Below are 240,605 nucleotides of genomic sequence, written 5' to 3' on the forward strand. Positions count from 1 at the left end.
AATTTTACATAAACAGCAATCAACAAAATTTGTGTAGCACGACACCTGATATTTTATTAGAGATGATTCAAAGAAAAAGACCGCAATTATTCAAAATAAAATAATTTTATATTAGCGAAGTAGCGGAGACGTCTCTTCTCACTTTTTGTCCAAGAACTAAAATTACACGATTTGTGTCTGAAAACAATCTCGACAATAAATTTTAAATCCGAGACTCGATCTGCTTTTTTATTGTTTCGATTGTGTTAAAAAATTCTTCATCAATATTTGATTAAGCTATTAATTATATAACTTTTGATTAGGCTACCTTTTATTTCATGTCTATATTTGTAGCCTTATTTTAAATAAGCCTATCTTGACGTAAGATTTCCGAGTTTTGTGCGCTTCTAAATTGTTATCAAGGTTAACGTCACTACTATCAAATTTCAATATTTGCGATATTGAGGAACATAATCGTTAAATAAAAATACCTAATAAATTCTATGATCATCTCGATATTAGACTGAACATACATTATTTCTAGATCAAAAGTCAGAGTGTCAACTGAATTCTAGACTTGTCTATTATATCCGCGTTGAAGAATTTATTGACAGTTGCCAAAAATTATTTTATTATCCAGAACTGTGCAATAAATCTCTCGATCATTATTAAGATGCGTCTTTAGACTAATAGAGTCATGACATTATCATAAATTTCTTTTAAATTATCATAGCTGCTATGTTATAAATTGTTGCTTCCTCTCAGAATTAAGTTAATATTACGGTTGTTAACCACTTGCTGTTGCTTGAGACTTCGAATATGTGTCAAATTTCCTATATTATAAGGTATAATATCAGGTGAATTTTGATCAATATCAGTGGGTCAGTGGTAAGTCTGTTGCGATCGGATGAGATCAGAGAAGGAAGGAGCGTCACATACAAAATTTTAAATAGAGCCAAATCCATCTTTTCTTGTCTAATCTTGAATTTTGTTCTTGACATTACGAAACTAACGATTTGACAATTCTCGGATGAATCCCAGTGCGTCTACAATGCACTTTCCTTCGCCGGTTTCGCTTTTGTTTGAAGTCATGATATGAGGATATGAAAATGATATCGTTGCCGTGACCCAATGCCCCTTTCCGATCTCGGTAGCACCAATGATCAAACGCATAGTATAATTAAATCCCAGTCGACACAAATTATTTATGGTAGCCAAGTGACTAATTTATGGCGTCCAAGTGGCAATTCTCATGTTGATTGTCATAAAAATTGACGCTAGAATATCAAGTGGCCGCCATCTGGATCCTGTGAAAAACTTGTTCCGATCGAGAATGAGAATAAACATCAGCAAAATCACAAATACCAACTCTGTATTTAATTAATTTAACAAGACATTAAAATTGATCAGTGTAGATAGTAAAAAATATTCAATAAAAATTACTTTGCAAAAATTAAGCTATAACATCCCTTAATTACTCTTAAAAGATGTTTAAAGTGCTGTAAATAATCTTCAAGTCGAAACAGTTGCCACATGATAGTCATAAAAAAGTCTAGAGATTTGACTGTCATTAAATTTTTATGCTTCTAGGTTAATGAAAATTAGCTGATAATCTCTGATGACCATGACAATATCAGGTGTGAGAAATATCAAGAGTATGTTTTCAAATTAAAAATAATGTTTCACGGTAATATATAAAATTTAAAAATAAAGATGATCTTTCTGCATAATTGAGCGCCTTAGGAGATCCATATATGAAGATCCAATTCGAACGATCTATTAAAACTATACCAAATTGGTACAAGAATGTTCTTTGAAAGAGAACAATTCGAGCGGTAAAATTAAGATGTTGATATAGATTAATTATCCAAAATTTATCATAAAAATATATTATTTCCTAATATACACAAATTTTAGCCTTAAATCGATACGATTACATCATATCCCAAAACAAAAATATTAATGTCTTATTCATTCCATTGAATTATATGGTATGTGCAATAAAATCGGTATTTAGAAGCTAACTTGATTAAACTTGATTATACTATACGAAAGAAAATGAACGCCCATCTAAATAAATTTCTATATGGTTATTTATGTTTTATCTCTTGTAGACATTTGACCATCCTATAAAATCATGTTAAGGTGCGAAAATGTTCGGTTCTCCTTGCCAGAAATTGAAAGAAGAAATATTTGTGAAATACAGAACGAATAAATCAAACAATCGGAGCAGGAGATATCAAAAAAGAAAGAGAAACCGGTAAAATGATCAGTTTTGGACCATCCGTGAGCAAAGTGCATTTTTGTGACCCACTGTTGATTATTGTTCAACAATTTTTGGCGCATTTTAAGAGTATAATGACATGCAAGTCATAAATTTGTAGACGTGATTTTTACACCAGGCAATAAGCAACAAACATTCAGAAGACGACCAATAAACTCGTCCGATCGACACAAGCTATTCATGGCATCCAACTTACTTACTTACTTCTCAGTTGTGCGTCCATGGTCTCTCTCAGTTGACGTCTAAAACTGGCTCTATTACTGACTGTCCTTTGCCGATTGCCATTACCAAGTGCTACGCTATCCCTATCAACAGTCTCCTTCTAAGAATTATTTGGTCGCTCTCGTGCTCTTTTGCCATCAACAAAATCAGATTTATGACACCCAAGTCGCAGCCATATGGCGTCAATGTGGCAATTTTCAAATTCAGTACCATAAAATTACTAAAAACTTGTTTGCCATGTTGCCGTCACCTGACTACCATAAAAAACTGTGAATAACATGTGCTGATCGGGTCGAATCTATTCTTCCATGGCAAATTAACACTGAATTAATTGCGAAAATTTCTAGAATTTTTTCCACTTAAAAACTAGAGTTTAGACATTCATCATAGGAACCGACTAATCAAAGTAAAAACATAAATCCATTAGTTTCGCAAAATATCGCTAAAAAATGTTAATTCACTGAAATAATTTTGTGTTTTTCACAAAAAAATCTTGTACGATGACTTTTTAGTATTCAAAATGTTTATATTTAATTTTTATATCGTCTCTCCATTCATTCAACAACAGAACATAAATTAAATTTCATCTTAATTAATGCATGAATGACATAAAGTCTATTTTTATGTGTAACGGACATAAGATAAAATTTGAAATTTAAGTATACATCCGAATAAGTCATGCGCATACGTGTGTAATATTTTATGTACGACTGTATTTGAATGAATTTCTGTGAAACGAAGAAAATAGCTGCACTCAGTTAGTTATCATCAGAAAGTTGCACGGAAAACACGTATTCGAGAATTCCCTAACGAATGAATCGTGCGGTTATTCATTGATCTATACTTTGAGTAATATTTTTTTAACATTTTATTTATATGCAGACTTTTTTTTTTATATATCGGGGGTATTTATGTAGTGTATATGAAGCCAGAATTTTATCATCGTATCAGTACACAATTAAAGAATGAAATGACACATACCCGGAAATAAAGCAATTGCAAAAAAAAAAACGACAAGTGAAAAGAAAAATTCAAACTTTTCTCTCATGTGATTTAAGAATCAATTGAATTACTTAAAAAAATATTTGAAGCAAAAAATGCAGACACAAGATGAGACACATGGCAGTGACCGATGAAATTTAATATGACAATGGAAAGTTGATAACATCCATAATATAAAAATACAATGTGCTAAAATTTTAATATACACTTTTCACTACACAAAAATACTTTTAGATGTGATTATGTAAATAAATTAACGAAAACGTAAAGAAAAAGAAAAAGAAGTAAAAAATAATTAATATGTCATATTTTTTCAATATTAAAATTATTAAGACTGCAAAAATGAATATGTATCTTAAATCAATTGATTCTCGTTGCCAATCGTCAATGATTACATGCAATTGAGATTGGAAAAGTAGTTCATCTTAATGGAAAATCATCAAAAAAATAAAAAAGTGATTCTCGACAAAGTTGTTGCTCAATGATCAAGAATAAAAGTATAAACATTAATATAAAGTGCCAGAAAGATTTGTGACAAAATATTGTCATTGCAAAGGAATTAAAAAAAAAAAAAATAGCGAGGAGGAAAATGAAAATGTGCAAGAAAAAATATGCGTGACTATGCAAATGTATTTATGGAAAAAAACTGTGAAGAGATCAAATATTGATGCCAAAAGTTAGAAGAAAATATTTAGTTATCGTGTTGGAATCTATAAAAGATGATGAAAAATAGTTTAAAAGGAAAAGTAAATTTTTTTATTTTTACAAGAACACAGAAAGTAGTAAATAAACGCCTTTTAATGATTACTTAGAGTAAATAAAAGAAGTTTCGTTGCACATGTACATATAAGTCATTTTTTGTTCATGAAAAAGTGGTTCCATTTGAGGGTGGCCCTAGCATTGCTAGGAGCCATCGTTATACATCTAATACTTTGGCCAATATATTGCTGTGCCGGTTCTCCTATAAGAAATTTACACTTTGCCAATAATAAAATGAATTTATCTGCCGTGGATGACTCCCACCATCACCAAACAAATAATAATAGTAATAATAGTTCTTACGAAATTAGTACAAATAATAATGTTGCACATAGTTATAAAAATTACCTGCATGTATCCCAATCGATGGACGAAAACAGCAATGAATCAATAATGGATAAAAATAATATTATTGATAATCGTAACAATGAAAAGGAACACAACAATAATTCAAGAATAACCTCAAGTATTTATGATATTTTTCTTATAAATAGTGAACAAAAAATGAAAGAAACGTCAAGGACTTTAATGAGAAATGATCGTAGTGCCAATCAATATCATTTGAATGGTAAACATAAAAAGTTAAATGGAACGAAACGGGTGAAAAATATTAATAATAGTAATAATCGGGTAAAACCATCCACCTTGGATAGAAATGAAAGATCAGCAAACTTATCCCATATAACTGGAAGTGCACGGAAAATTCAATTGTACATAAAGAATCGCTTTCTTCAACTTATGCCTGACGGGACAGTGAATGGCACGACTGATGATTCAAGTGACTATAGTAAGTTTCTATTTTTTTTGTCATTTGAAGTCTTTCCAAGTCTTTCTACGTCTTTCCAAAAAAAAAAAAATGAAACAATTTCACAATCATGTAAATTTGTCTTGTTTAAAATGCTGGCTGCAGTTGCATCTTATTGAAATCAGATTAAATAGTTGATAAGATAAAAAGCATCTGACAATTTATGAATCAAGAATAAGGCAAAGAGCGTTTAATTAAGTTATCTTTTAGAGTACGTAATTGTCTCGTCATCAGCTTTTGTGGAGCAACGTAAATTATATCTTAGTTCCGATTTTTTGTCTTAAAAATTATTTATTTTAATTTTTTTTGCACTGTAACAGATGCGTACATTTGACCTACTTGGAACCTATTGAACGCATTAGATTTTGAGAAAATTTAACTAAATATTTTGATAAGAAATGAAAATGAGATTTCCGCAAAATCAATGAAAGTCACTAATATCTGACTGATTGACAATATAACAAATGTGCTTTCAAATGTCTTACATTAAAAATAAGAATCTAAAGTTTTTCATGCCTCGAACGGTCAATATATATAAACTTTATATGAGGCCATGGCTAGTGACTTTATACTGAATGTAGGTTTGCAAGCAAAATTCGAATGTAGACCTGAAACGGTGGGATCTGTGAATGCTTTATATTTTATAAAGAGATGCATTTGCAGGATTTTGATGTATATATGCTCAAAATGGAGATCCATGTCCTCACAAAAGATTAATAAAATAAAATATAGCTCATATAGCTCAATATGTAATCAGATATGTAAGATCCAGATTTTCGCGTCATTTCGTCTCAAGTCTAATGGCGACAGACAGCAGAAATCGATGTCGACTCGGATTTTATATGGAATCAAGTCGATTTGAGTCGACTTTTCATGATCGCTGGGTCGGTATGCAATCATTAAGTCCCGGAGAACAAAACAATTTCGCCATCGACTGTTCACAGACATTCCAAAATATTACAATATTAAATACCATGTAGACCATAACCTCAAACAGATGATTTCTCAGAATCAAAGTAAATACCATAAAGACATAAAAATTAGTCTTTAAATATTCTGTCCAGAACAACTGGACATTTATTTTAAAAAATCACTCTGAGTTATGGAAAAAAAAATCTTTATAGCCCTTCCAAAAAATATAACTTAATTATCAATAATTGGCTTACTTCATTCAAAAATTTCTTCATTTATTCTTCTTTTGAGATGTAACAAGCAAGTCGATTTTTTATTTAAAATAATGAAAATCGCTTATAAAACGACAAGGCTCTGACATATTTGCTTCTTTCTTTTTTGTGCAGCATCAATATGTAAAAATCCATTCATTTAAAATAAAAAATGATGAAAAATGAAAAATTAACAAATGCCCGCAAGAATGAAGTAAGAGATAAATTTTGCAGTCAGAATCTGACGCTCTTTCGGCAGTATTTGTTTTTCACCACTGTACTCAAAATATCTATATTTATCGATTAAACTGATGATGCTTTCGTTCTCATTGTACATAACTGATGTCTGTCTCAAAATGAAAAAATGCAAAGTGTTGTTTAGTTTGGTTTAATCTCATTTTTTTTGCATTTTCTAAATTTAACATTAATGCGGTAATTAGACTTTATATATTTATTTGAGTGAGATTTTAAGATTGCTTCTTTTATGTATCATACATGTGTATTTAGAAATGTGTAAAAAAGGTACATACACAACATTATTTTACAGACATTACTCTTTTTTTTTGAAAAATTATTATTTATTCTTTACTTTTTATGGTTTATCTCTTACTCAATTATTAAAAGGATCTCCTCATATTTTTAGCACATTCCATATTTTGACCATTGAATATAAAATAATTTTTATGAATACACAATCAATTCATAAGAATTTATTTTTGGCAACATGATATATTTTGTATTATGTTGGCGTATTCAACCTTAATGCAGCTATTTTATTGTTAAAAAGATAAAGTTTTTACATTTAAGTACAACCGGTAAAAATTTTTCATGAACAAATTCAATGATAATTGAAATAAAACAATGAAATGACTTAATCTTTGCCTCTACACAAAACATTCAAATGAAACATGCCGGCTTATTCTCTGTGTGTTTTTGAACACGGAATTTAAGGCTCATATTTTATTATTTTTTGAAGATCTTTAGATAATTTTTTGCTACAAATTCAAAGTTTTATTAACGAAAGTTTTATTTTCTTTCTTTTACTTCTTAGCAGGGGGCGTAGTGAGGAATTTAAGAATTTTTTGAGGGGTGGTTGAGGGGTCTTGAATTTTTTTTTTTTTGTGGAACATCAACATATAGTTAGGATTTTTGTATTTTTTACGAAAAAACCTAGGGGTCGTTGACTTTTCACGCTCATGGATGTGGGGGGTCTTAATCTGAATTACACAATGGAAATTCCGGAAATTCTATTGTTCAATTTTGAAAAAAAATTCATCATTCTATAAAGTATGAGTCAATGATGGATATTCATCTGCAACCTATCATCCATATCCTTTGTAGGTCGTTATGTATGCAGCGAATAGAATACTTTGAAAATGACAGCATTGTTGTTGATATAGAGTACTTAAACAGTGCTATTTAGGAATTATTTAATAAATTCTTTATTAAAAGGACAAAGGCATTAGGCATACTATAGAGGCTTTGAGATGGTACAATAGATCATCGATCGGAGTGTCGATTTGGTTTTAGCAAACCAAATATAATATTCTTTTCTATTCTTACCTATCTTTCACGGCTAACTTTTATGCCTACAATTTTTTTGCTGTGGGGCGTTTATGCCGAGAAAAATATAAGATTTTCCACCACTGTAATAAATGAATGATTTCCTATCAAATTGAGGAATTTTGTCCAAAAAAAGCTTGAGGACCCCCTGAGTACACCCCCGCGTGATACCCATTTCGGGATGAGATTTTCTAATGAGAATCAAATTTTATGCATATGCGATTTTTTTTGGAAAAAGTTATTGGAGATGAAATTAAATTTTAAAGTCGTTAAGATTGTAAAATTAAAAAGATTATGATAATTTTTGGACATTAAATGAAGCATCAAAAAAATGTTTATTTTTTTATAATAATAAGAACAACGTTAGCATCACTTCTTAACATGATCACCGAGTCCAATTAAATTTTTATCAAACTCCAATCGCAATTATTGCAGAAATTTAAACACGTTTCGTAAATTAAAAGTTCAAGATAAATTAAATTTATGTGTGGTCTCAAATTGACAGTTAGTTTGACTAATAAAATTCGAGAATATTCAGTATATATGTTGTTCCACAAGGGTGGTTGTAGGCGAAATTCTTTCGGCGATCATTCACAAATTAATCCATAGTATTTTTTTGCTTTCTTCATTCACACATGCATCGAATCCCTTTTGGAATGGCAATTTTTCTTAAACTGACGTACGAAAATAAATTATTTTACAAGCAATTACAACAGTTATAAGACTCTGTATTAAGTAGGATGCAAAGTGCGTTCATACCCACAATTTTGCTGTACGAGGCTTAAAGAAATGTTAAGCAAGTGCATTTTTTAAATTGATAACAACATTTTTCGGAGCACAAGCGGAGAGCATGAGTGTGAAATTCCTTTTTGGAATTTATGAGCCTGGAAGAAATAAATTTCTCTTACTTAATAGCAGAAAGAATCATCAAGTTATGTGAAGTTTCATGTATTTTTTTTTTCGGCATCGTAAAAGAGGTTGAATTCATTAAAATATTGATAGAAATTTCTTAGCAATGAATTTTATATTATATATGTAGCTAAAATAAAAAATGCTAATGATTCGCTAACGACACCTTCCAGATATATTTCTTTATTTTTTTTATATTTATTCTATGGCTATATTGAAATGTAAAAACAAAAAATTAACAGGAGGAAATATAAAGTGGATTTTTTGTGCAAAAATTCTAATTTTTAATTATTTTTTTGTAGGATGTGGTTCATCCACATCTACCTATTCAAAGACTTGCCGAAAAAATCGGGAATTTTGTTGCTGCTGCTTGGTGACATTCTTCTTTTCATTCAATGCATGATTAAAAATTAAATTGATTTGGTGATAAAGATAACAGAAGTGTAGGATATTCTATGGGCACAAGAGAAAATGCTTAGTAATCGACCTTAACAGGCAAAGAACATGCTCTCGAGAACAGGCTCACCTTAAATAAAGCAGATGAGAATGCTCATGAGCATTGCTCACAGTTTAATCTGCTCTTGAAAGCTTTTTGCCTACTAAGGTGCATAGCATGACTTGTTTGCTAGGGCGCCGCTGGATCGTCGTATTAATCTTAAGACACAAAGTTGCCCTTTATGCAAGGTAAAGCCTGATTTTGACCCATTTTTACATCAAGAAAATTGCGGTTCACCTCATTGTGCTGCTCGGGTTCTTGGCTTTATAAAGCCTTTCTAATTAATTTAGAGCATCAAAATATCGACCCACAAATGTATCAGATTTTTCAACGTTCATGTTAGATGTCAGATTTTTTGAATGAAACACTCAGTCCTGTATGCAATATACCGCATCAAAAAAGTAAACGTCTGGCGTCATGCCACTGAATCTGGTGCAGGATAGATTTCAATAGAATTATGTGTCTAGGTTTGAGTAGAGTGATCTGCCAAGCTTGCAATCATTGAACTTTCATCAGAATACAAAGTAAAATTGAAATTTATAAGATGTCGAGTCAACTCTGAGTTCTGCAATCATTAGTTATGTCAATCGTTTCTTATTCCAATTAATGCATACTTGTTAATTTTAACAATTGACTCAGGGTTGTCCAAACATTTTTAACTGCAGCATACTTTGTTGTAGAAATTTTCATCTTACTTACTACTTATTTCACTTTCCGTAAAGATCAATATTGATCCATGGCCTTCCATAGTTGTCGCCTAAAACTTTCCTAACCTCTATAGACAACTTTTTGCCATGAGTTATTTGAACTCCCACATGAGGAAGCTCATCAATATGATTGATTTAGCTTAAGATCTTAAGTTTTTCACACAGTAGTGTGCCGCGTCATATAATTTGGACAAGACTGAGTCAACTCGATCAATTCATATTAAATTCTTCCAACCACGGCGTTAAGATGGCAATATATTAGAATCAAGTGAAAGAGAATTGGCGAACTCGGTCGTTTACCAAGTATTTATATGGACTTCCCAAAATGTGTCAATTGGTTAAAGTTTCTTTTGGGAATTTGAATTGCACCATAAAATTTAGCATTTTTAAGGCATTGAAAAATTTGTGACAATAAAATGTCATTATAAAGCCGTTAGAAAGGTTAATCCTCTAAAGTCATATAGTAAAAGTTAAATAAAATATTCAAGATTGTATAATTCATATGAGTATGATTTATTATCTCGAGTGTGAAAAGTTTTGACTATAAAATCAAAATAAAGGATTAAACGCCACAACATCCATTACTCACGATTGTTTAAAAATTGACGAAGCCTCGATGAATTTTCAAAGAACCCATAAATTGAATTGCAAAAATATTGAAAAATATATGAAAGAAAATTAGAGCATTTGCATAAATTTGAATGCTATTTAAAGTGAATGAATTTCTAACTGGATATAAAATTAATATATTAACGATAAATATCACATTTCATGGATTATTAGTGATGTTTGGAAGTATAAACAACATAAATTCATACTTCTTTCAGTTCTTCTTCATCCTCTCACATAAATATGTGAATAAAAAGAGATTATTAAATCACTTTTATTTGATTTTATAGTAATCTGACTAGAGACTGTTTAATACTAAAATAAACAATACAAAATACAATACCAATTCCCCCTTTACATTAAGAACATCTTACATCTCTCTCCTTTTTACGCAATTCTTTTGTACAACAAAAAAACATTAATGCGTAAGATCTTTATTATTCACAAGATGTTATAGCATGTTGCTCCGGTCATAATTCATTACAGAGAGATCAATCTTCATCTTCTCGGGGTTTTACTTTGTGCAAAAATTAAAATAACGAAATTCATGCGGCAACGTAAAGGAAGAAAAATCTTTTTCGTAATTTCAACGATGAATATTACTATTATTATTTTTAAACCATTTAGATCACCTAATTTTACAATTATCACGTAATAATATTTCTTCTTAGTTATTTTTATATTCAGTTCTTTTGCATATACACGAGCGTATGCAACTTAAATAATATGTATACAAATAAATTATTACTTCCGATTCGTTTTCGCTTTTATGTCATTGTCCCCTTTATGTTCATTGTCATCTTTGATATTGCAAAAATTAAAAAAGAGATAGAAAAAGAGAGTAGGGAGGCTGTATTGCGTGCCACAAAATTTCAAATGATATTAACAATGTTCTATCTATTTCAATATAGTTAATTTAATTCATCGGATGATATCTAATCATAAGATTAATGATAAGCAGCAGTAGTTGTTGCCTTTTCGTCGAGTTAGGCGTTGAATGATTTGTTGAAAGGAATATTGTATGAATATGTAAAAGAATTACAAAAGTACTCAACCTTATCGAGCAAATTCAGCGCATTTTTCTCACCGATCTAGTAATCTAAGTCATTAAAAAAATATGATCCAGTAAATTCCAAATAACTTCTCAATAAATTTATAAACATTAAAGGATTTTATCATTTACCGGTTTTTTAGAATTTTAATATTCTAACGGTTGTAGAAAATTTAAATTTATTCAAAACAACGCTTTAAAAATGTTTTTCTTTTGTTTATGGAGAGAAAAATCATTAATTAACGTGCATAGAGATAGATATGCGCTACTAGACTAATTAAAACCGTAATAACTCGATGGCACAAAGATTATGCTTCAAACTAGAGTTTGTTACGATGTCTGGCTGTCGGGATTTCGTACTTCAACCAGTCAGTTATCCTGCCAGACGAACAAAGTGTATTATTCTTACCTTTTTTTACAAAAATGCACTAATAATGTATCATCCTCTCCTTTTTGACGTATACCAATGTAGACAGACAATTCACCAGACATATTTCGGTGCAGTGAGCACTGAACGTAATATTGCATTGTGTTTGAACATTACATGTAATTTGATAGCCTTAATTCATATAATTTTTACATCATTCATATCACATCTGTCAAAGAATCAAGGCATTTAGTCTTTTGCCAGTTTAACATTTCTTATGCTATACAGCAAACTATGTCAGAATTCATATTTGATAATAAAATAGAGAAAATTTTCGCTAAATGCCTGCAAAGTGAATTGTTCAATGTCCTAAATAGTAAGAAAACACACATGTATATACTTCTAATGTGGCTTTTATTTTTTTTATTTAAGAGAGGAGCCAAGCAACGATTTGAAAGTATTGTATATAAGATTGGGAGAAGAATAAAAAAATAAAAAAAAAAAACAAATACACAAAAAAGAAGAAGCCAGAAGAAAGAAACTTATAAAAATAATTAACAAGTAGTGATTTTACAAACATTTAAATTTATAATTCAAATAAAGAATATAATGATATGCATTATTTATGTTCATGCAAAATCTGCTACAACAACAATTAAAGACTTTGATTATGCATTAAATCTCCTTTCATATGGGCAATTTTATAAATGATTTTTACTTACAAAAATCTAATTACGCGTGACTTTCGCCAACGCTTGTGACATTTACTTATCGACACATTTTGTTATTTCTTCTTTTACAACAACCATACATATATGTGAATAGATGTATCAATTTGATTTATCTTCATCAATCGATGATTTACCTAAAGTCGTATTCCACATTTAACCTTTTTAGCGGTCAATTCAAGTTTATTGATATACCATATATGACACAATTCAACATAAAAAGTTTTGTAGACTAGACCAAGTTTCACCATGTTTAAATCATTAATGATTTTAATGTCTAAGACATCAAGGAGGCAATTAACTACTCTAATTCGCAAACTAGAGTGCCTTGTTTCGAGTAATGTTAAAGTCATTTGCCCAGAGCGATTCATCATAGCTACAAAAAAGTAAAAATTTCGGCAAGATGACTAATGCATCAATTAAAATTACTAATTAAAGAAATGGCAAATAAAACACGCACAAGGTGCAGTCTTAATTAATTTTTTGTAGCTTATTTTGTAGCTTTCAAAAATCTCTTTTAAATTTTTGGAAATCAAGATAATTAAAATTTAATAGTTTTACTTTTGCTTGTCTTGTTCCCATTGAATGTCTCGTACGACATTTCATAATATTTTGATTGCAAGGAAGCACTGATTAAAATCCATTAGATGGGCATCCCACTTTCACGAGTGAGATTTATATCTGCGATAAACGCAATATTAAATAATAAGATTTTCATGCTTCATCTGCAAAAATTATCTTCATATCTGAAAAATACATTAAGATTTTTTTATATCAAAAGCATAAAAATTTATATGTACAATTTGTGTTTTTACATTTTTTTATATTATGTCATTGTGCTATATTTTGAGTCTTTGAAATTTGCAATAATTAATTTTCCTTTCATTCGGATGTGTGTCAATACAAGTCGATAATTGTAGGATTAGAAATTTCTTTCTGTTTTATTGATTTTTTTTTGTTTTGAATCATCCTCGAATAACATGAAATGTAGATATGGCTGCATATCACATAAATCTTCATGTTTTGTTTAAAAGATCGTTTACATTATTGATTTTAAATTATAATATCGACAGATTTGATCACTTTCGTTCAACATACAAAGCATTTTTGTCCTTTAATTTTTATGTTCTCTGTCATATTTTAACTAAGAATAATTCTTTCAAAAACTGGTTTATACGGTCATCAAACTCATGGCTTATTCACACGTGCTTTATGCATTCAAACTGAAAATAAATTTCATCGAGAATATCAACTGAATTTTCTATGAAAAATTACGTCTGAGACAATATTATTGAAATTCTCATGCAAAGTATGCTTTGACTTTTCGTACTTTTGTTTACTCATGTGAACAATGGAATTTTTAAAATTGAATTTTCAATTTTTAAAACAAATATCTAAAAACTCTCTAATTTTAAGCTTTAGTTGCTTAGATTAGTGAATAATCAAGCATTTCTAATGCTTCTGTACTAAACAAACTCACCAGAAATTAGAAAATTTTGCAAATCAAAATTTGAAATTTTCCTTTCATAGTGTTAGTGTTGATTAAAAATTCAAATTGTGTCCGTTAAAAACTGAATAATTCTCATACAAAGAGAAAATTGAAAGTAATTTGGTTTGCAGACTTGCCCACATATCTCTCATAAAATGTAAATTTATATGCGTAATGCACGTACATAAATAAATAAAAGAAAAAAAAAATTATGAAAGTAAACTAGTTCGGTGCATTCACAAAATAGCAACAAATAAACGCATTTCATAAATTCACATTAATGTTTATGCATATTTCGCGTATGCATTTGTTAAATTTTTTTATGCTATTTTTTAGTGTTAAAAATATAATTTCAACGTTTTGTATTATCATTAAGCAAATCTTGTTGCAACTCTTCCACGAAATTTTAAACTTGTTTCATTTTATCTGTTCTTTTGTTACATTTCTTACAGTCTTTTTATGATATTTCATACACAAGTTGCAACTTTAATTGTTAATGAATCGAATTTTTCTTGTTTTTCACTTGTTTTTTAGCAATTTTACAACGTACAACAGTTAACGTTGGCCAAATTAAAATTCAAGGGGTTGCGACTTGCTTATTCCTATGCATGGATAACTGTGGAATTACATATGGATCTGTAAGTATACAACAATCATTTATTATATTAATCAATTCATTTATCAATATTTCTATTAACAACATCAATTGACGTCAATAGAAACTTTATTGTCAGCCGACAGTAGCCTCTGGCATTAATTTGAATTTATTGCGGGAAATTTTCACGTTAAGCATTCATTCTTTACCGTGGATCGTGGCGTTAAACATTTTTCTTTTCCATAAAGTCTTTTTTCATTTATGTGTTGAATTACATTTACTTTTTTATAAGGTCGGTTCCTTTATGACGTCTGATATTCATTGAGTGGGAGAGACTGGAACAATGCGGTTTAAACTGTGTGTCACTAGTGTGCCACCGAAGTTTTTTTTTGGAAATATCTTAACCGAATTATTTGTTCGGTTTTGGACGAGGCTTATCGCGAAGATGTGCCGAGCAGAAATAAGTTTGAGCAACACTGGTTTTGAACAAAGAAAAATTATATTATCAATATCATAAAATTATATGTCTGTTAGGTACAATTTTACGTTTTATCGTTAATGCACACACGTGACGGTGTCCTAGCGAACACGTTGTGCGGTTTGGGAAAAACTCCCGTGTAGGCAAAAATACGTTAGAATTAGTCATCAACTGAACATTAACTTGCCATCAACTAGTTACAACATATTTTTGTCTACTCGGATTTTTCCATTTCTTGACTAACCTCACTTTCAAACTGTCCCAATAAAAAGGTATCGTGATTTTGTCAGTTACACTCGACAGTATGTTCTGGATTTTTTGTTTTTAAAAGTAATTGATGTTTCCTCTTCTTAAAATTCATTTGCGACTTATTTCTGCATTAAATGTCTTGATTAAGTTTGGGTTATGGGATCTTAAGATCTATAAATCCCTTAATAATGTGAAAAAAAATACGTAATTCCGTTTTCGAATGATTCTGACCCCGAAAAATAAAATTAAAATTTTTGGTTTGGACAAATGAGAGCGAGTTGGCTGACAACTGCATATGTAACATAAATCTTTAGCAGGAGACATGCTAATTGCTTTTTATTTTCATTTTTAAAAGGTTGAATTCACAGATGATTGCATATTCAATGAGTCTATGGAACAGCATCACTACAATACATACTCTTCAACGTTACACTCAAATGGAAAGCGTACTTTTTATCTTGGTCTGAATCGACACGGACAGCCGCGAAAAATTCAAATTCCATCGTCGAGACAACTTGGAAAACTATCGACCTATACCAAATCATTAACACAAACAGTAGCACAGGAACGAGTTGATAAATTAATTACGCGTTTATATGGTGCAAACCATTTAAGACATGGATTAAAGCAACTTTGTGATACCGGGAGAGTATTGCAGGACATTAAATTAAAAGGTGTAAAGAATAAATCCAAATGTAATGGATCTGCTAAGAATAACAATAATAATAATAAAAAGAAGAAGAATAATAATAATAACAATAGCAATAAGAAACGCAAGTGTCGTGATAATGAAGGAGATGGAGATCATTGTACGAAAATGAATAATAATATGAATGTAGATGATCCGACAAAAAATCATAATAGTCCTAATATCTCAACTAATAATGCAAATAATAATAATAATAATAATAATAGCAATAATTTAGGAAATAACAAGAAAAAAACATCAGTAACTAATAACCAACCGAAAAAATGTAATAATAACGATGACTGTAATAATAATAATAATCGAAAACTTACCAAAAAGAAATTAACAAAGAAGACCGGCCAAACGAAGAATAACTTGCACAGTAATGGAAAGCAAAATAAGAAGAAAGTTGCGAAAAATGTTACAACAACTCTGAAGCCAGATGAAGAATATGTTGATCAAGATATTATCGATTCACTTATAGTATCTGAAGAGGAGGAAGAAGAATATGGTGAAATCAATTCCTCAGCATTAGTTGGAGATTCAATGAACGCCATTGATGAGCACGATCAAAACGAATATAGTCTATGAATCTAATTGGCTATTTTCATGTACAAAGTATAGTTTTTCTTAATTTAAATTCTTTTTACTATTTATACGTGTAAATATTAAGTTAATATGGGTGTAGGGTTAGCATTTTCAAATACTTACCTCATAATCTATATGTTGTAATAATGAAAGAAGAGATACAATTTATGTCCATCGCATAAATCAATCGATAATATAAACTCAGGTAAGATTTGTAACGCAATTTCATTTCTCTTTGAATTTCTTTAATTCTTCCTTTTTTTGCGATTCCAAAGACAACAAGAATAAGAAATTTGTTTTATAGAGACGAAAAAAATAAAAACATACGAAAAATGTTCTGGCAAATTAAAATATACATTCTTTTTCACATGTTTCTTGAAAGCTTAGCTTATGAATATATCACATACATGTTGATTGCAGTGATGATAAGCTCACTCTTTTTCGAAAACATGTAATTATATTAGTGCCATATTACAAATAAATGTCGATAAATTATTAAATTCATAATGGGAACCGTTCACTTATTACGTTTAGGGGAGGGGAGAGTAAATTCCATTTTAACAATAGAAATTTTCCATTGTTCTCGTGTGAAATACATTTGATAATGTTAGTATATTTTCAAAATTTAACGGCCACTTTTTCATGTGACAAACCGTATTGCAATAGAAATTCCGAGAATTCCATTGCTCATTTTTGAAAAAAGGAACGTAATAAGTGGACAGTCCCATGAGTAGTTAGCTATATAGATTATTTACAATGAAGAAATGTTCACTAATACATTCACATTTTTGATATAAAAAATGTACGTTGACATTTATTTAACAATTATGTTCTTAAACTTGAAGATACATAGATCCGATTATGCAACAAGTTTTTAATTAGCTTCTTTTATTTTTTAACCTATTTCCAACCTATTTCCTCAAGTTTGTCAATATTTTTTTTCTCGTGACTAAATTATATCAATTGAAAATCGACTTTTTTCAATTTAATTAACTGAGAGCAGCATCTAAAAACTATATGGACTATGTACAAATAGACTTTTAGAGAATAAAAAGTGCACCAGAACATTTGTATGTCATTTTTGCATGAAACACGAATTATTTTCGGACCTCGACACAAAAACTCGGAAATTTTCCATAAAGATTATAATAATTTCAAATTTTATATATTTGGAACTGGGGTTCATGTCATATTGATACTCTCATACAAAAATGCGACTGTTTTTAGCTGTCAAAAATTTGAATTTTTTGTCAACACTAACACTTTGAAAGAAACTTGTCAAAATTTGAATTGCAAAATTTTCTACATTTTAGTTGAAATTTGTTAGTGTAGACGCACCGTCAATCCTTTTTATTTGGTAATCTAACATTTGAGTTGAAATTTTAGAATACAATTTAAAAAAATCTTTGTTAACATAAGCATACAAAATTCCGTATAGTAGAGCATAGTCGACTAAACTGTATGAGAGTATCTATAACTTGCTCGGGTTAAAGGAAAAATTTACCACTTTTACATGGTACTTTGCAACTCTTTAACTCCTGATTCATTGATCAAGGCCAAAAGAAAATGTTAGAAAGTCTCAAAAGGGAATCTTGATAATCAATCTGAACCAAGATATCATAAATTCATAATTAAACCAAGAATAACACAAGTTGGTTAATCGATCAAAAATTCGGCTAAAATCAAGCGTGATCTAGCTTTTTCATACCCCAAACAAACTCAATTATATTGATTGAGCATACTCATGAATACGCTTATTTAAGTGAGTTATTAATTTACCGACATGTGCGGTTCGGGATTAGTTGAATGTATCAGAAGAGAGGAGAAAGGATCAATGACCCCACCAAAATTTCCAATGATGTTCAGAAAACATTTGAAATTTTATAATCTGTTAATTAATATTAATTTGATAATGAGTAAAAATTTGAGAAATTAGGACATTAAATTTATGTTATAAGAATTGCGATTTGTAAGAGATTTTTGAGATTATATTTTGTATGATAAAGATTTAGAATAAAGAGAAACACGATGAAATTGGCGAATGTAAAATTTTCGTCGAGGCGCCGTTATTATTAATAGAAATGAAAGCCATTAAGAAGAAGAAGGAAATAATTCTAATTTTTTTTTCACTAACACAACTGAAAATTCAAATTGCAACGATCGTTGGAAATATAGCAGCCAAACGTATTCGTATACATAAGTGCATACTTTATATATATACATGAAGATATTAACAATTTTTATGTTAAGCATACATTCATTGTGTATCACTTTTTTGCTAAGATTTATCTCAAAACGAAGAAGAAATCATAGACTAAAAATAAATCTAAAGCATTTAATAATGAATCTTAACCAATATTTTTTGTAATTTTTGAAATAAAATCCTAGTCAAAAATAAAGTAACATTGTAATAAGTAAACAGTTATTATAAATATGATGATAATGATGATGATGATGAAAATATAAAGTAAATAAATTGTGACAATATGGAAATTTATTTCAAATTAAAAAGTATTATAACTATACATAATATATATATTTTACTCAATATATCGTTCTATTCCAGTTTTATAATTATTATTTTATATATTTCACTTAATTTGTTTCAATGTTTGCGATTTTTATCTCAACAGATGTTTTATTAATTTATTTATTTGTTTAAAAGGATGATGCATTCTTTATTAGACTTTTTTCCCACCAATCATGCACCAGTGGATGTTGTGTATTTTGTTTCACATGGCATCTGATATGCTTCATCTCAGTTCATTTATGAATTTATAATGTGCGATTGAATGCATGCCATAAAGTGTCAGCTCCAATGGGTCAATTAAATTATAATATTTTACCATTATCATTGACCTCACCAAAAATATGCAATATGATTTACTCAGAGGCTCATTCAGACTTCTGTGGATGAAATTTGAATATGCCTCTGGTTATTTCCATTAATCCATGACATTATTTTACAAAACCTCGATTTTTGTTTAATCCTAATCTTATCTCATAATCTATAGAAATTAGTAGTGACGCACTTTTATTGACGATCATGCATCACGATTTTTTTTTGAGGTGACAAAAACACTCTACTCATTTTGGCAGACAATATTTTTACAGATTTTGGATGAATTTAGGGTCCCGCTTCGATATTCTATTTAAAAATTTACAGAACCTTCCGAAGAAAATGTCATTAGTCGTTTACTTAATAACTAGCAATTATGTCAAGTTGTTCACTCGAAATTATTTCCAGCACTAATATTCCATTCTTAAGGTAATCTTGTTTCAATCTTTTTCGCTCCTCATAATCTCGATCATCAACGCTTCATCTTTGTCTAATACTTCAAATCTCGTTCATCAACCCAATCGGCAATAATTGAAATACGGTAGCATTACGGCGTGAAGCGGCAGTACACTAAGAACCAGGTGCCAGGCAATTGAAAAATTTAGTTTTTTTCGCCAATTTTCAATGAGTGTCGATCATGTACGTGACTGTCTTCTGTGAAGGTAAGCATTTGTAAATGAAAGAATTTCTGCATACGACTTTTGAATAACTACAACAAATATATGTAAGTCAATCTCCCTGCAGGTTACTCAAATAGCACTTTTCTGGTAATCGATCCAAAATCCGTTTTGCTTAACATAAGTTACTATGCCAGAATCTCGCCGGCCTGGTGCTGGATTTTCGATTGATCATCCGATTTGTACTATTCAGGTTAGCTATCTAGACTGTTCTAGCAGTTCTTTAAGCCATCATGACCAGAATTGTTCAAATTGACAATTGTCCTATCAAATTTTGAAACAACAAAAGCACCAAGTAGTCATCAAATTTTTCATGTACTGGTCCCTTGAAAACTAAGCTGCTGAACCATTTCAATTCACTCACATATTAGCTATCGCTTAATAAATCAACGATTAAGTTGCATAATAATCTCCTCATTCGTCTCTCAGCACATTACAATATTCACCCCATCCAATAAATTCACGCGAAGATGAAGTGCAACAATCAAGTGCAAAATTTAATAACAAACCTATTAAGAAAATTATACATTTGCGAAAAACACAAATTTGGCAAATGTATGCTCGCAGAGGTTGTTGACCCAATTTCATATCCACACCAAATTTTCAGTTCTGATTTTTTTAATTTTGATTTTTTTCGATTCCATTTTTTGTTTTAGTTCTGATTTTTTTCAGTTCTGATTTTTTTTTTCAGTTCCGATATTTTTAATTTCGACTCCAATATTTTTTTAATTCCGATTTTTATGGATCCAATTTATCTTTCAGTTCTGATTTTTTTTTTTATTCTATTTTTTTCGGTTCTGATTTTTTGTGAAAAGATTGTTAAAGAGAGAAGCTACCGGAAGACTTTATGATCGGCGTGAAACTTTTTGAATGCAAAATTGGACTGAGACAAGGCGATGAACTGTCGACAAAGCTGTTTAATATCACGGAAGAAAGAGTATTCAGGAGAGCAAAGATGGAATTGAAAAGAACGATCTTCACAAAATCAATCTAGTTCCTGGGTTTTAGGGTTTCCAAAAACGAGAATTTTCCCGGAAATTACGGGAACCGGTAAAAATATCACTCCGTAACTGATGCGTACTCCAGATTAGAACGAGTTGCCAATAAGATCGGACTGTTGATGAAGACAAAATAAAGTTTCATTTGGTTGCAGCAACTGAAAGATCAAGCAAGCTAGTCGGACCGCATCTAGTTATTGGTGATAAGAAATTGCAGTCAACATCGTTGACTGAGTCATGGAGTATGACTACTGCAGATAAACATGCAATTGGAGTTTTTGAGAAGAGAATTTTCCCGGAAATTACGGGAACCGGTAAAAATATCACTCCGTAACTGATGCGTACTCCAGATTAGAACGAGTTGCCAATAAGATCGGACTGTTGATGAAGACAAAATAAAGTTTCATTTGGTTGCAGCAACTGAAAGATCAAGCAAGCTAGTCGGACCGCATCTAGTTATTGGTGATAAGAAATTGCAGTCAACATCGTTGACTGAGTCATGGAGTATGACTACTGCAGATAAACATGCAATTGGAGTTTTTGAGAAGAGAATTCTCAGAGTCACTTTTGGACAGAAAAGAGAAGGTGAAGTACAAATGTAGAAGCAACTGAAACTGTATGAGCTATATGGAGAGGCTGATATTATAAGAAGAGTCAAAGTAAATAGGCTTCGATGGGGTGGTCATGTTATCAGAAGACCTATAGAATCTCTATTAAATGAGGTATTTAAATCAGATTTTTTAGATAGTAAAAGAGCTCTTGGTAGTTCAAGACAGTATTGCATTTGGTATTGGCAACTGGCAGGCAGAAGGCTGGTATACATTGTTCACAGTTTATCTGTACGACCATCGAAGTAAGAAAGTAAGGAAGTAAGGTGCTTACGAAAGATCTGTGACATCTACTTTCCAAACACATTTCGGAACAATGAGTTATATGCAATAACAAGGCAACAAGTTATTGAGATCGAAATCGACAGTAGGAAATGGAAATGGATCATTCAAACTTTAAGAAATATAAAATGCATTAGGAGTGTATGTATAAGGAAAAACACTTGGCGAACAACCGTAGAGAAGGAGGCAGAGATTCAACACGAGAAATTAGCAGACGTAGCTGTTCTGCCAGGAAAAAAACTGTTTAACTGCTTTATTAACACCCTTCAGTTCACGGTTAATCAATGAGAACTAATCATCATGAAAAGAACATGAGGACATTCAAAAAAATTATAGAAAGAAACTTGACACAGACAACATTGCATTGATATTAGAAATTGGGCAGTGGAAGTCAGTGATTGGGCTAGTTTAAGACTTCATATGAAGAAAGTCACGAATCACGATTGATATATACGGCTAGTGAAGTAAGGGAGAAAGTTACTCACCCTGAAGAACGTTGATAATGGAGAATGTTGACCTTAGCTTCCTTCAAGACCTCTTCTGACTTCAAAATTTTGGTTCCACTGGCGAAAGGTACCATTGCAGCGTACATGCGATTCTTCATCGTAAGAACATCGCATATCACAATTTGATCCACAATCTTCAGCACATGCTGAAAAAAAAAATATAAAAAAAATTATTAGTTTGGTACAATAAATTTTGAAATTCATCGCAGTAACCATTGATTCACGGATTTTTCATGTTGGAAAAATTTAAGGAAAATGAAAATTGAAAAACCGACATAAAAGGGAATGAATGAATTTATAAAATAAAAAGCAACTCACCATAAGCCCAATGCCTTATTGATGGAAGAACATTGACTGCAAATTCCTTTAAGCTCTTAAAACTTCAGAATTTTTCTTCGACTGAAGAAGATGTGATGATGAGATATCACTCGGCGAACATCCTTTGTCTCCATCTTAAGCATTTCACATCTTGATCCACATTTGATTTTCTTGATCCACATTTGATTTTTTTGATCCACTCTTTTGAATTTTTGCTGAAAAGAACGTAAAAAATAAATTAAAGACTTGTAAAACAAAAAAAATATCACAGCAACCATTGATTTTTCATGCAAAAAAAATTTAAGAGAAAGGAAAAATTAAAAGTAAGATGTCAAGAAATTATGCACAAAAATGACAGAAGGTGTATACTATAAAATTTTAGAAAATATTTTATACTCAGCTTTCAATCCTTAAATTCCCATCGATCAATTAATTTAACAAAATCTTCGTGCTTGATAAAATTATGTTTGATGGTCGAAGTATTTCTAATGATGAAATTAATGAATTTTGAGTTCCAACTCAATATTTTTCCAAGGAAGAATCTCCGCTGTCTTATGATGAGGCTCTTCAATGTAATGACTGCCTGTTTTCACCTTCAAAAAATTTGATGATGTTGCTCCTCCTCTGTTTAAAATGATACTGAAGAAAAATTGTTGCTTTGATTTTTTCAATGGTTACTTTGATAAAATTTTTTCCAAATTTTATGAAATTTTGTAGAAAATTCTTTTGATTCTCAATGGAGATGCATTCTGTACAGTTTTCTGATCTACGTTACATTTTCGTTATCTTTTTAAAGAATGATTTCTCATGAAAAGTCTACATGCAAAAGTCGTTGTGATAGCTTTGATGTTTTTTTTATATTTTGTGCAAATTATGAATGAAATCTGGAAGATACGCGTGTAAAGTTTTGCAATTTTTGATTAACAATGTTTGACATTTTTGGCATTTCAATTGTGTGTAAAGTGGCAAATTTAGTTTTCAGGCTTCTTTGAAATATTTATTGAGAGCTCCCCCAAATTGACTCAATATCATTCAAGTATCATTATCTAATAACTAAAAATTTCTTTTCAGATTTGCACGTCCTATTAACTCCATTCATCATCGAAGCAGAAATGTTTCTGAATCTTTTGATCATTAGTATAAATTGATACAGCACGAATAATCGATTCATGAATAGGAAAAATCAATAAATATAGTGCTAAACAATTAAACATTAAGCAACGTGTGAAAATTGGATGAGAAGTCTAAATGACTGAATGTAATGCAAGAATATATGAGAAAATTGAATTTAATTAGGTTAAATTTGGGACTACGGATTTGTTTGTAAGTACAAACTCATGAGTCATGACGTGACCTTTTTGTATACTGTGAAGACAATTTGATTACAAAATTCAATTAAATTCTCGCAATTCACGAGATAAAGTGCATTGCATTTCTTATGCCCGAGTGACACAAATGAATGAAGAGTCCGTCATGAGGTAACCAAATGAAGCTGACTTCTCCTGAACATATGTACAATGAGCATGCTCGTGAATATGCTTGTTTTTTTGTAAGCATGCTCATTTTGATGAGTATGCTCATTTTGGTGAGTTTTTTTCAGTAATGCAACTTCTTTCTGAAGAGATTAATAGAATTCATGTGCAGCTCGGGGTTCATTGAATCTTCGAATTTGTTTTCGTTAGCCCGCCATGTCCTTATTTTAACCTATTAAAGCCATTGACATTAATAAGTCATGTCTAAAATGAAATGAAGATACATTATCCATATTTGGATTTGTTTTCAGGTCGTTAAAGCAATGCTCGGTAATTTATGAGTCTAAAATCTCGAGTTTAGTGCATTTTTACCTTTAAAAAGAATTTCCTAATTTTATTTTTCCTGCTAAAATTTACTTGTTCCCAAAAAGTTTTATGTGATACACATTCTACACAAAGTCACAATGCAGAAATTCACAATTTATTTGAGGCTTGTAGATTCCGGACATGGAGAGACTTTTCAGTTCTCAACATCTGATTGACAAGACACGTGCCATGAAAAAAATCGTCGTTTTTTTCTGTGCCGACTGTGAAACTAGATAAATTTTTTGTATAAAGACCTGCATAGCGAATTGAATTTCTCCGTTAACTTTAAAGTAATTATTCTTGGTAAATTGACTGTAGAAATGAAAAATAAACAAAAAGCTGTTGAAAGCTTCAGTTTCTAATGCTTTCATTTGCCTATTTCGTATGCAAATAAAGAATAAAAAAATGATTTTTCCGGATTAAAAAGTTATCCATTCATTCATTATTCATCTTTTATCACAGGCATGCAGATGGTTTTTTATTGCTTTTTTATAGCTTATTGTCTTAAATAAAAATATTCTCAGGTTTAATCTCAAAGTCACGACAACTAATTCAATATAGCGCATTTTTGTCCAAAAATAGTTCAACTTTATGTTGAACATCCTTTAACAGTTAGTATCAATATGGCTATTGTTTTATGATATTTTGATCATCAAATGATAATTTTATTTAACAGCTTCAGAATATCTGAATTAAAATGATATGATAATTTTCAGGTAATATTTCAGCTCTTAACCACTTTATCAATAATTTCAAGGATTCGCGAGTATTAAAAATGTTGATTTAATTAATTCAACGTGACTTGAGATTGCTACGTGCCTATTCATTGAAAATAGAGCAGTTTTTGTACATTTACGGAATAAAATGTAAAATGACAATAATGGAAGTGCAAAAAATGTGATTCCGAGCAGCACAACTGAGAAGCTAAAGCACCGCTACGTTACCATATTAACGGTAAGACACGAAGTTACCCTGACAGCACCGAGATGGCTTTCATACTTACTAATTGTAACCATGCTCTTATGTTGAGCTTAGGTTACAAAAGGATTATCATCTGACTCTCCATAACCAGCATAGAGACCAATTTTAGGTACAGTAGTGGTCTTCCTGCACCTGGAAAGTATATTCTTTTCCTGTTTGGATTTGTTGCTGGCTAGGTCACCTAGATTGTACAGCTCGTTGTCGCCGTTTCCCTAGTGAATTCCGTCCACAGACAAAGTAGCAAATTTGTGTTTCTGTCCCAGCAATGATTTTTTCATTTAGATATATTTTTAAGACGATTCGTCACATTTTACCGCTCGGGCGTATGTACTGTGTGGTACATTGTCTTCATTTTTTGTGCATGTGCTATTAGGATGTAGCAAACATTCAACGAAAATGTAGAACATTCAAAATAGTCTAATTCTCGAGTTATGTTGGAAACATCATACCTTTCAGTCAGTCAACGTGAACGTTCTAATGCCTTTGTACTACAAAACAGAAATGCACACAAAAATTATTCCTTAGAAATAAATTTTAGTTTTGTTTTTCGCAAAAATCTACTCAGTTTCTTTAATACATTTCTTGCAAAGCATTATTTACATGTGAGAGAGGAAACGTAAATTAATTTTAATTATTTTATTATACAAAAACATGAGCGCGAAGTTAAAAGGCAATTTATTTTATTTAAACTTTGTTTAAATATAAAAGGAAACCCATTGGTAAATGAAAAATTATAATCGACAAGCATTTGCATATTACACAGAAAGTGACATCGAAAGAATTTTACGAAACACAACCTTTTATAAGTTCATTTCGTGTTTAGAATTTATTTCATTCTAACTCAAATAATAATCACTTGGATACAGTGTTGCTTAATTGTTTGTCTGGAATAAGATCAAGTCTTAGTCATCAATATGTAAAAACCCAGACATGATTTTACATCTGGATCTTGAACAGTCTCGTCTTAAATATTATTGTAAGGAATCTGAATATTCTCATACGATTTACACTAAATTATACTCGACCGTACGCAATATTGTATAATAATACAAATAACAAAATTTGAAAGATTAAATTTTCAAATTTTTACTCAAATTTTAATAAATACGTTACTTTTTAAGCTTGATTAGTTAGATTAGGAAAAAGTAAAGCATTTCTAATGTTCCTGTACTTAGTAGATTCAACTTAAATAAGAAGATTTTAGAGATCAAATTTCATCAATTTTCTTTCATTGCGTTAGTATTTACAATAAATTCAAATTTTTGACCGTTAAAAATTGCACTATTTGTGCATAAAAATATATGTCTTGCATTATTGCTTTATTTAAGACAAAAAGTCGGATAAGACAGATGGATCAATGACAATTTTGGGTTATATTATGTCTGAAAAAGGCAAACAGCCAGATGCCAACACTGCATGAATTAAATGGTTTTTAACACTTGCTCTTTTCTTAATGACAATTTGACGGACTCTTGTCTTCAACGGACACATTCTTTTCCTATTAACTTAAATTTGTTAGCCTTCATATTTCATGGAAACGGACTGTGCTGCACGACAAGGAATCTGTTTCTTCTTTTAGGAAAATGACATATGCCATTTTTAATAAATTAATCGTGTACAAATTTATATGCATATTAATTTATTCGCTATAAAATTTGTGAAATTTTACGCAATTATGATAATTATAATCACTCTTGGACAGAATAATGTTTAGTTTGATTAATTAATATGTCTTTTTTTATCCACCAAAGAAACTTCTTTTGTAAATTGTCATCTTTTGCGGGAAAATAATTTACATAAATAATCAATTGATTTAATTAGTTTCTCTTAAGAGGTTCAATAAATTTTTTGAAACTTTTTTTGCATTCCTATTTTTTTTTTTCGTGTGTTTGGTATACTTCTTAGGGGACCATTCACACATCACGTAAATGCTAATGGTCTTCTTTTTGAAGCCACCGACACCCATTCCCCTCTTTCCGTACCCAAATTTAATTGTTTGAGATGTAACAGCATCTTGACCCCCGAGGCGGGGAGGGGAGCTTAAAAGCATTACGTAATAACTGAACGACCCCTCAATGATACGCTAGTTTTTTATTTTATATACATTTTAGATTTATTTCTATGATAGACAATTTTAATATATATCCATAAACTCCTATGTAAATCCATTTCTTGGTTCATGCTTCAGTACAATATTAGTTATGTAGGAGCTACAATTATCATTTTATGTTTTTCGGATTCTCTAATTAAGGAATTTTTATATTATATATTTTAATTCTGTTATAAAAAAGCTCTTAACTGCAATAAATTTTTAAATAAATTTAATTCAAAAAAATATAAATTTTTTTTTGACAAAAAATTCATTCTGAAGATTGAAAAAAGTGAAGTATTGTGACGTAATAAACTACCTGCTGTGTCGCTGCATGATTAAATTTTATTGGCGTTTAAAAATCAATATTACTAGATAAGAAATTTTAGTACCCATTTGAATATAATTATAATATAGATTAATATTCAAATATCATTCTAGACTTTATTGATTTATATTACAAAAACTTGTTTCAATTCTCTCAGTGAAAGTTATGGCAGCAAATATTAAATACTGCTTAATTGGAATCCTCGACATTCACAAAAAAACGCTTCGATAAATTCTCCATAAAATATTTTTTTACGATTAGATCAAAACAAATACGTTTGCCACGTTTGATATGAAATATGCCGGTTTCGGTCTGATTTGTCGACTGCCTTATTGTCTCGTTGGGGACCGTTCACTTATTGCGGTACAAAATAACGGGCTTTTTAAAATTGTGAGTTGATGTGGCTCGGTGGCGAAATGATTTCGTACTTCGGTATCTAATTATTGCTGTATGGACAAAGCGGTGATGGGTTCGAAACTCGGTAAGAGAAACTTTTTCATTTATCCTTTTTCGAATCATATGCAGTAGAAACGTGGCTCACAGCCTCCGTTTGTAGGTTAAAGATCACTCTAATCTCACTATAAACTGTACATTATAATGAATGCAGTGAGCATTATCATACTCCTTGTCTGGTCGGAACACCTTGGTAGTAAGCCAAAACCGAAGCCTCACATCACTGCAATATGTGAATGTGCCCCATTGGCTTTTAAAACCAATAAGGATCAGTTTTATTGTCACGTAAATTTTCTAAACTGATGTTTATGACTATTTTTAGAATATACTATAATTAATATGAGACTTCTTTTTGTTGTGTGATGATTTCAGACCAAAAGATGTCAATATCCAGATTGATATTTCCAATAGCTCACACATGGAGATCATTTATTTCTTGTGGTAGAAAAATAGAACGTGACTTTCTTTGTGTATTAAGCAAAATTTCAGTTAATATTTTTATGCTGCCTATGACCGATGATTCATAAAAATGCGCTTATGTTTCAGGTCTAAAATTAGAAATTTTTAATTGTTAAACAGAAAGTCGTTCTTTATCTTTAAATTATAGAGATATCCAAATTCAAAATAAATTATCGATTTTGATCCTCAGAATCGAGATAAATTGTCAGTAAGTGTGTGATCAAAAGAGCGCATAATATGAATTTTATTATATGATGAAGATTATTTGTTTATAGGCATAGAACTTGCCTCCTATGGAGAATAAAGAATGTTTTCATATTTCATTTTGATCTTTTATCCCCATAATAAAGTGAAACAATTAAAATATTTACACTTATGTCATCGGTTTATAATTTTTATTAATGAGATGCTTCTTAAGTGCTGCAAAATTAACTTCAGAACTAAACAAATATTTGTTTTAACCCATTTGGTTTCATTTTTCATCATTTCAACAAATTTCAAAGATTTATTACAATCAGCCTTTTATTATCTACAAGAAGTTTGTTGGGTATTTGAAAGCGATTTGGTCTTTTTTCATACATACATGCTGCATTTTTATTATTATTTTCATTTGTTTTAAAATTTATGTTTTTCATTGGAACTAAAGCATTTTAAGAGAGAGCAAAGAATAAGATACATAAAAAGGCTTATATGAAAGAGTTAAAAATGACAAATGTATCATTTTTACATGTTTTATGCTCAGAAATGATTGATCATGTTCCGTAACAAACGGAATCGATAAAAACACGTGCCAGACTTGTGCTGTTTATTCTTTCATGTCATCATCTGTAGTGGGACTCTCTTTTGTTTGTTTGAAAACATCAATTGGAGAAAGGTTAAGGCATTCATGCCATATGCAAGATATCCTTTAAAAATAAAAATTTAAAAATGTCACTTTAATTACGGTAATTTTAACAAAAGACATAAATTTTGTTCAAATATTAGGTACTAAACTATTTAGCTGAGCATTTATATTAAAAATCTTACTTATGGAGAACATATTGTGCGACAGATTAGTTGAATTATTAATAACTTGTGGTTTAGAAGTAATTTTTTCGAAAGCATTTTAAAACGTATAAAATTTATCACCTCATTAAAAGGGGATAATCCAAAAGGGTAATGGTTTTCATATCATAAATCTAACACAGCAAGCGCATGCATAGCATTAACATATATGTTAACACAATATTCTATGATACTTAAATGTTTCTATTTATTCTTCACTTTTTACTACTTGCTTCTAGTTCAGAGAGGTTCAGAGTTGAATTCGACCTTTAGTCTTCTAAAGCCAACATTGTCATTATTCATAAATACTGATAAATACAACTAATTTTGGCTATTTTGCCTGAATTTATTCAAACAAAATTTTAAATTGATCTATAAAAGTCTTGAATAGTTAAAGATTATTTTAAAAAAATGTGATCTATACCACAGACAATGACTAGCTCGAGCGCCGTGGTCCTCAGAGTGCCGCTACTTCGCGTTGATGGAAAGATGTCAAACTGCGAATAGATTGATAAAGGAATATCCATACACAACCTAGAGTAATATTGTCGTTTTCATCACGTTTTAAATATAAAGGCTGCGTTTATTCTCTTTAGAGTTATAACGTTCATTTTTCATACAAAAGGTCAGTCTGTTTTTGAACTCCGAAGAATAAACATTATTGTGAATAAATAATTCCGTAAGGAATTCGTTTTGATTAAACTACATTGAAAATTCTCAACTACGTGCAGTTGTCCTTACCCTTTTGACAACTCTGTTTTAATTGTATTTGAAAATAAATGTAAAATGTAAATAAATACCTACCTATTAACATTATTATTCAAATACACATTAAGTACGGCTTCATCATAAAACAGCTGATTAATTTTCATTTGTTATTTGCTTTTCTTTTTCTTCTTTTCCTTCTTGGAAGGGAAAATTTACATGACGAGAAAAACTCTCAACATAATTTTTCCGTCTTGACATTGAATAGCTGTAATTTTTAATTGCAAGAAACACTAAATGCATGTCTAATTCTATTTAAATTTAAATCAAATTAAATCTATGAAAGGAGTTTGTATATTCACAAAAATATCATTGAAACGTTAAAAGTATCATATTTCTAAACATGTACAATGCACAACAACAAAAAAACTAAAACTGTCGAAGCCTGTCAATAGATGTTCTTTTTCCTTTTTTAACAAAAAATGTTTGAAAGGAAATAATTTGTTGTGTTACGTTTAATTTACAAAACAAAAAAATGCTTAACAATCCATGTGATGGATTTTTCATAACAATTAATCACTGAGATACACATTTAAGCAAGGATTCCGATAGTTAGGAAAGGAGCATATGTTTGAAATTAATTAATTACTCATAGATGTTTTCCGATACCCGTGATAATTTGTTTAAGGACTTTACATCCATATCATTAATAATTCTCTTAACAAAACGATATTTAGCAATACTGAAGCTAGCTAGACACAGCATCATCCTTCGAATGCTTGAGAAAGTTACATAAAAAATCATCAATAAATTATGTGGAGTCTCTTCTGTATCATATTTCTTTAGAAATAAAATATATCTGTACCAATTAATCAAATAAACAGATTCAATTAATAACAATAATGTATCGGCGTTAATTATATAATAATATCCTCAGGTGAAAAGCTTCTTCTCTGCTATTAACATTTTTACTACTTCACCTAAAACGAATAGCAGCATGCGAACAGATTTTAAAATCGGTTATTCTCAACATATTTCTAAAAATCAAATTTCCTTTCGTTTTTCCGATCGGTTATTCACAACGTATTTTTGAAATTTAAATTTTGAACCGATAGAAGTGATTCAAACTTTTTTTGACCGTTACACAAATTTCTGCGATCAAGCATCGCTCAGAGTGATAGGAAAAGATTAATAATTTCTCGAAGTAAGAACATAAAGAAGCTGTGTCTGTAAGTCCGCCTGTATAATGACTTAATCTTGATTCTTTTGTTCAAGAAGTGTTCAAAAATTCACTAAAATTTGAAAATACCAAAAAAAATCAAGTAGGCGGAATAAAAGCGTAAAAAAGTAAACAATAACAATTGGTGATCGAATATATTTTAATTAATAAATAGGCATAATGAGTGATTCAAAGAAAGTGATAGAAATTGATAAATCATCATTAGTGACTTTAAAAGCCGAAGTGTTCAGGTTAAAAAAATCAGAAGAGTCAAAGACTAGAAATCACAATCCAACTAAGAAAATAAATAGTTCGAAAGCAATTTCGTCACCTGTAAATAATTTAAAGGCTATTGAAGTTGATGACAGCATCGAATTAGCAAGATCAAAGAGAATTTTGGAACAGAAAGCAAAGTATTATGAGCGGATGTCAAAAAATAAAGTCAATTCAACTTTAGTACTTTTTGAGAATAAGAAGGATGATGACATTCGAGATGAATCAGATTAGTAAGTTTATTATTCTTTATTTTACATTATACACCAATCATTTTCACTAATGCGCTTATTATTACTCCAGTATTGAATTCACAGATTGCTTTGGACGAACACGTAAGGTTGAAAAAAGCGAGTATGACAAAATCCGAGATGAAAGAGATGAAATTATTGAACAACCAAAAGAAGTGGAGGAAAACATAGTTGAGGAAATTGGCGACAGCTTTTTAAAACAACGAGAAGAGTGGAGGAAGCAAGAAGAAGTCAATAAAGAACGCAGCGAAATTCATTACCAAGATATTTTGTTTGATGGTGAGTAATTTCACATCACTAATTAGAAGACGGCGATAATTACATACTCAAATAAGTAGAAAGAAATCTCATGCATGCATGCTTTTTGTTCACATCCAGATTTATTTACGTATTTTTATTTCCTTTGATTAATTATGAAAGTACAAAATGGCATATTTATTTTTTTCGTATATTTTTGATGCTTACTACAGCATAATACTACTCTATCGGATACACTAATCTTTTATTTTATTTAAAAACTTAAAAGCGCACTGTTAGACATACTGAACCAATTGCTCGTGCCAATCATTCAAATAACAATCGTGTTTTAGTGTAAAATGTCTCATTCAATCCAATCACAAAAGGCAGCATTAGATTAATTCAAACTTATTAGGTAAAATGCATAAATTTCTTTGGCATTGAATAATTTTGTCTTCTAATATTTCTAAGTGTACCTATACTTATTATTAATAGTATCTTAGTTATCAAAATTGGACACATTGAGCTTATATAATTTTTGCAGCATTAAAATTCGTTCATACTTTGTTATCTAATTCTTGTGCTGTTTGCAGTATCAAATAGATTTATGAGCCCACTTGAGACGTACAGCTACTATAATTTAAAAGGCGTGATAGCTAAAAATTATTACATTTATTTTTATGTTATCAATATGCACTGTATCAAGCTGATAAGAATTTTAAGCGGAATGTACCAAAAATAAGATCTTTACATAACACAAAAATCTACATAAAAGTCGTTAAAATTTCACGAGTCGTAGGTGATAACATTTAATGAAAAATAAAATATAATGTCGATACATGGCTAAAGCATGCTGTAACGTTAAAAAGAAATATATAGCAGGGCATAAATTAGAAACCTGCATTCTATTCGGTCGAAAAGCAAATAAAATAAAACAAAAAATTATTCAGAAAACTTGATTTTAAATCGCGCGGCGATAAAAATAATTTGTGGGAGACGAAAGCATTAATCAACATTATTTTTTCGTTTTCCTGACTTATAAATTTTTTCTTAATTTGTTTAACACAAAAATGTATGTAAGTTTCTCTCACAATTATTGACTTTTCTAGTCATTATTATTTCTTGGGCTTATTCACTAATGACGTTTGCTTATTGATTCTCTGCCTTAGTAGGGAAAGAGCATGCTCTCGAGATCATGCTCACCTTAAATAAATTAGATGAGTATGCTCGTGGGCGTTGCTCTCAGTTTACTGATAGAGTCATACAAGTGCTAAGTCACATGACTGAATAGTCAAAAAAATCACATCATTAGTGTACGACCCTCTCATCTAAGTTACAGTTTTCATAAAACGCAGATGGGCAATAATAATAAAACTCTTATCTCATAATACAAAATCAGTCTTGGAATGTACGTACAATTAAAATATATCCTTAATTTACATAATCGACGATGAATTTAGATAAGATACTGCAAAAATTATGGCACAATATATGAAAACTAGCTGACTTAAATTAAAATTGACAGCAATATTAATTGAGGGCTGCATCGTTGACACTGATACTTTAACAAATTCATTAAATTTCTGTGTTGTCTCATCATTCGCATTTTCATCATCATTTGCTGTCTGAACAATTGGAGTGTCGACGACAATTTGTGTTGTTGTTGTGAAAATACTTGGTTCAAAATCATCTATATCTCCATCTCCAGATTCCTGATCATTTTCATCAGAATCATCTTCTGTATCGTCCTCAGTAAAGGTGTGCAAATTATCAGTATTTTTTGCTCGTTCTCCATTGCACATCCCCTGATTACAAATACAAACATTCTCGCCATTGACGATTCGACAGTCATTTAAAGATACTCCAGAACATGTTCTCGTTACTTCCACTAAAAAAAACATACATGATTAAATAAATTACACACGTGAAATTATGAACATTTTATTTCTTACATCCAATTTTCGTTATGCATCCTGAATAGCCTTTCGGACATTCGATTGCATATGCTTCTTTCGCATGGTCTAATAATTGATCGAAACCCTCACAAGTCTTGTGTATCTTCTCCGATGCATTCAGAAATTTCTCATCAATAAACGGTTGTTCCGATTCGGGACCGCACACATAACATTTATGGACCGGTGAACCAATGCATCTCATTATGAAAATTACTGATAAAGAAGAAAAGTGATCAATTAGACTTAAGCCCTTATTAAAGCGCATTAAAGTAGTTAAATTGTACGATAAAAGAGTTCATCTTGTCTAACTGGCTTGTTAAGCATTAAAATTTATATTTATAGGTTGTTGATTCAAATTCACTTTTGTTAAGCTTTATATTTTATCGCATAGCAATTCAGATATATTTAAATGATAAAAACCCGTCGTCAAATGTCATGAGTTATATGCAGTAGCACTTAGTTTCGTAAAATACTAATCCACGATACTGTTTTGTCCGAAATGCGCTTTATGCTGTTGATCCCAATGAGTATTAAAATGTAGACTATAAATTAAATTAAATTCTAATAGGAATGAATATGTTCAGAACTAATATCAACAAACCATGAGATCGAATCAAACATAATTTTAAAGGAACCGGTTTTATGATAGTTTTTTACAGATAGATATTTGCCGTTTATTTAATTTAGCTCTTCCATATCCATGTGGCACATCGACTTTTTGTAAATATTCATTAAGAATGGAATGGAAAATGATTTTAATTATAATCGGATTTAAAAGAATTGATAATAAAACACTTGCTTAAAATGTCGATGGCTCTTCTTGTTAACAAATTTGTTATGTCATTAAGACACTATTTATTGCTCAATGAGTTGAAAGATGTTCAATCAGATATTTTAAGAATGAGTAGTATATATTTATAAATTAAAATAAACATTCATAGATGTCATTATGAATCTGAGGGAAATTCTTTTCAAGTTTTTCAAGCCTTTTCTTTCTTTCGTTCCTTCATGCGATTATTTATGCGTTCCAATCCAAGACAGAAATGAAAATAATCTCAATTCCTGCCTGCCTTAAAAATATATCAACTAGGAAAAATATACTTAGCAAATAAATAATAGGAGAGTAAGCACAGAAATTCTCTTTATTACAATTCCTCAATGTTACTCTGACATGAACTGCCTGAATACTGTAATTTTTAAGTTTATTTTTAGCAGATTTGTGGATTTTTTGCATAACATCATTTTTTTTGTTTTCTCCTCCTATTGGGAATGAATGAAATAAATTTTTCAAATAACAATAATCCGCGAGTGGAATTATGAAGATGAAAATTATTATATTCAAGTGCCGTGAAGTGAAGACATGAAAATAAGAGATTATTATATGGGGATGTGATAAGATAAATTTAACGCATTTTCATCTTTTATTACTTATTCTTTTCAATCTTTTTTCCCACTCTCTCGTATGCTTTTCATCATCATAGCATACACATAGTTATAAGATAAATATTTTACCATGATATTTGACGTGCCTTTGCAAAGAAATGCTCTAGTGGATTCGTTTTGACTTGACACAAAAATATTATATATTTTTATGATTATTTATTTGGGAAAGAGGATTATGAGGAATATGTACAAGTTTTATTAGTCTAGTCCAGTGGTGTGCTACCTACGTGCCGCGGCACACTAGTGGGTCGCAAACATTATTTTGAATCGTCATGAACCGTATGCCATGTATCGAGTTTAACCACCAAAGTGTGCAACTCAAATAAAAGGTTGTCCACCACTGGTCTAGTCTTGTAACTCTCAGTCTTATGTAACAATATTCAGGAATAGACATTAATTGTCAGGAGAGAAAAATAATATTTTTATTGCCACGAGCAGTCACTTCTTTACGATTCTGTCGAAAATGAATAAGAATTACATTGAATTTAAGATACAAATGACATCAGAGCTGATTTCAAATCACCGTTTCTGAGTGGTCATTCGAGAGTACTTGTAGAGGAAGTCTTGTATTTCCACTTTACTAACGATATTTTGATTTTAAATACTTAATTCCGTAATTGTCTTGGTCCGCTGTATAACAAGAATTCCAAAAAAAACATCTAGCACACAGTTTCGTGGACACTGATTAAGACTGTAAATCATTAAAAAGTTTTACTTCACAAGTTAAGTTTGATTAATGCTTGAAAGTTGTTTTCAATAATCTTATTTGTTGTCTATGACAATGACTGCTTTTTCATGATTTTGTTATGACAGTTTTGCGAATATTCGGTATTTTATGACTTTGCTAACTCTGCACAGACCGATAGTGATCCATGACCTCTATTAGCGGAAGTCAGTAAGGTCATTGTTAGGCAATTTGTAATATTAAGATTTCTTAAGATTAGCCCAGAACAGCACACCGTGTTCGTACCCAAGTGGGCAAAAATACGTTATAAATAGTCAATGTGAAGTTAATGTCCAACTTTTTTCTTGTAATTTCGCACTTTTGTTCAATTGGGTTTGGGCACCGTTACATCACATTATTAACGGTTAGTTGCCCTGACGACGAATTTTGACCCATTTTTAAGGCAAAAAATTCGGCTGCTCGCAAACAAAAGTATTCAGTCTGGAAAATGTTTTTCCATCCAAAAACAATGTCTTCCTATTTGAATGACAGTAGCACATCAGGTAAAACACTGCTTGCGACTTGCAATCTATCGATTTCCTGTCAAAGCCTAAATATTTTTCACAGACATTTTGCTTTTTAAATGACTAGAAACTTCTTTCTGTGATATTTTGTTGATGGATTGTAGTACAGATTCATATTCAGGAGGTTAAATGAAATTAAAGAATTCCAAACTCACATAAATTTGTTATATTCGTTACTATAAATAAATTCCGGGTATATTTACTGATCCTATCATAGAATCAACTTAGCACTTCATTCATTTCCCTCTTCAAATTCTCAATGGGCATAATAACAAACAAGTCGCCGCATGAGATGCGCTTTCACTCATAATCATTAGATTAAAATCAAATTAAACTCGTTTATATCCATCCATATCATGCTCAACGCTCAATGCTTTTGTAAAAATAATTTATATTCAAATTAAATAACTCTATTTTCCAAAATCAAAAAATCAAAATTGAAATGATTGTACCTTTGATGTTGAGTATAAACAAATACAATTGGTTACACTAGCACAGATGAGAGAGAAAAATATAAAACTGTGAACCGACATATGAAATGAAACCTGATTTTCTAACTCAATAGCGATGCGTTCTTAATCAATCATTAATTGAAAAAATGAAAATTAAGATAAATTCGTAGAAATGCTTTGTTGTATCCATTTTTGGAGTTACGATAAATTTATTATTACTGACACATGCACTGATAAAAGAATTAATGATCTATATAATTAAATAAGCACTTCTAATGTTTAATGTGCTGTGAGTGGTCTCGAAAATGTGTTTCGAATTCTGATCGTTGTCTCTTTATTGTGCATTTTTTGAAAAAAGGGCGCTTATTAATACACTTTGTTCGGCTGTGTCGCTGTCTGGGAGAGGGACGAGATCTCCATAATTAGTTTGGAAGACAAAATCCATCTCTATGTTTGTTAATTAATGATTTTTCATTTCATAATCAGAAAATAAACTTTTTAAAGCGTTGCTTTCAAAATATTTGAATTTTAACAAACCGTTAGAAAATTTAAATCCTAAAAACCCGTTAAATTATAACATTATTTATTATTAATTCCTAACGAATTACTGATCGCTGGGACAAAAATGCGCTGAAGTCGCTCGATAAGGCCGAATACTTTTGTCTCTTTTTTCAATGAATTTTAGATGATTCCGTTGTTTATTTAACATTTTTTGATGTGAATCATTATACAATAATTGAATTTGAGACTAAAAGAGACATTTTTGATAGTTTACAAGTGAAAAATTAACATATGCTGAATGAGTATTAAAAGGCAGATGTCTGATGACATTTTAATTAATTCTTTTCTGTGTCTGAATAATCTGCATAATTAATGGATTTTAAATCATTTCTGTGAATGCTGTACATTTATTTTTTCTCGGTTTTAATTGTCTAGAACATTGTCCAATTGTGACTAATTTTTTTCGTAGGAAATAAAATTCGTGGGAAATCCCCGGAAAAGTCGTAAAAGCATTTTTTGTTTATGTTACTTGATTTATTGTATTATTGTTCAGTGGCTAATCTTATTGGTCTACATAGTTTCTCAAACTTTATGCCACGTGATTCTATGGCGCCATATAATTCTACTTAAGCTGCTTGTTGTGAACCAGGATGAACAACCAAAGTCTGTCCACCTCTGGTCTTATATTCGTTGTTTTGAAAAATACGAAATAAATCAGTAATTCTTTAACTGTATATTTACGTCAGTGGTTGGCAACCTTTAACGACTCACGATTCATGGCATTTCCAAAAATATTGGCGGCACACAGGTTGTTCATCACTAGTTCATACTTATTTCTATTATTTCCTTTGCTTTTTCTGGATGTCATAAATAAACTGTCTATTACCTACTGTGCCACTAATGAATTAAACTTGATTAATAATAATATAGACATTTTAGACGATGTAGCAGTGTTATCCAAACTGCGTGCCATGTCACACTGGTGTGTCGTACAACAAGATCAAGTGTGCCGCGAATAAATTTTGAAAAATGCGAAAAATTTCTACAATCAAAGTGTGCCATGGCTCGAAATAGTTTGTTCATCACTGCTATACAGCCTTAAAATTCACAAAAGCTATGATTATCGATGATTCAAAAGCATTAGTATTTAAAAATTTAAATATAAAAATTGCCAAGCTTCTCAGATGGCACAAATTCAATGCACTCAATTTAATATGAATTAAGCAATTATTTTTCTCGTTTTATAGTGTAATAAATTGTTTCATGACTAGCATCGAATGCCTAAACGCCTTGTTCAACACGTTCTTTTTTTCTAGTCATGACACTGACAACATGACATCCAGTCAGAATTTGCCACCCAAAGTGAATTTGATCAATTTATTTTATTGTAATCGCATTTATTTCTGCCAACATCCGTTTTTGGCTAATTGTTATGAGTATGGTTTCACTTTACATTACACGAATAAGCATCTCACTTTCAGACGCGAACACACACAAGGCATTTATTACAGTCAAGATTTATATCACCCTACATAACTCCTTTGCTATGGATTTTGTTTTTTTGGGAATGTATAATATATATTTATTTATTTATTTTTCTATTCACCTAAATACACAGTAAACAGCCTCAACATTTTAGAGTAAAAAATACTATCAACTTTCAGTTTCCTCCTCATGTTGCACAAAAGAGAATTTTCGTTGTTTGACTTGACCAATCACATATAAATTTATTCTATCATCTGTTCAAACATTACACATATTAATTTAATGCACATTGATTTTATTTTCCATCCTTCGTCATTGTTTTTTTTTTCACTTCCCAATCCTACTCCTCACCGTACCAAAAAAACAAAAAATTCAATAATTTCGTCTGTGAGATTTTTGAGAGAAAACAGATAAAAATTGCATGGAAGCTTCCGTATGAAAACAAAATATCATGAGAATAGAATGAAAAGGCAACTGTTTCATAGTGATGCTTCCAAAAGACTGACTGACCAAAATTGCTATTTTTCTTCTGTGAGAGAGTGTTTTGAACATCGATAGTATGAAAGAGAGTCAAGTGCTGCCTGTATCTCATTTTTCTTTTCTGTTCCTTTAGATCTCTCCAATAGCAGTCCACATGTTAATCTTATCTCTTCATTTTCTATTTACAGAGGCAAGACTTCATGGAACAGCATGGTATAAATTCTCTCAAGATCATGAAGAGCGTAAAATTCAACAAGAAAATCTCGTAAAGATGCGAGAGAAAACTGAACAGGCGCAAAGTCAACGTGCAGAGTTAAAAAAGCACCGGGATGATATCATTAAAAATCGTATTAAGCTTGCGAAAGAACGAATAAGAAATAAACTTGGACTGCCCGTTGAGCAAACTGACAATGATGATAGTAAGTGATATAAGGTCTATAAATAAATATTTTTATATGCATTTAATGTCTTTATTTATTTAAGAAGTTGCAGCAGATGATAAGAGCGATGATGACAGACAAAAAGCAAGTGAAAAGGCTGAACAAGATGCCGAAAGGGAATTGCAGAGGGAAATGGAGAGGAAACGGCATATACGGTATGTTGTAATGAGATGTTTAAATGAAATAATGAGCTCATTTCGCTTAAATGGACTTTCTTGACCTATTCAATAATCTAGTGAACAGCAGCTTTAAGCATAACAAAAGTCACTGTAATTTTATTTTCGTTACTTCTTGTGAGATGCATCTTTTAAGTTGCAATATGTTCGTTACATTGACTTTTTGGACCATACTCTTTAATATAAGGCTGCTTGACCAAATTCAGATCGTGCCTTAATCAAATTGAAGCAATTAATGTCCATTTTGATATGCTTTTAATTTTTATGCATCACAAATTGGAGATCCTCCTTTTAAAAATCTTAAATAATTTGGGTCTTTATTTATGACTGACATTTAGTTCCCTTAATTTGATAAAAGATTTCATGATTTATGATGTCATTTTTGGAATGACAGTTAACGAGAATTATACAGCAATTATATATTTACAATAGGATTTGAATAGAGTTAATTAAAGATAAATTTACTCAACACTTGATTAATTAGCTTTTTGATCTAGCGGATAATAATCAATCCTATTGATCTTTTAATTACTTTAAATAAATTCTCACTTATTTTATTGATTTTATTTTACAGACCTTGGGATAAAGGTAAACTGACGGGAGAAAAGCATTCTGATGAGTCAGACGATGAAGAAAGTTGGGCACCGAAAAGAGAAAAGTTTGTTATGTCACAAGACGAGTGGATCGAAAAGCAGAGAATCCAAAGAAATAATGAATTTGCACCAGTTTATGATCAACAGCCTTCATCATCAAAATACAAAGAGAGAAGTAATCCTGCAAACATCGAACAATCTGTTGCTGCAAATTTAAGATTTATACGTGAAAAATTTGATAAAAAGAATTGAAATTATTTAATTAAATAAAGTGAATTATTTTATTATCAGAAAGAATGAAGTTAGTTACATTAATTCTGGATGTTATCATTAATTAATTAAGTTGTGTGTCATTAAATTCTCATTGAGTCAAATACCTTCAACTTTATTAAGTTTCTAAAATTCAAAAATCATTTGCAAATATGGTGATCCAAACAAATTTACAATAAGTTTAGGTTTGCATTTCAATATTTAGTTATAAGTATATAAGTGGGGTAATTGATGAAAAAAAATGAAAATGTAGAATAGGAATTAAAAAAATAAAATAATAAAAAGAAATAGAAGATTGAAAACAGTTCAAATTATTTAGGTTTTGTAGCTACTTAATTTGAGTAATTAGAAGGTTTAATATATTCAATAGAATAAGAAATATTTAACGGAATGAGATATTCTTGAAATGACTAATGTGCCTTTCTTGTCAAATTTAAAGACTTAAAATATAAAAGGTTCATCAAAAGCCAAAAATTTAAAACTGTCTTCAAAAATAAATCCACATATATAAGTTCCCACTGTTTAAATTGCTAGACCAAAAACACTGAAATGATAAATCAAACTAATTAGTCATATGACCTTGAGTAGTAATCACCTAAGAATAATTACCTTGTTATCACGTACATACTCTTATTCTCCCATCTGACCGTACAGGATCCATCTGTGTCATTATTCCAAAAGCAACTAGAAGCAGTATGTAATCCAGCCCCATTCTTTTGCATTATCAAACATGTAACAATGTATTTATAAGGCTTTTGTTGCTTTGTCAATGTATTTAAGCAATTTTCGACAATATTTCCAGTCCATGAGTTAACTGTCAGGAGTAAATTTATTCATTAATTATTAAAGTTTGGGAAGTAAATTAAAAACGCAAAAAATTTTACCTTTGTCGTGCTGATAAGCATTTCCACCTATTGTGTTCTCTATAGCTTCCTTGATAATTTTAGAGACATCATCAACGATAAATTGGTTCTGCAAAAGAGGCATGACAAAGTTTTATGAGTGCTTATTCCACAATTGTTCTATCAAAACTGAACTTGAAGGAGGAAATTATTGCAGAAAAAAAAGCTGTAGTAATATATATCCTGTTAAATATAATGTGAGGGAATAGTGGTGTTCAAAATCATATTAGTGATAGTTCACATGCAATGTGTATCTCCTCCTTTCTTGCTAGTTCCTTAATAAATATAGTCGTATCTTCAACATTTTCAGTCATTGAATGCTTAAATTTAAGTAAAGACTGTATTATTTATATTTCTTGGATATCATGAAACAATTGTTTGTATGATAAAAATTTCATTTCAAGTTACAGCTGTGGATCAAACAGACTAGATTATATTTAAGAGATTGCCTGGTGTTGAATACGAAATAAATTGCGAATAAGGAACGAAAAAAAGTTTGATCGATAATTTTAGTATGTTATATGGTAATATTTTCACTATCCATTTATAACTTTTATCAAGAGTAATATATTTATTGTTTTAATGAACATATTTAAATATGTGAAGATATTTATGCTCAATGGATCATAATAACTTCAATTTTATGCCTATTTATGACTCATAAAATGCCGAATATTATTTTAGACATTATTTCTACATTTTTTCATGCCATTCTAATTTTTGTTTACTTACTTCTTCACCGTCCATGGTTTTCGTTTTGTGTTGACTAATAGTTTACAATGATTTCACCAATTTATTCCTTATTTAACGTCCAAAATTCCTATGCCTGCTTAACACTTTTTCGCTGAAATTTGCAAACAAGAAAAAATTACTTTTTTACACAGAAAACTTTTACTGTATCTACAATTACGTAATACTTTTGAGCTTAACTTACCTTCTTTATACTTTTTATCGCTATTGGATTGGTGGAAATTAATTAACTTTTATAAAATTTATAAGCGACAAAATTTCGAATTGCCCTTTATTGGCTTGCCCCTTTGATATTTTCAAATTTTTGGCCGTTAAAATTAATTACATAATTTTCTGAAATTTCATCATTTTTATGATTCTATTGTCTAATAAAATGTATTAATTATACTAATTTTGTGAAATTATGTAATAATTTTTTGTCTCAAGTTTATTAATTAATAAAAATGAGATTAATCTTAACGACTTTTCGAAATTTGAAAAGCCCTTGTAAACAGAGTTAAAAATAAATTTGGTCTAAGTGAAGCAGTAGTAAAGATAAATTAAATATTTTCATGTTTAAAGTACTCTAATCGGACTAATAAATAGTTGGAGTGATACATAAAGATCAATTGCATTAGGATAAGACGAAATTTTTAATAATTGACGAGATTTAGGGATAGAATAAAGTTGGCATTTTTTTGTGCGTAAAAATTTTACTTTGTGCATAAAAAAGTCCACAAAAAATGTTTAAATGGACTCTATAATAACGCAAGTAAATAGAGAAGATGAGCAATTGAATGCTTTCGCAAACGATAAGGGTAAGGATGGAAAGAAAAATTGTGGAAATGAATTGATAACAAGAGATTTAAAAATTGTTGTGAGGGAAATGAAAGATATAGGTGTTGACTTTTTTCAGGGCTTTTGAATTTTATTTACTACAGCCTTGGATTCACATATATTTTCTAAAAATAAACCTACACAGTGGCATTAATAAATTCAAAAAATAGCATTACATATTTTCTTCGATTTAATATTAAAATTCTAATAATTCAAGCACGATTCATTCATGATTTTCATAGTAATAGTATTAAATGATATTTTTATACACTTGAACAACAAGCTGTATATAGAGAATCACTGTATAAATCAAAACAATTCTTAGCTCTTCACTATATTTTATTTTAGATAAAATTAGTTTCATATGAATTATATTACGGCCGAAGCGCATATATTCTTAAAATAGATTTACACAAGTGAAATTATGCTGAAAAAAAAATTGTTTAATATTGTAGTATTGATCTTAAATCGGGAATTGAGTCATTTTTGTTTAAATTAACTAATTAATCGCGCTACATTTTCGCAGATAAGGGAGCGAGAAAAATGTACATTTCTATATATTTCATTTTAATGTACACATTCTCTGTGTAGAAACACAGAAATTCACGAAAAAATTGCGATTTATGTATTAACTTTTTTTTAAATCCATTACATTATCCCATTATGACATTCTTTCTCTAATCATAATCTTTATCTTCGCCAAAATCAAATCACCTAAAAAAATCTAGGAACTATCGAAGAAAATGTAACAAAAAAATCAAAAAGACGAATATGGGAGACAGTTTTCTGTTGCTGGCGACAACGAAGTGCTTCTATAACTCGCCGTACCAAATCAAATCAGAATGGTGGATCGATAGAAGGACTTTCATCAACGCAAACTATAGGACAAGCAAGTGGTCTTACAGGCAACAATAGTCAAAATCGATATTTACTTCCGCCAGTTAGACATTCGGACATGCATAAAAAATGTATGGTTATTGATTTAGATGAAACACTTGTGCATAGTAGTTTTAAAGTAAGTAAAAGTTGCATGAGCCAACTTCTTATCAATGATTGACCGTTCGTTATTATTTTCTTTTCTTTTTTTCCGTAGCCAATTCCAAATGCAGATTTCATTGTTCCTGTAGAGATTGACGGAACAATTCATCAAGTCTACGTTCTTAAACGTCCTTATGTCGACGAATTCTTAAAAAAGATGGGAGAGCTATACGAATGTGTTCTATTCACAGCTAGTTTAGCTAAATACGCTGATCCTGTTGCCGATCTTTTAGATCAGTAAGTCTTACCCTTTATTATTGAAATTATATCAGTTGATAACAATGTTTTAATCCAAACAGATGGAACGTCTTTCGAGCTCGACTGTTCCGAGAATCTTGTGTTTATCATGGTGGCAATTATGTAAAAGATTTAAATAAACTAGGCCGAGATCTACAGAAAATCGTGATTGTAGATAATAGTCCAGCTAGTTATATTTTCCATCCTGAAAATGCTGTGCCAGGTAAATTATAATAAAATTTGACACTTAATGACGATAATGCTAATCAAATATTTTTTGCCTTATAGTAAAGAGCTGGTTTGACGATATCAGCGATACCGAACTTTTGGAATTGATTCCTTTATTTGAGAAATTAAGTAAAGTGGATTCTGTTTATACAATACTGTCTAGTAAAAATACAAACTCAAATTCTAATTTAATAACACAAACAACATTAACATCGTCGTCGTCAATAATAACATGCTCGCAACAGCAACCAAACGAGAATACGTAACATTTAAGGATTAAAATAGGAATGAAAAAATTTTTCTTGTTGTTCTTTCATGGTTAAAGTTTTTTGTATATTCGAATGCGTGCATATACATCAAAAAAATTACGATGTAAAAATTATATGTTTTTGTTATGAATATATATTATTTGTGACAAACAAATGAGAAGTGATGTAGTTTTTCAAAAGCATTTCCGTACATCTCGTGACCACAAACCAACTTTTTAAGCTCAGTTTCAGTGAAATTTTTTATATGTAGACTTTCATAGTGTGGAAGATATTGATTGGTTTTCGACATATCATTTGCATATCTGTCAATCGATAAAAAAAATGACTCGTAAAAGTGATAGAAAAAAAAGTTATGTACGGAATTACTGTGTTTCCTGTGAACGTCTTCCCATCATCTACATTTTTCGCACAATGTCCTCCTTCTCTTTGTCCTCACAACTTCATACATACTTACTACATGCTATCAATGCTTTTGGAAAATTACTCAAAAGTAGTTATATATATATTTATATATACTTATACATACAATATAATATAGGGGGAATGAATAGGTAGTATATTTTAAACCGCTCTTTCATTCTTTATTTATTTATTAGTACAATAATTCATACATAAAACATAGAATCGTGCATGTTTATTTCGAAAATTAAAAAATGTGTCTACGGACATAATATTATCAGAAATTATTTAAATTAACACAGTTAAAGATGATGGTTATGCTAGGAATGATGAATATTCATGTTCATTATTTCTAGAATCATCCCATAAATCAATTGATTGATTTATTTTTTCATCCAGGAGACAAAAGTTGAGGTATGATAATCATACACAAACAATTATAATTCTTATAAATTTAGGGATCATACATTTATGACATTAAGCATTCTCTAAATTCTGTGCCACATTTTCTTTCTAAGAGGAATTTGTGTCACAGAATGACCTAATTTATGGTGGATGTCATGTGTGTTTGGCCCCTCAAAACATGTTAATTAATGCAATTACTAATATAAGTTTATCTGTCATTCGATGAAAATAGAACTTAGTAACGAAACTTCTTTTAACAAATAATTTTATTAATTTCAAAATTCGGTACCGAAAAGGAAAGCATCCCAAAATTTTAAAATTCGAAAATATATAATTTAATCTGATGCGAAATAAATTTAAAACAAAACTTAATCATTAATTAATTATTTTTCATTAATAAGAAACCTAATTTATATTTTTTATTATTTCTCTATATTCTGTCATTAATTAAATAATTGATTTCCCTTTAAAAATGTTGCAATCTAGTAAAGTTAAATGGGGTTTCTTATTCAACTTCGATGTTACGGAATCCTTCAAGTATCCACAATAGAACCTGCTCACTGTTATAAAATTTGTTTTATGTACATAATATGATAATAGAAATATCCAACAAAAATTTCACTCAAACCTCAAACTCTTATCACAACTTGAAGATTGCGTAATTTTGAAGTCTGAAAATCGACCAAATTAAGTAAGAAAAAAAAATATAAAAAAATGGGCTTCTAAGTATAATTTTTAATGAATGTAATAGTAAAAATTTTTAATATTAAGGAACAATCTGTCAATTTTTCACTAACACGAACGTTTGCATAAGAAAAATTGAAATTACAATGAATATTATCATTTTTGTGACAAACCCAAACTTATTATCTTAATGTATGTCCCTCAAAAAAAAAAAAATAATTAATTCTAATTTCCAACAACAACAACAGCAGCAAAGAAACCTTATCAATATGATTTTATTATTGAGTTTCAAAAATGAATGAAAAAAATAGCAGTATTTGATACAATACTGATTCCGGACTTGAAGCTTTATGATTTTTCAAACGCATTTCATAAAATTGTAATCGTTTAAGTTATTAATAGCACTTTTGAGTTCTGAAAGTAGTTCTTAGGGGGTTGTTCACTTGTGACGTCTGTTTTAATGAACTAATGGAGCTAGAAGACCTAGCATACAAGCATGTGCTCAATGAACTGGTGAACATGCCTATTAAGCATGCTCATTGGTACCGTAAGATGATCATTGAGGATATGCTGGTATGTTAGGTAAGTGGAATTAAATATCAAGTTTGGTTCCAATGGACGTTGCATGTGGACAGCCTTCAAAGAGAATCGTAATCATTAATGGAATATATTTTTGTGTCGTCTTCATCACAATCAAGGGTGAATCCAAGAGGGTTTTAATTTACTCTACATACAATTTTACGTCCATATATAAAGTAATTCTCGATGCACCTTTGATCAGTAGTTGAAGTATGAATAGATGCCATGTTTTTGTTTAATTGTCTTTTGCATTTTAACAGTAAAATCTTTTTTTGTTCTTATAAATTAACTTATAACGTCATAGTTGAAGGCTGAAAAAAATGAGAAAGAAATTCATTAGATGTATGATAATTGGATATATACAGAACTTTAAATTGTTTTCGGTGAATTCTAAACGCATCATGTCATCAATCTATATAAAAAAATATAATAATAACTATAAACTAAAATTGCAAAAGAATATCAATTTTATATTATAAAAATAACAGATGTAAAAAAAATATTAATAAAATTTTTATAAGAATATATCAAACACTTGAAATTTTGTTAATCTGCTCTAGTTGCTTTCAGATAAGTAGGTTCCAACATCAACAAAGAAAAATATAAAGACGAACGACACGTGATGGTTCAATAATTTTGTATTTCAGCAACATTTCCTATCACACGACCAACTGTGTTGTATCGTTCGTGCGACCTTGAGTAAAAATGGCCTTGAAAACATCAATGATGTCATATCTACGCGCTGAGCTGTTTAACATGAGACATAAAAATTTGATTAATCTGCTGGTTTTTCCTTCTTTAGAATTTCTTCAATACTTTAGTTCCTCAAATTAAAGCTGATTTACTTCTTGACTGCGTGTAGAGATCAGCATATCCGCAAACAAGAACAGATGCGAATGTTCTCAACATTTTGGTGACCATTAAAAATTTAATTTTTTTAAATGCATGAGTCATTTTTTTAATCGGTTACTCTAGACAATAATCAACAAAAATTACAAAAGTACTCGTTCTTATCGAGTTACTTCAGCGCATTTTTGTCCCAGCGATCAGTAATTGATTTTTAGTTCAGTTCCCTGTCTATAAACAAGATCCAGTAGGATCCATATAACTCCCAGATCCACAAAAACAAGATCCAGTAGGATCCATATAACTTCCAGACCAACAAAAACAAGATCCAGTTAATTCTAAGTCACCATACTTGGAATTTAAGAATTTCATCATTTAACGTATTTTCATAATTTAAACTACACAACGGTCAAAAAAAAATTCAAACTTTGTTCAGCAAACACTGATAAAACATCGAAAAACATTGAAGAACACTGTAAAACAATGAAAAAACGTGTTGTTGTTTTTGTTGTTGTTGTAAATGAAAATGAAAAATTGTTAATTATAGTATTTATGCTTTGATTTGAAACTTTTAAATGCCCGAGGCGCCAATAACTTTATGGAACTGATCTTTTAAAACCATTCCGAGATGTCTAGTTTTCGAGATCTCGCGTTCCAGCCGACCGACCGACCGACCGACCGAACAAAGTGTCTTATTAAGCTACCTTTTTGAAAAAAATTTCAAAAATGCGCTAAAAAAGAAGAAATATTAGGTAATTTTGAAGTGCTGATAAAGAAATCGTCAGAAAAATTTCAATCGCAGTATGTTTTTGCTATTTTTTGATAAAACAAATTTTGTTTACAAAGAATATTTTTTGCAGTGAATTAACGAATCACGATAAATTGGTTCTTAAAAATAAGATGTGAGCATCAATCTGACCGATATAATCCATGACAGAGTCGTAAGGGAATTGTGGCAGAACTTTTTGTTATGTGTCGCATGATTGAAAGGATTCCAAAATTGAATTTCAGACATATATTAACAAAAAACTCAAAATTCTGATACCAGGCTACAATTTCGTACCGGCCTGAACCAAAATTTTTATTGCATGGTCATTTTGTAACTAGGTCTAGAAATTCGTTTTTTTGCGTATGGTAAAAAGAGAACGGCCTCTAAGTATCAAAATTTTTATACACTTGTTGACTGGTGTACCGTGGAACACGGTATGAACAACACTGGTTTAAGGCATCGCTTCGCCGTCCTTGTCGCCAAGACCTTGATGGCACTCTGACTGCTGATTTCAATCTATTTTACAGATAAAAGACACCACATTCTGCCACTTTGGAATTGTCCCCAATTTTGTTCCTGAGAAACCTCATTTTCGACAAAGAAAGCTGTGAAACTTATTATAAATAATTTTCTAAAGGTATTAAATTCCTAAAGGAACTGGTACAGTCATTCTGTAAATTAATTAAGCTTATATCATGTATAACATTGGATAACATTAAATCATCTCATGAGTTTACAACTCTGTAGCTTGATAAACAATAAGAGAGACCGGATTGCATCTGTTTGCATCATTCAGACACTCCATGCTCCATTTATTCTCTTGCTCTGAGAGGAAATGTTAATGATGATCTTCTCTTAATTTTATTGACTTAACGTGAGCTGTTGGTACGAAAAAAATTGAGCAAAAACCTCAGTCTTTCATCAGTCTTCAACCGGATCAGTTGAAAAATTAAAGTAGTGGAAATAATTTCAATAAAGTGGTTGTTTAATTAAGAATAGTATTCAGGTGTTAAAGTCTTGCATTTGTGTGTTGTGCAAAGTGAAGAAGAATGAAAGAAGCACTTGAATAAGAACAAATAAAAACAAAAATAAGAAGGAACGCTAACTTTATTGAACATAAAAGAATAAAAAAAAAATTACAAAGGAAAAGAAAAGAAAGAATTTTTTAAATATAAATTCTACTTCTTTTAGTACCTTAAGAATATTATTGACTTTAGAAAATGAGTTTTTGCAATGTCTGTAAATATTTGGTGAGTTTTTAATGTGATTGTGAAGACTTTTCATAAAAATTGTAAAAGAAAATTTTAAATATTTTGAAAATTTTCATCTTTTCTTTTACCGAAAGAAACTTTTCTCATTTATGATGAGATATTTAGCATAAAAATCAGGTTAATGACTATTTACTCACTGAATTCATTGAATTTTAGTAACATCTGCAAATTCGTACCTTTAGCTTGCGAAGCATTTTTATACAGAAAAGAAAAAAATCGAAAGTGGAATTTCCTACGTGAAACACCTTCTATGTGTGTTAAAAACAGTATAGACCGTCTAAATACATTCAAAATAAGTCAATATGCACATCATTTAAAACAATTTAGTGTCATTGTATTTTAAACAGTATCTTAGAAATTTTAGAAATTATGGCAACAATTGAGTATATTTTTTGTAGGCGCAGTAACTGCTGTAGCTTTTAAATATCAATCATAGTATCAATCACCATTATTATCATCAATCGATCATAACTGTTATTAACACGGTTGATAATAGTTATGATGCACATTATTCAGCCTTCAGCAACGTCATAATTCGAGCTATAAATCTTTCTGGCATCATCCAATGATAATAACAATTTTATGTGGATGTAAAGCTGTTGCAATTTTTCATTTTCTTCCAATATGATCTAAAAAACTGCAAAATGAATGTGCATTGAGGAATGATATCATTTACTGGTAATGTCAGAATGCATGTGGCAGTGCTTTTACTGCGGTTTACAGGGACGTTTGAGTCATTTTATTTCTCACAAATTTTTTGAGGTTTTTGCAAGCTTAAAAATTTATTTAATGTTTGCCGTTCACAATAATTGATGGGCTGAATGAAAATCCGTTTTGAAGATTAATAAGAAGATTTAAGCAGCCCGGCCGACACTCGACTTTAAAGTGGTTTTTTAAAAGATGTGGGTGGATTGGCAATTTGACCTTTTGTTATAAAACTCCATCTTGCCTTGTTGGAAAAGTTTGTACATGGCTTGCTATAATTTCGATGATTCTTCTTGCTTTTACTAGTATTATCAACCCATTAAGTATGACATACACTTTTATTTTGCGAATCAATTAAGTGAACACTGCGAAATTTTTATTGAAGTGCTAAGATATAAGATCTGTATAAGATAATTAAATAATTAATTTAACTTCTTTGGGGGATATAGAGATTAAGATAATAAAATGAATGTGAGGAATTTCATATTTACCAAACAGTTCGCTTATGTCTAGATTTGGGGCAATAAGTTCAACAACACGCCTTCAAACTTGTTCAATGGTCTTCAAGGAAATAATATCTCTTTTGAACTGTTTTTATACAATGTTGTCCAAATTTTGGTAAGCCACAGCACACTTTGGATGCAGAAAATATTTTCTGCACACCAATAAACGGAATATGCTCAAGATTCATCTAAAAAAGAATCAAGTTTAAGTGTAAGTCCAAAAAACTAAAAATAATGGTTAAGTTAGTGGTGGACAACTATTTGTTTTTTTGCGACACAACTTTGTGGTATGTCTCGATTGAAACCGAAAATGACATAAGATTCTTGACACTGTACCGTGGCACACAGGTTGCCCACCACTGGTTAAAGATCTTAAATGTTTGATGCTCCAATATGACCTTAATTTTAATAATTTTCTAAAAAAACAACCAATTTTTAAACTTTTAAAATTATTACGCCACTCACCTGAACTTGTTCTAGAATACACCAGTGTGTTGCGGTACACAGTTTGAACAACACGGATATACAAAGTAACACAATATCGATATTTTCACAAAAGAATAAAAAAAGTAGAATTCTTAGAAATTTTTATTACTTTTAACCTCCCTCCTGTCTTGCCCTGCAAGAATTAAGTACACGATTCATTTAGGAAATAAAATTTTATTATTATACCTCTTTTGACCGTTTGATGTGCTACTCGGTAAATCTTTATAAATGGCATTTGAAAAAAAAGAGTCATGATTGTCACTTTGATGATCTAAGACTTGCACAAATACATTTGGAGCCAATAAACTCAATCAAAAAAATAAAAATTTAACTTTCTCAAGTTTATCGTTGTCCGATGATCTTATGTCCATTAATACACCTAAACGTCAATTAGCAGAAAAATTATTTTTTCATCATTCAGGTAATAACATCAATTACTATTTTTGCACTAATATTAAGCATCTTTAAACTTGAGATGCGAGTATCAAGGATAATTCTACAATTATCATTTCATCAATAAGATGGGCGATTATATTTAATGATGCTGTATAGCAAATTTTAAGATAAAATCGTAAATATAAGAACGTGAATAAAGATTTTTCTCACGAGAAATCACTCACAAGTTCCTATGCTATAATTCATTGCTTAAAACGAATAAAAAAACTAGAGATTCATAAAAAGAAAAGAGATTTAAATGAAAAATGAATGATGATCATTTTTATTACACGCGTAAAAATCATGAATTAAAAAATTAGTGAGTAAAATATGGCTTTGGTGATATTTCAAGAATGTAGATATCTGCAGAGCATCACTAAAAGAATATATCTGTGAATGGTATAAGAAACTCTCAGTGCAACAAGGAGCATTCTCAATTAAAATCTCAGGTTGAATAAATGTGTGTATTTGTGTGCTGTTGAGAGAGTAATAATCCAATTGGACAGAAATATTCATTCAGTCTTTCTTTAGACTTCGAGTGGATCAGTCGCAATAAAACAGAGGAGAAACCGCCGTGTGAATTAAATTGATACACAAATACATATATATAACTATATATGTATACAATTTGTTAGTGTTTTACAAAGTGAAAAAAGCAAAAGAAGAAAAGAAAAAAAAGAAATAAAAAAAAAATCTGAAGGAAAGAAGTAAAGATTTTAATAAAGTTAAAGTTACATGAAGTTCAGCAACAGAAAATAAAATTAAATAAAATAAGAAATAAGAAGAAAAAGTTGTGGAAACCTATTGTATTTAAAAGAGCAAAAGAAAAAATAAATTTCACTTTGGATTATAATTTTGCTATGGGTGCTATTTAATCATAGCACTTAATCTTTGGTGAGTGTACACTTCTTATTTTTAATACCATTTGCCACAAACGAGATCATTTTGCGTGTATTTCGGAGGATTTTTAAAGTTAATAATTGAAAACTTTAATGCCTTATTAGGAAAAATTTCTAGTATTTTATGGAAATAAAAAAAGGTTGTGGGAAAAGATCAAAGAAATTTTTATTACAAGAATCTATAAATGGAATCTCAAATAATAAACTTACTTCTTTAAAAAACAAAAAAATGCTTAAAGTGCGATGAATTGCTCCACTCACGCAAGACCTTCATCGAAGTAGAAAAAATAAAGATATATAAAATAAAAGTAAATTTACTCAACACTACCGAATGAAACGTTTATCAAATCAAAGATGGAAATGCCAAGATTTTTGAAAAAAAAAAACAAGACTAGAGCTAAAAATATGTGGATTTGTAATACACAAGATATTTTTTTCTGCAAAGATGTCGAAGAAAATTGAAATTTTAAGCTTGATTAGTTTGCAAATTATGATGTAATTCGTCTATTGACTGAGAATCGGATGAGCTAAGCGAAAATAAATATATAAATACGGTAATAATTTTCAATAGTGGCTTTGTACATTCTTATTTGAATTATTATTATTACACCATTGCAAACACGAGAAAGAAGAACCAATGGTTATTTTCTTGCTTCTCATTCAGCTTAATTATAGGTATTATTCACTATGGGTTCTTGAAAGAATTTGCCATTTCACCTCTTCGTCATCACAGTTCAATGCCATAGTCGTGATGTAATTATTCATTAAATATTCATAAAACCATCAAATCTCCGTTGAATGATGCAATAACTTTTTTTTACGCCTACAACAATAATACCATTAACAGTTGAACAGTCTTGAAACTGTCGCGATGGCGACTAAAAATTTGCATTAACGCCCAAGCATCGAAAATATTTCTGCTTCACACATTTCGTCGACTGAACTTCATAAATTAAGGAAAAGGTATACAGCCTTTAATACATGTATTCTTGGCATGTGGTTAGATTTTTCGAAAAATCTCCGATAATTTTTACCCAATTGTGATTTATAATTAATGATTGTGGAGAATTTCTAAGGAACCTTCTTCACTTTTTAATTCCATCTAACTAAATACAATTGAGTTATTTTGAATAAATAAAAAAATGTTGGATAATCCAATACGTCTGGAATATTAATGAGGTACAATTTTTGTCTCGTACAGAAAAGGAAGTGGCAAATGAAAAAGTTCAAAAAAATAAAATATATATAAAAACGGGATTTGTTTAAAACTTCAATATGTGTGATGGGAAATGAGTCATTTCTTTCCATATATTTTTTTTCTCTCCACTGTTCGCTCACGAAGTCAATAGTCTTAACACAAACCCAAGAAAATACAATGAAATTGTGAATACAACAAGATATACGCGTAGACAAAACTTACTAACAATATAAGCAAAATTATTATAATAGAATTAAATTGGGGTTTCATGCTATTACTTGAATTTAAGTCTTTTGATTCAATTGAAATTTAAGCTTTTGGAAACATATCGATTATCTTCTTGCCAATTAATTTTGTTTTTATGTTGAAATAAGTTATAAATTAGATAAAAATAAGAAGTTCAATCCTAAATGTTTAATAATACAGATACAAAGTCAGGCATATGGCTTCGATGACTTTAAGAAAAAATTGAAGCATTAAGATTATCTTGTACATCAATAGAAATCCTTTTCTCTTTTTTTCGTGTGAGAAGAAAGTGCGAAAAAAGGAAAGTGCTTAAAAATAAATTTCTAAGACACGAAATACAATACCACACAACCTATATTGAATTGAATAATCGAAACATTGTGATTGCCAGGTAGTCGAAAAATATACCAAACGCCACTCCCGCATTATAATAGAATTTGTTTTTCACGCAATTGAATTCAATGTATATGGAAATATATGTGCATGTATTTTAATATACAGCAAACACCTACATGCTATGAGTTCTTGACATTAATTATTATTTGTCTACTTAAGATTACGGATGCCTAAAAATTTTTTCGACTAGGCATTATGTTATATAAGGAAGTCTTGATGTCTTTAAGTCAAAATAAAGTTTAGTGTCATTATTTTTGCTAAGTAAAAGATTTCGGATGTAATTAAATCTAATAATTTATTCATATTGAGAAAGAATTTTACGTTATATATGCGTTAAGCGGATTTCAGTCATTTCCTGCATCTATTCTCGAAACTCGACTTTTTGAACATAAATTTTACAGTCTTCTGAAACACAAAAAATTTAAATGCAATTCGTGTATGTTTTTTTTTTCGTAAAAATACAGATAATAATCTTTAATATGATGTAAAATTCACAAGTCAGATTAGTTCATTGCTATTGTCTTAGTGGCTATTTTATATGCATTTCCATTCACAGTATGCATAAGTGCTGTTTGTATGAGGTCGCTATTAATAGCAGATAAATGTTAATGATATATAATGATGTTCATATCCAGAACGAACTTTTATTTCTAAAAAAATATAACATTTTTCCTGTTATAATTCCTAACATTAATCATTATTTCGCTTTAAGGAGTTACTCGCTGATTTCTAAAGATATGAAGTTTCATATGGTGTTTCATTTAGCATATACTCACCTTTAGTCCATTCAATGTCTTATAGTTCATATAGTCACACACTAGTGATCATTATCAGTTATTACTACTGTTATATGTAATCACACACATGGTGTGTCAATTTCATTGAAAATTTAATCGTTTTTTTCTTGACTTAAGCACTGCTTAAAATTTGTTTGAATGCTCATTCATGTGCTGTGCGAAAAATAATATGATAGCGGACTATGTCATGCCTTTTTTAAGAATTCTTGGGGTCAGTGTTTATTACCTTTTTAAAAATCATAAATTTTAAACGAAGAAAATCTTTAGACAGTTTATTTTATTACTATTGCATGCTTTTTATGCTTACTGTGCTAATGATTTAGCAATATATAGTAATGAATAGCATTCACCTCTTCCAACGACAGTGAGTCATTTACTTGTTTGTTTCAACAATCTCCAAAATTGAAAAATTACATTTTTTTCTCGAAATGTCTGTGGCTCTTTTTATGGGGGTGTATATATGGAAAAAAATTTAATAGTTCAAAGTATGATGAAATGCCAAAACGGTTTGGTGAAAAACAGTTTGTTTTATTTTTGGATATGCCATTAATAAAACTCCAGGATCTTTCTTTACTGCGATTTTATTTAGCTCCAAAATATGATTAATTAAGTTCTCGATCGTTATTTTTCAATCAATAGATGTCTATATTAGACTTAATCTCTATAAATGTCTAAATCATCAGAATTTATTAGTTTGTAAATTCTTTGATCTAATTAAAGACAAAAAAAGAATTTTGTGATTTGACTTTTACTTTTCAAATAAAGTTGAAGAATTCTCGCGGAATGTTTATTCGATCCGCATACGCATTCCTTGTCATTGCAACATGATTTTATGTGATTACATCAATTGCATCATCATTTTAATTTCCATATAAGTACATAAAGTAATTTATTATTAATCAGTTTATTTTATGGTTGTCCTACAAATACCTTCTTTTATAAGAAATAAATATATAAATAAGTATTTAATTCATGTATAATCAAGAGCTTAACAACATTTTAACAGATCAAGTATTAACGATATTGATGATTCAAGTTACCAAATATGAAGTTTTTCGATGCGACTAAAGTCAGAGTTATTTTTTTGTGCAAAGGCATAATCCATTTGACTTGCTCATGTATTGAACTTTAAATTCGAAAAGATCAAGAATGAGCATTCGATGATACGTTTGCGAAGACGAATATAAAAGGATGAAAAGAATAACTGAAAGCAGTACGTACAGGTTGCAAAACAAGTTCGTAGGTTTTAGTTGTATATGTTAAATTCTGATAAGAATGAATATTATAGATTCTAATAGAATTCTTGTTGATGCAGTTTATTGAACGAGTTGTGTAAAAAATATTCAAAATAAAGATAAAAATAGCAAGCTTTATAAAAAAACATTCCATCTCATTTTCTTGGAATTTCTTTCAGATAGGCTTTAGTAACAAGAACATTGAAGAATAATGGAGATGTTTAATTTCTTTAGATAGGCTCGGAAACTTTTATGCGAGTCTTGAGCATTGTGAAGGATTAACTTTTTCTTATACTTTCAAAGTCAATATCTAATAAGAATATAAAAAAAGAAATATGAATACATTATTATTAATTCGTACATAAATTAGAAGTTTTTTGTAAAGAATTCTTAAAGTTTTTGACTCGTCTTCAGAATAAAGTCCATGGGCTGCAATCATTCATCATTATTTCATTCCACTGTTTTTCGCACATATACACTGATTATATTGACAGAGAGGAAGAATAAGAGAGATAAAAAAAGTCATGTTTTTTGTTCATATAATGCACGACAATGTTATTAAGTTCTCTCTTCTTATAATTTTAGAGGTCTCAAGGTCTAAATTATTTTCTTATGGTTTTCATCTTCATTCTTTTATTCTTTAAGTTATTCTTTCTTTTTACGACCAAAAGGAAACGAGATGAAAATATTATTAACTAAAACAGTCTATATAGAATGTATTTATTTTTCCAAAATGGAAATAAATACTAAAAAAACAAAGTATGAGAATTGAAAAACATAAAAATGTGTCTTGAGAATTTCTCACTATAATGAATTATACATTGTTGTCATTTATCATTCATTCATTCATTCATTTGTTTTTTTGTTTCATTCTTGTTGATTCAGACATCGTACATTTTGCGAAAAATTATTTTCAAAAACGTGTAAACATGCTCTTATGTCTCTGCCTTTATGCCTCCCATGTAATTTTCAAGGGATTACAACTCTGCAATGTTCAGGGCAGTGCATGTTAAATCGTGAGAAAGATTTTATATGTTGAAGATGAATTCAATAACATTTTTGATTGTAAAATGTTCAGAATTTTTCAATAAAGTAGGCGTATGTATCTGTTTCATTCTATATAGCTTTACAACACCAATTTTCCAGTTATTTCTTACAATAGTAGTCACCTTTGTAATTGTTACAGGAAATATCTAATAAGAATGTAAATTTTGAAATTTCATAACATCTATGGCCCAATTACTCAGCTGCTCTATATTATAATAGATCTATTGTTTAAGCTTCTTTCAAATTAAGACTGTGTGTTATATAATATAATCATATTATGGAGATTTTGCTCAACTTAAGCTTATTAATAGAATTTTTGACAACCCACATAAGTGAAAATATCAAGACATTTATATTCTGATTAACATTCTGCTCTCATGATCTTGAAAACTAAAACGATATTTTTCTTGTCATCTGATTACCTTGAACATTCCGGGGAGCATTGCTTACTTACACCGTAATTGTCGATATTCCTTAAGAATCTTAATGTGATTGCAGTAAAATATGTTATGCAATAATTGATAGCTAATTATTTAATTAATATAAAAGTTAATGTCGACCAAAGACAGCTGCCATGAAGAAGTAATCTGTAAACTGTAAATGAAACTCTTTTTATGTCTTTCAAACTTGATCTTAGCCACTTTATTATTAAATTATTAATTTAATTGTTATTATTTTCAATACAAATTATATTCATGCATATTTTTTGCATATTTCGATCATATTAAGCGAGGGTTTTACTGGTCATGTACAAAAATGGCAACAAAACGGGTTCTCAAAATCTCCACAAAGTTAGATTTCAATATATATTATATATTTTATATATAGACTAATTTATAATTGATTTCAACTTGAATAATCTTTTATTACAGCATCTCAGTAGAGATACAGCGAATTAATTCTATTATACGCTATAAAAGATGTTGTAAAACAAAAGTTTTCAGTACTAAATTGATTTGTATAGATTTTATTGTAGCACGAGGTATTCTGCGTAACGGTGAAAATTCACATTAATAATTCTATTTGCAAGCTTCAATTTCTGTTTATTTATATCCAATTTTTTTTTTTTCATTCTTCTCCGGATATAAGAAAAATTAATTTTTTTTTTCTTTCTCCAATTCAGTTGAGTGGTAAAAAGCATTTAATTTAATTGTATTTCATTCTTCTGAAAGCTTGTGATTTTCAGTCAGTCCATTTTATGCTATTCTTCTTATTGTTTGCCTTTTATTACCGAACATTAAAATGAAAATGAATTGATTGATTTGAAAGCATTTTGCAAGCAAGCAAGCAAAAAAAAATAAGCAGCAACAAAATAAAATAAACCCGATGTGTTGAAACTTCTAGGCAGGCTCGTTAGAAGAAATATGAAAAAAGCTTAAAAGAAATTCTTGAACGCGAAAAAGAACTTCTTTTATAAACCGTTAGTTTTATCGCATTGTGCTTAATTTACGAAAGACTTCTGCTGCTTTAATATTCTTTTTTTGTTTGTACATAAACTTCTCGTATTGTGTCATATCTGCACAAAAAGAAACAAGAATGACTTCAAGAAACAGCTCAAAAAATTAGACTTATAAAGTTACGCAGTCGTCGATGATGTAATCGTCATCGTCGAAATTGCTTTTTCTCAACGTAGAATTCATGGCTTATGAATATAATTTTTAATGATCAGATAGAACTAGGAAGACTAAAAACAAAATCCAGCAATTCAAATTATCTCTTTTTAAGATGAATTCTCTGGTAATAATGATTATGTATCTACAATGAAATTTAATGCTATGTCGTTGTGAAGTAATATAAAAATACCTACAATACTTAGAAAGAATTACACAAAGTGAAGCACAAGAGAATCTCTTTTCTCTTTAATGTTGAAAGTGTTTGGTTCATTTATGTTGGTTGGTTAACAACACAAACCAATACGAAGGTGATTGAACTTACTTCTGTGTATAAATGTATATCCATATTTAATTTCTAAAATCAATGTTAGTATAATTGTTGCTTAAATCATCAAAATACATAGCTTATGAACAATGTTTTGTCAAAACCTAATGATTATTTCTGGAATTGTCTGGAATAAGTAGCACAAAACGAAAGCATTTAAGATAATTGATTTGTCGAAATGTTGTGAATCACAACTTAAGAACCGTAAAGTAACGTGAGCTAAGAGTTAGAATTATGCATTTTTATGAATTTTTGTCAACTCATTACAATGCTATGCTGTAATTTTCTACGATATGCTCGAAAAAATCCAAGACTAATTATATATTTCTATTTCTTTCTAGTAAAATGGGAAATTCATTTCCACTAGTCCTCTTATTAATTATAACTATAAATCTGGTAAGATAAAAAGTTGTGATAAATGCAAGAGAAAATTGAAAAATGAAAGCAAATTCTTATCTATCTTAGGTATCGTCACAATCATCAAGTAGGAAAAACATATTTGGAAATAGACATGAAGTATTCTTTCTAAACTTAGAAGATGGATACTTTGGATGTCAAGTCAACGAATCAGTAGAATTTTTACAAATTTACGATCTATCAAGGCTATGTGATGGCCTTCAAGATTGTTATATGGGTTCTGATGAGTTAAGAAAAGAACTCAAGTGTACAAGTAAGTCGATGATTTTAACGGAATAGCTCAATCAATAGAGGCTACTTATATGAAGTGTAAAATTAACTCAACACTTATAATTCATTATTAAATAGATGACTGTGACGGAGATGATGGGTCGACTTGCACTAACGGAGTGTGTTTAGATCATCAATGTCATTGTAATGATGGTTTTGGCGGATGTAACTGCCGAGTTCCAGGTTAATATTTTAAAATTACTTTCTTTAAGAAATAAAAACGTGCTAACCTATTATTATTATTATCTAAAACATTTCAGATGAGAATGAGTGTAAATATAGACCGTGTGATGTGTTTGCACATTGTACAAATACTTTAGGTTCATTTAGTTGTACTTGCTTCCCCGGTTATACCGGTGATGGTCTTCATTGTGAAGGTATGAATAGAACTATTAATCATAAATAATTCTTTTCATTTATTAAAAAATGAAACATTTGTATCCACTTAGATATCGACGAGTGTTTAGATCCTCATGTTGCGGCACGATGTGTTGAAAATGCTGAGTGTTGTAATTTACCAGCACATTTTGCGTGCAAATGTAAGCCTGGTTATGAAGGAGATGGTGAAAGTTTATGTACAGATATTAATGAGTGTGCTCGACCTGGTGCGTGTGGCATCAATACTGAATGCATTAATACACCAGGAAATTACTCATGCACGTGTAAACAAGGTTTCCAAGGAAATCCTTACGATGGATGTGTGGATATTGATGAATGTAAATTAAATCCAAATGCTTGTGGAGTAGGTGCAATTTGTACAAATTTAGAAGGAAGTTATCTTTGTCACTGCCCAGACGGATTTGAAGGTTTCGATGCACAAACTACTGGCTGTGTTGATATTAATGAGTGCAATCGATCACCTTGCAGTCGAAGCGAGGAATGTATTAACGAAGTTGGCGGATACCGATGCCAACAAATAATTAGTAAGTTTTATAATAGACTTTAATTAACGTAAATTAATTAAAACATTTAACAATTCAATCAACAGATGTTAACGAGTGTCTTAATAATCCTTGCGGACAAAATGCAATATGTACAGACACAATAGGATCATTTACGTGTTCATGCAAACCAGATTATACAGGTGATCCGATGAAAGGATGTGTTGATATCGACGAATGTACTGCCCTTGAAAAACCATGCGGAAAATACGCAATATGTGAAAATGCATCACCTGGCTACAATTGTAAATGCTTACAAGGTTATAGAGCTGTACCTGATGCCAAAATTGCTTGTGAACAAGCTGATGTCGAAATTAGTTGTCACAGCAATTTCGATTGCACAAACAATGCCGAGTGTGTTGATGGACAATGCTTCTGTCAAGAAGGTTTTGAAGCATCAGGAACAAATTGCGTAGATATTGATGAATGTAAAAGACAAAAAGACATTTGTGGACCTCGTGCAAATTGTATTAACATACAAGGAGGTTACAAATGTGAATGTGAAGCAGGACTTATAGGCACACCACCAAGACTACCATGCAAAGAACCATGTGTTAATGTAGAATGTGGTCCACATGCTTACTGCCAAGCTGAAGATAATGAAGCATTTTGTATTTGTGAAAAGGGCTGGACATTCTTACCATCGGATATTTCAAAAGGATGTGTTGATATTAATGAATGTGACATCTCTCATGGACCATTTGGAATGTGTGGAACTAATGCAGTATGTAGAAATTTAGACGGAACCTACGAATGTACATGTCCAAGTGGATTTACTGGAGATGCTAGCAAGCAATGTTATGATATTGATGAATGCTCTCAAACAATCAATCCATGTGGTGAAAATTCAGTATGTCAAAATGAAGCTGGAGGATTTAAATGCGTATGCCCAGATGATCTTATTGCTGTAGAAGATTCAGATCCAACAAAAATAAAGTGTATTGCTGTTGTCTCATGCAAAACTAACGATGATTGTCCTGGAAATGCAATTTGTGATCCACACAAACGCTGTCTATGTCCTGAACCAAATGTTGGTAATGATTGTAGACATCCATGTGAAGAACTTAACTGTGGACCAAATGCAAAATGTTTGATGTCAAATGGAGTCGGCACTTGTTTATGTGCTGATGGCTACATTAATTCAGGAGGTACTTGTATAGATGTCAATGAATGTTTGAACAATCCATGTGGAGTAAAAGCAATTTGTAATAATCATGCCGGTGGCTATACATGCCAATGTCCAAATGGAATGTCTGGAGATCCGTATAAAGGTGGATGTAATGATATTAGAAAGGTTGTATCTTGCAGCGATAAAAATCCATGCCCTACTGGTGAAAAATGTGTTTCAAATCCAGGAGGTGCAAATGTCTGTGTTTGTACACAAGGTCATACAAGAGATCGTGTTTCACAACAATGTCGTGATGTTGATGAGTGTACTGAAAACGCAAAACCAGCTTGCGGTTTGAATGCTCTATGTAGAAATTTGCCAGGAAGTTATGAATGCATATGTGCTGAAAATTATTACGGAAATCCATATGAAATATGTGAACAATGTGATAGTCCCGAATGTAGATGTCAACCACCATACACATTAGTAGGCAAGAACTGTATTCTTGCTGGATGCTCCGATAAGCAAAAATGTCCACCAGGAGCAGAATGTATTTCAATAACAGGAGGTCTTTCTTACTGCGCTTGTCCAAAAGGATTTAGAACCCAACCCGATGGATCATGTGTCGATATCGATGAATGTCATGAAAATTCACAAACCTGTGGTTATGATGCAATTTGTCAAAACACAGTTGGTGGTATGTAACTCTATTGAAAGCATTGAAGGTGAATATTACTAATATTTTTCTTTAGGATTTACATGTACATGCCCACCCGAATATGATGGAGATCCCTATCATGGCTTATGTTCACCAGCATACAAACGTTGTACATCAGACAGTGAATGTGGTGGAAATGAAAAATGTGTCCAACCAGGAGAGTGTATATGTCCACCACCATTCTTTGTTGATGCTGGAAATGCTTGCACAAATCCATGCGAGAGATTTGCTTGTGGTATAAATGCTAAGTGTACCCCAACAAATCGTAAGTAATCGAATTAGTTTTTTCGGAATATTTGTCTAACGATTATTTTTACAGCTCCCCAATGTATGTGCGAGGCTGGATTCAAAGGAGGTAAATTTCTTGATACCATTTATATATTGACATCTTTAACTAATAAATTTGACTGAAATCCACAGATCCACTCCAAGGATGTGATAGTATTGATGAATGTTCAACTAGCCCATGCGCTTATGGTGCACAATGCATTAATCAAAAAGGAGGATATCTATGCCAATGTCCATCAGGAATGTCAGGAGATCCATACAAGACTGGATGCAATTATGTTGATCCAATTCGTGGAAAGACAGAATGTACAACTAATCAGGATTGTGCCTCAAATCTTTTATGTGATCAAGGATCTTGTATTAGTGCCTGCACAAATCTTTTGTGTGGACCAAATGCATTTTGTGAACCAGAAAATCATGCTGGATGGTGTCGTTGCAAAGTTGGATTTGTAGAAGGACAAAATGGAGAATGCGTGTCACGTAAGTACCTCACTGTACTAATGAAATTTAACAAGACAATATCAGTTAACGAAAAAAATAAATCATTCTGTTTTAATATGGTAATTAATTTAAAAAATCTAATTGATAATGTCTCACATACTTGTTATTCACACATTCATAAGTATTTAATTAATACTAATTTAATAACTTTTCACATCTAACATAATAATAAATTCATGTAGCGTGCACGGATTTCCATTGTGCACAAGGAGCACTATGTATTTTAACAACCACAGGACCAACTTGCAAATGTCCATTAGGACAAACAGGAAATCCATTCCCTGGAGGTTCTTGTAGTGTAGATCAATGTTCAACTCAACGCCCATGCATAGAGCCTCAAGTTTGTGTTCAAGGCCGTTGCAAGCACAAATGTGATGGAGTTGTTTGTGGTGTAGGTGCTATTTGTGATTCAAATACAGGAAAATGTATTTGTGAACCAAATTTCGTGGGAAGTCCCGATTCAATCTGTATGCCGCCAATTACAATGCCATCATGTCAACCAGCTTGTGGAGCAAATGCTCATTGTGAATATCGTCTATTTGAAACAGTGTGCGTTTGTAATAGCGGTACATTTGGTAATCCATATGAAGGCTGTCAAACTGAAAAGATCAAAAAATGCACAGAGAAATCTTGCGGAGAGAATGCTATATGCATTCAAGGAGCTAATATTGAATGTCAATGTAAACCAGGATTTAATGGAAACCCATACACTAATTGTTATGACATTAATGAATGCTCAACACAAATTTGTGGTGAAAATGCGGTGTGCATTAACACCATTGGATCATTTGACTGTAAATGCAAAGAAAATTATATTGGAAATCCATTTGATATGTGTTCATTGGTTGAAAATAATCCATGCAATGACCCCAAAACTTGCAAGTGTGACTCAGTAAAGATTTTATGTCCCATTGGCTATAAATGTGAAAGGGGACGATGCAAGAATTTATGCGATAATAAAAAATGCGGACCACATGCTGCATGCAACTTAAACAATGGAGAATGCTCATGTGTTCAAGGGTATATTGGAAATCCAAATGATTTATCAAAAGGTTGTACAGCAACAGGTCAATGTAGCACAGATTTAGACTGTAAAGATTCCGAAATTTGCTTCAAAAATGGACGAGGATTAAGAAAATGTGTTGATGGATGTTCAAAACTTCAATGTGGACCCAACTCAGTTTGTGTAACAACAGAACATAAATCAAGTTGCTTCTGTTTGGATGGCAGTTATAGAGGTAATCCTTATGATAACAACAAAGGATGTCAAGTTGAAGCAAAAGTAATAACACCAATCGGTTGTGATGCTGTTGCATGTGGTAAAAATGAAGTTTGTAAGATTGGAGATAAAGGACCAATATGCTACTGTGATGACTTATATGTCTGGAATCCAGTTAGTTCTGCCTGTGAAAAACCATCGTTGCCTGAATGCTCAAATGATAATGAATGTCCAGAAACAGATGCATGTCGCCCAGACGATTTAGGAGTATTGAAATGTCAACCTGCTTGTGCAGAATTCAATTGTCCTCTAAATTCAGTTTGTGTTGCTGAAAGACATAGCGGATCATGCGTTTGCTTACCTGGTTACAGTGGACATGTCAATGATCGTTATGGATGTCGAAATGAACAGAATAATGAATGTACAACAAGTGCACAATGCGCTGAATCAGAAATGTGTATTAAGCAGCAAGGAGTATCTAAATGTGTATCCGCATGTAGTACAGTTAAATGTGGTCAAAACGCCATCTGTATCACAAATAATCATATAGGACAATGTCAATGTGTAAAAGGTGGATTTATTGGAGATCCATACGATAGTTCCAAAGGATGTGAAAAAGTTCCATGTGTCTACAATGAAGACTGTCCACCAACACAACTTTGCAACAGAATGACCAATAAATGTTTCGATATTTGTCAACCTGATAGTTGTGGTGATAATGCAATTTGTGTTGTTCGTGAAAATGAAAGAGCAAGCTTGTGCCGCTGTCAACCAGGTTTTCGTGCAAATCCTATTCCAGAAGTTGGATGTATACAAGATCAACAATGTACATCAACTAGTTGCCATCCATCAGCAATTTGTGAAGTCACTTCAAATGGACCAGTATGTAAATGTCCAACATCAAAACATGTCGGTGATCCATATACAAAAGGATGTATTCTACAAGTTGAAGGAGAATGTGCAAGTAACGACGATTGCCCACTTTTAGGATTCGTATGCAAAAATAGAAAATGCATAAATGTATGTGAAAAGGAATGTGGACCAAATGCACTTTGTAAAGTAAATTCGAATGGAAAACCAGAATGTTCATGTCCTGGAAGATTTGTTGCTATGTCAGGAAATCCTAAAGATGGATGTTTAAGAGCTTCAGAAAAATGCTCAAGCGACACAGAATGTGAAAATGGAGTTTGTGATCACGGACATTGCAGATTTGTTTGCAAAAAGACAAATGATTGCTTAGATGGTGAGAAGTGTATTAACAACTTGTGCACACTTTCATGCATACACAATTCAAATTGTAATCAAGACCAAGTATGTATGAATTCGGTATGTGAATTTGGTTGTAGAAATAGCAATAATTGCGCAACTGATGAAGCTTGCATTGACAATAAATGTCAAAATCCATGCGAGTTAAATGCTTGTGGACCAAACAGTAAATGTGTGGTACGTGATCATAAGATTATTTGTGAATGTCCAAAAGGATTCGAGCCAAATCCAACACCAGATCAAGGATGTATAAGAGTTCCAACTATCTGTCAAAACAATAAACAATGTCCAAAATCATTTGAATGCGTTTCTGGTCGATGCAATTTAGTTTGTAAAACCGATTCTAATTGTGCTATTGGAGAGCGATGCTCAAATGGAATGTGTTCCAAAATATGCTACACAAGCAACAATTGCTTACCTGGTGAAATTTGCATTAACAATTTATGTGAAGCTGGATGTCAATCCGATGCTGATTGCCCTCATTTAGAAATTTGTCGTCAAACAAAATGTGTATGTGATAAAGGATTTAATGATACACCAAATGGATGTGAGGATATAGATGAGTGTGTAGATCATCCTTGCCACTCTTCTGCTTTATGTGAAAACACATTAGGTTCATACCGCTGTCACTGTCCAGATTCCCAAGTAGGAGATCCATATGGTAGTGCTGGATGTAAAAAATCTGATGAATGCAAGAGAAATTCCGATTGTGCTAACAACTTAGTATGTGAAAACAAAAAGTGTGTCGATCCATGTGCTCTTGGTACTAAGCAATGCAGTAGTAATGCAATCTGTCAAATAGAGGATCATATTCCAAGTGAGTATTTTTAAGCCATAAGATATTCAATATTCAATATAACTGAATGTATTTTTATTTCACAGCATGCTTGTGCCCTATCGGATATTTGGGTGATCCAGATAAACCAGAAACCGGATGCTTCCGTGTCGAATGTACTAATTCCGATGACTGTCCAATGAATAAAGCATGCGATTTAGAAAGAAATCGTTGTGTAAATCCATGCGATTTTGTTTCATGCGGAAAAGGAGTATGTCAAGTTGATGACCACGATCCTATTTGTGTATGCTATGAAGGATATATGCTAACAAATGACAAATGTGAAGATATCAATGAATGTAAACAAAATCCATGTCATGCAACAGCAATTTGTGAGAACACTCCAGGAAATTTCATTTGTTCATGCCCGAAAAATATGATTGGTGATCCTGTCTTTGAAGGATGTCGCTTACAAAATGAGTGCTTCTCGGACGGAGATTGTCCTGATACAGCAGCATGTAGCAATGATAAAAAGTGTATTAATCTTTGCGAAGTATCAAATACTTGTGGTAAAAATTCAGTATGTAGCATGCGTGATCATAAAGTTACTTGTTCATGCGGACCAAATACTAAAGGTGATCCAATGATTCAATGTGATCAAATTGAATGCTCTGATGATTTTGATTGCGATTTAGTCAAATCGTGTGTCAATTCAAAATGCTTAGACAGTTGTTCCTTGCCAAATGCTTGTGGAAAGAATGCAGTCTGTAGCACTAACAATCATGTCAGAACATGTGAATGTTTACCAGGATTTACTGGTAATCCAATGTTAGGTTGTATATCTATCCAATATTGCAGTTCTGATAGAGAGGTAAATACATATATAGTTTCAAATTTGTTAATGCTTACTAATCCAACTTTCATTTAATATCAATTAGTGTGCCACTGGTGGAACAAAATGCAGCAATAGTGGTGTTTGTTCTACGATTTGTGCTAACGTTAGAGATTGTCTTAGCGATCAACTTTGCATCAATTCAGTTTGTCTTCCAACATGTAAGAGCAACACAACTTGCCCTCAAGGCCAATACTGTTTGAACAATATTTGCACACCGGAACCAAAATGTATTAGCGATGATGACTGTGACATTGATGAATACTGTCTTAAAGAATTTGGTAAATCTGAATGTAAGAGTGTCTGTAGTTCACGTTTCTTGTGCGGACGCAATGCTGACTGTATAGCTAGAAATCATTTGGCTGAATGTCAATGTAAGCCTGGATTTTATTTAGATGGCAAAACATGCAAAAAGATTGAATGCATTTCAAATGATGACTGTAGTGGAAATAAGAAATGCGAAAACAACGTCTGCAAGATTGTATGCTTAATGGAAAATCAATGTGGAACCAATGCTTTATGCATTGGTGAAAACCATGAAATGAGTAAGTTTAAATTTTTGAAAGTTTATTTTAGTTTACTAATAATTTGAAATTAAATAATAGCTTGTCAATGTACACCTGGTTATACTGGAGATCCAAAAGTTCAATGTAATTTGATTGATTATTGCGAAAGTAATCCTTGTGGACCAGGAGCTTCATGTAAAAATACTAGAGGTTCTTACAGATGCTTCTGCAAAGGCTCAGATATGGTTGGTGATCCTTACACTATTGGATGTCGCAAAGCTGTTGAATGTCAAATAAATGATGACTGTCCAAAATCTGCAAAATGTGTTCATGAAAACGGAGAACCTAAATGTCGAGATGTTTGTGAAGGTGTGACTTGTGGACGAAATGCTGAATGCTCAAGTGATAATCATGCAAGCTTTTGCGTATGCCATGATGGATATGAAGGAAATCCAAAAGATCGTGTAAATGGATGTAAACCAATTCCAAAACCATGTCAAAATAATAATGAATGTCCAAATGATGCTTATTGTAATGGAGATATTTGTAAACCGTTATGTCAATCGGATGCTGAATGTCAACCAAACCAAGTTTGTTTGAGCAATCAATGCATAAATCCATGTGAAATTTCATCAAATAGCTGTGGAATAAATGCAGATTGTTTGACAAATAATCATGTGAAAAGTAAGTAATCCTTGACTTTATTAGTTCTTATTGTATTTTTTAAATTTCGTCTTCCTTGTTTAGCATGCTCATGCCCAGATGGTTTCACGGGTAATTCAGAAGTTGAATGCGTTCGAATTCCAGTTGCTTGTATAACATCGAATGACTGCAGTGAAGGAAAAACATGCATCAACTCTATGTGCTTACCAGGTTGTCAAAATGATCAAGAATGTGCACTTAATGAGAAATGTATAAACAATCAATGTATGTTGACATGTCGTGTTGATAATGATTGCTTCTTGGGACATATTTGTCTCCACAATCGTTGTGAAATTGGATGTCATAATAATGAAGACTGTTCACCAAGCGAATCATGTAGCAACAATAAATGTAGACCACTATGTGAAGACAATCCTTGTGGACCAAATGCATTCTGTAGCGTTGTTAATCAAAAATCTACTTGTTCTTGTGGAACTGGAATGGTTCCAAGTCCAACAGCTAAAATTGGTTGCGTAAGATCACCTCCAATTACATGCTCAGAAAATAGAGATTGTAGTACAGATCAAGCTTGCTTTAATGGATTATGTTATCAACTTTGCGGAAACGACCAGCAATGTTTGAACAATGAACATTGTGACAACGGAGCATGTAAACCAATGTGTCATAGAGATGGAGATTGTAATAGTGGAGAAATTTGTAGAGAATTTACTTGTGTCACAGGTTGTCGATCAAATCTTGGATGCCCATCAAATTTGGCTTGTGTAAATAATCGATGCACAGACATTTGCCGACAAAATTTGGAATGTGGTATCAATACCGAATGCACAATGGTTAATCATAAAGCAACATGCAAATGTATGAAAGGCTTAATTGGAGATCCATCAGTTGGTTGTAAATATCCAATTACATCATGCCAAAATGATCAAGAATGCGCAACAGGTCAATCATGCTATGGCAACCAATGTAGAGTCAAATGTGGAAGTAATCAAAATTGTTTGTCCGATGAAAAATGCGTCAAAGGAATCTGTAGATCAGTCTGTAATTCTGATGGTGAATGTGATTCAGGTTTCATTTGTAGAAACAGACAATGCGAAGTCGGATGTAGAAGTGACAATTCATGTGCTGACAAAGAAGCATGTATTAACAATCAATGTACTGATCCTTGCAAAACTAATAACCAATGTGGTACATGTGCTGAATGTGAAGTCTTTAATCACGGTATGCAATGTACTTGTAAGGCAAATATGTTTGGTGATCCTCTCATCCGCTGTACAATGTCACTTGAATCATGCCATTCAAACTGCGAATGTGACGAATCTAAGAAATACTGTATTAACAAATGTAAAGCAACTAAGGATTGTGCATGTGGTCAAGTATGTTCAAGAGGAATATGTCGTCAACAATGTGATCAAAGAAAATGTGCACCTGGTCAGATCTGTAAAGATACAAGAGAAGGACAAATTTGCATTGAAGGATGTAAAACAAGCTCAGATTGCTCTGAAGATATGGTTTGTGCAAATGGAAAATGCAAGAATGCTTGTGACAATGTTAAATGTGGTAAAGATGCTGTTTGTCGTATAACTGAACATAAAGGTAAGATTTAGTTTTTGATGAATTTTAGTTCCGAATTCTCATTATTTATTGTTATATTTTATTTAGCAATTTGTTTGTGTCCTGATGGATATACCGGTCAACCAAGTACAAAATGCGTTCCATTTGAGTGCAATACAAATCAAGATTGTGATTTTGACAAAAAGTGTGTTGAAGGATCTTGTAAAAATCCATGTCTTGAAAGAAATGCTTGCGGTGTCAATGCGCAATGTCGATCAGAAAATCATGAAGCCAACTGTGTTTGCTTACCAAATTACGTTGGTGATGCAAAAGTATTGTGTGATGAGTCAAGAACCGCTCTCTGCCAACCTAACTCATGTGGAATTAATGCAATGTGTAGAGTCGATTCTGATAGATCGATTGGATGTTACTGCCCACCTCTTTATCCAAATGGAGATCCGAAGATAGAATGTAAATCACTTGACATGTTCACTTTAATTCTTTCTTACTCTTTTCAGATTATAAACTTCGAATATGTGCATCAAATGATATACATTTCCTGTTTACTAATATTTTTCGTTAATAACTTCAAAATTAATTTTGCACATTTCTAATTTTCATTAAGATACAAACTTATCTTAACATATTTCGACTTTGTGTATAATTCATGTCGTTAATGCTGTCATTGTCAATTTCCACAGGTACAAGTTATCAAAAACCACAGGACTGTAGAGTGACAGGATGCAAAGAAGGAGAATGTGTAGCATACGGTAGAGACTATGTCTGCAAGCAGAGTGAGTACAAGAGAAATGCCATATATATTGAAATATTATTGCTTTATTTAGATTCATATAGTTTTTACAAAGCACGAGCAATTAAAAATCATTTTTAATTATTCAATTTAAATCGCATACATAGAATAACTTTTGAATTTAATACAAAAAATAAGAATGTGAAGATAAAAGGATGTGTAATCATTGGCTAATAGGAAAAAATTAAAATAATTGATTAATTAGTTGACTAAATTTTAAAATATTCACATTTTCACATTAGTTATTCACATATGTTTGGTTGTCATTTTTTTAATCATAATTATTTTTTTTTTACCATTTTTCGATGTAAAATTTACTTTATTTTTGTTTTGTTTCGTTTTCAAAATTTTTTGTTTTTCGCTATAACATTGTTCGTTGCTTATGAATATTATTCACATTGTCATGATAAAAACATACACAATTTTTTTTATAACATCTTTAGAACATTCAAGCATCTGAACAAAATTAGGTTATATTTTTTTTTGAAATTCGAAATTTCATTTGAATGAATATCATCAATGTCACTGTCGAATTCCCAATCTGTCTATTAATTATAATTTTTTAAAAATTCATTATTCTTTCCTATATGCCTTTCATCCCTCATCATCCCATCCCATTATACAAAATTGTGCAAAATTTTCTTTTTTGTTATTTTTTTTTGCTTTATTTTCGTTTTTAAATCCACAGTGATAAACGCACGTTCTGTAGTTAATCTGAATATTTTTTTGTATATAGATGGTTAAAATTTGATTTATATTTTAGTTAGATTTTAAGTTCAAAAAAATGAAAAGTGTTCAGAACCAAAATTATCATACATATTCTATGAATAGTCAGATTGGGAATTGTGTGGACGGGACATTCTCACATAGAAATTGAAAAATTAGTTTGCAATTAGGCTCGGATGTATACTTGTACAGTTTTTACATGTATTTTTTACAATATTTACTTGAAATGTGTGTTTGAAGTGAGAAATTTATAGTAAAGCTTGCGCATTTTCCAATTATAGCACCATATATGCATACATAAATTTCTATGTAAATACTTTTCTTTAAGTCTATAAAAATGTGTATTTTTCCTTTTTCCATATTTCACTTTTTTCTGATATTTTCTCAATTCGCATTTTTTGTTTAAAAAAAAATACAAGACACAAAAAATCCTCAAACAAAGTCTGATGTTAAAGACTATACGATGAGTCCAATCCTTTTATTTCCGGGCACGAGCGCATGTGTTGGATGTTCATTTACTCCCTCGTTACAATCAAGATATTGTGAGAAGAAATCCCTTACACACAGTTCTCCAATTTGTCGCTTTTGATTTGCTTTTTGAACAAAAAAAAAAGTCATAGAAAAAATTATAGATTAGATAGAATTTAATTATTTTACCAAATCTCTATTTGTTAATATTACAATTTTTGTTTATTCTTTTGCAACAACACATTATGTATAATCATTCACCCGATCTACATCACCGATCAATACAAATTCTATTCACTTCTTTTATAAAAAAAAAAAATATGATAAAAAAAATTACATACACGAATGCAAATAATATAATTTATTTGCGAAAACTCCCATCACACTCTAACAAATATTAACATTGGCAAAAACAAAATAGGCCGAGATTGTTTAAGCGATAATGATTGTCCAAGTGAAATGGCTTGCACGAACATAGGCAAATGTATTGATCCATGTGCAAGGCGTGATGTGTGCGGAGAGAATGCTCTCTGTAAAACAATATTACATCGACCACGCTGTTCGTGCCCCAGCTGTCATGTTGGACGACCTGAAAAGAAATGTATACCTGAACCAAATTGTGAAGAGATGACAACTCTTAGTCCAAGAATACCGGATACAGTTTTATGCCAAACCCATAATGATTGTCATGATAACTTAGTTTGTTCTGATAATGGAATTTGCGAAGATCCATGTGCAAAAATTTATTGTGAAGAATCGAAAAAATGTGTTGTGACTCGTCATAATCCCGTCTGCGTATGCAAATATGGCTTTGTTGTCAATGATAATGGAGAATTAACATGTGCAAATGAGAAGAAAGAATGCTCTTCTGATGATGAATGCGAATCGAATATGGCTTGTATATCAGGACGATGTAGAAATCCATGCGGTCCAACATCACAAAAATCATCACCATGTCCTCCAGATAAAAGTTGTTCTGTTTTAAATCACAAAGCCGTTTGTATTTGCATGGAAGACTGTGCTCCATCTATATCCATATGTTTACGTGATAATGGCTGTCCAGAGGGTTTGGCATGTCGCAATTTCCGCTGTGTAAATCCATGTGACACAGCAACATGTGCAGAAGACTCTCCATGCTACGTTGAAGATCATAGACCAATTTGTAAATTCTGCCCTCCAGGATTTGTTAAAGATTTTAAAAGCGGATGTCTGAAAGGTAAAACTTAGATGAAAGCGGTTAGCGCTGTTTCAATTCAAAACTCCTTTTCAACAAAAAAAAAAAAATTAAAAACTTATGCCTTTCTCTTCTACTTGTCTAAAAATATTTTTTCCTTCAACTATCACAAATTAGAATACACAATTTACAAAAATAGCTTAAAATTCAATTGTCAGTTAGCAAAATTACAAATAGCAGATGTACAATTATCATTATACTACCATTTTTTCTTTAATAATTTTTCTCAAGACTGCCTCATAATTTGACTTTGAAATTTATACATAAAAAAATATCTTGTAAAAATACTTTTTTTTCTTAAACGATGCTTTATAATGCATACTTTATGAATATTACTGAGTTTCTGATTACCTACAGCTTTTTGACCAAAAAAAAATGTTCGTGTCAATAATATTTTTTTAAAATTAAAACAAAATTATTTGTTTTTACACGTTCACACATGCTCATGCTCACCTTTCAACAATCCTACAATTAAACTTTACACTTGTGCTTTTTTTATTCTACGTTCTCTGTCTATAACCTCTATAATTATCTCTAAACTATTCTCTTCTCTTCTCTCCATCCCATCTGGTTCGGGAAAATGAGTATTCTGCCAAAAAATAAAAAATATTCGTTTATTCGTCCTATACAAAACAATCTCCTAATAACGCTTTATTCACCCTTTTAAGCTTATTGCTACTTATGCACTGATATAAATAATATTATTATAAATTTTTTATGTAGATACATTAGATATATTACTCAAGATAATTATTATAAATATATGTTATATAAAATGTTGAAAAATTTCACAGCCAATGAAGACAAAATTAGCAAGCAAAATTGCTCGAAAAATGCGGATTGTGAAGATACGATGCAGTGTCTTCAAGGAGTATGTTTCAATCCATGTTCTGCTACAGTTTGTGGCGAATCTGCTACATGCTACGTTAAAAACCATTCCCACTATTGTATACCTTATCCCACTCCTAACAATAAATCCACTAGTTTAAAGCCTAAAGAGTCAAAAGTAATATATTCTCATGATCACACAACTGATATACCTCAAAACTTCGAAACGTCTACCTCTGTTGATAAAAAACCAAATGCAAATGTTGAGATCGAAAACTTAATGAGCATTAAAGAAACCACAACTAAAAAATATTCTTCCACCAGTACTGACAATACAAAAACGACAAATACTACCTCCTCCAAAAATACTGAAACAACAACAGAATTAAATCAAGTAACAAGTTCTCCAACGAAAACCACTTTATTAGAAAATGATGTAGAAACAACCACACAATTTGATGAATTTTATACAATGAGTTCTCGAATCTCAGATAAGGTAACCAAAGGATCTAAATCAGAAGACTCATTCAGTCAAACAACAAGCTCACCAATACAATCAACTGCATCAGAACAGGATGTGCAAACTACAACTCAGCTTGATGAATCCTATACAGTTACTTCTCAAACAACTGGAAAAGTTACTGATGGATCCTCACAAGTAGATACAACAAAACAAACGACTAGCTCACCAATGCAAACTACTGCATCTGAAAAAGATATGCATACTACAACTCAGTTTGATGAATCCTATACAGTTACTTCTCAAACAACTGGAAAAGTTACTGATGGATCCTCACAAGTAGATACAACAAAACAAACGACGAGCTCACCAATGCAAACTACTGCATCTGAAAAAGATATGCAAACTACAACTCAGTTTGATGAATCCTATACAGTTACTTCTCAAACAACTGGAAAAGTTCCTGATGGATCCTCACAAGTAGATACAACAAAACAAACGACGAGCTCACCAATGCAAACTACTGCATCTGAAAAAGATATGCAAACTACAACTCAGTTTGATGAATCCTATACAGTTACTTCTCAAACAACTGGAAAAGTTACTGATGGATCCTCACAAGTAGATACAACAAAACAAACGACGAGCTCACCAATGCAAACTACTGCATCTGAAAAAGATATGCATACTACAACTCAGTTTGATGAATCCTATACAGTTACTTCTCAAACAACTGGAAAAGTTACTGATGGATCCTCACAAGTAGATACAACAAAACAAACGACGAGCTCACCAATGCAAACTACTGCATCTGAAAAAGATATGCATACTACAACTCAGTTTGATGAATCCTATACAGTTACTTCTCAAACAACTGGAAAAGTTACTGATGGATCCTCACAAGTAGATACAACAAAACAAACGACGAGCTCACCAATGCAAACTACTGCATCTGAAAAAGATATGCATACTACAACTCAGTTTGATGAATCCTATACAGTTACTTCTCAAACAACTGGAAAAGTTACTGATGGATCCTCACAAGTAGATACAACAAAACAAACGACGAGCTCACCAATGCAAACTACTGCATCTGAAAAAGATATGCATACTACAACTCAGTTTGATGAATCCTATACAGTTACTTCTCAAACAACTGGAAAAGTTACTGATGGATCCTCACAAGTAGATACAACAAAACAAACGACGAGCTCACCAATGCAAACTACTGCATCTGAAAAAGATATGCAAACTACAACTCAGTTTGATGAATCCTATACAGTTACTTCTCAAACAACTGGAAAAGTTACTGATGGATCCTCACAAGTAGATACAACAAAACAAACGACGAGCTCACCAATGCAAACTACTGCATCTGAAAAAGATATGCATGAACTACAACTCAGTTTGATGAATCCTATACAGTTACTTCTCAAACAACTGGAAAAGTTACTGATGGATCCTCACAAGTAGATACAACAAAACAAACGACGAGCTCACCAATGCAAACTACTGCATCTGAAAAAGATATGCTGAAAAAGATATGCATACTACAACTCAGTTTGATGAATCCTATACAGTTACTTCTCAAACAACTGGAAAAGTTACTGATGGATCCTCACAAGTAGATACAACAAAACAAACGACGAGCTCACCAATGCAAACTACTGCATCTGAAAAAGATATGCAAACTACAACTCAGTTTGATGAATCCTATACAGTTACTTCTCAAACAACTGGAAAAGTTACTGATGGATCCTCACAAGTAGATACAACAAAACAAACGACGAGCTCACCAATGCAAACTACTGCATCTGAAAAAGATATGCATACTACAACTCAGTTTGATGAATCCTATACAGTTACTTCTCAAACAACTGGAAAAGTTACTGATGGATCCTCACAAGTAGATACAACAAAACAAACGACGAGCTCACCAATGCAAACTACTGCATCTGAAAAAGATATGCAAACTACAACTCAGTTTGATGAATCCTATACAGTTACTTCTCAAACAACTGGAAAAGTTACTGATGGATCCTCACAAGTAGATACAACAAAACAAACGACGAGCTCACCAATGCAAACTACTGCATCTGAAAAAGATATGCATACTACAACTCAGTTTGATGAATCCTATACAGTTACTTCTCAAACAACTGGAAAAGTTACTGATGGATCCTCACAAGTAGATACAACAAAACAAACGACGAGCTCACCAATGCAAACTACTGCATCTGAAAAAGATATGCATACTACAACTCAGTTTGATGAATCCTATACAGTTACTTCTCAAACAACTGGAAAAGTTACTGATGGATCCTCACAAGTAGATACAACAAAACAAACGACGAGCTCACCACTGCAAACTACTGCATCTGAAAAAGATATGCATACTACAACTCAGTTTGATGAATCCTATACAGTTACTTCTCAAACAACTGGAAAAGTTACTGATGGATCCTCACAAGTAGATACAACAAAACAAACGACGAGCTCACCAATGCAAACTACTGCATCTGAAAAAGATATGCATACTACAACTCAGTTTGATGAATCCTATACAGTTACTTCTCAAACAACTGGAAAAGTTACTGATGGATCCTCACAAGTAGATACAACAAAACAAACGACGAGCTCACCAATGCAAACTACTGCATCTGAAAAAGATATGCATACTACAACTCAGTTTGATGAATCCTATACAGTTACTTCTCAAACAACTGGAAAAGTTACTGATGGATCCTCACAAGTAGATACAACAAAACAAACGACGAGCTCACCAATGCAAACTACTGCATCTGAAAAAGATATGCATACTACAACTCAGTTTGATGAATCCTATACAGTTACTTCTCAAACAACTGGAAAAGTTACTGATGGATCCTCACAAGTAGATACAACAAAACAAACGACGAGCTCACCAATGCAAACTACTGCATCTGAAAAAGATATGCATACTACAACTCAGTTTGATGAATCCTATACAGTTACTTCTCAAACAACTGGAAAAGTTACTGATGGATCCTCACAAGTAGATACAACAAAACAAACGACGAGCTCACCAATGCAAACTACTGCATCTGAAAAAGATATGCATACTACAACTCAGTTTGATGAATCCTATACAGTTACTTCTCAAACAACTGGAAAAGTTACTGATGGATCCTCACAAGTAGATACAACAAAACAAACGACGAGCTCACCAATGCAAACTACTGCATCTGAAAAAGATATGCATACTACAACTCAGTTTGATGAATCCTATACAGTTACTTCTCAAACAACTGGAAAAGTTACTGATGGATCCTCACAAGTAGATACAACAAAACAAACGACGAGCTCACCAATGCAAACTACTGCATCTGAAAAAGATATGCATACTACAACTCAGTTTGATGAATCCTATACAGTTACTTCTCAAACAACTGGAAAAGTTACTGATGGATCCTCACAAGTAGATACAACAAAACAAACGACGAGCTCACCAATGCAAACTACTGCATCTGAAAAAGATATGCAGTTACTTCTCAAACAACTCTGATGGATCCTCACAAGTAGATACAACAAAACAAACGACGAGCTCACCAATGCAAACTACTGCATCTGAAAAAGATATGCATACTACAACTCAGTTTGATGAATCCTATACAGTTACTTCTCAAACAACTGGAAAAGTTACTGATGGATCCTCACAAGTAGATACAACAAAACAAACGACGAGCTCACCAATGCAAACTACTGCATCTGAAAAAGATATGCATACTACAACTCAGTTTGATGAATCCTATACAGTTACTTCTCAAACAACTGGAAAAGTTACTGATGGATCCTCACAAGTAGATACAACAAAACAAACGACGAGCTCACCAATGCAAACTACTGCATCTGAAAAAGATATGCATACTACAACTCAGTTTGATGAATCCTATACAGTTACTTCTCAAACAACTGGAAAAGTTACTGATGGATCCTCACACAAGTAGATACAACAAAACAAACGACGAGCTCACCAATGCAAACTACTGCATCTGAAAAAGATATGCATACTACAACTCAGTTTGATGAATCCTATACAGTTACTTCTCAAACAACTGGAAAAGTTACTGATGGATCCTCACAAGTAGATACAACAAAACAAACGACGAGCTCACCAATGCAAACTACTGCATCTGAAAAAGATATGCATACTACAACTCAGTTTGATGAATCCTATACAGTTATCAAACAACTGGAAAAGTTACTGAGATCCTCACAATTAGATTCACCTGCAAACTACTGCATCTGAAAAAGATATGCATACTACAACTCAGTTTGATGAATCCTATACAGTTACTTCTCAAACAACTGGAAAAGTTCCTGATGGATCCTCACAAGTAGATACAACAAAACAAACGACGAGCTCACCAATGCAAACTACTGCATCTGAAAAAGATATGCATACTACAACTCAGTTTGATGAATCCTATACAGTTACTTCTCAAACAACTGGAAAAGTTACTGATGGATCCTCACAAGTAGATACAACAAAACAAACGACGAGCTCACCAATGCAAACTACTGCATCTGAAAAAGATATGCATACTACAACTCAGTTTGATGAATCCTATACAGTTACTTCTCAAACAACTGGAAAAGTTACTGATGGATCCTCACAAGTAGATACAACAAAACAAACGACGAGCTCACCAATGCAAACTACTGCATCTGAAAAAGATATGCATACTACAACTCAGTTTGATGAATCCTATACAGTTACTTCTCAAACAACTGGAAAAGTTACTGATGGATCCTCACAAATAGATACAAAAAAACAAACGACAAGCTCACCAATGCAAACTACTGCATCTGAAAAAGATATGCATACTACAACTCAGTTTGATGAATCCTATACAGTTACTTCTCAAACAACTGGAAAAGTTACTGATGGATCCTCACAAGTAGATACAACAAAACAAACGACGAGCTCACCAATGCAAACTACTGCATCTGAAAAAGATATGCATACTACAACTCAGTTTGATGAATCCTATACAGTTACTTCTCAAACAACTGGAAAAGTTACTGATGGATCCTCACAATTAGATACAACAAAACAAACGACAAGCTCACCAATGCAAACTACTGCATCTGAAAAAGATATGAACTACAACTCAGTTTGATGAATCCTATACAGTTACTTCTCAAACAACTGGAAAAGTTACTGATGGATCCTCACAAGTAGATACAACAAAACAAACGACAAGCTCACCAATGCAAACTACTGCATCTGAAAAAGATATGCATACTACAACTCAGTTTGATGAATCCTATACAGTTACTTCTCAAACAACTGGAAAAGTTACTGAGAGTAGTATGGAGACTACAACTATTAATAATGAATATTCATCAACTGAGAGTTCGTTCGCTCCTATTCAAAATTCTACCGAGAACTAAGCATACTACAACTCAGTTTGATGAATCCTGGAAAAGTTCCTGATGGATCCTACAGCAAACTACTGCATCTGAAAAAGATATGCAAACTACAACTCAGTGAAAAAACTACTACACAAATAGATACAACAAAACAAACGACGAGCTCACCAATGCAAACTACTGCATCAAGGAATCATTAACTGTTGAAAATAGTACTGAAAGGAAAAAAGAAGATACATTAACTAAGCAAGATAGGAAGAGTGATCAAGTCGACGATAAAGATGTGGAAATTCCAACAACAACTCTTCGTGCATTTAGTATTAAATATAGTGATAATATAGAAGAAACTCTTGGTGTTATCAACGGAACTACCCCATCTGATCATGAATATTTAGATTTAAGAAAACCAAGTACTGAACATAATACTACCATGAAAATTCTAACGACTACCCCAAAGACTAAAGGTGAAGAAAATGAATATTTACTAGAAAGTGAAAATATTACAACAATTGTTTCCGAAGAAACAACTGAAAGTTTAGAGGTTATTACTACTACGGACTCAAATTATTGCCTTTTCGATAACGATTGCTTTAAAAATTTCCTTTGTATTAATGAAACATGTACAGATCCTTGTTCCTATCCTTTAAATCTAAACAAATCATACGCATGTTTATGCTCTGGTGCAGATTCTGCCACTACAGTTACTTCTCAAACAACTGGAAAAGTTACTGAGAGTAGTATGGAGACTACAACTATTAATAATGAGATTACTGTTGAAAATAGTACTGAAAGGAAAAAAGAAGATACATTAACTAAGCAAGATAGGAAGAGTGATCAAGTCGACGATAAAGATGTGGAAATTCCAACAACAACTCTTCGTGCATTTAGTATTAAATATAGTGAGAAGAATCAGGTAATCATAATAGAGAGATATTTTATAATATGGTCATAAAATGCTTTAGTTGAAATCAATGTTTCAATCATATCATCAAAAGACAATGCATATGATTCCGTAAATTATTGGATAAACTTTAAAGGATGTTTTTTTATAGAGCCATTTGAAATCTTATAGTCTTCACTCTTCACCCATTCTCTATTATGGTGAGATTACCAAAGAAACGATAGATCTCATCAAATATGATTTACTGCAGAAGCTTCTGCAGCATGGTTTGATGCATGAAAAAAAGTACAAACTTAAATTTTATTACTGTTCTTCTGCTGAAATTTTATGTCCTACGTTGTACCTGATCTTTTAGTAAAAATTCTGGACTTTTATCTCTATCGTAGTAAAGCATCATATCTATATGATTTTAGAAATATCATATCATTATTTTTGTCATTATTTAGTTTACATAGTTATCATATTCATAATTAGTACAAAATCGTAGAATTTTTCATATTTCGTAGTGTAATTTATTTATTTTGATCATAGTGTATTTTTCAATTTTTTTGGTTCACTTATGTATCTACAGCATTAACACATATATAGTAAGTGCTTGTTTTGGTGATGGTTTGGTGACAGTCATATATTGTACAATTTATATTTAGATATCATATATTTGTTTCAATCACATCTAGATACTAAAAGTTAGGAAATTTCAAAATTTTAATATTTTCTGTATAAAATGTTCAAATAAATGTAGAAGCTGGATGTCGATCAAATGCTGAATGTCCTTCACATAAAGCTTGCGTTAATAATGTATGCTTAGATGTGTGCGGTACGCCCGAACTTAACCCATGCAAAAATCAAGATTGTCAAGTCATGGACCATCAAGCCGTTTGCATTAAAGGTAATTTTTTTCGCAAAACATTCTTGATTTAGACTAATACTCTGAACTATTTCTCTTAAGTTTGCCAATGTCAAAAACAATCAGACTGTCCAAACAATGCCAAATGTGACGGATGCAATTGCATAATACGTAAGTTTATCACCGCAATCCTTTTTTCATATTTTATTTTAAAGTTATTCATAATATTCTCACAGAACATGATCCAATACCTGTTGAGGGATGTGCACATTGTCCACCTGGAACAAAATGTGACATTAGTACTGGTGCATGCATACGAGGTATGAATTTTTTATTTCAAGTTAATTCCAAATCATGCTTTCTAAAATTTAAAATTAATAAAATGCTAAGGAATGACACATGCTCATTTTTAAACACATTAATATTATATTGCTTTTTCGTAAGTATGGCTTTAATCATTTTCAAAATTATAATAATTTTTATTCAGGTTAAAAAAATTACTCATTGTTATATTTTTTTAAAAAAAATGTACTCATTCCTTATGTTATTACATGCAAAAACATTTAATGCACTAACTAATACTAATTCATTCATAATCTTATCAATAACCAGAGCCATTGATGCCAAAAAAACCTGAACTCTGTAGTTCGGATAATGATTGCATTGAGACTGAAACATGTTATATGGGCTTTTGTGTTGATCCATGTCAATTCCAAAATGTGTGCCCTGATAACGCCATTTGCATTTCAAAGTTACACCGGCCTTTATGCATTTGTAAAAATAGGGAAACGGATTTAAATTGCACCTCACATGAACTCTGTAAGAAAATAACTTATAACATACATTTACATAATTATGCTTAACACTTTCATGTCACAAACTTTGGTTTGTAACCTAAAATCAAAATTGTAATTAAATTTGTATAAAAAATGTCTATAAATATTTAGCACAATTTTTTAAATGTTTCCTTTTTTGTGTGTTCACACTTGTGTTTTCTATACATGCACAGTATGCACGAACAACGATAATTGCTCACCTAATGAAGCTTGTATAGACAATATATGTCAGCAACCTTGCGATGTACATAGTCCTTGTGCACAAAATGCAGTATGCTTAAACGTCAATCATGGATGCGATTGTGTTTGTGAGGTCGGCTTTGAAGGAAACGGTTATGCACTCTGTGTTCCTGGTAAGACTAAGCAAAATCAGTTCTTAAATTTGTAAGTTATATCATTAATTTGTTCTTCCTTGAATAGCTGGAAAGAAACCTGTATGTCAATACAACGAGGATTGTCCACCACACCTTTATTGCGATCGATTAAACAGAGCTTGCATGAATCCATGTGTCGATGATTTTTGCGGTGAAAATGCCGAATGTTATGTAGTCAACCACAATGCACAATGTAGATGTTTAGCAAATTATCACGGTAATGCTTTTGTACAATGTTTAAAGACTGAATCTTGTAGCGACGATAAGCAATGTCCTATTTCGCAAGCATGCGTTAATGGAGAGTGTATTACACCTCAATGTAATTGTGGTCCAAATGCTGAATGCACAATTGAAAATCATAGTGTAAAATGTACCTGTCCAAGAGGTTTTAGAGGAAATCCTTACGTTAGTTGTGATCTTAATTTGAATCCTTGTGTACCAAGTCCTTGTGGAAAAGATGCCCTTTGCGAATTAGATGGTGGAAATCCAATTTGTTATTGTCCTAAGAATATGACAGGAAATCCATTTGATAAATGTATCCCTAAAGGAAACAAGTGTTCGAAAAATTCATGTGGTCCAAATAGTGAATGTATTGTTGTAAACAGAAAGGTAACCTGTTTCTGTCTCCCGAATTATGAAGGAAATCCTCCAAGAAAACCTTGTCAACCTCCTAAAAATCCATGTGAATCTAACATCTGCGGACCTAATACTCAGTGTTCAATCGAGAAAAATGGTTTAGCTAAATGTTCTTGTCTTTCTGGTTTTATTGAAAGTCCAAACACTATTAGAGGATGTGTTGAATCTAGAGATCCTTGTGAATCGAATCCTTGTGGAAGAAATGCAATTTGTGATAGTAGTAGAACACCTATGTGCTTCTGTCCTGATAACAAACGAGGTAATCCATATCGTGAATGTGAAGAACCTATAGCAAGACATGCTTGTGAACCTGACTCATGCGGTAGAAATGCAAATTGTTTTGTTACTGGTAATGAAGAAGTTCGTTGTGAATGTCAATCAGGATTTATTGGAGATCCTTATGTTGGTTGTAATGAAGTTCCAAAATCTGTTTGTGATTCTAATTCTTGTGGACCTGGTGCTCAATGTATTGTTTCATTTGATGGCAAAAGAATGTGCTTATGTCCTGAAGGAACTCATGGTGATCCAACAAGCTATGAAGGATGTTACAGCAGCGAATGTTTAACTGATAAAGATTGCTCTATTGATAAAGCTTGTATTGGACGAGTTTGCAAAAATCCATGTGATGGTGCATGCGGCTATGATACTCACTGCATAGTTGAGAGACATAGACCAGGTAAGATTGACTATCTAACTAAATTATTAATGCTGAGATTAATAAAACCTTTTTTTCACAGTGTGCTCATGTGTTGCTGGATATACTGGAAATCCATACTCAAGATGTTATCCGACAGGTAGCTTAACAAGTGACCCATGTCCAAAGGGAAGTAAAAAACCAGAATGTAATCCAGAATGTCTTACGAATTCCGATTGTGATGACTTGAAGGCTTGTATTAATAGAAAATGTTCTGATCCTTGCAAAAATGCTTGTGGAATCAATACACAATGTCGAGTAGAAAAGCATACTCCTATTTGTCAGTGCCTCCCAAATCATATGGGAGATGCATTGATTCAATGTACATTAATTAAACCTCATCAAGATCCAGCTAAAGATCCATGCAAACCTTCACCATGCCCAGCTAATGTTAAGTGCTTTAGCGTTGACAACAAAGTAGCGATTTGCGATAACTGTGCATCACCTGACTCATACAATAATCCACAATGTAGACCACAATGTACAACAGAATCTGAATGTCCTTCAAATATGGCTTGTATCAATCGTCGTTGTGAAGATCCATGTCTAAATAGTTGTGGAATCAATAGTGAATGTAGAGTTATAGGTCATAAACCAAATTGTCGTTGTATGGATAATATGATTGGTAATCCATATGAAGGTTGTAAATATCCAGCAGAAGATGAAAAGAAGGCTACGTGTGGTGATAAAATATGTGGTTCTAATGCTGAATGTACTCAGAAAGGAAGAGTGTTTAAATGTGTATGTCAAAAAGATTATACTGGAGATCCCCTTGTTGGATGTCGACCACAATGTACCATAAACTCTGAATGTCCTTTCGACAAAGCTTGTGTTCGTAATCGCTGTATAAATCCTTGTGATGAGAATATTTGTGGAAATGGTGCACGCTGTGAAGCAAAGAACCATAGAGGCGTTTGTACTTGTCTTGAAAACTATACAGGAAATGCCTACTTGATGTGTTCGCCAGTGTCTAAGGATATAACACCCATTCCACAAAATCCTTGTGGACCTCCATCTCCTTGTGGACCATATAGTAAATGTACAATTAGTGGTACTGGTATTGCTGTTTGTTCATGTCAACCAGGAATGAAAGGTTCACCTCCATCATGCCAACCAGAATGTTCATTAAGTTCGGATTGTAGTCAACATGAATCTTGTATTCGTAATCGTTGTATTAATCCATGTAGCGAAAGAATTTGTGGTAGTGGAGCACGTTGTGATGTTAAAAATCATAATCCAGTATGTACTTGTAATCCTGGTTTAATTGGTGATCCTTTCGTATCATGTTCTTCATATGACCCGGTTGAACCACATGTACCACAAAACCCCTGCCATCCTAGTCCATGTGGACAGTATTCAATTTGTAGAGAAGATAATAACAGACCTGTTTGTTCATGTATGGCCAATATGTTAGGAGCACCACCACATTGTCACCCAGAATGTGTTTTACATTCAGATTGCTCTCAAAATCAAATTTGTTCAAATCTTCGTTGTCAAGATCCATGCCTTTCGAATCCATGCGGCAGAAATAGTGAATGTCGAGTCACATCACACACACTCATTTGCAGTTGTAAAAACGGATATCAAGGTGATGCATTTACAGGATGTGTTGAAGTAATTGAAGATCCTAGAACGCCAAAGAATCCTTGTGAACCAAATCCATGTGCAATCAATTCTGAATGTTCTGTAATTGATACTAACAGATTCAAATGTTCTTGCATTCCACCGTATCGAGGAGATCCATACAATACTGGATGCACTCCTGAATGTACAACAAATAGTGATTGTTCATATGATTTAAGTTGCCATAACTATGTGTGTAGAGATCCATGTCCAGGTGTTTGCGGAAAGAAAGCATACTGCGAAGTAAATAACCACGTTGTAAACTGTCAATGCGAACCAGGATATATTGGTAATGCATTTGAAGGATGCAAAAGAGAACCTATTACTCCTGTTATTCCTCAAAACCCATGTTCGCCTGAAAGAAATCCTTGCGGTCCAAATAGTCAATGTAGAGAAAGTAGTGATGGAAGACCTGTTTGTTCATGTTTACCTGATATGAGAGGCTCTCCACCATCATGCCGTCCTGAATGTTTAGTTAATTCTGATTGTCAAACCAGTGAAGCATGTATTCAACGAAAATGTTTGAATCCATGTAAAGCAAGCGCATCTTGCGGAATTAACAGTGAATGTAGAGTGCACAATCATAATATCTATTGTACTTGTAAACCAAACTATGTAGGTGATCCATTTGTCATGTGCAACCCGAAAAAAGGTAAGCATAAATGTAATTTTTGAGAGCAACAAATTAATCATTTTCTTTTTGTTGCGAAGACGATGAAGTTCCAAAGAACACCTTCCCATGTCAACCATCTCCATGTGGACCAAACAGTCAATGCCGAGAAGTAAACGACAAAGCAGTTTGTAAATGTTTACCAGACATGTTAGGAGCACCACCAAATTGTCGACCAGAATGTTCATTTGTACAGGATTGTCCTCCATCAAGAACATGTATCTCCGGACGTTGTGTAGATCCTTGCATCGGAGCATGTGGAAACAATGCATTATGTACAGTTCATAATCATGTTCCAAATTGTGAATGCATATCACCTCAATACAAAGGAGATCCTTACAGTGGATGTGTCTACGAAGGTAAGTGCCGTTACAAAAAATTCCTTCCTCATTTTATCATTTTTGAAATTGTTTATATACATTTTGGAACTTTCTTTATAAATTTGTTTATTTCCTCTATATGTAAATATTTCTACATCATATATCTATTTACTATAAAAATCAGTTCAACTGAAAGATGATCCTAAGCCTTGTGAGCCTTCGCCTTGTGGTGTAAATGCTATATGTAAACAAAGAAATGGTGTTGGTTCTTGTAGTTGCATGGAAAACTTTTATGGAGATCCTTATATAAATTGTAGACCAGAATGCATTTTAAATTCTGATTGCGATAATTCTAAGGCATGCATAAACAACAAATGTGTAGATGTATGTTTAGGTATTTGTGGTTTAAATGCTAGATGTGAAGTAATTAATCATTCGCCAACATGCTATTGTAATGAAAATTTCATCGGAAATCCTTATCAAAAATGCTCCAAAAAACCAGATTGTAAGATAAAAATAGGCTTAGCTTTTTTTGAATGTTCGCTATAGAAAATATTAATTTCAGTGACATATTTACCGCCTGCTCCCACTCCTTGCCAGAAAAATCCTTGTGGAATGAATGCAATTTGTAGAGAAAGAAATGGTGTTGGTTCCTGCGTTTGTCAAGAAAATTATTATGGCGATCCTTATGTAGCTTGCAAGCCAGAATGTGTTACGAATAGCGATTGTCCTTTAGACAAAGCATGTAATTCAAAATTGAGTTGTTACAATCCATGCTCAGTACATGATACATGTGGTTTAAGGGCACAATGCAAAGTAGTAAGACATAATCCAGTTTGTGTTTGTGAAGCAGACTTGACAGGCGATCCATTCGTTAGATGTTATGCTATAGTATATGAACAAACAAGTCCATGTTCACCATCGCCATGCGGACCTAATAGTCAATGTAAAGAAAGTTCAAAGGGTCACGCTGTATGCTCATGCATACCAAGCATGTTAGGTGTTCCTCCGATGTGTAGGCCTGAATGTACATCCGATGATCAATGTCAATCAAATATGGCATGCTTAAACTTAAAATGCATAGATCCATGTCACGCAAATACTTGTGGCATTAGCGCTCAATGTAGAGTTCAAAATCATAGATTTAGTTGTTACTGTTTAGATGGTTTTTCGGGTGACCCATATACTGCATGTTCGGTTACACAGAGTAAGCTTTTTGTTTTATCTTCTAATCATAGATATTAAGTTGTTTTGGAACTAACATATTCGATTTACTTTTTGAGAAATTATTTGTTTTAATTTTTCTCAGTAAATCAAGGTTTTTTGTGATTCTTTTATCTACTATCCTTAAAACTTTTATAATTCTCTTAGTTCCTACGTATAATGAACCAATTCAACCTTGTAATCCATCGCCATGTGGTTCAAATGCTATTTGTAAGGAACGTAATGGTGTAGGATCCTGTAGATGTATTGAAAATTATTTCGGTGATCCATATATAGGCTGTAGGCCTGAATGCATTACAAGCTCCGACTGTCCATCAAATAAAGCCTGTTATCAAAATAAATGTAAAGATGTTTGTAATGGAGCATGTGGAAATAATGCTCAATGCGTTGGTGTAAATCATGTTCCAATGTGCTATTGCATTGATGGATATACTGGTGATGCTCGTTCAAACTGCTACGAAATACCAAAAATAAGTAAGAATCTTTTTTCATAATTATAAAACAAATTTCGAGACATTCAGCAGGAGTATGCACTCCCAATGAATTGATGATAACCGCTTTAACAAAAACAATTCAATAACACTCAAAAGTTATCAAAACTTCCCAACTTTATGGATTTTTTACAATTGCTTTTGTTTAGTTCCAACAAATCCCTGCCAACCTTCTCCATGCGGACCTAATAGTCAATGTAGAGAAAGTCATAATGGACATGCTATATGTTCGTGCTTACCAAGTATGATTGGATCACCACCATCGTGTCGTCCAGAATGTTATACAAGTGATGAATGTGATTTATCTAAAGCATGCTTAAACAACAAATGCGTAAATCCATGCAATGATAATCCATGTGCAAGACAAAACTCTATTTGTACGGTATCAAATCACAATGCAATTTGTACTTGTAAGACTGACTATATTGGAGATCCATTTGTTCAATGTACACCAAAACCAATTTATGAGGAACCAATCCAAAATCCATGTTCACCATCTCCTTGCGGACCATATTCTGAATGTCGAGATGTTGGAAATACTGCTGCATGCTCATGTCTTGTTGGTTATGTAGGAAAAGCACCAAACTGTCGTCCGGAATGCGTTTACAACGCAGACTGTCCTTTAAATCTTGCATGTGTAAACTACAAATGTGTTGATCCATGTATTGGTGTATGTGGTATAAACAGTAATTGTCGTGTTCATATGCACTCTGCAGTTTGTGTGTGTAGTCCTGGTTATACGGGTGATCCTTTTAGTGCATGCTCACCTGTACCAATTAGTAAGCTCTATAATAATGAAATTCCATTTATTTTATATTTGAAATTTATAATATTTTACCGTAATATATTAGTTTATTATAATATTACATTCATTTATGCATTATATCTATGCTTGCAATTATCACAGCAAGTAAATATTCATATCATTTGTATGTATACTTTTATGGTTCATGTAGCATATACATACTTTTTCCGATATATTTATTTTATAATTATATGAATCTATCCCCTTGGTTCTTAGTCTTTATAAGTTTACTTTCCTATGTGACTCTATTTTATTTTCATTTCACTCTTATTTATTGCACTTTATTATTGAAATATCCCAAAAATGAAAAATATTATAGACCAGCTTTATCATTATATGAGATATGACACTAATTTACTATCCTTGAAAAAATTTGCAACAGATACTCCTCCTCCATCTGATCCATGTAATCCATCACCTTGCGGATCAAATACAATTTGCAAAGAACAAAACGGAGCAGGATCATGTGCTTGCTTAGATGACTTTTTCGGAGATCCATATATCGGCTGTCGACCTGAATGTACAACAAACGCTGAATGTCCACCTGACATGGCTTGTAGTAATCAGAAATGTAAAAATCCATGTTTGGGAGTTTGTGGTTTTAATGCAGAATGTCGAGTTCTCTCTCATAAACCTCTGTGTACTTGCATAGAAGGATATGAAGGAGAGCCAACAAGAGGATGTACTCAAAGAGAAATATGTAAGAAAAATGTTAATTCAGAAGTTACTTTTTAATTATTAACAAAAAATTTAAAAAATATAAAATTTAGCTACTCCGAGACCATTCCCATGTAATCCTACACCATGTGGTCCAAACAGTCAATGTAGAGAGGTGAATAATCAAGCTGTATGCACATGCTTACCAAATTATATCGGATCACCTCCATCATGTCGACCAGAATGTTATACAAGTACAGATTGTGATCAGGATAAATCTTGTATAGATCAAAAATGCAAAAATCCTTGTAGAGAAGGTTCACCATGTGCCAAACAAAATTCTCGTTGTACAGTTATTAATCACAATCCAATATGTACATGTGAGAATAAATATACGGGTGATCCGTTCATAAATTGTATTAAAATTGAACACAGTAAGTAACTTCAAAGTATTTCATTAAAACTACATTTACTAAATTCACAAAATTTAGGTCCAATTGAGCCACAAAATCCATGCGAACCATCACCATGTGGACCATACAGTCAATGCAGAGAAACTTCAACAAAACAAGCAATATGTTCATGTTTACCAAACTATGTTGGCATTGCTCCTAATTGTAGACCTGAATGTACAAGTAGTAATGAATGTTCAAACAATTTAGCATGCATCAACAATCGTTGTATTCCTCCATGTGATCAAAATCCATGTGCAAGAAATGCAGAATGTAGAAACATTAATCATAATCCTATTTGTACCTGCTTGGATGGCTATGAAGGAGATCCAGCTATTCAATGTAACCCAATTCCATTAAGTAAGTATTATCACTATTTTTAATATTTATATTATTCATATTTAATACTATTATTATTTTTGTAAAATTAGCAACAGCAAGAACTCCAGAATTGAGAATTTGTGAGACAGGAATATGTGGAGTAAACGCCGAATGTCGAGAACGAAATGGTGCAGGTAAGTTTTACGATTAACATAGATTAGTTCACATAAAAAATGACGTCCTAATCACTAACAATATCCATTTTATTAAAGCTGCATGTTTCTGTTTACCAAACTTCTTTGGAGATCCATACGTTGGTTGCAATAGAGAATGTGAATTAAATAGTGATTGCAAGTCACATCTTGCATGTAGTAAAAATTATAAATGCGAAGATCCATGTCCTGGTGTATGTGGAATTAATGCTCATTGTACTGTTCTTAATCACATTCCAACTTGTGAGTGTTCTAAAGGCATGATAGGAGATCCATTCTCAATATGTAGAGATGAACCAACTACACCAAAACCAAATCCATGTAGCCCATCTCCATGTGGACCTTATAGTCAATGTAAGGAAGGTCCAAATGGTCAGTCTATTTGTACTTGTTTGGCTGGTTATTCTGGAAAGGCACCAAATTGTAAACCGGAATGTATTTCTAATTCCGAATGTCCTTCAACTATGGCTTGTATTAATTTGCGTTGTGTTGATCCTTGTATAAGCACTTGTGGAATAAATGGTAGATGTGAGGTACGAAGCCATTCTCCTATTTGTTCTTGTAGAGAAGGATATACCGGCGATCCGTTCGTACAATGTACAAGAATACGTAAGCATATCAAAATCTTTTTATCTTTAATTCTTTAATTCTTATTGGTTAAAATCTCTAGCATATGAAGACGAGACTACCCCAAGACCTGTGTCTTGCACACCAAATCCTTGTGGTCCACATTCATCATGTAAAATTGTCAATAACAATCATGTATGCTCCTGTTTGCCTGATATGAAGGGAGCCCCACCAAATTGTGCTCCTGAATGTTTAGTTCATTCTGACTGTCCGGCTTATCTTACTTGTATTAATAACAAATGTAAAGATCCATGTGTTGGCTCATGTACTACTTATAGTGAATGCAAAGTTGTTTCACACACTCCAATTTGTAGTTGTATGAATGGATACACAGGAGATCCATTTATATCGTGTATTCCAGTTGCAACTACAACAAGTAAACCTTATTTCGCTGATCCATGTGATGGATTATGTGGACCGAATACAAATTGTAATAATGGTGTTTGTACATGCATTTCGGACTATCAGGGAGATCCATACAAAGGTTGTAGACCAGAATGTACGTCAAATATTGAATGCCCTCGAAACAAAGCATGTATGCGAAATCGTTGTATTAATCCATGTGTAAATATCTGCGGAGAAAATGCATTATGTGAGGTTGTTAATCACTTAGGAGTTTGCTCATGTCCTGAACATATGGAAGGAAATCCATTTGTTAGATGTATTCCAAAACGCAAAGAAATAGAATCATCAGATCCTTGCCAACCTTCACCATGTGGGCCTTATAGTCAATGTCGTGTTGTTAACAATAATCAACCAATTTGTTCATGCATAGAAGGTTACATTGGTTCTGCACCAAATTGTAGACCCGAATGTGTTCTAAGTTCAGAATGTCCTCAAACGTTATCTTGTATTAATTCAAAATGTGTTGATCCTTGTGTTGGTGCATGCGGAATAGAAGCAAGATGTGAAGTTAGAAATCATAGTCCTATTTGTAGTTGTAAAGCACATATGACTGGAGATCCATTCAAAAGATGTTATGAAAAACCAATTGATGATAAACCAGAAGATAAATCCCATCCATGTGTTCCTTCTCCATGCGGACCAAACAGTCAGTGTAGAGAAAGTCAAAACCGTCCAATATGTTCTTGTCAAACTGGTTACTTTGGAAATCCACCAAATTGTAGACCAGAATGCAGTGTTAATGCTGATTGTCAAAATGATAAAATCTGTGATCAAAATAAATGCATCAATCCATGTCCAAGTGTATGTGGTGAAAATACTGAATGTAAGGTTGTCGCACATTCTATAACATGTAATTGCCTAGAAAACCATGTTGGAGATCCTTTCTATCGTTGTACTCCAGTAGTTAAATACGAAGAACCAGTCAAAGTCTGCGAGCCTTCACCATGTGGCTATAATGCTGAATGCATAGAGAGAAACGGCGTTGGATCATGTAGATGTATACCAGATCATTTTGGAGATCCTTACCAAGGCTGTAGACCCGAGTGTGTATCTTCGTCTGACTGCATTTTAAGTTTAGCTTGTATGAATTCAAAATGCAAAAATCCATGTTTAGGCGCATGTGTTCAAAATAGTGAATGTCAAGTTGTTAATCATATCCCATCATGTACATGCAAAAGTGGTTTTGAAGGAGATCCTTTGGTTCAATGTAGTCCTGTTTATAATGAGCCAGTCCCAAAGCAGCCTGAAAATCCCTGCAATCCATCACCATGTGGTCCAAACAGTCAATGTAAAGTAACGAGTAATAATCATCCAGTTTGTACTTGTACTGAAAATTATATCGGATCACCTCCTAATTGTAAACCAGAATGTGTTGTAAATTCCGAATGTAGTTCAGTAGAAGCCTGTATTAACAATCGATGTAAATCACCATGCAGATCAGACTTATGTGGTAAAAACACTGAATGTGAGGTGCGAAACCATAGTCCTGTCTGTAAATGTAGAGATGGCTATGAAGGTATACTTAAAAATCCTAGATTTATTTGAAATCAAATTCTATAATTTTCCCTTTTATATTTAAAATAGGAAATCCATTTGTTCAATGCAAGAGAATAATAATAGAACAAAGTCCATTGCCAATTAATCCTTGTTTACCCTCACCATGCGGTCCAAATAGTCAATGTAGAGAAGGACAAAATGGTCAAGCTATATGTTCATGCCTTCCAAATATGATAGGATCTGCTCCATCTTGTCGTCCTCAGTGTGTTGTTAATTCAGATTGCCCACAAAGTGAAGCTTGTATTAATCAGAAATGTCAAGATCCATGTCTTAATGCTTGTTCATATAACAGTGAATGTACTGTGCAAAATCATATCGCTACTTGTGAATGTCCTAAAGGTTATATTGGTAATGCGTTTGAAGGATGCATTCCCGAACCAAAAGAAACAATTCTGTTTGATCCATGTAATCCAAGTCCATGTGGAAGAAATGCTGTTTGCAACAATGGGCAATGTTATTGTAATGATGATTATATTGGAGATCCATACGTTCAATGTAGACCTGAGTGCACTTTGAGTACTGAATGTCCTTCAAATAAAGCATGTGTTAGGAACCATTGTATTGATCCTTGTGTAAATGTTTGTGCACCAAATGCTATTTGCTCTGTATACAATCATATTCCAACTTGCAACTGTCCAAATAATATGATTGGTAATTATTCCTTATTTCTTTCCAAATAATTTATTTTGAAATCTAATCATTTTTCAAAACTATCAGGTGATCCATTTACCCAATGCCGAGTTCAGGATCCAAGACCCGTTCCTCAAAATCCATGTCAACCATCACCTTGTGGACCTAATAGTCAATGCAAAGAAAGTCCAAATGGTCATGCTATTTGCTCATGTTCACAAAATATGATTGGTTCTCCTCCATCTTGTCGTCCAGAGTGCGTTATAAATTCGGAATGTGAATTGTCTAAAGCATGTAAAAACAATAAATGTATAGATCCATGCGGTCCAGGAACTTGCGGAATCAATGCTCGTTGTCAAGTTAGATCACATTCTCCAATTTGTACTTGTATGCCTGGATACAATGGTGATCCATTAAACAAATGTGAATTAACTTATGAGGAACCTATTGTACCAAGAGCACCGTGTACCCCAAATCCTTGTGGACCAAATAGTGAATGCAGAGAAATCTCTGGCTTACCAGCGTGCTCTTGTTTGTCTGGTTTTATTGGTGGTAAGATTCAGTTTCACAATCTAAAATATTTTTGGTCGTTTTTCATCACGTAGATATCAGTTCATTTGAAATTGATTTTAATAACTCTTAAAATTTTTATGTCATAAATCCTAAAAATTATTTTTATTTCCTAGCTCCACCAAATTGCAGACCCGAATGCTTAGTCAACTCTGATTGTCCAAATGCTCTCGCTTGTATGAAGAACAAATGTGGAGATCCATGTGTAAATGCTTGTGGATTAAATGCAATGTAAGGACTTACAGCTTTCATTAATCGAATTTATTTTAATTCTTTTTTAATTCTTTTCAACAGTTGTTCCGTAGTAAACCATAATCCAATTTGCAATTGTATTGAAGGTTTCAAAGGAAATCCATTCTATAGTTGCGAAAAAGTTACTGGTGAGTCATATTTTCAATATTTTTTAAAATCAAAATGCTTTATAAAACATAGTTTGACATATCTGCATATAAGTTAAAAAAATTAAGCTTGAAATTATTTCGACATTTAAACAAAAAAGCTTTTCACAAATGCTAAAAAATTATTCCTGCATATAATATTTGAGAAAAAGTGTTTACTGATGCAGTAAATTTATTGCAAAAACAGGATTTTTGGTATAATTTTATTTTTTTGTAAAATATGGTTTAAAAGATACACAACACAGCACAATAATAACATACCAATTACAAAATATTTTAATAATATAAAGTTACCCGCTTCAATATCTCAGCATTTAAATGATTGATTAACATTTCGTTGAATTTGAGTTATACTTATTGTTGGAATTTATTTGTGGTTAGATTTTAATATAGCCATTTAAAAATCTGCAAATTTCGAAAGTCTTTCACCTGTTCTGTAATAAAATGAACAATAAAAAATTATAATAATCAAATAACAAAAACCAAAAATTTAATGGAAAATGTTTATACCATCACTAAACATAATTAGCTAAAAACGTAATTTTGCCCCTAAAGTAGTCATCAAAAACCTAAACCAACTGGATTATTGGCTCAAAAATAAACAAATTAATAAAAAAGTAAACTTTAAAATTAAGGTTGAATTTACCTTAAAACATAAATTAAAAAAGCACATTAAAAATATTAAAACTCAAACGAACAAATTCAAAAATTCAATAAATCTTTATCTTACATTCATAGAATCTCAAGATGAGTACCTAAATCCATGCCATCCAAATCCATGTGGTTACAATGCTGATTGCATTGAAAGAAACGGAGTAGGTTCTTGTGTTTGTAAAGATAATTTCTTCGGAGATCCATATGAATCTTGTCGTCCCGAATGCGTCCTCAATGCAGATTGTCCTTCTCATTTAGCATGTGTCAATTCAAAATGCAAAGACACATGTGCCGGAAGTTGTGGCATTAACAGCGAATGTCGTGTTGTTAACCATGTTGCAAATTGTGTTTGTATTGTTGGCTATACTGGAAATCCATATTCGAATTGTTACATTATACAAGAAGAACGTAAGAATACTTTTAAATTATTCCCTTGCTTCATGCGAACTAACAATCCTGCTTGATCAAGACAGCGATACTCTTAAGTATATCGAAGATATAAAATCTAAATAAATTAATTTTATTCGCGAATAGCTATAACATCGGTGTACAAAAATCCATGCCACCCTTCACCATGCGGTCCGAATTCCCAATGCAAGGAAGCTTCAAACGGACAACCAATTTGTTCATGTCTTCCAACAATGACTGGCTCACCTCCTTCATGTCGTCCTGAATGTGCCAGCAGTTCTGAATGTGAACTTTCCAAAGCATGCAAAGATAATCGTTGTATCGATCCTTGCTCTAATGCAAATTGTGGTATTAATTCGAATTGTCGAGTCATTTCTCATGCTCCTATTTGTAGTTGCAAAGAAAAATATCAAGGCGATCCTTTTGTTAGATGTTATCCAGAAGAGCGTAAGAGATTTTATTCATTCTTCGAAATTTTTATTCGTCGATTCATGTCTTTTTTTTTTATTAATTCTTGTATACAGCATTACCAAAACCGAACGACGTACCAATTAATCCATGTTTCCCATCACCATGTGGTCCAAATAGTCAATGTAGAGAAGGTCAAAATGGTCAAGCTATATGTTCATGTCTTCCAAATATGATAGGATCCGCTCCATCTTGTAGACCGGAATGTATAACAAACTCTGAATGTGGAGAAAATGAAGCTTGTATCAATCAGAAATGTCAAAATCCATGTCTTAATGCTTGTTCATACAATAGTGAATGTATAGTACAAAATCATATCGCCACTTGCGTATGCTCACCAGGTTATACTGGCAATGCATTTGAATCTTGTAATAGAATAATTGAAGACTTGCCTAAAGACCCTTGTAATCCAAGTCCATGTGGAAGAAATGCTGTTTGTAACAATGGAAATTGTTATTGTAATGATGATTATACTGGAGATCCATATGTGCAATGTAGACCTGAGTGTACTTTAAGTACTGAATGTCCTTCAAACAAAGCATGCGTTAGAAACCATTGTGTAGATCCATGTTTAAATAATGTTTGTGCTTCAAATGCAATTTGCACTGTTCATAATCATGTTCCAAACTGTAACTGTCCTGATAACATGATTGGTAATTACTTATATTTAATATATCACAGACCCAATTCTAAAAAACCATTTGTTTCCAAAAAGGTGATCCATTCATTCAATGTCGCGTCCAAGATAGACCAGTTCCTCAAAATCCATGTTATCCTTCACCTTGTGGACCAAATAGTCAATGTAGAGAAGGACCAAATGGTCAACCAATATGTTCATGTTCACAAAATATGATTGGTTCTCCTCCTTCATGCCGTCCAGAATGCGTTATTAGTCCAGAATGTGAAATGTCTAAAGCATGTAAAAACAATAAATGCGTAGATCCATGTGGTCCAGGAGTTTGTGGAATCAATGCTCGTTGTCAAGTCAAATCGCATTCTCCAATTTGTACCTGTTTACCAGGATACAATGGAGATCCATTTATAAAATGTGAAATTATACGAGAAGATGATCCAATTATTCCAAAAGCACCATGTTCTCCTAATCCTTGTGGACCCAATAGTGTTTGCAGAGAAATCTCTGATTTACCTGCTTGCTCATGTTTAGAAGGTTATCTTGGTGGTAAGAAATTTTGCAGATCGATCTTTATCTTCAAATCCTTTAATTATTGTAACTTGTTATCCACTTCAGCACCACCAAATTGTCGTCCCGAATGTCTTGTTAACTCAGATTGTCCAAACTTGCTAGCCTGCATGAATAAGAAATGTGGCGATCCATGCATCAATGCATGTGGATTGAATGCTAAGTAATTAATTGAGCCTTTAATCAAAAGATTTGTATTCACATTACATTTTCACAACCTTTAGATGTTCAGTTGTTAATCATAATCCTGTTTGTACATGTATTGATGGATATAAAGGTGATCCATTCTACAGTTGCGAGAAAACTTTAGGTATGTCTTTCTGTTTTCAAACACAAATTTTCATTTATGCAATATTTGATAACTGCTTTGAGATTAATACTAATATTTGAACATTTTAATATAAATCTTGAATTCAATAATTAGAAGTTTACGAGGACAATATCACTCCTTGTCATCCAAATCCTTGTGGTTACAATGCTGATTGCATTGAAAGAAACGGAGTAGGTTCTTGTGTTTGTAAAGATAATTTCTTCGGAGATCCATATGAATCTTGTCGTCCCGAATGCGTCCTCAATGCAGATTGTCCTTCTCATTTGGCATGTATAAACTCAAAATGCAAAGACACATGTGCCGGAAGTTGTGGCATTAACAGCGAATGTCGTGTTGTTAACCATGTTGCAAATTGTGTTTGTATTGTTGGCTATACTGGAAATCCATATTCGAATTGTTACATTATACAAGAAGAACGTAAGAATACTTTTATATTATTCCTTTGCTTCATGCGAACTAACAATCCTGCTTGATCAAGACAGCGATACTCTTAAGCATATCGAAAATATAAAATCTAAATAAATTAATTTTATTCGCGAATAGCATCAGTGCCAAAGAATCCATGCCACCCTTCACCATGCGGTCCGAATTCCCAATGCAAGGAAGGTTCGAACGGACAACCAATTTGTTCATGTCTTCCAACAATGACTGGTTCACCTCCTTCATGTCGTCCTGAATGTGTCAGCAGTTCTGAATGTGAACTTTCCAAAGCATGCAAAGATAATCGTTGTATCGATCCTTGCTCTAATGCAAATTGTGGTATTAATTCGAATTGTCGAGTCATTTCTCATGCTCCTATTTGTAGTTGCAAAGAAAAATATCAAGGCGATCCTTTTGTTAGATGTTATCCAGAAGAGCGTAAGAGATTTTATTCATTCTTCGAAATTTTTATTCGTCGATTCATGTCTTTTTTTCCATTAATTCTTATATACAGCATTACCAAAACCGAACGACGTACCAATTAATCCATGTTTCCCATCACCATGTGGTCCAAATAGTCAATGTAGAGAAGGTCAAAATGGTCAAGCTATATGTTCATGTCTTCCAAATATGATAGGATCCGCTCCATCTTGTAGACCAGAGTGTATAACAAACTCTGAATGTGTATCAAGTGAAGCTTGTATCAATCAGAAATGTCAAAATCCATGTCTCAATGCTTGTTCATACAATAGTGAATGTAGAGTACAAAATCATATCGCCACTTGCGTATGCTCACCAGGTTATACTGGCAACGCATTTGAATCTTGTAATAGAATAATTGAAGATTTGCCTAAAGACCCTTGTAATCCAAGTCCATGTGGAAGAAATGCTGTTTGTAACAATGGAAATTGTTATTGTAATGATGATTATACTGGAGATCCATATGTCCAATGTAGACCTGAGTGTACTTTAAGTACTGAATGTCCTTCAAACAAAGCATGCGTTAGAAACCATTGTGTAGATCCATGTTTAAATAATGTTTGTGCCTCAAATGCAATTTGCACTGTTCATAATCATGTTCCAAACTGTAACTGTCCTGATAACATGATTGGTAATTACTTATATTTAATATATCACAGACCCAATTCTAAAAAAAAAATTTGTTTCCAAAAAAGGTGATCCATTCATTCAATGTCGCGTCCAAGATAGACCAGTTCCTCAAAATCCATGTTATCCTTCACCTTGTGGACCAAATAGTCAATGTAGAGAAGGACCAAATGGTCAACCAATATGTTCATGTTCACAAAATATGATTGGTTCTCCTCCTTCATGCCGTCCAGAATGCGTTATTAGTCCAGAATGTGAAATGTCTAAAGCATGTAAAAACAATAAATGCGTAGATCCATGTGGTCCAGGAGTTTGTGGAATCAATGCTCGTTGTCAAGTCAAATCGCATTCTCCAATTTGTACCTGTTTACCAGGATACAATGGAGATCCATTTATAAAATGTGAAATTATACGAGAAGATGATCCAATTATTCCAAAAGCACCATGTTCTCCTAATCCTTGTGGACCCAATAGTGTTTGCAGAGAAATCTCTGATTTACCTGCTTGCTCATGTTTAGAAGGTTATCTTGGTGGTAAGAAATTTTGCAGATCGATCTTTATCTTCAAATCCTTTAATTATTGTAACTTGTTATCCACTTCAGCACCACCAAATTGTCGTCCCGAATGTCTTGTTAACTCAGATTGTCCAAACTTGCTAGCCTGCATGAATAAGAAATGTGGCGATCCATGCATCAATGCATGTGGATTGAATGCTAAGTAATTAATTGAGCCTTTAATCAAAAGATTTGTATTCACATTACATTTTCACAACCTTTAGATGTTCAGTTGTTAATCATAATCCTGTTTGTACATGTATTGATGGATATAAAGGTGATCCATTCTACAGTTGCGAGAAAACTTTAGGTATGTCTTTCTGTTTTCAAACACAAATTTTCATTTATGCAATATTTGATAACTGCTTTGAGATTAATACTAATATTTGAACATTTTAATATAAATCTTGAATTCAATAATTAGAAGTTTACGAGGACAATATCACTCCTTGTCATCCAAATCCTTGTGGTTACAATGCTGATTGCATTGAAAGAAACGGAGTAGGTTCTTGTGTTTGTAAAGATAATTTCTTCGGAGATCCATATGAATCTTGTCGTCCCGAATGCGTACTCAATGCAGATTGTCCTTCTCATTTGGCATGTATAAACTCAAAATGCAAAGACACATGTGCCGGAAGTTGTGGCATTAACAGCGAATGTCGTGTTGTTAACCATGTTGCAAATTGTGTTTGTATTGTTGGCTATACTGGAAATCCATATTCGAATTGTTACATTATACAAGAAGAACGTAAGAATACTTTTATATTATTCCTTTGCTTCATGCGAACTAACAATCCTGCTTGATCAAGACAGCGATACTCTTAAGCATATCGAAAATATAAAATCTAAATAAATTAATTTTATTCGCGAATAGCATCAGTGCCAAAGAATCCATGCCACCCTTCACCATGCGGTCCGAATTCCCAATGCAAGGAAGGTTCGAACGGACAACCAATTTGTTCATGTCTTCCAACAATGACTGGTTCACCTCCTTCATGTCGTCCTGAATGTGTCAGCAGTTCTGAATGTGAACTTTCCAAAGCATGCAAAGATAATCGTTGTATCGATCCTTGCTCTAATGCAAATTGTGGTATTAATTCGAATTGTCGAGTCATTTCTCATGCTCCTATTTGTAGTTGCAAAGAAAAATATCAAGGCGATCCTTTTGTTAGATGTTATCCAGAAGAGCGTAAGAGATTTTATTCATTCTTCGAAATTTTTATTCGTCGATTCATGTCTTTTTTTCCATTAATTCTTATATACAGCATTACCAAAACCGAACGACGTACCAATTAATCCATGTTTCCCATCACCATGTGGTCCAAATAGTCAATGTAGAGAAGGTCAAAATGGTCAAGCTATATGTTCATGTCTTCCAAATATGATAGGATCCGCTCCATCTTGTAGACCGGAATGTATAACAAACTCTGAATGTGGAGAAAATGAAGCTTGTATCAATCAGAAATGTCAAAATCCATGTCTTAATGCTTGTTCATACAATAGTGAATGTAGAGTACAAAATCATATCGCCACTTGCGTATGCTCACCAGGTTATACTGGCAATGCATTTGAATCTTGTAATAGAATAATTGAAGATTTGCCTAAAGACCCTTGTAATCCAAGTCCATGTGGAAGAAATGCTGTTTGTAACAATGGAAATTGTTATTGTAATGATGATTATACTGGAGATCCATATGTGCAATGTAGACCTGAGTGTACTTTAAGTACTGAATGTCCTTCAAACAAAGCATGCGTTAGAAACCATTGTGTAGATCCATGTTTAAATAATGTTTGTGCTTCAAATGCAATTTGCACTGTTCATAATCATGTTCCAAACTGTAACTGTCCTGATAACATGATTGGTAATTACTTATATTTAATATATCACAGACCCAATTCTAAAAAAAAAATTTGTTTCCAAAAAAGGTGATCCATTCATTCAATGTCGCGTCCAAGATAGACCAGTTCCTCAAAATCCATGTTATCCTTCACCTTGTGGACCAAATAGTCAATGTAGAGAAGGACCAAATGGTCAACCAATATGTTCATGTTCACAAAATATGATTGGTTCTCCTCCTTCATGCCGTCCAGAATGCGTTATTAGTCCAGAATGTGAAATGTCTAAAGCATGTAAAAACAATAAATGCGTAGATCCATGTGGTCCAGGAGTTTGTGGAATCAATGCTCGTTGTCAAGTCAAATCGCATTCTCCAATTTGTACCTGTTTACCAGGATACAATGGAGATCCATTTATAAAATGTGAAATTATACGAGAAGATGATCCAATTATTCCAAAAGCACCATGTTCTCCAAATCCTTGTGGACCCAATAGTGTTTGCAGAGAAATCTCTAATTCACCTGCTTGTTCATGTTTAGAAGGTTATCTTGGTGGTAAGAAATTTTGCAGATCGATCTTTATCTTCAAATCCTTTAATTATTGTAACTTGTTATCCACTTCAGCACCACCAAATTGTCGTCCCGAATGTCTTGTTAACTCAGATTGTCCAAACTTGCTAGCCTGCATGAATAAGAAATGTGGCGATCCATGCATCAATGCATGTGGATTGAATGCTAAGTAATTAATTGAGCCTTTAATCAAAAGATTTGTATTCACATTTCATTTTCACAACTTATAGATGTTCAGTTGTTAATCATAATCCTGTTTGTACATGTATTGATGGATATAAAGGTGATCCATTCTACAGTTGCGAGAAAACTTTAGGTATGTCTTTCTGTTTTCAAACACAAATTTTCATTTATGCAATATTTGATAACTGCTTTGAGATTAATACTAATATTTGAACATTTTAATATAAATCTTGAATTCAATAATTAGAAGTTTACGAGGACAATATCACTCCTTGTCATCCAAATCCTTGTGGTTACAATGCTGATTGCATTGAAAGAAACGGAGTAGGTTCTTGTGTTTGTAAAGATAATTTCTTCGGAGATCCATATGAATCTTGTCGTCCCGAATGCGTACTCAATGCAGATTGTCCTTCTCATTTGGCATGTATAAACTCAAAATGCAAAGACACATGTGCCGGAAGTTGTGGCATTAACAGCGAATGTCGTGTTGTTAACCATGTTGCAAATTGTGTTTGTATTGTTGGCTATACTGGAAATCCATATTCGAATTGTTACATTATACAAGAAGAACGTAAGAATACTTTTATATTATTCCTTTGCTTCATGCGAACTAACAATCCTGCTTGATCAAGACAGCGATACTCTTAAGCATATCGAAAATATAAAATCTAAATAAATTAATTTTATTCGCGAATAGCATCAGTGCCAAAGAATCCATGCCACCCTTCACCATGCGGTCCGAATTCCCAATGCAAGGAAGGTTCGAACGGACAACCAATTTGTTCATGTCTTCCAACAATGACTGGTTCACCTCCTTCATGTCGTCCTGAATGTGTCAGCAGTTCTGAATGTGAACTTTCCAAAGCATGCAAAGATAATCGTTGTATCGATCCTTGCTCTAATGCAAATTGTGGCATTAATTCGAATTGTCGAGTCATTTCTCATGCTCCTATTTGTAGTTGCAAAGAAAAATATCAAGGCGATCCTTTTGTTAGATGTTATCCAGAAGAGCGTAAGAGATTTTATTCATTCTTCGAAATTTTTATTCGTCGATTCATGTCTTTTTTTCCATTAATTCTTATATACAGCATTACCAAAACCGAACGACGTACCAATTAATCCATGTTTCCCATCACCATGTGGTCCAAATAGTCAATGTAGAGAAGGTCAAAATGGTCAAGCTATATGTTCATGTCTTCCAAATATGATAGGATCCGCTCCATCTTGTAGACCGGAATGTATAACAAACTCTGAATGTGGAGAAAATGAAGCTTGTATCAATCAGAAATGTCAAAATCCATGTCTTAATGCTTGTTCATACAATAGTGAATGTAGAGTACAAAATCATATCGCCACTTGCGTATGCTCACCAGGTTATACTGGAAATGCATTTGAATCTTGTAATAGAATAATTGAAGACTTGCCTAAAGACCCTTGTAATCCAAGTCCATGTGGAAGAAATGCTGTTTGTAACAATGGAAATTGTTATTGTAATGATGATTATACTGGAGATCCATATGTGCAATGTAGACCTGAGTGTACTTTAAGTACTGAATGTCCTTCAAACAAAGCATGCGTTAGAAACCATTGTGTAGATCCATGTTTAAATAATGTTTGTGCTTCAAATGCAATTTGCACTGTTCATAATCATGTTCCAAACTGTAACTGTCCTGATAACATGATTGGTAATTACTTATATTTAATATATCACAGACCCAATTCTAAAAAACCATTTGTTTCCAAAAAAGGTGATCCATTCATTCAATGTCGCGTCCAAGATAGACCAGTTCCTCAAAATCCATGTTATCCTTCACCTTGTGGACCAAATAGTCAATGTAGAGAAGGACCAAATGGTCAACCAATATGTTCATGTTCACAAAATATGATTGGTTCTCCTCCTTCATGCCGTCCAGAATGCGTTATTAGTCCAGAATGTGAAATGTCTAAAGCATGTAAAAACAATAAATGCGTAGATCCATGTGGTCCAGGAGTTTGTGGAATCAATGCTCGTTGTCAAGTCAAATCGCATTCTCCAATTTGTACCTGTTTACCAGGATACAATGGAGATCCATTTATAAAATGTGAAATTATACGAGAAGATGATCCAATTATTCCAAAAGCACCATGTTCTCCAAATCCTTGTGGACCCAATAGTGTTTGCAGAGAAATCTCTAATTCACCTGCTTGTTCATGTTTAGAAGGTTATCTTGGTGGTAAGAAATTTTGCAGATCGATCTTTATCTTCAAATCCTTTAATTATTGTAACTTGTTATCCACTTCAGCACCACCAAATTGTCGTCCCGAATGTCTTGTTAACTCAGATTGTCCAAACTTGCTAGCCTGCATGAATAAGAAATGTGGCGATCCATGCATCAATGCATGTGGATTGAATGCTAAGTAATTAATTGAGCCTTTAATCAAAAGATTTGTATTCACATTTCATTTTCACAACTTATAGATGTTCAGTTGTTAATCATAATCCTGTTTGTACATGTATTGATGGATATAAAGGTGATCCATTCTACAGTTGCGAGAAAACTTTAGGTATGTCTTTCTGTTTTCAAACACAAATTTTCATTTATGCAATATTTGATAACTGCTTTGAGATTAATACTAATATTTAAACATTTTAATATAAATCTTGAATTCAATAATTAGAAGTTTACGAGGACAATATCACTCCTTGTCATCCAAATCCTTGTGGTTACAATGCTGATTGCATTGAAAGAAACGGAGTAGGTTCTTGTGTTTGTAAAGATAATTTCTTCGGAGATCCATATGAATCTTGTCGTCCTGAATGCGTACTCAATGCAGATTGTCCTTCTCATTTAGCATGTGTTAATTCAAAATGCAAAGACACATGTGCCGGAAGTTGTGGCATTAATAGTGAATGTCGTGTTGTTAACCATGTTGCAAATTGTGTTTGTATTGTTGGCTATACTGGAAATCCATATTCGAATTGTTACATTATACAAGAAGAACGTAAGAATACTTTTATATTATTCCTTTGCTTCATGCGAACTAACAATCCTGCTTGATCAAGACAGCGATACTCTTAAGCATATCGAAAATATAAAATCTAAATAAATTAATTTTATTCGCGAATAGCATCAGTGCCAAAGAATCCATGCCACCCTTCACCATGCGGTCCGAATTCCCAATGCAAGGAAGGTTCGAACGGACAACCAATTTGTTCATGTCTTCCAACAATGACTGGTTCACCTCCTTCATGTCGTCCTGAATGTGTCAGCAGTTCTGAATGTGAACTTTCCAAAGCATGCAAAGATAATCGTTGTATCGATCCTTGCTCTAATGCAAATTGTGGCATTAATTCGAATTGTCGAGTCATTTCTCATGCTCCTATTTGTAGTTGCAAAGAAAAATATCAAGGCGATCCTTTTGTTAGATGTTATCCAGAAGAGCGTAAGAGATTTTATTCATTCTTCGAAATTTTTATTCGTCGATTCATGTCTTTTTTTCCATTAATTCTTATATACAGCATTACCAAAACCGAACGACGTACCAATTAATCCATGTTTCCCATCACCATGTGGTCCAAATAGTCAATGTAGAGAAGGTCAAAATGGTCAAGCTATATGTTCATGTCTTCCAAATATGATAGGATCCGCTCCATCTTGTAGACCAGAGTGTATAACAAACTCTGAATGTGTATCAAGTGAAGCTTGTATCAATCAGAAATGTCAAAATCCATGTCTCAATGCTTGTTCATACAATAGTGAATGTAGAGTACAAAATCATATCGCCACTTGCGTATGCTCACCAGGTTATACTGGCAATGCATTTGAATCTTGTAATAGAATAATTGAAGATTTGCCTAAAGACCCTTGTAATCCAAGTCCATGTGGAAGAAATGCTGTTTGTAACAATGGAAATTGTTATTGTAATGATGATTATACTGGAGATCCATATGTGCAATGTAGACCTGAGTGTACTTTAAGTACTGAATGTCCTTCAAACAAAGCATGCGTTAGAAACCATTGTGTAGATCCATGTTTAAATAATGTTTGTGCTTCAAATGCAATTTGCACTGTACATAATCATGTTCCAAACTGTAACTGTCCTGATAACATGATTGGTAATTACTTATATTTAATATATCACAGATCCAATTCTAAAAAACCATTTGTTTCCAAAAAGGTGATCCATTCATTCAATGTCGCGTCCAAGATAGACCAGTTCCTCAAAATCCATGTTATCCTTCTCCTTGTGGACCAAATAGTCAATGTAGAGAAGGACCAAATGGTCAACCAATATGTTCATGTTCACAAAATATGATTGGTTCTCCTCCTTCATGCCGTCCTGAATGCGTTATTAGTCCAGAATGTGAAATGTCTAAAGCATGTAAAAACAATAAATGCGTAGATCCATGTGGTCCAGGAGTTTGTGGAATCAATGCTCGTTGTCAAGTCAAATCGCATTCTCCAATTTGTACCTGTTTACCAGGATACAATGGAGATCCATTTATAAAATGTGAAATTATACGAGAAGATGATCCAATTATTCCAAAAGCACCATGTTCTCCAAATCCTTGTGGACCCAATAGTATTTGCAGAGAAATCTCTAATTCACCTGCTTGTTCATGTTTAGAAGGTTATCTTGGTGGTAAGAAATTTTGCAGATCGATCTTTATCTTCAAATCCTTTAATTATTGTAACTTGTTATCCACTTCAGCACCACCAAATTGTCGTCCCGAATGTCTAGTTAACTCAGATTGTCCAAACTTGCTAGCCTGCATGAATAAGAAATGTAGCGATCCATGCATCAATGCATGTGGATTGAATGCTAAGTAATTAATTGAGCCTTTAATCAAAAGATTTGTATTCACATTTCATTTTCACAACTTATAGATGTTCAGTTGTTAATCATAATCCTGTTTGTACATGTATTGATGGATATAAAGGTGATCCATTTTACAGTTGCGAGAAAACTTTAGGTATGTCTTTCTGTTTTCAAACACAAATTTTCATGTGATTGCCTATATATGATAACAGCTTTGAGAATAATACTAATATTTAAACATTTTACTATAAATCTTGAATTCAATAATTAGAAGTTTTCGAGGACAATATTACTCCTTGCCATCCAAGTCCTTGTGGTTACAATGCTGATTGCATTGAAAGAAACGGATTAGGTTCTTGTGTTTGTAAAGATAATTTCTTCGGAGATCCATATGAATCTTGTCGTCCTGAATGCGTACTCAATGCAGATTGTCCTTCTCATTTAGCATGTGTTAATTCAAAATGCAAAGACACATGTGCCGGAAGTTGTGGCATTAATAGTGAATGTCGTGTTGTTAACCATGTTGCAAATTGTGTTTGTATTGTTGGCTATACTGGAAATCCATATTCGAATTGTTACATTATACAAGAAGAACGTAAGAATACTTTTATATTATTCCTTTGCTTCATGCGAACTAACAATCCTGCTTGATCAAGACAGCGATACTCTTAAGCATATCGAAAATATAAAATCTAAATAAATTAATTTTATTCGCGAATAGCATCAGTGCCAAAGAATCCATGCCACCCTTCACCATGCGGTCCGAATTCCCAATGCAAGGAAGGTTCGAACGGACAACCAATTTGTTCATGTCTTCCAACAATGACTGGTTCACCTCCTTCATGTCGTCCTGAATGTGTCAGCAGTTCTGAATGTGAACTTTCCAAAGCATGCAAAGATAATCGTTGTATCGATCCTTGCTCTAATGCAAATTGTGGTATTAATTCGAATTGTCGAGTCATTTCTCATGCTCCTATTTGTAGTTGCAAAGAAAAATATCAAGGCGATCCTTTTGTTAGATGTTATCCAGAAGAGCGTAAGAGATTTTATTCATTCTTCGAAATTTTTATTCGTCGATTCATGTCTTTTTTTCCATTAATTCTTATATACAGCATTACCAAAACCGAACGACGTACCAATTAATCCATGTTTCCCATCACCATGTGGTCCAAATAGTCAATGTAGAGAAGGTCAAAATGGTCAAGCTATATGTTCATGTCTTCCAAATATGATAGGATCCGCTCCATCTTGTAGACCGGAGTGTATAACAAACTCTGAATGTGTATCAAGTGAAGCTTGTATCAATCAGAAATGTCAAAATCCATGTCTCAATGCTTGTTCATACAATAGTGAATGTAGAGTACAAAATCATATCGCCACTTGCGTATGCTCACCAGGTTATACTGGCAATGCATTTGAATCTTGTAATAGAATAATTGAAGATTTGCCTAAAGACCCTTGTAATCCAAGTCCATGTGGAAGAAATGCTGTTTGTAACAATGGAAATTGTTATTGTAATGATGATTATACTGGAGATCCATATGTGCAATGTAGACCTGAGTGTACTTTAAGTACTGAATGTCCTTCAAACAAAGCATGCGTTAGAAATCATTGTGTAGATCCATGTTTAAATAATGTTTGTGCTTCAAATGCAATTTGCACTGTACATAATCATGTTCCAAACTGTAACTGTCCTGATAACATGATTGGTAATTACTTATATTTAATATATCACAGATCCAATTCTAAAAAACCATTTGTTTCCAAAAAAGGTGATCCATTCATTCAATGTCGCGTCCAAGATAGACCAGTTCCTCAAAATCCATGTTATCCTTCTCCTTGTGGACCAAATAGTCAATGTAGAGAAGGACCAAATGGTCAACCAATATGTTCATGTTCACAAAATATGATTGGTTCTCCTCCTTCATGCCGTCCTGAATGCGTTATTAGTCCAGAATGTGAAATGTCTAAAGCATGTAAAAACAATAAATGCGTAGATCCATGTGGTCCAGGAGTTTGTGGAATCAATGCTCGTTGTCAAGTCAAATCGCATTCTCCAATTTGTACCTGTTTACCAGGATACAATGGAGATCCATTTATAAAATGTGAAATTATACGAGAAGATGATCCAATTATTCCAAAAGCACCATGTTCTCCAAATCCTTGTGGACCCAATAGTGTTTGCAGAGAAATCTCTAATTCACCTGCTTGTTCATGTTTAGAAGGTTATCTTGGTGGTAAGAAATTTTGCAGATCGATCTTTATCTTCAAATCCTTTAATTATTGTAACTTGTTATCCACTTCAGCACCACCAAATTGTCGTCCCGAATGTCTTGTTAACTCAGATTGTCCAAACTTGCTAGCCTGCATGAATAAGAAATGTAGCGATCCATGCATCAATGCATGTGGATTGAATGCTAAGTAATTAATTGAGCCTTTAATCAAAAGATTTGTATTCACATTTCATTTTCACAACTTATAGATGTTCAGTTGTTAATCATAATCCTGTTTGTACATGTATTGATGGATATAAAGGTGATCCATTCTACAGTTGCGAGAAAACTTTAGGTATGTCTTTCTGTTTTCAAACACAAATTTTCATTTATGCAATATTTGATAACTGCTTTGAGATTAATACTAATATTTAAACATTTTAATATAAATCTTGAATTCAATAATTAGAAGTTTACGAGGACAATATCACTCCTTGTCATCCAAATCCTTGTGGTTACAATGCTGATTGCATTGAAAGAAACGGAGTAGGTTCTTGTGTTTGTAAAGATAATTTCTTCGGAGATCCATATGAATCTTGTCGTCCCGAATGCGTACTCAATGCAGATTGTCCTTCTCATTTGGCATGTGTAAACTCAAAATGCAAAGACACATGTGCCGGAAGTTGTGGCATTAACAGCGAATGTCGTGTTGTTAACCATGTTGCAAATTGTGTTTGTATTGTTGGCTATACTGGAAATCCATATTCGAATTGTTACATTATACAAGAAGAACGTAAGAATACTTTTATATTATTCCTTTGCTTCATGCGAACTAACAATCCTGCTTGATCAAGACAGCGATACTCTTAAGCATATCGAAAATATAAAATCTAAATAAATTAATTTTATTCGCGAATAGCATCAGTGCCAAAGAATCCATGCCACCCTTCACCATGCGGTCCGAATTCCCAATGCAAGGAAGGTTCGAACGGACAACCAATTTGTTCATGTCTTCCAACAATGACTGGTTCACCTCCTTCATGTCGTCCTGAATGTGTCAGCAGTTCTGAATGTGAACTTTCCAAAGCATGCAAAGATAATCGTTGTATCGATCCTTGCTCTAATGCAAATTGTGGCATTAATTCGAATTGTCGAGTCATTTCTCATGCTCCTATTTGTAGTTGCAAAGAAAAATATCAAGGCGATCCTTTTGTTAGATGTTATCCAGAAGAGCGTAAGAGATTTTATTCATTCTTCGAAATTTTTATTCGTCGATTCATGTCTTTTTTTCCATTAATTCTTATATACAGCATTACCAAAACCGAACGACGTACCAATTAATCCATGTTTCCCATCACCATGTGGTCCAAATAGTCAATGTAGAGAAGGTCAAAATGGTCAAGCTATATGTTCATGTCTTCCAAATATGATAGGATCCGCTCCATCTTGTAGACCGGAATGTATAACAAACTCTGAATGTGGAGAAAATGAAGCTTGTATCAATCAGAAATGTCAAAATCCATGTCTTAATGCTTGTTCATACAATAGTGAATGTAGAGTACAAAATCATATCGCCACTTGCGTATGCTCACCAGGTTATACTGGCAATGCATTTGAATCTTGTAATAGAATAATTGAAGATTTGCCTAAAGACCCTTGTAATCCAAGTCCATGTGGAAGAAATGCTGTTTGTAACAATGGAAATTGTTATTGTAATGATGATTATACTGGAGATCCATATGTGCAATGTAGACCTGAGTGTACTTTAAGTACTGAATGTCCTTCAAACAAAGCATGCGTTAGAAACCATTGTGTAGATCCATGTTTAAATAATGTTTGTGCTTCAAATGCAATTTGCACTGTTCATAATCATGTTCCAAACTGTAACTGTCCTGATAACATGATTGGTAATTACTTATATTTAATATATCACAGACCCAATTCTAAAAAACCATTTGTTTCCAAAAAGGTGATCCATTCATTCAATGTCGCGTCCAAGATAGACCAGTTCCTCAAAATCCATGTTATCCTTCACCTTGTGGACCAAATAGTCAATGTAGAGAAGGACCAAATGGTCAACCAATATGTTCATGTTCACAAAATATGATTGGTTCTCCTCCTTCATGCCGTCCAGAATGCGTTATTAGTCCAGAATGTGAAATGTCTAAAGCATGTAAAAACAATAAATGCGTAGATCCATGTGGTCCAGGAGTTTGTGGAATCAATGCTCGTTGTCAAGTCAAATCGCATTCTCCAATTTGTACCTGTTTACCAGGATACAATGGAGATCCATTTATAAAATGTGAAATTATACGAGAAGATGATCCAATTATTCCAAAAGCACCATGTTCTCCAAATCCTTGTGGACCCAATAGTGTTTGCAGAGAAATCTCTAATTCACCTGCTTGTTCATGTTTAGAAGGTTATCTTGGTGGTAAGAAATTTTGCAGATCGATCTTTATCTTCAAATCCTTTAATTATTGTAACTTGTTATCCACTTCAGCACCACCAAATTGTCGTCCCGAATGTCTTGTTAACTCAGATTGTCCAAACTTGCTAGCCTGCATGAATAAGAAATGTGGCGATCCATGCATCAATGCATGTGGATTGAATGCTAAGTAATTAATTGAGCCTTTAATCAAAAGATTTGTATTCACATTTCATTTTCACAACTTATAGATGTTCAGTTGTTAATCATAATCCTGTTTGTACATGTATTGATGGATATAAAGGTGATCCATTCTACAGTTGCGAGAAAACTTTAGGTATGTCTTTCTGTTTTCAAACACAAATTTTCATTTATGCAATATTTGATAACTGCTTTGAGATTAATACTAATATTTGAACATTTTAATATAAATCTTGAATTCAATAATTAGAAGTTTACGAGGACAATATCACTCCTTGTCATCCAAATCCTTGTGGTTACAATGCTGATTGCATTGAAAGAAACGGAGTAGGTTCTTGTGTTTGTAAAGATAATTTCTTCGGAGATCCATATGAATCTTGTCGTCCCGAATGCGTACTCAATGCAGATTGTCCTTCTCATTTAGCATGTGTAAATTCAAAATGCAAAGACACATGTGCCGGAAGTTGTGGCATTAACAGCGAATGTCGTGTTGTTAACCATGTTGCAAATTGTGTTTGTATTGTTGGCTATACTGGAAATCCATATTCGAATTGTTACATTATACAAGAAGAACGTAAGAATACTTTTATATTATTCCTTTGCTTCATGCGAACTAACAATCCTGCTTGATCAAGACAGCGATACTCTTAAGCATATCGAAAATATAAAATCTAAATAAATTAATTTTATTCGCGAATAGCATCAGTGCCAAAGAATCCATGCCACCCTTCACCATGCGGTCCGAATTCCCAATGCAAGGAAGGTTCGAACGGACAACCAATTTGTTCATGTCTTCCAACAATGACTGGTTCACCTCCTTCATGTCGTCCTGAATGTGTCAGCAGTTCTGAATGTGAACTTTCCAAAGCATGCAAAGATAATCGTTGTATCGATCCTTGCTCTAATGCAAATTGTGGCATTAATTCGAATTGTCGAGTCATTTCTCATGCTCCTATTTGTAGTTGCAAAGAAAAATATCAAGGCGATCCTTTTGTTAGATGTTATCCAGAAGAGCGTAAGAGATTTTATTCATTCTTCGAAATTTTTATTCGTCGATTCATGTCTTTTTTTCCATTAATTCTTATATACAGCATTACCAAAACCGAACGACGTACCAATTAATCCATGTTTCCCATCACCATGTGGTCCAAATAGTCAATGTAGAGAAGGTCAAAATGGTCAAGCTATATGTTCATGTCTTCCAAATATGATAGGATCCGCTCCATCTTGTAGACCAGAGTGTATAACAAACTCTGAATGTGGAGAAAATGAAGCTTGTATCAATCAGAAATGTCAAAATCCATGTCTTAATGCTTGTTCATACAATAGTGAATGTAGAGTACAAAATCATATCGCCACTTGCGTATGCTCACCAGGTTATACTGGCAATGCATTTGAATCTTGTAATAGAATAATTGAAGATTTGCCTAAAGACCCTTGTAATCCAAGTCCATGTGGAAGAAATGCTGTTTGTAACAATGGAAATTGTTATTGTAATGATGATTATACTGGAGATCCATATGTGCAATGTAGACCTGAGTGTACTTTAAGTACTGAATGTCCTTCAAACAAAGCATGCGTTAGAAACCATTGTGTAGATCCATGTTTAAATAATGTTTGTGCTTCAAATGCAATTTGCACTGTTCATAATCATGTTCCAAACTGTAACTGTCCTGATAACATGATTGGTAATTACTTATATTTAATATATCACAGACCCAATTCTAAAAAACCATTTGTTTCCAAAAAAGGTGATCCATTCATTCAATGTCGCGTCCAAGATAGACCAGTTCCTCAAAATCCATGTTATCCTTCACCTTGTGGACCAAATAGTCAATGTAGAGAAGGACCAAATGGTCAACCAATATGTTCATGTTCACAAAATATGATTGGTTCTCCTCCTTCATGCCGTCCAGAATGCGTTATTAGTCCAGAATGTGAAATGTCTAAAGCATGTAAAAACAATAAATGCGTAGATCCATGTGGTCCAGGAGTTTGTGGAATCAATGCTCGTTGTCAAGTCAAATCGCATTCTCCAATTTGTACCTGTTTACCAGGATACAATGGAGATCCATTTATAAAATGTGAAATTATACGAGAAGATGATCCAATTATTCCAAAAGCACCATGTTCTCCAAATCCTTGTGGACCCAATAGTGTTTGCAGAGAAATCTCTAATTCACCTGCTTGTTCATGTTTAGAAGGTTATCTTGGTGGTAAGAAATTTTGCAGATCGATCTTTATCTTCAAATCCTTTAATTATTGTAACTTGTTATCCACTTCAGCACCACCAAATTGTCGTCCCGAATGTCTTGTTAACTCAGATTGTCCAAACTTGCTAGCCTGCATGAATAAGAAATGTGGCGATCCATGCATCAATGCATGTGGATTGAATGCTAAGTAATTAATTGAGCCTTTAATCAAAAGATTTGTATTCACATTTCATTTTCACAACTTATAGATGTTCAGTTGTTAATCATAATCCTGTTTGTACATGTATTGATGGATATAAAGGTGATCCATTCTACAGTTGCGAGAAAACTTTAGGTATGTCTTTCTGTTTTCAAACACAAATTTTCATTTATGCAATATTTGATAACTGCTTTGAGATTAATACTAATATTTGAACATTTTAATATAAATCTTGAATTCAATAATTAGAAGTTTACGAGGACAATATCACTCCTTGTCATCCAAATCCTTGTGGTTACAATGCTGATTGCATTGAAAGAAACGGAGTAGGTTCTTGTGTTTGTAAAGATAATTTCTTCGGAGATCCATATGAATCTTGTCGTCCCGAATGCGTACTCAATGCAGATTGTCCTTCTCATTTAGCATGTGTTAAATTCAAAATGCAAAGACACATGTGCCGGAAGTTGTGGCATTAACAGCGAATGTCGTGTTGTTAACCATGTTGCAAATTGTGTTTGTATTGTTGGCTATACTGGAAATCCATATTCGAATTGTTACATTATACAAGAAGAACGTAAGAATACTTTTATATTATTCCTTTGCTTCATGCGAACTAACAATCCTGCTTGATCAAGACAGCGATACTCTTAAGCATATCGAAAATATAAAATCTAAATAAATTAATTTTATTCGCGAATAGCATCAGTGCCAAAGAATCCATGCCACCCTTCACCATGCGGTCCGAATTCCCAATGCAAGGAAGGTTCGAACGGACAACCAATTTGTTCATGTCTTCCAACAATGACTGGTTCACCTCCTTCATGTCGTCCTGAATGTGTCAGCAGTTCTGAATGTGAACTTTCCAAAGCATGCAAAGATAATCGTTGTATCGATCCTTGCTCTAATGCAAATTGTGGCATTAATTCGAATTGTCGAGTCATTTCTCATGCTCCTATTTGTAGTTGCAAAGAAAAATATCAAGGCGATCCTTTTGTTAGATGTTATCCAGAAGAGCGTAAGAGATTTTATTCATTCTTCGAAATTTTTATTCGTCGATTCATGTCTTTTTTTCCATTAATTCTTATATACAGCATTACCAAAACCGAACGACGTACCAATTAATCCATGTTTCCCATCACCATGTGGTCCAAATAGTCAATGTAGAGAAGGTCAAAATGGTCAAGCTATATGTTCATGTCTTCCAAATATGATAGGATCCGCTCCATCTTGTAGACCAGAATGTATAACAAACTCTGAATGTGGAGAAAATGAAGCTTGTATCAATCAGAAATGTCAAAATCCATGTCTTAATGCTTGTTCATACAATAGTGAATGTAGAGTACAAAATCATATCGCCACTTGCGTATGCTCACCAGGTTATACTGGCAATGCATTTGAATCTTGTAATAGAATAATTGAAGATTTGCCTAAAGACCCTTGTAATCCAAGTCCATGTGGAAGAAATGCTGTTTGTAACAATGGAAATTGTTATTGTAATGATGATTATACTGGAGATCCATATGTGCAATGTAGACCTGAGTGTACTTTAAGTACTGAATGTCCTTCAAACAAAGCATGCGTTAGAAACCATTGTGTAGATCCATGTTTAAATAATGTTTGTGCTTCAAATGCAATTTGCACTGTTCATAATCATGTTCCAAACTGTAACTGTCCTGATAACATGATTGGTAATTACTTATATTTAATATATCACAGACCCAATTCTAAAAAACCATTTGTTTCCAAAAAAGGTGATCCATTCATTCAATGTCGCGTCCAAGATAGACCAGTTCCTCAAAATCCATGTTATCCTTCACCTTGTGGACCAAATAGTCAATGTAGAGAAGGACCAAATGGTCAACCAATATGTTCATGTTCACAAAATATGATTGGTTCTCCTCCTTCATGCCGTCCAGAATGCGTTATTAGTCCAGAATGTGAAATGTCTAAAGCATGTAAAAACAATAAATGCGTAGATCCATGTGGTCCAGGAGTTTGTGGAATCAATGCTCGTTGTCAAGTCAAATCGCATTCTCCAATTTGTACCTGTTTACCAGGATACAATGGAGATCCATTTATAAAATGTGAAATTATACGAGAAGATGATCCAATTATTCCAAAAGCACCATGTTCTCCAAATCCTTGTGGACCCAATAGTGTTTGCAGAGAAATCTCTAATTCACCTGCTTGTTCATGTTTAGAAGGTTATCTTGGTGGTAAGAAATTTTGCAGATCGATCTTTATCTTCAAATCCTTTAATTATTGTAACTTGTTATCCACTTCAGCACCACCAAATTGTCGTCCCGAATGTCTTGTTAACTCAGATTGTCCAAACTTGCTAGCCTGCATGAATAAGAAATGTGGCGATCCATGCATCAATGCATGTGGATTGAATGCTAAGTAATTAATTGAGCCTTTAATCAAAAGATTTGTATTCACATTTCATTTTCACAACTTATAGATGTTCAGTTGTTAATCATAATCCTGTTTGTACATGTATTGATGGATATAAAGGTGATCCATTCTACAGTTGCGAGAAAACTTTAGGTATGTCTTTCTGTTTTCAAACACAAATTTTCATTTATGCAATATTTGATAACTGCTTTGAGATTAATACTAATATTTGAACATTTTAATATAAATCTTGAATTCAATAATTAGAAGTTTACGAGGACAATATCACTCCTTGTCATCCAAATCCTTGTGGTTACAATGCTGATTGCATTGAAAGAAACGGAGTAGGTTCTTGTGTTTGTAAAGATAATTTCTTCGGAGATCCATATGAATCTTGTCGTCCCGAATGCGTACTCAATGCAGATTGTCCTTCTCATTTAGCATGTGTAAACTCAAAATGCAAAGACACATGTGCCGGAAGTTGTGGCATTAACAGCGAATGTCGTGTTGTTAACCATGTTGCAAATTGTGTTTGTATTGTTGGCTATACTGGAAATCCATATTCGAATTGTTACATTATACAAGAAGAACGTAAGAATACTTTTATATTATTCCTTTGCTTCATGCGAACTAACAATCCTGCTTGATCAAGACAGCGATACTCTTAAGCATATCGAAAATATAAAATCTAAATAAATTAATTTTATTCGCGAATAGCATCAGTGCCAAAGAATCCATGCCACCCTTCACCATGCGGTCCGAATTCCCAATGCAAGGAAGGTTCGAACGGACAACCAATTTGTTCATGTCTTCCAACAATGACTGGTTCACCTCCTTCATGTCGTCCTGAATGTGTCAGCAGTTCTGAATGTGAACTTTCCAAAGCATGCAAAGATAATCGTTGTATCGATCCTTGCTCTAATGCAAATTGTGGTATTAATTCGAATTGTCGAGTCATTTCTCATGCTCCTATTTGTAGTTGCAAAGAAAAATATCAAGGCGATCCTTTTGTTAGATGTTATCCAGAAGAGCGTAAGAGATTTTATTCATTCTTCGAAATTTTTATTCGTCGATTCATGTCTTTTTTTCCATTAATTCTTATATACAGCATTACCAAAACCGAACGACGTACCAATTAATCCATGTTTCCCATCACCATGTGGTCCAAATAGTCAATGTAGAGAAGGTCAAAATGGTCAAGCTATATGTTCATGTCTTCCAAATATGATAGGATCCGCTCCATCTTGTAGACCAGAGTGTATAACAAACTCTGAATGTGTATCAAGTGAAGCTTGTATCAATCAGAAATGTCAAAATCCATGTCTCAATGCTTGTTCATACAATAGTGAATGTAGAGTACAAAATCATATCGCCACTTGCGTATGCTCACCAGGTTATACTGGCAATGCATTTGAATCTTGTAATAGAATAATTGAAGATTTGCCTAAAGACCCTTGTAATCCAAGTCCATGTGGAAGAAATGCTGTTTGTAACAATGGAAATTGTTATTGTAATGATGATTATACTGGAGATCCATATGTGCAATGTAGACCTGAGTGTACTTTAAGTACTGAATGTCCTTCAAACAAAGCATGCGTTAGAAACCATTGTGTAGATCCATGTTTAAATAATGTTTGTGCTTCAAATGCAATTTGCACTGTTCATAATCATGTTCCAAACTGTAACTGTCCTGATAACATGATTGGTAATTACTTATATTTAATATATCACAGACCCAATTCTAAAAAACCATTTGTTTCCAAAAAGGTGATCCATTCATTCAATGTCGCGTCCAAGATAGACCAGTTCCTCAAAATCCATGTTATCCTTCACCTTGTGGACCAAATAGTCAATGTAGAGAAGGACCAAATGGTCAACCAATATGTTCATGTTCACAAAATATGATTGGTTCTCCTCCTTCATGCCGTCCAGAATGCGTTATTAGTCCAGAATGTGAAATGTCTAAAGCATGTAAAAACAATAAATGCGTAGATCCATGTGGTCCAGGAGTTTGTGGAATCAATGCTCGTTGTCAAGTCAAATCGCATTCTCCAATTTGTACCTGTTTACCAGGATACAATGGAGATCCATTTATAAAATGTGAAATTATACGAGAAGATGATCCAATTATTCCAAAAGCACCATGTTCTCCAAATCCTTGTGGACCCAATAGTGTTTGCAGAGAAATCTCTAATTCACCTGCTTGTTCATGTTTAGAAGGTTATCTTGGTGGTAAGAAATTTTGCAGATCGATCTTTATCTTCAAATCCTTTAATTATTGTAACTTGTTATCCACTTCAGCACCACCAAATTGTCGTCCCGAATGTCTTGTTAACTCAGATTGTCCAAACTTGCTAGCCTGCATGAATAAGAAATGTGGCGATCCATGCATCAATGCATGTGGATTGAATGCTAAGTAATTAATTGAGCCTTTAATCAAAAGATTTGTATTCACATTTCATTTTCACAACTTATAGATGTTCAGTTGTTAATCATAATCCTGTTTGTACATGTATTGATGGATATAAAGGTGATCCATTCTACAGTTGCGAGAAAACTTTAGGTATGTCTTTCTGTTTTCAAACACAAATTTTCATTTATGCAATATTTGATAACTGCTTTGAGATTAATACTAATATTTAAACATTTTAATATAAATCTTGAATTCAATAATTAGAAGTTTACGAGGACAATATCACTCCTTGTCATCCAAATCCTTGTGGTTACAATGCTGATTGCATTGAAAGAAACGGAGTAGGTTCTTGTGTTTGTAAAGATAATTTCTTCGGAGATCCATATGAATCTTGTCGTCCTGAATGCGTACTCAATGCAGATTGTCCTTCTCATTTAGCATGTGTTAATTCAAAATGCAAAGACACATGTGCCGGAAGTTGTGGCATTAATAGTGAATGTCGTGTTGTTAACCATGTTGCAAATTGTGTTTGTATTGTTGGCTATACTGGAAATCCATATTCGAATTGTTACATTATACAAGAAGAACGTAAGAATACTTTTATATTATTCCTTTGCTTCATGCGAACTAACAATCCTGCTTGATCAAGACAGCGATACTCTTAAGCATATCGAAAATATAAAATCTAAATAAATTAATTTTATTCGCGAATAGCATCAGTGCCAAAGAATCCATGCCACCCTTCACCATGCGGTCCGAATTCCCAATGCAAGGAAGGTTCGAACGGACAACCAATTTGTTCATGTCTTCCAACAATGACTGGTTCACCTCCTTCATGTCGTCCTGAATGTGTCAGCAGTTCTGAATGTGAACTTTCCAAAGCATGCAAAGATAATCGTTGTATCGATCCTTGCTCTAATGCAAATTGTGGTATTAATTCGAATTGTCGAGTCATTTCTCATGCTCCTATTTGTAGTTGCAAAGAAAAATATCAAGGCGATCCTTTTGTTAGATGTTATCCAGAAGAGCGTAAGAGATTTTATTCATTCTTCGAAATTTTTATTCGTCGATTCATGTCTTTTTTTCCATTAATTCTTATATACAGCATTACCAAAACCGAACGACGTACCAATTAATCCATGTTTCCCATCACCATGTGGTCCAAATAGTCAATGTAGAGAAGGTCAAAATGGTCAAGCTATATGTTCATGTCTTCCAAATATGATAGGATCCGCTCCATCTTGTAGACCAGAGTGTATAACAAACTCTGAATGTGTATCAAGTGAAGCTTGTATCAATCAGAAATGTCAAAATCCATGTCTCAATGCTTGTTCATACAATAGTGAATGTAGAGTACAAAATCATATCGCCACTTGCGTATGCTCACCAGGTTATACTGGCAATGCATTTGAATCTTGTAATAGAATAATTGAAGATTTGCCTAAAGACCCTTGTAATCCAAGTCCATGTGGAAGAAATGCTGTTTGTAACAATGGAAATTGTTATTGTAATGATGATTATACTGGAGATCCATATGTGCAATGTAGACCTGAGTGTACTTTAAGTACTGAATGTCCTTCAAACAAAGCATGCGTTAGAAACCATTGTGTAGATCCATGTTTAAATAATGTTTGTGCTTCAAATGCAATTTGCACTGTACATAATCATGTTCCAAACTGTAACTGTCCTGATAACATGATTGGTAATTACTTATATTTAATATATCACAGACCCAATTCTAAAAAACCATTTGTTTCCAAAAAAGGTGATCCATTCATTCAATGTCGCGTCCAAGATAGACCAGTTCCTCAAAATCCATGTTATCCTTCTCCTTGTGGACCAAATAGTCAATGTAGAGAAGGACCAAATGGTCAACCAATATGTTCATGTTCACAAAATATGATTGGTTCTCCTCCTTCATGCCGTCCTGAATGCGTTATTAGTCCAGAATGTGAAATGTCTAAAGCATGTAAAAACAATAAATGCGTAGATCCATGTGGTCCAGGAGTTTGTGGAATCAATGCTCGTTGTCAAGTCAAATCGCATTCTCCAATTTGTACCTGTTTACCAGGATACAATGGAGATCCATTTATAAAATGTGAAATTATACGAGAAGATGATCCAATTATTCCAAAAGCACCATGTTCTCCAAATCCTTGTGGACCCAATAGTATTTGCAGAGAAATCTCTAATTCACCTGCTTGTTCATGTTTAGAAGGTTATCTTGGTGGTAAGAAATTTTGCAGATCGATCTTTATCTTCAAATCCTTTAATTATTGTAACTTGTTATCCACTTCAGCACCACCAAATTGTCGTCCCGAATGTCTAGTTAACTCAGATTGTCCAAACTTGCTAGCCTGCATGAATAAGAAATGTAGCGATCCATGCATCAATGCATGTGGATTGAATGCTAAGTAATTAATTGAGCCTTTAATCAAAAGATTTGTATTCACATTTCATTTTCACAACTTATAGATGTTCAGTTGTTAATCATAATCCTGTTTGTACATGTATTGATGGATATAAAGGTGATCCATTTTACAGTTGCGAGAAAACTTTAGGTATGTCTTTCTGTTTTCAAACACAAATTTTCATGTGATTGCCTATATATGATAACAGCTTTGAGAATAATACTAATATTTAAACATTTTACTATAAATCTTGAATTCAATAATTAGAAGTTTTCGAGGACAATATTACTCCTTGCCATCCAAGTCCTTGTGGTTACAATGCTGATTGCATTGAAAGAAACGGATTAGGTTCTTGTGTTTGTAAAGATAATTTCTTCGGAGATCCATATGAATCTTGTCGTCCTGAATGCGTACTCAATGCAGATTGTCCTTCTCATTTAGCATGTGTTAATTCAAAATGCAAAGACACATGTGCCGGAAGTTGTGGCATTAATAGTGAATGTCGTGTTGTTAACCATGTTGCAAATTGTGTTTGTATTGTTGGCTATACTGGAAATCCATATTCGAATTGTTACATTATACAAGAAGAACGTAAGAATACTTTTATATTATTCCTTTGCTTCATGCGAACTAACAATCCTGCTTGATCAAGACAGCGATACTCTTAAGCATATCGAAAATATAAAATCTAAATAAATTAATTTTATTCGCGAATAGCATCAGTGCCAAAGAATCCATGCCACCCTTCACCATGCGGTCCGAATTCCCAATGCAAGGAAGGTTCGAACGGACAACCAATTTGTTCATGTCTTCCAACAATGACTGGTTCACCTCCTTCATGTCGTCCTGAATGTGTCAGCAGTTCTGAATGTGAACTTTCCAAAGCATGCAAAGATAATCGTTGTATCGATCCTTGCTCTAATGCAAATTGTGGTATTAATTCGAATTGTCGAGTCATTTCTCATGCTCCTATTTGTAGTTGCAAAGAAAAATATCAAGGCGATCCTTTTGTTAGATGTTATCCAGAAGAGCGTAAGAGATTTTATTCATTCTTCGAAATTTTTATTCGTCGATTCATGTCTTTTTTTCCATTAATTCTTATATACAGCATTACCAAAACCGAACGACGTACCAATTAATCCATGTTTCCCATCACCATGTGGTCCAAATAGTCAATGTAGAGAAGGTCAAAATGGTCAAGCTATATGTTCATGTCTTCCAAATATGATAGGATCCGCTCCATCTTGTAGACCAGAGTGTATAACAAACTCTGAATGTGTATCAAGTGAAGCTTGTATCAATCAGAAATGTCAAAATCCATGTCTCAATGCTTGTTCATACAATAGTGAATGTAGAGTACAAAATCATATCGCCACTTGCGTATGCTCACCAGGTTATACTGGCAATGCATTTGAATCTTGTAATAGAATAATTGAAGATTTGCCTAAAGACCCTTGTAATCCAAGTCCATGTGGAAGAAATGCTGTTTGTAACAATGGAAATTGTTATTGTAATGATGATTATACTGGAGATCCATATGTGCAATGTAGACCTGAGTGTACTTTAAGTACTGAATGTCCTTCAAACAAAGCATGCGTTAGAAATCATTGTGTAGATCCATGTTTAAATAATGTTTGTGCTTCAAATGCAATTTGCACTGTACATAATCATGTTCCAAACTGTAACTGTCCTGATAACATGATTGGTAATTACTTATATTTAATATATCACAGATCCAATTCTAAAAAACCATTTGTTTCCAAAAAGGTGATCCATTCATTCAATGTCGCGTCCAAGATAGACCAGTTCCTCAAAATCCATGTTATCCTTCTCCTTGTGGACCAAATAGTCAATGTAGAGAAGGACCAAATGGTCAACCAATATGTTCATGTTCACAAAATATGATTGGTTCTCCTCCTTCATGCCGTCCTGAATGCGTTATTAGTCCAGAATGTGAAATGTCTAAAGCATGTAAAAACAATAAATGCGTAGATCCATGTGGTCCAGGAGTTTGTGGAATCAATGCTCGTTGTCAAGTCAAATCGCATTCTCCAATTTGTACCTGTTTACCAGGATACAATGGAGATCCATTTATAAAATGTGAAATTATACGAGAAGATGATCCAATTATTCCAAAAGCACCATGTTCTCCAAATCCTTGTGGACCCAATAGTATTTGCAGAGAAATCTCTAATTCACCTGCTTGTTCATGTTTAGAAGGTTATCTTGGTGGTAAGAAATTTTGCAGATCGATCTTTATCTTCAAATCCTTTAATTATTGTAACTTGTTATCCACTTCAGCACCACCAAATTGTCGTCCCGAATGTCTAGTTAACTCAGATTGTCCAAACTTGCTAGCCTGCATGAATAAGAAATGTAGCGATCCATGCATCAATGCATGTGGATTGAATGCTAAGTAATTAATTGAGCCTTTAATCAAAAGATTTGTATTCACATTTCATTTTCACAACTTATAGATGTTCAGTTGTTAATCATAATCCTGTTTGTACATGTATTGATGGATATAAAGGTGATCCATTTTACAGTTGCGAGAAAACTTTAGGTATGTCTTTCTGTTTTCAAACACAAATTTTCATGTGATTGCCTATATATGATAACAGCTTTGAGAATAATACTAATATTTAAACATTTTACTATAAATCTTGAATTCAATAATTAGAAGTTTTCGAGGACAATATTACTCCTTGCCATCCAAGTCCTTGTGGTTACAATGCTGATTGCATTGAAAGAAACGGATTAGGTTCTTGTGTTTGTAAAGATAATTTCTTCGGAGATCCATATGAATCTTGTCGTCCTGAATGCGTACTCAATGCAGATTGTCCTTCTCATTTAGCATGTGTTAATTCAAAATGCAAAGACACATGTGCCGGAAGTTGTGGCATTAATAGTGAATGTCGTGTTGTTAACCATGTTCCAAATTGTGTTTGTATTGTTGGCTATACTGGAAATCCATATTCGAATTGTTACATTATACAAGAAGAACGTAAGAATACTTTTATATTATTCCTTTGCTTCATGCGAACTAACAATCCTGCTTGATCAAGACAGCGATACTCTTAAGCATATCGAAAATATAAAATCTAAATAAATTAATTTTATTCGCGAATAGCATCAGTGCCAAAGAATCCATGCCACCCTTCACCATGTGGTCCGAATTCCCAATGCAAGGAAGGTTCGAACGGACAACCAATTTGTTCATGTCTTCCAACAATGACTGGCTCACCTCCTTCATGTCGTCCTGAATGTGTCAGCAGTTCTGAATGTGAACTTTCCAAAGCATGCAAAGATAATCGTTGTATCGATCCTTGCTCTAATGCAAATTGTGGTATTAATTCGAATTGTCGAGTCATTTCTCATGCTCCTATTTGTAGTTGCAAAGAAAAATATCAAGGCGATCCTTTTGTTAGATGTTATCCAGAAGAGCGTAAGAGATTTTATTCATTCTTCGAAATTTTTATTCGTCGATTCATGTCTTTTTTTCCATTAATTCTTATATACAGCATTACCAAAACCGAACGACGTACCAATTAATCCATGTTTCCCATCACCATGTGGTCCAAATAGTCAATGTAGAGAAGGTCAAAATGGTCAAGCTATATGTTCATGTCTTCCAAATATGATAGGATCCGCTCCATCTTGTAGACCAGAGTGTATAACAAACTCTGAATGTGTATCAAGTGAAGCTTGTATCAATCAGAAATGTCAAAATCCATGTCTCAATGCTTGTTCATACAATAGTGAATGTAGAGTACAAAATCATATCGCCACTTGCGTATGCTCACCAGGTTATACTGGCAATGCATTTGAATCTTGTAATAGAATAATTGAAGATTTGCCTAAAGACCCTTGTAATCCAAGTCCATGTGGAAGAAATGCTGTTTGTAACAATGGAAATTGTTATTGTAATGATGATTATACTGGAGATCCATATGTGCAATGTAGACCTGAGTGTACTTTAAGTACTGAATGTCCTTCAAACAAAGCATGCGTTAGAAATCATTGTGTAGATCCATGTTTAAATAATGTTTGTGCTTCAAATGCAATTTGCACTGTACATAATCATGTTCCAAACTGTAACTGTCCTGATAACATGATTGGTAATTACTTATATTTAATATATCACAGATCCAATTCTAAAAAACCATTTGTTTCCAAAAAGGTGATCCATTCATTCAATGTCGCGTCCAAGATAGACCAGTTCCTCAAAATCCATGTTATCCTTCTCCTTGTGGACCAAATAGTCAATGTAGAGAAGGACCAAATGGTCAACCAATATGTTCATGTTCACAAAATATGATTGGTTCTCCTCCTTCATGCCGTCCTGAATGCGTTATTAGTCCAGAATGTGAAATGTCTAAAGCATGTAAAAACAATAAATGCGTAGATCCATGTGGTCCAGGAGTTTGTGGAATCAATGCTCGTTGTCAAGTCAAATCGCATTCTCCAATTTGTACCTGTTTACCAGGATACAATGGAGATCCATTTATAAAATGTGAAATTATACGAGAAGATGATCCAATTATTCCAAAAGCACCATGTTCTCCAAATCCTTGTGGACCCAATAGTATTTGCAGAGAAATCTCTAATTCACCTGCTTGTTCATGTTTAGAAGGTTATCTTGGTGGTAAGAAATTTTGCAGATCGATCTTTATCTTCAAATCCTTTAATTATTGTAACTTGTTATCCACTTCAGCACCACCAAATTGTCGTCCCGAATGTCTAGTTAACTCAGATTGTCCAAACTTGCTAGCCTGCATGAATAAGAAATGTAGCGATCCATGCATCAATGCATGTGGATTGAATGCTAAGTAATTAATTGAGCCTTTAATCAAAAGATTTGTATTCACATTTCATTTTCACAACTTATAGATGTTCAGTTGTTAATCATAATCCTGTTTGTACATGTATTGATGGATATAAAGGTGATCCATTTTACAGTTGCGAGAAAACTTTAGGTATGTCTTTCTGTTTTCAAACACAAATTTTCATGTGATTGCCTATATATGATAACAGCTTTGAGAATAATACTAATATTTAAACATTTTACTATAAATCTTGAATTCAATAATTAGAAGTTTTCGAGGACAATATTACTCCTTGCCATCCAAGTCCTTGTGGTTACAATGCTGATTGCATTGAAAGAAACGGATTGGGTTCTTGTGTTTGTAAAGATAATTTCTTCGGAGATCCATATGAATCTTGTCGTCCTGAATGCGTACTCAATGCAGATTGTCCTTCTCATTTAGCATGTGTTAATTCAAAATGCAAAGACACATGTGCCGGAAGTTGTGGCATTAACAGCGAATGTCGTGTTGTTAACCATGTTGCAAATTGTGTTTGTATTGTTGGCTATACTGGAAATCCATATTCGAATTGTTACATTATACAAGAAGAACGTAAGAATACTTTTATATTTTTCCTTTGCTTCATGCGAACTAACAATCCTGCTTGATCAAGACAGCGATACTCTTAAGCATATCGAAAATATAAAATCTAAATAAATTAATTTTATTCGCGAATAGCATCAGTGCCAAAGAATCCATGCCACCCTTCACCATGTGGTCCGAATTCCCAATGCAAGGAAGGTTCGAACGGACAACCAATTTGTTCATGTCTTCCAACAATGACTGGCTCACCTCCTTCATGTCGTCCTGAATGTGTCAGCAGTTCTGAATGTGAACTTTCCAAAGCATGCAAAGATAATCGTTGTATCGATCCTTGCTCTAATGCAAATTGTGGTATTAATTCGAATTGTCGAGTCATTTCTCATGCTCCTATTTGTAGTTGCAAAGAAAAATATCAAGGCGATCCTTTTGTTAGATGTTATCCAGAAGAGCGTAAGAGATTTTATTCATTCTTCGAAATTTTTATTCGTCGATTCATGTCTTTTTTTCCATTAATTCTTATATACAGCATTACCAAAACCGAACGACGTACCAATTAATCCATGTTTCCCATCACCATGTGGTCCAAATAGTCAATGTAGGGAAGGTCAAAATGGTCAAGCTATATGTTCATGTCTTCCAAATATGATAGGATCCGCTCCATCTTGCAGACCAGAGTGTATAACAAACTCTGAATGTGTATCAAGTGAAGCTTGTATCAATCAGAAATGTCAAAATCCATGTCTCAATGCTTGTTCATACAATAGTGAATGTAGAGTACAAAATCATATCGCCACTTGCGTATGCTCACCAGGTTATACTGGCAATGCATTTGAATCTTGTAATAGAATAATTGAAGATTTGCCTAAAGACCCTTGTAATCCAAGTCCATGTGGAAGAAATGCTGTTTGTAACAATGGAAATTGTTATTGTAATGATGATTATACTGGAGATCCATATGTGCAATGTAGACCTGAGTGTACTTTAAGTACTGAATGTCCTTCAAACAAAGCATGCGTTAGAAATCATTGTGTAGATCCATGTTTAAATAATGTTTGTGCTTCAAATGCAATTTGCACTGTGCATAATCATGTTCCAAACTGTAACTGTCCTGATAACATGATTGGTAATTACTTATATTTAATATATCACAGATCCAATTCTAAAAAACCATTTGTTTCCAAAAAAGGTGATCCATTCATTCAATGTCGCGTCCAAGATAGACCAGTTCCTCCAAATCCATGTTATCCTTCTCCTTGTGGACCAAATAGTCAATGTAGAGAAGGACCAAATGATCAACCAATATGTTCATGTTCACAAAATATGATTGGTTCTCCTCCTTCATGCCGTCCTGAATGCGTTATTAGTCCAGAATGTGAAATGTCTAAAGCATGTAAAAACAATAAATGCGTAGATCCATGTGGTCCAGGAGTTTGTGGAATCAATGCTCGTTGTCAAGTCAAATCGCATTCTCCAATTTGTACCTGTTTACCAGGATACAATGGAGATCCATTTATAAAATGTGAAATTATACGAGAAGATGATCCAATTATTCCAAAAGCACCATGTTCTCCAAATCCTTGTGGACCCAATAGTATTTGTAGAGAAGTCTCTAATTCACCTGCTTGTTCATGTTTAGAAGGTTATCTTGGTGGTAAGAAATTTTGCAGATCGATCTTTATCTTCAAATCCTTTAATTATTGTAACTCGATATCCACTTCAGCACCACCAAATTGTCGTCCCGAATGTCTAGTTAACTCAGATTGTCCAAACTTGCTAGCCTGCATGAATAAAAAATGTAGCGATCCATGCATCAATGCATGTGGATTGAATGCTAAGTAATTAATTAAGCCCATTTCTATAATATTTGTATTCACATTTCATTTTCACAAATTTTAGATGTTCAGTTATTAATCATAATCCTGTTTGTACATGCCTTGATGGTTTTGTCGGAAATCCGTTTTATAACTGTGATCGTTTAAAAGGTATACGTTGTTCTAGTCTTATGTTGAGTAAATTGTCCAGGTTTATACTTAATTATTCCAGAGTGATTTGTATAAATTATTTAAATAGCAATTCATTTTTTTGTTATAAGCGTTTTATCAAATATTTTAAATGAAAAATATTTATTTTTATAATACTGTTATCATGTAGAATTGTCAAACTATGTTTACCTTCTCATTTATATTAAATTAATATATAAATTTTCATTCATATTTAGAACCGGTTCAACCAAGTGATCCTTGCACACCTTCTCCTTGTGGAAGCAATACGCATTGCAAAATATCTGAACATGGTTCATATGCTTCTTGTGTTTGCATTGAAGATTACTTTGGTGATCCATACACAGGTTGCAGACCAGAGTGCTTAATCAACACCGACTGTCCTAGCCATATGACTTGCGAAAAAAATAAATGTAAAAATCCATGTACTCGAAAGACTTGTGCATTGGACGCTGAATGTAGAGTTCTTAATCATATTGTTAATTGTCAATGCAGTGATGGTTTAACAGGCGATCCTTACTCCAATTGTTATGCAATACCGATTTACAAAGAACCAATTGATAAAGATATGTGCAATCCAAGTCCGTGTGGAGTCAATTCAATATGTAGACGATCAGGAAATTCATTTGTTTGTGAGTGTGCTCATGGATATTTTGGAAATGCATATGGCGCGGGATGTAAACCAGAATGTACCGTAAATGCGGACTGTCCATTATCTAAATCTTGTTCAAACAATCATTGCATTGATCCATGTATAAATGTTTGTGGTTATAATGCTAGGTAAAATTCTTTCAATAATTAATTTTAATTTTACTTATAATGTTGTCGATATTTCAGATGTAATGTTATCAATCATAATCCATTCTGCACATGCCCAGACAACATGATTGGAAATCCATTTGTTGGTTGTACTCCTATCTTAGATACAAAAGATCCATGTTATCCTTCACCTTGTAAACAGAATGGAATTTGCAGAGTAGTGAATAATGATAAGGCAGTATGCCACTATCCTGAATGTGTCCAAAATGAAGATTGTCCATCAAACAAAGCCTGCTTCAATCAAATGTATTGTAGTGATCCGTGTGTTAATGCATGTGGAGAAAATGCTCTATGTAACGTTATCAATCATAAAGCAGTTTGTGCATGTCCTCGAGGATTTATGGGAACACCTTTTGTTAGATGCTATGAACGCGACGTTATTCCACCACCCAAGCCTGAATGTATTTCAGATGATGAATGCCAAACATCAAAAACATGTATCAATAATAAATGCGTTGATCCTTGCTCACTTAACAATTGCGGAAACAATGCCAAATGTTACGCACATAGTAAGATTTATTTTTTTGTTTAATAATTTCAATTTATGATAACTTTTATTCATTTTAATTTCAGACCATCGAAGTACATGCGTTTGTCCAGAAGGCTTAACAGGAAATGCATTTGTTGGATGTTATGAATTAGGATGTCGGTCTGATAATGATTGTTCCACAACAGAAGCATGCATTAATCGAGATTGTATAGATCAATGCAGAAACATTCGCTGCGGTGAAAATGCTATTTGTAAAACTGAAAATCATAGATCTAGATGTCATTGTTATGATGGTTATTATGGAAATCCAAACCAAAAATGTGAATATCATGAATGTAAAAAGAATGACGATTGCTCATACGATTTATCTTGTGTAAATAACCGATGTGTATCACCATGTTCATCAAAGCCATGTGGATTAAATGCAGAGTGTAAAGTCAACTATCATAATTCGATCTGTACCTGTCCACCTGGATACACTGGCGGTAAGTCTCACATTTTCATAAACCTATAAATTCTATTTTAAATTTTTATTTATTAAATTAGATCCGTTCAAATCGTGTGTACAAGAAAAGTATAGAGATCCGGGATGCACATCTGATGCAGAATGTCCAAGCAATTATGCATGCTTTGAAGATGGCAATTGCAAAAATGCATGTGATGAAATCAAACCATGCGGAATAAATGCTAAATGCAAGGTCGAAAATTCACTTCCTGTTAGAACTATGGTCTGTGAATGCTTGCCAGGATACGTAGGAAATGCTGAAATTGAATGCAAAAAACGTATGTTAATTGGTTACATTTCCCATTATTATGATCTTCTAGTTTCAATAACAGAATCGATATTTCAATTCAAGATTCTCTTTCAGCTTATATTTTCTGTATATTTTTATCATTTTGTAAATAATTTTCATAATTTGATTATATTTTATATCACTTCAATATTTCACTATAATAATTCCTTAGCTATTTTATATAAATTTAGAGGTCATATTTAAATTCCAATATTAATATAAAATTTATTATCAAATACAGCACCTAAATATGAGTGTCAATCAGATGACGAATGCAGAGATACAGATATTTGTAGAAGTGGCAAATGTAAAAATGCATGTTCACAAGAATACAATCCATGTGCATCAACTGCAGAATGCTTAGCTCGCAATCATCGTGCTGAATGTAGATGTAAGCCTGGTCTCCTTGGTGATCCATTCGTTCGATGTGTACAACAAGAACCACCCAAACCAAAGCCTGAATGTCAAATTAATTCGGACTGTCCATTAGATAAAGCATGCATATCTGAAAAATGTCAAGATGCTTGCTTAGGAGTTTGCGGAATAAATGCTGAATGCCACACAAACTATCATCGAGCAAGTAAGCGACTTTGAAAAATATTAGACATTTTAACTTGAATTTTTTAAACAATTATTTTTTCAAATTCAAAAATAATTTTAGTTTGCACATGTCCACCATCTTGGGCTGGAGATCCTCATGAAAAATGTTATAAACGTAAGTAACTAAAAAATTTAAGAAATATTTAAATCTTATTATTTGACTTCTTATTCTAGCTGAATGTGTTGCTGATCAAGACTGTCCATATGACAAAGCATGTATATCATCTCACTGTGTTAATCCCTGCAGCTACGGAACAATTAAATGTGGACGAGGAGCTGAATGTACTGTTCATTATCACAGAGCAACATGCGAATGTCCAAAGGGAACACAGGGTGATGCAATGATTAGTTGTATTAGCGGATTATGTCAATATAATGAAGACTGCGCTGATCATGAAACTTGCGATCGATTAAATCATATTTGTCGACCAGTTTGCAACAAGAATTCATGCGGATTAAATGCTTATTGTGAAGGAATCAACCATGGTATATTTAACAATTATAAACTATAATTTAACAATATATAAACATTTTATTTAAACATTTTCAGCTGCAAAATGTCAATGTAATCACAGAACAACAGGAAATCCATATGTTGAATGCTTAGAAGAGAAAACTCCATCACCTCGCCCAGAATGTAAAAATGATGTTGATTGTCCATCTCAATTAGCTTGTATTTCTGAAAAATGTCAAAATCCTTGTAATGAACAACGAAATATTTGTTCTCGCGATCAAACATGTACAGTCTTGGATACAATACCTTTAAGAACTATGGTATGTAAATGTCCTCCAGATACAGTAAGCGATGTTAACGGAAACTGTGTAAAGATAATTCGAGATGCTCAATGTTCAAGCGATAACGAATGTCCAAATAGCGATGTTTGTAGAAATGGAAATTGCATTCTTGCATGCAGAGATCAAAATTGTGGTGTTAATGCTCAATGCTTGTCTCAAAATCATAAAGCTATTTGTAACTGTCCACCAAAATATGAAGGAAATCCTTATGTTGAATGCTCATATCGAGTAATTGAAGAACCAAAATACGAATGTTATAGCCATGAAGAATGTCCAAGTGATCGTATATGTGATAATGGTAGATGTATTAATCCATGTCAAAACAAAAACGCTTGTGGTGTTATGGCATTCTGTTATGTAGAGCGTAAGTCCAAATTTAAATATTCTTTCAAAAATTAAAATTAATTCTCACATATTTCATATTAATATAGGTCATCAAGTTTATTGTCGATGCCCTGAAAAATTCAATGGAAATCCTAACATTCTATGCTCGCCTGTAGATAGCCCAAAAATAGGATGCAAATCTGTTACAGATTGTAGTCCTAATGAGTCATGTATTAATGATAGATGCGTTAGTCCATGCAATTGCGGTGAAAACAGTGATTGTTTAGTTCAAGACCACATTCCAGTTTGTCGATGCAAAGCTGGATTTACTGGAAATCCAATTTCTGGTTGTAAAAAGATCGGTTGTGCAAGTGACGATGAATGTTCAAATGATTTGACATGCTATAATAATGAGAAATGTATAAATCCGTGCTTGATAAATGATCCTTGTGCTTTGTCTGCTACATGTTACGGAAGTAATCATAGAGCAGGTGAGTTAGAAAACTATTTAGTGATTCAAACAGCTTAAATTTATATTTAATTTTATTTTTTAAATAGCATGCAAATGTCCACCAGGTCTTGAAGGAAATCCATTTGAACGATGTGAACGAGCAGAGTGTTACACAAATACAGATTGTCCTTATGATCATGAATGCCAGAATAAACGTTGTATTAATATCTGCAGAGAAAAGAATCCTTGTGCATCTAATGCAATATGTACAGCACAAAATCATTTGGCAGGTTGCCACTGTCCTGATTATTTATCTGAAGGAAGCCCATACACATATTGCTATCCAAAAGAAGTGAAGGATCCTGTTGAGTGTGAATATGATGGAGAGTGTCCAAATCAAAGAGCATGTATTAATAATCATTGCGTCAATCCATGTGAAGCTATAAAACCATGTACTAAGTCTTCGATATGTACAGTTCACGATACACTACCAGTTCGTACCATGATTTGCTCTTGTCCTGAGAAAATGATTCCTAATGATAATGGAGAATGTACGAGAATAATAACTGTTCCTGAAGGATGTGCAAGTGATGATGAATGTAGTGACTCTCAGGCTTGTATATCTGGAGTATGTAGAAATCCTTGCAACTGTGGAGAAAACAGTGAATGTCATGTGCAAAAACATAAGCCAATTTGTAGTTGTAAAGAAGGATATGAAGGAAATCCAAACATCAGATGTTTGACAATCGGATGTCGCAGCGATTCAGAATGTGATCATGATAAGTCTTGCATTAATTCAAATTGTATAAATCCATGTTTGACGAATGATCCATGTGCTTCAAATGCTGAGTGTTATTCTCGAAATCATGTTGCTCAATGTCGATGTGCAAATGGATTTAGAGGAGATCCTTATAAAGGATGTCAAGCTATTGAATGCTTAAGCAACGATGATTGTCCATTAGATAAATTCTGTGACCAAACAAATGGAGTTTGTTTGAATCCTTGTCATTACGACAGAACACATTGCGGTCAAGGAGCTATTTGTATAGCACAAAACCACAATGGATTGTGCAAATGTAATCCAGGTCTGTCTGGAAATCCATATGTAGTTTGTAAACAAGATGAACCACGACCCGAATGCTTGTATGATGTTGATTGTGACTCTACACTTGCTTGTATTGATGGACATTGCAAAGAACCATGTTTAGAGCTTAATCCATGTGTCAATCCATCAAAATGTCAAGCACTTGCAACAATTCCTGTAAGAACAATTCTTTGCATATGTCCAGAAGGATATATAAGTAGCGGAAGCGGAACTTGTAAACCGATAGATACAACAAAGATTATAGGTTGTGTAGCTGATTCTGACTGCGCACCAGAAAAATCTTGTATAAATAATCTTTGTCGTGAACCATGTAATTGTGGACCCAATGCAGAATGTCGTGTTAAAGGACATAAACCAGTATGCACGTGTAAACAAGGATATGAAGGAAATCCAGAAATCGGCTGTGTTAAAATCGGTTGTCTTTCAAACAGCGAGTGTGCATCTCAATATGAATGCATCAATAGACAATGCAGTCCTGTTTGCAAACAAGACACTTGTGGCAGAAATGCTGAATGCATTGGAGTCAATCATAAAGCATGTAAGTTTTAACATACATTGGAGTTGAGTTTAGATTAATTATTAATTCAAATCATAATTTTAGCATGCCTATGTGAACCTGGATTTACAGGAGATCCTTCAACTTCATGTGTTCGTGTTGAGTGTATATCAGATTCCGAATGTCCAACAAGTAAAGCTTGCATAAACCATCTATGCGTTGACCCATGCGAGAAAACAGCTAAATGCGCATTGAACGAAATTTGTACAGTATTTAATCACAGACCAGGTAATTATAAAAGATTCCAGAATGGTCAACTTAACTCTTAATAAACTTATTTCATTTAAAATTTAGAATGCACATGTGATAATGGATTCACTCTTGATAACGAGAAAGGATGCATATTAAGAGAAGAAATTTGCCATTATGATGGTGATTGCCCATCACAAACAGCTTGTATTGGTGGACAATGTTTGAATCCTTGCGAATCACTTGAACCATGTGGTGTCAATGCAATTTGTAAGGTCATCGATTCACTTCCAGTTCGAACCAGTAAGTAAAGCATTTTTGGAAGACTTTATTGAAATTATAAACATGTTTTTTTTTTTATTTCAGTGATTTGTGAATGTTTGCCAGGATATCAAGGAAATGCAGCAATTCAATGCGACAGACGTAAGCATAACATACATTATTCTGTCAAATAAAATTTAATTAAATTTATTTTTTCCCCAACAGAAATCATATGTCCACCAGACAGAATATTAAATGAACGCGGACAATGCATATGTTTACCAGGAACAGCATTAAACATTTACGGAGAATGTGTCGTATGTGAAACACAAAAGGGATACAAAATTGAAAATGATCACTGTGTATGCGCACTTGAACGAGGAATGATTATAGATGAGAGAGGAAATTGCATTTGTCCTGTAGATCGCGGATATCAATTAACAATAAACGGAGAATGTGTACCAGTCCAAACACCAGAATGTGAACGTAATGAGGATTGTCCAGATAATAGATATTGTGAACAATCTACAAAGACATGCGAAGATCCATGTCTGAACTATAAATGTGGTATTAACGCTTTCTGTAATGCAACCAATCATGGTAATTTCATTTAGAATTTCTAAACTCTTTCGTGATCTAATCATAAAATTTTCCTATGAATTTAGCTGCTAAATGTGACTGCATAGCTGGTTATATTGGAGATCCAGATGTTCGTTGCAGTAAGTCAACAAAATAACAATTAATTCATATGAATTACTAATTTTTACACTTTAAATAAATTTACAGACGATGATACACACAAAAATCGATCAGATTTCCCAAGACCAGCTTTAATGGTGAAATGTTTAGCCGATGGCGTACTGGTACAAATTGACTTGATTGAAACTGGTTTTAATGGTGTATTATATGTTAAAGGACACAGCAAGGATGAAGAATGTCGTCGAGTGATATCACTTGCTGATGACAATACACCGAGAGTAGAAACATTCAAAGTACATTTCGGAAGTTGTGGATTATTCCACATAAATGGTTTAGCCAGTTTTGTTTTAGTCATTCAAAAACATCCTAAATTAGTAACATACAAGGCACAAGCTTATCATATTAGATGTGTCTATCAAACCGGAGAACAAAATGTGACATTAGGCTTTAATGTCCAAATGTTAACAACAGCAGGTACAATTGCCAACACAGGTCCACCACCTCAATGTTCAATGAGAATTGTTCATTCAAATGGTAACGAAATAAATTCAGCCGAAATAGGTGATAATTTGATGCTGCAAGTCGAGGTTCAACCAGCAAGTAAGAATAAACATAAAAATTAGTTTGATGTTTTTTATTAATACTTTTTTATATTTTTTCAGCAATTTATGGTGGATTTGCTCGAACATGTGTGGCAAAAACTATGGAAGAAAGTGTTGAAAACGAATATATAGTGACTGATGAAAACGGTTGTGCAACTGATCCAAGTATATTTGGCGAATGGGAATATAATGCCGATAGTAATACGCTAATGGCTCGTTTCAATGCATTTAAATTCCCTTCAAGTGATAATATTCGATTCCAATGTAACATTCGCGTTTGCTTTGGCAAATGCCAACCGGTTAATTGCAGAGGTTATAATGCCTTTGGTAGAAGAAAACGTAGAGAAATTACTAACAATGAATCTCAAAAAGAAAATCAATCGATATCGACACGATCAAATGACGATGATGTTGGCATGGAAGGAACATTGAGAGAAGAAATAACAATCTCATCAAATGCTATTTTAACATTTGAAAAGAGAGATGGTCGTTATAGTAGTTCAGATGGAAGTAAGTTTTATAAAAAGAAATTATCCTTTTCTAAATAACTAATGATTATTATTATTCATTACAGTTAAACCAGCCGCACAGCGAGTAGAAGATATTTGTGTATCCATGATAGGATTAATTATTGCTCTAATCATCACTGCCCTTCTAGCTCTTGTAGCTGTTGCAATAGCTGTTTCATGTTGGCTTATGGCCTACAGACGAAAACCTAAAACTACTGGTCCACTTAGTCATCCAGCAGAAGTAAGCATTAATAAATTTTTAAAGAAAGAATTTTTCCTAATAAGAAATAATTTTTCGCAGATTCCTAATCCAATATTTACAACTGAAAACTCAATGAATGCTTCAGAGCCAATACCAGACTATTTATCATAAGTTTAATAAACCAACAAGATCTCAAATTTATCTACAAAACGAATAAAAGATGAAAAAAATGAAATAAAAAAGACTAAGAGATAAATTTGAGATATTAAATGATTCAACTCCTCCAGTGGCCGATACTAGTCGACTTTTATGATGAATAAAATTAGGATATAAGTTTACATTTTCGTACACGTTAACAATCATTGTCGTCAAATAATTATCAGTATCAGCTTGTGATATGTAACATAGAATATACGAAAGTATTATTATTGTAACTGAAGAAAAAAAACGACAAAAAAGCAGAGAAAAATTATTTACTTACAAATCTCAGTAACGCTTTCTCAACAAAATTTATTATACTACTTAATTAATTACTTATATATCAGATATAAGTATCGATTGTAAATATATTAATATTAATTATAATTGTAATTGAAAACGACGACCACTGTGAAGACTTGCTTAAGAAAATAAATAAAACTAATAAAAACAAAATTGACTTTCTTGATACATTATTATTTCAGATGTATATGCTCAGATCCTTACAGGCTTGGATTAATTAGTATCTTTATATTTCAAAACCGATAGATAGGACTGGATTTAAAATAAAAATTGTTTAAGTGTTAACTGGATCTTTTTATTATGGACATATTTTGTACGGATATTAACTGTATGTTATCATTATAGAAGCAGTGTGTCTGGATTTTAACTAGATCTATTTTTCCATTTATTTATAATGAGTTTGGGCGTCAATTTCACAGTTTCGATTATTTTTGCAAGAGTTTTATCGAATTTTTTAATTTTATTCCTCAATGAGCTATGACTTACTTGGATACTAAGTTTTCTGCTGATTCAAAGTCTTCATAGATATTTTTTCAATGTATTACATCACTTAATCACAATTAAATACCACTTAATCACTTAATTTAATTAAATTCTTAACTATTTAATTTTTTCGTTGTTTACAAAACTCTTAACGAAAAAGTTTCGTTAAATTCAAAAGAAAAGAATATTCAAAAAAATTTATGACGGTTGAAATATAATAATTTGCTGAAATTTTAAAATAATTTTGGCTACAAATGTTTGTTTGTTTTTATTATTTAAGATTTATTAAGATATATTCAGTTTTATGTTATGCGATACAAAATTTTTTACATATTTTAATCTATCCACTTAACTACATTTATGTAAAATTCTTTATCATTACTTTTCAATATAGTCATAAAATTAATTACTTTTGTCTTACAGGAAGTTGGAAAATCCAGAAAAATTTGTTGTAAATTGAGTTTCATAATTATGTTAATATATTTTTTTGACTTTAGATTAATGTAAAAACTCATATCTTAGAGATATTTGTGTCATATTGACAAACAATCATCTAAGGAGTAAATGCAAATCTGTTTTTGTTTTTCATAGCTTAAAAGATAATTAATTTAATATGAAAAAAATTAGAATTTTTAAGTTAAAGAAGTCATGCTTTTTTCCATTATTATAGGAGAGATTTTTCTTTGGTTCTATAAATTTTCTTCCTACTTTCTCTTCGTACAAATAGACTTGATTTAGCCAAGACTAGAAACTTTAATGAAGAAGCCTCAGTATAAATTGTCTTTAATGTGTGATGGGGGCATTATATTATAGTATTTACATATTTATTTCTTTGATAATGTAAACAATAATTCGTTCATTTGATGCTTTTACTCAAAAAAAAATAATAAGAAACAAACTTTCACTTAGTTATTCACAAAAAATACCAGAGAGAATATGAATATCATCAATATGAAATCATTATATTGACGAATTTGAATGAGTAAAAGGGAAAATATGTGTATATAAAATAAATATGTTGTGCATTTATAGTTTTATATCGAAAATTTTACCTATTTTAAAAAAATTTAATATTTTTTTTTTGTTACTTTCTATAATATAGGTATTATAATTATTAAAAATTCATTGAATTTATTGGCATTTTTATAACACTTGACGACGATAGTACACATTAAAAAGACAATTTGCTTGAACATAATAGCAGAACTTTTAAGAAATATTATTCTGAGGGTGAAAAGATACTATTATTAAATTGAATTATGAACCGGATGTCCATATTTATTTTCACTTAATACTTCCGCGTGTGAATCAATGCTAAAATAATTTAAATCATCATCAGTTTTGTAATATATTCTTGTTCTGTCTTCAAATAGTAAACATTTTTATTAGGAATATATTATTTTTACTCTAAAGCAGTGGTAGGCAACCTGTGTGCCGTGGCACACTATTATGCCAACAAAAGTTGTTGGAAATGCCTTGGTCCACATACAGTGTGCGGTTTTGGAAAATGTTGGTCACCACTGCTATGAGTCCCGAGCGACACAATTGAAGAAGGTTCCGTGGCGAAGCCTTTCTCATTTGTGTCGTTCGAGAGTAAGATTTTACTTAAACTCAATATAAAAAATGATTTATTAGAAATAATTGGAAAAAATTTTTAACTCTTCAATTTCTTTTTATGTATATCTTACTAGAATTTAATGAAATTTTAAATAAAAATACATTTAGCAGTTCCTGTTTGTTCAAAATTTCAAAAATTTATAATAGATTAATCTATTAGTTGATTCTTTAATATTCTAAGCCACAAACAATAATGTTTTGAAGTAAAAATTATTAAATCTTCATAATTATTTATCATTATATGTGTTGTCGAGAAATGGTTAGTATATAATAATGATTTTATGCGTAAATGTATCGTTATACTAATTTACAAAAATACTTATTGTATCAAAACGGTCAAGTAATTTATGAGATCTTCTTCAGTGTTTTTTAAGAGCTCATTTCATTTAAATTTTCAGTTTGTCAACAACTAAAAAGCATATTTGGAAATGCGAATCTACTTACTGCATATTTTGTGAAGATTTTTCAAAGGACAGTATTAGCTTTTAATCATGTACCTCCTTGTAAGGTACCTCCGACGTAACACTAAAGCTTTCAAAGTAGTGATTTAAAAATTCAAATGTGGGTCTTTTTTCTGGAATCGCGTCCCAGCAATTTAACATTAAGTTATAAATGCTATCAGGTAAGTGATGATTTGTTGGTTTGGGCATCCTATAGCCTCTTTCTATTTGTTCAATGACTTCTCGACTATGCATACCAGGATACGGCACTTGACCATAAGTGAAAAGTTCCATAAGAAGAATACCATATGACCTTTAGAATAGACATGATGACATTAGTATATTGTTTAGTTAATTAATTCATACTTCTACATACCATACATCCGATTTTATGGAGAATTTTCCATAAACTATTGCCTCAGGAGCTGTCCATTTTACAGGGAATCTATTGTTAGAGAATAAACAATTAGAATCTCTTATTTAGAACTGTAATCAAATTTTTGACATTACCTTGACCCTTGTTTAGGACAATATTCATCGTCTGCGATAACACGAGCTAGAAACAAAAATACGTTAATGTAATAGATTGAACCTTTAACTTACAAATTGATAATAATTACCTAATCCAAAATCGCAGATCTTCGCAACATTGTTCTCTCCAATCAAAACATTCCTGGAAAATATCACAAAATGAAATTAGTTGCTAAAAGTTTTAAAACATCCATTTTTTCCATAATCTAAGATACGGATGAAAAAGTTGAAAAGTTAATGAATTCAAAGGAACTATCACTTATATATGTATATCAAAATTGTGCATTTTAAGCAGTTAAAATTGTTCCAGTCATCCCAACTTATTAAGGATTTACATTGTACCAGCTAGAATAGTAACGGCATCAATGCAAAAGCTTTTTTCTTCTTGAAAGCGTCGAACGAAGAAAAATGTGTAAAAAAAGTGTATATAAAGATAAAATCAAAAGAAGGAAAGTAGGTCGATTGAGAAGAGTATAGGAATAGTAATGTCAAATGTAACTCGATAATGCTGCTATGATAAATGAATAGAACTGTATCAATTTAGTACAGATCCGAAAACTTTTCTTACCTTGCGGCTAAATCACGATGAATCAATTGCTTTGTTTCCAAATATTCCATACCGGAAGCTATTTGCGATGCGATGTATATTAAATCCTCAAATTGTAAATAACGTCCATCGCCTTCTCGTAGAAAATCAAGCAAACTTCCTTTGCCCATATATTCTTGTACAATATAGATGGGCTCTTCCTTTGAACAAACAGCATATAGTGCTACCAAGCGATTATGACGGAATTTTTTCATTATGGCTGCTTCCTGAAGGAATGCTTGTGTGGACATTGTACCTTCACGTAATGTTTTTACGGCTACTTCAATGTTATTTCTCCATTTTCCGTAAAAGACTTCACCAAAGTTTCCACGTCCTAATTTTCGTATGAGCTGAATTTCATTGCGATTAATCTCCCATTCATCCCTTAATGTAGGAGCAAGATCAAATATAGTTGGTTGCGGCTTTCTACAAGGACGGGAAAGTACATGGCATAGTCCCAGGGCATTTTCTGAAAAATTACAAAATTGATTAAAAATGATGGAAAAGTAATTAGAGTCCAGATTATCTTACTCGAATAAGCCATCACTAATGATTGTAGATTCGCAAATGTTTGATTTGTTGCTATGAAATATCCGCCGTTATCAAGAGGCTTAATTTTGTAATGTTTTACATGATAGCCACGAGATTCTTCCCAATCCTTAACGGACAATGAAAAACCGTTTGGATTGTGTTCGGATGGTCTAATTAGGAAGGTGCCTCTTGGATTCTCTTCGGCCAGCAACAATTTATCAGCTTCTTTTCTTGAGACATTTTCGAAGAACCAGCTGTAAAAAGGAATGAAATTAAATTAATTAAATAAATCAGAAAATTGATATTTCGAACTTACTCTTCACTATTAACACTTCTTTCCTCAGCTACAAAGTTCCAAGGAATCAGTCCTTCTTGTCTAGTCGTTAAATGCTAATAAATATGCAAAACATTTACTGATAAATTCATATTAATTAAGATTTATGGGTTACTTACTATTACTCTCCACCAGTCTGACTCCGTATCGTCCAATACTTCCATCCGATCGCCTTTAACGAATGAAACATCCGTATCTTCCCGTGCATTGTAATTATACAAAGCGACGACTGTTCTACGATGACTTGTATTTGGGTGTGCTAAATGAAAGAAAAAAAAAGTAATTTGTAGTGAAAATTTTTCACATCTATTTTATATTGCTTTAATTAAACTTACACAAATTACGAGGATTACCACTTCTTATAATATCTATGCCACTTTTTGTATGCTTCACACCAAGTCTGTTATTCGGATCTGGTGTGTAACGGGAATCTAATGAGTTACTGTTATGTTTAGGATTTGACAAGTTCGAGGTGAAATTTGCTTCATTCTTTTTATATCCTGTAGTAAATTCATCAGGCTGTCTTTTTGAACAACACTTATTACCCATTTTTTTTATAACTTATTAAATTATGATGAAGAAATCTACTTTAATTTATGCAATTCACCAACATAAAATATAGTTTGCGCATTAGTATTATAAGATTGTAGCCATTTTTGTGAAAAATGAAATCTATCTTTGCAGTTGATCTATTCGAGTCATTCAAATTTATGAAACCGTCCGAAGATTCATTCAAAGTGTAAAATTCGGAATAATAATTTATTAGTAATCTAAAAAATTTAATGTATCATTCATATTATCACTATTTTAACAAAAAACATGACTAAACTTTCACGAAATTATTACAGATGTCTTAAGTTCCAGTTCCGCTAAACTTTTCCGTACGTTTTTAATAAACTTTAATTCCTTTTTATGAGATTTTTACTTTTATATTCCTTTTAAAACTAATATAGTTTTTATTTTTTTATTTGAGATATTTTTTTTAAAAAATGGATACAAGAAAAATCTCTCGAAAACTCAACCCTGCTAATATGCTTTGGTCGTTTTGAAATGTTTACAGTCGTTAAACATATGTTACTTGTTTATGCCTCCTCAAACAAAGGATATGTGTCGAATGTCATTTTATTGAATTTTATCTTGTCATAACGACCCAGCAATAAATGTCAGGTACAAAAAAATATTTATTTGAGAATTTAACCATGCTGCTGATAAGAAAGAATTTTAAGAAAATTTTGAGATTTTATATTTTCTGTCAAAAAGGCATAAAACATTAAAATTCTAAATCATTAAATTAAAATTGCTATAAAAAACATAATTTTGAAGAAAGTCATAGATTTTCAAATCTTGAAGCTCAAATTTATTTTAATTTTATTTAAAACATGTTTTTAAAATTAAAATAATCTAATTTAGTTGACAAATGACATTATTTAACGATTGATTTGATTCTGAATTTGCTATGAAAACATCAAACTTCTCCACAGTTATAAATTGATGATGACTGGAAAAAAAACTTTTATGAACACGCTTAAATTGATCAGCAATTTTAATGGTTTTGAGGGTTTTTGATACCTGAGTAGCACAACGTAGAGCACCGTTAAGACTTAAAGGTGCCCTAATAGCTTTGTTTATGACACATTTTTACGACGAAAAATGAAACTTGACATATGAGTATTTTTGTCTCTGTTTCATGAACACTTTCCTTTAAATTTAAAGTGCCCAACAATGTCACTGGGTTAGCGAATTTTTGCCTCGAAAATGATTTTTTCCACAAAGTGGCATTCTTCTTGTCCTAAACCCTCGTGTAGGTTTTTCAAGCAAGAAAATAATGGTTCCAGGAGGCGGAAAATTTAAGTGACACGGTTTGTCACTTTTCTCAACTTTGTCACAGTAGACACTGTTAAAACATCGAAGAACATTGAAAAACACTGTAAAACAATGAAAAAACGTGTTGATTATGAAAATGAAAAACTGTTAATTATAGTATTTATGCGTTGATTTGAAACTTTTAAATGCCCGGCGCGGCAATAACTTTATATAACTAATCTTTTAACACCATTCCGAGCTCTCTCCGCTAAAAAGGGGTGGAGCTAAGAGCGGAATGACAGAAAGAATAAAGAACTAAATTTAATTCTAAAGTTGTATTGAAGTCGGTTATTTCCACTAATTTTTTATGTTTGGTATGTTGATGACTTCACTCGATATTGAACAAGAATGAATTTATATCTAAGCGAGGGTCTTTTCGCAATCCAAATTTTGATTGAATATTTTAAAGCGAATTAAAATTGATATAAAGAAAGGAAGTGGAACAAAAGGAAATAATCTTTGTTTACTGTTTTTAAGTCTGTCTTTAATTTATGAAGTTACCAATAATCTGTGAAAATATGATTCATAAATGATAATTAATAAAAGGATATAATAAGATTTTGAGGGATTTAATTAAAATAATAAAATTATTGGGAAGTGACTACATGCTGCGCGCGCATACAATTTTCTTCATGACATTCATTTAGTAAAAGAGATTTGTTCAAAAATGCAGCAATTTCAAATTAAATGGAATAATCATCTGAATATATTTTCTTCAGCCCTTTCTAAGGTAATTAATGTTAACAGAAGCATAGCTGAGTATAATACAATTAATTTTTATTAATAATTTCTGCATTTCTTTTCAGTATTTTCACGATAAGAAATTTTTGGATGTTATTCTTGTGGTCGAAAATGGAAATCATATGATTCAATGCCATAAAATAGTAAAATATTCATATTAAATCTATTTAAAAATTCATAGTCATTTGATCTAATTAAAATTTAAGGTTCTGGATGCTTGTTCACAATACTTTTCAAACATATTCAAGAGCAAATTATTAGAAGAAAAAAACATCGTAATTTGTTTACCAAAGGAAATCCAGTTATGGGAAATTCAAGCAGTTCTAAACTATATGTATAATGGGGAGGTGAGTCATTAATTAAAGCTAACAATAAACTGAATTACAAAGGATTAATTTCATCACTAGGTTTGTATTTCACAAGACGGTCTGAAGAGCCTTGTGAAATGTGCTGAAATTTTACAAGTCAAAGGACTCTGTGGCGTTGACTCTATATCTGAAAGAAAAATCAATTCCAATGATATTTCTGATGATGCAATTATAAAGCATGAGATCAGCATAGGTATGTTAATAAGAATACATCCAATAATTTTTCCCATTAAATGTGTGAATTTTTGCAGACGAAGAAGAAACTGAAATTTATGAGACTGATTGTGTGCAATCGATAGTAAAAGAAAAAGGTAATTTATCACATTTTAAATCCAGTTGTTGATATGTCCATTAACATTATAAATCTTTTTACAGATATCTCACAAGAAAGGACGACAGAACATGCTGTAACTTCTCACCTTAAAAACAACGAGACTGAAAATTTTCTTAGAGTGAAAAAGAATTTGTTTAACAAAGAAGAATCGACTTTAGAGCGAGTCAACGTACCAAATAGTAATGGTAAAATAATTGTTCAACTTGCGTGATCAATAAATTTAATTAAATTACTATTCCCCTAAAAGGCAGCAATTTATCTTCTTCCAACAATCGAGATCAATATGATGCATTTGAGAATATCATTTGCTCACCATCAATATTTATGGAAAACGATAAAGAATCTGTTGATACCAAATCTGCAAATAAATTCCAAAGTAGTAAAAATGTAACGAATCCAAATGAAGATGAAGACCAAAATATGATGTACACAAATGATGTTTTATATGATCTTATCAGTAAGAAAATGACTGGCAGTAATATAGCAACAGACGCGGATGGCGATTGTAATTTAATGATATCTTCTGTAAATTCATTAAATGATGACGCAAATACAGATTCAGATGCGAAGAAATCAATAGCTGGGCTTTATTTGAGGAATCCTAGAGGTTTGTATTAATTATTGAGCCCGAGCAAGCAAGGAGTCCCTAACATAAAAGCATATGTTCTATGAGCATTTTGCCGTACCTAGTGAAGATGCTCATTGGTTTATCGTAAGGTGCTCACTGAGAATATGCATGTATGTTAGGGAGCATGCTCATGAATATGCTCTCAAAATTAAGCATGCTCATTTATTGTTCTGATTAATTATTAATATTACATGTCTTACAAAAAGGTAACCAAATTCGTCAATATGATGTGAATGCTTTGTATTCTGCTCTCGAAGATGTTCGAAACGGAGTCAGCATATACAGGTAATTTTCATTAATAGTTAACAAGCAATTAATGGAATTAATGGGTTTTTATCATTTCACTCTCAATAGAGCTGCCCAAACATATAGGTAAGAAAGAAATGTCTAAGTATGCATAAAGGATGAAAATTAATTGAAGAACTTCTCATTTAATAATAGCATTCCGCGTAAGACACTAAGGAACTGGATGAAACGCTTACACATTAAATCTCATTTTCCTATGCCCAAGCAACTCGCCAAAGCTGCCGAGAAGAAGAAAAGCTTACAAAACAGCATTTTAATGGATGGAATAGACGGTGATAATCCTTTTAAAACCGAAGAAGTTGAATTTAAAACCAATATAAATTTTTGAAAAAAGTCATTTAATTAATCAACGAGTTTTGTGTCTGTAGCCATATGCTAAAGTCAATATCAATTGTAAATTATTTTTCAACTAATACTTTTGTATTGGACCTTTTTGAATTGATTTTTTTTAAAATACCCAATCGGAAAAATGATGGTACTGAATTTTTTGTAATGATGATTTTTTGAGTACGAATACCTAACTGCAATTAATAATAATAACACTATATGCTATTTATAAATCCTAGAATAATATTTTAAGCTATAATTTGATGTAATGTTTGAAATATCGATATTATCTAGTCATTTTCTTTATTTTAAGATAAATGTGCATACTTTAAGTATATTTTAATTCCATTTATTGAATGTTCCTTATAATTTTATATAAAAATGATTTCAAAGCTCTTTAAGCTTTTGACTGAGAAATTTATCATATATTTATTTTCGTTCCAAAGAAGTATCAGATTTCATATGTGGCAATGTACTTTATAATTTATATCAGTAAAGAAATATTTAATAAAGAAATAATAACTTAAATTCATAATTTATTATGTTATCGTTTAATATTCTATACTATCTACTATACTCCCCCAACTCAAATCTTTGCATTGACTGTGCATTTAAAGTACTACTGTTAAATCCTTTGAGACTACCAGTCCGACTTCTCAAATTTCATGAAGAAGCACTTGAAAATGTTCAACATTTATAGAAGTAAATCAGTCTGTCTTTTCGCTTTGAATTGGAATGTCCTAATTGAAGCCACAACACATCCAGAGACATTTTTGAAACAAAATGTATTAAATTTAGAGAATAAAGTTGGAATTTAAGTAGATATCAAGATGTTTAGATCATTACTAGTGCTGATTTTTGCTATGGTAATTTTGTGGCAACAGAAGAACACCAATGGGCAGCTCGGACAATCCAATAAAGGTATGTAACGAATTATCCCTAAATGAGTGTGCTCACTCAATCAATAGAAGTGAGCATGCTCAATTATGTGAGTTTGTTCGAGTATCAGACCTCATTTCATAGAATACTTATTAAAACGAGACGAAATCCTTTCCTTAAATCCCTAGACAAATTTGCTGAGTATGACTTGCTAACAGCTGCCATATCAGATGCTGAAAATATCAACAGCGGAGGTGAATAAATTGAATAATTTATAATTAAATCATTTTATTCATAAAATTAATTACCATATGTAGGAGTAACTTATGTTCAAGAAGCTAATATCCCAGCATTTTATGAATTGAAACCATATGCAAATTTAAGGAATCCATTCAGAATAATTTTTCCTGAACGTTTGAAAAATTTTGCATTAATAGCAACAATTCGCATAACGAACAGATCAGATGGATATATATTTTCAATTGGTAAGGTCAAAATTTCATCCAATTCATAAATTAATTAATCTGATGAAAATTTGCAGTCAACAGTTTGGATACAATCGTTCAGGTAAGTTAATTATTCTCTTGCTGATTAGAGTTCTCCTTAAGATTAATTTTGAGTACCTTCCTTAATGAGACTTACTAACTTATTCAATTTACATCATTTAAATTTCAGTTTGGCTTGAAACTTTCTCAGACTCAAAGGAATTACATGAATATTTCATTGATATATAATGATCCGCACTTGTCTCCTATCAACTCAAACATTCCATTCATGTCATTTCTACTGCCATTCGAACAAATGAAATGGGTCAACTTTGCAATACAAATGGTCGATGATAGAGTATCGTTTTATCACAGTTGCATAAAGATTGATGAACGGAATATATCACGTGAGCATAAGGAATTGATATTTGAGTCCTCTTCTATTTTTTATCTAGCTCAAGCAGGAAGTATTTTAAAGGGCAATTTTGAGGTAAGATTTTTTATAAATTATTTTTCTGCTGACTATATGAAAATGTCAACTGAATTATCAAAGGTCAATGAGTTGTACATTCTCAAGTCAATCAAACATCTTCTTGAAAAATCCAATAATTTACGCATTACCTCAAATCGATTTTGACAAAGATACTGAATTTACGGCAATATACAGAACCTCATTTTAACATTAACATTAGCATCACGTTGATTCATCGACCATAAAACATGCTCTCCTTATTTTTTTTGAATTTGAATGAAAAACTTCCAAAGAGCTTCCAAAAATTCCATTCCATATCCTTGCACAGGAGCAATGATGAAAATATTTTTAGTGTTTCTTAGGTCTTCATACAATCAATTTCAGAGAAAAAAATACAATTTGAATTGAAAAATTAAGTTTTATACAATTTTAAGTAAATAGTTAAAATATCATTGCATCTTAACGATTCAACATATAAAGGAAGTGACAGACTTTAATGAAATAAAGCAATTAATAATATTTTATACGGTGTGATCATATAGAAAAAAAATAAAAATAATAATTTCTCGGTTGTGATTATTAAGTGATATACATCCTCTGCACAATACATTACTAATTTCCTTCTAAATCTGCATTTATTTCTTAACATAAATATTTGCATAATATCATGTAAAGTTCATTCATATCAAAAATCTAGTGAATTATCAGTATTATTTCTATAGTTCAATACACTTCCGACATATCTAATGCAAGTTTATTTTCGACATTGAGATAATAAAAGAATAAATACAGCATTATAAAAAAAAGCTCAAATAAGTGAAATCAAAGCTCACGACAAAAGTATCAAGTTTTCAATTATTGAAGCTAAAAAAAGCATAGTTAAGGGTTTTTCAATGAAATTGAAGTTGTATGCTATCTAAGCGAGAATTCGGTTGTAAAGTAAAAAAATAGAAACGAAATGCGCATGAATGAAAAAAGTTTGGAACTACAGACATATTGGAAAGTTTACATATATCCGTTTATTTCTATTCATACATAAAAATAAAAACATATCATTCTGAGGCATATCTCAATCAACAGTTTGCTTATAAATATAGTTAAAAAAAGACACTCTTCATATGTACCCAAATAATGGCTATGGTAGGAACTACTGATTGATATCTTCCATATGCGAATGTCCTTAATGTTTTGTTAATTATACTATAAAGGTTATTTCGACTAGAGCTAAAGGTATGATAGGAGCATTTATTTCATTGATTCTTTTATCGACGGTTCTTGTAACTGCGTCAACAAAAGGCTGGTGGTTTGGACTTAATAAAAATAATGGAGAGCATGTTGCAGCACGAATACAGGTGACAAATGATTTATGGTTGTCAAATTTTAAGCTCCGTTTAATTTCATTTTTTGTGGTTTAAACCTTTTTTTTCTATCATTGTGCACTTCCAATACCTACAATACAGCAATTTACTAATTTTGATCATAATTTAAAATACATAACATGTACAACATTACATCCATCACGTTAATTTATCACATTAATATAATTTGAATAAATTTTTTGTTTGCTCATTATTATTTAGGGTTCAATTCAATTTTTAAAATTATATGATTATCCTGAGTTCGTTTCAATTGTTTGTAACAAAACTAATTTTGCGGTGAGTTTATTAATTATTGCCTTGGTTCCATGATTATTTTATTTCGTTGATTTTACAAATTATGGTACATTCACTAATGACGTTCTACATAGTTCTTGAGTCAAGAGTAATCTGAGTGGCTCAACATGGTCGCCAGGGGACTGTTGCGTAGCCAACTCGAGTGGACAGATTTTAATTTGACTAGCTGTATGTCAAGCTCAAAGTACGACAAATGTCGTCTAAATGCTATTTTTGCCCGTAAAACTAAAAACACATGTTTATAATTATTCAAATAAAACTCTGTCCACTCGAGCAAGTTTGCAACAACTTTTTAAAATAAAGTACTGGTGCTTGATGTCTCCAAGCTCCTTCGAAAAGTATAACGTTTTCGCTAGGGCAGCATAATAACGCCGTAATAAGTGTATGACGTGAAGCTGCCCTAACGATATCGTTCCAGCTGATATCTTTACAGCTGATAATCTTTACAGCAAAAAATGGAGTTTGTCGCATTGTGCAACTCAGATTTCTTTATCATCTTTGATTCAATCTTAAAAGACGTCATTTATGAATGTTCCCTTTTTATTATTTAATCAAATATTTAATTACTGAGTGTAGCAAAAAATAAACAAAAATTTAGTCACTTTGGGAACTACTACTTAAAGAATCTATTTTTGAAGATTTTAATTTACATTTACATAGATATTAGCATGATAGAAATTAGAACAGCTAAGAAGGATTACAAAAAAAATCGTTAAAAATATCAAAATGAATAGAAATTAGTACCTAAAACAAGAAAATAAGAAGATCAAGAAGACTTTCGATTTTGGTTCCACAACCTACGCTATTCATGACTGTTTAGAAAATCTTAAAAATTTTATAACTAATTTTCATGATAAAGAAAATTAGAGCAACAATTTTTCAAAATACGAATAATCTTCGTAAATTATAAAAATTTTAAATTCTAAAGTACCTGGAACTTTCTTTTTTCAAAAGTCAATAAGTGTTTATTTTGTTTGTTGTAAAATCATTATTAATCAGGGTTTTATCCTTGTTGGAGTATAAATCAACAATGCTTATTTATTAATAAGTCCAATTGAAGACTCCTTACGGATTTAATTTAATAACAACGATGTTTATTCTTCAGTGATCAGAAACAAAATAAATATTTATATTAAGGGCACTAACAACTTTAAAAGGGGAAATCAACTAATTGAAGTGACAAATATAATTTGAATATTAAATGACAGTTGACATATTTTCAACAATTCAATTAAAAATATCCTGACGAAGAAGCTTTTTTCAATTTATGATAGCTTTACTCAAATTCAGGATCAAGTGACTTTATTTTTATTTTATGCTATTCATATGTAACATTCATGTAAGCACAAATTAACTTTCGATTTCACTTTATAGGCAAATAGTGACAACGATTTCAACGACTACAGTAACGAAAATGAAAGTCCAGTTTTACAAGCACCCCCAGATTTTAAAAGTAATTTTCATTTATCCTATAAAGTGTTTTGAATTGTTTTTTTGATCATATGCTTTCCATTTAGATTACGGATATCGTGTAACAAAAGGCGAAAAAGGTGATAGGGGTCCTAAGGTAAGCAGCTTGATTATTAGTTTTGTTTTAAAAAAACATTAATCAATTAACCTTTCCTTCTAGGGTACCGCTGGTGATTCCATAAGGTATATTAATATAAAATTGACAATTTTGTTTAGAATGGATTGATTAATACTTAATTTTACTAAATCACAATTTTTTTCCTAATATTTCAAATTGCATCAAATCAACAGAGGTCCACCAGGTAAATTAGTAATACCGTACATTTGACAAGGGGTGTTCTTGAGGGGTCGGTCAATTTAGAGGTCTAAACCCTCCGTTTTGAAAGAATTCTTCAATATTTCATGGTTTTTCATGAAAAAATCGCAAAATCCTCCTTAACGTTTGTGACCCCCCAACGCTTCCCAAAAAAATACATTTCCGTCCCTGATATTTGACACTAATCCTTTTTGTTGTTCATTACAGGTCCGCCAGGCCCGAAAGGCGAATGTGAAATAATTCAAGTAAATAATGCTAGCAATAAGGTACGGATAAAAAATCTTTTAATTTTATTGCAGATTCATTTTTCACATTAAAAAGAATAGCTTTCATCTTCAACATCATAGAAACTCGAATGAAAATTTCAGCAAGTAATAAATAAATTTTTAACTGTTTAATCTAGATTGAGCATAAAATTGACGTAGCATCATGTAGTTGCAACCTAGACAATATTATGGACATTTTGCACAATGACACAGTAAGAAGTATTTTAAGAGGACCGAAAGGAGATGAAGGTGTTCCCGGAAAAATTGGGCTTATGGGCCCACCTGGAACTAAAGGTGACAAAGGGGATAAGGTAAAGACTTGCTTCATATCCAAAAGTCTTGGTTTTTAATCATAATTATTTTAAATAGGGTTCCGATGGTATAGACGGCACCCCTGGTTTGCCTGGTACCCCTGGTGAAAACTACGAAGTAATTACTTATTTACTTAAACCATTTTAAAGACATATCACAATGTACTCACTATATGTACCTTAATTTTTAAGTCATACTTACTTACTTGTACCAATTACCTAATTTATATTATGATCTATTAATTAATTTCTTAAATTGTAGAATTAAGACACACATTTTATTTATTTACCATTAATTTACATGCAATATTTAAGTTAATTTATTTATAATTTTCGAAAACACAATTAGAACCCATCTAATTGGGACTCATCATCTAGGATGTATAAGGTATTATTATTTTTAAAACTCAAACATGTCCTCACTATTTTACAGCATTTTGATTTTAATTAATACAAACAAAATCATTTACTATGGTTTGGAAATATTACTAGCAAATGGAAAGCATCTGTGCTGCATACAAATATGTGAAAATGTCTCAGCATAATTCCAATTTTTTGCTAGTATTAGATCCAATCACGATGCTATCATAAATGGTCAATTTTTAATCTTCTTCAAAATCATTCAATAAGGAATCGATGATGTCAAATATACCAGGAATGAGGATGAAGGAGGCTCAGAAAGGTGAAAAAGGTGATATGGGTATGAAAGGAGTCAAGGTATGTCATTCTTAAGTTTTATTTGATTTAATTTAATTAAATTGGTTCAATAATGTCACAGGGAGAGAATGTGAAAGGTGAAAAAGGAGAGCCTGGTCTTTCAGCACCAATATACCCTGATGCCCAAAATTGCAGTTGTTCAAAAGGAGAGAAAGGATTGAAAGGAAAACGTGGCAAGACTGGTTCTCAGGTATGTCCATTTTTGTACATAATTCAATTCCGAGCGACACAAAATCTACATCCATTCCTAATTTGTGTTGCTTCGGGCATGATGACGAGATTGTAGGAGTCCTTGATGTGTCAACATCACTTTAAAATTCATATGAATTCTAACATCATTCATTATTTTAGGGAGTTAAGGGAGACACTGGAGCAAAAGGAGATAAAGGTGAACCCGCACAAGGATTCAATGCCTTTGGAGGTTTGTTTAAAAATTTTTAAAAAGTTGGATGGTATTTAATAACTAATTAATTTTCCTTAGATGATGGTCTGAAGCCACTAATGGGAACAGTGACGTTTCAAAATACAGACATGATGATTAAAGTAGTTTTAAGATTCTGTTCCTAGAAATAATAAGCTTAACATTTTTATTTTTACAGCAATCATCGTCATATGCAGTTGGAACAATAGCTTATGTTTTAGACGAAGAAGCACTCCTTGTAAAAGTAAATAAAGGATGGCAGTACATTGCAGTAAGTGCCAAAATAAATCATATCCACTGTTGTGCTAAAATTTAATACCTAACTATCTATTTAAGCTTGGTACATTAGTTCCACTAACAACACAACCTTATGTAACTACATCCGTTTCACCTACTTATTCCTATGGACCGGCTGATTTCCAAGCCTCAAATCTTCTAAATAGCAATAATATTTTGAAGTCTCCCGAAAGCTATACTGTAACTATGCTTAATTAATTTTTGGAATAATATTATTAACTTTTTCATTTCCAGTTTACAACTCCACCGGAATATGAATCATGGAACCCGAAAATGGTGAGTCAGTAGTATACTATATAGCACACACATGTAACCTGCTTGTATTAACCTTGATTAATCATTTACAGTTGAGATTGATAGCATTGAACGAGGCCTATTCTGGCAACCTACAAGGCTTAAGGAACGCTGATTTAAATTGCCATCGACAGGCTAGAAGAGCTGGAATTTTGGGAAATTTCAGGGCATTTTTGTCAACAAGAATTCAAAATTTGGACTCATTAGTTAAAATAGAAGACAGAGATTTACCAATCACCAATTTGCGTGGTGATGTGCTTTTTAATTCATGGAACGCTATCTTCAATAATGCACAAGGAGGCTTCCTTTCGTCTCCAAGAATACTTAGTTTCAGTGGAAAAAATGTAATGAATGATAATAATTGGTAAGCATCCTTAACTTTTTATTAATGGCATTAATCTGACTGACATTTTTCACAGGCCTCATAAGGTTGTTTGGCATGGTGCAAAAGCAGATTCAATAGATTCTAATTGTGACGGATGGCATAATAGTTTTCCAGAAAAGGTCGGCTTAGGAAGTAGTTTACTAGGAAATAAGTTGCTTGCTCAAGGTTTGTTATCAAAAGCAAGTGCTTTATATCCGATGAATAAAATTCATTATTTAATTTTCAGAAATGTACAGCTGTCAACAGAAGAATATTGTTTTATGTATTGAGGTTTTATCACATGATTCCTCAAATCGTCGCAAACGAGAAAATTTCGATGATACTTACGATATTGAAAAGTATGTATCCACATGAGAATTGACTTTTATTTATTGACAGTATATAATATTTCAATTTCTATCTGCTTTTTATTCACAGAAGCATGCTTTAGACAAAAAAAAATCCATTCCCGGATTCCGATGTTTTCAAAATTGGAATGAGTAAATATGACAAAATCGTTAAATGTCAATCTGCATAGAAGAATAAGAACTTTTAAGTTTTTACTGTTCATTTTTAAGGAAATGTTATTTGAATAAACTGATTCGATTGTAGAAACTTTTTTTTAATATCTTAATGTTATTTTAAATGAATTATGAATAAAACAAATATTTAATATAACGTAAATAAGCACTGATAAAAATGTTTTCATAACAGCTAAAAATTATTTGAATTTTACTGGTTATCCATAATTTGAAAAAAAAATGGATAAATTTTTTCTAAATCTGAAAAATCCGTTATAAGAATAATATTTCACAATTCAAGTTTTCGTATTCATGCGCCTTTTATTCAATTGAAATTATCATTAAATTAATGCATTTTATATCATAAATGGATATAACTAGTTTCATAAACTAATTAACCACGACTCTTCTTTTTAGCTTTCTTTTCTTTCTTCTTCTTCTTTTTATGCTTTTTGGATTCCGTGGACGATGATCGTGCTTTTTCAATTATTTTACTACTCGACGATGGTTTTGGTGAGCGGGTTCGATGCCTTGAACGATTTATATCTCTTGTCCTATCCCTTTCCCGTAGTTCTCTTTCTCTGTCCTTTTCACGTTCACGTTCTCTGTCTCGTTCTCTTGACTTTGATCTTTTATCCCTCACATTCTTATTTTCATATTTTTCGTCTACGGACCTGTGATGCAAACGTTTGTCGTCAATAAGCTTTTGTCTCTTGTGATCGTTCCTATTTGAACTTCTTGAACGACTTCTATCATATTTTCTACTCGTTGATCTATTCTCGATACTTCTTGATCTTCGAGTTGATGGTTTCTTTTCAGTTCTTCGATCAGAGTATTTTGAAATGGAACTAATGCAGGAATTTAATTGATAAGGTCTTCGAACATTTTTCTTATCATAATCTGATTGTGATTTGGGTTGTGACTGTCTCTTGTCTTCTCTCGATCGAGATCTCACATCAATCTTCTTTCCTAAACGATCCTTAATCGATGCCGGTTTTGGAGCGTCAGACTTATTTTTGTTAGTTGCATTACTGTCCTCAGATTTAATTTCAATTGAGCGATTTCCTGAATTGTCAGTTGGAACTGTCACCTGAACTGATTCATATCTTTTATCTGTATCAACTTTCTTTATTAACGATGGTAAAGGAGAGTTATCGTTTTTAGAAGATGTCTTGTTGACTTCTTGTGGACGAATCGCATTTACTGCCTTAGCAAAAATAGCATTTTCAGCTCTTTTAATTATTTCAGATGTAACTTCACTATTTCCAATCGATATTTCATTATTATTCGTAGAATTCTTCTGATGTTCATGATTCTTTTCAATATGAGTACTATCATCACGTTCCCATTTAGATAATTCAGGTTCGACTAAATAATCATCAAATTTGGAATCAAAATTTGCATCATCTGAAACTGTTAACATGTTAAAATCTGATGAGTGATCAGAAGTTGGAAACTTACTTTCATGTTCCGTCATTGATTCACTTAGATTATCTTTTTCAGCTTCACTCTCTAAAGGCTTTTCGACAATTTGTTCATTTGATACGGATCTTTTAATTAAGCTTCTATCCTCAAGTTCTGGAGTATTGCTCTTAGACGAAGAAGATTTCTTCTCTTTGCGATCACGCTTTTTCTTCTTTCTACTCTCTTTTTTATGTTTCTTCCTTTCACGGGACTTTTTCGAATGCTTAGACTCATCTGCTGAACCCTTTTCTTTCTCTGGCGATGTCTGATTTTTCTCCTCTTTATCTCGATCTTTTTCTTTCTCATCTGATTTCTGTACTTGCTGATTTTCTGCATTAGAAGCTGTATTCATTGATATTTCCTCTCCTGGTGGAGGTGGTTCCCCATCATTAGTGTTCGTACTCTCACTTACGATTGGTTCAGGAAGTGGTTTACTTCTTTCTGATCTATAATTTTAAATAATTTATTAATATCATTAAAATAATAATTATAATTAAATAAAGGTTTACCTATGCTCATGTGAACTAGGTGGATTTTCGTAATTTGATTTCTTTGCGTTGGCATTTTCATTTGGTGTTTTATTACGATGAGTTCTTGAGCTTCTTGTTCTAAAAGAATAATGTTAAGAATATTAGGATTGATTCATTAATTAAATTTTTAAATGCTCTTACTCGGACTTCTTTCGTTCTGTAGAGTAATGTTTTCTTCTTATATCGCGATGATCTCCTCTTCCGTGAATATTTTCTTTGGGATAGTGTCTCTCAAAAGAACGTGAGCGCGATCGTGAATAAGACTTTGAACTTCCACTACTAAATGATCTAGTACGTTTTCGTCTTCTGATGGGCGATTTTTGTCTCATGTCTGGACTATATTGGCGCAAAGGAGATCTTGAACGTTTAAATCTATCTTTTCGCATTTCCTTTTCTCGCATAATTTTATTAAATGCCTCTAGAGGATCTTCAATTATCCTGCAAACAAAATTAAAATGTAAAATTCTAGTTATTTAACGTGAATAATATAAAATCTTACCCTGTTCCAAATCGTTGCTGAATATTTTGAGTTACCATGTTAGCCAAATTAGTTGAAGGAGGTTGATATCTCATGCCATAATGATCATTCATCGGTGCATGCATTGGTGGTAGATTATGATGTTTATTCATTCCATGAAAATCTCGATGCTCATATCGCATTGGTCTCATACTGAAAAATAATATATCCTATTTTAGTGCCGAAAACATATTTATAATTTATAAAAGAACTTACTTCTGTTGATGATGGTGGTGATTATGTCCATAATATGGTTGATGCGGTGGTCCAGATTGATGATACTGACCTTGTTGGGGAAATTGAGGACGATGTTGTGGCATATGCATATTTTGATGCTGATTATATCCATGTTGATGATATTGATTTTGTGTATTTACAGGAATAGGCTGATAATTTTTATCAATATTTTCTTGATACGAATTACCCATATTTTTTTGCTGTCCTTCGTAAGAGTTATTATTTCCAGAGCCTTGATAGTATCCAGAATACCCAGAATTATCCGAATATTGACTTGATTTAGATTTTTCACGATTATCTAAAATAGGTTCCTGAACTTCTTGTGAACTGTCTTGTCTTTGAAGTGGAAAAACTATCAATTCTCTAAACTCTGAACCACTTTGTTGCGAAGCTGAAGGAACCGTTACTGTGATATTATCGTCATCATCATCTTCTTCCTCTTCATTGTCAGAAATTTGATCTAAATTATCTTTAAAGAATTATTTTGTCTTCAAATGATATATAAATTTTCAATTTCTTACCAGTTTTTAAATTGTTGTCAATAACGACTTCTTTTGCTTCCGTATGTTCAACAATACGGCTAGGTTCTTCTCGTTTCTCTTCAACAATTTCATTTGTATTTACAATTTCTTCTTGCTGTTTACTGGATTCTTGCTCTAAAAAAATCAACAATGAATGGAAATGATGGTTATAGAAATGTTGATGAACTTACGTTTATCGCGAGATGATAGACTATTCATGTCCGATTGAAATGCAGCTACGGCATTCCTCAAAAAGCGATTAGGAATTAAAGAACCAGGCGAAGTTCCTTTTTCTGAACACTCTGGACATTCATTGTCATCTGATTCTAAAAGCGACGTTCGAATGCATTCATCACAAAAGGAACTTCCACAACAAGGAATCATGACTGCATCTTTGAAAATATTTTTACATATACTACACAATAAGTCTTCGGGTATTTCCTTCTTTTGTTCAACTATTTGAGGAAGGTCTGGTTCTTTCATGTTTGGCGGATTTTCTCTTAATGAACGTGGAATGCCTGTCATTTTCTTATTCTCTGCACGAACTTTCATGTGATGTTCCTTCATTGGAGGATTAAGTGGGCAGTTCTTTATCCAATGTCCGCTTTTATGGCACCGATGACAACGATAATGTTGTGGAACTTCACCAGATTGTTGAGTCCCTCGGACGCGTTGATAACTAATTAATTAAATAAAAATATGCGTTAGTAATTTTGATAATTTAAACACAAAATTAGGAGATTTATAATTAGCACTAAGAATTTTTCACCTATTTTTTCCGAAATGCCTTTTTGAATGCATGTATAATAGATCAGAGAAAATAATGCGCATACATAATGAATTTATATGTAAACAAGAAGGAATCAAGGAGAAAGTTTGGAAAATTTTAAAACTTACTTCGTTGGATCATAATCTAAAGTACTTTGTGCAATCATTGCCTGAATTTTGTCCTCTTCAGAGCCATTCATCTTAGATAAATCCACAGATGAAGCTGAAGACGAGATGTTTTGTTGCTCATTATGTACTACGTTTGGAGCGTGCTGTTCCCATTTTTTGTATTGATTTGAAGTAATTGGAACTCGTGCAACAATCAGCGATGTGTTTTTTGGTATCAAGCAGTCCTCTTCAGCATATTCCTCTTTTGTTTGTGCATTGGAGATCTGTTTTGTTTGATTATGTTTGTGATTAGCTGGATCAGAGAAAAACTCAATTCATATAGAAAAATATTTACCAATAAATCAAAATCCGATTTGCCCAAACGCTTCTGATGTAAAATAGCCTTCTTAAGATCCGCAACTGATATATGCAAGCCATCAAAACCAACGTGGCTAAAATTCAATTCACTATTAAATTTATAATATACCGACATTTTTTATTGAAAGAAACTTTGTTTAATGATAGAAGCAAAATTTCCGCTTTCAGAACATCTTCAAGACTTTTGTGAGTTGAATTATAGCGTTCTATGCCACAAGCAGCACTTCTTATTGTTATATTTAATGTAATTTCAATTTAATTTAATATTTTTATATTTTTTCTCCAAATTTTTTTTTTAAATAAAACTTCAGCGCTGAGCATCCGAATGTTTATTTCATCAAACCCACATTACTTAATTTAAATTTTATTTGTCACTATATATTGAATTGATTGCCAAGTTTTTCAAATCTTATTTAATTAGGTATACGGAAAAATCTCAATATAAGTTTCTTTATCATTTAAAAAGGGATTATTAAAGGCTTTGAATTGTTGGTGTGGAAGTTTATGAGATTTTTTAATTTCGTGAGTATTTTTGTTTGTTTGTGTTTGTTTTGCATCTTATAATTCAAATTACAAAAGTTCGTTACGATTTTGAATACTAACACTATCATAAAAAGATAAATAAAAAAAATTAATGACGTTACTAGAAATTTGGATAATCCGATTTGTAAATGATGAAATGACTCTAAACTTTTGATATGATGTTCAATGCTAATTGCTGAAAAGTTATCACACAAACCGACAGTCTGGTTAACATACATATGGTAGTAACGTGACTACGTATGATTATCATCATATGATGTGTTTTGAGCGCCATTGTCGTCTCAACAGTTAGTTGAGGAAATAAAAAAAAAGAAGGAAATGAGAGAAAAAATTCCTGTAAATTAAGAGATGATGATCCTGTAAAAATAAATTAGAAAGTGAGAAAGAAAAACACTATTTTGAACTCATGGGAATGTACAAACAAAATATTTTAATTTAGTTCTATTTTCTGAATTTTACACAAGTGTTTCATTTAATAATACATAATAAACGAAAGACGATGTTTTTTTTTGTTTCTTCTTTAAAATGAAATCACAACTACCTTAAAATTATCTTTATGCATTATTCTAGATTTTAGGTAGATAGATAGTGATAGCCAGGAGCTAGCTTTCAAAACATATGAAAATTACAGTTTTAATGATATTTTTGATAATACAACAACAATGTTCTCATTTATGAATCATGTAATGATGCAATATAATTATGATTAAAATTTTATTCTTCTTTATATATATATTTTAATGGGATATTAGCAATTGAATGATAATAACTAATTGAATAGTTTATATGCACAAGTGATTCGTTCAAAAAAATCTATTGAATATCAATATCATCTTTAGAAACTATTTAAAAACAGCATCAATTTTTAAATAGTTTTGCGTGACATCAATCATCTTGTGATATTTCTAATTTAATAAATTTTTTCTGTAGAACCATCAATGATTCTCCATATTTTTATTCGTCTTCTTTACAATTTTCCTCGTTCTTATTTTTCACTTCTTCACAATAATTAATTTAATAGTTTTAGTTTTTTGTTTTTTGTTTTTTACTTTAAGTTACAGATTTGTGCGACCATAATTCTTAAAAAATCGCATTCACATCAGATGTACATTGTTATGTTTGAAAAAATGTAAAGAAACTCTCGCGAAATATGGGCATCAATATATAATTTAAATAGAAACTTAAAAAGTAAGAGCGAAAAAATTTATTTGGTGTATAAGTAAATGGCCACAATCAAGCCATAAAGACCCAAGACTTCAGCGAAGATCAAAATTAAAATCATACCAACAAAAAGTCGAGGTTGTTGAGCAGTTCCTCGTACACCTGCATCACCAACAATTCCAATAGCAAAACCGGCCGCCAAACCCGAAAAGCCGACTGCTAATCCGGCTCCAAGATGAATGAAGCCCCTAAAATTAAAATTAGATAAAGAATATTGACATATGATTAGTTACTATCATGAAGCGTGACTACCTTTACTATATAACTATATAGGTAAGGTAAGTATGAGTGATCATGTGACACAATTTTTTAAGAAAATTTACGGAAAATGATTTTTAAAGTAATTTTATGTGTGCATCACATGCTGAATGCTTAATCCTCTCTATAATCAGAAAGATGTTCATCATTCGTTCTCAATTATTGCGCATGTTCAAGGAATATAAAAATTAAGAATGCCATGAAGATTTCGTTTTTGTCTCAAATTATTTTCGAAACAAAAAAATATTTTTAAAGTTTTTCATGATTTGAGGGCAGTAAAAAAAATATACACACAGATAAAAATTGTAGCAATATTATTAAATATTACAGGCTTAACGCATTATTGCATATTACTATGCGAAGAGATCATTGATTTTTTTTTCTCTGTATGGTCACATGACTTGCTATGGAAGGAGCAAAAAAAAGATAATCAGAATGGAACTTACTTGTAAAGAGTGTAATTTTTAGGTTCATCTAAACCTCCTGCGATGAGAACAGCAACGACCAAACCGTAGATAGCAATAATACCAGCCATAACAACTGGAATGATTGATTTCATAATCAATTCAGGTCTCATGACACTCATTGCCGCAATTCCCGTTCCAGATTTTGCTGTTCCATAGGCAGCTCCGAGAGCTAAATTAGGTGAAAAACATAATAAATATCATTAGTAATGTGTTAGATACTGAAAAAATGAGAAATTTGCACAAATTTCGCACTTTTCCTTGTTTTCATCCATTTTTTTTCTTTTCGTCAATGGAATTTTTTCAAATCACTTACCACTGAAGATAATGGCTGATGATGCTCCCATAACTCCAAAAAATGGGCCGTAAACTGGATTGGTCTCTGGTAATGCCATCTTTTCTGATTTAAATTTGTTTTCTGTTACTTCTTAAAGTCACTTAAAAGAAATTTAATGGCAATGAGAAACTAAATAGTTCTTTTCTCTGTAATGGTCGAAATCTGACTGATCGATTCAAAAAATTCTTCTATAGTCATCAACTCGATTATTGAAGCTCGAAACTGCGCGAAATTTGAATTTCCTTCAAACCTCAGATTTCATTGAAATTTCATGGCTTACCTGATTATTTTATATATGGAGTTGATTAATAATACTATTTGTATATATTCTAAATGACTCTCGACTTATTTAAATAGCTGATTTATTAAATAAATTAAATAATTTACGGGCTCGAATGTTGTCGAATTACGAAACGAATTTGTAGGTTTCCAGATAAGGGCATGTCCGTGAAAAAAAATTATCAGTGAAAAAAAAAGAAAAAAATGTATGTTTTTAGATTGTACAAAGTACTTTACGATGTCGAAAATTAATCATAGGAACATAATTAATCTAATTATTGACGTGATATTTATTAATTAGACACTTTTTCAAGAAAATGATTCACACATCAAAAACACGGATAAAAAATTTCAATCTTTTTCCGTTAAAAGAATTAATTAATTAATTTATGCATCATTAATTATATTTAATGCAAAAGAAACATTATAAATAACCAAATATAAAATAACAAAATCATTGGCATAAACTTAAAACAAAAACATACATAGCTAGTACAATAAATTTAATTCATAATAAATAGTTAAGTAAACTAATCACAACATTACTTTTCTTCATCACATAAAGGCTGCTTGTGATGAGATATTTTCTTGTTTCTTTGGAAGCTAAATAGCTTGGCTAACTGGAAAAACTTTTTCTTGCCACTCTTGCCCATATTTCTTAGTCGTTCTTCAAAACTTGCATCGGAAATCTTGCCTTGCTCATTTTCAAGAGTTGACAGAAACTCCTGATTAAATCTGAAATTCATGTCATGTCAATTAGTGTCACAAGATTTATAAATCCACTAATTCACCTTAATTCGTTTAAAAATTCTTCATTCTGTAGCATTATAGCAAATTCGTCTTCCTGATCACTAAGTCGCAAAAAACTGTCTGGTATCTAAAAACAGGCATTTGATCTATCTTACATTCTGAAAATTAATTCAATGATTTACCGTCAGAACTGCTCGGTTCCAATTAGTCTTCCTTAAATCATCCTTCTTAGCTGATGATGTGCTTGACTGCTTTTCTTCGAGCTACAACAATTTTATGTCATTCAGGGGAATTTACCCAATGAAATTACGATACCAACCTTTTGAGTTTGTGAACTTAATTCTAATAAGTGATCAATTGTCAGTTCAAGACTTCTGACTTCCTTAAATACTGATTGTATGATTTCCGATTCCTTTTGAAAATATATGAAAAAAGTTTACAACATTAATTGACTGCGAGCTTTATTAAAGCTTTTTAATTAAAGCTTTCAATTAATTTAAAATTTTTACCATGTTAGGAAAGAGTTCCTTAACAGCAATGATAACATTAGTCTCATTACATAGCATATCGTTATGATCCTGAAAGATTATTAAATGTAAATATTTTCATGAATAGACATATAAATAAAATTAATTTTACCATTTTTATGCTTTCTGTGACTTTAAAGAATTTATGCGAATCTGTGCTGTAGAATTTAATTTATGCTAGTGTATGTTTTAATGCACATATTATGATTTTAATAGAATTAATGTATATTTTTGCCCACAGTAAACTTAGAGCGATGTATTTTCTTTTTTTAAATCAATGAAAAGTGGTTTACATTTTGCAGCAGGGATTAATGCTGCAAGAATAGCACTTGAAATTTGCTAAATAAACATTGTTAAAATTTAGAGTTAAGCATAATCATAGACTGTGACAATTTTCATGGCAAATTAAATATTTATCAACCCTCAAACTATTTAAATAAGTGTGAAAAAGTCATATGAAGCATAAACGAGCATCAATCCCTAGTCCATTTAAAAAGGGGGATGTTTTTAGAAAAAAATTGAGCATATGTAGTGTGTGTTTTATGTTTTAGTGTTAGTGTTAGTGTTAGTGAGCAAAACAGACAGGACGCTTAACTTTGAATAGATTTGTTGTAAATTAAATTAAATTTTTTAAGAAAAAAGTAATTTATTTGTGTAATTATGGAGGAAGATGGTGAACAAGTGTTGTTACCCAAAGAGGAAAATAACGAGGAAGTGAAGAAAGAAGAAATTGATTCGGAAAATGCCGAAAAAAAAGATAATGTTAATGAATCATTAATTCAAGTAGAAAATAATGTTGAAAAGGAAGAGAAAAAAGGAAAAATTTTCAGCCTTTTTGATAGGAAAAAAACAAATTCAAGCGAGGAACCAACAGAAGAAGTCAAAGAGTCTAATCCACCATCAAATTTTAGCTTTAAGAAACTTTTCTCAAAGAATGAACCAAAAACTAATGCTGTTGAGGAAGAAAAACAGAACGGTATGTTCCCATATTAAAATTTCATGTTGCTGACTTTTTTTTCTCATGTACATTTTCTATTTATTCATGTGTGTATAGGCACAGAACAGTCTACTGAACAAAATCAAAGCCAAAGACCTTTAAAACAAAAACTACCGAAATTTTCTAGCTTTCTCGACAGGTTTCGTAAAGGAAAATGTAAGTATTCTCCTCGTATTTACCATTCTCAAATCACATCCAATAATCCTTTGATTGATGTTATTTGTGATTCGCCCCATACATTACACAAAAACTGTAATTTGAAACTTTTGAATGATATCCAATTATAGACGAAGTCGCCGAAAATATTGAGCTTGGAAACGAACCAAAAGCCGGATTGGCTTCAATGGAAACGCTTGATGATTCAACTAAAGATCCATGGACAGAAAATGGGGATACAGTAGATACAACAAATAAAGAAAAAGAAGCTAATGAGTCTCAAAATGAACAGCCTGCGGAAAAACCAATTAATATTTGGCAAAGTATTCAAAGTTATGAATGCTCTATAGGTACATATTCTTATTATTGATAACAAACAAACTTGTATTATAGCTTCTTATCACGCTATATTTTTGCATTTAGACGATGTTGCTCTCTTTGCGGGAATTATAATATTTATATTCCTCGTTGGATTAATCATTATTTTTACATTAACTGCAAGTGCAAAACAACCTATCTCACCTACTGTTAGGGATGGCAAAATTATTGCCGTTTCATCATGTGGAAAAATTGAAGGCAAGCAAGAAGAATCAGCATACGCTTTTAGAGGAATTCCTTACGCTAAACAACCAATCGGTATGTTAAATCTATTAAGACATGCTTTAAAAACATAATTCTAACAATCATTTATTGATTTCAATAAAATAGGAAACCTTCGATTTACATCGGCTCAGTCAATTCAAACAATTGATGATTGTTGGAACGGCACTTTATATGCCCATAATGCTTCTCAAGCATGCTTACAATACGACCCAAAATCTGGAAATGTTAGCGGTGTTGAAGACTGTCTTACTCTTGACATTATAACTCCTGAGGTTTGTTATAATCAGATTATGTAAAATGACTATTGATTACTAATGTAATGCTTATTTTATCACATTAGGTACGATACATAAATCTTTTGCCTGTAGTTGTAATGATTGGAGCTGATGATTTTTTCAATGGCTCACCAACCATACTTCGACCATCTGCAAGATATGCTAGATCCGAGAGTGTAATTTTTGTCAGACCAAATTTCCGAATGAATGCTTTCGGATATTTAGCATTGGAGTCGATTTCAAATTCCTCAAATATTCCCTCATCCGGAAATTATGCTTTATCTGATATCATTGCTGCCTTAGAATGGTGAGTTCATAATTCGCAAAATTTAATTCATCAAATAACATTTTTGCATTTAAAGGATCAATTTGAATATACACAATTTTGGTGGAGATAAGAATTCTGTAACATTGTTTGGATATCGAACTGGAGCTACTTTGGTGACAGCTCTTACAGCTTCACCAAAAGCAACCAAATATTTTACAAAAGTTTGGGCATCATCTGGATCTCAACATTTCTCAGGAAAATCATTAGAAGAGTCTGAACGAGAAAATGCAGTATATGCTAGTCAGTTCCCTGATGTTAAGAGCTTAGAGGATTGGCAAAAAGTTGACAGTACAGAACTTATGAAGAAAATACCCGAATCATGGACAAAGAAACATGCAAACGCGCTTCCAAGTCGCGATGAAGTAGCAACAAGTTTCCATGATTGGATCGTTTTAGATGGTAAGTCACTTACATTAAAAGAACTTACTGCATTTATTAACACAATTCTTATTTATGTGTATAGGAGTAATTTTGAAGAAGCATCCTGAAGATTTTTGGAAATCAGTAAATCCAAAAATTAAAATGGTTATTGGAACAACTGCTCATGCTGCTTTTGATGATTCTGAAGGTTCTATTTTCAACGGAAATTTGACAGAAGAGGAAATAGTAAAATATGTTGATGATAGTAAGATTGGAAGCTTAAACTTGACTGAAGAGGCCTTTAATTTATACGGAAAAACTAAAGAAGGTAAATATGAGTTCCAAAGTCTATAACTTACCATGCTAACAAAAAATTTATTTTATAGGACTTATTTCTATGATTTCTGATATTCGTATTGTCTGTCCATTGCTTGTACAAGCAAGAAGTCAATCGAATCCTGACTTTTCATTCTACATATCTTCACAAAACGTAGGACCAAATAATCTTGCAACCATTGATTCAGACATTTTGGCTATATTAGGTTTGTACAAAATTAAGCAGCATAAGAAACCATAAAATAACTTTTATTTTATTTATAGGCCGATTGAAGACAGATTCACCAGAAAAAAGAAGATACTTTAATGCTTTTAAGCAACTTTTTTACCACTTTGTATATCATGGAAAAGTCAACCATCAGTTCTTCGAGATCCAGCAAGATGTGTTACCAAAAACTGATTTTAAAAATTGCGATTTTTGGATCTCAAAGGATATTGTTCCAAGTTATGCTGCATACTTTTAATTTCTATAACCATATCATTTTTAATGGACATAACTAATTCAATCAGTATTATCAGTTTACTTATGTGTGAATCTTAATTTAATCCTCAGTAATGTATAACTTATAACATTCCTTTCCTACTCAACATTAATACTTTTCAGAATCTCATAATATGATATTAATATTTTTTTGAGGCTTTATCATAATTTTATATTATCTATGTATGACTGAAATAATAATTTCTAATTGCTTTTAAACTTTAATCATATTTTTTAAGAATTATATATTTTGGATAGTGTGTTTGTGTAGTAATTTAATTATTGGTTTTTAGAACAAGTCAAATAAATAATAAAGAAAAGAAATGAAATGCCCATGGGGAAACATAAGTTCCAATCGTGTGTCTAATTATTCTATGTTCTAGCGAAACTTGCGAAACTCCTGTAAAAAAGCATGGCAATACAGTTCATATGTTCATTCATGGCCTCTTTCAGATGACGCCAATACCAAGTGAACCACTGTCTCTATCAGCAGCCTTCTTCCAAGAATTTAAATACCTTAAGTATTTTTGGAGCTTACAATATGATTTGATGATTTTTACCAGTTCATTCTCTTGTCCCTTAAAAAACTAATAATCAAGGTATGCACAATACATGAAGAGGATATTTACATAAAAAGAAGAAATCGTATTTTATTAGAAATTCTTAAGGAAAACTTATAAACCATTTCAATAATTAAAAAAGAATTTATTGTTATCGCTCTTCTAAGATTAATGTTTCCTGAGGTACAAGATTCAGTTTCTTTAAAGTATCGTTTGGATCAAGCAATGTAAGCTGTAAGAAGCAAAAGAAAAGTTAATCATGAAGAAAATTCTATAAAATAATAAGCACAACTTACATCTCTTCTAGGAAAGCTAGAGATAATTTTAAACTCTGTTGGCGAAAATCCATTTGCAGTGGCATAATTAAATAATATCTATGACGGACAAAAATAGATTAATGACAAAACTTAATTGTGCTACAAATTAATGTGCGTACCTTTAATTGAGTATCGACTGTAAATTTTCGTTCGATAAATTCTCCTGTTGGCTTCCTAAAACGAATTTTTGTTATTTGTTGAGCGTCACCATGTAAAGGTTCTGGAGGTAAAGAATTTTCAGCATTCTTTCTGTCAGCTTCCTTCTTAGCTTCAGTTTGAATTCGTTCATATTCTTGTTGCTGTCGCTCTGTCTCAATCATCTTTTCAATTCTTTGCTTTTCCTCTTCTTTTGCCATGTCAGCCTAATTTTATGGACATTTAGATTTTTTTTACTCAGATATGTGGAATCAACAATGCAATGCTTACCAGTAAGCTCTCTTGATAAGCTTGCTTTTGTTCATTTAAAAGAACTTCTCTTGCAGCACGCTCATTTTCTTCACGAATTTCTACTTTCATTTGTTCATTAAAGGCATCCGAATTCATCATTAAGTGTATATAAAGTTCATCGCCGTTGATGTTTCCATGAATAATGTCTGCAACCTCACAAATACTTCTATATTTACGGATAATTATTATAATAGGGAATTGATTGATGGGTAAATTGCGGATTTGTAGAGATGCTGAATCGGCAACACAAGCCGTCAACGATGACAAAAACCTAAAATGACACATATCAAGATGGTACTCATTACCGTTAAGCAAGAACCTAAAACTTACATGTTTTTGTTGCTTTCACAAGTTAAATCCCATCCAAATAAAATATAATTTTCATTTAATAGCTTTATGATATTATCATTTCCTAGTAATTGTCCGCAAAACACATTTGATAAAACACTACTATCGTGATGCAAATATACAGCCAATAATTTTCTCTGTAAATTGAAAAAGACATTCTTATTAACATAATCTTAGATTGATCATAAGTAATGATAATTACATCTTTTGCTGATTTTGAAGTGTAAGCTGTTTTCATAGCATCTTCCAAACTACCCTCGAAGAATGAAGGACCATTCCCATAACGCTCTTTATAGTTGTTAACAAACTGCAAACTTCCCAAAATTTCATCTGAAACAAAGTCATTCATTAGATCTTATCCTGATTTCAAATCTGATAAATCTTAAATTACCTTCAATTTTATCTTCGACTGTAAAGTAAGTGGGAAAAAAATTAATTAACATTTATTTAATATTTGTTTTGTAAAATATTGTTCATACTTAATAATTTAAGTCTGTTGTGATGTACAGTCTCTGTAAATATATCATCATCAGCATGAGCATCCTCAAATTCTTCCACAGAATCTGAATCGGAATCGTGTATTTCAACTGGTCTGAAAGGTTAAATAAACCGTTAGATACAAAAGTTCCGTCATAAAAAAAATTAATTTTAGATATTTACGCATTATCAATGCTAATCCTTGAAGAACTACTACTTTCGTTGTTAGTACTTGTCAATTTTAAAGAATGAATTAATTCGATTCCCATTTCATTGAGCTTTGTTGTATTAGATACACTTGCAGGCCATCCTTCCCATTTTTGGAATCGAACAGGAATTTTCAATACGGCATTTAAATCATTCTTAATATCAAGAAATGTTTTTGAAGCAGGAAAATTGAGATTTAAATGTCTATCCTCATTGGTATAGTATATTCGCAGTTGATAGCTTAATTCCGAATTTGATGGACTTAGTAGTGGCATGTCAATAGGAAATCCTAAAGAGAAATCAATAAATTCTACAAATAAGATCCGTTAAAACAATAAAAATTTAACTTTTTACCTTCATTTGACAAATCATTCAGTTCTACATTATTTTCAATGGGCAGGTTTAAGGATCTAAGCACTATTGAGTCATTCTGTAAATCCTTCATTGTAAAATTCAGCAATCCACGGATATTTTGTCGACAAACAGGAACTGATGTTCTCTTCATGATATTTTGTTTTAAATCGCCTTAAAAAAACATTTTAACTTAATTTTCCTGTTGACTTTTTTTTATGTTTTCCAAGATATATAGATGTGTACATACAAAGTATACTCGACCATACTCGACCATACGGAATTTCGTATACTAATGTAAACAATAACATTTGAAAAATTTTGCAAAATTACATTCAAAAATTTTCAAATAAATATAAAAAGATACGTTATTTTTTAGCTTTAGCTAGCTAGATTAGCATAAAATAAAGCATTTACAATGCTTCTGTACTAACAAAATTCATTTAAAAGTAGAAAATTTTGCAAATCAAATTTTTATAAATTTTAGCAATTTTCTTTCATAGTGTTAGTGTTTACAAAAAATTCAAATTTTTGACCGTTAAAAACGACCGAATTTTTATATGAACACATCTATATATCTTGATGTTTTCATAACAAAATACGTACCAATAGTTTTTTGATCTGACAAGTTTAATCGAAACAAAGAATTTTTAAAGCGTACATTGAAATTTAAATACGTTTCGCGTGACGTTCCTAAAATAATTAAAATTTAGCATTTCATAATATTATTAAATTATTATTTTTAATGACTTACCAGCAACAATCTCAGGGGGAGCTTCTGGAAAATTATGATTTAAAACTTTGGTATCGCTTTCATTTCCACCATCAAGACTTAAATGAATTGCTGCCTATAATTTTGGAAAATTTGCTGAATCATTTTTTCTTGATCTTCATTATCCGTTTTAATTCTTACCTCTAAATCCCATCCAGTAGATTCAAGCAAGTGAATCGATCCTGCAATATCCATTGCAGTAATTTGCTAAAGTAAAAGATACAGTATTTTAGGTAAATTTTTATGTTATGCAAATTTTAAATTTCTCCTTTATTACTACAATTACTCACTTGGAAATTGGCCAGAATTTCTTCCTTGTTTATTGCGCTATCCATCTCATTAATTTCTACTGTTCTTAAGCAATTAGATACTAATATTTTCTGATTTTTTATTCTTTAGCAATTAATTGACTTCTCGATTAAGAAAATAATTTAGAAAAGTCTCAGAAAAAGCGCATTTTTGCACAGATAATATATTGATTATAAATAATGTATTAATCTTAGACAATATTTATATTAAAATTATAATCAAATAACTTTGTTTAGTCTTTTTTATCAAATAAAATTCACAGATTAAAGATTAACAATGATTTTTGACTGAAATGTCAGACCGACATGAAGATGCGACTCTTTTTATGAAAAATGCTAATGTTGCTACAAAAATTTAAAAATATTTTGACAGTTGTAGTTTGAATATTTTTTGACAGTTAAAAGCAAACCAAATTATGAAAATAATTAACAGTGCCTACTTAAAAATCAACAAAGTTATGAAAAATATTAAAATATTAATTTATTGAATTTTTTGGTATGCATGATATAGAATCCATTTATTTATTTTATAACAGTATCTGCTGATGTAATGTCCATATGTTTACAGAATTTACATTATATTTGATAATATATTGCTGCTTAACATCTGTGGAATTTATTTCAATGAAAATCTTATAAGATACAGTATTAGAAATTAAATTTAGAAATAAACCCTAGCTCCAAGTCTTAAATTACAATAGATGGCGTTGAAAAGCTTCATTGTGTCTTGGATAAAAGCTTTAAACATTTTAAAATTTTGCACGGCAAAGAAGAATTTATGATGACATGTCAATAATCTTTCTGCTGATAAAAATATGATAACGAAATTTACAAAAATAACCTAATGGAAACCTACGTCTGAATCTTTAGAATTGAAAAGTACTTTAATACCAAATTTAAAATATTTTGTTGCCTTAGTCAGAAATTTCTACAGGGTGACCAATATTTTCCGTAGGTTGAAAACTCTAAGAGTTCATTAACTTATTGAACTTATATCAATTGAAGATACTTTTTTCTTGATTGAAAGGATGATTTGTATTCTATCGACCCCCCTAGTGCATCAAAGGATCAAAATTTATAAATTCAATACATACCTGGAACATAAAAATGATATATTGGAAGCAAAATTAGTCTTAAAATAAAAAATATTCTCAAATCCTTTTTCTCAAGAGTTTCAAATTTATTTAAATGAATTTCAATAGTAAGAAAACTTATTGTACCTATAATCAAATTTTATTCAAAGAAGAAAAAAAAAATTATTTGCATAATAAATCATATGTAAAATAAATCGTTTATTCTTTATTAAATTAAATGAAGGGTACTGATGAATCAAAGGGTTGTGTGTAATGTAACAATTTTAAGGGTCTTTCTTTTGTACAGGTGTGATAAGAATTTCTTTTAAAGAAATGCTACAGAAGGAATCTATTCATATTAAAATTTATTAAAGAACAAAAGGGAAAATTTAAAGGAGAATAACAATTCTCACAATCAGGATATTTTATGTGTTGTCGTTATTCAAAGATGCAAAATCGTGAATTAAAGTATTTTTTATTAAAGTGATGTGAAGATTTTTAATAAATTTCGTGTTATTAAAAATAATGAAGTCTGACATTTACGAAAGAAGATGAGGAAAATTTTGTGATTCTATTCTGGGCCTTTTCAAATTCAGAATTTATTGAGGAAGGTTATTTTGGTAATTAATATTGATACTGGTTATGTAAAAGGCACTATCTAAATTCTAATTTTCATTTTTGGCATTTAGAAATTAATTATGTTTGTATATATATATAGTCAGTCTTCTTTTTGCTTAAAACTCTCGTACAAAAGTCCTTAGACATGCATATACTTATATGATTATGTACCTTGTAGTATGCTTACTCACATTATTACAGCATTATGTGAGGGTGAATATCGGCAGCAGCCATTTTATTTAGAAAGCATGCGTGGAAATATACAACACATATACACTACGCTATACACGATTTGTTGTGGTGTGATGAATTCAAACAATACACAATATTTTTTTAAATATATAACAAGGCTAGGAAAACTGTCGAAACAGGAAAATAAAAATGGAATCTTTCTGAAGTACACTTCAATTTTTTTAATGTTTTTTTTTTGCCTCTAATATAACGGAAATGCAGGAGACTGTTGAAAATGAATGAACATTGCATCAAATACCTCTTTCAACATTTTTATTTTATGAATATTTGCTTCATATTTTTTATAAAATGAATATTCCAGACAAAATGATTAAGAGTGTATGACTAATGACTTGTAGTAAAAAGTGCCTTTTTATAATTTTTGATTCAATCTAGCTTGCACTTAAACCTTATAGAATTTTGTTCCAATTTAAAGCAAGTTGCAAATTAATATCAGAATGCTAATTTTTAAATTCTTGATTGCATTGTACGCTATTTCAAATGGTATTGTACATCAATTTTTGACAAAAATTAAAAAAATGATATTTGGTAATTTGTTTGAATTAATAAAAAAATTTAAATCAATAATAATCAGTTTTAAAAGGTTCAAAGCAATTCGTAATTTCTACGAAATCAAATTTTGAGAAATTGGGAATCAAAAATTTTCTGACATTTTCATTTTTTTAACATTTTAAACTTAAAAGCAGATGTACTTAAATAACAAAAGTACTGCTAAATATATATTTATACTTACTCTTCTATTGTCGACAATGCTTCCTAAATTTTGCTTTATATTTAACTATTTTACCAATTCCAATTTGTTTTAACTAAATCAGTTAAAATAATTTTAATTATGCTTAAACTAGAATATTTGCATGAGATTTGCCAAATTTCAATCAGCATCTTGACTAAATATGAATTTTAATTTGAAAATTCTTGAATTTAAATTAAACAGTTTAGGTAATTGTCATATTTCTAACTAAAATTAAAAAATGTTTTTGCTTCAAAAAAATTTCATCAAAACATGATCTCCAGCACGTAATTGATCTTGAATAATATTCAAAGTGTGTAAATTATTAGTGAACATTTTGTTATTTCACAATTAATCAGAAACGTAGGTTCAAGTTTCAAAAAAGATTTTAATTTTTTCTTGAAAACTTTTAATTAAAAATTAAATTTAAAATCAAAATTTTTGAATTCTTCAATTTCGGGGAACTTGAATGTTTTCCAAAAATTAAGAGGGCTTTCAACTCATATTTTAATCAAATATCACTTTTATGATGTAGAAAATTATCATTTTAAATTTTGTTAAAATTCCAGGTTTCTAGTAAAAATTCAATTAATTCAGAACAAATCAGAAAACCAAGCCGGTTTTTTGACTAAAACAATTTTCTGTATCGATAGAATTGTACTTAATATAAAATACTAGGATTCTGTGCAATATTTGTCTTAACTTTTAAATACAATAAGCTCAAAATTTTACATTAGCCCGTTTTAGCGCAATCGAATACTCAGCCGGCAAGCAATCTAAATAATGTGAAATTTTGAGCTTACTTTACCTCAAAAGTAAGTTAAACATTAAACAAATGATTAATATTTAATGTACAGAAGTGTTCAACCATTTAAAATACTTTTTAAATGTTTTGATTCAGTCAAAAAATGTTAAAAATCCTTTTAGCTGAAAAACCAACCTAACTCGATGATTCAAATTAATTTTTGATTTAAAGAACAAAGATTAACTTATTATAAATTAAAAAGATTGATTAAATTTTAAATAGTACATTTCGAAGAAAAAAGCCGGCTTCAGACATTTTCTACGCATTTTAGTGTACCCAGCTTATTAAGCAAATTCACAAGAAAAACTAAATTAACAAATATGTTAACCAAAATTAAGTTTAATATCGATAAGATTTTTTAATAAAGCTTGATTTGTAGACTTATTAGGCAAGCATTATAACTTTTTGGCATTGTTTATTGATTCAAAATACTAATTTTTAAATATAAATTTAGTAAAATTGGCGTAATTTAGTAATCTTTAGATTGCTTAAAAGCAATAAAATAGTCTCGAAGCCTAAATGCTGAATGATTAAAAATGAATTTAAAAAGTTCATAAATGTCGATAAAATTATTGATTTTAAATTACTTTTTCGCATTTTCAAACAATTTTCTCCCCTTGGAAAATGGAAAATTTTGAGATAAAATTTTATGTCATCTTGATTCAAAGCATTAAAAACTCTTTGCAATACCCACGTATGTTATGTAAAAAGTACTTGAAATTTTTATAAAGACATTCATCATATTACTTTTAAAAATATGTTGATTTATGGATGTGATGCTAGGCCTCGAATCAACTTTGAATTTCTTGTTAAAAGATGGTTACGAATATAAAAAATCAATACTTTTTCTTCCTCCTCGTATACATACACTTGCATTGTTCAAAGTACTTTTGTTTTTAAGTTGAAAGTATGCATATATGTATATTAAACCGTCCTAACCCGTCCTTTTTGAAAGAAAACATAAAAAATCATTCAATACAAATGTCAAAAACACAAAGAAGAGGAAAAAATCATGCATAGAAAATTTTCTCGCAACATTCCATCTTTTTTTTTTGCTCAAACATATACATTCAAAAAAGTTTTTCATTTCCTTGCAAGTGTACATAAGTTTGCGTAAAAGAAATTGAAAACCATGGAAAAAAATATGTAAACGTAATTTTTTATATAAATTTTGAGGGTTGAGGGTGGAAATATTTTTTATGTATTTGAGTAAAAAAAGTGTGTCTTTTTTGTATATCTTTCCTTCTTCTACCGAATATACCTACTATAAACGACAAAACTTCTTTATATATGCTCAAAAGGAGAAAAGTAAAACAGAGTGTATGGAAAATTCAGGAGGCTAGACGTTCATTTTATTTTTTGTTGATCCAAAAATACAACCAAGTGAATTTTTAATTTCTGTCTTATTATATTATATAAAACAAGAGTACAACTAACTTTGTCTATTATATTATATATTTACATTATCATCATATTTTTGTTTCTAATTGTTTTATATAATTTAATTTGTCTACATCATGCTCCATACCACTCTCTACAAGTTATCATCACAGAATTTTATATTACAAGTGTTTGTGTGTGCGTTTTTAAGAACAAATAAGTAAGTTCACAAGAAGACAAACTTTATTGCTAATTAATATATAACAAGGTAAGTACTCCAATATTTTTATTTGGTTATATATTTAAGACGTGCTAACTGTTTAAAACTCAAAATTAAACTGAATTCATGAACATGAATCTTTATGATCAAAGGGTTGTGTTGTCTGTACGGAGGCAAAAAACAGATACCTATATGAATAAAAGAATAAATTAAGAGTATAAATAATTGAGCATGTTATGAGGGTACAGAAAATATTATACAACACTCTCTACTGCTCTACTCACAAAACCGAAAGAAAGTAAGTAAGTAAATAAGTCTTACATCATATATTAATTATCAATTTAAAAACTTTTCCTTTCTATAATAATTATTATTCTCCACATAAAGGAAGTGAGTGGAATGAAGACTGAAAGTAGTTAAATAAAAAAAAATGATTTAACCCTTATTGAAAGTAAAACTCCACTTTCAATATGTTCATTCCGCGCATCCTGTTTTTTATTTAAATTATAATTTGAATATGTTCATGAGAATAGTTCTATATGACATATACTATTCATAAAAAAAAAATCTTTTTAATTCTAAATGAACTTTAAAGATAGCAGCTGCATAGCTCTCGCTCTCTGTATAATAAAGGAGAAATCTGAAGACAAACAGCAAAAAAATAAAAACTATTTAATTTCAATATTTAAATTATTTTGAGAGTGTAAAAAATTTGTGCTCTTGAGTTTTTTCATAACAGTTTTTAAAATAATCGATAAATGCATGCCTATATAGATATTGGTAATTTTCTAGATATCATAAAAATTTACGGATAATTTAACGCAATTTATATTTTATTTCATAAAAAACTATGAATATTCATAAAAAAGGAGAAAAAAAATATTTATGATTCACAGATATTAACGCTTTGCTTAACAGACAATAGATAGGATGAATGGGAATCGAAATCAATGAAAAGGGTTAAAGAAATAAAAATCATAACTTTTAGTTTACTTTGTATTACGTTACATGTTTAACAGGTAAAAAGAGATCATTGTATTGAATCTTTTAAACCCTTATGTGGTAAAAAGCAGTTGATGATACTGTTTTAAGTTTACAGTCAACATCATATAAAAATATGTAGATTAGAAATCATCCTTTTTTGCATCTATGTATTTTGATTATGTTAACTATGTATAAGTTTTTGATTTCCAATATGTATTTACACGTACCTATTTTTGCCTTATGCAACTTCAAAATGTGTTCAATATTCTTTAAATCACGCTTGAATTTTTAATCAAAAGGCATTAAAATATTCTAGTTTAAAGCCAGCTGATTGTGAAAAACCCTCTCCAAAAAAATTTCAAATATGCAAATGAATCTTTTTATTATAAAAAGGTACATATGCAAATTAGTATAACTGCAGTTGCTAAAAAAAAATCAAATGTTCTATACGCATACCGAATCACATTGAATAGATGCTGCTAAAATACTTTTCATATTCATTTTCGAATATTACTAAGTACATATGATCCTTTTCAGATTCAAGCATAATGAAACGAAAAAAAAAATAATAATTTTTCATGTATGCATTAACAACAACAATAGTTCGCATAAAATTATATGAAAAATACCTTAATTTTTTATAGGTACATGAACAAAAAAAACCAACAAATCATTCCTAAAATAAAGGGATGATTTGTTTTTGATGCTTACTGCATTGTCTTTATTCCTTTATATTTCTTTCTATAACTCTTTTATTTTATCCTCTCTGTCTGTGCATTAACGATTGACTTGATGCATTCAAACATTTTTACATTTTAAAATTGCATATTAAGGACGTTTATGTAATTTTTCATCCCAATAATTCCACTGCTTAATATTATGTGATGTTCTTTATTTTATGCGATATACCTCCTATTGAACTTGCATTTTCTAAATATTTAATAATTTAAATTATTATTCACGTAATGGGAAAGTCAGTTTAAAATAAATTTATAAATTTGTAGGCCTTAATATGATTCTCAAGGTTGCTGACTTCTAAAATGTATAAATTATTAAAGTTCTTATATAAATTAAAGTCCGGTTTTTACTTATATTAAGAATTTCGTAATTCGCATATTATAAATTCCAAACGAGAATTCTTCTTAAATTCAGCATACTGTTTAAATTGTCTTGATATTGAAATTTTTGTTCTTGGATAACTTATTAAAAATTATGCGAAATTAGCAAGGCATAAAAGATTCTGCAAAGCGTTTTACGATCAAAAAATTTCTTTTGATTAAGTCACAATCATTTTATCTGATCTTTTGCTTGTATGATGTAAGTCCGTTCAAATAATCCAGACCAACTTTATTCTATCAATAAAGAAGAATATTAAAAGAATTTCATAATATCTCCAGTTTTGAGAAGATTAGGAAATTCTGAAAAGTTTCTAATTGTCAAATTATGGTTGGAGAATCATATACTTGCATAGATTACAACCATGTGTCGACTTCTTGACGACATTGAACTTTATCACTGCCAAGTCGCTTCTTGATTTTAAAATTTAATGTTGAAGTTTTCAATTAATGCCTCATAAACAGTAAAGGTCCATACACTATATAGGGAGCAATGAGAATCACTTTAAACAACCCCGATAGCTTAGTGGTAAGAGCATACGGCTGTAGATCGTAAGACACGGGTTCGATACTAGTTCGGAACAATTTGTTTGGCACTTTCTGTTTTCTGATATACAATCAAGACTCTCAAGTTATTAAGTATGAAAATTAAGTTTCAACTTTTAAACTTAACACTATTCTGGTAACAAAATTGCTATAGTTGATATGACACTCGTTATACGAAAAACTAAAATAAGTCAATCCAAACGGTTTTTTTATCATTTTTACCTGAATTTAAACGATTTAGTTAAGTTTCAGATTGAATTTTATTTCAAAAACCTGCCCAAAGAATTCTGAATGCTAATAAGCCTAAAAATTTGCATAAAAACTGTCACTATTAAACAGTCACAGCTATTTCACGTTTCATCAAGCTAACTGTCCTAAACACAACCAATTCTTTTAATTTGTTCATAGACACAAAATCTTATGCCAAATACGTGAATAACAGAAAAAATATTGTCTTATATACCAACGGTGCAGCAATAAAATTAAAGCTGATTAATTTATGTCTGGCAACTTCCCTTAAAAAAATTGTTGAATCACAATAAAATGGGAGAAAAAATTAAAAAAAAAGTTTTTATTTCTTCATCTCAAACTTAAGCTTTTGTTCACGCTTGATACTCAACAGTATATATCTTTGTTTAGGTTATTAATAAGATACAACTCCATCTATTAATAAAATTATCAAGTAATAATTATTAAAACTCTTTTCTTAAGAATAAGAGAAGAAAAGAGAAAAAAATGTTCATTTAAACCATTATCTTCAGTTATAAGCTGTTGTGAACAGTTTGGTTCGCAATGATAATGGTTGTTCCTTAGTATTTCTTACTGTACATGCGCTAAAAAAAATTCCCCCCTCTTTATTTTCTTCTCTCTGCATGTTTTGATGTTTTACACCATATCATATTCTATTTACTCGTCATTCGTGTGTATGAAATCACACAGTAATATATTAAATAAAATATCGAAAAAATTCTGCGTTTTTTTTTTCTTTCATTTTTTCAATAAAGTTGTCGTTGGTGTTGCTTTTTGTATTTTTGAAGTCATTTGGTTGTCGTCTTTTAACTAGTTCAGTTCGAAAATAATGGATTCTCTGTTCAAGGTTAAAAAAGTAATAATTGCATATAAATAATTTAACAAGTTTAAAGTATCCCAAAAAATAAAAATAAATAATCAACATAAGAGGAGAAAATTACTTTAATGAGATGAGTAAAAAAATAATATTCAGTACATAAAGTGATACCTTTAAGAAAAATTAAAAGAGAAGAAATAGCGTGTATAGAAAGCAGCTTATACATCAATGCATATTTTGTGTCATTGTGTTAACGCTTGGAAGAAACCTAAATTTATGAAGTGAAATTTCTGATATATAAATTAAAAAGAAAAACTTTCACTCATGATTACCTACATAGTCTTGAAAGTGTTACGGATGGAAGTGCTACTTAATCAATTCATTTAAAAACAAAATTTATACTACCAATTATTAGTTTATTGAAGAACGTTGAGATGAAATTGTGTTGAAATAGTTAAATAAATTTATTTTAAAGTTACCGACGGTGTCGCACATTTAATATGTAAAGAATGTTGAAAAACCTGAAAATTCACACCTCATATATATGCTGATTTTTATTACAAATTTTACAAAAGAAACGATTTTTTTTCCTTCATTCAGCTATTAAACGGCTTGAGAACATCTTTTTAGAGTCTAAAAAAAAATTATAATTCTATGCAATATTTCTTTCGTGGCTATACGTATTAAATTTTAATATGTTCATAATTTATGTTTATGGAAATATTCATATCAGTATTTTCAACCAGCTTTAACTCACAGTGTTTTAATGAACACAAGACGGATAAAAAAGAAATAGAAAAAACAAGTTTTACTAACATTCATATCATATTATCTGTGTGACAAATATTAAAATTACGAAGAGAAATTATGGATTAAAAAACTGTTATTTCTCTATGGAAAAAAATATGAAATACACCCATTTATAATCTATAGATGATAGCTATACATACATTTTTTCAAGTTTTATGCGCGCTACATATAAGGTAACATGAGTTTAACGTATATGCTGATAAAAAATTCAAAGAAGATTAAAGCACATTCCTAAGATCTAGCTGAAATCTCCAATGTAATCTTAGTAATATTATTCAAAATATTAAATACGTAAAAAGCCGAGTTTGTTTAAAATAACCGGTTCCTAATTTCGAGATATATCTGTTATTTTAAAAGTGGCATATAATGCGATGATTTCGATTCCAGTTTTCCATCAAACGTCTTTTAGTTTTAACTGCGACATCTTCAACTTGTTTGTTCATCACAGCTAACTGAAAAAATATTTTACTTTTTTCTATACAGCACACATATCAGAACTCAATATACGATTTTTTTTTCAGTGAATTAAAAAATAAATAGTCTTGCTTGAATAGGTAATCAAGAATTGTTAATTTTCACTAACTAATTTTGTTATATATTTATATTTTTAGGAAAACTACCAAAATGGAACTAAAGGTTTTAACAAAATTAAAATGAAGTCAAAAAGCGAGGTATTGCGTTCCTAGGTCGTAACCTATTTAGGAGAAATTCTCCTTTTTAGGAAGCCTTTGATATCCTAGGAACTTTATACCGTGCTCTTGGATGTCATTAATACAACAAAAATGATGTTCCATCCACATGTGTTCACAATATGTACGTTACAACTTTCAAATCCACACATGTTTGTATCTTCGGTAAATAAGCTTTTTAAAAAAAAGAAATCCATCAGATGACGCTAGTTTACAGCAGTCTAACGACATCAACTATGTGTGCCAACATTTATGCGTGATGGAAATATGTTTGATTTTGTAAAATAAAAATTTCTCTTTAGGTTGTTCACTTTTTAACGACTTCGTCTATTTGAGCGCCAAGAATAATAAAGTATTGAATAATTGTTTACTTTTTTCAAGCAGAGTTGATGTCTTTGAATTGAAATTTAATTTTGTTTAAGCTTTAAGATTCTAAATTTTGGAATGAGGGCCAATGTTTATGCATTAAATGACTAAATTTTTAAAGGTCAATACTCACGAGGTACCGTAAGATGCTCATTTGACATATGTTTGTATGTAAAGGCCGGATATGGAATTTATACATAATGCTAGTTAATGTAAAGATAAATCATTTTATATACAAACATTGACCTTCAAAATAAACTTGACAGTTTTACAGCTTAAATAAAAATTGTCTTTTGAATTCAAGTTTATCAACTCTGAATTGAAACTTAACTCTATCGGTGCTCTTCAGAACTCCAAAAAGGATGTATACTTAGAACCAAAGAAAATTTGCTAATACGCTGCCATTTAGTTTTAAGTATGCGGTCGCCTCGTCGTCGTGGTAGCAACATTTCAATTTGCATGTGTCGATCGGGTAAAGTTCAGTATAATAAATAGCAAATGTATTGATGAAAACATATTAATAAACAACAATATTTCCGTAAATAACAGTTTAAATATACATATAGTCATTACTTTATTTCATCTAAATATCATTCATACATTATATATTATCAATTCAATATAATGAGTATATAAATTTATATGTGTATAATTTATTTAGGTGTTTTCACGTAAATAGACATTTCTTAAATTATAAATTATTTTAAAATTAGTGCAAATTCTCTTGAGAATATCACTTCAAAAATATTTTATCTTCAATAAATATATATTTGTGTTTTAGAAAAGATATATTTTAAGTGAAATTGTTGATGCTTTTATTTATTTAAAATTAAGAAATTGTCTCGAAAAAACTTCATTTAACGACGTTCATATAGATCTAATGTACAATGTGTATATAATATTTATCATTTCGTATGTAACTGCAGTTTGAATATTTAAAGATTGTCAATTAGAGTTTCAAATATATAGGCCAGTCACAACAAGTATGTTATATGATTTTTTTTTTTTTGTTAGGCTTTTAATCCTTACATCAGTTAAGTTAATTTCAATTATTGTATTTTTCAATATGTAGCAATTTCACAAATTTGCTTTAAATAAATGTTAATCAAAAATTTCCAATTTCACAAGCTCCAATTTATCAGTTTTTCCTTTTTATATCATTTATCCACTAGCTCTTAAGTTTTCTTTATTTGAATCAAAATCAAATAAATTTAAGTCATAGAAAATTGATTGTGATATAGTATTCAGTTTTGCTGAGTCAAATTTTTTAGGCTGATTTTGTCTATTGAAAAAGTTTTGGATCAAAAATCCTTGAAAACAATATTTTTATCATATCACTATTAATCCCAAGTATTTAACAACCTTCATTTAAATGATTTTCTTTCTCAACAATAATCCTAATACCTCTCTATTCTTAGCTTCGTACACATCTCATGTATTGATATTTATTGTGCTGAAATATATTTTGTATTATTTATGGAATCAACATGTTTTTTTTGGAAGCATTTTGTTACGAAGTAAAGTAAATTACGATTATTAAAGGTGAGAATATGTACGAAGTAACACATCATATTTCTGTTTTGAGGTACTAGTTACTACCTTATGAAAATATTTCTTTACCCAATAGGCGCACGACGTGAAAAAGTCATCAAATATGTATTCAGACCGTCTTGACTCTGGTATCGAATCGCATATGTCAAAATCCAACTAGGAATACTATTTTCCGACTTCTTCACGCCGTGCGCCTTTTGGATTACTAGATTTTTAAATGACTGCTGGCAGCAGTAGTTTTATCATTTTGTAACATTTGATTTCACTTTACAGTTAAAACCGCTACAGAAGTGATAAAACTTTATTATATTTAATGAAAGCATTCATTTCCTTCAGTCAAAAAGACTAATAAAATCCCATATTTTAGTGTTTTTAGTAACATTTCTAGACAATTATAATTTAGATACACAGTAAGCAAATAAAAATAATTTTGCTCTTTTATCAATGCTCATGCCTTGTAAAATTTGGGGTTTTACTATCAAAATATATATAGATATTAAGAAATAACTATTGTAATACATAGAAAAAGAGTTAAGCTCCATAAAGTTCATGATCCTAGGGATACTAAAGTCAAGCAAACTAATCAAATGAATTTTAACGTCGATAACAGTACAACAGTTTGTCTTATCTTATTTTCATTAGGTAACGAAGTAGAATAGTAGAATAAAAAAGTTTTCTTAGTAAATATGTTGATATATGATTATCATCGTTGCAATTTTGAGCAGTCATGGCGAATAGTTAGGATCAAGTCCCAATGAGAATAGTGGAAAAAGTGGGTAAAATCCCGAGTAAATCTGATCAAATTTAAAATTCCCAAAGAATATTTCTATAGCTCCTAGGCCTGAAATATTATACTTCGATTATAAATTTATCCAGTTATTTTATGATTTTTAACTTACCAATATTACGTTCATAGTCAATGTTAGTCTGCCATAGTATAAAAACAATGGATCTTCGGTAAATATCGCTCATCTATAATTTAATTTAAAATAATTAAATTTATTTCCCAGAAAAGTATTAAGCATGCTAACATACCGCGTATTTAACAATGTTGTTAAACGTAGGACAAAGACAATTCCTCACAATGTCTGTCTTCTTCCTTTGTCTGACTTTTTCATTATTATCCTTTATAAAACATTCTACAAATGTATCTGCATTATCAGTAGAGTAAAATTGAATGCTCTTTGTTCCTAAAATCTGTAATAATGAGAGTTTTTATTAAAATATTAATATTTTTTAAAAGGCATGAATTAGTAACCCTAATTTCCAAAAATGATTTAGTTGTATGGAATTCCAAAAACAGTTCTCCATATTTCGGCGAATTCATAACGAAACTCTTAGGTTTTCTCTGTCCAGGGCCTAGCTTCAAGTCATGATTTTTATTATTAAAATTTCCAGTTGACCCTCTCCAATTATCCTCAAATGTAGTATCAAAATTTATGCGGCTTGTTCCTGTATAAATTACATAGTTATACATTTTGAAACAATAAATTCACTAATTAACTTACTTCGTGTAAATCTATTGTTGTTATATTCTGTTTCTCTGCATAAACTCATCGTCCTCCCCAATTCTCCACGTACTGCATTCAAAGATTTCAGAATTTCATCAGGATCTTTACGAATGCATGATGACCTTCTTCTTGCGATACATGAAGGAGGAGTTGTCGTTCCTTCCATCATTTTCTTCTCTTGATCTTGGAATGACGATCGACGACTACCCGGTAAACTTTTAGAAAAATCTTGATTGAGTTGATAACTTTCAATCTCGAGTGTCTCTGATTGAGATGAACCTCTTCTAGAACCTTGGAACCAAGCATGATCAGGATGAAGTAATGAAGCACTCTCACCAATAGATTCACAATCATCAGACACAGATCTCTGAATGCTATAGTCATTCCGTCTTATAAATCCTGTAACTATTGAAACTGCAGAATTTCTTGGAGATGGATTAAAGTATTGGCACTTTGACAATGATTGTGGTCTCAAGTTTTTCGGATCTTCTAATCTGTACCAAATTGCTCTGTCATTAAGCAATGCATTCTAAATCAATTTTTAAATAAATCATTTTTGGTGTCTAAAACAAAATCGAGTATTTAATTATACCTTCAAGTCAACACAACATTCACCAAGGAATAACGAGTCATTCTGGGGAATCAAATCCCAAAGCGAAATTTCAATGTTACTATCTATCAAATTACTTCCACTTCCAATATCAAACATTAATGTTGCATTCCATATAGGGCTGTGATTAGGCATGCAAACTTCAGTCTGTGCAACTTGACCATCACCACTATAGAAATAACGTGTTATTAAAAATGTGTTTTATCATTTTCAGAACTATAAACGTGAAATGAGTTTGGATTAAATCAAATTTAACAGACCTTTTAGGTGCAAAATTAACTTTTGCGTACGCTTCTGGAAATTTTCCAAATCCTATAGCTTTAGTGTCAATAAAATAGCAAATGATCAGAAATGGATGTAAGTTTAGAAATATATTTAATTTTATCAAGTTTAATCAATTCACCTTCATCTCTCAATGCCAAATCATCAGCAGCCAAAAGATTCACAACCAATTCATTACGATCATCATGATACCAAACTTGAACTTGAATTCTACCAGACACTTGTTTTTCTTTAATAGCTTGCTCCTAAATCATATTATTTCATGAGAAATTATTTTTGAGGATGATAAGAATGTCATGAAATAAGCTAGTAGTACACAACAAGTATGATTTTGAAATGTTATGAACAATATTAACACATCTTCTAACATGCATCACTTTTTTTACAAGATGTCAAGAGTTAAAAAGATATTTCTGGCACGTGATGATGCACATATATTGATTATGAAATTAAATTTATGAATGTTTTTATGTGAAATTAAGCATAATGATGTTATGATGATATAAGTTTAAAATCATAAAATAAAAGTTTTTTGTACTACTTCTGACCAAATAAAAAGTGTAGCAAAAATGAGGATTTTGTGTAAGAAATGAGTTTTAAAGAAAAGGATAACTTAATTTTTAATTAATAATTAGCAATTGATAAATAATAGAAAGTAACAAATAGTACAGATTTGATATAATAAAAGTAATTACTTTTACTCCTGTCAGTGGGAAGGTCATTCAGTAGTACAAAAAATTAAATTTTACATGCGATTAGATGATGAATAAAAGATAGATACATTTTCTTTGTCAATTTTTTTATTGTCTCTAAACATCTGAATCATCTATTCTCTTCTATTTCGAATCTATTCATGATTATTAGAACATTATTAAATAAGATTTCTAATCCTACATACAGACGATTTGTTGATGATAATTATAATCATCAGAAAATTTTCTAGTTCTACTAAGAATTATAAACAATTCAAATTAATTATATTATTTCAAACATAACTCACTGTTTAAATTTTGTTTTATAGTCAAAAAACTGAACAACAGATTTCTGATATAAAAAGTTACTTTGATATCTATTTTATAGTTTTCTCTTGGTTTTTGAAAGCTTAGAGCTGTTTAAAGATAGTTCATGATAATTTCTTTTTTAAAAAATTTTTAATTCTCTACAAACTTATTGGCTCCTTCTAAAATAATTCATTTCATATATGTATATATATTTCTTTTGATGCCATTTTTAATTATTTCTTAGTTAAATACATCGATCGGATCATCTATTACGTCATCGTACTTTTAATAATGATTTCATTATCATTTATTGATAAGTGATACTTTTTTTAAATTTTAAATCGTGACAGCTTCGTGTAGTCAAAGTTCATAAAACTGTTTTTGTGTATCTATTAAATGGCAAGGCATTCAAAATTCAAAAAATTCATGAAACTCATCACTTGATTGTATATTTTTGCATGAATTTTCATTTCACTTCCATATATGTTTTAATAAATTTTTGACTTTTTTGGACCTTGCTGTGCATTCAAGAAAAATATGAGATAAACAGAAATATAGGAACTGTCAAAATTAATCACATTCTACAGTAAAATTTGAAATACAAATATAGCTAATCTTGGAGTCAAATTTAAAGCATCTTAATTGTGTTTCAATATTCTCTCTAAATTACTTTTCTTGAGGTATGGTTTATTTATCAGCTTTTTCCTATAAACCAAACGATACTCAACATCAAATACATTACAAAGGAGCCGTTCACCTATTACGTTACGATTTTTTCATGCCTTAATTAATGAAATTTTTCCATTCCATAGAAATTTTGAAGATCAAAAAGTCAATTTTCCGCGTTACGTAATAAGCGAACGGTTCCATATTATTAAATTATGTTTTTGAATGCTAATTAAAATGATATCATCATTGATTATTAAAGTCCATATTGACATTAGTGAGCTGTATGTCTGGAAGCAGTAATATACCTTTTTATTATTTATGATATTTAATAGTATTGGTCCTAATTTTTTTTCTCCAGAATTACAATATTATTTTTTTTTTTTAAAAAAAAAAACATAATTCCAAAATTAGGCCGACATAAAGTTATATGCAGTTTTGGTAAAGGCTAATAATCCAAATTAAACAATTATTCACTCATTAATCCCTCAAAAACAAATAGTGATGTTAAAAACTTAAACTTAATAAGGTGTCGTTCACATAAATTTGCGTTAAAACTGTGACGAAAGATCAAAAAACTAACTAAATATATTAATTATTAATTGAACGAACCTCCGAGCCAAATTTTTGCAATTAAAATTAATCAATGAAATTTAGGTGTAATTTTATCACTACAAAATCTAATATATATTTTTATAAAATCCCCTAAAAGAAGGTAACAAACATAGATGACTATATTTTTATGGCATTTCAGCAATTAATATATTATATCCTCACATGGAAAATTTCTAATGTATTTGCTTAATATTCTTTTTCACAGTTTTCTTTCTAAATTATTATCGAGTGTTGTTGTTATAAAAGATTAATAAAATCTTTGCATACACGAAGTCTTGAAAATTTCGATCTCTTAAGAAACAAAAACATTGAAATTTCATCTATCCCAAACAGACAAGGAGCATGCTCAATTATATTTGATTGAGTTTACTCATAAGTACGCTCATTGTCTGTTGGGTCATTTATCTGTTGATTCTTGTTTCCTTCATCATTTGATATTACATTAATGCTACATGATTTCATTTATTTGTAAAAAATAAGATTTAGAGAATAGATTAAAGTAATATGCTACAAATTTTATAGCTCTCATTTTCCTAATGATTGAATTTGTTTCATTTGATTATATTCCATATTTAACCTTTCAATTAAATACTCATCTCTTCATTATTATCTAAATTCTTGATGTTCTTTGACAAATATATTTATTTGGTAATTATTTTTTTATGATATAAGACTATTGTACTAACTTTTTAGAACCATCCTCACTGACAAAAGCATAATTTAATTAAACTTTTTTTGGTTAATTTAGTCTTTCGATTTTATATGAGTTATATAAAGAATCTTCAGTACGTGTTAGCATGTAAAAATAATTATAATTGAAATACTATTTTGGCGTTAGTGTGTGATATATATAAATATAGAATAAAGTTTAGGCTTTCAAACAAAAATTATTCAACTAAATTTCCTATGCGAATGGATTTGTAAATAAATATATTTTCTATTTTCATTACTAATATACATAGCATCCTATTATTATACTGGTGTATCCAACTAGTTATTCATATATAAATTAATTCTCATGCTTTTGTTCCCAGCATTCTTTTTTTTTTGAAGTACATGATGTAATTTTTATTACTTAGGTGATGACTTTTCATAGTCCTAAAGCCTTGATAGATAGGCTCTTATGATAGAAAAGTGAATAGCGTACATACTATGAAGATTTTGCATTAAGAATTTTCTATAAGGTATCTAAAGATATCTTTTGTAAACATATTTCCAAAAAGAATATGAAAATGTGCAGTCATAAAAAATGAAGACATTGATAAAGTCAATTTTGCGAATAAAAAGCAAATTAATTTTTTTTAAAATCACTTTTCCAAATTTTGTGCGATAAAGATTCTTAGATAACTTAAATTAAAATAGAGAAAAAACTCCTCAAATTCACTTAGTATTTTAAAATAATTAATATCAATATGAAAGGTTAATTGATTGTCCTGTTTAATATTTTTTTGGCTTTAATGGTTCAATATCATGGAAATGTTTCTCAATAGTGTAAGTAACTCGTGTAAAAATAAACATTTTACTTTTTTGTTTTGAAAATTAAAAATGCGAGTTAAATAATCTTTAAGTGTGAAAATAATTTCTTGTTGTAGTCCGTATTCAAAATAATAAATAGCGCATAATCTCTTTTTGATAATTTCTGAGTTTCGCAAATGCTCAACAACTGGTAATATGTGTTTGTTAGTTTTATATCAAATTTATGATGAAAGTAAGTATAGGCCGAACAGTCTCAATTTAAAAAAAATTCTTCGTTGTATCTTGTATTAAGTCGGTATTGTGATATGTTGTCAAAAAGAGATTACGTACATTCTTGTTTGATGAAATCAATATATTTCAAGAGTATAGCGGCTATGTGTATTTTGTAAACATTACAAACTGTTGTGAACAAAATTATTAATATTTCAAATTATACCGGAGTTTTTGGAAGCTTCCTTCTTGTTGGTGACGCTGGTGATTTATCATTATTTTCTGTTTCTATAAATAAAATAATAAAATTTATTTGTTTTTTGCTATAAACGCACATACTCATTAAGGATTCTGAATTATTGATAAATCCTTTTACAGCGGTTTATAGTCATAATCTCTCATAAAACAAGAAAACCCAAACTTAATTTAACGTAGACAGATAAAATCTACAAACTCATAAAATATATATCAGAATCCCAAATGACTATGCAAAAATCCTAAGTTTTTAATCCTAACAACCATTAAGTAATTCATAAAATGAATTTAAAAAATCAGAACTATACCTGCAACTAAAGTAACCATCTCACTATTTTTTCGCACATTGACATTAGGCGCAGGAACTGGATTCGATTGCAATGGATTGTCTTCAAGCAAATCACACATTCTAAAGTCTGAAGCATGTTCAACAAGTAGTTCGGCGACATCACCAGTTCGATCCATAATAGAACATACTTCTTCAAAACTTCTATCCACCAAGGATACGTTACACCACTCTAATATTTTATCTCCTTGACGAAGTCCGCCCTTTTCTGCTTCCCCACCAGGAACAGTCCATACAATGTAGGCAAAAAGTCTTCCATCCGTTCCCGTTTTACCACCAACAACTCGCATTCCAAATCCTCTTGCTTTAATGAATAATGAGTAATAAATGTTAGTTAAAAATTCTCATTTTTTAAGCAAATTAAAATTATTACTTCTATGAGCCTTATCAGATGGATCTCTTCTCAGAACAACTCTTCTTTTTGATGCACACAGTGGACCAGAATCAAAATCGTGGATTACAATTTTTATTGCCTCTCCATCAAGAGAGGTTTGCTTTTTTGGAGCTTCTAAATCTTCTAAGGCTGGTCCTTGGTATGGATTTACTGGATTTACAGAAAGGGTAGCAGCTTGAAGATTGACTCCAAGAATTCCACGTTCTCGCAGAGCCGAAATATCAGGACTAAGAATGTAATAAAATTTTAATAAAACAGTCATTTATTACGAGTGATTACTCATTACAGTTGTGATCCACGTCTTCTTATGCGTCTATCATCATCAATCAACAAAGTCGGGCCATTGTCTGAATTTGGAGAATCATCTTGATCATCATCAACAGGTATTCGAAATGATGAACGACGAGAACTTGGAGGCTTATCTGTCTCAGCTGATTGTAATAAAATTTGCTGCTGATTAGGCTGAACACCACCAAATACATCATATGCTGATTTTCTAAAAATTGATTAGAAAATTTTATTGCAAAAACAAGTATGAAAATCTTCAGCAATAAATATTGTACCGTCTAGGTATTTGACCAGCTATAGGTAGACACAAATCTTCAGTTACAACACTATTTGAAATAGCATTTTTTTGAATATCATCATCATAGGAATGTTGTCTAGATACACGTGATTGCCTTCTTGAATTCATGCGTGTCGGAGGCTCAATTTCTATTCGATCAGGCACCATAGTTCTTATTAGATCCCAATCAGTGTCGTTATTATTTATATTATTATTACTACTATTAGTTTTAGAGCTACTAGTGAATTTTTCCAGTTCTCTGAATGATGCTGGAGATACATCACTATGTCTTCTTAAGTCCGGACTTCTTGGTGGAATTAGGCCAGCTTGACTATTAGAAGCATTGAGTTTAACGTCAGAATGTCTTCTTTGTAAAGCTTCCAAAACAGGCACATCCAAATTAGAGTCTGTTGAGTCTTGCGGAATACATACTCGTGATGACATTTTACGACGGCAGACGCTACATCGCCATGTATTCTACATAAAGATGATATATTATAGTAAAATGAACACCAATTATGAAGGAGTTATGGCATAATCTTACCAAATCTTCGGAACTATCAATTTTGCTGTAACTTGCGCAATCTTCGCAGACACGATATTTGCATTCAAAACAAGTCTTGCTAAAATCCTCAGCTTTAAAAGACTTTAAGCACACTCTACACGACCCTGCTCTATTTGTAGTTTTTCCTTCGTTTTTCTCCGAACTCATATTAGAACCACTTTCATTGTCTTTCTCTAATATATCTGTGTTATTTGATTGTGCTGGTGAATTGTCCACTAAATCTGGTATTAATGATGGTCTTGGTGACATTTTATTGACTATAAATTTTTGAAGAATTTTGCAAAAGTCACTTTTATGAAACAAAAACATCTTATGTGTGTATTACAGAAATTTGTTGAAAGTTATAGCTGAATCACCTCCACTCATTACATTTTCAACTGATTTCTATTCTATTTGTTATTTTTGTCGATGAAACCTTATTAATTGCTTTCATACTAATTAGATTATTTTGGAACAAGAATTTCGTCATGTTCATAATAGTCATTTACTTCCATAATTAGGGAACTATTTCTTGTTTTCTCATTTAATGATATTAAAGAGTTATTTGAATGGAAATCCAAAAGCTATGGCTCAATTAAATTGTATATTAATTTTACAGAAAATGCATAGCTACTATGTATACCATCTTTGCAGATAATATAGTTGTAGGTCATTATTTTAACAGTGATTCGATGGGGTTAATATGATTAATTACTTTTCAAGTGGATATGGATAATTTCCTAAAATGTCTTCATCTTTTGCTAATTGAGTGAGTGCATGAATTTAATTTATGGATTTTTTTGGCGAGTATAAAGTAATAGTGAAGAAAATACATTGCCCTAATTTTGTAACTCCGTAAAAAAAAGTTTTACTATTAAACATGAAGAGAATATCCTTCATATATTTTTTTATATATCCATTTCTTGTGCACTATGCATAATAAAAACAGGGCAAATTGCACTTACAAGCGCAATTATATCTATTACGTATTATTTTTTATAAGAATTAAGAAAAATGTATTTCATTAAAACGTTACCTTTATCCTGTGCTGTCAATAAAGATGAAGATAAAGTTTGCTTCAGTTTTCCAAAAGCCCCCGTATTGTCTGATTGTGGTGTTATTTCTTCTTGGGCCACCATCTAATTCCATTAAGATTAAGAAATAGTAATAAATTAAGACAATTTTCGGATTTATATTTCATTAAATCTTGACAAAAAAAGTACCTTTTTCATAAAGGACATCACATTTGATGGTAGCATAATTACTATGATTTATTTTTACTCAAATATGATTGAAACGATATGTTGGGTAGATTCAAAATTATATAATGATATAATTTTATGATGAATATTATCGTTTAAGCTCGATAGAAGTTAAAATGATTTTTTCTGAAAGTTGAAAGGAATCCATTCACTGATTTTTCTTCTCAAGGTTAGCATTTTAACAAAAATATATTTTCAAAAAAGCACTGGAATGCAACAACCTGTTTGAGTTTATTCATGTTTTAAAGCTGTTGCTTCATATTTAGCTTTTTCTTAACAGAAATCAAAATAAAGCACATTTAATACAACTTATATCCAAGCTCGTAATTATTACTATTGGAAAATTTTATCAATACGTATGAATCTGAAAATAATTATGGTTAAAAATGTATTTTATAAGAGATTTAATTTTTTTCTTCTAACTCTCAAAACTTCAACATCATTTTTTCAACATTCCAAACTACATGCTTAATATAATTTAATTTTTAAACACTCAATTGATTTTTACTTGATATTATGAACTAATTTTTCTATTTTAATTCATCTTGTAAAAAGGATTTTCCACTTTTAAAATAAAATTTATTTAAACCCACTGATTTTTGCTTTCTATACCCGGGGATATTATAAAAATGAGCTTACAGGCGAGAAGGAGAACAAAACATGCGCAATTGTAATTTTCAGATCTTAAACTTTTTCAGAAAAGAATTAGATTTTTACTCTTTCTCATTAATATCCATTTCCTTTGTCCACAAACTCAAAGATATTGATGCTTCCCATAAAAATTTGGATTCACAGTCGTTGACAAAAATTTTACAACTTCAAGAAGCAACAACAGAAACTTGTTGATCACATTTATTTTCTTTTACTATTATCATGAATAGGTCGCTTGGACATTCAACATCAACTGTCTGCTCGATTTAAAATACATCGTTGTGGAAAAAGGACGATATCAAAATATTCTGCAATTTTTTAGGAATTATTTAGTTTAGTTGATTTATTTTTAATTTTCTAAGATTATAATTCAATTATTTTTAATTTATCTTCCACTTTAAAATTGTATTGAAAAGGATCAGATCCTTCAATCTAAATTTTCTTTTGTAACGGATTTAAAAAAATTTACCCATTTAATGACTCAAAAATTTTAAGTGATAATTTTTCCTGTTATGATTCCAAAAAAAAATTGACTTTCAGAAAAAAAAAAATTAAAATTGTAACTTTAATCCTTCGAAAGTTCTCCATTATATTTTTCTTTCCATATTTATTTATAACATTTATAGTATTATTACCTTTGATTTAGCCACAAAAAATCCTTTGATGTTTCCCCTGTGAATTTTCAAACTAGAATGAAATTTTTCTACAAAAATTCCTCTTTAAATCAAAAAAAAATTTCCGCCAAATTTGCGGAGTTCAAACTTTAAACATCCCTTTTGAATTTTGAACTTCCGTTAAACCTTGTTATTTTTGCTTTGAATTGCAATTCTGAGATAACTTTAAAATTTAGTGAAAAAAACAATTTCTAGATATTCAATCAAAACAATCTATTAAATTACATAAAAATCTTAAAATAACTAAGTAAAATCATAATAAAAACCAGGCATTTTAAAAATTAAGACCTGTGAATCATAAAAAATAAATGAAAAAATAAGAAAAGCTTTAAATACATATTGTTTGCACCAGTGGAAAAAATCACCAGCATCGGAATGTTTTCATTCATTCATTCTAATTTAAAACTTAATTGTATTTTGCACAATGAATAGTACCGCTAGCAGCTACAGACTATAACGGTCGGTTTGAATGAAAATCAAGATTGAGCAATTACTTGGCTGTCCATATGATCTGCTTTTTAAAGGATCGTACCTTTTTTGCTGAAAATTACACGTTTTAGACTAAATAAGATTAGATTGAAGACAGAATTCAAAGTATTAATATGTTACATACACAGACAAGAACGAATAATGCAATTAATTTACTAAAATCACTATTTTCTCTAAAAACGACAAAAATGTATGGACAGCCTATTCATTGCTCACTTTGTGAGAACTGTAAGTTAAGAAAAAAAATTTTATGAGACACATCTGTTCAAAAATAAATTTTAATTAAATAAAATGAGATACTAATAACTACTTATGATAGTGAAAAAAAGGAAAATATACTTTAATTATCACAGAAAAAGTGAAATTCTGAAATAAGATATCCAATTCAAAGGAGGAAATTTTCTTAAAAAAGATTTTCAATTTTTTCTTCATTTATGCAAAATTATTCAGCATAGAATTAAAAATAAGTAAGTAAGCTAAAAATATGGAACCCCCACATATTTTCCAATATCTAATTTAAATTATTTAAGCTAATCTGGGCATTGTAACTAGGTTTAATAGGTTTTAAAGCTAAAAAAATAACTCAGCTACAAATTTTCTTGCATTTAAGTCATTTCTCTAGAAAAGTGATAAAAATAATAATGAAAAAAATATCTAGAAATGCATTTTCTCATAGATCCAGAATCAAGTTTCGAATTTTAAAATTAATTGCGTGTTTTTTATTCAATACAGATTATTTTTAACAAGAATGGACGGTCAACACATCCATCAAAAGAGCGTATCTCCTCCAAAGGCTCTTGTCGATTCTAGTCCATTACAATCAGCTATGGAAAGGAACAGAGAATGTGAGTAATTTTTTATTTATTTACTTGATTAATCATTGTTTATATGTTTCGTAATCCTTTAATCACAATAGCGCTAAAAATAAAACTAATGGTAAGAAGATCTGCAAATCAACTTGTAGAACAAGGCATTCTTCCACGTAAGTTAACTTAATTATTTTTTTAATAAGTGCAATTTTAATATGCAATGCTCTTTTATAGCATTGAAAACATCACCCGCGATTCATGAGCAGAAGAAACTTTTGGAAAGGGCAAAAACAGGAGATATGTTGAAGGCAAAAATACAACAACGACCAAATCGGCAGGAATTAGAAAGAAGACATATATTAGAGAGTCATGAAAGTCATATAGATCCAAGTCTAGCGGATAAATATAGAATGTTGGAGAAAGCGATACTTGTTGATCAGCTAAATTCAAAAATATCTCACCGACCAGGTCCTTTAGAATTGATTGAAAAAAATATTCTTCATGCAAATGAGCCAATAGAAAGGATTGTGAAAGAAGGATTAGTTCCATTCAAAGCATCAACAGATAATTTATTTGTCGAAGATGACTCACAAAGTTCAGAAGGAGACATAAATTCGCAAGCAGATAATGCTTTGTTAAAAACCACAATCAACATAATTAATAATGAGCAACCAATAACATTGAGCACCAATAGCATAGAGCTTGTAGAAAGCAAAATAACAACATCTCCGTTAAATGTGATAAATTTAAACTTACCATTACACACAAGTGTAATAGCGCCACTTGTGCCAAAATTAACATTACAATTACCGACTGTTTCGAATGAGCACGATACCATTACCTTGCCCTGTTTAGTTACTGAAAGTCTTGTTCCTGTAACACGAATAGAACATAATGATATAATAATTAAGAGTGAGAAACCACCAACGGAAATAATTAAGGAACCGAAGACTCATATTGATGGCAATATTAAGCACCATATATCCTCGTTCCTGCAAAACAATCAAAAGTTCTCTAGTTCTGGAAAAGATAAATTGAAAAAGAAGTGCAAAATAAAACCAACATCAAAGATTAAAGCAATCAAATTTCACGAATATAAAGGACCTCCGAATGCACAAAAGAATAGCTTTTCATCATCATCCATGACTCCTTCAACATCAACATCAATGTCATCGTCATCATCAATGTCAGAAATTAATAATAATAATATCAATAAAAAGATTGGAGAAACAAATTATGAATTAATAATGCAGCAGCAATGCTTATTGGAATATTTAGAAGGGATTTATAAGAATCCAAATAAGGGCGAAAATGATTGTCACCAAGATAAGCAAACACCACATGAGAAAGTAATTGATAAGTATCAAGAAGAAGCACGTACAGAAGATGTTAAGAAACCTTTTATTACAATCTTTCCATCAAAGTCACCAACATCAACAAATACAACGATTGACAAAGATGCCCTTATTACCGATGCAAACAAATTAGGGAAAATGAAAGTATCAGAATTAAAGTCATATCTCAAGAAATTAAATTTGCCCGTATCTGGGCCAAAACCTTTATTAATAGAGCGACTTAAGCCTTATTTGCCTTTTAAGCCTTCAGATATTTGTAGAAATTATGAAAAGGTTGATACTATAATTAAGCCAATGCAAGAGTCAAAAGATTTACTTACTATGAAATTATCAAGTAACAGCTTAGATTCGCTTGACACACAGTTCAAAGATGATGACATAGTAAAGGAACAGCAGAGACAGATTGAAGAGCTTCAGAGAAAGCTTCTCGAGAGTCAAAGCGAATTGGAACAAATCAGATTAAGTAAAGTATCGGAATCAAGTGATACATGTATGAGTAATAAGGAACAATTTTTTCAAATTATACCCGACTCAACTGTTTTTGTCGTTGGAGTAAGTCCAATAAATACAACAGAAACACCAACAATTAGTTCTATACCAATGCTAGTTCAAGAACAAATTGAAGATACTGAAAATAACAACATCAACAACAATAGTAATAGTAATACTAATAATATAAATTTAGAGCAAAGCCTAATATTACCACAGTCCGATCCAAGTAAAGATAAAGCTAATACTTTATATAATAATGCAATTGTTCAAGATGATATCAATGATGTGTTGGAAATTCTCCTTAAAAATGAAAAATGGAATGGAGAGAATGAAGCCTATCATCATGCTGACAAGAACGGTATTGACGATCCCAAAATTCTTCTTGATTCAAACGGATCATTCAGTTCATCACTTGACAAAGAAATTCTAGGAGGTAAGAAATGTCACTTACTTTTGCCATTTGAACAAACCAGTTTTATATACCGATTCATTTTATGTTGCGTGTATTTTTAGGTCCTCACATCACCAATGAACTTTTAACATCTTCGGATGTTAATGACAACCTTAAGAATGAGAACTTGATAAGTTTTCCAATGGAAGTAGAAGAAAACTCGAATTCATCACTAAGTAACATCGATGCATTATCATACTTTAAGAAAGATTCTCACAATGATAATTTACATTGTAACGTTTTTGATAATAATTATTGCAATAATGTAATGAAGAATGTTGATAGTAATAATTATAATAATGGAATTAAGAATAGTTTAATAGGGAATTTCGATAACGGCATGTTTGATACATTCAAAACAAATATCGTCAATTCATCATCAAACACTTCACTTTTGGGTGAAATAGAGCAGAAGGAAGTCAAATATAATGACAAATATATTTTCAATGGCATCAATAATTTTGATGTTTTTGGAAATGGTGCAGTAGAATCAACTACTCCTATGGACTTTGAGAATATTATATCTTATGACATATATACACAGCACGATCCATTCTTTAGCATTAATAGCTTTCAAAATGTCTCCGACCGAGATAATTTTATTAATAATCATGTAAATGGTACATCAATGTTTTGTGAAGACGATACCAATATGTTTGAAGCAGGAAATGATATTAAGTGGTAATGCTGTCTGTACCTTTTTTTCGTTCATTTTTACGAGATTGACATTTATACTGGAATGTTTAGTTAAGATACCTAATAATTGTTTGATCACTAAAAAAATATTAACATATTAAAGATTCAGTACTAAAAGGTACGATGATGGTACATGAAAAGGTACTTTAATTAAAAGTACAGTAATGTCATTTTTAAGCATTCTAATTTTTTATTTAAATTTTTCATCAACTAATATGAATTATGAATAAAGCAGAGTTCACTAAATTACTTAATATACAATATTGATTCTTTTTTTCTATGTCTGAAAACATTTATAATATCAAGATAACATCAAGTATTAGAGTTAATCAGAAATTGTACAAGACAGTTGTTTTCGTTGTTGAAATTGTGTAACGATCAATAATAATTTGAATTTGTTATAGCGACGTGAAGTTAGCGAAATATTGTCAGGCAACATCCCTGAGATATTTTTATTTAGTAGATTTTAATTTCGTCAGAAAATCATTTAAAATGTCTGTGTTGCGGGTTAATTATAGTATATTTAAATTAAATAAACTTTTGCAAAGCAATTTAAATGCAAAGCATTTGTCAGCACTGCTTCATTATGACAGTTCATTGAATGAAAAGAAAGTAAGCCTTAAAATAATTTTTTCTAAGAATTTTATTATTAAAAGATCCTTATTAATTATTTCAGAACATAATATTACAGCATCAAATAGAGAAAAATTTTCAGCCAGTGATTCTGAAGAATTTGTATTGTACTGTCCAGTCAATCAATAATGAAGAAGTAAGTTATAAGATTTCGGATAACTGATATTGGTTACTCTGCTTTCGATATTAAATTAATACGCCAATGCGAAAATTCTCTTAACGCTGTATGAATCCCATCAGATAAAAGTTCCGAGAGCTCTCAATTTCGTGCAGACTAAATTTTTACATAATAATAATCGACCAATAATTTTCTATATTTCATAATATCATTTTAGGATCCGAAAAATCAGAACAATAAACAATCGAGTGATCTTCAGCATGTTTATGATACTCTTTCAAATACTTTACCGTCATTGTTTATTCAGCCTATGGATTATAGAATCTACAATCCAAATTTAATATTTGAAAATAATATACGTGGAACAAGAACAGTGTAAGTGTCCTTAATTGCGTACGTAGATATATTCCAAAATGTATTAATCTTTGATAATAATTTTAGTGGATTGTTTCATTATGTAAAGCAAATAGCGTTGCTGAGAACAATTGGACACATTAAGTTTGCTTATGTCAAATTTGAGATCGTCAAGATAACGATGAGTAAGGAGGATCATTCAGTTCGAGTCCGATGGAGAATTAGAGGAATTAGTGCATGGAAAGTCATGCTTACATTCTGGAAATATAAGCTATGGAATATTAGAGAAGCTTTTGAAAATCAGGAAACTTGGTATGATGGATTCTCTACATTTTATGTAGGAGATGATGGACTTGTATCAAAGCATGTTTTAGATAGGGTAAATTAATGTTTATTTAACAATGCAGGACTTTTCTCTGAATCAAAATCTTTTCATTTCAGTTAATGCCTGATGAAAATAAGCAAATACTGACAGACGACAGTAAAATTGGCGTTTCAGCTTAACTTTAATTATGGATGTGAAATGAACTAGAGAGACTTCAAAAACTGTAAATAACGCTAAAAAAAATAAATTTAAATTAATTAAAAATTTAGAGAAATCTTCAACGACCGTTGAGTATTAATTTTGAATATTTAACATGTCCGTGGAAAAAATTTGCACAAACTTTCACATTTAATAAAAATAAAAAGCTTCGAACAGAATTATTGATCTAATATTAATACCACAGTGGATAAAAGCTTAAAAATAAAATTATGTACTTATGAAATCAAGTTACGCTTATGAAATAAACTTTAACTTTGTGCATCAGCGACATCGAACAAAACATGACCAGAGTTGTTTCTTTTTCAAATAATCTAAGATTCAATTAAATTTTCATGCAAAATCGCCCAATACAAGCTATTCTATGTCTTATTGAGCTATTTAAAGTATATTAATTACATATATAAGTAGTTCTGAATATCAAAAATCATGCAATCAATGCAAAAAGAAGATTCAAAAATAATTATCGAAAAAACAGAGTTACCACCTCTGGCGGATTTCATAGTTCCTTTTTTCTCAACACTTGCAACGAAAGGTAATAAGTTTTTTGACTCTTACTTTAATTTATTAAATTAGTGGATTAACTACGTTTTATAGCTTTAAGTTACATTAATTAATGTTCCTATATTAGGAATAAATATAAATTGCATATAATTTAAGCTTAAAAGCGGCTAAATTATTAAAAATTGAAGAATTAAGTTTTAAGAAATTTTTAGGTTATAAACTAATTGTGTATTTGTTTCATATTTTTCAGAGAATTCGTAAGCAAAAACTATCACCATGGCTGAAGTAAGTTACATGTGTTGATTGATTTGAAATATACACTAATTTAAGTATGCTTTGATAGGCTCAAGGAGGTGAAGAACAAGTTCGCAAGAAGAGAACCTTCAGAAAATTCACATACAGAGGAGTTGATTTGGACCAATTATTGGACATGCCAAATGAACAATTATCAGAATTGATGCATAGCCGTGCTCGTCGCCGTTTTGCCAGAGGACTTAAAAGAAAGCCAATGGCTTTGATCCAAAAATTGAGAAAGGCAAAGAAAGAGGCACCACCACTAGAAAAACCAGCAATTGTCAAGACACATTTGAGAGACATGATCATTATGCCAGAAATGGTTGGATCAATTGTTGGAATTTACAACGGCAAAACATTCAATCAAGTGAGTTTCATGCTTTCAATAGCAATTACCTTTAAGACAATTATTTAAAATGATGAAACGATGACGAGAATGATAAGGAAGACTCTTAATTAAATATAAATGCGATTTCTTTATGTTTTTTAAAGATAGTCATTTTATTTACTTATACTTCCTTTGAAGATTACAATTTGGTGCCTGATTTAAATTAACTATAAAATTATCCGAAACAAATGTACAGAGAAAGGTTATTAATTGTTCAAAAATTCTTTTCTTTTCTATATTTTTTTAATAGGTTGAAATCAAGCCTGAAATGATTGGACATTATCTTGGTGATTTCTCACTCACATATAAGCCAGTCAAGCACGGTAGACCCGGTATTGGTGCAACTCACAGTTCCCGTTTTATTCCATTAAAATAAATTCTGAACTGGATTTTTATTATATGAAATAATAATGATAAATAAAAAGCTATTGTATTGCTCTCGTCAAGAAACACAATCTTGAGCTAATGCAAAGATCTCATGTTTTGTTACTTTCATTCCTAAATTTAATAATGATAAAAAAATACATAAAATGTGTGTTCTTTTCAGGAAAGTGTTTAAAGATTGAATTCAATTTGTCATTTTTACAGTGCAAAAACTAAAAAAGAATCCAAATTTTTTATTATTATTTACCAATATATAGAAAAAAAGTCTATTCATCATATCTATGATTCAAAACTCTTAAGATTGGCTAATTCACAATAATTTGTAAGGAATTTATTAAATTTACTTTCAAAAAAGAAACTTGGTGATTTTTTTTAGCTTTTATAATCGTACATTTTTAAATAATTCCACTTGATTTTCCCTTACTTCCATCCTTCATATCAGAATCATTGAACAGTATTTTAACGGATACTTTATGTATTAATACAAGAATTATTAAATAACTACACATGTTTATTTAAAAAACATAAATTTTGATTTCTTTTCTTTCTGTATGGAAATTTTACAGAATGGGTGAATTATATCTCAACTATTTTTTTTTCTCCTTATTAAAAACATATACTTTGAACATTATTAAGTGACTTAAAGAACGGTTAGAAGAGAGTCAAAAAGTTCAGGAACCAAGTAAAACGTTGTTATTAGAGAGGGTCCAATATACATGCACATCATTAAGCTTGCAAAAATTGAGCTCAATTTCGCTGAATCCAGCATTAAACTTTATCACGTGTTAAGTATGAAAATTTTGAAATTTTCAGTGGTTTTTAAGAATTCACAAATTAGCTGTTGCTTCTCTGCATTACCCTGTCCAGAGGCTTATTAATAAGTTTTAAAATTTTAAGTTTGAAATTCCTACAGTTAAGCCTTAATTAGCCTAGGATTATAGTGGAATATAGGGTATATAGATTTTGGTGAGATGGCATGTATATTAGGATGGAATTGTAAAAAAATAAAATAAAAAGAAATGATAATAATTAGAAAAATAAACTTAATTTGAACTGAATCATATTTATTTAATTTTGAAAAGTACAGATTTCTTGGGTGAGAGGTGTGAAAGCTTGATTAAATTTGCAATTTTTTTTTTCAAAAGATACAGTGGATTTTTTTAAAATTTTTTTTCTCTCAATTCTCTTACTTTGCTATTATTTTTTTATCTTTAAATTTATAGCGATAGTTTTTTTCTTTTTTCTTGTTATTTAAATAAGTATATTTGCAAATCTCAAATAGTTTTGCTTGAAAAATGTTTCAACAAATTTTAGTACATATTTATTAAATATTATTTTAAAAATATTTAACCATATTTTAACTGAAACGTTTAGAAATGAAAAATTATAAAATAAAGTGCGATTATCCGCTTTAAAATGTTACTTTTTGTTGTATTATTAAGAAGCACATATAGAAAATGCGAAAAATTTTACATGTGATGGTATTTATGTGGCCTTTTCCCATAGCTTCTTTTTTACAGAACAAAATATTGATAGATCATATTACAGTTTTTCATAGTTTTATAATTGTAATAGTGTTGTGTATTCAAAGGCTGACGACGTACACTCAAAACAGGAGCTCACTTTGATGTCATCATAGTGACGAATTCTACAAGAGAAAAAAATAAAATAGTAATATATATGCATGAGTCACATGTTCTGGAGAATGTATGAGTAACGGATATACCTTCGTAATTAACTTGTCCATCACCATCGATATCTGCTTCACGAATCATCTCATCGACTTCTTCGTCTGTTAATTTTTCTCCCAAGTTTGTCATTACATGGCGCAATTCTGCCGCAGAGATGAAGCCATTGCCGTCTTTATCAAATACGCGGAATGCTTCCCGAATTTCTTCTTCACTATCAGTATCTTTCATTTTACGAGCCATCATGGTAAGGAATTCAGGGAAATCAATTGTTCCATTTCCTAATGAATATTTAAATATAAACGTGTATAAATAAAAATAAATATAAAAATGTAAAAGAATGTTATAAATAAACTAAATGAAAAAAATAAGAAAAAAAAAATGATAATCATTGCATATTTGCTGCTACGAGAACACTGGCTGTTCTGGCTCATTCAATCAAAAACTTTAACATTAAATCTCCATTTGAATAATTTTCTTATTTTATGTGTACTGCTGCAAGATTACAGAATTTCGTGACATTTTTTTTCTTTCTTTCCTTCTGTTTCTATTCTAGCTCAAGCTGCTTAGCATTTTGGAAGGAATAAATATTTTAGTAAATGAATGAATGTATAAAATGCCCTATATTTCTTGTGTCTTTATGATGAAAGGTTGGTTTAAGTAGTACCATCCACGAACAAACAAATAAAGCTACCTAGGCAATCTTAGCATTCAAGTATTGATTAAATGATTAAATATGGTTTTTTTGTATTTCTCCTTGCCGAATAGAATTGAAATATGAGGGAATAAATGCATATTTTTCCATTTTGTTTCATTCAAAGAAGCAATTTCTATTTAAGTAATCGATAAGTAGAAAAGTTATTATTATTATTTTGGTAATTTAAAACTACTTTTTATCCATCCGAAACAAATGACGACATCGCTTTCCAATATTTTTGCATAAATGAACGATCATTGAGATTTTTAAAAGGTAAAACCACTCAAATGCTTAATTATTCAAGATTTGTTAATTAAAAAAATTCACATAATTCATATTCAATTGTTGTATTTAGAATTGTAATCATGTTTCTTTCCTTCTCTCTTTTTTTTTGAAACACGGAAATAATCAATTGAGATGCGAGCTTCGAAAAAAAAAAGTTTCCTGCAGACAAGTAACACAATGCGAAAAATCCCGAGATATGACCCAGTTAAAGCAAGTAAGTCAGCCAAAGTGATAACGTATGGCAAAAACTGCATCAAGAACTATTATGGACTTTTATTATAAAAGTTTTGCAAATCGTAATCATGAAAAATGTTTTTATTGGCTTAGTTTTTTTTACTACTGCATTACTGCAGTACATATACATACCGTCCGCATCGACTTCATTGATCATGTCTTGAAGCTCGGCTTCTGTTGGATTTTGACCAAGCGATCTCATCACAGTTCCCAATTCTTTTGTTGTGATCGTTCCATCACCGTCTTTGTCGAACAATGAAAATGCTTCCTATGATGATGAAAAAAATAATTCATTATTTTTAGCAGTGACAAAAAGATTTGGATGATTCATATAAAAAATAGACATATTGGTGTATATACTTTGAATTCAGCAATCTGTTCCTCTGTTAATTGATCGGCCTGAAATTAAAAGTAAGAAAATAGAAGAAAAATGTTCCTTTAATTCATAATTGAATAAACTAATACGACAAATATATTAATTAGTCGAATCATTCCTAAGAATTCAGAATGCGCAAGCGTAAAAAAAAAACCTGCAACATATTTATGTATTTAAAATCAATGATTACAGCAATATAGCAAAATAATTTTCCTCGAGTATAATTTTTTTTCCACTTAAGAACTTTATCTTTTGCCGTCAATGCGATAATATTTTTCTTTATCAGTGCTTATTACTTCATTATTAATTTGGTAAAGCACAAGTTATAAAACAAGAGTCAACATTTTTTTTTTCTTATTACTAAATTAATGAAGGAAATTGCCCAGTCAGGAAAATAGAAGATATTTACACCAAACTATGCTCAGTCATTTGAAAAAACATGTACGCAAGCTGCGCTTATGCTCATTAATGAGTAAGAAAAGGAGTGATAATTTATGACACAGGATATGCTTCAATTTAATTTTATTAAGTTGACTAGGAAACATTTAAAAAAAATCATTTATTGTTGATTTTCCTGTTGAAAATTAAGGAATTTTTCTCTGAATTGAAATATTTCTGACGCTTTAATAAAATTTTCAACACAAACATTATGCTGGTATGCGTACATTAAAAAAGGTAAGAAAAAAAAAGAAGTGAAAGAGATAGAGCACATAGAAAAAAAAATAAATTCAATATTTCCCTTAATAACTTTTTGCTATTCTTAAATTTAATAAATTCTATGCTCATAAATATTCATGCTGTTCTTAATAGTAATAAGAAATTTATATATTTTATTATAATTAAGTTATAAGAAAGTATTTAAGGAATTGTGAAAGAAGTGAGATAGGTATAAAGTCCGCAATGCGGCAAAATATCGTTTTTTGTGTAAAAACATGAAGCAGCCTCGGCTTTTCGTAGCTAATGTATAAGTGTAGTTGTAGAGAGCATGCGAATACCGTACAAATGTATGAAATAATGTCGCCAAATTCTAATGTACTTTTTCTTCCAATTTTATACATTTTATTAGTTCAATAATAATAATAAATTACTGTTAATCTATCATTTGAAAAATGTACTCGAATTAAATTCCAATATTTTCAGGGACTTGGACATTGGAACTATGCAGATTTATTGGATATCGTCAATGCGTCAAAAATGTAGTACTCTTTAATTTGATCGAATTTTTTTTTCTCGCGATTCTTTAGAAAATTAGCTTAAAAATGCTACATTTGCGTATTCTGAATAGAAAGATGTTAAAAAGATAATTACCATTTTGCTTTAATCTATCGAAATTGCAACTTTTAAGTTTCTACACTAATTTCTATTTTTTTAAGTTAATTATATTACTTTGACGTTTTTCACAAAACTTTTACTCGATTTAACTGTACTTTTATCAATTCTTGACCGTCCACTGTTAAATACTTTTGAAATATCTTATTTAATTGATTTTTCTTTTTTATGGAAGAATTTTCTATTAAAATCAACCTCTCACTTTGAAATCAGAGAAACGAATGAACAATTTTCGTCGACTTCACTAAATCTATTGACTCTCTTCGCGCATGGAAGTTTTTCAACCGTATTATCAGTGATGTATTTTGCACAATTTCTTGTTTTCTCTTAATAATTACTTTTACTGAAAGTCATTTATTATATTTCATTAATATAATCATCAACATGTTTATTTAAGCTTTTTAAGGTGCCACTTTATCCTAAATTACGCAAAATAACAGATAAATTGGAAAACACATTTTCTTCTGGATTTCTAGCCTGGATTTTAGTTCAGTTATTTTCTTCAATTCAAATTTTAAACGACAGTTATTTAATTTGTCGAGTAAAACGGTCATTAAGCATCATGCCGATGTAATACATGATCTACATAAAATGATCATCCAAAATGATTCAGAAAATTATCTCAGAAATTGTTTTAAATTTGAATTAGTCATTTGCAATATTGAATTTGTAGCATAAAGTTAATATTATGTAGACCATAAGACAAATGCTTACTTATTTTCTTTGTATTGGAATTAATACACTTGCAACACAACACTTTTCTTGTTGTGGATGGGCAAAATATTTTGTGGCTTGCTTTTAATTTATTTTTCCTTTAAAAAATAGTGATAAAATCACTGGATTTAACATATTAATAACTAAAAAGACATGTATTAATTGACTTCAATATCAACCATATTAACTTTCCAGCAAAGATCTTACGATCATCAGTGCCCATGTCTATTAATTAATATTACTGTATAACAAAGTGTCTTTCATTAATTGTTAAAACATTATTTTTCGGAAAAGCTAGACAAACGTAGTTCATGAGTGCTTAAAAGAACATAAAGTATTGTAAAGTGCAGCTTAAAACATAATTTAGCATAAGTAGATATTAGTAATGAGTTTAAACCATGAATTTAAATCAATTCATATTCTTGTTTACAACAATAAATCTTTTTTCGATATTTGGTAAGGAATTCTTCATTTTTATATCTAATAACTTATGATATTGTCAATAAAATAAGTGAATCATTATACTCGTGTTTATGACTAATAACTTAATTCGTGGAAATTCAAGATCCAGCTTCTTGAAGAAAAACGCCCTAATTTATCTATGTTTCAAGGCGAAAAGTAATGCACGCTTTTCACCATCATAGTCAATTTGACATAGTGATCACTTTTTATGTATCTTGATAATAACACGACTTGATAAAGAAATTTTATGTGCTTTTTTTAAATTATATAGAATGTCAAATGTCAAAAGAACCACGATTGGAGATACTTCCAAATCAGTCAGTTCAAAGACGTCCAGTTAATAAACCTTTAGTATTAACATGCAGGTAATTTATTGTACATATATTCACTTAAATTGCATTTTAATAATCCTTATTCTTATTTCCTAATTATGTAGCCCTAATGTGGAACAAAAAGAACTGATCACCGACTTAAAATGGAAAGACAGCTATAATAATACTATCAACCCAAAACAGTAATTAATCTCTTAATTAATGAAATTATGCTACATGAATGATGACATGCTGCTATTTTTACTTACAGATATGGATCTCAACCGCCAATTATCTATACAGAAAGTTTAAACGTTAATCAGTTAATGTTAGTCATCACATCATTGAGTGAGTCTTTGGCAGGGTATTTCTATTGCTCTGCATCTTATGCAAATTCCGAATATTTAGAAGAGAAAGTGAAAATTGAGACTTTTGGTGAGAACAACGAACTTTTAAACAATTTTTATCGTGACTTTAATCATTTGCTTTCATTTAACTCTCATTAGTTGGAATAACTTTCCGTGATGCTCCCGATTACCAAAATCCAACACTAAACACCGATTATGTAGTAAAATGTATAGTAACAGCAAGTCCGCCAGCAAGCATCGGTAATATTTAAATTAATTTGATAAAAAAGTAATGTGAATTAAGTTATTTATTTATTTATAGACTGGATGAGGAATGGCGATGCAATAAAATCGTCAGAAAAATTCATTATTAAGCACGATGGACTGTTAATTAAAAATGTACAAGAATCAGACGATGGAATTTATACATGCAGAGCAGCTGGTAATTTTAATTCAATTTGTGAATTATTCTTTAATTAACTTCTTAATTTTGTTAATAATAGTCATACAAACTGGAGAGTTGGCTGAAAGAGCAATTCGATTAGATGTACAAATTAAACCAACAGTAGAACCATTAGAATATCGATATGAAGCTGTTGAAGGCGAAGAGTTTTCTGTAAAATGTGTAGCAACAGGAAAACCGCCTCCATTAATTCAATGGATTAAGGATCAAAAAGACATGTCACTTGCAGATCGTTTTTCAGTTGTTCCACATAATGGACAAATGAGTATCTCTCGAGTAGATGAATTTGATCGTGGAGTTTATAAGTGTATCGCTAAAAATAATGCCGGAATTGCCGAGGAAGAGACAAGAATCGATGTCGTAGTAAAGCCGAAAATCTTCCAATTGATAAATATAACAGTTCCATTACACGGTGAATCCACGCTTGTGTGCAAAAGTAGAGGATGGCCAGTTCCCACAGTTACATTCAGGCGATACGGTTCAATGGATGAATTTAGACAAGGAAGTCAAGATGATGATGGTCGAATAACGCTTGAGCAAACTATCGATAACGAAATTTGGGAAGGAACTGGAACTTTATATATTACTGATACATTAAGATCAGATGATGGCTTATATCAATGTGTTGCTCGTAATAAAGGCGGTGAAACTTTTGGATTGCCTCATGGACATATTGCTGTCGAATATCCTCCAAATTTTGATCACATGAAAGATCTTCCACCTGTTTTCAGCTGGGAAGAACGCGAGGCTAATTTGAGCTGCATGGCAATGGCATTTCCTAATGCAACAATTGAGTGGCGTTGGAATGAACGATTAGTTCGTGAGATGCATGACAAGTTCTTGAGAATTGTTGAGGACGGACCAAGAAGTGATCTTATGGGTAAATTATTTTACTATCAAACTCTAGAACATACTATATAATCTGCTTTACCAACATTTATTTATATGTATTGAAATATTGTTCATATATTCTAACAGTTACACCTGCCGATCGAAGATATTACTCAAATTACAAATGCATAGGTAAGAATAAATGCAAGTTAGTCCTGAATATGATTAAACATTTTCTCTCCCCTTTAAAAATTATTTTGCAGCTGTGAATAAACTAGGAAGAGAAGAGCATATAATGGAATTAAGAGAGGGTCGACTTCCGCCTCCAGTTGCACAAGCCAAACCTATTGATGTTACAGCCACAACGATTACTTTTGAGATTATTGGTCCTGCGTACGAACCAGGACTTCCTATAAAATGTAAATTAGACCTACTCATAAATATCGTTCAATAGTAAATGTAATGTCTTCATTACAGCGTATACTGCACAGTACAAAGAAGAAAGAAGTCTGGACTGGACGTATGCTCTAAATAGAACTTGGACGCCAGACACTCCATATGTTGTTGAAAATCTTCGACCACAAACTATGTATACTTTTAGGTATGAAACTTTTATAGCCTTTTATGGACGTATAAATTTCATTCAAGTATTACTCTAGATTTTCTGCTCGTAATGATGTCGGACTTGGTCAGTGGAGTGCAATTAGAGTTCAAGGAACTCCTTCCAGATCAGTGCCACAATCACCAAAAATATTAAATCAATTTACGCATCAAGAAGAGGGTGAAATTCCAATTGCAACTTCTATTTATGCTGATAAATTCGAAATGACATGGAGTCGTCCACCTGATAATGGGGAACCGATTGATTTCTATTCCATTAAGTATTGTCCGGTGAGAAATCACAGTTTGTTTTATTTATTTCTCTTGTATGACTTTAATATCTTTATTTGTTGGCACACAACAGGGAAGCAAAATTAACAACGTATGGAATGAAATTGGAAATATGTGTAATGAAATCAACTACATAGCTTATACATTTTCAAATCAAGTATTGAAGGACTTAACGCCAGATAGTTATTATCAGATTGAATTGAGAGCGCATAATGCGATAGGATTTTCCTTGCCAACTCATATTTACATGAGAACTGCCAAAGGAGGTAAGTCAGAGAAGTCTCCTAACCAGTATCATTATAGCAGCTTTAGTGTTACGTCCTTTGCTTTACTCACTGCATCTTTGTCACAGACATGTTTAATTTTATGCTTTTTATGTTCATTAATAAACATTTAAGATATGTACATCATCATAACTTAAACAAGTCTTTTGATTTTCTGTACTTTGCACATTTTTTCTTAATATTTATTTGTGTTCTAGAACTAAAAAGGGAACAAGCTGTGGAGGAACGTATTGCTATATCCTCATTTACTATCATAACAATATCAATTGTTGGTATTATATTGCTTGTAATTCTCATCGATTTATTATGCTGTGTGACGAATAATGTAGGAATAATTGCATTAATTTTCCAAAGAAAGTCGCACGTTGGTGCTACGAGATTAGAAAGGTGAGAACATAGTAAATTCAATTAATTGTTATTCCAAGACATTTAATTGGAAGAAATAGAAACTAGGTCAGCACTTAAGTCCAAATAATTTGCATTAATCGTTCCTTTTCTTTCGTTTTTTTTTTTTTTTGCAGAGATGAACGTCGAGTTTTGACAAACGGACGAACTGAAAAGAGAGAATTAATTAATTTAAATCAAAGACATAATGACGAGATAATAGGAAAACATTCAGCGGTATAAGATGTAAATTTTCACATGATTTTTTAGTTCATAATTTATTAGACAGTACATAAATTTCATACATAATTTTTTTTGTCTACTTAATTAAAGAAAACATAATTTTAAATGTCCATACAAGTAATCGAGCATGATCTGCTTTCGAGAACTGCTTAATAACATTTTTTTATTTTTTTTAAATCTGTAAATTTTGTTTCTCAGTGAAGTTGAGTCATGAATTATGATTGTATTATTAATTTTAGAAATGATGTACTAAGAAATTAAATGTCTAACTGATAAGAAATAACCGATGAAAAAAGAAATTATGATAGCCAAAATCTGCCGAGTAGTTAGTTACTTGCATGAAAAATTATGTATATATTATTAAAACCAAGAGCTTAATAGGCTAACAAGAATTAATAATCCAGAAAATATACGCTAACAAGCATTAGGAAATAACCAAATAATTTGTTGCTGTATAACAAGACATCAGGAAAAGTAGATATAATTTTTATTACAGCACAAATTTCTAGAAAACGTTAGGTATTTTCTAATATGATACTTATAAGCTTTTGATATCTGCCTATTGATATAATTTCGGATTCTTAATTCCTGTTAAAATAAAAATTGGAACCAAAATTTACTACCAGCTCTGATAGGAATCTTAATCTTAAACGCATTTTCACAGAGCAAGTCAACCGAACATTTAAGTCTTAATTTAATTCGTGACTTATGTATGATATACATTTTTCAAAACTTGCTAACTATGCCTGTAAATTGCGTTTTAGTGATCCTTTGTCACATTTTGAATAAAAATAAAATTTAGTCGAGAGCATAGACGTGTCCAAAGAAATTAATGTAAAAAAGTACAGAAAGCTTTCACATTAGAAATTTCTGGAAACGCCTCTGATCAATCGAAAGGAAAATAAAGATGTCAAAGGAGGAAAGAACCAAAATTAAATAAAGACAACAATATATCTAAACATTGTAAAATATAAGACTTAATAATGAACAATCAGTTTTTTTTTATTATGTATTTTTTGAAAGCTTCGAAAAAAAAATAATATATTTATAATACTTTTAGCATACTTTTAGCATTAAGTATTTTTTAAACGAAAAGATAATAACAATGTACTTTTTAAAATCCTAAATTTATTATTACAATTTCTTCTGTGCTTCAATCCTATTTAAATTACTTTTCTCTTATATATTTACAATGATTTATTAAAGAAGTTCTTCAAATTCAGCCATCAAATCACCCTGCTTATTCAAATCTATTGGTCTTGACATCTGTACAGAAGAAAGTTAAAATAAAAGACGAATTTAGTTTATGATTAATAAGAGTCTATAAGAGTTGTTCATTAATGACGTAATCCGTCATGTATGAATGACCCTTTAATTGTTGTTTGATAATTACCGCTTCGCGACGACGTCTTTCCTGTTCTGCAGCACGCTCTTCCGCTCTTCTTGCAGCCGATCGTTCTGATTGTTGTGATTCAACGGAAACGGGAGGTGTGACTGCTCTCATCTCTTCCATTATATTTGTTATTGGATCGTTTTGCAACTTTCTGCTAATTTACGAGAAATTAAATTGATCCAAAGATTAAAAATTAAATCCGAAGATTAAATGAAAATAAATTTTCGAAAAACCGTACCTCTGTCCATTACTTCCATCATCAACTTTAGTTTGCTTTTGTAAACTTTCCTGTTGTCTTTTCAATTCCTGTTCTTTTTGTTGTCTTTTGATTTTCTCTGCTTCCTGCTTTTGTCTTTGCTGCTGTTCTTTTGCTTTCGTTCGGAATTCTTGGAAAGTATCGGAAGGTAATTTTGACTTACTATTTGATGTATTTAATGTTGTATCATGAGATGATGCTAATTGAGACCAGGAATTGGCATTCTTTAGATTTTGCTCATATTTAAAAGACTGAGCAAAAGCAGGATTTACTCGCAAATCAGGAGCATTTGTATTAATAAGTTTTGGTTTCTCATTGACATTAGCCAATAATTCCTGAATAGGTTTCGGCGTCAAAATTATTTTATCCTGTTTCATTGCAACAGCTTGTTGATGCTCCCAATTTGGTGGATTATTATTTCTCGACGTCATTGGATTAATTGGTAAAGAAGGATTAGGGACATTCCAAACATCTGGAAAACGTCCAGCTGATCCCTTCATTTGTTGATTTAATAATTGCAAATTTGCAGACTCAACAGATAAAATATTCATCAATCCATTCACTCCATTAAAATCAGCTCCAAAATTATTTGAATTTGATGGATGTGTGACTGGAATCTGACTCATAAGATTCATTTGTAATTGCTGTTGTTGTTGTTGTTGCTGCTGATGTTGTTTTTGAATGTCCAATAACATTGAATTAATGTCCTGATTTTTAGGAATATTTAATTGCGGCTGTTCAAGTGACGCTAGTGTATGCTCTAAAGGATCTGTGAATTGATTCATACTTAAACTTGCTGATGTTGACAATTTTGAATTATTATTGGAACTATTATTAAGAACATGCAATGGGTTATTTGTATTATTGACAATAGCTGGCAATGGCGCCACATTAGTTGTTGTTGTATTAATCATAACAGGTGTTGGTGGTTGCGGCTGAGATATAGGAAGATTTTTCGCCGGAACAATTGGTGTTGGCTGAATATCCATTTTATTACTATTAATAATGTTGTTACTGGTTTGTAATAAATTTGCCGCTATTGGTGGTTGCGGTAATTCAACTTTTGGATGTTGTTCAAGACCTAAAATAGATCCCATGTCCTTTGGAACATCCAATATTGTACTAGTATTATTAGAAATCGATGAGTTCACGAACGATAGATGATCCGTAATTGCAGTTGGTGCAACTGTACTGATAATTGGCTCAACATTTGCTTCTGTCACATTTACATTCGATGGCTGTATCAATGGTAGAATTGGTATCTTTATGTCTTGTGGTTCAGCTTTTGACGTTTTCTTTAAATAAATATATTAAGAATTTTTGGTTTTTGTCATTTCATTGCTACAATTTGATACAAAAGATGAATTAATTAAAAGCTGCATGTAAATTATGGTTACTTTGGTCGCATATTGGTCACTTTATACATTTTTATGATTCTCAAACGGAAAATTTGAAAGACTTTTTCTTTAATTATTCTCGTTTTTGTAGAATTTACGATTAAGGACAAGCTTAATCTCATTTTATAGGAAAATTTATTCTATGAGGTTCCAATTTACATGCAATTTTTATTCACCCCTTGTAATTACGTATTTTGAGGAATTAATATTCAAATATTTTGTCAAGCACACTGGAATCTGCATCATAACTTTATTATTATTCCAGAGCAACAAACTTCACAGTGAGCTTTTTCCAAAAAACTTGAATTCATATTTTCCCCACTCGCAATTTCCTACAAGCTTAATATACTTACAGGTATTTTAGTTTCACTAGCGAGATTGTTTATATTAATTTCTTTAATTATTGGGAATTTTACATCATCATTGCCTGAAAGCATAAAATTTCATGTTACATATCTACTTGATACTTTTTTTTCTTTAAATTTCGACTTAAAAATAATAAACATTAAATGTAAAAAAAAAATTCAAAGCAAAAATGTGTTTAAAACGGGGAATCAAAAACATTAAGTTTTTATATTTTTTTTTTAATTTCATTGATTGATTTATTATGTCTTTAGCACTTATTAAAATGTTTTTCAATATACAACATATGTTGCATACATGTATGAAAAGAAATATTTACATATAGATCTTTAATGTTACTAACTTATGTTTCATTACCTTAGCCAATCTTTAATTAATTTCTTTTTTTTTAATTCTTTTTTCATTCTATTTTCATTTTTTTTTATGTAGATGCATTTCATATTAATTTTGGCGCATTTTTGCTACAGCCAATGCGCCTATATATTGCCTGCTGGCTGGCAGTGATAAAATGTTGATCAACTCATTGACAATTTACTGATCTGCGAGGCAAAAATGCGCTCTTTTCACTAGTTTTTTTTTCATATAAATTGGTATGTGTTTTATGATTTATTCACTAAATTAGATTGTGTCAAATTTTTTGTTTTGTTTTGTTTGTTTTTTGTTTCAATTCACATTTAACTCTAAAAGTGATGAAAAAGTAATATGTTAAAAATTAATGTAATTCTTATAAAAAGACTTTACTTGAATTAAATAGGACAAATATATCAATAATATCTATTTACACTCGCAAATGAAGGGATTTGAGTTGTCAAAGATTTTCTTTTTGCTAATCTTATTACTTTTTTTATTTATTCTCATTTTTTTTGCATATTTTTTGTTTGTTTGTTTGTTTTGTAATGAAAAAGAAGAAAATCTTGCAAACAATGTGTAATGTGTGGGAAGCCAAGCTCATAATTTATACCTGATTTCATAAAATTCCTCGATATGAAACACATTAAAAACGATCATTACTCAATTTATTTATATATTTGTATACGATATATATATATATATTTACTATTTATGTCCTTAAGACTAAGAAGATGCACGAATTACTTTTTTTATATTGTTCGTAACATTTTACACATTGTCTGCAAAGTATTTTGTTTAATTCTTTATCTCGTTTAGTGAATAATTCAAGGCTAAGATAATAAAAACACTTGAATTCTGTTATATTTCTCTTAATACTTCTCAAATGTATCACTACTTTTTTTGCTTACTTTTTTTTTGTGTGTTAAAAAAATGTTCTATGAAAAAGAAACTTAACTTTTTCCTTGAGCGGTTTCTAGTTTTGGTCTTCCCCGATGATACACATTTTTGCAATGATTTTTTTTTCTTGTTATAAAAATTTTAATTTATAGATACATTAAAAAAAATAAACAGTTTAAATATCAAATTAATTAGTCATTTGTCAAAAAAACATAACAAAATATCTTACGAAAGTCAACATACATATCTTTTCATACAAAAATTTCTTCTTGTCTACGACTAACGAAACGGAAAGAAATCTGGATTGTCTACATAAAAAAAATTTTGTTCATTCATATTAAGCTGTATTAACTCATGGGTAAGTCTCCTAATTTAAAAATAAGCGGGAAATATCCAAGGATCGTACATACAAAAATAAGCTTACTTCGATTAAAATTGTATGAAAGCGTCAAAAAAGTTAAAAATTTTGTTTGGAATGTAATTAAGTATGCTCATACACATCCCTAGCAGCAATTAATAATGATATCCTACAAAAAATAATAACCAGCCAAAACTCTGTCAGGAAATTAGTCTGAACTATTTTTGTCAGCTAGACTAGAAAATTTGCATCTTCTAAAGTAAGGTGCTCAGTTTTTTTTAAACAAAAATTCTGCTAGGGGCATAATAAGTCCATTTCTTACATTCTCTACAAAATCAAAATATACTCAAAATTCCTGGAAATTTTGTCATGACGATAAAATCTTAATTTAAGTTACGTGCAAAGGAAATGGCTATTGTATGGATCTGAGTATGGTTTGTATGAGAAGATATATATATCTAGTTTTATGTCATTAAAGTACATTTTCTCTTTCATCTATTGTGTGTTTACTTTCATTTTTCTTTCCTTTCTTTTTCTTATTTTTTTAAAAAATAATTAAAGTATATTAAATTATCAATGAATAATATGATGAAAATAATCATACACATCATGTTACATTCCTCTTTTTTTTGAAAAATGATATTTAAGGAACAAAAGAGATACAATTGATTTAGCTTATAATTCATTAGAACATGAACAATTTTTTTTCTCTTATCCTACTAATATTATTAAATGTTAAGCATTTAAATGTGCTGTTTCGATATTTTTTTTTTGTTTGTTTTAATCTAAAATATTATTTTACGTTTAAATATTATCTAACGTTATGAGATTTCTCTACAACTTTATAAATCAACTATGCTCTTTTTCTCATTAATAATTATTGTTATCATTATTATGTCTATATATACATTTTACTACTCTAACCTGCTTCACTATCGCTACTGTCTGATGAGCTACTATCCGATGAACTAGAAGATGAAGAATCACTTGAACTACTCGATGATGACTGTCGACTTTGATTTTGAGGATTTGCTTTTGATGAATCATCTAAAAAGAGAGAAATATATTGCAGCATGATCGATTTAGCAAATATATATATAATTGTTAAATTATTGAAAGCGAGGACGTCCTTCAATTCATTCAAAAATTTAATGAATATTTTTTTTTTTGTATTTTCATTCGAAGGCAAATAATTACCTTTTTTGGTACCTTTCTTATTTGAACCCAATTGACCAGTTACATCTTGCAGCCTTCTCTCTAATTCTTGCTGCCTCTCCGTCATTTGCTCCGCTTTAGATTTACCCGCAACTTTTTTATCTGTAAATTAAATTTTTAAATATAGATATTTGTTAGGGGTTTTCAAGCATCAAGCATCACACAATGGTTTTAAATTCGGTGCAAATTGTATCCTTCGTAGAACACACTTTCTTTCTTATTATCAAAAATAGTATAATGGAAACAGTTCAACCAAATTAACACGACACTGATTGATTTTAATAAGTTCATTATTATAATATATAATTAATAAAGTAAATGATAAAGCGAAATGGTCATGTTTATCTAAATAAGGCTCTACAGGGAATCTAACACACGATATACTATAGAATTTACTAAAAAAATTAATAATTTATGGTCTCAAAAGTACCATCGACATCAAAAAATCATGATAAATAAAATTATAATCAAAAATAAGATTGATTAATTTGAAAGTGATTGTAGGACCTTAATTGAAACACTATATTGCAATATCAAAATTAATATTTTTTTTTATATCGATATATCACAGTGTTTAGTGCAATTTGGGTGAAACTTACAGTAAGGCTTACGGGTTTTTTTACGGAGACATTGTGCAACGTAGGCTTCCAATTCACGAAGTGTTGATGGCATCAATGTTTCAAAATCTATTTCCAGTTCATCGGGATTTGAATCCCTTAACGACAACTCTCGACTTTGAATTATGTTCACGACACGTCCAAGTTTATCACCTGAATGAATAATAGTTTTAGTAAACAGGAAGCAAACAAAAACAAGGATTAGTGTAATTTTACCTGGAAGCATATTAATATCAAGAGACAGTTGTCTTTTCTCATCATAAGACATAGGTTTCGCGTTATCCTCCTCCTCACTGTTAAAATTGCCAGGAGGTTGATGCTTCTTCTTATTACTTGATTTTGATTGTGTCGTTCCATGAACATTACTACTGCCAGACTGTAATAACATCTAATTAGAAGAAATAATGAAAATTCAGTAAATAATAGAGAGCTCACCGATTTCATTCGTTTTACAGCAGTTGCGCCGCCGCTTGTAGCGCCAGAACTTTGCGTTAGAGCCGCATTAGCTGTAGTGCCACCAGTCGCCGCAGTTTTCAATTGCTTTTGTCCTTTGCTTTTCGTGTTGTTGTTGTCAGTTTTGTTATTCTTTAATTTGGGTGTTTCTTTGAATGAGGAGCTATGCTTGCTTTTCTTCACATGCTTTTTAACAGGTACCATATTTGATTTCTTCTTTATTAGTCGATCGAGTTTCTCCTTAAGTTTCGTCAAATGTTCTTGAGTTTTCTCGATCTTTTCGCGTAACGAATTCTCGTCTATACTCTCTTCGGAATCCTCTGATTCAGCATTAGATTCACTTTCCTCAGATGAAGTATCATTGATTATTTGACTATTATTATTGTTATTATTATTATTATGTTGGGATGGATATGTCGTTACTGGTTCGTCAGGAATATTTGCAAATCTCATTTCAAATACATCCTGTAATTTTCTGCCCATTTTTACGACATCATGATCTGGGGGGTTATATTTGTAGCAGTTCGTGAATATGAGTCTTACGTCAGCCTCAAATTCCGCCGCACTTTTATACTCCCTCTCATCCATTTTTCTCTTCACTGTACCAAGATCCATTGGCTTCTTAATTATGTCATGGTAGTCGTGAAGTCCTAGCATTTTGGCATCAACTGGTTTATAAAACGGCCAGGCATATCCTGAATGCTTTTTACTAAACAATTCTTTCAAAATTTCATTACACGACTTTAGCGCCTCACTCAATTTCTCCTTATTCTTAGGCGTACTTTGTTGACTATTGTGTACGTTTGCTGGCGATATTGGGTAAGCATTTGACGTATGAGGTAAAACATCCTAGCAGACAAACGGATAAAATTTTATTAAGATTGTTTATGGATAATGGCTATTTTTTTAAAACTTACTTGTCGTCCTCGCGTAGAGACTTTAGGTTCGGCAGAAGGATAACCAGAATCGTTGAAGGAGGAAGTAGGCGTCGTTGTGTCAGCCTTTCTTTTGACTCCTTTTTTTACTTTAGCAGGTTGCTGAGATGGAATTGATACTGTATTAATCATAGGTTGATTTACAAGGAAAGATGATGTGCCCGAGGATGTTGGCATTTGTGAATTGTTTGTTGGTTGAGGCATGATGAGATTATGAAGGGTCGACTGTGGTGCTGGTGCTGGTTGTACGGCTGCAGTCGGTTTATTTGTGCTCCCAGGAATAACTGCGCTACTTTCTGCTGATGGCAACATTGTCGAAACTTGTGCATTCGAAGACGAAATTGAATTCTGAGGAAGAGTTGTCGTGGACGATGATGATGACGACTTAGGAGGAGGAATTTTGTTTACTGGTGTTGTTGGTGTAGGTGTCGAAGCAACAAGAGTTCCTTGCGGCGTTTTCGGTTTCTTTTTAACTCCTTTAGTCGAAGCGGTCTCAATTTTTATTTCATCTTTTGGCATCTGAGCGACTTTACTTCTCCACAGCTTTTCAAGTGCTTGTGCCATCACAACTACGTCTTCTCCCTGCAAAAAGGAACCCAAAAAGATAAATTAGATAGCACCAATAGAGAGATGGAATAGAAATATAGAACTTACAGGTTTATTGTAGATATAGCAGTTATCGAACATGGTCTGAAAATCGTCGATACATTCCTGCGCTTTCCAGTAATAATTGTTTTCTAAGCGTTTCTTTATGGTACCCAAATCCATTGGTTTTTTAATGATTTTATGGTAGTCGGGAAGATTAAGTTTTATTGTGTCAACGGGCTGCTGAAAAGGCCAACTGAATTGGTGTTTCCAGACAGCCTTCATGACAGTTTTATGAATAAAATGTAATTGATTTGTCCCTCTTCCTGGTCTATTTGGATGAGGTTTCACTGCTGGTTGGAGAATTCCATTGACTGGTTCGACGATCGTTTCAATAAACGGCGGCGTTTTCTCTCGATCTTCCGACATCGAAATACTTGATTGCGATGACGAGAGATTAGTTGAGCTGCTATTATTTGTTGTGATAAGTGGCTACAAAAATTTCACAGTAATAATTATAAGAAATGATCAAGAGGAATGGATTTAAGCGAGCATTACCGTGCTTGTAACATTTGAAGATATACTAGAAGCCGTCATATTTAATGTTGTTGATGCTGTAGCGATTGAGTCGTTTGTTTGTTGCTGCATTGTAGACGAATTTTGCTGTCTAAAATTAGTATTCGATGATAGAGTGTCGATTTCTTCATTAAAATCATAAAAATTAGCCATTACTGAGCCATTTGAGCCATTCCACATAATATAGGAAATTTTTTATATTTTTAATAATTATTTTTATGTTTTTTTAAATAAAACTTAGGTTATGAAATAAATAATGGTAAGGCCATTTTGAAAAATTTATGTCAAATGTAAGTGTTTGCTTGAAAATCACTTTACGTTACACTCTTTCAGACTTTTAACAATTTATACTGATATTTTAGACACTTATGCGTTGGAATATTTCGGAAAAATTGAGAAAAATTAAAATTTTCACTGTCAAAAAATTATTAAATATAGAGCGTCTATTTTTCAAGTTTCCAATTTTGCATTCACTTTATTATACACTCACACAATCACAAATTCATTTTTCCAGTCAGTCCTCTCCTAATATATTCACTATATCACTTTTCGCGTTCAACTTGATTTCCACATTAATTCTCTCACAATTTTTCATTACTTCCTTTGATTTTCTTCATTTTTCATCATTTAATTTATTTATACACACACTCCTTCTGTCCGAAAATAAATAACATAAACTCAGCTAACACACACTCTCTCACGACACAAAAAATTTCATGGAAGAAAATTTAGATTTAGTCTGACTAGACGTTTCTTCACACTTTTAAAGGACTATCATTAATTTTATATAATTTAATTATTTTTCAACAATCATTTTATCAAGTAATTATTAAATATTTGGATTCCGCACATGAAGAGTTATTTGAACTAGTAAATTGCTTGAAATCAAGCAAAAATAGTGAATCGTCCTCTGAAAAAATCAAGCGCATGGTCAGCCCTTTTTGAATCCAAAAATTTAAAATCGAAAATTCCGTTAAAATGGCTAGGAATTTTTTTTATCATATGATATTAATAATTATTTTAATGGCTCATTAGATCATAAGAAGACAATGGGGACTTCATAAATTACATTCATAGCATTAAAATAAAAAGATTAGGCTCAAGATAAGGCAAAATGTGTAGAGAGAAAAAAGAGTATTCAGGTTTGGCGCCAATAAAAAGTTGTATTAATTTATTTATGACGCTAGTTTATTTGCTTGATTCAGGTAAAATGGGTAGTAATAGCATAGGTAAATAAATTATTACTCACCAATTCGTAAATATTAGTTTCGAATTTTCAGGTATCAGATGATTAATTATAGAAAATTCAAAAGAAATATTTCATATATATGTAGTAATATATGATTTTTTTTCTTATGCTAATTTGCACGATTGAATTATATTAAATAATATTGACATATATGTATCATTATATATAGAGTTCATGTGAATTATTAAAAAAATATTTCTAAAAAAAACTTATTTATGGATCTTGGTTACACTAAAAAGGGGCGTCATTGCACATATATTTTCTTCTGTATATATTAATTATAATGAAACATATCTCGATTCTTTTTTATAAAAGTTATCTATTCTAAGTAGTCTCTTTTTATTAAATCGTGTATTGTATGGATCTACAATAATCTCTCATACTTTTCAAGTAACTTTTTTTTCACTAATTATCGGTTTTTTCCATATTCCTCCGATTTAACTGTGTTAGTACATAATGTGTGTATATACATATATCGTTCTATTGCTTTTTTTTCAGCTGTTGATGAAAGGAAAATCCAAAAATTATTTCACTAATTTTAAAAAATTCTTTGCATCTTAGGAACAGAATTATGATGCTTCAGTGCTTTACGACACATTTCTGAATATTTTTCTCTCTTAAAATCAACTCCAAAGAGTCGAATACATTCTTATTTTAACAGTTTTTTGGTAATTTTTCAGAAATGGCGATTTGTTAAATATGGCTTCCGTCGATACACTATCCTGCCTGTCTCTAAAAAGCGCTTTTCATAATACACTCACATAGTCAGCCTCATTACCCAGCCCCGCTTATGATACACACAAGTTATGCAGCAACTCATTTTATTGATAACGATTACTTAAACGCATTACCAACTAATGCTCCAATAACGGTCATTTTAAATTTAAATAATATGTTTTCAAACATTGTTTTAAACTTCCAGGTGAAAACATTCAGTGTGCATTGAACATTGAGTGTAAAACATTGAACTTCATCATTATCCTATAATATTATATTTCAACTTAATTATAAAGGTACATAAGAGACAAAACAAGCAGACAGCCACCAATTTTATTCACGTGAATGGTTGGACAAAGTGAGTGATGAGCAGATATCCATCTTAGAAAATGAGCTAAATTCTCATTTTACATTAGTTTTTAGTAGACCCTTTTATTTTATTATTTTCTAAGAATTTTACTGAAAAAGTGTATTAAATCGTAAACGATGGCATCTCCACGGACGAGAAGATTGCTACAGGAACTAAAGAACGTTGATAATAATAATAAATGCTTCGAATGCAATACTCATAGTCCACAAGTAATAAATTTATTGAAAATCATTTTCATATGCTTTTCATGCTGATAATGAATTTTATCACAAAATTTACTTCCTATTATAGTGGGTCAGTGTCACTTATGGAATTTGGATATGTCTGGAATGCTCTGGGAAGCACCGTAAGTATTAATTATGCTTTTTTAATATCATTACACGTAAGCAAAAAAAAAATCTGTTATATTATGTGTATGATAATTTTTTACATAAAGTTTAATGCTACATCCTTTCTACAGGTGGATTGGGTGTTCATGTCAGCTTCGTGAGATCTGTAAGTAAATTAACTTTCTATTTGAAATAAGAAGTTTTATATCTTAATTAAATTATTATTTTATCACACGTTTTAGGTAACAATGGATAAATGGAAAGTATGTGAATATATTAATGCAAACCGAAGATGTATGTGTCATTGACAGTTTGACATTTTTTAGGATATAGAGTTAGAGAAAATGAAAGCTGGTGGAAATAGACAGGCGAGAGAATTTTTTGATTCGCAAGAAACATGGAATGAATCTGACAATATCAACAAGCGATACAATAGCTTAGCAGCAGCTTTATATAGAGATAAAATAACAACGCTGGCTGAAGGTCGAGATTGGGATATGCAAACTGCAAAGCAAAATATTGAAAAACAAAAGAAGAGCCTTCCGCAATCTAAAAGTACAGGTGCTATATCCAATTATCAAACGGATGAAGCAAGCTACCAAAATGCCAATGGTCGGCAAGTTTATGATCAAAAGGAACGCTTTTTTGATAGAATTCAAAATGAAAATGCAATGCGGCCTGATCATCTTCCTCCCTCTCAAGGGGGTCGTTATTCAGGCAAGTTGTCAAGTTTTTAACTTTCGTTTTTATCACGTCATTAACAAATGATTATAATTAAACAGGTTTTGGCAATCAAGCTTCGAATCCACCTGTTAGAAGTAATAGCGAATTTTTCAATATGGATAATACATGGTCGTCGTTTTCTTCAGGATGGAGCATGCTTTCTTCTAGTGCAACTAAAATTGCTCTGACTGCAAAAGATAATGCCGTAAAATATGGAAATATTGCTACTCAAAAAGTTAGTGTCTATCCTGATTATTTTATACCTAGAAGTATTTTTTGTATGATTTCCTTTTTTGTTACTTATTTCTTATGATTTTTATTTTGTTTTAAAAAAATTAAGGTGAAAGAATCAAATTTGCTAGACATTGCTGGTAAAGAGGTCACTCAATTGGCTTCTAAGGTCAGTTATTCTTTTGTTTTTGCTTTTATTATTTTTTGCGTATGACTCAAGCTCTCTTAAAGACTCTGATTCACAAAGATTAATCATAATTTGCGCAGGTTTCTGAATTGGGAAAGAAAGGGTTTGGTGGATTTGCAGGAGCAGGAACAGGAAGTTACAACGATATTGATAATAATACTGGCAACGATCAAGCAAATAAAGATGACTGGACTTTTCCTGAGAGCGATGCCAGTAACAATGGTAGTCATCAATCATAGTAAGTGACTCAAATTACTTAAATATTATTATTCAAGTATTAATTAAATGTTTTTACAGTCAAAACTACGATGACTCAGAGCCTAAACTGAAGGAATTTACTAGATCGGAGAGGACAGTAAAACGTGATACAAACATTTCCAGCGATTTCCAAAATTTAGATATCAAGTCGGGTGTTAAAGGGAGCACTAATGGAAACAGTAAAAAGGATAAAAACGACAAGGAAGATGATTTGTGGGACATGCTTAATAACTAAGTTAGCTCAAAGGAATTTCGCAAAGTTAGCAAAATCTATAAAAATATACATATTTATATCAATTTACTTTTGAAAAGAATCCTTTTATTTGTCTATGTAATTCATGTAATTCCATCTTATATACTTTTATTTTTAAACATTTAATTTTTTTTTTGTTAATAAACAAATTAATTAATGAGAAAATTAAAAGCCAACATTAAAAAGGAAAAATGAGAGAAAAGGGAAAAATCGTTCTTATGTGAATTTTTTTATTTTATAGGTATAATCATGAAATTCCAGTGTGTGTGTGGATGTTATTTTTTGATCCTTCAATATTATTCATTCATTCATTCAATGACAAGAGACAAAATATATTATTTATATATCATTGAAAAATTATAATCAATTTAATAAAGAGCAGCGTACATAGCTTAAAATCCGTGAACTTTGAGTTGATCCTGTTTCACTAAGCCCATTTTGGTCAAAAATTGGCAAATATTTTCACGTTGATCTCCTTGTAACTGTAAAACTTCACCGTATTCTGGATGTTCGATAACTGTTCCGTTGCAGGCAAATTCCTAAAGAAAGTTTTGGAAAGAGAAAGTTACAAATCATCATCTTCTTTTTCCTTAAATAATGCAAATTTTAATGCTTACTTTTTTGCATGTTCTTACAATCTTCTTGAGATCGTAATTTGTTGATAATCCTTGGACAGTTGTTAATGTCTTTCGACCGTTCCTTTGTTGAATTCTTATATGAACTAAACCGTCTTGAACATCTTCGTCTGTGCCCTTTATTGCATCTGCAAATGGGTCTATTAACGACGCAAAAAGATACAGAACATTAGATTGAAAATAATTCAATGAAAAAATATTTCCATGATTTACGAAAATCAGAATAATAAAATATGAGAAGGAGGTAATATAAACATGTCGTCCGACATTTTTTCTAGATTTTTCGCCAGACTTTTTCAAAATTTTCTTATTTATAGCCTATTGTTTACTCACCAAATGTATTTAAATTTTGTATGGACATACGAATATAGAATTGGCAATAAAATAAAATGATTTAGTTCCTCCGAAATTTGTAGCGATTGGGAGTAAGAAATTTATCGAAACGCGAACTTCTAAGACACACAGTCGAATGAAAAATTACAGAGGTTTTGTATATCATCCTCAAATATAAAGGTCGAAATTTCGACGGATTACACTTTTTATTTTCTCACGGAAATCCTCATGCTTTTTCTTAGAATTTCTTTAAATCAAAGTTATCTTTGACAAATTATTAAACAATTTATCTTAAAATTAAAATCAAAGATTGTTTAATTAACCAATTTTTAAAAATATATTTACATAAAAGAGAATTTAAAATTTACATGTTTGGTACATCACTAATATCAGTTGGATATACGATACAGCGCTTCTCAAACTATTTTCATCTACATCGCAAACAAATACTTTTATTTATTTAACAATACTGATACAAATTTGCAGTTTATAAATCCTAATAAGAATCAAAAAATATAATCTAATTGGAAAACATCGTGAAATAAATTTTTAATTCAAGATTTATTTTGTACACGCATGCTGGTCCGCGAAAAGAAGGTTGTGCAATCAGCATTAGATATGAATATCTTTAAAACATAAAACTTTTAAAATTCGCGATTTTATTAATTAATTAAGTAATAATAAGAACGTACTTAGAAATGCCATACAAATGGCAATAAATTAAACATGTGATACCAAAATTCTAATTGATTAATCAAGTGATTTTCCAAAAAACAAGAAACGCAACTTTCTAAAGTTTTGACAAAGAAGAAAGGTTTTAAATAATTAATAAAAATGGTTTTATCAGGAATAAATCCAGAAGATAGAAAGAGATATGAAGAACTCTTTAAGAAGCTAGACGTAAATAACAATGGAAAAATTGATCTTCATGATTTAAAAGCACAGTTAGGCTGCGAAAAATATGCACAAGTAAGTTTCATGTTTCATACGTTTACTCACATTTCTTGCCTAAATATTGATGATTTCATTACTTGGAATTATTAAAAACTACGCAAGCCTCTAGACGGAACTGAGTCATAATCTGGGTCATTAATGTTTATATTGATTTTTACTTTTTAGAGTTTTATTGATAAATCAGATCGAACATCCTCTGGAGATGTGTCATTGAACGAATTTATTCATTATTTGCAAGATCAGGAGAAAAATCTTAGATTACAATTCTCTCATCTAGACAAGAATCAGGATGGAAAAGTTGACCTTAAAGAAATGATCTCTTCATTTGAAGAGTTAGGAATTCAAATGGACTGCAACGAAGCAATGAAGTTATTCAATCGGTAAGTAAATGCTATTTTTAAATTTCTCGTATATTACTAATCTATGTAATCTATTAAAAATAGAATGGATCAGGATGGCAGTTTGTTTATCAGCTTTAATGAGTGGAGAGATTTTATGATATTAGCACCTTCGACTAATATCCATGACTTGATTAAATATTGGCGACATAGTACGGTAAGCTCTTTAAAAATTTATCGTAATCCATTGATACTAAAGAGAATGTGAAGAGTAAAGAGAATGTTTGTGAAAGAAATTATATATAACTAGTGTGGAAGTTCATTTGCATTAATATGACGTCACTGTATATAAGCAGCTGATTGAAAAAAATAATTGGAAACTCCATCGTGTAGCACACGTGAGAGTAATAAAACTGATATTTCGTGCCTTCAACTTTTTCATGTATGAGAAAAGTATAAACGAGACCAGAAATTAAACCAATTATTCAAGAGACATTTTCGATTTGTCTGTGGTTAATGTGAATTTGGTGATTTTTTGACTTATCAACATGTATGTATTGCCCCAACCTTCAAAAGAATGAATGAAAAATACAGTTTAATGCACACACCAAGGAAAAAATGAAAGAAATACATTTGTATAAGTGACATGTGCTGAAACCTAAAATCATTATTTGAAACACTAAGGAACGATACGGATGTATTTTATAATATAGGGAAATAATTTTTTTAAAATACATTTTAGTTGAAAAAATTTGTATAGTGCTTGAGACATAAAAATTGTTGTGTCCTTAACGAAACAAAATAAATTTGTGAAAGGAAGGAGAAGAATAAAAAAAATAGAAGTGGTGGAAATTTCTGGAAACTTCGATAGCATCGTGTATATAAATTAGCAAAAAAAAATTAGTTAAAATGGATAGATTACAGAGCAGTTATCAAAGATCTTGTGTGGTGATATCTGGTGATATTTTAGAAGACTGGAAATATGTATTTAGAGAATTAAAAACGAGGGTAGGTGTAAGTATTGTCAGTTTATGTGTCCATTAACAAGCCTAATCCAATTCATGTGAACTACCAATGACGAGTCTATGTTAAGTGTACTAATGAAATCGAAATGAAATCACACTTCGATGAAGAAGATATTTCCAGTTTTAATACTGAAGAATTCTAGTCATACAGAAGAAAATTCCGTATGAAAGCTATACGTCATCATTTGTTACTAATACTATTAAATGGATTATATACGTAACATTCAAATCACATGGTATTTAAGCATGCTGTATTGCTAATATAAAAAAAAATATAATGCTCAAAAAAACGTTATTTACTACTCATCTACAGCCCAAAATTTTTTCATTTATAAAATTGTGTACTTTCACCTCTTCACAATACTTTATTTCATTCAGCGTTATTTTATGTACAAGCCTCTGAAAAATACTTATTTTCATTATATATAATTTATGTAAGAATTTGACTATTTTTACGATTTAGATTTTCTTTCTTTCACAAATCATTCTCTGTTTGTTTAAAATTTGTTACTTTTTAGTGCATTTGAAATGTTAATGTCTTACATATCATTCATTCTTACAGTATCTTGACATTGGCGAAGATTTCAATGTACCTGATGATTTTACTCAAACTGAATTGGAGACAGGGAGATGGTAAGATTGACAGCGTCCGAAAAACAAAAACTGATAATAGCGTCATAATTACGTAAACTTAATGCGACAGGAGAACTTAAAAAACAAATTGTTTTTTTCGTTAATTTACCGTATTATCATGTTTATGACACTTCCCCAAATGAGGAATATGATGTATCACTAATCAAATATTTATTTTATTACTTGTTACTTTAGGTGGCGGCATCTGGTTTCCGGTGCACTAGCAGGTAAAATTAGATTAAATCAAAAACGTGTCATAAAATAATTACGATTTAATTTATTTAATTAAAATAGGAGCTGTATCAAGAACATCAACAGCACCATTAGATCGATTAAAAGTCATGCTCCAAGTGCATCATTCGAAACAAAGAATCTCAGAATGTTTTAAAGGGATGCTGAAAGAGGGAGGATGGCAAGGCTTATGGAGAGGAAATGGAATCAATGTAATTAAAATAGCTCCAGAAACAGCAATAAAATTTATGGTATATGAACAAGTAAAACAATTTATCAGAGGTCAAGAGAATCGTCCAATGTCAATTTTCGAGAGATTTGTAGGTATGTAATCATGATGATGATGTCGATGATGACAATAATAATAACAAAAGTTCTTGTTGATTAAAACGGGATTGTAAATACTTAATATGGCTTAATATACAAAAAATAAACTCATTATCTTATCATTTATAGCTGGTGCTGTCGCTGGTTGTGTGTCGCAGACAACAATATATCCCATGGAGGTTTTAAAAACTAGATTAGCACTTAGGAAAACTGGCCAATATAATGGCATGTTAGATGCAGCTAAAAAAATTTATGTACATGAAGGACTTAGAAGCTTCTATAGAGGTTATATCCCGAATATATTAGGAATAATTCCATATGCAGGAATAGATCTAGCCGTTTATGAGACACTTAAAAAGAAATACTTAAGCAATCATACAGATCAAGAAGTACCTCAAGTTTGGCTCCTATTAGCTTGTGGGAGTATTTCCTCTAGTCTGGGACAGTTCTGTTCATACCCACTTGCGTTAGTGAGAACACGATTGCAAGCACAAAGTAAGTATCAAAAAATGCGTCATATAAATGTATGACTTAGTCTAAATAACATCATAATATTTACAGCTGTGGCAACAACAAGCTTTAACGTAAATGTAGCGGGTATTTCATTTACACAACAAGGCAAAGTTCCCAAACAGGAACCTACGATGTCATCAGTGTTTAAGCAAATCATTCAAAAAGAAGGACCTGCTGGACTTTATAGAGGGATAACTCCAAATTTCGTGAAAGTACTTCCTGCCGTCTCTATTTCCTATCTAGTGTATGAACTTGTCAGTAATAAATTAGGCGTTAATATGACATAGATTCATTAACCTTATATAAAATTTAATAACTTATTATAGCTTAGAATTTTTAAAAATTATAAACAAGCAACCTTTCTCTCTCTCTCTCTATCAAACAAAAAAGTATTTTTTTTTTCAAACGTTTTTTTCCTTTGAAAGATGATAAACAAATAACATGTGAGACTTTTTCCTAGTTGCTATGCCAATTCCTGTACTTTTGAATATATATAAAAAAAGAAAAAAAAAACACACACAAATACTCTTCCCGTACATTGACTAGTGTGCTTGCATGGTGACGAAAAGCTTTTCCTTATATTTGGAATCTTTGAAAGAATATTGCATTAAATTATATAAGTAATTTGCCTGCAATCTTATGATAGATAATTAAATTAATACCTTACATCCAATATATCAAACTTTTAAGTTATTGACTATTCAATAAATACCTATGTAATCGAAACAAGGAAAGACCCAAAAAAATTGTTAGATTGTTATTCTGAAACAGAAGAAAACCTTAATTTAATTAGATATGGTAACAAATGTACTTTTCAAGACAAAAAAAAAATTAAATTAAATAAATTTTCAGACTTAAATCTTTCAATCAAATCAATACATTAATGGAATTTTATTTAATTTTAATTAAACGTCTACTTCAAAAGTTCATTATTATTTCTTTTATCGTCATTTAAGACATCTGTATCGTCGTTGCTCGACAGGTCCGCATAATACATCTCTCTCTTTTCAATGACGTGTTTTGGACTCAGTTCGTTATCAATACATACATTCTTATGAACTCGTCGGGAACGAACAGGCAAGCGAGTAATACTGAAACGATAAAAATAATGATCATGTACATTGATTTTGTGATTCACAATAGGATTTCCTCAATGACTTATTTTTTTTGGGGCTCGCACGCTGATTACGTCTACAATGATTACTATTTATAGATACCACCTTGATCATGAAATCTATGTATACATAGTTTTTTAACTGTATGTTACTACACACATCTTTTGAATATTTCAAAAATGTTGGTCGTAGTAAGCGTGCGACCCATTTTCAATGACTTTGAACATTAGTTGAAAAAAAAAAAATCCGTACCTTTTTCTTCGCAATAAACTTGCGTTATTAATGTCATTTGCTAAGGAAGTTTCTAAAATTCTATTTATATCTGGACTTGAATTTTCATTTTGTACAGTCATTGTTGTAATATTCATGCTATCGTTCATATTTTCATCAAAATCCAGTTTTCTGGCCCCGTCATTAGCTTTAATTGTATGCTGCTTATTTATAATAGTGGAAGTAGATGAAGTCGATGATGTGTCTGTGATAAGATTAGAGACTTTTTGCCTTAAAGTCTCAAGATCGTCGTCACTACATTCTTTAATGGGATCATCGAAGCTAAAATTGCTGCATGTCATTACTGAAGTTGCCATAGAATTAATCATAGTTAGATGATTTGTCTGAGATGAGGAAGTTGTGTCTTCACGTGGTGCATGATCGTCTATATCTGTTTCCCCTGAACTACTATCACTAGACTGAATACTTTGACTCGGCTCGGAATGCATTTTTTCACTTGTTAGATTATCGCTTATACTGTCTGATTTTGACATATCAGTAATATCATGATCTGTTTGTGTCTCAGCACTAACCAATCGTTTACATCTTTCGGATGATGAGTTTCTTGTAAAGGAAGATCCACTTCCCGTTCTCCTGTGTCTTTTCTTTAGTGGGTGTTTAATTGAATTTGTTTGATTTTGACTTACAACTGTTTTTGTTGTATTTCCATTAAAATGTACATACATAGACGATTTCTCAATCGGAGGACTTGTTGGCGACGATGGAGATGGGGAATTGAGTTCACTTGAAATTGAAGGATAGAGTGTAATCTTTTTACGGCTAAATTTATCAAACTGCTGCTTTTTGAAGTAACTGATTTGATTCTTGTAGAACTTGTTTGAGCCATAATGCTTCTCACGGTCTGCAATTTCCCGCTCTCTTTCCTCTAGCTGCGCGAAACAAGATGTTAGTTCTAAGTACAAATTATTTGTCCTCTCCAATTTTCGTTCATAAATTAAACGAATATCCTTAGCATGCTTCCATTCCTCTTGACGTTTGCGAATTAAATCTCTTTCGTATTCATATACTCTTGTACTATTATTAACTTGTGTTATTAGCTTATCATTAATTTCTTTTTGCCAGGTTTTTTGTAGCGTTTCATAATTATCATTATATTTACTAAGTATCTCTGCTCCAGCTATTTCAAGATGAGATAAAATGATTTTAAATGATGGCCGATTTTTAGGCTTAACACTCCAGCACTGTTTAATCAATAGGGAATAGCCCTCAGGAGCATTGGTCGGAATAGGTAGATTTAATGAGTAGTTTCCTACTCCCCAAATTATTGCAGATGTATCGAAATTTTTGTATGGAGTCTCACATGTCAATAACTCCCATAAAACGACTCCATATGACCATACATCAATACGTTCTGAACACAGTTCATTTCTTATTACTTCGGGTGCCATCCATGCGACTGTAAATAAAAATTAAGACAATAAAAGTCAAAAATAAATCTCATTGATAATAAACAAGTCATTCCACTGATGTTGTCCAATATTTAAACTGGAATGAGGCTGTTTAAACTCAATGCAAGGAGTTCGAAGATCCCTAATATACATTTTAAGGCAATGAGTAAGGGTCATAAAAAAACCTTTGGCTATTCTGATGATTGAGATCAAGAGCTAAGCTAGGGTGTTCGCGGCCAATGATTGTTTAGTGAGTGAGGGTGCTAGGGTACCAGACCACTGCACTCAATAGACCTCCATCTTATAATGGGATCAGAACCACTCCTATGAGCCTTTAGGCTACTATGACTAATGATTCGAAAATGGACTATTTCTCCTACCGAGTCTCGAACCCATGACCGCTTGGTCGGTATCACAATAATTAGGTACCGAAGTACGAAACCATTCCGCCACCGAGCCAACTCGACTCTCATGGGTCATATAAAGTTAGACGTCATCAGTTAATGATTCTAAAAATAAATTACATACCTGTTCCACAGAAACTCATTTTCGTGCTTATTAATCCGTTCCATTCTCTGCATGTTCCAAAATCAGAAATCTTTATAGTTTCATTTTCTCCAATCAGAATGCTATAAAGATAGACAAGAAATAAATAAAGTCTATATAATGCTTATTATCAATGCTTATTTACTTTGGTGATTTTAAATCGCGATGTATTATCTTGTGTGAATGTAAATAGCTCATCCCAGTAGCTGAAAGAATTTATATTGTTGATAATGCTTTGTGAGTTATTTGATATTGAAATAATTACCGATTTGCTTAGACCAAGACACAACTCTCGAAGGAGTAATGATTTTCGATCCTTCCTTCAATAGCTGATTTAATGCGCCATAAGCACAAAATTCCATAATAATTGCATATACAGGAGATTGTGTGCAAACTCCACTATAAAGAAACATTACAAATGTTAGTTATAGACACAATATGAAATGTATAGTATGTAGGTATGCACAGCTACATGAGAAACTCACAGAAATTTGACAATGTTGTCATGATCAAGGTTCTTTAAATGCTTTATGTTAGTCTCATGTAATTCTTTAACTTTTTTAATTGCCACAATTTTACTGCTGATTTTTCCTGAAAATACTGCTCCTTGTGCTCCACTTCCGATCCATTCAATGTCTAAAAAAAGGTTTTGCAATGAAGAAGAAAACCAAAACAAAATGAATTTCATAATTTTCACCGTACCTGATATGATTTCGAAAGGTATTTCCCATCCATCCGTAGCTTGTTTTTTGTCAATATCAAACATATATGATTTTCCAATAAGAGATAGAACAGGCTTCATACAGCCAAAAATCCTCCAAACATTCTCACCCCATCCAATTTGTTTTGAATTGGTCGGGTCACTGGTTGTTTTGCATATCTTTATGTCGTAGTCCATTTTTATTTTTTACTACAAAAAAAATTTATTGATTTTCATGTACGCACAAATATTATTAGCAACTTGTGTAAAATACCTGATTCTGATGTCCTTAATGATTATCACTGTTATTATTTTAATGTTTAAACTGAAGCATTGCAGGAAGCAAGCAGGAAAAATTAATACGAAAGAGATTTTATTAAATATTTTCTTTTTGAGTGTTTTATTTTTTGTAATGAAAGGTTGCACGCAGGGGGTCAGACATGCTTATGGAAAGTATCATGTTATCCTCTTCTTACAATTCAAAATTTGAGTATGTCGTTACTATATGCTGTAAACTGTTCACTGTCGGAATTTTGTGTACATCCTTAATGTTCTGATCACGTGATTAGGTATTTTTATGCTGTATCTTTTAAGGAAGCTTGGTAACATCCCACTGGACATGATTTAATTAAATTCAATATTCCTTACCACTTAGTACTGCAAATTGCTATGAATTGATAATTATGCCGCTTATTAATAGACAATAAGGATTAAAACTGACAAGCACTGTATAGGAACTGTGTTATCAAGACTATGTTATACTTATGTTATGCCATGTTGTACTCAATAACGGAATTAAAAGGATCATGCGTAAAATGGATGATAACACAATTTACACTATTGATTCTTCCAGAGCAGGCATTAAATTATTAATAAATACCTAGTAAAAAATTTATGAAGACATTTTATAGTCATTTTAATGCTGATTTTATGATTGCTGATTAATAAATTTAAAATCGATAAAAATTGATATTTTTTCCCACAGATCAAGTCGCGGATAGGGAATGTTCGTAGTTACGTAACTTTTAGGATCTACAAGAGTACTGTCCAATAAACTGTCTTACATGGTTCCTTGGTCGAAGGCGCGCGCGGGCCCATTTCCGCATTTAGAGTTCGTTGAAATCTGAATCTGCCTTTAGGTTACTTCTGCCAGTTTCTAATTCCAAGTACTTTTGCATCGCTGCTCACACGGCAATCCCATGAGCTCTTGGGTCTACCTGAAGATCTCTGTCCAAAAAACACCTTGGTGGTAAGCCATGATCGAAACTGAACACGGCATGCGATTCAAGGCAATGCTAAAAAAAATGGCAGTAAACTTATGTGTCGCGGCACACAATTTAGACAACACTGGTTTGCAATAATGCTACTACTGAGCTACACATTTTTATTCACGAATTAATCAGAAAACGTGTACGACAGAAGGAGAGAGGAGGAGATCTTAAAATCATTTTTTTGTCGTTACGTAATTTACGAACGTCCCCTTACCTGATTAATGAAGAATCAAATTGATAATTTAATTAAAATTTTGTTCCTTAGCTTCTGCCTTTGTTATTAACTTCCTTAAATTTTAATAGTTTCTGCGTAATATCTTGCAGACATGTTGTGATTGGTTGAATTTCGCAAAAGGACATCACGGATTTATTTAGTTGCTTAACAACATACAGCAGCACATTTTCTTCTTCCAAAAAAAAAAAAATGTCTTGGATATACTAGCATGACCTAGGTCACATTTATCTTTGTTCAGAAACGTTTCTATTAACATTTTGCTTGAAAATATGTATATGTGCAAATTAAATCAGTTTTATTGTGATGACGCTGAAATCTTCAAGCCATAACTATAAATAACATAAGGTAGGTTGCCGGTAATTCCAGTTTGTGTTGTTCGCTCTTTTGCTATTTTAAGATAATTTTTTTGATTCAGCATAGTTGTGTTAGCAATGGATTTTGGACTGGATGTTAAGGTATCTAATCGCATGTATAAAAATTAACTAATTTATTCCCGATTTCTCAAGCTTTAAATTCATTACACAAAGGTGAATACGGCGATCGAAATGTGAGAGGATAACTCTTTAACATTCTCGAAAGTTTTTTATTTTTAAGTTTCTTTGGAAACCAATTCGCTTATCATCATAATCGTCCATTTATTAAAATGATAAAATATAACTTTTTCACATGTCTTGAGTGACTAGACTTTTTTGTTTTTTGTGCTTCAAATCCGGAATAGAGTTCAATACTTATTAATGTCTAAAATTAAAATTGATGCTTAATGATTCAAGCATTTATTATGGTCTAAAAAAGCGGAAAAATTAAGATTTGAGTTATTCTGTTAATTATGATAGTGCAACCTTTAGACCAGTCAGAGTTGTCAGATAGGTGCCTGTGAGTAGGTGCCTAGCTGTATCATGGTAGCTTTTGACTTTGCCTAGGCGTTACCTATGGAAAGGCAAACAAGTTTGCCTACTTGTAGGCTTACCTAGCCAAAGGCAAAATCTAGACAAAGGCACTGCCTAGCCAAAGGCAATAGTTTTTGCGTTTTTGCGTGTAATTTGAGTAGGTGCGTGATTTTTTCTCATTTTTACAAAAATCACCAGGCACCTACCTAAATCTATGCTAGGTTTGCCTAGGCATAGGCATGCCTATTATAAGCCGTGCCTAGGCAAAGGCAAAAACTATTGCCTTTGGCTAGGCAGTGCCTTTGTCTAGATTTTGTCTTTGGCTAGGTAAGCCTACAAGTAGGCAAATTTGTTTGCCTTTCCATAGGTAATGCCTGTGATAGATTTTTGCCTTTTATAGCAAATTGATAGGTGACAACTCTGAGACCAGTGATGGACAACCTCAGTGCCTCGAAATGCTATGTGATCTGCGATTTTTTTCAAGAAAACCAAAACTCGACAAAACTCAGTTTTGAATAGATAAAGTTTGAAAATTTCTTGAAATTACAAATCTAGTGCTACCTTTTTGATTTTTTGGAGCTGAAGAAGATCTTGATGCCAAATGAAAATAATGTTGAACAGACTTTGTCTCCTATAAAAAATTTGGTTTGATTTGGTGTGGCGCGAAAGATTTTCTATTCAATTCGGCACAAATGTTCATTGCAACCAATTGTCTGTCGTGGATAATTTGTGCCGATCGGGTGATGAGTACTTTATTACATAAAGGGTTGTCCACCACTGTTT

General features: G+C 31.4%; 25 protein-coding genes across 43 annotated transcripts; 13 read left to right on the forward strand and 12 right to left on the reverse strand.

The window, feature by feature from the left end:
* Window positions 1-4,327: 4,327 nt before the first annotated feature.
* Window positions 4,328-19,041, forward strand: bnl (fibroblast growth factor branchless). The gene is made up of 3 exons (XM_070637363.1): window positions 4,328-5,033; window positions 14,668-14,771; window positions 15,811-19,041. The coding sequence occupies exons 1-3, from the start codon at window positions 4,352-4,354 to the stop codon at window positions 16,732-16,734; spliced, it is 1,710 nt and encodes a 569-aa protein (XP_070493464.1). The 5' UTR covers window positions 4,328-4,351; the 3' UTR covers window positions 16,735-19,041.
* A 13,046-nt stretch (window positions 19,042-32,087) lies between these two features.
* LOC139088160 (coiled-coil domain-containing protein 174) lies at window positions 32,088-41,924 on the forward strand. 3 transcript variants are annotated; one of them, XM_070637234.1, is made up of 6 exons: window positions 32,088-32,178; window positions 32,251-32,581; window positions 32,652-32,878; window positions 40,589-40,819; window positions 40,884-40,995; window positions 41,591-41,924. In XM_070637234.1, the coding sequence occupies exons 2-6, from the start codon at window positions 32,256-32,258 to the stop codon at window positions 41,859-41,861; spliced, it is 1,167 nt and encodes a 388-aa protein (XP_070493335.1). In that variant the 5' UTR covers window positions 32,088-32,178; window positions 32,251-32,255; the 3' UTR covers window positions 41,862-41,924. The 3 variants fall into 3 exon arrangements, with proteins under 3 accessions (XP_070493335.1, XP_070493334.1, XP_070493336.1); XM_070637233.1 differs by lacking the exon at window positions 32,088-32,178 and having other exon boundaries at window positions 32,194-32,581; XM_070637235.1 differs by lacking the exon at window positions 32,088-32,178 and having other exon boundaries at window positions 32,194-32,581; window positions 40,887-40,995.
* On the reverse strand, window positions 32,945-40,408 carry LOC139088161 (uncharacterized). Its single transcript, XM_070637236.1, has 3 exons — window positions 40,042-40,408; window positions 34,789-35,004; window positions 32,945-34,724 (listed from the first exon to the last, which is right to left on the reverse strand). Exons 1-3 carry the CDS (start codon window positions 40,109-40,111, stop codon window positions 34,273-34,275), a joined length of 738 nt encoding a protein of 245 aa, XP_070493337.1. The 5' UTR covers window positions 40,112-40,408; the 3' UTR covers window positions 32,945-34,272.
* A 26-nt stretch (window positions 41,925-41,950) lies between the features above and the next one.
* Dlc90F (dynein light chain 90F) lies at window positions 41,951-43,849 on the reverse strand. The gene is made up of 5 exons (XM_070637237.1): window positions 43,716-43,849; window positions 43,514-43,625; window positions 42,764-42,851; window positions 42,489-42,693; window positions 41,951-42,423 (listed from the first exon to the last, which is right to left on the reverse strand). Exons 2-5 carry the CDS (start codon window positions 43,526-43,528, stop codon window positions 42,402-42,404), a joined length of 330 nt encoding a protein of 109 aa, XP_070493338.1. The 5' UTR covers window positions 43,529-43,625; window positions 43,716-43,849; the 3' UTR covers window positions 41,951-42,401.
* Window positions 43,850-44,034: 185 nt separating this feature from the next.
* On the forward strand, window positions 44,035-48,720 carry hzg (CTD small phosphatase herzog). The gene is made up of 5 exons (XM_070637271.1): window positions 44,035-44,328; window positions 45,076-45,362; window positions 45,441-45,622; window positions 45,685-45,845; window positions 45,911-48,720. Exons 1-5 carry the CDS (start codon window positions 44,262-44,264, stop codon window positions 46,114-46,116), a joined length of 903 nt encoding a protein of 300 aa, XP_070493372.1. The 5' UTR covers window positions 44,035-44,261; the 3' UTR covers window positions 46,117-48,720.
* Window positions 48,721-50,733: 2,013 nt separating this feature from the next.
* dpy (fibrillin-like protein dumpy) lies at window positions 50,734-140,726 on the forward strand. Its single transcript, XM_070637415.1, is given in 142 exon segments — window positions 50,734-51,051; window positions 61,299-61,353; window positions 61,423-61,627; window positions 61,723-61,827; window positions 61,905-62,021; window positions 62,094-62,567; window positions 62,633-64,390; window positions 64,446-64,676; window positions 64,731-64,766; window positions 64,832-65,179; window positions 65,383-68,502; window positions 68,568-69,331; window positions 69,399-69,897; window positions 69,958-70,542; window positions 70,606-72,114; window positions 72,181-72,543; window positions 72,774-72,866; window positions 74,499-75,293; window positions 83,658-83,804; window positions 83,865-83,933; window positions 83,999-84,082; window positions 84,375-84,581; window positions 84,772-84,951; window positions 85,019-86,284; window positions 86,346-88,577; window positions 88,637-88,954; window positions 89,100-89,420; window positions 89,481-90,122; window positions 90,287-90,613; window positions 90,780-91,409; window positions 91,818-92,135; window positions 92,206-92,526; window positions 92,584-92,904; window positions 92,976-93,059; window positions 93,138-93,686; window positions 93,748-95,625; window positions 95,694-96,317; window positions 96,384-96,848; window positions 96,983-97,097; window positions 97,161-97,246; window positions 98,003-98,326; window positions 98,453-98,773; window positions 98,851-99,447; window positions 99,510-99,974; window positions 100,044-100,158; window positions 100,220-100,305; window positions 100,420-100,743; window positions 100,870-101,184; window positions 101,261-101,857; window positions 101,922-102,386; window positions 102,456-102,570; window positions 102,632-102,717; window positions 102,832-103,155; window positions 103,282-103,596; window positions 103,673-104,269; window positions 104,334-104,798; window positions 104,868-104,982; window positions 105,044-105,129; window positions 105,244-105,567; window positions 105,694-106,008; window positions 106,085-106,681; window positions 106,745-107,209; window positions 107,279-107,393; window positions 107,455-107,540; window positions 107,655-107,978; window positions 108,105-108,419; window positions 108,496-109,092; window positions 109,155-109,803; window positions 109,865-109,950; window positions 110,068-110,391; window positions 110,518-110,832; window positions 110,909-111,505; window positions 111,569-112,033; window positions 112,103-112,217; window positions 112,279-112,364; window positions 112,479-112,802; window positions 112,929-113,243; window positions 113,320-113,916; window positions 113,979-114,443; window positions 114,513-114,627; window positions 114,689-114,774; window positions 114,889-115,212; window positions 115,339-115,653; window positions 115,730-116,326; window positions 116,390-116,854; window positions 116,924-117,038; window positions 117,100-117,185; window positions 117,300-117,481; window positions 117,483-117,624; window positions 117,751-118,065; window positions 118,142-118,738; window positions 118,802-119,266; window positions 119,336-119,450; window positions 119,512-119,597; window positions 119,712-120,035; window positions 120,162-120,476; window positions 120,553-121,149; window positions 121,212-121,676; window positions 121,746-121,860; window positions 121,922-122,007; window positions 122,122-122,445; window positions 122,572-122,886; window positions 122,963-123,559; window positions 123,623-124,087; window positions 124,157-124,271; window positions 124,333-124,418; window positions 124,536-124,859; window positions 124,986-125,300; window positions 125,377-125,973; window positions 126,036-126,500; window positions 126,570-126,684; window positions 126,746-126,831; window positions 126,949-127,272; window positions 127,399-127,713; window positions 127,790-128,386; window positions 128,449-129,097; window positions 129,159-129,244; window positions 129,362-129,685; window positions 129,812-130,126; window positions 130,203-130,799; window positions 130,863-131,327; window positions 131,397-131,511; window positions 131,573-131,658; window positions 131,895-132,456; window positions 132,514-133,004; window positions 133,069-133,470; window positions 133,532-133,768; window positions 134,021-134,359; window positions 134,441-134,494; window positions 134,554-134,865; window positions 134,930-135,538; window positions 135,606-135,989; window positions 136,057-137,592; window positions 137,656-137,838; window positions 137,905-138,102; window positions 138,166-138,222; window positions 138,286-138,660; window positions 138,726-138,779; window positions 138,847-139,359; window positions 139,422-139,871; window positions 139,936-140,111; window positions 140,172-140,726. Coding segments are annotated over 142 exon segments (56,034 nt in total). The 5' UTR covers window positions 50,734-51,034; the 3' UTR covers window positions 140,244-140,726.
* Window positions 140,727-141,389: 663 nt separating this feature from the next.
* Src64B (Tyrosine-protein kinase Src64B) lies at window positions 141,390-146,082 on the reverse strand. Of its 2 annotated transcripts, XM_070637434.1 has the most exons (10): window positions 145,942-146,042; window positions 145,431-145,784; window positions 145,215-145,354; window positions 145,078-145,151; window positions 144,762-145,015; window positions 144,213-144,699; window positions 143,734-143,786; window positions 143,624-143,669; window positions 143,490-143,558; window positions 141,390-143,426 (listed from the first exon to the last, which is right to left on the reverse strand). In XM_070637434.1, the coding sequence occupies exons 2-10, from the start codon at window positions 145,642-145,644 to the stop codon at window positions 143,159-143,161; spliced, it is 1,605 nt and encodes a 534-aa protein (XP_070493535.1). In that variant the 5' UTR covers window positions 145,645-145,784; window positions 145,942-146,042; the 3' UTR covers window positions 141,390-143,158. The 2 variants fall into 2 exon arrangements, with proteins under 2 accessions (XP_070493535.1, XP_070493534.1); XM_070637433.1 differs by having other exon boundaries at window positions 145,431-146,082.
* Window positions 146,083-147,430: 1,348 nt separating this feature from the next.
* On the forward strand, window positions 147,431-149,895 carry LOC139088214 (protein tramtrack, beta isoform-like). The gene is made up of 10 exons (XM_070637326.1): window positions 147,431-147,688; window positions 147,765-147,842; window positions 147,906-148,046; window positions 148,107-148,260; window positions 148,319-148,378; window positions 148,443-148,586; window positions 148,649-149,008; window positions 149,236-149,314; window positions 149,384-149,401; window positions 149,471-149,895. Exons 1-10 carry the CDS (start codon window positions 147,626-147,628, stop codon window positions 149,661-149,663), a joined length of 1,290 nt encoding a protein of 429 aa, XP_070493427.1. The 5' UTR covers window positions 147,431-147,625; the 3' UTR covers window positions 149,664-149,895.
* Window positions 149,896-150,407: 512 nt separating this feature from the next.
* Mp (collagen XV/XVIII-type protein multiplexin) lies at window positions 150,408-158,245 on the forward strand. 3 transcript variants are annotated; one of them, XM_070637246.1, is made up of 25 exons: window positions 150,408-150,583; window positions 150,730-150,795; window positions 150,859-151,026; window positions 151,083-151,108; window positions 151,217-151,516; window positions 153,079-153,153; window positions 154,546-154,624; window positions 154,689-154,738; window positions 154,802-154,824; window positions 154,933-154,943; window positions 155,165-155,223; window positions 155,361-155,534; window positions 155,593-155,652; window positions 155,884-155,922; window positions 156,165-156,251; window positions 156,313-156,441; window positions 156,603-156,672; window positions 156,733-156,794; window positions 156,851-156,943; window positions 157,009-157,149; window positions 157,204-157,245; window positions 157,317-157,627; window positions 157,683-157,813; window positions 157,875-157,986; window positions 158,066-158,245. In XM_070637246.1, exons 1-25 carry the CDS (start codon window positions 150,493-150,495, stop codon window positions 158,076-158,078), a joined length of 2,412 nt encoding a protein of 803 aa, XP_070493347.1. In that variant the 5' UTR covers window positions 150,408-150,492; the 3' UTR covers window positions 158,079-158,245. The 3 variants fall into 3 exon arrangements, with proteins under 3 accessions (XP_070493347.1, XP_070493348.1, XP_070493349.1); XM_070637247.1 differs by lacking the exon at window positions 155,884-155,922; XM_070637248.1 differs by lacking the exons at window positions 150,408-150,583; window positions 150,730-150,795; window positions 150,859-151,026; ... (1 more) ...; window positions 151,217-151,516; window positions 153,079-153,153 and adding exons at window positions 151,945-152,638; window positions 152,707-152,850.
* Window positions 158,246-158,443: 198 nt separating this feature from the next.
* On the reverse strand, window positions 158,444-162,989 carry LOC139088195 (E3 ubiquitin-protein ligase RBBP6-like). 4 transcript variants are annotated; one of them, XM_070637288.1, is made up of 11 exons: window positions 162,649-162,989; window positions 162,315-162,577; window positions 162,187-162,204; window positions 161,609-162,096; window positions 161,418-161,552; window positions 160,876-161,356; window positions 160,642-160,812; window positions 160,284-160,580; window positions 160,122-160,220; window positions 159,610-160,058; window positions 158,444-159,561 (listed from the first exon to the last, which is right to left on the reverse strand). In XM_070637288.1, exons 1-11 carry the CDS (start codon window positions 162,784-162,786, stop codon window positions 158,543-158,545), a joined length of 3,558 nt encoding a protein of 1,185 aa, XP_070493389.1. In that variant the 5' UTR covers window positions 162,787-162,989; the 3' UTR covers window positions 158,444-158,542. The 4 variants fall into 4 exon arrangements, with proteins under 4 accessions (XP_070493389.1, XP_070493388.1, XP_070493387.1 ...); XM_070637287.1 differs by having other exon boundaries at window positions 158,444-159,555; window positions 160,876-161,365; XM_070637286.1 differs by having other exon boundaries at window positions 160,876-161,365.
* Window positions 162,990-163,618: 629 nt separating this feature from the next.
* Window positions 163,619-165,677, reverse strand: LOC139088256 (V-type proton ATPase 16 kDa proteolipid subunit c). The gene is made up of 3 exons (XM_070637387.1): window positions 165,474-165,677; window positions 165,140-165,329; window positions 163,619-164,623 (listed from the first exon to the last, which is right to left on the reverse strand). The coding sequence occupies exons 1-3, from the start codon at window positions 165,550-165,552 to the stop codon at window positions 164,419-164,421; spliced, it is 474 nt and encodes a 157-aa protein (XP_070493488.1). The 5' UTR covers window positions 165,553-165,677; the 3' UTR covers window positions 163,619-164,418.
* Window positions 165,678-166,236: 559 nt separating this feature from the next.
* Window positions 166,237-167,331, reverse strand: LOC139088298 (CUE domain-containing protein 1). The gene is made up of 6 exons (XM_070637455.1): window positions 167,163-167,331; window positions 167,033-167,101; window positions 166,843-166,935; window positions 166,706-166,786; window positions 166,565-166,650; window positions 166,237-166,508 (listed from the first exon to the last, which is right to left on the reverse strand). The coding sequence occupies exons 1-6, from the start codon at window positions 167,163-167,165 to the stop codon at window positions 166,316-166,318; spliced, it is 525 nt and encodes a 174-aa protein (XP_070493556.1). The 5' UTR covers window positions 167,166-167,331; the 3' UTR covers window positions 166,237-166,315.
* A 276-nt stretch (window positions 167,332-167,607) lies between these two features.
* On the forward strand, window positions 167,608-170,751 carry Nrt (Neurotactin). Its single transcript, XM_070637244.1, has 10 exons — window positions 167,608-168,026; window positions 168,105-168,203; window positions 168,335-168,553; window positions 168,627-168,839; window positions 168,912-169,078; window positions 169,147-169,388; window positions 169,444-169,808; window positions 169,873-170,097; window positions 170,156-170,311; window positions 170,370-170,751. Exons 1-10 carry the CDS (start codon window positions 167,711-167,713, stop codon window positions 170,567-170,569), a joined length of 2,202 nt encoding a protein of 733 aa, XP_070493345.1. The 5' UTR covers window positions 167,608-167,710; the 3' UTR covers window positions 170,570-170,751.
* Window positions 170,752-171,210: 459 nt separating this feature from the next.
* On the reverse strand, window positions 171,211-174,626 carry casp (Fas associated factor casp). The gene is made up of 14 exons (XM_070637169.1): window positions 174,356-174,626; window positions 174,207-174,272; window positions 174,048-174,141; window positions 173,900-173,986; window positions 173,297-173,467; window positions 172,919-173,231; window positions 172,738-172,850; window positions 172,650-172,667; window positions 172,461-172,588; window positions 172,241-172,395; window positions 171,890-172,181; window positions 171,583-171,825; window positions 171,443-171,520; window positions 171,211-171,378 (listed from the first exon to the last, which is right to left on the reverse strand). Exons 1-14 carry the CDS (start codon window positions 174,398-174,400, stop codon window positions 171,298-171,300), a joined length of 1,884 nt encoding a protein of 627 aa, XP_070493270.1. The 5' UTR covers window positions 174,401-174,626; the 3' UTR covers window positions 171,211-171,297.
* Window positions 174,627-185,807: 11,181 nt separating this feature from the next.
* Fife (regulating synaptic membrane exocytosis protein fife) lies at window positions 185,808-197,184 on the reverse strand. 5 transcript variants are annotated; one of them, XM_070637427.1, is made up of 17 exons: window positions 197,033-197,184; window positions 196,277-196,441; window positions 196,090-196,192; window positions 195,054-195,331; window positions 194,508-194,986; window positions 194,231-194,440; window positions 193,924-194,171; window positions 193,513-193,854; window positions 193,176-193,237; window positions 189,103-189,226; window positions 188,960-189,017; window positions 188,682-188,868; window positions 188,087-188,618; window positions 187,837-188,030; window positions 187,614-187,775; window positions 187,478-187,550; window positions 185,808-187,419 (listed from the first exon to the last, which is right to left on the reverse strand). In XM_070637427.1, exons 2-17 carry the CDS (start codon window positions 196,310-196,312, stop codon window positions 187,304-187,306), a joined length of 3,204 nt encoding a protein of 1,067 aa, XP_070493528.1. In that variant the 5' UTR covers window positions 196,313-196,441; window positions 197,033-197,184; the 3' UTR covers window positions 185,808-187,303. The 5 variants fall into 5 exon arrangements, with proteins under 5 accessions (XP_070493528.1, XP_070493530.1, XP_070493531.1 ...); XM_070637429.1 differs by having other exon boundaries at window positions 196,955-197,182; XM_070637430.1 differs by lacking the exon at window positions 197,033-197,184 and adding an exon at window positions 196,824-196,917.
* Window positions 197,185-198,367: 1,183 nt separating this feature from the next.
* On the forward strand, window positions 198,368-202,193 carry Mrtf (Myocardin-related transcription factor). The gene is made up of 5 exons (XM_070637356.1): window positions 198,368-198,596; window positions 198,862-198,974; window positions 199,046-199,111; window positions 199,173-201,218; window positions 201,299-202,193. Exons 2-5 carry the CDS (start codon window positions 198,878-198,880, stop codon window positions 201,919-201,921), a joined length of 2,832 nt encoding a protein of 943 aa, XP_070493457.1. The 5' UTR covers window positions 198,368-198,596; window positions 198,862-198,877; the 3' UTR covers window positions 201,922-202,193.
* A 162-nt stretch (window positions 202,194-202,355) lies between these two features.
* LOC139088229 (uncharacterized protein C6orf136 homolog) lies at window positions 202,356-203,643 on the forward strand. Its single transcript, XM_070637350.1, has 5 exons — window positions 202,356-202,544; window positions 202,609-202,701; window positions 202,901-203,058; window positions 203,125-203,416; window positions 203,479-203,643. Exons 1-5 carry the CDS (start codon window positions 202,425-202,427, stop codon window positions 203,539-203,541), a joined length of 726 nt encoding a protein of 241 aa, XP_070493451.1. The 5' UTR covers window positions 202,356-202,424; the 3' UTR covers window positions 203,542-203,643.
* A 420-nt stretch (window positions 203,644-204,063) lies between these two features.
* On the forward strand, window positions 204,064-205,236 carry RpS15 (ribosomal protein S15). The gene is made up of 4 exons (XM_070637050.1): window positions 204,064-204,113; window positions 204,333-204,367; window positions 204,426-204,743; window positions 205,015-205,236. The coding sequence occupies exons 2-4, from the start codon at window positions 204,359-204,361 to the stop codon at window positions 205,138-205,140; spliced, it is 453 nt and encodes a 150-aa protein (XP_070493151.1). The 5' UTR covers window positions 204,064-204,113; window positions 204,333-204,358; the 3' UTR covers window positions 205,141-205,236.
* Window positions 205,237-206,191: 955 nt separating this feature from the next.
* Cam (Calmodulin) lies at window positions 206,192-209,983 on the reverse strand. The gene is made up of 5 exons (XM_070637051.1): window positions 209,737-209,983; window positions 208,413-208,451; window positions 208,185-208,320; window positions 206,875-207,117; window positions 206,192-206,796 (listed from the first exon to the last, which is right to left on the reverse strand). Exons 1-5 carry the CDS (start codon window positions 209,737-209,739, stop codon window positions 206,768-206,770), a joined length of 450 nt encoding a protein of 149 aa, XP_070493152.1. The 5' UTR covers window positions 209,740-209,983; the 3' UTR covers window positions 206,192-206,767.
* Window positions 209,984-210,724: 741 nt separating this feature from the next.
* Fas2 (fasciclin 2) lies at window positions 210,725-216,004 on the forward strand. Its single transcript, XM_070637471.1, has 14 exons — window positions 210,725-210,927; window positions 211,205-211,298; window positions 211,370-211,447; window positions 211,516-211,679; window positions 211,751-211,852; window positions 211,914-212,033; window positions 212,095-212,934; window positions 213,033-213,077; window positions 213,149-213,304; window positions 213,363-213,486; window positions 213,545-213,776; window positions 213,850-214,042; window positions 214,258-214,447; window positions 214,582-216,004. Exons 1-14 carry the CDS (start codon window positions 210,870-210,872, stop codon window positions 214,685-214,687), a joined length of 2,502 nt encoding a protein of 833 aa, XP_070493572.1. The 5' UTR covers window positions 210,725-210,869; the 3' UTR covers window positions 214,688-216,004.
* LOC139088305 (bromodomain-containing protein 3-like) lies at window positions 214,685-226,065 on the reverse strand. Of its 6 annotated transcripts, none has more exons than XM_070637469.1 (13): window positions 225,333-226,065; window positions 224,066-224,174; window positions 223,577-223,999; window positions 222,905-223,504; window positions 221,970-222,836; window positions 221,751-221,922; window positions 221,517-221,687; window positions 220,900-221,019; window positions 220,627-220,749; window positions 218,087-218,160; window positions 216,319-217,631; window positions 216,081-216,234; window positions 214,685-215,953 (listed from the first exon to the last, which is right to left on the reverse strand). In XM_070637469.1, the coding sequence occupies exons 2-13, from the start codon at window positions 224,153-224,155 to the stop codon at window positions 215,888-215,890; spliced, it is 4,173 nt and encodes a 1,390-aa protein (XP_070493570.1). In that variant the 5' UTR covers window positions 224,156-224,174; window positions 225,333-226,065; the 3' UTR covers window positions 214,685-215,887. The 6 variants fall into 6 exon arrangements, with proteins under 6 accessions (XP_070493570.1, XP_070493571.1, XP_070493566.1 ...); XM_070637470.1 differs by having other exon boundaries at window positions 224,066-224,208; XM_070637465.1 differs by lacking the exon at window positions 225,333-226,065 and having other exon boundaries at window positions 216,081-216,231; window positions 224,066-225,275.
* Window positions 226,066-226,426: 361 nt separating this feature from the next.
* On the forward strand, window positions 226,427-228,610 carry ArfGAP1 (ADP-ribosylation factor GTPase-activating protein 1). Of its 2 annotated transcripts, XM_070637384.1 has the most exons (9): window positions 226,428-226,628; window positions 226,711-226,765; window positions 226,880-226,914; window positions 226,991-227,011; window positions 227,075-227,465; window positions 227,531-227,706; window positions 227,812-227,871; window positions 227,970-228,127; window positions 228,187-228,610. In XM_070637384.1, exons 1-9 carry the CDS (start codon window positions 226,536-226,538, stop codon window positions 228,380-228,382), a joined length of 1,185 nt encoding a protein of 394 aa, XP_070493485.1. In that variant the 5' UTR covers window positions 226,428-226,535; the 3' UTR covers window positions 228,383-228,610. The 2 variants fall into 2 exon arrangements, with proteins under 2 accessions (XP_070493486.1, XP_070493485.1); XM_070637385.1 differs by lacking the exon at window positions 227,812-227,871 and having other exon boundaries at window positions 226,427-226,628.
* On the reverse strand, window positions 228,445-229,529 carry eIF1 (eukaryotic translation initiation factor eIF1). Its single transcript, XM_070637386.1, has 3 exons — window positions 229,369-229,529; window positions 229,018-229,175; window positions 228,445-228,939 (listed from the first exon to the last, which is right to left on the reverse strand). The coding sequence occupies exons 1-3, from the start codon at window positions 229,394-229,396 to the stop codon at window positions 228,793-228,795; spliced, it is 333 nt and encodes a 110-aa protein (XP_070493487.1). The 5' UTR covers window positions 229,397-229,529; the 3' UTR covers window positions 228,445-228,792.
* Window positions 229,530-229,978: 449 nt separating this feature from the next.
* SCaMC (Short Calcium-binding Mitochondrial Carrier) lies at window positions 229,979-233,714 on the forward strand. The gene is made up of 8 exons (XM_070637134.1): window positions 229,979-230,337; window positions 230,488-230,702; window positions 230,766-230,877; window positions 232,248-232,318; window positions 232,514-232,545; window positions 232,613-232,873; window positions 233,006-233,371; window positions 233,438-233,714. The coding sequence occupies exons 1-8, from the start codon at window positions 230,203-230,205 to the stop codon at window positions 233,674-233,676; spliced, it is 1,431 nt and encodes a 476-aa protein (XP_070493235.1). The 5' UTR covers window positions 229,979-230,202; the 3' UTR covers window positions 233,677-233,714.
* A 529-nt stretch (window positions 233,715-234,243) lies between these two features.
* On the reverse strand, window positions 234,244-237,859 carry wnd (Mitogen-activated protein kinase kinase kinase 13 wallenda). Its single transcript, XM_070637132.1, has 8 exons — window positions 237,704-237,859; window positions 237,432-237,639; window positions 237,215-237,365; window positions 236,995-237,128; window positions 236,875-236,935; window positions 236,712-236,812; window positions 234,757-236,191; window positions 234,244-234,480 (listed from the first exon to the last, which is right to left on the reverse strand). The coding sequence occupies exons 2-8, from the start codon at window positions 237,625-237,627 to the stop codon at window positions 234,303-234,305; spliced, it is 2,256 nt and encodes a 751-aa protein (XP_070493233.1). The 5' UTR covers window positions 237,628-237,639; window positions 237,704-237,859; the 3' UTR covers window positions 234,244-234,302.
* Window positions 237,860-240,605: the final 2,746 nt, after the last annotated feature.

Source organism: Chironomus tepperi, unplaced genomic scaffold, assembly GCF_022539635.2.
Source record: "Chironomus tepperi strain 1889 unplaced genomic scaffold, CSIRO-AGI_Ctep_v1 contig_161, whole genome shotgun sequence".
Lineage (NCBI taxonomy): Eukaryota > Metazoa > Arthropoda > Insecta > Diptera > Chironomidae > Chironomus > Chironomus tepperi.

Bases quoted from the DNA above. Each gene is read 5' to 3' on its own strand.
- LOC139088229 (XM_070637350.1), top strand. From the start codon at position 202,425: ATGTCTGTGTTGCGGGTTAATTATAGTATATTTAAATTAAATAAACTT. The intron at 202,545-202,608 runs GTAAGCCTTAAA...TAATTATTTCAG, and splicing joins GTTCATTGAATGAAAAGAAA to AACATAATATTACAGCATCA. The intron at 202,702-202,900 runs GTAAGTTATAAG...ATATCATTTTAG, and splicing joins AGTCAATCAATAATGAAGAA to GATCCGAAAAATCAGAACAA.
- Dlc90F (XM_070637237.1), bottom strand. The intron at 42,694-42,763 runs GTAAAATTTTTT...TACTCCTGACAG, and splicing joins TGCTTATCAGCACGACAAAG to TTAACTCATGGACTGGAAAT. The intron at 42,424-42,488 runs GTAATTATTCTT...TTATCATTTCAG, and splicing joins AGTATGTACGTGATAACAAG to TGTTTTTGGTCTAGCAATTT.
- LOC139088161 (XM_070637236.1), bottom strand. From the start codon at position 40,111: ATGAGGAGGAAACTGAAAGTTGATAGTATTTTTTACTCTAAAATGTTG. The intron at 35,005-40,041 runs GTGAATAGAAAA...CTTCTTTATCAG, and splicing joins GCTGTTTACTGTGTATTTAG to TAATTTTCATAATGAGATGC. The intron at 34,725-34,788 runs GTAAGAAATAAA...TGTTTTTTTTAG, and splicing joins ATGCATAACGAAAATTGGAT to TGGAAGTAACGAGAACATGT.
- LOC139088256 (XM_070637387.1), bottom strand. From the start codon at position 165,552: ATGGCATTACCAGAGACCAATCCAGTTTACGGCCCATTTTTTGGAGTT. The intron at 165,330-165,473 runs GTAAGTGATTTG...CACCTAATTTAG, and splicing joins ATCAGCCATTATCTTCAGTG to CTCTCGGAGCTGCCTATGGA. The intron at 164,624-165,139 runs GTAAGTTCCATT...TTTTAATTTTAG, and splicing joins AAAAATTACACTCTTTACAA to GGGCTTCATTCATCTTGGAG.
- Nrt (XM_070637244.1), top strand. From the start codon at position 167,711: ATGGAGGAAGATGGTGAACAAGTGTTGTTACCCAAAGAGGAAAATAAC. The intron at 168,554-168,626 runs GTACATATTCTT...TTTTGCATTTAG, and splicing joins AAGTTATGAATGCTCTATAG to ACGATGTTGCTCTCTTTGCG. The intron at 169,809-169,872 runs GTAAGTCACTTA...TTATGTGTATAG, and splicing joins TGATTGGATCGTTTTAGATG to GAGTAATTTTGAAGAAGCAT.
- ArfGAP1 (XM_070637384.1), top strand. From the start codon at position 226,536: ATGGCATCTCCACGGACGAGAAGATTGCTACAGGAACTAAAGAACGTT. The intron at 227,466-227,530 runs GCAAGTTGTCAA...ATAATTAAACAG, and splicing joins TCAAGGGGGTCGTTATTCAG to GTTTTGGCAATCAAGCTTCG. The intron at 227,872-227,969 runs GTCAGTTATTCT...TAATTTGCGCAG, and splicing joins TCACTCAATTGGCTTCTAAG to GTTTCTGAATTGGGAAAGAA.
- Mp (XM_070637246.1), top strand. From the start codon at position 150,493: ATGTTTAGATCATTACTAGTGCTGATTTTTGCTATGGTAATTTTGTGG. The intron at 151,027-151,082 runs GTAAGGTCAAAA...GAAAATTTGCAG, and splicing joins TGGATATATATTTTCAATTG to TCAACAGTTTGGATACAATC. The intron at 155,653-155,883 runs GTAATTACTTAT...AAACACAATTAG, and splicing joins CCCCTGGTGAAAACTACGAA to AACCCATCTAATTGGGACTC.
- LOC139088160 (XM_070637234.1), top strand. From the start codon at position 32,256: ATGAGTGATTCAAAGAAAGTGATAGAAATTGATAAATCATCATTAGTG. The intron at 32,879-40,588 runs GTGAGTAATTTC...TTCTATTTACAG, and splicing joins CCAAGATATTTTGTTTGATG to AGGCAAGACTTCATGGAACA. The intron at 40,996-41,590 runs GTATGTTGTAAT...TTTATTTTACAG, and splicing joins GAGAGGAAACGGCATATACG to ACCTTGGGATAAAGGTAAAC.
- Src64B (XM_070637433.1), bottom strand. From the start codon at position 145,644: ATGGGTAATAAGTGTTGTTCAAAAAGACAGCCTGATGAATTTACTACA. The intron at 145,355-145,430 runs GTAAGTTTAATT...TCTTTCATTTAG, and splicing joins TGGTAATCCTCGTAATTTGT to CACACCCAAATACAAGTCAT. The intron at 145,152-145,214 runs GTAAGTAACCCA...CATATTTATTAG, and splicing joins CAGACTGGTGGAGAGTAATA to CATTTAACGACTAGACAAGA.
- SCaMC (XM_070637134.1), top strand. From the start codon at position 230,203: ATGGTTTTATCAGGAATAAATCCAGAAGATAGAAAGAGATATGAAGAA. The intron at 230,338-230,487 runs GTAAGTTTCATG...TTTACTTTTTAG, and splicing joins GCTGCGAAAAATATGCACAA to AGTTTTATTGATAAATCAGA. The intron at 230,703-230,765 runs GTAAGTAAATGC...TATTAAAAATAG, and splicing joins GCAATGAAGTTATTCAATCG to AATGGATCAGGATGGCAGTT.
- hzg (XM_070637271.1), top strand. From the start codon at position 44,262: ATGGACTCTATAATAACGCAAGTAAATAGAGAAGATGAGCAATTGAAT. The intron at 44,329-45,075 runs GTAAGGATGGAA...AAAAAAATCTAG, and splicing joins TGCTTTCGCAAACGATAAGG to GAACTATCGAAGAAAATGTA. The intron at 45,846-45,910 runs GTAAATTATAAT...TTTGCCTTATAG, and splicing joins TCCTGAAAATGCTGTGCCAG to TAAAGAGCTGGTTTGACGAT.
- Fas2 (XM_070637471.1), top strand. From the start codon at position 210,870: ATGAATTTAAATCAATTCATATTCTTGTTTACAACAATAAATCTTTTT. The intron at 211,448-211,515 runs GTAATTAATCTC...TTTTACTTACAG, and splicing joins AATACTATCAACCCAAAACA to ATATGGATCTCAACCGCCAA. The intron at 213,487-213,544 runs GTATGAAACTTT...GTATTACTCTAG, and splicing joins CAAACTATGTATACTTTTAG to ATTTTCTGCTCGTAATGATG.
- eIF1 (XM_070637386.1), bottom strand. From the start codon at position 229,396: ATGTCCATACAAAATTTAAATACATTTG. The intron at 229,176-229,368 runs GTGAGTAAACAA...CGTCGTTAATAG, and splicing joins ACAAAATTTAAATACATTTG to ACCCATTTGCAGATGCAATA. The intron at 228,940-229,017 runs GTAAGCATTAAA...AACTTTCTTTAG, and splicing joins TTGTAAGAACATGCAAAAAA to GAATTTGCCTGCAACGGAAC.
- Mrtf (XM_070637356.1), top strand. From the start codon at position 198,878: ATGGACGGTCAACACATCCATCAAAAGAGCGTATCTCCTCCAAAGGCT. The intron at 198,975-199,045 runs GTGAGTAATTTT...TAATCACAATAG, and splicing joins TATGGAAAGGAACAGAGAAT to CGCTAAAAATAAAACTAATG. The intron at 201,219-201,298 runs GTAAGAAATGTC...GTGTATTTTTAG, and splicing joins TGACAAAGAAATTCTAGGAG to GTCCTCACATCACCAATGAA.
- LOC139088305 (XM_070637464.1), bottom strand. From the start codon at position 224,263: ATGTGGAATGGCTCAAATGGCTCAGTAATGGCTAATTTTTATGATTTT. The intron at 220,750-220,899 runs GTAATTATTTGC...CTCTCTTTTTAG, and splicing joins TAAGAAAGGTACCAAAAAAG to ATGATTCATCAAAAGCAAAT. The intron at 215,954-216,080 runs GTAATTATCAAA...TCTTCTGTACAG, and splicing joins AAAGACGTCGTCGCGAAGCG to ATGTCAAGACCAATAGATTT.
- Cam (XM_070637051.1), bottom strand. The intron at 208,321-208,412 runs GTATATACACCA...TCATCATCATAG, and splicing joins AACAGATTGCTGAATTCAAA to GAAGCATTTTCATTGTTCGA. The intron at 207,118-208,184 runs GTATGTATATGT...AATATTCATTAG, and splicing joins CAATGAAGTCGATGCGGACG to GAAATGGAACAATTGATTTC.
- LOC139088298 (XM_070637455.1), bottom strand. The intron at 166,936-167,032 runs GTAAAAATTTTA...TATTTTCAAAAG, and splicing joins AGGAACTCTTTCCTAACATG to GAATCGGAAATCATACAATC. The intron at 166,787-166,842 runs GTTGGTATCGTA...AAATTGTTGTAG, and splicing joins TAAGTTCACAAACTCAAAAG to CTCGAAGAAAAGCAGTCAAG.
- bnl (XM_070637363.1), top strand. From the start codon at position 4,352: ATGAAAAAGTGGTTCCATTTGAGGGTGGCCCTAGCATTGCTAGGAGCC. The intron at 5,034-14,667 runs GTAAGTTTCTAT...CTTGTTTTTTAG, and splicing joins TGATGATTCAAGTGACTATA to CAATTTTACAACGTACAACA. The intron at 14,772-15,810 runs GTAAGTATACAA...CATTTTTAAAAG, and splicing joins GTGGAATTACATATGGATCT to GTTGAATTCACAGATGATTG.
- Fife (XM_070637427.1), bottom strand. From the start codon at position 196,312: ATGCTACCATCAAATGTGATGTCCTTTATGAAAAAG. The intron at 194,441-194,507 runs GTACAATATTTA...ATCAATTTTTAG, and splicing joins GCTGGTCAAATACCTAGACG to AAAATCAGCATATGATGTAT. The intron at 193,855-193,923 runs GTAATAATTTTA...TATTCATTAAAG, and splicing joins ATCTGATAAGGCTCATAGAA to CAAGAGGATTTGGAATGCGA.
- casp (XM_070637169.1), bottom strand. From the start codon at position 174,400: ATGGATAGCGCAATAAACAAGGAAGAAATTCTGGCCAATTTCCAA. The intron at 172,396-172,460 runs GTAATTATCATT...TTCAATTTACAG, and splicing joins CTTCAAAATCAGCAAAAGAT to AGAAAATTATTGGCTGTATA. The intron at 171,379-171,442 runs GTAAGTTGTGCT...TGCTTCTTACAG, and splicing joins CTAGCTTTCCTAGAAGAGAT to CTTACATTGCTTGATCCAAA.
- LOC139088195 (XM_070637286.1), bottom strand. From the start codon at position 162,786: ATGTCGGTATATTATAAATTTAATAGTGAATTGAATTTTAGCCACGTT. The intron at 160,581-160,641 runs GTAAGATTTTAT...TTTTGTTTGCAG, and splicing joins CAGCAACGATTTGGAACAGG to GATAATTGAAGATCCTCTAG. The intron at 159,562-159,609 runs GTAAGTTTCCAA...ACATGTTAACAG, and splicing joins ATCAATGACGGAACATGAAA to TTTCAGATGATGCAAATTTT.
- wnd (XM_070637132.1), bottom strand. From the start codon at position 237,627: ATGGACTACGACATAAAGATATGCAAAACAACCAGTGACCCGACCAAT. The intron at 237,129-237,214 runs GTGAGTTTCTCA...GTTTCTTTATAG, and splicing joins GACAACATTGTCAAATTTCT to TGGAGTTTGCACACAATCTC. The intron at 236,813-236,874 runs GTAAATAAGCAT...CTATCTTTATAG, and splicing joins CGCGATTTAAAATCACCAAA to CATTCTGATTGGAGAAAATG.
- RpS15 (XM_070637050.1), top strand. The intron at 204,744-205,014 runs GTGAGTTTCATG...TTTTTTTAATAG, and splicing joins ACGGCAAAACATTCAATCAA to GTTGAAATCAAGCCTGAAAT.
- LOC139088214 (XM_070637326.1), top strand. From the start codon at position 147,626: ATGCAGCAATTTCAAATTAAATGGAATAATCATCTGAATATATTTTCT. The intron at 147,689-147,764 runs GTAATTAATGTT...ATTTCTTTTCAG, and splicing joins TTTCTTCAGCCCTTTCTAAG to TATTTTCACGATAAGAAATT. The intron at 148,047-148,106 runs GTGAGTCATTAA...TTTCATCACTAG, and splicing joins ACTATATGTATAATGGGGAG to GTTTGTATTTCACAAGACGG.